Here is a 228,397-nt window from a genome sequence, read left to right as displayed (position 1 = left end):
TGGAGTACAGTGACACGATCACAGATCACTGCAGCCTTGACCTCCTGGGCTCAAGCAATCCTCCCTTTTCAGCCTCCTGAGTAGCTGGGACTACAGGTGTGTACCACCACACCAGGCCAGAAATATTTCTAGGAAGAACAAAATGAATGAATGAATGAATGCCCACCCTTTGCACAAATACTTCACTTCTGCCACTGGCCAAAGTGATCTCATTCGTCTGAACTCCCATGGGACTTTCTTCATGACGGTCCACGGGAATGTTTCGCATTTCCCATCTCCAGCCTGCCTTTATGATCCTCACTCACAGCCCTTGGGGGTCAAGTCTGTATCTTCTCCTGGTTCAGATGGATCTTAGGTCACTCTGGAGTTTTCTAGCTCTCAATTTTATAGGTGTATTATTTTAAAATCCCTAGAAAGCTAATCCAAGAATAGCAAGAAGAGCTATGGAGTGTGTTAAATTTTATTTAGGTTAAGGGATGAGTTTCACTTCAGTGCTGAGTGTATGCTAATTTACATGTCTATTTCGGATATAATAACCAAATCAATCTCCTGGGAGAAGAGAAGGGCGTTGTGTTTTCCATGTCCCTCTGTTTATTCACCATCTCTGAGCAGGTTTCAGGAGATAAATTCATTCAAGATTCCAAAAATATTTATTGAGTGTCTAATAACATTCCTGCCCTGGGGACCTGGCAATGCGTCGGCAGGGAACGAAGCTCTGATTTTATTTATGGGCCAGAAGCCTGAACAGAGCCTCTGCCGCAACAGCAAAGGGCAAGCTGCCCAGGGGTTGATCTGAAAAATCTGAGAACCCAAAGAGAACTGAGCAAACACATGAATGGATGGATGCCTTTTGACAGCTCCGCCTAGAATGCAATTTGCCCTACTCCACTTTCTCCACTCATCGGAGCACACATCTTCCAGAATGTTCAGCAGCTCAGCTCAGAGAAGGGCTCTCTCTAGGCAGTAACGAGGGTGGGAGGTCTCCAAACAGTGGGCAGAGCAGCACCCGGGCAACAGCTCAGATGATCACCCGCGGGGAGAGAAGAGGACTTTTTTTTACAAGTCACCGTAAATTTATTTCCAATCCTAGTTTAGTTCCTTGGGAAAGAAAGATAACTTCTATGCTTATTTTGTCACTTCTGTATTTGTGAGATGGAAAATAACAAAAATAACATTATGATGAGATGAAGATCCAGTCGTTTTTCTCTTTCCTTTTTTGAAGTCATGGTCTTGCTCTGTTGCCCAGGCTGTGATGCAGCTGCACATCAGAGCTCACTGCAGGCTGGAACTCTCAGGCTCAGCAATCCTCCCACCTTGGCCTCCTGAGTAGCTGGAATTACAGGGGTGAACCACTGTGCCCAACTCTCCAGTCATCTTTTACCACACACCGTTAAGAGCTCCAGTAGATTCTGTGATCTGAGACCCAACATCCAAACAAGTAGTAAAATTTGGAGAAAGGAAGCTCTCAGTCAGGACAGTGTTCTGCCGCAGTGATTAAAAGTCTGGTTCTCAGCTGGGCGTGGTGTCTCATGCCTGTAATCCCAGCACTTTGGGAGGCTGAGGCAGGTGGATCACCTGAGGTCAGGAGTTCAAGACCAGCCTGGCCAACATGGTGAAACCCCGTCTCTACTAAAAATACCACCCACAAAAAAATTAGCCAGGCATGGTGATGGGCACCTGTAGCCCTAGCTACTCGGGAGGCTGAGGCATGAGAAACACTTGAACCCGGGAGGTAGATACAAGGAGCCAAGATCATCCACTGCCGTCCAGCTTGGACAAGAGCAAAACTCCGTCTCCAAAAAAAATAAAAAGTTTGGTCCTTATGGTCAGACAGAGAAGGGCTGTAGTCCTACCGACACTGCTTATGACTTGCGGGACCACAGTGGGGGAAGCTGTAGATCACCTTTGAGCTCGTTTTCCTCACCTGTAAGTCAGAAACAGTAGCCCTGCCTGTCACTGTGCTTTGGCCATGCGATGCACTCCTGCTGGTCTCAAACAGGTACGGTGGCTTTCTCTGATGCACGCCCCTACCCCAAGGAGAGGTGTGCTTGGATCTGTGTTTGTGTCAGGCTCCTTCACTAAACATGGAGCACATTGTGGGCTGGTACCTGGTCTTGTTCATCTCTGTATGAGGGACAGAGTATTTGTCCACATGAGTGTTCTCTCCCTCCTCCTACGCCCAACCAGCTCCATAGGGTTTTCCTTTGTCTACTCAGGTATTCCCTCTTTTCTACCGTCTAAAAAAGAGTTTAGTCTTTACTGGGCAAGAAAGAAAATGCCTGCGGAAACCTGGGTAGAGAGAAACAGGGCCTGGGCTGCTGGAGGAAAGAGAACAAGACACAGCCAGAGAGGCCGAGTGGAGCTACAGGGTGGAAAGCTGACAGATTCTGGGAAGAGCAGAGGAGGATGGCAGGAAAGCCAAGCAGGCTGGGCGTCAGGAAGTGTTCGGAGGGAATCGGGCAAGTAGGATGTTCTGGGGCATCTGCTATCTGCTGAAAGGAGACAAGAGAAAAGTTGGAAACGTCCGAGGGGTTATGAATTTGTTCCCCATTAATGTTCATTAAAAGATGCAAGATGGCCGGGCATGGTGGCTCTTTCTTATAATCTCAGCACTTTGAGAGGCTGAGGCAGGAGGATCACTTGAGGTCAGGAGTTGGAGACCAGCCTGGGCAACATAATAAGATCTCATCTCTACAAAAAATTTAAAAATTAGGTGACATGTGTCTGTAGTCCCAGCTACTCATGAGGCTGAGGTGGGAGCATTGCTTGAGCCCAGGAAGTTGAGGCCACAGTGAGCCACAGTTGCTCCACTGCACTTCAGCCTAGGCAACAGAGTGAGACTCTGCTTAGAAAAGAGAAGATGCAAAAGAAAACTTATAATTGGTTTGAATTAAGTTTAATTATTTTTGGCCTGTGTGTTTTTAAATGTGTCTCCATACATAAACTAAGCTACATGGAGCCCCAAAGTGTGTCTGGGTTACACTCACCTCCTCTGAGCCTCGAGGGTATCCGATACTAGCAGGTATTTCAGCTGGTGCGTTGAACTGACTGCATGATGCTGTTTGGTGGGGAAAGACTTAACACCTTGTCTTACTGTCCAAGCCGCTTGTATGATCACGGCCACGCTGCTGCCGCAACAGAAGGAGCTGCTGCACAAAGGCACGGAATTTTGGAGGGACGTGTTCAGTCTGAGAATAGATAACTCTAGGGATTTATTTTTTCAGCCCTGCATAATCTCCTGGGAGCCCCTTTTCTAGTTCATGACAATGACCTCCCCACTGGTGGGTAACCTGATGAAGACAATCAGATTCGTTCTCCTTGGAGCTTGGAATTGTGACTAATGCATTGGTCTCAGATCGGGCTGGTTAGCTTGAGCAGATACATAGACTCAGAGTCTCTGAAGCAGCCAGGTTTGTCCTCATGGAGGACCAAGCAGTGAGCCTGTCTGTATTGAGGGAGAATGAGAGAACAGAGAAATGAGAGAGGGGGCATCGAGCCCGTGTCCCTGGATCTCTCTGAGGTGTCTTTCCAATAAAGGTCCATTGTGGCTGAAGCTCATCTGAGGTAGGTTTTGCTTACCTGCAACCCAAGACAATGACGTCAGTGCCTTGAGCCACAGTCCCTCAGCATTGCTGGTTGTCATTCTGCCAGTCTTGTCCCTGCAGCCCTGGGCAGGACAGAAAGCTGTAGGGGGAAATGCCTCATGCTCCTAGGGCCTTTGGAGGCAGGTACCCCCTTCCAGGCTGCTCTAGTGCCCGCTGCCTCAATTGGGCCTTCCTAGCCTGGCAAAGGGGAGAAGAGGTTAAAGCTCTCACTATTTCCATCTCCCCTTGACACCAATGAAAACAAAAATAAGAAAAACATCTCTTCCAAAACAGCAAGTCAGCAGAACCAGTGGAGGAGCAAGTCATCAGTTTTTTCCGGGAAACTGGCAAACACTTTTCAAGGGTGTTAAAGATAGTCAGACACAAAAATAAGACTTAATTGGGCACTAGTTTCCCCTCAGGAAAACTGAACACAAAGATGAAAATGTGTAGGTTTTGAGGAGAGAGGTTTCTGGAAAATCAATAAAAGAAATCAGTGCCATCTGATTGCTTTTTCTTTTTTTTTTTTTTTTTTTGAGACAGTCTTGCTCTGTCCCCCAGGCTGCAGTGCAGTGGTACAATCTTCGTTCACTGCAGCCTCTGCCTCCCGGATTCAAGCCATTCTCCTGCCTCAGCCTCCCGAGCAACTGGGACTACAGGTATGTGCCACTGCACCTGGCTAATTTTTGTATTTTTAGTAGAGATGGGGCTTCAGCACGTTGACTAGGCTTGTCTCAAACTCCTGGCCTCAAGTGATCCACCTGCCTTGGCCTCCGGAAATGCTGGGATTACAGGCATGAGCCACTGTGCCCAGCCTGATTGCTACTTTTTAAAGTGGAGAGAACACTCTTAGCACATTTTTATTCATATCTGATATCAAAAGAAATAACATCACGCACTTGTAACTCTGCAAACCCATGGTGAGGGCAGTCCTGCCCTTGGACTGGGGAGAAGGAAACCCTTGGGACAGGCTCATCACGAGTTCTCCTTATGGGAAAGGAAATCAGAATTCCTCGTCCAGACAGAGAGAAGAACCAAAGGGGACCACGACTTGAGAAAACGTGGCATGACTGAAGGCAAAGCTCACTTAAAAAGATGAGAAAATATGTTTTATAATTCAAGGTTTGTTCTTTTTAGAAATTAATATTCTATAAAAGTATCAGGGAAAGCAAAAGATAAGTCTGCTGAATTCTTTGTGCACTTCTCTCGTGTGGCTCTGGAGTGCCTGGATGCCATGTTTGGCCATCCCCAGACACCCTCCCCACCCTTCTTCTCTTGCACCCTCCATTCTTCTCTGAGACCCCATGGCTTTGTCTCACGTTCCACCATGGGTTTTGGAAGATGACATCACACACCTTCCTCTCTTCACTGAGCATTTTAACATATTTCTTTCTTTTTTTTTGAGACGGAGTTTCGCTCTTGTTACCCAGGCTGGAGTGCAATGGCGCAATCTCGGCTCACCGCAACCTCCGCCTCCTGGGTTCAGGCAATTCTCCTGCCTCAGCCTCCTGAGTAGCTGGGATTACAGGCACGCGCCACCATGCCCAGCTAATTTTTGTATTTTCACTAAGATGGGGTTTCACCATGTTGACCAGGATGGTCTCGATCTCTTGACCTCATGATCCACCCGCCTTGGTCTCCCAAAGTGCTGGGATTACAGGCTTGAGCCACCGCACCCGGCCACATTTTAACAGTATAAAAACCATCAGCTAAGTTTCCTCCAAGTCCCCCAAACCAATCTGGCTCCCTTTTTACCCCTCTTTGTATACGAGGGCTTGTATCAGATTTTATTTCAAAAGGGGTCCTGCAGCTACCGCTGGCCTTGGGAACTCTTACAGACCGCACTCCAGAAAGAAGGAGGAGGCAATGTTCACATAGCTGGATCACCCCAACCTCGCCCGCCAAGTTCGCCATTTCCCTTGCAATGGAAAGAAAAAACCCTGGCCCATGGGGTGCTCCGGAAAGGTGACCGATTCACTTTCTTTTCTCTTCTTTTTTAAGAGGAGTCTCACTGTGTCATCCCGGCTGCAGTGCAGTGGCTCAATCTTGGCTCACTGCAACCTCCGCCTCCTGGGTTCGAGTGATTCTCCTGCCTCAGCCTCTGGGGTAGCTGGGACTACAGACACTTTCTTCTTTCACTTTTACTGATGGACACTTGTTCAGAGGGAGACAGCCCAGGTGCTCTGGCCTGAGGCTCTGACCAAAAATTTTGTCAACGCCACTTTAAAGTTAAAGAAGTATTAATTTTGAAGCTTTGGCCAGGTGTGTGTGTGTGTGTGTGTGTGTGTGTGTGTGTGTGTGTGTCCAAAGATGGTAACTTTCGGATGGGTCTTCCTTGCTTCATAAAAAGATATTAGCTGCCCTTTCAGTGTGGAAGTTGAGGCCCAGGACAGTTTGAATGAGGAGGCTGGGGCAAAGGAAGACAACGCCCGTTTTCTCTGAGTAGCTGTGCTGCAGAAGCGGGTGAGTAGGAGGTCTGGGGACTGGGGAAGCTGGGGTTTCAGGGGCAGGGAATAAAGATCTTGGAAGGAAGAGAGAGAAGCACTGAGGCAGCTGGCCTGGGCCGAAGGACAAGTGGCAGGAGTTGCCCGTGCTGTGGATGGGAGGTGAGCCTGAGGACACGATGTCAAATACTCAAGTTCCCGGCCCACAGCTGAACACCCTCCAACACCTCCAAACCTTCAGTAATGCCCGTGGTGTGCCTGCCTGGACAGCACACTGGAGGGAGGGCTGGCAGAATGTTCCAGAGCAAGCCAGGGGCTGCAGAAGCATGGAGAGGGAGCGAGAATGTGTCCAAAGATGGTCAGAGAGGGCCTGGGGACATGTTCCCGGGTGAGAGTCCCCAGTTCACCTTCTGCCCCAGAACTCCTCAGACATAGTAGGGATGGTCCTAGACTTAACACCTTTATGCGGGAAAAGAGTGAGGTTTGTTTTGGATGTTAAAACAGCTGGTGATCCCAGAAGGCGGACTCGCCTGGGGGTGATTGGGACATGAAATGATCTCCAGCAGTTGGCGCTCTGATCTCTCTTCCCTTCATATCTCTTCTTTCCTCACTTCGGTTTCTCACACCTTCTTTCTATTTTTCTCTTCAAGGAAACGATGTATTTCTTTTCAGTGCAAACCCAGTGTCTGTTCTTGATTTTGAGCTTTCTCTCTTTTGTCTCAAGACGTTCAAAGCACCTGCCAACTATTCCATGGTTTCCCAGCTGGAGGAGCCCTGACCTGCACCCTCGCAGCAGCCCTGAGGCAGACACCCCAGGGAGCACCTACCTGGGGCACCCCAAGCTGGCAGCAGCATACAGAGTGGTCAGAAATGTGCCGTTAACCCTGAAAGGGCTGCTTAATAAATCACAGTTTTACTTCCCTCTTTGGTCCAAAAGTTGTGAGAGAGAGAGAGCGATTGCGTGCGTATGTCTGTGTGTGTGTGTGCGCGTGTGTGTTTGTGTGTGTGTGCGTGCGCGTGCACGCACTTCACAGGACACCATAAGAAAGTGAAAAGACAACCCATAAAATGGGAGAAAATATTTTGCCAATTACATTTCTGATAAGGCATACCTGATAAACTCTTACAACTTAATAATTTTATTTTTGCAATGACCCCACTAAAACAGTCAGCAAAGGGTCTGAATTGCAATTTTGCCAAGGCAGATAAACATTTGGCCAACAAGCACATGAAATGATGCTCACCAGCATTTCCCATCGGGGACATGAAAATCAAAACCGCAATGAGATACCACGTCACACCCACCAGACTGGCTACAATTTAAAAAGACGGCCAGAACCAGTGTTGGCAAAGATGTGGAAAATCTTTGGTGGTGATGGAAGAGATTTATTCTGCTGCTAGAAACTGCTAATGGACAAGGTTAAGCAGAGGGTTACAGTTTTTTTGTTTGTTTGTTTGTTTTTGACACAGGGCCTGGCTCTGTCACCTAGGCTGGAGCACAGTGGCACGATCTCAGCTCACTACAACCACTGCCTCCCATGCTCAAGCAATCCTCCCACCTCTGGCTCCTACCTCACCATTTCCCTTGCAATGGAAAGAAAAAGATTTATCAGATATACCTTACCAGATATGTAATTTGCAAATATTTTCTAGAGTAGCTATTTCTAGAGTAGCTGGGACTACAGGTGCCACCACTCTCAGCTAATTTTTGTATTTGTTGTAGAGACAGGGCCTGACTTTATTCCCAGGCGGGTCTGGAACTCCTGAGCTCAAACAATCTACCTGCCTCAGTCTCCCCAAGTGCTGAGATTACAGATATGAGTCACCTCACCCAGCCTGGAGTTACAATTTAACCCAACTGAAACATACGTCCACACAAAAGTTTGTCCACAAATGTCCATAGCACATTATTCAAAATACCAAAAAGTGGAAACAACTCCAATGTCTATCAGCTCATGAATGTGTAAATAAATTGTGACATGTCCAAACAATGGAACGTTAATTCAGCAATCCAAATGACTGAAAGACTGATACATGCTACAACATGGACAGCTTGAGAACATGCCGAGTGAAGGAAGCCAGACATAAGTTCTGACTGCGTCTGTACGAAATGCCCAGGACACTCAAATCCCTAGAGGGAAAGTACCTCTGTGGTTGCCTAGGGTGGGAGGTGGGTGTGGAGGGGGAGGGGACTGGGTGCTGACAGGTACCACGTTTCATCTGGGATGATGACAGTGTTCCAAAGCTGATTGTGGTGATGCCTGCCCAGCTCTGTGAATATTCTAAAAGCCATTAAATGATTCACTTTAACTGGGTGAATGGTATGCCTTATAAAAAAAATTTAGGCTGGGCATGGTGGCTCACACCTGCCATCTCAGCGCTTTGGGAGACTGAGGCAGGTGGATCATGAGGTCAAATGATCGAGACCATCCTGGCCAACATGGTGAAACCCAGTCTCTACTAAAGACACAAAAATCAGAAGGGTGTGTTGGCACGCACCTATAGTCCCAGCTTCTCAGGAGGCTGATGCAGGAGAATCACTTGAACCCGGGAGGTGGTTGCATTGAGCTGAGATCATGCCCCTGCACTCCAGCCTGATGACAGAGTGAGACTCTGTCTCAAAAATAAAAAGTTCAGCAAGATGTTGTTTTCTCTAAGACTTCTAAGCACTTGGGTTTTTGTTTGTTCAAGCTTTTATCATTAACGTCTAGTATTATCTTATTGTCATCAGAGAATGTTGCCAAAATAATTTTTTTTGAAATTAATTAAGAATTCTTTCTGGTTTAGCATATGCTCAATTTTTATTAATATTTTTCAGTGTTTGAAATATACATATATTTAATGACTTACTGAGCGCTTAAGCATGCGGGGTGCTATCCTGGATACTTCACACACATGAGCTCTGCTCTCAGCTCTGCAGTGGACACCTCCATTTCACAAGGAGGGTGCTGAGGCCCACGGGAGATCATCCCAGCTCCAGTGAGCCAGGGACCTGGGAACTGAGCCTGACCCTGCGGCTCCCAGAAGCCTGCTCACCACACTTGGTCACAATGCCCTTTCAAATGGCTTTTCTTTATGCAAAAGAGCACTGAGTCATTTCTCTCCTTATCTGCAGCTCACATTGATATCGTTAAAAGACCATTTTGTAGGAATGGTTCCTTCTTCACATTATTGCTTCGATTCGGTAGTTAAAACTTGACTAGTGAATTTGAGACATAGAAAACACAGAAAAAAGCAACGTGATTCTCAACAGGACTTAGAAGATGTGAATAAACGGCCACGTAACTGAATGGATAGATTGAATTTGGTTAGGCTAGCCAGTTTCCCCCGATTTATCCATATCACACATTTAATATTCCTGTGAGATTTAAAAACCTTGTGTAAAAATCCTAAAATTCACCAGAAAGTAAAATCATCATTGGAATACCTAGAGATTTTTTTTTAAAACTGGAATAATGGAAGCGTCTCGTTCTACATAATATTCAACAGTGTCAGGAACTGTGCTGAAGATGCAGGAAAAGCAGAAGAGCGGATCTGATGCGTCAGTCTTTGAAACACAGTAGATGCCAGTCGGGGGTAAACCCAAGCAAAAGGAAAGCTAAGTGTCTGACAAAGGTGGCGTTTCATTCACTGAAGAAAGAGAATACTGTTTAAAAAAAGGAGGCTGGGATGGTTGGTTAGTTATTTTGGGAAACGTTTTAACTCCTCACTACATAAAACTTTAAAACTTTGATATACTAAAAACACCATTAACAAAATTTTAGGACAAACTTCAGATTGGAAAAATGTGTAGCAAATAAGCTATACGATTGATGATTTTGATTTATAAAGGACTCTTACAAACCAATGAGGAAATTGCTAACATCTCTCAATGGACGAAGAGGACACGTAGGTTTTAAAAGTATTAAAATGTATAAATAGCCGATAAGCCAAAAAAGAAATACAAATCAAAACAAATAAAAAATAATTAACTGTTGAAAGATAAAATTTCATATTTGTTGTTCATTGTAATAGTTTTGAGAAAGTCTTAGAAAAACAGCATTCTCATTGCTAACAGGGATATACATCCATGAAAACTTCCTGGGGCCGATTTGAAAATGTATCTCAAAAGCCTTAAAAATATGAATTCATTGTAATCTGACCATAATAGTACTAGGAATTCTTCCTTTAAAAAAATGGAGAAAGGAAAGGAAGCTGTGGATACCTGAATAGGGGATTAGTAAAGCACGTTAGGTTCAATCATTCAATAAACTATTTTGCAGCCTTTAAAAATGATGCAGGAGGACCAGGAGTGGTGGCTCATGCCTGTAATCCCAGCATTCTGGGAGGCCAGGGTGGGAGGACTCCGTGAACCCAGGAGTTCAAGACCAGCCCAGGCAACATTGTGAGACCCTGTCTTTATAATAAATAAAAAAGATATCCGGGTGTGGTGGCTTATGCCTGTAGTCCCAGTTACTCTGAGGCTGAGGCAGGAGGATGACTTGAGCCCAGGAGTTGAGGAGTTGAGGCGGCAGTGAGTGGTAGTCCTGCCACTGCACTCCACCGTGGGCATCAGAGTTAGAGTTTAGTTAATAATATTGTCCTGGTGTTAACTTCTTCATTTTGACAAAGCTGCTGTGGTTTCCTAAGATATTAACATTGCAAGAAGCTGAATAAAGGGCAGTGGGAACTCTCTGGACTGTGTTTACAACTTTTTTGTAAACCTAAAATTATGACAAGAATTTAAAATTTTTTAAGTGGAGAGAATGCTAAAAATGATTCTATAGTTAAGAAAATATTCAATCGGTGTAATGCTATTCAGAGGGTTTTTTTCCCCCTAATAAGCAATAAAAAGAACATTTTACTTTTCATTGCAATGACTTTTTTAAACTAAATTTTTTAAATTGTAGATTTGGGGTACGTGTGCCGGTCTGTTGCATGGATATGTTGAGTGATGCTGAGGTTTGGGGTCTATCGAATTCCTCCCCCGAAGAGTGAGCATAGTACCCTAGACGTAGCTTTTCAGCCCTTGCCCTCTCGCCTCCGTCTCTCTCCCCACGTTTGAAGTCCGCGGTGGCTATGCTTTCTGTCTTTGTGTCGGTGTGTATACCTATTCTTAGCTTCCCCTTGTAAGTGGAAGCATGCGGCCTAAGTGAGAACATGAGGTACTTGATTTCCTGCTTCAAATCAGACATTTTTTTTTAAACTGGTTATATCCAATAGTAAAATGCTAGTGTTAGTGCAAGGCAGTAATAGATGATGTTTCCTGTGTTTCTGAATTTCCTTCCATATATATATATATATATATATATATATATATGTAATTGTTTTTAAAAGTAAACTGTTTTAAAAATCATGAAGAGTAAAAGCAACGTACTCTGGTCTGGACTCAGAAAAGTCCTCCCAGGGCCAGCGGACCACACCCACTGTAGTCCAAGCTAGCGCTGAAAAGGCAACGCGATGCACGCTGGAGAGAAACGGAGCGCTTTCCTGGAGAGCTTTCCAGGAAAGCCAAGCATTGCCATGCAAAGGGCGTTCGGGCTCTGAAACACAGTGGGACAAAAAGGCCTTGAGAACTTTTGGCAGAAGTGTGCTCCGTGCGAGAGTGAGAAAAGCGCCTCTCTCTGTGTCCTTCGATGGCCAGGAGGGTGTGCAGCCAGGAGGCAGAGAAGGTTTTCCAGGCTCAGGTGGCCTGGTGCCAGGCCCCGAAATGGGAACAGCAGAAATGTGGTCTGGCTGCTTGGTGTGAAAGGGGCAAATGGGAAGTGGGCGGTGTGCAGGGGGCAAAGCAGGCAGAGCAGCCCCTGGCTGTCACTCATGGCAGGGGAAGGTCAAGGCTGGACAGTGTGGTCAGAGCAGGCAACACTGAGGTGCACTGAGACGGGTCTCTCTACCCACCCATCGCTCTTGGAGCCGCGCTGTGTTCCCAGCACAGTGCTGAGGGTTAAGGATAGTGGTGTGTCCTGCCTGATGGCACCCTCTGTACTGGGGACAATGACATGCCAAGTGCCATAATGAAGGTAAGTACAGGAGGAATAGGTGGCAAGGGTGAGAAGCAGCCTTGCCCTCACACAGCAGTGGAAGGCTCAGAGGTGGGTGGAGAAGCAGCCAGCCTGCGGTGATCTGGCTCCATGAGCAGCGCAGCTGGGTAAGGTTTCTCTCCCCACAAGCCTTACTTAGCACAGCCAGGCGTATCTCCTATGAAAAATCAGCCAGAAATCCAGGAATTCCATTTCCTTGCAGTCACTCAGAAGCCCACAGCAAGGGGATCTGCTCACATGCAGCAGTTTTGGCTGCATTCCCTCTCACAGTCCTAGTGAGAGTGAGGTTGGGTCATTGCTTCCTTCACTTAACATATTCATGCTTAAAACCAACATGTACTGAGCACCTACTGTGTGCTAAATGACACCACTCCCAAAGCGCCCTCTTCAGGCAAGCTAAGAAATGGACAGTGCCAACCTCAGTGGGGTCTGGATGGAGATCTGGCTAGGGGGCATCCAGCAGCCTGCAGAACCCCTGGCTTGGCGAGGGCCCTGGGCAACCCAGCAGCGTGACATTTAGCATAAGGTGGCCTCTGTTTCCACAGATACACTAGACTTGTGCCTTAAAAGAAAAAAAAAAAACTATGGCAAAAGAAGACTTTTCACAGTCAAAAGGAAAAGTCAGATAGATAATCATCGTGCCTTCAAGAGCCACCTCTGATTGCTATGGAATTGGCCTACTGGCAAAAGCCAGATGATAGAAGATTTTAGGATGATACTATTTTGCACTTTTGAAATGAGTGTAAGTGGCAGGGCACCCGGAAGTCATGAGTCCTGGGGTAAATTTCCTATCATTCACGGCCCCAGTTTCCTCTTCTGTATAATGGGGTAGCCATAAATAAACCTATTTCATGGGGTTGTTGCAAGGATGAAACAGACAATGTCCATTTCTCACTTCAGCCTGGCACTTGTGAGGACTCAGCAAGTGCTAGATGTTGACTTAATTCTGAAACTCCATGACACGTCGATAAGTTAAATTCTGTCAAAAAACCATGAATAATTTGACCAAATGCAAAACGGTCATCTTCCAAGTATGTAAGAATTCTCACCTCACCAGTTAATACTTGAGTTATACCTTCTTGAACTTTAAAAATTTGTATTCACTTAGCATTTGTGCGTTTATCTGCCAGATGACAGGAGGACCAGCCACTATCACAGGTGTACCAGCACTTGTTGGAAAAGCCGCTTCTGTCAGTCTCCTGTGACTTAGAAAACAGCAGTCAACGTTAAATCACAGAACAACTCCTCCAGGCATGCAGCACCAATGTTCTTTGAAAACAAAATCTAAGAGCCAGTAGATTTGACTATTTAAAACCACTTCCTTCAATTTTAAAGAGAACCCTTTAGAATTTATAATGGGACCAAGAAAATCACCGGGCTTTCTGCCAACCTTTCCTAAAAATACAGTCAATCTGAGAATTCCCAGAACTCAAGAAAAACTGCAAATGTTCAAGCTGATGAGCTTGACAGCAAGACACAAGGTTCTGCTGCTCGGGGACCAAGTCATTTATCTTATTGAGGGATGAGATGCTTTTGAGAGTAGAAAGGGCCCTGTTAGTAATTATGCCAGAACAGCAGATATATATGCAGCTTGTCTTGGGCAAACCAGGCACAATGTCTCCTCCTCCACAGGCAGCTAAGCTCCCCAGTGCTCTTCTGGGCTGCAGGTAGTGTGGACACATGAGTGCCCTTGCCTGCCCACGCAGCCAGGTAGTTGCTGAGGGAAGCAAGAGAGCTGATAAGGGCTCAACACGAAAGACAGCTCAGAGGCTGGACACATCAGTGCAGATCAATATCACGCAGAGCCCTCGCTTCAGCTGAAGACACAGACCCTTCAAAACAAGCGCTGTATTTCTAAAAGAAAGAAACCAGAATTTGGGAGTCAGTATCAAAGGAGGCCTCCAAAGCCTTCCTCCCAAAATGACCAAAATGATTCGATCCAGTTCATAAGCCAGTCCATAAATGCTTCTCCTGTGCCAGATGCAGTAACCAGGGCGGGGGACCCAGGGGAAGTAAGGTGCCATCTAGGGAGGGGACAAAGCTTTCTGTCTATACATGCAGGTTAGAGTGGCTGGCCTCAGACCGAGGCAATAGACAAGCCACAGTCTTGAGGAAACTGAGGAGGGAAGGAAGGACTCCATCTGGCAAGGCCAGGGACCCTTGGCCTAAGAGAACTGAGCCTGGAGGCCAGGCTGGGGGCCAGGAGGCAGACCAGGAGTGGGCACTGTCTGCGGAGAGAAGGGGGTACACAACAGGCTCAGGGACAATCAGGGTGATTTCCAAAGCACAGTTAATGCATTCAAGGGATGAGCTGAATGGGAGAGAAGAGATTAGGGGCATGTGCCAGGCCTGCCCTCAGGAACTATGAGGACCGGAGGTCCCCAGCCCCTGGTCTATTCTTTTATCTCCCTTCTCAGCCCCACCCTGTCACTATCTCTTAGAAGAAATAGTCCATGAGCATGTGGACAGGTCAGCCCAATCCCTCCACACCAGCTTGCAGATGGCACCTTGCTGTCCACCCTTGGACCTAGGGTGTGTGACTTGCCACACAGTCTTCTTTGGAGCAGATGGAGCCAAGAAGGAGGCCCTCATAGAGCTGGAAGCTGGCTCCAGGCATTGGGACAGGTATTCCAGAATCCTAGGACCTGGCCTGTGGTCTTGAAAGGGCTGCACAGGTTCTGGTAAGCCCCTAAGCCCCAAGGACTCCTGGGAAAAGGGTACTTGGAGAGGACCAGAGCAGGGTCCCCTAAAGTGTAGAGCTCAGGGCAGGGCCATGATTGCCCAGGACCAAGGGTGGTTCTTACCAGAACTTCTCTAGTCCTGTTGGAAAGGCCTTTCCCAAGGCCCACAGGTAGGAGGGCCCCTGCCCCATTCCTCCAAACCCTGACTGCCCTCTCCTTTGCAAGGACTCTAGCCCTGCAGCTGTTCTCAATACCCTCCAGTAGAGCCCACTACCAGGGGCATGATCACAGATGTGACCCCATCTTGAGATGGGGGCCTCCTTGCTGGCCCTTGAAGAACACTCTCAATTCTGGCAGCTTCCCTCAAGCAGGTGACCATCCTCAGGGTCTCACCTAGACATTCTGTCAGGGCCCTCAGCCCTCACCTGTAAAAACCCTCATGCCCACTTCTACCCACAAGATTCTGATGCAATTAACACGGGAGAAGCCCAAGAGCAGGGATTTGTAAAAGCTCCTGGGGTTCGTCTGTATTGAGGACAACCAGGGTGAAGGGTCACCTCTCTGCCTGCAGTTTTTTTTTAATCACATTTGTTTTCTGTTTTAATTAAGAACTCACACACTTTCTGTTCAGAAATGGAAAGTTTTTTTTGGAGATCTACAGGAAATGCTCTCTCCCCAAAGCTACACCCATATATTCTTCCTTAAGAAGAAATCTATGTATTTCTCCATCCATTCGTCACATGCAAGGGGCTAGGCCTTATGCCAGGCACATAAGATACAGCTATGAACAAGACAGAGAGTCCTGGCCCTCAGGGAGGGTCCATTCCAATGAGGGAGGCATGTTAGACAAGGAATCACTCAGTTATGTACTACACTGCAATTACAGTAAGTGTTTCAAATGGGAGACAAGGAAGGCCCTAAGTGGAGGGTGTAACTGGACAACCTGCCCTAACCAGGAAGGGACTTCCTTGGAGAATCAACACCAGAGCTGATCAGCGGGACAGGTAAGTCTCACTGAGGGTGAGGATTTCCAGGGAGTTAGGGAGTATCAGAACATTCTAGGCATGGAATTCTTGAGGAAGGGAAACCCAAAAGACCAATGTGGCTGGAGTGCAGAGAGGGAAAGAGAGAGAGGCAGGATGGGGCTGGAGAGCAGAGATCAGACCTGGGAGAGGTAAGGACTCAAGTCTGTATCAGTTAGCCACTGCTGTGTAACAAGTTAGCCCAAAACGTATTAGCTTCACACAACAAAACGGTATTATCTCACAATTTCTGAGGGTGCTAAGCCTAGAGCACCTTAGCTGAGTGGGTCTGCAGAGTCTCTCATGAGGTTGCAGTCACGCTGTGGGCAGGGGCTGCCATCTCAGATGTCTCTGCTGGGGAGGATCTGCTTCCAAGAGGGCTCCTGCCCATCGCTGTTACCTGAAGTCTTCAGTTCCTCCCCGCATGGACCTCTCTGTTAGGCCGCCTGAATGTACTCATGAAGTGGCAGCTGGCTTCTCCGAGAGTGAGGGATCCAGGGAAGAAAAGGCCCATGAGGGAAGCTGAAGCCTTTTATAACCTGATGTTAGAAGTGACAAACCATCCTGTCTGCCATATTTTTTTGGTCAGAAGGTATCATGAAGTCCAGTCCACACTCAAGGGAGAGTGTCCCATAAGAGTGAGCATAGCAAGGTACAGGACCATTTGGGGTCATCTTGGAAGCTGAACCCACAGGGAGCACATTCTGATTTTCCTCTCTTTTTTTTTTCCTTCTATTTTATTTATTTTTCATCTTTCTTTCTTTCTCTCTCTCACTCTTTCTCTTTCTCTCTCTCTCTTTCTTCCTTTCTTTCTCTCTCTCTCTTTCTCTCTCTCTCTCTCTCTTTCTTTCTTTCTTTCTTCTTTCTTTCCTTCTTTTTTGGAGATGGGGTCTCACTCCATCACCCAGGCTGGAGTGCAGGGTCATGATCTTGGCTCACTGCAACCTCTATGTCCTGGGCTCAAGCCACCCTCCCACCAAGTAGCTGAGACTACAGGCATGCACCAACATGCCTGGCTAACTTTTTAGATTTTTGGTAGAGATGGGATTTCACCATGTTGCCAGGCTGGCTTTGAACTCCTGAGCTCAAATGATCTGCCTGCCTCAACCTCCCAAAGGGCTAGTATTATAGGTGTGAGCCACCATGCTCAGCCCCAATTTTCATTTAAAACAAAATCACATGTTCCCAAGGAAATGTTTTGAGATGATAGAAATGTTTTATATCGTGATTGTGATAGAAGTTATGCAAATGCATACCTTTGTCAAAACTCATCACATTATGAATCTTAAATGCATTCTGCTGAGTGGCAGATGTCAGACTCAAAAGGCCACATACTGTGACTTCTGTTTCTGGGAAGGTGGAGTAGATAGACTTCTCCCTATTCTTTTCACTAAGTACAAATAAATGCCCTAGACATTATATGCATATGTGTATATATATATGTATGCATGTACACATAAAAAACACAAGATTTATATATATAATATCTATATTTTACATATATATGTATAAAATAAACATGAGATTCTGAAAGACAGAAGGTGACAGACTGGCTAGACATCTTGGGACTCAAGTGATGACACTGTTTTTGTTTGTTTGTTTGTTTTTTGTCCCTGTATATCCCAGATTTGAGCTGAAGAAGGTGGCCTTCTGGAAACACCAACCATCATAGACAAGAAAAACCCCAAGAAAGGCCCAGTCTCTTGAAGCCAAAGCAACAGGGTAGGGGCAGCCTAGCAAGACAAAAAACTTTTAGACAATTACTGCTCTAGTCCAGCAAAATATCATAGAAAGCAACTGTGCTCTCCCCGTTCATGCCAGCAAAGACCAAGGGCAGAGCTGGCAGCCAGGCTGTGAGGAAGCTCCTAATACCTGCCCAGAGGTGGTGTCAAAAAAAACACGTGGGGAGCCTGGACTTCCATTCCTGCCAGTTGGAAATGAAACCCTAGCTCTCCAGTGTCAGAGGAAACCCTACAGGGGGTCTGGCCTTCTCCCCGCTCCTGGCAGTAATGGGGTGCCCCTTCCCCTTCTCACTGGGACAGTGTCAGAGGAGGCCAAATGGAGAGACAGAACTTTCACTGTCTCCTGGCAGTAATAAGGCTCCCCTCACCTCATAGATGAGGGAATCAGAACTCCCACCCTTCCCCGTAACAAGGAACCTGCCCCCTTGGGTGTCAGCAGAGGCTAGTGGGGAGCTTGGGCTGTGACCTCCACCTGGCATTAATTACGCGGTGCCTTCCACCTCCCCTGCAGGAGCAGTGCCACAAAAAGCCAGCTACAGTAGGAGGTTGAAATCAGATGCAGAGTCTCATTACGTAATATGAGAATGTCTCATTTTCTGTTAAAAAAAATCACTTGGCCTGTTGAAGAACCAGGAAAATCTCAGATTTGGAGAAAAAAGACAGTCAGTAGATGTGAACTGAGATGGTAGGGTCATTAGACAAATATTTTAAAGCAGCCCCAATAGAAATACTTTGGTGAGCAACAAAAATGAAAAACTTTTGCTCTACAAAGCCCCTGTTAAGAGGATGAAAGACAGGCTACAGAGTGAGAGAAAATAGTTGCAAATCACATATGTGACAAAAGAAGAACATCTAAAAAAATACATGTAAAGTTAACCTGGCTATTTTAAAAAAATAATTGTAGAGAAGGGGTCTCACTTTGTTGCCCAGGCTGGTCTTGAACTCTTGAGCTTAAACGACTCTTCTGCCTTGGCCCCTGTATTAGTCCATTTCCACGCTGCTGATAAAGACATACCTGAGACTGCAATTCACAAAAGAAAGAAGTTGAATGGACTTACAGTTCCAAGTGGCTGGGAGGCCTCATAGTCATGACAGAAGGTGACAGGCATGTCTCATGTGGTGGCAGACGAGAAGAGAGAAAAGCAAAAGCAGAAAGAAACCCATTAGACCTCGTGAGACTTATTGACTACCATGAGAACAGTATGGGGGAAACCATCCCCCTGATTCAGTCATTTCCCACCGGGTCCCTCCCACAATGCTTGGGAATTATGGGCATACAATTCAAGATGAGATATGGCTGGGAACACAGAGCCAAGCCATATCAGCCTCACAAAGTGCTGAGATTACAGGCATGAGCCACTGTGCCTGGCCTATTTTTAAACTCTCAAAGCTCAACAGTAAAAAAGAAAACAATCTAAGTAGAACACGGACAAAAGATGTCAAGAGACATTTCACCAGAGAGCACAGAAAAAAAATGGGCAGCATCATAAGTCACTAGAGAATTGTAAATGGCAGCCACAGTGAGAGACCACCGTGCACCTGTCAGAATGGCTAACATAAAACATGGCAACAACACCAAATGCTTTCCAGCGTGCAGAGAGTGGATCCCTCATGCGTTGCTGGTGGGATGTAAAACAGTACAACCACTTTGGAAAACGGTTTGGCAGTTTCTTTAAAAACTAAACATGCAGCTACCATGTGACCAGCAACTGTTCTAGGCATTCATCCCAGAGAAACGAAGACTTCGGCTGACACAGAAAACTGTATACAAATGTTTATAGCAGCTTTATTCATAGTAACCCCAGACTGGAAACAACTCAGATGTCTTGCTGTGGGTGAATGATTACACACGTTGTGTACCTCCTACCATGGGGTACCACTCAGCAGTAAAAAAGAGCTAAATATTCATGCGCTCAACATCCTGGATGCCTCTCCAGAGAATTATGCCAAGTGGAAAAAAGCCAGTCCTTAAACATTCCACACTGTATGATTCCACTTACATAACATTCTTAAAAGGATACAATTATAGAAATGGAGAAACAAGTAGTGTTGGCCAGAGGTGAAGGAGGGAGCAGGAGTGACAAGGATGCAGATGCAGTCATAAAGTCAACACTGGCCGGACGCGGTGGCTCAAGCCTGCAATCCCAGTACTTTGGGAGGCCGAGGCCGGCAGATCACTTGAGTTCAGGAGTTCAAGACCAGCCCGGCCAACAAGGTGAAACCCCATCTCTACTAAAATACAAAAATTAGCCACGTTTGGTGGTGGGTGCCTGTAATCCCAGCTACTTGGGAGGCTGAGGCAGGAGAATCCCTTAACCTGGGAGGTAGAGGCTGCAGTGAGCTGAGATGGCACCATTGTACTCCAGCCTGGGCAACAGAGCAGAGGCCAAGTCTCAAAACAACAACAACAACAAGTCACCAGAGGGACCTTTGCGATGGTGGAAATCCTCTGTGTCTTGACCGTGTCAATGTCAGTATCCCGGTTGTGATGTCCTGTAGTTTAATAACATGTTATCACCGATAAAACTGAATAGAGTATGGGGATCCTCAGAATCGTTTCCTACAACTGTGTGTCAATCTAGTTAGTTCAAAACAAAAGGCAGCATATGGTATCACTTTACTTATGTGACGCTATGGAAAAGGGAAAACTACAGGAACAGAAAACAGATCTGCATCTTCCAGGAGCTGGGGGCAGGCTGACTTGTAGTTGGCCATGAAGGGGCAGGTGGAATTTTTTTGGAGTGATAAAAATGTTCTACATTTTTGATTGTCATGGAGTTACATGACTGCGATTCTCAGAACTCAGAACTGTTCACTAAAAAGGATACATTATACTGTATGTAAATTATCCTTCAATATAGCTGTTTTTAAAAACAATCACAGCTAAGACAGGTGCAGTGGCTCACGCCTGTAATCCCAGCTATTCGGGAGGCTGAGGCAGGAGAATCGATTGAACCTGGGAGGCGGAAGTTGCAGTGAGCCGAGATCACACCACCGCACTCCAGCCTGGGTGACAGAGCCAGACTCTGTTTCAAAAAAAAAAATTTTTTTAATAAATAGATAAAAAATAAAGATCATGTGCTCAATGCAGCGATTTCCCCATCTTAGCCTCTGAACTCTTTCTCCAGTGAAATATTTATATGGATTTTTAAAAGTCTGTAAAATAGATAAAATCGAGACCTCTACTTGAATCGCATAGGGGATGCCCTGTTGATTTGCTTCCACCACCCCAGGTAGCTCCCAGCACCCTCAGGAGAGTTGAAGCAGGGCCGCCGAGCCCTCTGGTTCTGCGAGCTGTGGGACCTGAGGGGCAGCTTGAGGAAAAAGACTTCAATCCATGAGTCGGGCTTCCTAATCGGCAACATGGACACTGAAGCCAGCTCCACACAGCAGCATGTGAGGTAAGGAATCTTTACCGTGAACTGAGAGCTGCACTGCATGGTGTTGGGGAAGGGCCAGCAGGAGCCTCATTAGTATTAAATCACTTAGCTTCATGAGGCACCAGCACGGTGCCCCTGAACTCCATGGTAGGCAGCCCAGGGGCACTTAAATGAAAATCAGGGACCAGGCAAGGTTGCCTTGGCTGATGATGGCAGAGAAGGCCATGGGAATGAATCCAAGGAGAGAGAGCTATAGTCCTCACACGTGGGTCAGCCCCAGACAGCTGCAGCCCCCCACACACTGCTTTCTGTCTGTCCCTTGCTCCGAAAGGACCCTGGGAATTGCTTATCTTACAGTTACCTTAGAAGCAAGAGGCTCTCTTGAGGCATCTATGCTTTTTAGCTTCATCCTTAAAGAGAATCTTCTAGAAGAGGATTCCTGTGGGTGCTTCTAGGTTTTGTTCTGTCACCTTCTGGATGATCCCAGTGAATCCTGCCTCTGTGATTTACCCCAGCTTCGCAGCTGTTACCTGTGTAGTCTCCTGCTCTTGGGCACTTCTTTCCTGAATCCATCTTAGGTGATGGAAATTTGTGATTTCAGTGTTGACAGGAGGCTTTCCAAAGAACAGACTTCCCAGAGGGCAGCGCCAGGCCACTGGATTCTAACAGCCAGGGACTCAGGGGTGGGGACAGTGTCCTTTGCCAGGCGCACAGTTTGTTGGCTCCTTCCGACTCTAGTAGACATATGCTGCAGAGGAATGTGTTGGAGACAGAAGCTGCCTGATCACCATGGTGACGAAGATGTGCTGCTTGTGCGACACAGGACGCGTTACATATTTAGCAGCAGTAATTAGCTGGGCTGCAGTTTGCATTCAGTTGGAGCACACTACTGGCTGGAATGAGCATCCTGAAGAAGGTGCAATCCCCAGAGAAGGGCCTAGATGAATATTTTGGTGAGGTCTGAGGACCACCCTCTGACATAGTCCAATCTTCCTAAGCAGCCAGGTTTTTTTTAGAGAAAACATGGGTGAATATTTGTATAACCTTCAAGAGGGAGAGGCCTTTCCAGCATGACAGGAAGGCTAGAAACCATAAAGGGAAAGATTGATAAATTTGACTACAAAAAAAGTCTTCTCTGTTAACGTTATAACACCATAAACAAAGGCAAGAAACGTAACCACAACCTGAGAAAACATACTTGCATTACACATTACAAAGTCCTAATATCCTAAATAAGTAAAAAGTTCCTACGAATCAATGAGAAAATAATGAACAAGCCAAGAGTGAAAAGGACATAAACAGGTGTTTCGTAGAACAGGAAACACAGTATGAGAATATGAACAACTTCACTAACAAATTCCAACCTCAACAAGGACATCGGTTTCATCTATAAGAATTACAAAGCTGGTTTTCAGTGACTGATACCTGATGTCAGTGAGGGTGTGGGCTCATGTCTGCCCCTGGAAAACTAACGCACAACTTAGCACTACCCTAAAATGTGCCTTTCCTTCCGTGTTGAAGTCCCACCTCTGGGAATGTATGTTAAAACATTCTCAGACAAGTTCATTAAGATATCCCAGCACTTTGGGAGGCCGACCTGGGCAGATCACAACACCAGGAACTCTAGACCAGCCTGGCCAATATGGTGAAACCCTGTCTCTACTAAAAATAGAAATATTAGCTGGGCCCTGTAGTTCCAGCTAGTCAGAAGGCTGAGGCAGGAGAATCGCTTGAACCTGGGAGGCAGAGGTTGCAGTGAGCCAAGATCATGCCACTGCTCCCCAGCCTGGGTGGCACAGTGAGACTCCATCTCAAAAAAAAAAAAAAATATATATATATATATATATTTTATATATATATATATATATTTTATATATATATATTTTATATATATATATATATATTTTATATATATATATTTTATATATATATATTTTATATATATATATTTTATATATATATATTTTATATATATATATTTTATATATATATATTTTATATATATATATTTTATATATATATATATTTTTTATATATATATATATATAGTGTGTGTGTGTGTGTATGTATGTGTGTGTGTGTGCAAGGATTTTTTTTTTTAACTGAAGTTGTTTACAAAAGGGAAAACCCAGAAATAATAAAAAAGTAAATTAACAAACTATACACCTCAAAAACTGGAATGATCAATAATTTGTGAACTGACATTGAGAACTGCCAAGATGTAAGTTAAAAAGGAAGCAAATTGCCAAAGATTATGTCCAGTACGCCCCCAAATTTGATGATAATATTGCATTGAAAGCATATTAAGATAATATATACATAGGAAGTAATCAGAACAGTCATTTCTGGTGATTAGGTTGGGGGGATTTGAGAGACTTTCACATTCTGTTTTTTTTTTTTGAGACAGAGTTTCAGTCTTGTTGACCAGGCTGGAGTGCGATCTCGGCTTACTGCAACCTCCACCTCCTGGGTTCAAGCGATTCTCCTGCCTGAGCCTCCAGCATAGCTGGGATTACAGGTGCCCGCCACCACACCTGGCTAATTTTTGTGTTTTTAGTAGAGACAGGGTTTCACCACGTTGGCCAGGCTGGTCTCAAAAGTCCGCCCGCTGGCCTGGGACTTTCACATTCTATGTAATTCAGCTCTGCATGTCCAAAATATTTTGAACCCAGAATTACAGTCGTAATCACAAATAATAACAAAGATATAAATGACCACGGGTTATTAACATCCCACTGGTGGCCTCTGCACAAGCTTTGTGAGACCAGCCATTGCCTCTTAAGGGGGACAAAAGCTTTTGATACTAATATTACAGTTCAAAATAGTAAGTAATTAGTAATGAAGACATTTTAGAAAGCTAAAATACTGCCATCAATGAAATAATTCATTTTACAACAATAAAACTACGTTTTTGAAACAGTGAGTGTTTTTTCTTTGCTGAGTTATTTGGCACTTGACAAATGAATGTTCTCTAAGCAGGGTGTTTCCTGGCACATAGTCAAGCTTTTCTTCCCCCCACTGGCAACTCTGTCTTCCAAACTGCAGTCCTTCAGCTGGTTTGCAAAGAGATCAACTTGAGGTTCAAGCCAGGACTTGGACTTGGTAATGACTGTGAGGCGCGGGCCCCAAAACCACCCCATGCCTAAATCAGACACACTAATTATGATATTCCCATGCGGGGGCGTCAGTCTGAGAGGCAACTATGCAGAGAAAATACCCAAACATTGATTTCATAACCCTTAAACTCCTCATCAGAATCAGGAGTGAAAAGGGCCCGCTTGATGGCAAGGACAGGTGGGGCTTTGGAGGGATTTCAGCAGTACTCTCCATGTGCTGAGCCCCTCCCTGGGGGCCAGGAGCCTGCTCTGTGTCTCAAGGCTTTGGAAGAGGAGCTTTAATGGAAGGGCTGAGTCTCTCTCTGTCTCCCCTGCCACCCGCTGCAGTAGCAAAGGCACAGTGGCTCTCCAAAGGCAAAGGACACTGCCAAATGGGGAGGGGGGCACACGGCAAGCACAGCTGTGGGGTTTCATCAGCTCCTATCTGAGGGGCAGCCGAGGAAAGAGAACAGGTGGAAGAGAAGCTAAATGATCCTGAGGGCCACAGAGCAGCAGCAACTAGTCAGCCAGAGGCAAACCCAGGCCCTCTGTCAAAGAAGCTGTGATTGAGAAGCCTCTAGACAGAGAAATGTTCAAAGAATCAAGGAAACAGCCCTGCGCCCTCCACCAGCACACACCATATACCGTACAGGGAACGAGTCAGCTGGAAACATCGGGGAGGCCCAGAAGGCAGGAAGCCAAGAGGAGCACCCGGCCAAGTAAGGACCCTCCCACCCCTCTCTGCCCCTCTGTCCCGCTGGGGGGACTGTCACTGCAGAGGGGCTTCTGAATTGCATTTAGCTGGGGGAGAAAACAGCACAGCTCTTTCCCCAGCTCGGGTTTTCTGCGGGCTTTGAGCAGGGGGCAATCAGGCAAAGCCTTAACTTTGAAAGAAATGGGAGCATGGATCACGATGTGCATTTAGCCCTTTCTAATTCCTGAGTGGAACCAGCATGTAGCACCAGACCTGAGGGTTGGACCGGGGATTATCGGTGCCCAGAGCCATGGGTCTGCCTGAACGTTCCTCTGGGCACTGAGGGATGATAAAGGCACAGGCGAAGAGCAAACTGAAGCAGCTTCGGGAGGGCAGCCCGTGCCTGTGTGAGTCCTGCCGCTCATGGCACTGACCACGCCATAGGAAAGCCTGTAGCTCCTGCACTCATGGGTTTCCAGGATGATGACATAGGTAGAAAGGAACTCAATGCGTGAGGTGCCTATTGACTCAGGGAGCAGGAAGAAGGGGCAGGTGGTTCACTCTGCCTGAGGAGATGGAGGAAGTCTTCGGAAGGGAAGGAGTGGATTCAGCGGAATCCCTAAGGTAGGATGGAAGTTTGCCAGGTGGAGAAAGAAAAGCCACCTTTCAGAGAAAGGCTCTTCATGTGCAAAAGCCCAGAGCATGTCGAGGTAACTGCAAGGTGTTCCCTGTGGAAAAGTGGAAGCGAGCAGGCTGGAAGCAAAGCAGAGAGGGCACCTGCTAGGAATGCAGACGCCACACGGGGGCCAGGGAAGCTAGAGAGGTCATTAAAGAGGGTAGGGAAAGCAGGGCAGGCACAGGAGCAGATTTGTGTTTCAAAAAGACCAAACCAGCTAAAGTCAGAAGCTCAACAGGGAAGCCCAGACAGGAGCTACTGCACCCATCCGAACAAAAGCCAGTGACAGTGTGAGCGCACACAACTTTGTGACTACTAAAAGCCAGTGACGGTGTGAGCGCACACAACTTTGTGACTACACTAAAAGACAGTGACGGTGTGAGCGCACACGACTTTGTGACAATACTAAAAGACAGTGACGGTGTGAGCGCACACAACTTTGTTACTATACTAAAAGCCAGTGACGGTGTGAGCGCACACAACTTTGTGACTACACTAAAAGCCAGTGACGGTGTGAGCGCACACAACTTTGTGACTACACTAAAAGCCAGTGACGGTGTGAGCGCACACAACTTTGTGACTACACTAAAAGCCAGTGACGGTGTGAGCGCACACAACTTTGTTACTATACTAAAAGACAGTGACGGTGTGAGCGCACACAACTTTGTGACTATACTAAAAGACAGTGACGGTGTGAGCGCACACAACTTTGTGACTACACTAAAAGACAGTGACGGTGTGAGCGCACACGACTTTGTGACTACACTAAAAGCCAGTGACAGTGTGAGCGCACACAACTTTGTGACTACACTAAAAGCCAGTGACGGTGTGAGCGCACACAACTCTGTGACTACACTAAAAGACAGTGACGGTGTGAGCGCACACGACTCTGTGACTACACTAAAAGACAGTGATGGTGTGAGCGCACACAACTCTGTGACTACACTAAAAGCCAGTGACGGTGTGAGCGCACACAACTCTGTGACTACACTAAAAGACAGTGACGGTGTGAGTGCACACGACTCTGTGACTACACTAAAAGACAGTGACGGTGTGAGCGCACACGACTCTGTGACTACACTAAAAGCCAGTGACGGTGTGAGCGCACACAACTCTGTGACTACACTAAAAGCCAGTGACGGTGTGAGCGCACACAACTCTGTGACTACACTAAAAGACAGTGACGGTGTGAGCGCACACAACTCTGTGACTACACTAAAAGACAGTGACGGTGTGAGCGCACACAACTCTGTGACTACACTAAAAGACAGTGACGGTGTGAGCGCACACAACTCTGTGACTACACTAAAAGACAGTGACGGTGTGAGCGCACACAACTCTGTGACTATACTAAAAGACAGTGACGGTGTGAGCGCACACGACTCTGTGACTACACTAAAAGACAGTGACGGTGTGAGCGCACACAACTCTGTGACTACACTAAAAGCCAGTGACGGTGTGAGCGCACACAACTCTGTGACTACACTAAAAGACAGTGACGGTGTGAGCGCACACAACTCTGTGACTATACTAAAAGACAGTGACGGTGTGAGCGCACACGACTCTGTGACTATACTAAAAGCCAGTGATGGTGTGAGCGCACACAACTTTGTGACTACACTAAAAGCCGGTGACGGTGTGAGCGCACACAACTTTGTGACTATACTAAAAGCCACTGAACTGTGTACTTTAAAGGGGTAAATATGTGACACCTGAATTGTGTCTCAGTAAAAACAGACAACGAGTACCTACACTTAGAAATAATGAGGATGAAAAGAAGGCAATAAGCCAGGTACAGTGGCTCACGCCTGTAATTCCAGCAGTTTGGGAGGCCAAGGCAGAGGGAACACTTGAGCCCAGGAATTTGAGATCAGCCTGGACAACATAGCAAGACCCTGTCTCTATAAAAAATACAAAAATTAGCTGGGCATGTTGCCAAAGCACCTGGGGTCCCAGCTACTCAGGAGGCTGAGTCAGGAGGATAGCTTTAGCCTTGGGAAATTGAAGCTGTGGTGAGCTGTGATCACTCCACTGTACTCTAGCCTGGGCAAGAGAGCAAGACCCTGTCTCTAAAAATAAGAATAAAAATTGAAAAGAAGGCTACAGATGCCAGAGATATCTAAACAATGGAAGAGTTTTCCAACTTACAATACCAGAACCATATTAATGAACTAGAGACTTAGCAAGGACTTCTGATTTTATTCTATGACTCAGATTCTTATTTATGCTCTTTGCAACAAGTTGAAAATGTTATTTTCTTAGCAGTTATTTATAATATGTAGGCCTCAAGGAAATCCCCTCCATGGGGTGTGAGACTCCTTCAGACTGCCTGCTGTTTAGTGATTCTTTTCCTTGTCTTCATGACAGTTGAGATTAACAGTCTCTATGCTGGCTGGAGGGGCTGATGGGTTGTAATAATACTTCGGTTGTTTATTATATGCCATGAAGTACACAAAATGCTTTACATTTATCTATTTAAGATGAAATTCACATGACTTACAGCGAACCATTTTAAAGTGTGCAATTCAGGGGCATTTACGGCATTCAGTGTTATACAACATCACCTCTCTTGAGTTTCAAAACTTTTTCATCGCCCCAGAAGAAAACCCCACACCCATTAGACAGTCTTCCAATTCATCCCTCCCCATTCCCTGACAACCACTAATCTGTTTTCTATCTTTTTGGAATTGCCTATTCTGGATATTTCTTATAAAAAGAATCATACAATATGTACCTTTTGTGTCTGGCTTTTTTCATTTAGCATAATGTTTTCAAGGTTCATAGATGTTATAGCAGATACCTGTGTTGTGTTTACTTTTTGTGGCTGAATAATAGTCCACTGTATGGACATACCACCATTTGTTTACTCATTCACCCACTCATGGTGTATATATTATTAACTCATTTAACCCACATTACAATCCTATGAGGACTGTTTGTTTTTTTTACAGAATGGAAAACGGAGGCACAGAGAAGTGCCATGGCTTGTCCAGGGTCACACAAGTAGGATGAGGTAGCACAAGGGTAGGAACCCAAGCAGTTTGCTCCCTTAACCACGATGCTTCTCCATGAAATAGCTGTCTTCTTTTGAGGTTAGAAACTGAAACTCTACAGACACGTATGGAAAGCTAAAAATAGCAATAACGATAAGGTGAGTGGAGCTGTTGTAAATTGTGGTTATTTGTTTCTGTTTAAAAATTTTTTAAAAGTGAGGGGAAGGGAAGAGTGAGGAGTCAGCAAGAGAGAAAGGGCTGGGGGCACCCTGTGAGGGGCTGCAATAGTGAGAATTCCATGGCACGGTCACAGAGCTTGAGCCGTCACAGCAAAGTTCTGCTACATGCACCTATTTGTTTCCTTCACTGTGTTGGGAGGGACTGAGAATGCAGGAGCGAGCTCTGTGATCCTGGGTTGGATCAGCAGAAATGAAGAACAGCTGCCGGATGCAGAGAGGAAAACAAAACCTGGCAAAGAAACTAATTCAGAGAAACCTACAGTCACCACCTGTATTAGTGTCCTAATGCCGTGGTATCAAATTGCCAGAATAATTTTCGCGGCTTAAAATGACGCAAATGTAGTATCTTGCAGTTCTGGAGGTCAAAAGCCAAAAATTCCTCGTGGAACCCCAGGGAGAATCTGGTTCCCTATCTTTTGTGGCTTTTAGAGGCTGACTGCATTCCTTGGCTTACGGCCCCACCTCACTTTGACCAACACCTCCTCCTCTGACTTGGACTTGCCTGCCTCCCTTTACACTTGTGAGATGTCTCCTGAATATGTTGGGCCCGCCTGGATAACCCAGGATCATCTCCCAATTTTGGTCTGTTTGGGCTACTGCAGCAAAGTACTGTAGGCTGGGTGGCTGATACACCACAGACATTTCTTTCTCACAGTTCTGGAGACTGGAAGTTTAAGATCCAGGTGCTGGCAGACTCAGCGTCTGGCGAGGGCCTGCTTCTTGGTTCACAGACAGCTCTCTTTTGTGTTCTTACATGGTGGAGTGGCAAGAGAGCTCTCTGGGATCTCTTTTATAAGAGCACCAATCGCATTTATGAGGGCTCTGTTCTCATGACCTAATAACATCCCAAAGCCTCCACCTCCTAATACCATCACATTGAGGGGTTAAGATTTCAACACGTGAGTTTGCCAGGGGGAGAAGGGGGAAGGACACGAACATCACCCATGCCACTCCCCAGCTCAAGATCTTTAACCTGATAACATCTGCAGGATCCCTTTTGCCATGTAAAGTAGCATATTCACAGGTTCTGGGGATAAGGACATGGACATCTTTGGGGATATTATGCTGCCTACCATACCACCCTAACCAACTGATCAGCATTAACCTTGTTGGTAATGAGACATAATGATATCTTGGGCCTGCTGATATACTGCCCTGAGAAGGACCCAACATTATTTCTGTAGTATTCTTGCCAAAAATGCATAACCTTAATCTAATAATGAGGAAACATCAGACAAATCCAGATTGAGAGAGATTCTACAAAATAACTGGACGTACTTATATACATAACTGGACATAAATGGGCCTAGTGATGGGAGACAAGGAAATACTGAGGAACTGTACCAGCTTTCAAAGGACTAAGGACAAATGACAACTAATTGCAACTAGATGCAGAATCCTGAAATGGATCCTGGAATGGAAAAGAACATCAGCTGGACAGTTGGTGAAATCTGAATAAGCTCTATAGAGTAGCTAATCGTATTATAAGAATGTGAGTTTTCTGGTTTTGATTAATGCACTGTGGTTATGTAAGACATTGACATCTTGGGAAGCTGGTTGAAAGTTACACAGAAAATTGTCACACTACTTTTGCAACCTTTTTGAAGGCTAAAATTACTTCAAAATGAAAATTTAAATTTTGTTAATTAAAAATGATAAACATACCAAAATACTTTTAAAATGAAGTGATACACCAACTTTGATTTGCTTTAAAATAATCCAGTAAAAAGGAGGAGGAAATAGATGAGGTCAGAAACAAAATTTAATGGGCCATGGGTTGATCATTGTTGAAGATAAGTAATGAGCACATGAATTCATTATTTTATTCTCTCTAGTTTGAATACGTTTGAGCTTTTCCCTTGTAAAAATTAAATAAAAACAATAAGATATTATGTTGATTATATAAAATAAATAAATTGAATCACCAGCTTAAAATAGTTCCAGAAACAATCTACCTGGGTTACCAGCAAGGTAAAGAAATATATAATCTTACAGAAATTACTTACGAGTACAAAATAAATTACACACTCTATTCATTTTAATGGAGTGAATATAAATCATACACCGAAACCTGATGAATAATGAGAAAATAAATTACAGGCCAATCCCAATTATCAATAGATGCAACAATTCTGAACCAAGTATTAGAAAGGTAAATCCAGCAATATTTTAAAACATTAATTCATAATGGTTAACTTGGGATCAATTCAAGAAATGCAAATTTCATGTAACATTAGAAAAATCATTTAAGGCAATTCACATTAACAAATTAGAGGAAAAATTGTATTATTTTAATAGATGCAGAAAAACACATTTATTAAGTTTCAACATTTACTCATGATTAAAACTCATAGTATTCCAGATTGAAGAAAACTATAGTGATATGATAGCTAAATGCAATAGTGATGTTAGATTAGATCTTAGGATCAGGAGAAAATTACTATAAAGGACATTATTGGGGAAATTGACAAAGGTGGAAAATGGACCATAGATAATAGTACTGTATCATTGGTAAGTTTCTTGATTTTGACGACTGCATTGTGGTTAGTTAAGAGAATGTCCTTGGACCTGGGAAACACATACTGAAGTATTTAAGGGCAAAGGAGGAGGATGTCTGCAATTTGCTGTCAAATTATTTTAGAATAATGACGTGTGTGCAGATAGACAGAGAGATTCAAATGTAGCGAAACGTTACCAATTGGTGAATCTCAAGGAAGGATATACCAAAGTTCTTTGTATTATTCATTCAGTAATTCTTCTGTATATTTGAAATTGTTTAGGAATAAAAAGCTTTGAAAGAGTCCGCCTCTGTGGTTGTATTAGTCCATCCTCATGCTGCTATGAAGAAATACCAAGACTGGATAATTTATAAAGAAAAGAGGTTTAATTGACTCACAATTCTGCATGGCTGGGAAGGCCTTAAGAAATTGACTTTAAAAAAAATTGTTTTTAAATTGACTAATTAATTATTTATTTTTAGATGGAGCTTTGCTCTGTTGCCCAGGCTGGAGTGCAGTGGCACAATCTCAGCTCACTGCAGCCTTCACTTCCTGAGTTTGAACAATTCTCCTGCCTCAGCTTCTCCAGTAGCTGAGACTGCCCGCATGCACCACCCCACCTGGCTAATCTTTCTTTGTGTTTTTAGTAAAGATAGGGTGGCCCGGCTGGTCTCAAACTCCTGACCTCAAGTGATCCGCCCCCCTTCTGCCTCCCAGAGTGCTGGCATTACAGATGTGAGCCACCAGCCCAGCCAGGAAATTTACAATCATGGCAGACGTCACTTCTTCAAAGGGCAGCGGGAGAGAGAATGAGAGATGAGCAAAGGGGGAAGCCCCATATAAAACCATCACATCTTGTGAGAACTCACTATCACAAGAACAGCATGGGGGTATCTGCCCCCATGATTCAGTTATCTTCCAATGGGTCCTTCCCACAATACATGGGGATTATGGGAACAAGATGAGATGTGAGTGGGGACACAGCCAAACCATATCACTGGTAGATGCCAAGGACACATGGATTAATTCTAAAACACATAGATTAAAAAAACTTTTAGTAACTAGAATTAGAAGAAAACCTTTTCAACATGATAAGATGTCTGAAAAAAACAAACACAAAAACTACAGCAAAGTACAGCAGGGACATCTGCCACTTATCTGACAGCCATATGCCCCCTATTTCATTTTCCAATCATTGTACCTCTTTTTCCCCTCTTTGCTTCACTGCACTGGCTAGAGCTTTCAGCTGCAGTGTTGAATAGAAGTAGGGGATAGAAAGCAACCTTGCCTTTTATTTCTGATATTAAAGGGAATTATTTTTATCATTATGTATGATTTTTGCTTAATTTTATATTTGCAAATAGCTTTTATCAGGTAAAGAAGATTCCCTTCTGTTTCTAGTTTACCTATTAAAAATACTCAAAGCACTATATTAAAATGAACAAGAGGATTTAGCAATGTCACTGTACACAAAACAGAAAAAAATGGTATTTCTACACACCTACAACAAATTAAAAAAATGTAACTTTAAATTTATAATAGCATCAAAATATGTAAATACCTAACAATAATCAAGGATGTGCAAGATTTGTAGGGTGACAGTGATAAATGTTTGTTGAAACTACTGAAGATCTAAATAAGTTGAGGAACATGCCTTATGTATTAGAACTGTACATAACTTTTGGTCTCAATATCCATCTATACTCTAATAAATCAGAATACCCCAAATAAATTTTATTTATGTGGGTTAACTATCTGTATTTGCCATGTTATAAATTAAAATTGAGAATTTAAAGAAATGCATTAATTCATTTATTATAAAAGTATCAACAAACCTATTACATGCTAACATGAATAACATTATTATAAATAACCATTTTCAAAAAAAGCGCAAAATTTTAAAAAGCGTAAGAAACTGCACTGCATCTGGCAGAAAGCAGGAGGCCCCTGTGCAGGATTAGGCCCTCTCATCCCAACCTTGCCAACCAAGCCTCATCCTCACTTCCGGCTGGCCAAGTCAGCTTCCGACGGCATCAAGCTTACTTCCTGTGGGTTGGTCCCACTTCCGGTAGGTAAGGACTCTTTCCGGAAATCACCTCATTTCCGGAATGCAGTATAGTGCTGACTTCTGATGGATTCGGCTCACTTGCGGCAGCTCAGGCCCTCTTCCCAGCTTCCGAAGGGTGAGTTGGCCTCAGGCCACCCAGGCTTGGGTCTCTGTCACTTCCGTGTCTAGTAAGAAGGGGTCAACTTGTGAGGTTTTGAATGACTCCCACTGTGGCCCACGGAAGAGGTGGGGGAAAGACGAAGACTTGTATTCTTGTCCAGATGGCCTGGGGAGGGGGAAGGGCCAGCCCACTGCACCCCAATATTGTCTCCATTTGGCTAGAGCCGCTGCAGGAGGTGGCGGTAAGGATTGTGGCTGGACTCTTCAGTTCTGGCTGCTACGGCTATTGCTGCTGCACCACTACACTGAGCTTGTACTGCTTCTGCCCTACTAATGAGTACTGTCATGTAGGAGCCCTTGCTATGAGTTGAACACTGGTGGAAGAGATTTAGAATTCTCATTTAATCCTCTCATCAACTTTAAGGGTTGCAGGTGTTGTTAAAACCATTCTGCAGGTCAAGAAATTGAGATGCAGATTTGGGAGGCCGAGGCGGGTGGATCACGAGGTCTACAGATCGAGACCATCCTGGTCGAAATGGTGAAACCCCGTCTCCACTAAAGATACAGAAAATTAGCTGGGCATGGTGGCGCATGCCTGTAATCCCAGCCACTTGGGAGGCTGAGGCAGGAGAATTGCCTGAACCCAGGAGGCGGAGGTTACGGTGAGCCGAGATGGGGCCATTGCACTCCAGCCTGGGTAACAAGAGCGAAACTCCGTCTCAAACAAAAACAAAAACAAAAAAGAAATTGAGATGCAGAGAAGTCAGTTACCTTACCCAAAACCTGGTAACCGGTTACATGGCAGAGCTGTTCTGAGCTTTCCTCTCAGCTTTTCCTCCTCAGGGGCTTAAGCCTCTGGGCTCATACCTTGCAGCTGCTGTCATAAAGTGGAGCAGGCTTTTTTTTTTTTTTTTTCAGCTGTAGAACTCCTTTCTCTCGGGAGGGAAATCAATTCCAAACCCAACCTCAGCAGCAGAGAAAAAAAATTGTTAATATCCAAGAGCACATATAAATGGTAAAGGTACTTAGGAACCTGTACTGATAATCAAAAAATTGCATATTCTGGGACCCAGCCCTTCTACTAGGAATAATACATCCTGAGGAAGTCATCAGAGACATGAGTACACATTTGTTCACAGAGATGCATACTGGAGCATTACTATATAAGTGAAAAAGTGAAAACCATCCTCAAGTCCAATAATAAAGGGCTGATTTAATTAGACATGTTTTATATACATATCCCTAGTAAAATAATTGCTAAGCTATACTGAGTGCTTATATGTGCCACTCATTGTTTTAAGAGCTATACATGTATTAATACATTTAACTATGTGATCAATGATAGTGTGATTATGTAGGCATATTCGAGGCTTGAGAAAATGTTTATGCTCTATCATAAAAAAGCATATTACAAAACTATTTTTAAAAACTATGTAGATGCAAAAAGGCAGTAGTTAGAACTAAAACATGAAATTACTGTTTTTATTTTGTGCTTTGCCATGTGGAGAATTTTGCAAATTTTCCACATCTATAATCATCTATTTTTTTTAATGTTTTAAAAATGAAAGCATAGGGTATTAGGCCATGCCTGAGGACCTGGGAGAGTGAGTCCAGTTAGAGCTATGGCCACAGAAAGCCAGTGACCCCTGGGGCTGACCGTGAGAGCCCTTGGCAAAGCAAGAAGACCCAATTAGGACCCCTCTCTACTGTGGGCCCTGCCCGTTGCCCTATTGGTTCAAAAGTTCTGCTGCTGTGAGGAACTGGCACCAGGGTCTGGGTCACCAGAGAGGGCTCCAGTTATTCTGGCCAGCACTAAAAACAGTCACAGAGGCTGATGCTTTCAGGACTAAGATCGAAGGTCTTAATCCAGCTTTCAGAGGCATTCACTGTCTGGCTCCTCCTGACTTCTTGGCCCCAGTTTTCCACTCTCCACAGCCCTTCCCTTCAGAAAGGCCATTTCCTCCTAACTGTCCCCATACCCGTGATGCATCCTTCTCCACATTTTTCAAACTTTCCCATCCTCTACTCCAAAAATATCTTTTCTTTGTTGTTCGAAGCATATGGATGAGACTGACAAAACCGGTGACAGTATTGATGGAACTGCATAAAGGCCAGTGGAACAGCAGTAACAATAGCTACCGCTTATTGAGCACTTAACTCATGCTGTATTTATACCTCAATCCCATTTAATCTGTATGTTTCATCTGTGGGCAGATACTAGTGTCCATCTTTACAGATAAAAGATTTAAGGATCAAAGAGGTGAAGTCAATTTTCCAAGGTCCTCCCATCAGTAAATGTGGGAAACAAGCTTCAAACCCAGGTGTGTCAGTGCAGCTCACAAAGCACTTTCGCATTCATGCCAGATCTATGAGGACGGCTGCGCAGGTGGGATCAGCCCTCTTTCTAGCTGAGGACTCTGAGTCTGGTTGCTGGTAAATGATAGTGGCGGGGAGAGAGTCGGTTATAAGAATCCAGGTCTCCGGAATTCTATTCATTAGAAGGCATTCATTATGCTCACAGACTTACCATGGCTGCCTTAATGTGAATTCAGCCAATCTGGGATTCAGAATTTCATCTACTCTCTTAAGTGCAATTCTGTATTCATCAATGCCCAGGAAAGGCACTGATGGAAAACGTCACACTGTGAATGGAATGTCAGATATGTGTATATATGTGTGTGATATGTGCAAATATCTAAAACAGTCTCATGAAAAAGCATCTGCATAAAGAAATAGAAAATTAAGGAGAAATAAACTGTTTTGCTTCTTTTTCTAAAAATACAAGTGGACAGGTGTGGTGGCTCATGCCTATAATCCTAGCAGTTTGGGAGGCTGAGGTGGGAAAATCACCTGAGGTCAGGAGTTCAAAACCAGCATGGCCAACACAGTGAAACCCTGTCTATACTAAGAATACAAAAATTAGTTGGGGCATATGGCACACGCATGTAGTCTCAGCTACCTGGGAGGCTGAGGCAGGAGAATCACTGGAACCTGGGAGGTGGAGGCTGCAGTGAACCAAGATCATGCCACTGCACTCCAGCCTGGGCAACAGAGCAAGATTCTGTCTAAAAAAAAAAAAAAAAATACAAACAAGTACAACCCACTCAGGTTTGATGAATGGGGAATAGAAATCTCCGCATTGTAAAGGTGTGACCAAGAGGATATGGCATTCTTCTTAAAGATGGCGTTTATGAAAGGGTATATGAGTACACTTTTTCTTTTGTTTTCATACATGGAGTGCACGCATCACCCCAATTATAGGGAACTTAAGCTATGTCTCTGAGGAGTCCTGTGTTCTAGAGTGGATGTGATGATAAGTCATTGAACAGTGACGACTTCTAAGTCTGAATGGCTTGTCTTCCCATGCTGCAGTTCTGGACCATGGCTGATCTATTTCTTCCTTACAAAACCCTCCTGAGCCGTGAATTCATTGTGTTGGACTCCCAGGGCAGGTTCACTCTTCCCTACATTTCCGTACAAATATATTTGGTTCATTGTTTACTTAGACTTGGCAACTTCCCGTCAACGTCCCTGGAGAAGCATAAAGCAGACCAGAAGCAGAATGAGTTTTTTCGTTTGTTTGTTTTGAGAGAGTTTTACTTTGTCGCCCAGGCTGGAGTGCAGTGGCATGATCTTGGCTCACTGCAAGCTCCGCTTCCTGGATTCAAGAGATTCTCCTGCCTCAGCCTCCCAAGTAGCTGGGATTACAGGAGCATGCCACCATGCCCAGATAATTTTTGTATTTTTAGTAGAGATGGGGCTTCACCATATTGGCCAGCTTGGTCTTGAACTCCTGACCTCAAGCAATCTGCTCACCATGGCCTCCCAAAGTGCTAGGATTACAGACATGAGCTACCTTGCCCAACCAGAATGAGTTCTCAGGAAGTGCTCAAGCCAGGCTCTGTCTGGTTTCACTTGTCACCAGGACTGAGGTCTCAACCCCCTCTCAGTGTCCCCAAGCTCAGCCAGGCCCCTGTGTCCTGCTCAAGGCTTGACAGGGAGGAAGACTATGCCAAGAGCTTGGATCAAGCCTGAAGAGCTGCATTGAAACAATTGCTAAAATATGTTCTTCACACACATACACATGAGGTTCTTTTCCTAGAGGATATGGCATTCATCTTAAAGATGGTGTTTATGAAAGAGTGTATGAGTACCCTTTTCCTTTTGTTTCCATACATGGAGTGCACGCATCACCTGAGCAGTGTACACTATACCCAAAGTATAGTCTTTTACCCTTCATCCCCTTCTCACCCTTCCCCGAGTCCTCAAAGTTCATTATATTATTCTTATGTCTTTACATTCTCATAGTTTAGTTCCCACTTACAGGTAAAAACATACAATATTTGGTTTTCCACACCTGAGTTACTTCACTTAGAATAATGGCCTCCAGCCCCATCCAAGTTACTGCAAAACACATTGTTTTGTTCCTTTTTATGGCCAAGTTTTATTCCATGGAGTATATATTCCACATTTTGGTCAATGGGCACTTAGGTTGGTTCCGTATCTTTGCTGTGAATTGTGTTGCTATAAACATGCGTTCATATGTGTCTATTTTATATAATGACTTATTTTCCTTTGGGTCGATACCCAGTAGTAGAAATTGCTGGATCAAATGGCTTTCTACTTTTAGTTCTTTAAGGAATCTCCATACTGGTTTTCATAGTGGTTGTACTAGTTCAGTTCCCAGCAGCAGTGTAAAAGTGTTTGCTTTTCACCACTAGCATGCCAATATCTACTGCTTTTTGACTTTTACATTATGGAGAAGTGTGGTGGTATCTCATTGTGGTTTTAATTTGAATTTCCCTGGTGATTAGTGATGTTGAGTATTTTTTCACATGATTGTTGGCTGTCTGTATATCTTCTTTTGAGAATTGTCTGTTTATGTCCTTTGTCTACTTTTCAATGGGATTATTTGGGGTTTTGCTGCTGATTTGTTTGAGTTGCTTGTAGAGTCTGGTTACTTGTCCTTTGTCAGATGTATAGTTTACAAATATTTTCTCCCACTCTGTGGGTTGTCTATTTACTCTGCTGATTATTTCTTTTGCTGTGCAGAAGCTTTTTAGTTTAATTAAGTCCTATTTATTTATACTTATTTTTGTTGTGTTTGCTTTTGGGATCTAAGCCATGAATGTTTTGCCTAAGTCAATATCCAGAAAAGTTTTCCCTGTGTTATCCTCTAGAGTGTTTATGGTTTCAGGTCTTGTATTTAAGTCTTTGATCTATCTTGAATTGAGATTTGTAAAAGGTGAGAGAAGGATCCAGTTTCACTCTTTCACATGTAACTTGCCAGTTTTCTAAGCAACATTTATTTAACAGGGTGTCCTTTCCACGATTTATGTTTTGTGTGCCTTGTTGAAGATCAGTTGGCTGTTAAGTATTTGGCTTTATTTCTGGGTTCTCTTTTCCAGCCCATTGGTCTATATGCCTATTTTTATACCAATACCATGCTGCTTTGCTAACTATACCCTTGTAGTACAATTTGATGTCGAATAGTGTGATGCCTCCAGATTTGTTCTTTCTGCTTAGTATTGCTTTGGCTCTTTTTTGGTTCCAAACGCATTTTAGAATTTTTTTTTCCAGTTCTGTGAAGAATGATGATGGTATTTGGATGGAATTGAACTGAATCTGCAGATCGCTTTGGGCAGTGTGGTCATTTTCACGTTGCTGATTCTTCCCATCATGAGCATGGAATGTGTTTCCCTTTGTGTCATCTGTGTTTTTTTTCAGCAGTGTGTTTCAGTTTTCCTCGTAGAGATCTTTCACCTCCTTGGAATTGAACCACAGTTTTAAATGCACTTTTTAAGTTTGATAGTTAAAGAAATAGTGTTGTGAATTATTTTAAAGTAATGACTCTTTTCTAAAGTAATTAGCATCTAATTTTTTGTAACAGTTTTATTGAGATATCATATACTTTACAATTCATCAATTTTAAGTGTGCAATTCAATGGTTTGTGGTATATTTACAGAACTGTGTGACCATCACCACAATCAATTTTAGTACATTTTTCTAATCCCCCAAAGAAACTTTGTACTCTTTCGCTATCACTCCCCAATCTTGTCACCCCACATCCCAATCCCAGGTAACCATTAATCTTTCCATCTTCATAGATTTGCCTATTCTGGACATTTCATATAAATGGAATCATAGAATATGCGACCTTTTGTGACTGGCTTCCTTTAGCATAATGTTTTCAAGTTTCAACCATGTTGTGGCATGTATTAGTGCTTCGTTCATTCTTATGACAAATAAGATGCCATTGTATTGACATATTACATTTTGTTTAGCCATCAGTTGGTGGACACTAGGTTTTTTCCACCTTTTGGCTATTATGAATAATGTGGATATAAACATTCACAGGCAAGTTTATGTGTCAAGACATGCTTTCATTTCTCTTGGGTATACACCTAGGAATGTGTTAAAATTGTTAACTGGGAGGCTATTAGGCTGAGACAGCTCCAACACAATGGGTTCCTATGTAAGCAATGTAAACAGTAAATGAAACTAAAGCTTAACCAATCAGAAGCCACAAACTAACCTCTAACAAAGGATTTTCCACCTTAACCAATCAAGTATCTTCCTTGATTTATTTTCTTCCACGAACACCTTATAAAAGTTTCCTCTTGCATGTCTTTCCTGAACTGCTTGTGGTCTGGTACTGCTGGATTCATGAATCACTGAATGTTCAAATAAGCTCATTAAAATTTTGATGTGCCTCAGTTTATATAGATAGATAGATAGATAGATAGATAGATAGATAGATAGATAGATAGATAGATATAGATAGATATATATATATTTAGACAGGGCTTCTCTCTGTCACCCAAGCTGGAGTGCAGTGGCATGATCTCAGCTCACTGTAGCCTCTGCATCCTGGGCTCAAGCAGTCCTCCCACCTCAGCCTTCGTAGTAGCTGGGACCACAGGTGCATGCCACCATACCCGATTAAGTTTTGTCTTTTTGTAGAGACAGGATTTCACCATGTCACCCAGGTTGGTCTTGAACTCCTGAGCTCAAGCCATCCTCCTGCCTTAGCCTCCCAAAGTGCTGGGATTGCAGGCATGAGCCACCATGCCCCAGCCCTCAGTTTATTTTTAACAAGTGGAATTGCTGGGTCAAATAATAACCCTGTGTTTACCTTTTGAAGGAACTGCCAGACTGTTTCCCAAAATAGATCCACCATTCTACATTCCCATTAGCAGCGTGTGGAAATTTTGCTACTTCCACCTTCTTGCTAACACTTATCTGCTTTATTAAAAAAGATATATATTTTTATTGCACTTTAAGTTCTGGGGTACATATGCAGATCATGCAGGATTCCTGCATAGGTAACTACATGGCAATGTAGTTTGCTGTCTCGATCCCTCCATAACCTCTATCTGGTGTTTCTCCCCATGTTATCCCTCCCCAACCTCTCTATCCCCCACTGTCCCTCCCCTATTCCCCACCAACAGACCCCAGTGTGTGATGCTCCCCTCACTGTGTCCATGTGTTCTCATTGTTCAACACCCACCTATGAGTGAGACCATGCAGTGTTTGATTTTCTGTTCTGCGTCAGTTTGCTGAGAATGATGGTTTCCAGCTTCATCCATGTCACTGCAAAGCACACAGACTCATTGTTTTTTATGGCTGCATAATATTCCATAGTGTATATGTGCCACATTTTCCCTGTCCAGTCTATCATTGATTGGCATTTGGGTTGGTTCCAGGTCTTTGCTATTGTAAACAGTGCCGCAGTGAACATAAATGTGCATGTGTCTTTATGATAGAACAATTTATAATCCTTTAGATATATACCCAGTAATGGGATGGCTGGGTCAAATGGAATTTCTATATCTAGGTCCTTGAGGAATCACCACACTGTCTTCCACAATGGTTGAACTAATTTACACTCCCACCAGCAGTGTAAAAGTGTTTCTGTTTCTCCACATCCTCTCCAGCATCTGTTGTCTCCAGATTTTTTAATGATCGCCATTCTAACTGGTGTGAGATGGTATCTCAATGTGGTTTTGATGTGCATTTCTCTAATGACCAGTGATAATAAGCATTTTTTCATGTTTGTTGGCCTCATATATGTCTTCTTTTGAAAAGTGTCTGCTCATGTCCTTCACCCACTTTTGAATGAGTTTTTTTTTCTTGAAAATCTATTTTAGTTCTTCGTAGATTCTGGATATTAGCCCTTTGTCAGATGGGTAGATTGAAAAATTTTTTCCCATTCTTTTTGTTGCCAGTTCCCTCTAATGATTGTTTATTTTGCTGTGCAGAAGCTCTGGAGTTTAATTAGATCCTATTTATCTATTTTGGCTTATGTTGCCAATGCTTTTGGTGTTTTAGTCTTTTCCTAGGCCTATGTCCTGAATGGTTTTGCCTAGGTTTTCTTCTAGGGTTTTTATGGTGTTAGGTCTTATGTTTAAGTCTTTAATCCATCTGGAGTTAATTTTAGTGTAAGGTGTCAGGAAGGAGTCCAGTTTCTGCTTTCTGCATGTGGCTAGCCAGTTATCCCAATGCCATTTATTAAACAGGGAATAATTTCCCCATTGCTTGTTTTTGTCAGATTTGTCAAAGATAAGATGGTTGTAGATGTGTGGCATTGCCTCTGAGGACTCTGTTCTAATCCATTGGTCTACATCTCTGTTTTGGTACCAGTACCATGCTGTTTTGATTACTGTAGCCTTGTAGTATAGTTTGAAGTCAGGTAGCGTGATGCCTCCAGCTTTGTTCTTTTTGCTTAGGATTGTCTTGGCTATGCGGGCTCTCTTTTGGTTCCATATGAGGTTTAAGGTGGTTTTTTCCAGTTCTGTGAAGAGGGGGTCATAGGTAGTTTGATGGGGATAGTGTTGAATCTATAAATTACTTTGGTCAGTGTGACCATTTTCACGATCTTGATTCTTCCTAACCATGAGCATGGAATGTTTTTCCATCTGTTTGTGTCCTCTCTTAATTCCTTGAGCAGTAGTTCATAGCTGTCCTTGAAGAACATCTTTTGTTAGTTGTATTCCTAGGTATTTTATTCTCTTTGTAGCAGTTGTGAATGGGAGTTCGCTCTTGATTTGGCTCTGTTTTAGTCTGTTATTGGTGAATAGGAATGCTTGTGACTTCTGCATGTTGATTTTGTATACTGAGACTTTGCTGAAGTTGCTTATTAGTTTCAGGAGATTTTTGGCTGAGACGATGGGGTCTTCTAAATATACAATCATATCTGCAAATAGAGACAATTTGACTTCCTTGTTTCCTAATTGAATACACTTTATTTCTTTTTCTTGCCTGATTGCACTCTTTAGAACTTCCAGTAGTATATTTAATAGGAGTGGTGAGAGAGTACATCCTTGTCTAGTGCCAGATTTCAAAGGGAATGCTTCCAGTTTTTGCCCATTCCACATGATATTGGCTGTTTGTTTGTCATAAATAGCTTTTATCATTTTGAGATAAATTCCATCAGTACCTAGTTTATTGAGAGTTTTTAGCAAAAATGCTGTTGAATTTTGTCAAAGGCCTTCTCTGCATCTATTGAGATAATCATGTGGTTTTTGTCTTTGATTATGTTTATGTGGTGGATTATGTTTATAGACTTGTGTATGTTGAACCAGCCTTGCATCTGTGGGCTGAAGCCTACTTGATTGTGATGGACAAGGTTTTTGATGTGCTGTTGCAATCTGTATGCCAGTATTTTATTGAAGATTTTTGCATCTATGTTCATCATGGATATTGGCCTGAAGTTTTCTTTTTTGTTGAGTCTCTGCTGGGTTTTGGTAACAGGATGATGTTGGTCTCATAAAATGGTTTGGGAAGGATTCCTCTTTTTGTATTGTTTGGAATTGTTTCAGAAGCAGTGGTACCAGCTCTTCTTTGTATGTCTGGTAGAATTCGGCTGTGAACCCATTTGGACCTGGGCTTTTTTTGGGTGGTAGGCTACTAATTGCTGCCTCAACTTCAATCCTTGTTATTGGTCTATTCAGGGTTTCAACTTCTTCCTGGTTTCGGCTTGGGAGGGTGCAAATGTTTCTTCCATGTTTACTGGTTTATGTGCATAGAGTTGTTTGTAGTAATCTCTGATGGTGGTTTGTATTTATGTGGAATCAGTGGTGATATTGTTTTTTATTGCATCTATTTGATTCTTCTCTCTTTTCTTTTTTTTTTTAATTAATCTGGCTAGTGGTCTATTTTGTTGATCTTTTCAAAATACCAGCTCCTGGATTTATTGATTTTTAAAGGGTTTTTTGGTGTGTGTGTGTGTCTGTCTCCTTCACTTCTGTTCTGATCTTAGTTATTTCTTGTCTTCTGCTAGCTTTTGAGCTTTTTTTGATCTTGCTCCTCTAGCTCTTTCAATTTTGATGGTAGGGTGTTGATTTAGATCTTTCCTTGCTTCTCCTGTGGGCACTTATTGCTATAAATTTCCCTCTAGACACTGCTTTAAATGTGTCCCAGAGATTCTGGTATGTTGTGTCTTCGTTCTTGTTGGTTTTGAAGAACTTCTTTATTTCTGCCTTCATTTCATTGTTTATCCAGTCAACATTCCAGAGCCAGTTGTTCAGTTTCCATGAAGCTGTGTGGTTCTGAGTTAGTTTCTGAATTCTGAGTTCTAACTTGATTGCACTATGGTCTGAGAGACTGTTATGATTTCTGTTCCTTTGCATTTGCTGAGGAGTGATTTACTTCCAACTATGTGATCAGTTTTACAGTAGGTGTGATGTGGTGCTGAGAAGAATGTATATTCTGTGGATTTGGGGTGGAGAGTTCTGTAAATGTCTATCAGGTTTGCTTGCTCCAGGTCTGAGTTCAAGTCCTGGATATCCTTGTTAATTTTCTGTCTGGTTGATCTGTCTAATATTGACAGTGGAGTGTTAAAGTCTCCCACTATTATTGTGTGGGAGTCTAAGTCTCTTTATAGGTCATTAAGAACTTGCTTTATGTATCTGGGTGCTCCTGTATTGGGTGCATGTATATTTAGGATCGTTAGCTCTTCTTGTTGCATTGATCCTTTTACTATTATGTAATGTCCTTGTCTCTTTTGATTTTTGTTGGTTTAAAGTCTATTTTATCAGAGACTAGGATTGCAACTCCTGCTTTTTTTTTTTTATTCTCCATTTGCTTGGTAAATCTTCCTACATCCCTTTATTTTGAGCTTATGTGTGTCCTTGCATGTGAAATGGGTTTCCTGAGTACAGCGCACCAACGGGTCTTGACTTTTTATCCAATTTGCCAGTCTGTGTCTTTTGATCAGGGCATTTAGCCCATTTATATTTAAGGTTAATATGTTATGTGTGAATTTGATCCTACTATTTTGATGCTAGCCGGTTATTTTGCCTGTTAGTTGCAGTTTCTTCATTGTGTCGATGCTCTTTACCATTTGGTACATTTTTGGAGGGGCTGGTACTGGTTGTTCCTTTCCTTGTTTAGTGCTTCTTTAAGGAGCTCTTGCAAGGCAAGCCTGGTGGTGATGAAATCTCTCAGCAATTGCTTGTTTTTAAAGGATTTTCTTTCTCCTTCACTTGTGAAGCTCTTAGTTTGGCTGCATATGAAATTCTAGATTGAAAGTTCTTTTCTTTAAGGATGTTGAATATTGGCCCCCACTCTCTTCTGGCTTGTAGGGTTTTTGCTGAGAGATCTGCTGTGAGTCTGATAGGCTTCCCTTTGTGGATAACCCAACCTTTCTCTCTAGCTACCCTTAGCATTTTCTCTGTCATTTCAACCCTGGTGAATCTGACAATTATGTACCTTAGGGTTGCTCTTCTTGAGGAGTATCTTTGTGGTGTTCTATGTATTTCCTGGACTTGAATGTTGGATTGCCTTGCTAGGTTGGGGAATTTCTCCTGTATAATATCCTGAAGAGTGTTTTCCAGCTTGGATTCATTCTCTCCATCATATTCAGATACACCTATCAAATGTAGATTAGGTCTTTTCACATAGTTCCATATTTTTTGGAGGCTTTGTTCATTTCTTTTCACTCTTTATTCTCTAATGTTGCATTCTCATTTTATTTCATTGAATTGGTCTTCAATCTCTGATATCCTTTCTTTTGATTGGTCAGTTCGGCTATTGAAACTTGTGTATGCTTTGTGAAGTTCTCCATCAATTCGTTTATATTCCTCTCTAAGCTGTTTATTATTCCTCTCTAAGCTGTTTTTCAGCTCCATCAATTCATTTATATTCCTCTCTAAGCTGTTTATTCTCGTTAGCTTTTCGTCTAACCTTTTTTCAAGGTTCCTAGTTTCTTTGCATTGGGTTAGAACATGTTCTTTTAACTCAGAAAAGTTTGTTATTGCCCACCTTCTGAAGCCTGTTTCTGTGAATTCATCAGACTCATTCTCCATCCAGCCTTGTTCCCTTGCTGCTGAGGAGTTGTGATCCCCTGGGGAAGGGAGGTGTTCTGGTTTTTGGTGTTTTCATCCTTTTTGCGCTGGTTTCTTCCCATCTTTGTGGATTTATCTACCTGTGGTCTTTGTAGTTGGTGACTTTTGGTTGGTGTCTCTGTGTGGACGTCCTTTTTGTTGATGTTGAAGTTATTTCTTTCTAGTTTTAAATTTTCCTTCTAACTTTTAGGTCCCTCTGTTCCAGAACCTGCTAAACAGGATCACCTGTAGCAGCTGCAGAACAGTAAGCGTTGCTGCCAGTTTCTTCTGCTGTTATCTTCGTCCCAGAAGGGTACCCACCAGATGTCATCCTGAGCTCTCCTTTATGAGGTGTCTCTTTGGACATATGGAGGTTGGGGAGCTGCTTGAGGAGACAGTCTGTCCTTTACAGGAGCTCAAGTGCTGAGCTGGGAGCTCCATTGTTCTATTCAGAGCTGCTGGGCAGGAACATTTAAGTCTGCTGCAGCAGAACTCATAACCACCTTTTTCCCAGGTGCTCTGTCCTGGGATGGTGGGGTTTTATTTATAAGTTCGTGACATGTTGCTGCCTTTTTTCAGAGATGCCCTGCCCAGCAAGGAGGTAGGCTGGTGACAGTCTGCCAGCAGAGGCATTGCTAAGCTGCCATGGGCTCTGCCTAGCTGCTGTGTGAACTTCCTTGCAGTTTTGTTTACAGAGGTACAGTTAGAACTGCCTTGGTAATGGCGGTCTGCCTCAGTAAATGTGGATTGCCTCAGTAATGGCGGACTGCCTCAGTAATGGCGGACTGCCTCAGCAATAGCTGACACCCTTCCCCCCATCAGGCTGGACTGTCCTGGGTTCAGCTGTGCTTGTTGTGAACTTCTCAGTCCAGAGCATTTCAGATTGCTGGTCTTTGTGGGGGTGGGACCCACCTGGCTCCCTGTTTCAGACCCGTTTTTTTTTTTTTTTTTTTTTTTAGTTGAATGGGCATCTCTGTATCCCAGGCATTCCAGGTGCCCATTGAAATGGCTGCCCAGGTTTGTGTGAGTTTTTGTGTGGAGACCCATGGTGCCGGCTGAAACAGCCATGCTGGAAACTCGTGGTGCTTTTCCACCCAGGAATCTCCTGGTCTGTGGGCAGTAAAAACTCGTTTGGAAATGCAGTGATCACTCATCCTCTGCATTGTTCTCTCTGGGAGTCTCACTCCAGAGCTGTTCCTGTTTGGCCATCTTGGATCTCCTTCCCACTTATCTGCTTTTTTGATGAAAGACATGATAGTGGATGGTATGGTTTGGCTGTGTCCTCACCCAAATCTCATCTCGAATTCCCATGTGTTGTGGGAGGGACCTGGTGGGAGGTAATTGAATCATAGGGCAAGGTCTTTCCTGTGCTGTTCTCATTGATAGTGAATAAGTCTCATGAGATCTGACAGTATTATGAGGAGGAGTTTCCCTGCCCAATCTCTCTCTTTGCCTGCTGCCATCCACCAAAGATGTGACTTGCTCCTCCATGCCTTCTGCCATGATTGTGAGGCTTCCCCAGCCATGTGGAACTGTAAGTCATTAAACCTCTTCCTTTTGTAAATTGCCCAGCCTTGGGTATGTCTTGATCAGTAGCATAAAAAATGGACTAATAGAGTCAATGTGAAATAGTATCTCATGGTAGTTTTATTTTTTTTTTTTGAGAGAAGGAAAGGAAAAAAAAGAAGGAGAGGAAGAAAGAGGAAGAAAAAGAGGGAGAGAGAACAGAAATATTGCTTTATTCTAAAAAAATGGGTGTTAATAATGGCCAATCAATATTTCATTTAAACCTATAAGTAGGTGTGATATGGTATTGACAAGAATGTATATTTTGTGTATTTAAAGTGGAGAGCTCTTTAAATATTTATTAAGTTTACTTGTTCCGGATCTGAGTTCAAGTCCTGGATATCCTTATTAATTTTCTGTCTCATTAAGTCTAAGTCTCTATGTATCTGGGAGTTAGGATTGTTAGCTCTTATTGTTGCATTGATCCTTTTACCACTATATCTTTGTTGCTTTAAAATCTGTTTTATCAGATACGAGAATTGCAACTCCTGCTTTTTATTTATTTATTTATTTTTGCTCTCCATTTGGTTGGTAAATCTTTCTCTATCCCTTTGTTTTGAGACTTTGTGTATCCTTGTATATGAAATGGGTCTGGATGTAGCATACCATTGGGTTTTGGCTGTATCTTTTGATTGGGGGATTTAGTCTATTTAAATTTAGGATTATTGCCATTTGATGTTAACTGGCTGTTTTATCCATTCGTTGATGTAAATTCTTCTTTACGTTGGTGCTCTTTATTTTTTGGTATATTTTTAGAAAGGCTAATACTGGTTGTTCCTTTCTATGTGTAATGCTTCTTTCAGAAGCTCTTGTAAAGCCGGCCTGGTGGTAATAAAATCTCTGAGTACTTGCTTGTTCATAAAAGATTTTATTTTTCCTTCAGTTGTGAAGCTTAGTTTGGCTGGATATGAAATTCTGGGCTGAAAGTTCTGTTCTTTAAGGATGTTGAATATTGGCCCCCACTCTCTTCTGGCTTGTAGGGTTTCTGATGAGAGATCTGCTGTAAGTCTGATAGGCTTCCCTTTGTGGGTAACCTGACCTTTCTCTCTGGCTGCCCTTAGTATTTTCTCCTTCATTTCAACCCTGGTGAATCTAACGATTATGTGCCTTGGGGTTGCTCTTCTTGAGGAATATCTTTGTGGTGTTCTCTGTATTACCTGGGGTTGAATATTGTCCTGCTTTGCTAGGTTAGGAAAATTTTCCTGAATAATATCCTGAAGAGTATTTTCCAGCTTGGATTCATTCTCTTCGTCGTATTCAGGTACACCTATCAAACGTAAATTTGGTCTTTTCACATAGTCCCACATTTCTTGGAGACTTTGCTCATTCCTTTGTATCCTTTTTTCTCTAATCTTGTCTTCTTGTTTTATTTCAGTAAGTTGGTCTTCAACCTCTGATATCCTTTCTTCTCCTTGAACATTCGAGTGTTTAAACCTGTGCATACTTCTTGGCACAGTTCCTGTATTGTATTCTTCAGTTCCATTAATTCACTTATATCCTCTCTAAGTTGTCTGTTCTCATTAGGATTTCGTCAAACCTTTTTTCAAAGTTCTTAGTTTCTTTACGTTGGGCTACAACATGTTCTTTTAACTCACAGAAGTTTCTTATTATCCATCTTCTGAAGCCTGATTCTGTTAATGGGATGCGCTCCTTCTCCATCAAGCCTTGTTCCCTTGTTGTTGAGGAACTGTGATCCTCTTTAGAGGGAGAGGCATTCTGATTTTGAGTACTCTCAGCCTTTTTACGCTGGTTTCTTCCCATCATTGTAAATTTATCCACCTGTCGTCTTTGTATTTACCAACTTTCAAATTAGGTCTCTGAGTGGACGTCCAAGTTGTTAATTCCCAGGGCCGAAATCTGAGCAACCCACTGCGCCAGCCAAAACAGCGGCGTTAAGACTGATGGTGATTTTCTGCCCGGGAATCTCCAGTCTGGCTTCCTTCTTGAGTCCGTAATAGGCGACTCTGCCTTCCCGGAGCTCCAAACGTTGGTCAGAAGGGGATCCAGTCCCGTTTACTTTGCACCAAGAGCTGCTGCACCGAGGTGCCGGCAAAACCGCTGTGCTGGCCACAAGAGTAGCGCTGGCGACCCGTGCAGCTCCTCCACTGGGAATCTTCTGCTCCATGAGCAACAAAACTTTGAAAGTGTGGCGTCCTCTCGTTCTCTGCGTTTTCACTGGGAGCTGCAATCCCGAGATGTTAGCGATCAGCTTTCTTGGACCGTTCTCCTCATTGTAGTTTTGATTTGCATTTCTTTGATGGTTGTGTTGAACATCTTTTCATGTGCTGGTATATTTGGACAAATATCTACTGAGATTCTTTGCCCACTTTTTAATTGGGTTATTTGTCTTATTGTTGAGTTGTAAGAGTTGCATATATTCTGGAATACAAGTCCCTTAACAAATATATGATTTGCAAATAGTTTCTTCCATTGTGTGTGTTGTCTTTCACTTTCTGGTTAGTGTGATTTGTAGTACAGAATTTTTAATTTTGAGGAATTTCTATTTATTTTTTTCTTTTGTTGTTCATGCTTTTGGTGTCGTATCTCGAACCATTGCCAAATTCAAGGTCATGAAAATTCACTCCTGTGTTTTCTTCTAAGAGTTTTTGATCTCTTAAATTTAGGTCTTTGATCCATTTTTAGTAAATTAGGAGTCCAAGTTCATTGTTTTGCATCTGGATATCTAGTCCCAGCACCATTTGTTGAAAAGGCTCTTCTTTCTCTGGTTGAATTATCTTGGCACTTTTGTTGAATATCAGTGACTGTAAGGTAAGGATTTCTGGATTCTCTGTTCTGTTCTACTGATCTGTATGTCTGTCTTAATGCCAGTACCACACTGTCCTGACTACTACAGACACAGGTTTTGAGATCGGAAGTGTGAGTCCTCCAGTTTTGTTCTTTTTCAGTATCATTTTGGCTAGTCTAGGTCTTTTGAGTTTCCATGTGAATATTAGAACTAGTTTGCCCATTTTTTCCAAAGATGCCAGCTCAGGGGCTCGGGGTGATAGTGTGTACTGACAGGGATTATATTAAATCAGGGATTATATCAGATCGGTTTGGGGAGTATATTAAATCAGGGATTATATCAGATCGGTTTGGGGAGTATATTAAATCAGGGATTATATCATCAGATCGGTTTGGGGAGTATATTAAATCAGGATTATATCAGATCGGTTTGGGGAGTATATTAAATCAGGATTATATCAGATCGGTTTGGGGAGTATATTAAATCAGGGATTATATCAGATCGGTTTGGGGAGTATATTAAATCAGGGATTATATCAGATCGGTTTGGGGAGTATATTAAATCAGGATTATATCATCAGATCGGTTTGGGGAGTATATTAAATCAGGATTATATCAGATCGGTTTGGGGAGTATATTAAATCAGGGATTATATCAGATCGGTTTGGGGAGTATATTAAATCAGGGATTATATCAGATCGGTTTGGGGAGTATATTAAATCAGGGATTATATCATCAGATCGGTTTGGGGAGTATATTAAATCAGGATTGTATCAGATCGGTTTGGGAAGTATATTAAATCAGGGATTATATCAGATCGGTTTGGGGAGTATATTAAATCAGGGATTATATCAGATCGGTTTGGGGAGTATATTAAATCAGGGATTATATCAGATCGGTTTGGGGAGTATTGCCCTCTTAACAATATTTAGTCTTCTGATCCATGAACATGAGATGTCTGTCCATTTATTTACATCATCTAACATTTTTTCAACAGTTTTTTGTTTATATAGTATAAGTTTTGTACTTTTTTCATCAAATTCCTAAGTATTTTCTTTCTTATTAATAAATGGAATTGTTTTCTTAATTTCATTTTTGAATTTTTTGTTGCTAGTTATAGAAATACAGTTGATTTGGCTGAACACAGTGGCTCATGCCTGTAATCCCAGCACTTTGGGAGGCTGAGGTGGGTAGATCACCTGAGGTCAGGACACTGTTTCAGCCTGTTGGAGAAACGGTGGCAAAGAGAAAAAGGGAAAACTTGCTTTTCATCAGAGCTGGAGAGCAGAACCTGGTCTCATGATTTTTTCCCCCAGATGAGGTTTGTCCACCTGGTACTGCAAAGACCTGCACCAAGTTCAAGACCCTGAAAACATCTTTTACTTCCTAAAATCCAAAAACGTTGATCTAGCCTCAGGAGCTTACTGCTTCTGCAGCTGCTGAAGCCAGGATTACCCTGTGGGAAGGGCCTGATGCCGGGCTGCACTGCCCCCTGGTGCCCACTGGGAGTTATGTCCCCAGCTCACCCACGGGGTGGGGGAATCAGGCCCCTATTGCTGCTTCTGCCTCATCTTCCTCACATACACGCTACTCTAAAAGAAAAAAGGGGACACGGCGCGGGGCAGGGCTTCACAGGCCTCTACTCACATCCCATTCCCATAACCAGACCACCTACCAGACGGTGTTGACATTTTTTTCTTTGAGACAGAGTCTCGCCCTGTCCCCCAGGCTGGAGTGCAGTAATGGGATCTCGGCTCACTGCAGCCTCCGCCTCCTGGGTTCAACAGATTCTCCTGCCTCATCCACCCAAGTATCTGAGATTACAGGTGTGCGCCACCATGCCTGGCTGATTTTTTGTATCTTTAGTAGAAACGGGGTTTCATTTTTTAAGGTACTCCGTATTGGCCTGGCTGGCCTCGAACTCCTGACCTATGATCTGCCCACCTTGGCTTCCCAAAGTGCTGGGATTACAGGCATGAGCCACCGCACCCAGTCGGCATATTTTTATTAATTTATTTATATTTTTGGAAAGATAGGGTCTTGCCCGGGCTGGATTTGAACTGGGCTCAAGCCGTCTGCCTGTCTCAACCTCCTGAATAGCTGAGACCAACAGGCTCTCCATGTGGCCAAAATAATCCTAGTGAGCCCAGTGTGTGTAGTCACAAGCCCTGGGGGCCCTGAGTGTCTGTCAAACCCAAGCTGACACTGCCTTTCTCCAGAGAGGTCCCATATCCGCCAAGGACATGATGAGGTCACTGGGGACTCTTAATCCAGTGCTCCACTTCCGCTGGCCAGGCTGATGTTCTGAGGCCAGGCCTGTCTCTTCCCCCTCTGCAGCCACCAGGGAAGTGATGCCGTCTGTTGTCCTTGATCACTATCCAAAGTGGGAACCCCTAGGGTGATCTGCCATCCCCTGGCTGACGCCAGCCCTCGCTTCTCCCTGGCTCAGGCCCACTCCTCGGCATTCCCATCACTGCCCGCACTCCGCCCCGCACTCCATCCCACAGCCCGCAGACTCCAGACTGAAGGGCTCTCCCACCTCCTCCTCTCTCTGGCTCTTCTCAGGCCTTGGCCTCCCTGTGATGCGTAGGCCCCAGTGAGAGTACGTGAGGCTGGAGAAGGGACTGACCCCCATGCAGGCCGGCCAGGGCCAGATCAACATGCACGGGGATTGTCAGCCCTGCAAGATGAGCGCCGCCACCACCCACTCATCCAATTCAAAAGGGAAACAAACTTAAACTCTACACAGGTGCGGTGAAGGTCAACAAATCCTGTTTGCTGTAAGTGATGAGATGTCTTTTTCTAAAACAGTATCAATCTTCAAGGATTTTGCCTCCCAAAGTTTGGGCAACCTAAGCGGCATCTGATGTGCCTGCTGGGTAATGCACACAGCTGGGGAGCGAGGGGCCAGGCGCCTCCGAGGGCAGGACAGGAGTGGGTGAGGACCAGCACTGGGAGAGGAGAGTGGGCTTGTGCTTCCACAGGGATGGCTCAGGGAGGGGGCTGCAGCGAAGCGGGAGAAGTCCCTGGAGATGAGGGGACCGTGCTGGCCTGACTCACACCCTCACCTGCTAAGGAGGAGAGAGGGGTCTCTTGGAAGCCACCAAAGTCTCCCTCCTGTTGTGCTGACCTGGGCGGGCAACAGGCAGGATGGGGTTCTAAAACAGTCCCTGTCACTCCCTGGCTCGGGGAAGGTTGGGACCAGCACCCTAAGACCCAGACCACGCCCAGGCCGAAGAAAGCCTGGGAAGAAGAATGAGGAAGTTGATGAGTACCTGTGGTGTCCTGGGATGTGAGGGGGTGAGTTGATGAGTACCTGTGGTGTCCTGGGATGTGAGGGGGTGAGTTGATGAGTACCTGTGGTGTCCTGGGATGTGAGGGGGTGAGTTGATGAGTACCTGTGGTGTCCTGGGATGTGAGGGGGTGAGTTGATGAGTACCTGTGGTGTCCTGGGATGTGAGGGGGTGAGTTGATGAGTACCTGTGGTGTCCTGGGATGTGAGGGGGTGAGTTGATGAGTACCTGTGGTGTCCTGGGGATGTGAGGGGGTGAGTTGATGAGCACCTGTGGTGTCCTGGGATGTGAGGGGGTGAGTTGATGAGCACCTGTGGTGTCCTGGGATGTGAGGGGGTGAGTTGATGAGCACCTGTGGTGTCCTGGGATGTGAGGGGGTGAGTTGATGAGTACCTGTGGTGTCCTGGGGATGTGAGGGGGGTGAGTTGATGAGTACCTGTGGTGTCCTGGGGATGTGAGGGGGTGAGTTGATGAGTACCTGTGGTGTCCTGGGGATGTGAGGGGGTGAGTTGATGAGTACCTGTGGTGTCCTGGGGATGTGAGGGGGTGAGTTGATGAGTACCTGTGGTGTCCTGGGGATGTGAGGGGGTGAGTTGATGAGTACCTGTGGTGTCCTGGGGATGTGAGGGGGTGAGTTGATGAGTACCTGTGGTGTCCTGGGGATGTGAGGGGGGTGAGTTGATGAGTACCTGTGGTGTCCTGGGGATGTGAGGGGGTGAGTTGATGAGTACCTGTGGTGTCCTGGGGATGTGAGGGGGTGAGTTGATGAGTACCTGTGGTGTGCTGGGATGTGAGGGGGTGAGTTGATGAGTACCTGTGGTGTCCTGGGGATGTGAGGGAGTGAGTTGATGAGTACCTGTGGTGTCCTGGGGATGTGAGGGGGTGAGTTGATGAGTACCTGTGGTGTCCTGGGGATGTGAGGGGGGTGAGTTGATGAGTACCTGTGGTGTCCCGTGGATGTGAGGGGGTGAGTTGATGAGTACCTGTGGTGTCCCGGGGATGTGAGGGGGTGAGTTGATGAGTACCTGTGGTGTCCTGGGGATGTGAGGGGGTGAGTGGATGAGTACCTGTGGTGTCCTGGGATGTGAGGGGGTGAGTTGATGAGTACCTGTGGTGTGCTGGGATGTGAGGGGGTGAGTTGATGAGTACCTGTGGTGTCCTGGGATGTGAGGGGGTGAGTTGATGAGTACCTGTGGTGTGCTGGGATGTGATGGGGTGAGTGGATGAGTACCTGTGGTGTCCTGGGGATGTGAGGGGGTGATTTGATGAGTACCTGTGGTGTCCTGGGATGTGAGGGGGTGAGTTGATGAGTACCTGTGGTGTCCTGGGGATGTGAGGGGGTGAGTGGATGAGTACCTGTGGTGTCCTGGGATGTGAGGGGGTGAGTTGATGAGTACCTGTGGTGTCCTGGGATGTGAGGGGGTGAGTTGATGAGTACCTGTGGTGTGCTGGGATGTGAGGTGGTGAGTTGATGAGTACCTGTGGTGTGCTGGGATGTGAGGGGGTGAGTTGATGAGTACCTGTGGTGTCCTGGGATGTGAGGGGGTGAGTTGATGAGTACCTGTGGTGTCCTGGGGATGTGAGGGGGTGAGTTGATGAGTACCTGTGGTGTCCCGGGGATGTGAGGGGGTGAGTTGATGAGTACCTGTGGTGTGCTGGGGATGTGACGGGGTGAGTTGATGAGTACCTGTGGTGTCCCGGGGATGTGAGGGGATGAGTTGATGAGCACCTGTGGTGTGCTGGGGATGTGACGGGGTGAGTTGATGAGTACCTGTGGTGTGCTGGGATGTGATGGGGTGAGTTGATGAGTACCTGTGGTGTCCCGGGGATGTGAGGGGGTGATTTGATGAGTACCTGTGGTGTGCTGGGATGTGAGGGGGTGAGTTGATGAGTACCTGTGGTGTGCTGGGATGTGACGGGGTGAGTTGATGAGTACCTGTGGTGTCCTGGGATGTGAGGGGGTGAGTTGATGAGTACCTGTGGTGTCCCGGGGATGTGAGGGGGTGAGTTGATGAGTACCTGTGGTGTGCTGGGATGTGAGGGGGTGAGGGTGCAGCCCCCCAGCCCCAGCCCAGGTGCCTGCCGCTACTCAGAGGGACACTGTCCCTCACTGGTCATGCTGGGTTTGCAGTGGGTTCAAATCCTGTGCCATTTGCACAACTCCAGTTAAGTCTTCAACTGCCCCTGGCCTAAGAGAGGTGAATGGAAGGCGGAGGAATGAAGGTAATGGTTTTTCACAATTTTTAATAAATCATTGGAAACTATATATCCTATAAAATTTGCATGTAACCAATGTTTAACTTGCAATTCAGTAGCAGGATGACACTCCGCCACGCAGAAACTCTGTGCCCACTAAGCAATGACTTTCTATTCTCCTCTCCCTCCAGCCCTGGGTAAGCTGTAACCTACTTTCCGTCCCTGTGAATGTGTCTATTCTAGACATTTCATTGTGAACTCATGTGGTATTTGTCCTTTTGTGACCGGCTTCTTTCACTTTTAGTGTAACTTTTTCTCGGTTCATCCACTGGCAGCACACATCAGACTCTTTTTTTCTTTTTTTTTGAGACAGAGTCTCACTCTCACCAGGATGGAGTGCTGTGGCATGATCTCTGCTCAGTGCAACAACCTCCGCCTCCTGGGTTCAAGCAGTTCTCCTGCCTCAGCCTCCTGAGTAGCTGGGACTACAGACGCATGCCACCACGTTCAGTTATTTTGTATTTTTAGTAGAGATGGAGTTTCACCATGTTGGCCAAGATGGTCTTGATCTCTTGACCTTGTGATCTGCCTGCCTCGGCCTCCCAAAGTGCTGGGATTACAGGCATGAGCCACCGCACCCAGTCGACTCTTATATTTTTTAATATAAGCTCGCGGGCCCCAGGGAACAGTGCGGCACTGCCACCCCTATCTACGGGGTCCCAGCCTTACTTTTCCGGAACTGCAGGCCATGGGGAGATTCTGTGCTTAACCCCTGGGGGGACGCACACACTGTGGATGCTTTCTTCATGCTGCAGGGTAACATTCTGTTTCAGGAGTCTGTTTCTTTTGTAACATTCTTTTTTCTTTTTTAAAATTTATTTATTTTACTTTAGGTGCATACTATATCTGGCATTTCTCCCCATGTTATTCTTCCCCACCCTCCCCTCCCTCCCCACCCCCCACTGTCTCTCCCCTGCCCCCCCCAACTGCCCCCAGTGTGTGATGCTTCTTTCCCTGTGTCCACGTGTTCTCATTGCTCAACACCCGCCTATGAGTGAGAAAATGTGGTGTTTGGCTTTCTCTTCTTGTGTCAGTTTGCTGAGAATGATGTTCTCCAGATTCATCCATGTCCCTACAAAGGACACAAACTCATCATTTTTATGGCTGTGTAATATTCCATGGTGTATATGTACCACATTTTCTTTGTCCAGTCTATGATTGATGGGCATTTGGGTTGGTTCCAGGTCTTTGCTATTGTAAACAGGGCTGCAATGAACATTCGTGTGCATGTGTCCTTATAGTAGAACGATTTATAGTCCTTTGGATATATACCCAGTAATGGGATTGCTGGGTCAAATGCAATTTCTATTTCTAAGGCCTTGAGGAATTGCCACACTGTCTTCCACAATGGTTGGACTAATTTACACTCCCACCAACAGTGTAAAAGTGTTCCTATTTCTCCACATCCTCTCCAGCATCTGTTGTCTCCAGATTTTTTAATGATCACCATTCTGACGGGCATGAGATGATATCTCAAAGTGGTTTTAATTTGCATTTCTCTAATGACCAGTGATGATGAGCACTTTTTCATGTTTGTTGGCCTCATGTATGTCTTCTTTTGAAAAGTGTCTGTTTATATCCTTCACCCACGTTTGAATGGGGTTTTTTGTTTTTTTCTTGTAAATCTGTTTTAGTTCCTTGTAGATTCTGGATATTAGCCCTTTGTCAGATGGGTATATTGTAAAAATTTTTTCCCATTCACTTGGTTGCCAATTCGCTCTAATGATGGTTTCTTTTCCTGTGCAGAAGCTCTGGAGTTTAATTAGATCCCATTTGTCTATCTTGGCTTTTATTGCCGTTGCTTTTGGTGTTTTAGTCATGAAGTCCTTTCCTATGTCCTGGATGGTTTTGCCTAGATTTTCTTCTAGTGTTCTTATGGTGTTAGGTTTTTATGTTTAAATCTTTGATCCATCTGGAGTTAATTTTAGTGTAAGGTGTCAGGAAGGGGTCCAGTTTCTGGCTTCTGCACATTGCTGGCCGGTTTTCTCAATACCATTTATTAAACATGGAGTCCTTTCCCCATTGCTTGTTTTTGCCAGATTTGTCAAAGATCAGATTGTAGATATGTGGTGTTTATTCCGGGATCTCTGTTCTGTTCCATTGGTCTATGTCTCTGTTTTGGTACCAGTTCCATGCTGTTTTGATTACTGTAGGCTTGTAGTATAGTTTGAACTCCAGCAGTGTGATGTCCACAGCTTTGTTCTTTTTGCTTAGGATTGTCTTGGGTATGCGGGGTCTTTTGTGATTCCACATGAAGTTTAAAGTGTGGTTTTTTTCCAGTTCTGTGAAGAAGGTCATTGGTAGCTTGTTGGGGATAGCATTGAATCTATAGATTACTTTGGGCAGTATGGCCATTTTCACAATATTGATTCTTCCTAACCATGAGCATGGAATGTTTCTCCATCTGTTTGGGTTCTCTTATTTCGTTGAGCAGTGGTTTAACATTCTTAAGACTCTTCCCTACGTAGAGAAAAAGACTAGATGGCCCTGAAGTATTTTTAAAACAAAATAAAATCCAACTGCTGATTCCCAGAAGCCCCCAGGGGGAGCCCACTGTCCACGACCAGCCAGCAGGTGCTGCCACCTTCTGTGGCAACGGCCCCTGCCGCTGCTGACCTGGAGGGCGGCCCCGTGGATTCCAGTTCCCTGCGACCCTCTGAGAAGGGACCCACAGGCGTGGGGCGGGGGCAGCTACGGGGAGCCCAGGGCCCTGCGGAGCGCCGGCCGCCAGGGGGCGCAGAGCAGTCCTCGCTCGCCAGCGCCAACCGCGGCCACGCCCGGGCGCCCCACCTCGGTCTCCGGAGCCACAGGGTCCACCGGGAGGTGGTCAGAGCGAGTCGCAGCGAGGGCGGGAGACACCTAGAGCCCAGGCCCGGGTCCAGCGCCGCTTAGGACGGGGGGACGGAAGCCTGAGGGTTTGGGTCTTTACTGGGCCCTCGGAAGGGGACAGATTTCGACCACACCTGGTTTTCTGCAGACTGTGATGCTGCGCTAAGAAGGGTGCCTCTCAGGAGGGTGCTTCCTGCCTGTTTCTCTGAGGCCGCGCCGTCCTGGAAGGCATCGTGCACGCGCATGGCACATGCCCCATGCAGAATGGGCACTTGCACCCATGCCCCCATGGCCTGGATCTCAGAGGAGGGAGGGAAAAAAGAATAAGCCTGCCCCACAGAGTGGTGGGAGAAGTGAACGGGACACGTGCCAGTCCTGCTGCTGATTCCACCCAGTCAACCCACAGGGTCTGTTGGCGCCAAAGGGGGCCAGGCTCAGGGACACTGAGGTGACCTCCTTTAAATTCATTTGAAGGAAAATGCAAGCACAACGGCCTAAACTGGGGGGCTTTGGACTTAATACAAAATGCAAAGTATAGAAATAAATACATACTGAAAGATAAGGTAGCTAAGAGCTCTATACAAGTTTTTAAGTCTCGTTAAAAGCTCACTAAATGTCATCACATTTTGATCATTGAACTGTTATTACAGGAGAGTTTCTGGGAAATACGGGGTATTCAGTGTAAGGGGCATCAAGGCTGCACGTGACTCAAAAATAGTTCAAACCAAAGAGTGTTTTCAGCAATCTTTTTGTAAAGTGTCTGAAATTATGCCAGAATCTTAAGTTAAAAGTTCATTTAAGAGTCTCTAAATGGGGGAGGGACATTTGGCAATCTGTTGGGGGTACCAGCAGGAAGCCAGCACTGGGACGAGGGGCAGCACGTGCTGGGATGTAGGCTTTGTGTGCACGGCCCAAGGAGTAGGGGCCAGTGTAAACCTACAGCCAGGTTGGGCAGCAAGGAGGGGTAGGGTAGAAGAATGTGGAGTCTCACGATGGCCCGCCTGCGTGTGAAGAGGAGTGTAGGATGATGGCAGTATAGGCAAAGCCCGAGGATGGCTCACCTGTTAGGCCTGGAGCTGGTGCATGAGGTTTGGGTGAGTCTGGTTCAAAGGCCCAGATTGGCTGCAGAAGTGGCACCTTATTCATCCAGTCCCTAGGGGGAAGGCAGATTCCCAGGCTATCGGAGGTGCTGTGTGGCTCACAGTGGTTCTTAGGGACCGTATCTGGACCACCCTCCTTACTGGGACTGTCAAAGTTCTTCCCTGAGACTTTCCAAACTCTAAGGCAGAGGAAGAGATCCCATTTCTCTGCTCTGGTCCAGAAACTATAAGGGACTGTAGAGACATCTGGTCCGAGTGGGGAAGAGGCAGAGGAATAAAACATTCTGCATGATGCATCCTGGAAACCTGCACAGAGGCTTATGAACCTAAAAATGATTATTTGCTGGCTTTGTTCACGTTGGTACAGAAGCCTATAGAAACACTTGCATATTTAGGCAAGATGTAAATAGAAATATTCACTGTAGCATTATTTGTAATAATTAACAGATGTCTATTGCCCAGAAAGTGGATAAAATACCGTGTTAGCCGCCTTCTAGCACTCCTGCCCTTGTACAGCCCCTCACACATTGAACAGGACTAAGCTGCATTAGCCGTAGGATATTGGGAAATGACGTGTGTGACTCTCAGAGCCGGGTCATAAAAGCCATGTGGCTTTTGCCTTGCAATCTCTTGGATCACTTGCTCTCTGAGAAAGCCAGCCGCCATGTCACAAGGCCACTGAAGCAGCCCTGTGGAGAGGTCCATGTGGCAAGGGGCTGAGGCCAGTGATGCCAGTGAGCAGATCCCCCAGCCCCACTGACGCCCTCAGCTGACTGCAGCCTCGGCCGACAGCTTTATTGGGAACCCTGCCAGACCACCCACCCAAACCACTTACATCCTAACCTGCACAAACTAAGGTAACACATGTCACTATTACAGATTATTGTGGTTTAGATTTTGTTGCCAGACTTGAGGGGCATTTATTGTGGAACAATGGATAATGAATACAAATGTTACGGAATCACACAGGGAAATTTTAGCTTGCTTGTTTTTAGAAAGAGGTGAAAATGGCCATGTCATAGTGTTCTCATGAGCTTTAGTCTAGAATCTATGTGAATGCTCTGTATTTGGCACAATCTATGTGAGGTTTGGGTGAGTTTTGGGAGCCAGGACTCCACAAACACTTGTGCCAGGAAACAGAATTGGAAAAGTACAATAACAAGTGTTTGTGGACACTTTTGGAAGGAATCAAAATTGGAAGGGTGCAACAAGTATTTTTCTTCCCCAGGGAGTTCTCTCTCCCGTGATAGGCAGGTATTTTTCTCAGTTTGAATATTGTCTAAAACATTCACATTTGGTGGGATGAGTTAATCAGTTCTTACAAGTTGGAGAAAGAAAACTGATCTCCTTTTCAGGACATGAGCTATAATTGGGCCAATGATACCTGAAAGGAGACTACAGAAGCTGAATTTTCACCAGTGGTCTCCATTCCATTTTCCAAGCACCTGACTCTCAGGGGTGGGGCGTAATTAGGCACTAATGAGGTAGGGATTTGAGAGAGAAAAACTCCAATCTGCGTTCCTGCCACCTCTGCCCAGAAATACAAAGGTCTAAGGAAGATTTCATTTGTGTCTGGGCGAGAGCTTGGGAGAAGAGTGTTCCCAAAATATTGATTACATTTAGTTTTGTTTTTCATCAGGCTAAGCCAGAGATTTGTATAATCACACTGAGATTTATCCCTATGGGAAAAAAAATTAAAATTGGACAGCTCCCACTCCATCCCACCGATATGTTCCCTGACTTCTGAAATGCAGGGAGAAAAGGTCACATTAACACCAGGGTCCATGCCAGGGTGCTCATTGCTTCACCCACCATTTGCCAAGCTGCTTAAAACTACTGGCTTATCCAAGACACAGGGAACTTTTCTGTGCTGCACTAGAGCAGAGCATATATTTAAATACGAAAGAGACCGCTAAGAACTCAAAGACAACAGAATTAAATGGGGGTAAAAAGTTGTACGCCTTTGCCAGAACAGGTTAGTTTGGTATCCCCATTCTCGGGAGAGAGCCAGCCCCTCACTCGGGGGAATCTGTGCTCTACTTAGTTGCCGATATCCAGACTTGCACTATAGGGAGCTAAGCAGGGTGGCCCACCTCGAAGAGAACAAAACCAAAAGGAAGTTTGTTGGTCGTGTCTGACCGTCCCCCCCGCGCTAGCCTCCCCATCTGTGCCACAACATCACAAACCTCTGCTCTCAGAGGTGTCAGCCACTCCCTCTTCCCACCCCCACAGGATTTCAGAAAGCCTGAGTAGCATTAGATTTCGGCAGGCCCACAAACAGCATCTGAAACAGAGGTTGTATGTGGCCAATAGGGTTTCAGGCTACCCTTTGAAAGCCTGGCACAGAACAGGGTCTCCTTTCACTTGATCCTCCTTTGCTAATGCGAGACTGTTTGGCTGCATCCAGTACCCCATGGGGCAAGTGTTCAGGCCAAGAATAGTCTTCATTCTTTTCATGAAGCTTTCAGAGTCTTCTAAAGAACACAGGAAATTGTCAGCCCTTATTTTCTACTGAAAATGGCTGACACTAAACTTTGAACATTCTATGGATTAATCCCAAATTATGGGAACCAAGTTTGCCTAAAAAGCAGCAAAGTTTTCATTAAAGATGACTCTGATAAACCACCTCAGCGTTACTTACAAAGACTGAGACGTATTTTATAACTCCAATTACTAATAACTTTCTTCTTCTGACCAAAGTTACCTTATTTCCATGGAATTAACTGCAAAAGACTATCTCTGTGCACAAAGCAGCAGATCTAGAGACTTCTCATGGCACTGTGCACATTTCCTGTAAATAGGCCATCACTAAAACTGAGGAGAAATAATAGTTTTTGGCCTGTCATGACCCCAGCTGATCATCACATTCTCGAGGTCCAGACACCTTAATGTGTGGTCACAATGTAATCCTCACTCCAAAACAGCAGAAAAGGCATGTGGCTATTTTATAGCTGAGGAAACAAACATCCAGAAAGGTTACATGCCTAATTCACAGAGTTGGGGTCTAAACTGAGACAATTAGTGTGTCCAGTGCTTTCTGCTTCTCCAGGCTGCCTGGTGGCCAGCTGCCCCTATTAATCAGGGAGCATCTGCCCTGTGCCAACAACTCTGCAGATGATAATGCTTAAAAAATGTAGCCGTGCAGAAGATCAGGTGCCAGTAAGGCGTAAGATTTACGCACAGGCCCTGGTGTCACCAAGACCAGTTCAAACTTTGATTCTGCCAGTTACCACCTGTCTATTGAATAAGTTACTAAACATTTCAAACCCTCAGTTTCCTCATATGCAAAAGGATGAGAAAATGGAGAGTTTAAAATGTTTAGTAGCTTATTCAATTATTAGATAACGTATTATCTTAATAACCTACCAAATTATCTATTAAATGAAAACACACATACTACTTAGGTTACTGTGTGAAACAGGACAGTTATAGGAAGTTATTACAAAAGGGGCAGAGAAGACTCTGAATGAAGTACAAGGATTTACATTTGCAATCTTTTTATTAGAAAGGACTTCAATTTACTGGTGTGGCAAATTTTCCTTTCAAATCAAGTAGGACCCCACAGCAGTCTTCACCAGGACCTTCCCTGGCGATTCAACAGTAACTGTTAACTATCCATATACCACCTAGACTGATGGCCTCCAAAGTGGACAGTAGTAATCCACTGGAGCTTGGGAAAAGAGTGCTACCCTTTTGATTTCAAGTTTTGCTTCATGTTCACATTAGTGCAGCAGTACATTTGTTGACATATTTTTATGGATCAATACATGTAATTATGGACACATGCTAAGAAATATTTTCACAAGGACACAACATCAGGTTTGGAGACTGTGATGTAGACAAATTTTTGAGGCAACATTTTGCTTCTGATGCATTCGTGGCTGTCAAGCCATCTTTCCTTTTACTCCCCTCACATACCGTATCTGACTTCTACTCCTAGACTGGTTTCTCCACAAGGATAAAACATATTAAGATGTGGTGGGTCAGAATGTGCAGGTGGTGGCACCCAGCGGAAGAGGCAGAGAGGCAGGGGTCTGTATCTCCTCAGCTTTTGAGAGTACAGCCTGAGCTACACAGAAATAAGCTGTCTACTAGCAACTTCACAACTTGCTTGTGAAACCGGATGAGGAAGCAATGAATCCACTAGGTGGCAGCAAAACTCTACCCGCAAGGTGCTCAAGTGGTTCACTGGTATTAGTGTTGACTTGGTCAGCCCCACTTAATTAGCAGAAAGACTGGAGAGCAGGACACTTCAGTTACATAATGCCTCGGACAGTGGAGAACAGACACTGCCATTTTGCCTTCTACAGGCTGGCCTTTCCTTAGGCCTACCTGAATTTTACGTGTATTGTGAATGATCCTTTCAGAAATCCAAAGGCCAAATAGCAAAAAGAGCCTTCTAATACACTGAAGCCTGCAGTCAACAATCCAAAGACCTAGTCAAGTTACATAGATCCTGTATCATCAGATCAGGTGAGACCCTGGGCATGCCATGGATACAGACTTCTGAAAGTTCTCATTAGGATGGTAGAATAATGAATTTATCCTACAAATTTATGATAATACGCAGAATTTTGAAATGTTTCACAGAAGCAGTAGCACTTCACCAGTTAGGCAGGCAGTCTATATAAGTTTTTATCTTTGCATTCTCCAAATTCAGTAGGTTGTTCTTAACCTCCCTAAAACCAAACATTTTTGGCTAGAGGTGTTAACCCAATCTCTCAACACAAAAACTGAAATAAAAACACCAAAACAACAACAGTCTCTGCTATTGACTTACAAATTAGTCTGCCTGCTTAGGTCATTAATTTTTCAAAAAGTAGACAGGGTAAAACATTTGCAAAATAATAAACTGGGCTACACTAATTACACTGAAATTATCCACTATGTTAAAATCTGTATCATTTGACCTTGAGAAAACACCTAAGCTGAATTTAGAATCTGTTCTCAGCCTGTAATCCCAGAACTTTGGGAGGCTGAGGTGGGTGGATCACCTGGGTTTAGTAGTTTGAGATCAGCATGGGCAACATAATGAAACTCCGTCTCTACAAAAAAATACAAAAATTAGCCAGGCATGGCGGTGCATGCCTGTAGTTCCAGCTACTCGGGGGCTACTCGGGGACTGCTTGAGCCCAGGGGATTGAGGCTGCATGAGTCATATTTTGTGCCACTGCACTCCACCTGGGCAACAGAGCAAGACCCTGACTGGAAAAAAAAATGTTCTCAGAAAAATAAGCATACAAATAAGAGACAGAAATGAATAGTGAGATATGGTATCTCTTAAATTAGAAAATCAGCACATACACGTTCTAAATGAGACAAGCATGTAAGAGATGTCATGACAGAGGAGGCAGGTTCAAGCTGAAAAGTTTCTTCCCAAACACAGTCTACTCTGGTACATCAACTGTAGAGTATTTAAGACCCCACACTCTGTTACATCACAACATCATTTATTATGTGAATTTTTTACAATACAAACAAAAAATACAGAATGCAATATATGAATACAGCTAAATGCAAAATGGTGACTTTTTTCTCTTCAAGAGGCCATGATTCCCATTTCTAGTAAAATAAAGAGACTGCATATAGGTAGAAACAGGTTGGTCATTAGCTTCACAATTTTGCCTAGAAATGATCTATAAATGCATTTTTCCCCCTGCTACTTACCATAAAGTGTAAAAAGGGAGTTAAAGGAAAGTTTCCTTGTTGGTTCCTACCATATGAAAGATGCTATATTCTATTTTAGCAGGGCCAATATATGGAAAATATCTAAATTAAATGTTTATTACAAAAATGAAGCAGTAATGAGATTCTGGCTAAAGAGGGCACTAAATGAGAATAATATATATTTAAAGAATCCAAAACAAACAAACAAAAAGAGGTTGTTATAAAAAAAAGCTCTAGGTGCACTGTAAGCATATAGGGTTTTTTTTTCCATGTGTATTTTTAAACAATGGAAGTGTCAAAAAATAGGGTCAACTGTGTTAGACTAAATTACATTATTGTATATGCTGCACTGAATGGAACCTTTGTATTATAATTATCATAGAGAAGCATAGTTTGCATCATATTATGGCAATTCATCCTCACTGAAAACCTTCCAGAGTCCTTTTATTTTGGAATATCCTGTAAACAATCAAACCACCAGAACATGACTGTACAACAGTAAAATGTTCTCTTGCATTAAACTGAAGATATCTGTTTAATAAAAAAAGAAAAAGAAAATGTAGGAAAGGTACTTAGAGCTGTTACTAAGTACACAACACCCTAGACAATTCAAGGCATCTTAATCTCCATCAAGAACAACAACAAAAAATAATAATTTTTGTCATGCTGTTAAATCCATCATTATGGATAAAACTGGTGCAAATTGGTCAAACGGATCCAACAAACACTGATGTCCAAGCTGGCATACTGGCAACTAATACATAACTGGTGGTCAATAGAGAGTTTAAAAGATCTTCCCTTTCTTCTTGTTCTTTTCCAAGGTTCTAAAGGATTAAAGGAAAATAATCAAGATGAGTAACCATTTTATAAACATAGACACATAACAATAGCTAATCCAATTACAACTATGCTGGATTTTTCAGATGCTACTTTTTCATTTAAAAAGTCACAGAAGTTAGAAGTAAACAGCTGAGACAATGTTAATCTGTAATAGTGTTTTCTTAGACCATCGAATATTAGACAGAATTCCAGGATAAGCAGTAAGAAATATGGCAAAACTCCCTTTTAATATACAAGCGCAATTCCTCCCAAATGAAACAGCACAAACTGAAAACTATCAACTGGCATCAAACAGGGTGTTCTTTTCCCACTGTCATGTGCATTCTGAAGTGCGACTGTTTTCACAAATCTATTTTCTTCTTTGGGGAAAATGTTAATAGTAGGATAGTGTAGTAGAACAAATGTCTAATCTAAAACTGTTTGGTAGTGAGGATAAATTATAGAATCCTTATAGGAATGCCACTTTTCAGTTTTGAATGAAACTCTTAAGGAAAAGAAAACCAAGGTACAAATATTATTGAATTTTTATACAAATTAAAAGAAAGTAACTGATTAGCTGTATTGGAAATTAAATATCTAACATTTTGTCTTAAGAATTTTATCCTAAGAACATAACTCAATACAATTAAAACATACCCCTAAATATGTAATAGATTTGAAGCAATGTTCCCTTTGTGTGCCAAAAATTGAAAACAACCCTTATGTCCAACAATTGGAGGGCGGAGACAAGAAATCCAATTATGGTGAGTTAACGGGGGAGAATGTCATAAAGTTGCTAAATCATAATTACTAAGTCATAGAAAATGCACTGAAAAAATACTGCTATGATACACAGACTGTATCCATCCACATCAAAACATTTATCCATAAAAACCATTGTGTTTGGAATGCATGATAATGAGTGGTGACTTTTTAAGTGTTATTCTAATGTTTTTTAATTAAGTAGGAAAACAGTTCTTTAAAACATTAATATACACATTTCTTAGTAACCTGCTATTAGTTAGTTACCTTGAAGAGTTCTGTTGTTCTAAAATACGCTGTTGAGCTTCCCAGTTTGCTTTCTCATCCTCAAACTGACGACGTTTTTCCTCTAATTCTTTGTGCTGTGCTTCCAAATTCTTTTTCATTTGCTCATGGCGCCGCTGGAGCTAAATCATAGCACAATATATGAAACAAAACTAAGAAATCAGGAGCAGAAGTATGTTTCATCCAGACATCCTAACAGTAACTGAGTATGAGCACTGAAGAGTCCGTTGTAAATTCAGAGTACTGCCTGGAAAGCACTGTCAAGGACTCTTCCTACTTTAGGACCTGCCACCCAAAAGGCCAGTGACCTAAGACAATAATCTTGGGAAACGGGGGGAAAAAAGCAACGACCTTAACAGTGTAGTGCTTTGTAATGAAAATTACTATCTTATTTCATTTTTCTTTAATCACAAGTATGTTGGAAGCTGGGCAGTGAAGGCACCACTGTTCTCATTGTACAGATGAGGAAACAGGTGCAGAGTATAACTGGCTTGCCCAAGATTGCTAGCCATAAAGTGGAAGAACCAGGACTTGAATAAGCCTCCTAATTCCAACTTTAGAAAGATGAGACAAATGAAAAGCAAGCGGGTAGTTTAGGACCCTACAAGCTCAAAGATGCCAGTGAAGTACTCTGAATTCTTGTAGGCTGTGGTTCTCAGACACTGGTCTTCATGCAGATCACCTGGGATGTCTGTTAAAAATATTGAATCCTGGACCTCACTCAGATGTACCGAATTAGAATATCTGGGTGTTAGGTGTCTAGAAATGTGGGTTTTCAACAAGTTACAGGGATTCTAATGAGGAGTATTCTAATACTCAGCTGAGTATTGATGCTGTAAAGAATGCTAACTGAGAGGTGGGAAACACTCATGCAAAGTAACTGCAGAAACAAAGAGCTTTAAGTCCAGGAGATGATTAGATAAATAATTTCAGGCACAAGTCAGTCCATTTCTGAAACAAGTCAACACATTTTAAAAATCAGATTAAATCCTACTATGCCAAATACCCAAGAACTATTCAAAACCTTCAGTTGTCCAGGAATTATGTTCTGTTAAATATTTTACTACATTGGTGAGTTAACATCTTGAATTTGGATTATAATATAATTTTGCATATAATTTTTCTTTTCTGCAAGCCCAAAGTGACTTCAGATTTATTCCTATTGCAATTATTTCATGCAATTCCTACAAAACAAAATCACCTAAGACACATTTAAGCAACCATGAGTTAAATCTGAGATGAAATCTTTCTGATGACAGCAGACAAGTTACTAAGAAAATGTCAGAAGGCAGGAACATAAGAGAATGTCTCTAGTTATTTTATTTTAATGCAAGGGCATCACATATACACAATTCAGAACAGTAGTTACTTTGGGTATAAGAGAGCCCTTGGGACAAGCACACAGGGTCTTCAAATGAGTTGATAACGTTCTATTTTTTAAAGCCAGGTGGTAGGGTTACAGTGTTCATCATGCTTTCACTTACATTTGTTACATGTAAGTAATTATCTTTTGTGTTAATTGCATGTAGATAAAGGTATAGGTCACAATCTCATTTTTAAGAAACCTATGGGTCAGATGCCTTTCAAAGTTCAAAATTTTTTCAGTTATTAAAAAGACAACATTGCTTAGAAAGGAGTATTTACTGTATTTATAAAATACCTCCTGGGCTATCTGGGGCAACAAGGGAATCAAATACATTACTTTTTATTTTTTTTTTTTTTCAGTAAAATATATAAATATTCACAATATGTAGGATTAAAACTTAGTTCATGTTAGGTTTTGCAGTTTTCAGAGATTTTTCCATTCTGAAGTTGTGATAAGCATAGTGACTTAAAAATTAACTGGGTTCAAATGCTGGCTTACCAATTTATCCTTCTTTTCATTTAAAGGGGAGATGGGCAATAATATCTACCTTACAGGGCTGTGGGTGTGCACTAGGCGACATAATACATGAAAGATGCTTTGTGCTTTGGCTGATGTACTGTGCTGGTAGGTATTAGTAGCTGTACCCCAAACAAATATTTCCAGCACAATGGATTTAAGGAGAAACTGTATTAAACAGAGCTAAAAGTTTCTTTATTTACCTATTTATGTATTTACATGTATCATATTTACATAATATATATCATGTATCATATACATGATGATTTGCAAACTCATTGCCACAGGGATGTTGGTAAATACACTCTGAATGTGGTTTCATAAAAGGCAAAGAATCTAGAATGGGCATGCCTAATTCTGTAATGGCTTAGAGTATTAGTGGGAACTTGGCCCAGAGCTCTTCACAGGTCCTTTAAATGTTAACATTCCATCCTTCAAAGAGTAGTTCTTCAAAACCATCTTCACCCTTCACAGTAATCATGAAAATTCCTGAGGTTCACAATGACTTGTTTATAATATTTACTCTTAGCAACAGGTCCTAAAATACATCAGCCTCAAATATAAGTTAAACTTTTAGATTCTCAATGGAATCTGAGTGTGGAGATAATGCAGTAGATTCCTGATTATTCCTGTTTTCCCCCCTTTGGATAACGGACTTTCCCGATTGTATGTGAATTACTGAAGAGGCAGAGATTCAATGCATCTATTTAACAACAGGCTGAACTTAATCTCCGAAATGTCATGTTAAGAACATTAATTATTCATTTATAACATAATAGCAACAGCTAAGACAGTAATTCTTGATTGGGGGTGTGTGTGCATAAACATTTTGGTTTGCCCAATGATAGGGTGGCAGTGCCAGGGATGCTAGTCCGTTAGTACTCAGCAGTCTCCAACCAGGAGGAATTATTCCATACCCCCGCTAAATTAAACTCACAATAAATCTAACAACAGTGAAAGATTTTAATAAGAAATTATAAGAAAAGCCCAGTAATGTAGTAGAATGAAAACATTTCCTTGAAATTATATAACACTTTCTTATGCCATGCATTGTTTACTCAATGGATTAGAGTACTTTTGTTATGCTTTTAATCAAAAAGTTTCTGCATTTTATGCAGTACTTACAAAAGCAATAAAATCAACTGTAAGAATGTAACAGAAGAGATCTGAATCTCTTAATATACTTAGATCCAAATATTGTATTAGTGAAGCCACATAAAACAGGGATCTTTCTAAATTTTTATCATTGACAATTATTGTAAAAATATTTTACATTACTGTCATATATATATATATAGAATTTTGAGCAAGGTCTAGCTCTGTCACCCAGGCTGGGGTGCAGTGGCACAATCATGGCTTACTACAGCCTCGATCTCTCAGGCTCAAGTGACCCTCTGCCTCAAACTCCTAAGTAGCTGGGACCATATGCGCATGCCAAGGTGCCCAGCTTTTTTTTTTTTTTTTTTTTTTCTTAATATTTTGTAGAGACTGGGTCTTGCTTGCCATGTTGCCCAGGCTGGTCTCAAACTCCTGGACTCAAGCAATCCTTCTGCTTTAGCCTCCCAAACTGCTGGGATTACAGAGGTGAATTACCACACCTGGCCTTCATCTCGCATATTTAAAAAGAACTTATTGTTTTATGGGTTTTGTTTATTTTTTGAGACAAAGTCTCCATCTGTCACCCAGGCTGGAGTGCAGTGACATGATCTCAGCTCACTGCAACCTCTGCCTCCCAGGTTCAAGTGATTCTCCTGCCAGAGCCTCCCAAGTAGCTGAGATTACAGGCACACACCACCACACCCAGCTAATTTTTGTATTTTTAGTAGAGACGGGATTTCACCATATTGGCCAGACTGATCTCAAACTCCTGACCGCAAGTGATACCTGCCTCAGCCTCTTAAAGTGTTGGCATTACAGGCATGGGCCACCACACCCTGCCTATAATTTAATTATAACAAATTTATGTTGAGAAAACTTCATACTGAAATCACTGATTTATTTTGAGTTTACCCATAGTTTTTTTCTACCATTCTCAAACATCTATCAAACTAACTGCTCTATGGATTCTTAGGTTAAGTTTATCTTTTCCTCCACCTTTTCTTTCTTGCCACCTGTTGAAGGAAATGTCTCCAAGGTCTTTTTGATTAATAGAAACTCAATGTATAACTCAACATCTAGAAAGGTTTCAAGACAGTAGATATGTCTGCTGGGGTGTTTTGTCATTACCCTGGCCCAATGTTGTAACACTAGGAATTACCTTGACACTACATTATAAATAAGGCCCAACCTGTTAACAAAAATCTCATGTTAACTAATTTTCTCTCCTTTAACTATGTGTAATTTATCCAGGCATACCTTTAGTTCAATAAAGGTTATTTCCCTCTTTTTTATTCATATACAATTAAGTCTGGCCAATTAGTATTATCCTCACACTGGTTTTTATGCATATATCCGCCCTCGACGCTCATCTTTAGTGTTGTTATGCCACTGTTTGGAATGGCTTATAATTTTATTTTTCACAACTCAAACTTGTTCATTATAACTTTAATAGTCCATTAAGTATTCTATTATGCTGTCCTATCTAATATTCTATGCCCAAGCACTTACATATTAAAGTATACATTATCTTTCTCCATTTTGTTATGCTAGGGTATTAATTTTGAAAAAATATGTATAAAAAGGTTATAATATCTATAAATTTTACTGAAAACACTATTTAAAAAGGAACACAATGTCTAATAGACGGAATGTCAGACTGATTACCTCGGCTTCAGAGTCCTTCAGTTTCTGAACTTTTTCTTTGACCTTCATCTCAAACACCTGCTCCATCTCCATCTCCATCTTCTTCATCTTAGCTACATGCTCCCTTCTTTCTTCTTCCATTTGTGCCAGAGGGCTCCTGTCATTAATATTAAAGGTAATCATTAAATGTCTGTGAATAAAAATTATAATACAGAACTATGAAACCGCTGATAAAAACCAATGAGATGCTATATATGTATGTATGCCATTATTAATATATTCATAACCTAGAACATCTTTCCATATTTCATATATAAAACTTGATTATAGAAAAAATCTAAAAAACAAAGATGTTCTCTAAACCTACTGCATATCAAATCTAAGGATGATGACATAACAAATAAACTGTAGAAGGAAAATGGGAAAAAAATTTCCAAAATACATTTAACAGAATAAAACATTAGAAGAAAATCATTTAATTTTGTTCTTTAAACAAAATTTTAACATGAAAAACAGAAAATGAGTAATGAAGTTAACATGTAGAGTATTTAGTTTTACTAAAATTTCAAGTGTTACAATCTCATTTAAGACAGCTACTGACACCACAAAAATGGAGAGTAATATAACTAATTTTGGTAACTGAACCAATATGCTGGAAACAACTCCTAGTCAATACCTAGAGCACTACTTAGGTACACAGAATATTTCTAGGCCCCTTATGATACCTTCAATGCTCTCGAAAATTCTTTCCACTTAACTCAAAGATTTCACTGTCTTAAGTTTTAAAGATATTCAGTGATTTAAAACACACACACATACTTTAGAGATAAGCAGGGGCAAATATTTTGTTAATAATTATTTTTCAATGTCAAAAAATAGATATAAGCAGAGTTAAATACAAAAATTGTTCACTCTGTTGACGTTAAAGTTCATGAACTCAAATCTCTTTGTACAACTGTGTTCAAAATTTTCACACTGAGATACATTTACAGGTGGGCTTTAAGGTAAGGCTAATACACTTACAGAGATAGAAAGAATGCCAGAGTACCTAGTGCTTTCAGCCCAGGAGCAGAAAGCTAAGTGGGCTCTTTGCTATGAGGACCTCTGAAAATTATTCAGTACCCTGGGACAAATGAAATGAGGCAGGCCCCTCTTTGACTTTTTTAAGAAAGTATGCTTATTGTGCCTCCATAAAAATAGGCTTTGACCAATGAGGCATATGTTTTAAATGGGTAAATTTTATTGTTATACACTAATTTTAAAATAAGAATTAACTCATGGTTTAAAAACAAAAAGGACTGGATTTCAACCATAACTTTAAGGCTAGTCATTTTAACCCTGATTTGACACACACACATTATGGTGACTGTTCTCCTTATTAGGCTAAATATCATAGCAATTTTCTTTTCTATCAAGGAAGGAGGCAAGAGAGCTAGAAAGAAAATGTTAAAAACAAAACAAAAAGGACAGAAAACTGGCTACCAGTTTTTTTGTTTGTTTGTTTGTTTAGATGGAGTCTTGCTCTTGTTGCCCAGGCTGGAGTCAAGTGGCACAATCTCGGCTCACTGCAACCTCCACCTCCCTGATTCAAGTGATTCTCCTGCCTCGCCCTCCCAAGTAGCTGGGATAACAAACAGGCGCCCTCCAGCATGCCTGGCTAATTTTTGTATTTTTAGTAGAGACGGGGTTTCACCATGTTGGCCAGGCTGGTCTTGAACTCCTGACCACGTGATCTGCCTGCTTCGGCCTCCCAAAGTGCTGGGATTACAGGTGTGAGCCATTGCGGCTGGCCTGATTTTTCTTAACAAAAAGGAAGAACAAAAATGTGATGTAATGCTATGATTAAGATGATCTATTTTCGCAATTGTGTAAATTGGAATAAAATGTTATTTAACTCAAGGATATTTCTTCACTAAAACTTACTTCTACATACAAACTTGCCATATATTTTTCCAATTAACCAATGAATTGAAAGTTCTGAAAATGAAACTAACCAGACATATTAATTTAGAACAAGAAACTGCATTTTAAAAGTAGTCAGTTAAAATACATTTTCAAGTGTAAATATCATTTTTTCGTTAAAAGTTGATGCAATCCTTCTTAATAATATATTCTTCATATTAATGGAAAGTGTTTGTTTTTAATATAGACACCTCTGATATCTTGAACACACACAGTGTCAGTGACTGCCCCAAAATGGCATACCAAATGTGTGTTTGTGTTTGCCAGCATTCGACCAGTGAAAGGGTCCAAAGCTTTTGTTTGATTTTCAAGGAGTCTATATAATTCCCACTGTCCCCTAACACCCAAAAATCTTTTTTAGACTCTAGAAATCATCTAAAAATGATTTTTTAAATTGCTAATTAAGTATGTGTATTTAAGCAACTTAAGATTATCCAACAATATAACTGTGAATGTAAATATAGTAAATTAGAATTCAGACAGAATTAAATATCTATTCCTACTTATATAACTCACCTACAAAATGTTTATTTTACTTTATGCTTGGGAAGGAGCAGGTAATTTTGTCACCTAAATTATTATTTAAATAACTCTAGAGGGAAAATAAGAGACTGCAGAGAAGCATGTAATGACATTTCAAAATCTTCTTTTAGGAAAGGCACAGTGGCTCACACCTGTAATCCTGGCATTTTGGAAGACCAAGGCGGGCAGATCACAAGGTCAGGATTTCGAGACCAGTCTGGCCAACATGTGAAACCCTATCCCTACTAAAAATACAAAAACTAGCCAAGTGTGGTGGCGCAGGCCTGTAATCCTAGCTACTCGGGAGGCTGAGGCAGGAGAACTGCTTGAACCCAGGAGGCAAAGGTTGCAGTTAGCCAAGATTGCACCACTGCACTCTTAGCCTGGCGACCAGGTGAGACTCTTGTCTCAAAAAAAAAGTTTAGCTTATAGTCTAAAACCAAAGTGAGATTAGCACTTTGTGAAGCATACATTGCCTAAGATCACAACTAGACATTTTCAATAGGTTCACCTTCCATTCCAAAATTCTTGCAACTCTCAACCTCACTCCACTACCACTGTCAAAGGATACACTGCTATGGAGAGTGGCATGAGAGCAATACAAAAAGAACATTAAAAGAAGCCTAGACTCACACCTGATTACTTCACTTAAACATCAGTCTTTCTTTTCAGTTATTCATGGATATGTACTATAAGGAAAAACACCTTACATCAGCTAAAGCACCTAAGCTGTTAATAATGATTTTTAAAGAAAAATTAAACAAAAATGTTTTTTGAAATTGCTAACATTTTCAAGACAATGTAGTACAACCAATAGCTAAAACTTCTAAGTGATTTCTTTCACATTCAGAATGTGTTATTCAATGAAGTAGTAACAAATTTATCAAATCATATCAAGTATCTATTCCAATTACAGCCATTCTCCAGTTGGCTTAATCTTCTAAAATATTTATTTTCCTACTTATTATTAACATAAAATAAAATATGCTAGCTCCTGGGCAATTTGCTTTTTAGCAATGCAAACGTTTCTTTTTTTATTTGAATAGGCAAAGTATGGTCATGATTCCTCTTTTTAAGAGATATATTTCTAGTAGATTTCTACTTTTTATGTTTTCACCTGGGATATAGTTTAACTCATTATCCACACAGAATTTTGTATATGCAGAAAAAAAAATTAACACTATTGTAAAGTTTACTATTTTTCTCTGAATTACCTTACCTGCATCCAATAGCACTACTTTAAAAAGGCTTATATTTGAGATATGGGAATAAACAATTTTATGTCTGTGACATAACAAATGTTTAAAAGAAAATACTGAATATATATTTAACAAAAAATATGTACTGGTAGTATTTCTTTTAACATACACAATTATCAGTAGCTTTGTGTATGTGTTTCTTTTAATTAGTTAAAAAGTTCATCGTTAATGATAATGAGTCTAAAGTGAATTAGGATTTTATGAACAATATTCATTATGATGGATCCTTACATTTTTGTAAGTTGCTCAATAAGCATTTTGCTAAAAAAAAGATAAAAAGCCTTCCTTTTGTTCACAGTGAAGCTTACTCAAACAGAATCTTGTATTTTAAATATTTAAGAAGGGACATTTTTCTATTCCATTATAAGGAATGTTAAGCACTATGGAAAACAGTATAGCTACCTTGAGAACTTGTCTTTCTCACTTATATAGTTGATCCTTCAGGATTATCATCTAATGGCAGATAACACCTACCTGCAAATGCACATCATTTACAATGGTTTTGTAATACAGCTATGCACTACGTAATGACCTTTCAGTCAACAAAGGACTGCATATATGATAGTGGCCCATATGAACTGAAAAATTCCTATTGCCCAGTGGCATCTTGATGATCTTGACCCTGAGTAGGCCTAGGCTAATGTGTAAGTTTCTGTCTTCGTTCTCACACACACCAACAAAGTTTTAAGTGAAAAAAAGAACTTTTATAATAGAAAAATCTTATAAAGATTATAAAGATAATATTTTGTATATTTTTACAATGTGTGTTTTAAGTGTTACTACAAAAGAATCAAAAATTTTTTAATTTAGATTATAAAATTAAAAGCTACAACAAAATAAGATTATTGAAGACAAATAAAAAAATAAATAGTCCACAGTAGTGTACAGTAATGTCCCAGGTCTTCATATTCACTCACCGCTCACTCACTGACTCACCCAGAGCAACTTCCAGTCCTGCAGGCTCCATTCACCAAGCTCCTTATACAGGTATACCATTTTTAATCTTTTATACTGTACTTTTACTGCATCTTTTCTATGTTTAGACGCACAAATACCATTAGAACTGTCTGTAACAGTACAGTATAGTAGGGTAACATGCTATATAGGTTTGTAGCCTACAAGCAATAGCTATACCACATAACCTAGATGTGTAGAAGGCTCTACACATTTCTCAGAATGTATCCCCATTGTTAAGTATGACGTAATTATGATCTTCAATAATGACAAAGTTTTAAAAAGCAGGGCACAGACATGGTTACCAGCTTCTTCATACATCTCGTTTTTCGATCCCAACATGAACCCACAACTTGAGATAAGCTCAATAGGGCAAAGCTACATAATTGGTAGTCACTTACACCACTCTACCACCGAAAGAAGAAACCCAAACTCCAGCTAATTTACTCCCTGGAAAAGGAATACAGAAGGTAACCAAGAGCAAATTCATCTAAATACTCCTTTTGTTAAAGCCTGTCCTTTGTTTGCACATAATCTGTAAGTGAAAAAAAACTCCATCATTCAAAAATGCTTCTACTATTAACAAACCTTAACAATATAAATTTATACTGTTGTGGATAGAGAACATTATCCAAATTTTCTACTGAGTAGCCAGTAGAAATTTAATGAAAAGGAAACAATATGATTGTTGACCACAGAAATAAGACCATTTTGGAGGAAAAAATATACTTACTTAGTCAGCTGTCCCTTATTCTTGTTGTTATCAACTCCATTGTAAGTCACAGCCGCCAGTTTTCTGCTTCTGTAGTTCTCATAGTGAACATTATTAGTAACATCTTTCAAGTCCTGCATGTGTGTTCTGTCATAAATAAACAGCAAGAGTTTGCTTCTATTAATAGCTAGGGATAAGAAAGCTTAAAAGCTTTAATATAAATTCAAAATTTTACTAACACAAAAATTTCAGATTTAAAATGAACAAAAGGCATTCACCTGTTTTCATTTACACTCAAAGTAGACCAGTAAAAAATGAGCTAACTGAGATTCCAAATGAGATTTTAAGACCCATAAATCCCTCAAAGCAGTTTCTGAAGGATGACCTTTCTATGAAAGAGTATTCATCTTTATAGTATCTATTTAAATATCAGACAAAAGAGTGTGGATTAGCTACTACTGAAACTCAAAGTCTAATAGAAACTGCCTTCCTTTTAGCAATATTTCTAAGGTAATATGTGAGTCTTTAGTAATACATAAAATACATTTTGGATTACATATCGAATTGTTTACAAACTAGGGAATTTTAGAGTAAATTTGTTTATTCAAACTGTCTAGTGAATGTGGTATTTTGGTTAAACAAATTTTTGCTTACAGCATTTCTATCATATATATTTCTCTCATATATAAAATCAATATGAGATGAATGTACAATACATATGAGATGGTGTCATCATTATCTAATAATTCAAGACGGTAAAGATACCCCCAGCTGCTGCACGGGTATTATTCACCAGCGTAGTGTTGTGGATATAAATACTCTATCTGTCAGTCCTCCTCATCGCCCATTCGTATCAGACTTCCTGTATCTGCCGTCATTCATCTTCACCACTTTACTAAAGCTCCCTTCTGGGAGACAAACATAAAGGTGTATGGTTGGTAGGGCACAGTGGCTCACACCTGTAATCCTGGCACTTTGGGAGGCCAAGGTGGATGGATTACCAGAGCTCAGGATTTCGAGACCAGCCTGGCCAACATGGTGGAACCCCAATCTCTACTAAAAATACAAAAATTAGCTGGATGTGGTGGCGGATGCCCATAATCCCAGCTACTTGGGACACTGAGGCAGGAGAACTGCTTAAACCCAGGACATGGAGGTTGCAGTGAGCCAAAATCATGCACTGCACTCCATCATAGGTGACAAGAGTGAGACTCCAGCTCAAAAAAAAAAAAAGGTGTATTGTTGTACTTTTTATCATTCCTTATACCCAGAAAACCTTTACTGTTACTTCATAATCCAGCTTCTTGAAACTCTCCCTTTGTGAATAAAATGTGATATTCAATCACTCTGATTCATTTTGTACTGACATTTCCATGCAATTCTCTGCTAGTTCACTCTCCTTAGTCCTAAGTTTGGGTTTTCCAAAAAATCTCATCTCCCAGACTCTGTCCCTTGATAAATCCATGTTTTCTTATAGCCACAGCTGTTACCTCTAGAGCTCTACCACTCCACTTCAAGCAAGGTAGGCAGCTCCCTACTTCTGGCATATCTGGTGGTTGAGACTGAACAGTTCATGCTAATTTGTCAATCTCTCATCAAAGAGTTCAACTGCTTTGTAAACCTTTTTCCCAGCTTTGGACTCAAAGCATTCCAACCATGACCATTTTCTCCTTGGCTGTCATTCATTTTTGTTACAAGTATATGTCACAGGTGACATCATACCTCTTCAACTCTAAGTTCCCCTTTAGAAGGCACATGCCATTACCTTTTGTGTCCCATTGCAGATAGCAGATAACATGAACTTTAACAGAATTGGTAACTAAAGATTGAAGCTGAGATATAATAAACTTTTTGGAATAAATTATTGTTACCAGTTTCTCTAAGTGGAGAATAATAACAAACACTTATGCCAATATAAAACAAGGTTTATATAATTTTTTTTTTTTTTTTTGGATACAGGGTCTCGCTCTGTCAGCCAGGCTAGATGGAGTGTGGTGGTATGATCTCGACTCACTACAACCTCTGCCTTTCAGGCTCAAACCATCCTCCTGCCTCAGCCTCCTGAGTAGCTTCGACTACAGGCAGGCATGCACCACCATGCCCAACTATTTTTTCTATTTTTAGTAGAGACAAGGTTTTGCCACGTTGCCCAGGCCAGTCTTGAACTCCTGAACTCAAGCAATCCTCCCACCTCGGCCTCCCAAAGTTCTGGGATTACAGGTGTGAGCCACTGCACCCAGTCTAATTTTAATTATTATATATTACATTCATAACTGCATCACTGAAAAATCATTAAAGGTCCTAAGGAAGAATACTTACATGAAATGCTTGCATGAATATGTAAAATCAAAGTAAGGTGAATTTACTAATTGTTAAGCTATTTTTGTGTCACCCAACATTTTAGATAATGAATGATTTTCCCTTTCACTAAAATCACTTAAGTCTTCTATATGACTACATAATTCTGATTTTTTCAGGTTATAAAAGTCTTTATTTCCATTGAATTAAATATGCTTTATCCTTTTACGATTCAACCCACTCCTCCATTCTCAAAATAATTTGGTAATTAGCAATACAGCTTTCCTCACAGTTTCAGAAATTTGTCTCTTCCATTTCCCATTGCTGATACCATAACTCTTTGTTCTCCTTTTGTTTCCTTTCCCTATCTGAATTCTCAAACACCCATCCCCACACCTGAAAATATTTGTATAGTTTTCCTCCTTTCCATTGACTTCCTTGGTTTGCCTTGGAGTAAATCAGTTCTCTTAATTAGCAAACACTTCTTTGAACTTGCCTCTTTCTTAGAAGCAATCACTATTCCTACCTTTGACCTGCAAGATTTCAGTTACTTGGGATTTACAGACATCTGCAATACTGGTATTGTATTTCCTTCAAGTATTTATTAAATATCCACTAGGTGCCTTTGTCTTAAAGACATGAGCTAAATTAAGTATACATCTTTTTAATAAATATAACTTTAGAATTTTTAGGCATATAAGTCTTACTGCTCTGATGTATTAAATCTTCCTGCAGTCATGGTCAGTTTGCTCTGTAATGCTTATACTAGGGAGGCCCCTCACTAGCTGCCAGGCTATGAACCTTCAAATATTCAAATTAGCCTCTTGGCCACGGGCACAGTGGTTTATGCCTGTAATCCCAACACTTTGGGAGGCTGAGGCAGGTGGCTCACTTGAGAAGTCAGGAGTTTGAGACCAGACTGGCCAACATGGGGAAACCCTGTCTCTACTAAAAATACAATTAGCCAGGTGTTGCGGCACACACTTGTAATCCTAGCTACTCTGGAGGCTGAGGCAGGGGAACTGCTTGAACCTGCGAGGCGGAAGTTGCAGTGAGCCGAAGATTGCGCCACTGCACTCCATCCTGGGCAACAGAGTGAGTCTCCATCTCAACAAAGTAGCCTCTGGCTCAGTAATTAGCTTTTCCCTCTACAGTGTTTCAGGTATGCAGGCAATTATTGCTTGTATACTTTTAAAATACAAAAGAAAAAGTTATAGAATGCCACAGTGTCAAGCACTGGGCAAGTACCAGAAAATTTAAAAACAAGAGGAATGCAATGGTAATTAATATTTATTAAATATTCTCTACCTATATACTGTCTTGGCAGATTACATTATTTTCTTTTGAAGTCACACCTTACGAATGGAAGAGGAAGGAAATAGTTTATAATAGAGCCTCAAGTGTTGGATTCTCAAAACCCAGAGGATGACCTCATGCATTTGCTCTTCTTCCACTAAGTGAGGCCTGGCAACCCCAACTGCTGAATTAACCCTATCATGTAGTTCCTACCAAAAACACCTGCTCCTTTGAAAAAAAAAAATCAATTACATGCCAATTTCTTTAATTTCAAAATTCACACTCATCTATATATTGTATTTCTTGAGGCAGCAGTTTGAATCTTTTAAATTCTCCCCCTCACTTCTCACTTGTGAGAATGACATTCTTGTTATTCCATGATTTCCAGTTATTATCCATATTTATGTTACTACCTTTCTTTACACAGCTAAAGAGACTCTTATGTTTTGGGAAAGTGTATAGAGGTATGAAAACGAACAGCTATCAACTTAAGACAGACATCTAAAACTGGAGGTTACAAAGGATGTGGAAGCAAGACACAGAAGTGGGAAAAGTGGAATGACGCAGAGAGGAAAGAACGTGTCTCAACGTGAAAACACTGAGGATCATTTTGAGGCCCTTTCTTTTCCTTACCTACTAATGTCTCTAGTCCTATTATACTTTTTTTCTTCATGATTTCCTCTCTGATGCTGCTTTTCTAATTCAAGTCCTGGTCCTCTAATCAGGATGGCCTCAGTGTCCTGCTTCCATAGGCTTTCCTTCTCTTTCAGCAGGTGTGCAAGACACAATTTAGGAATTTTTTTCTCACCTGGTAGGAAAATTAGTTTTGTTCGCTATGTTTCATTACATAAAAAATGCCCTACTCACCAGTTACCAGGCTGTGCACCTTTTAACATTCAAATTCTACCTTTTGACTCAAAACAAGCCTTCCCTTATATAGTTTTCCTAAGTTTTTCACATTAAAAAGAAGAGCCTCTTCTATTTCACTTTCCATAGTTATTTCAGTATTAAACCTCAACACAAAGTATAATGATAAAGTGACGAATTTTCCTGTGTATCCCTAGACACACAAATTATTTTGTCGCTTTTGCTCACAGCTTCAAAATACTGGAGAAAGAATCTAAGTTGTCTACTTGTAGTGCTTACTTCATTGCTAGACTGAAGATATAAATTCAAATTAGCTACATTTATAAAGACAAAAAGTAAATCTGTCCAACTCTTATTTAGGGAAAGAAAATCTTAAGCTATTTCCATCATCGCCTGCACTTACCTTATCAACATATTTCTTAAAATTGTAAAATCACAATGTTCACCATTTTCAACTGTAAGAAAAAAATAGACCGCATATATTATATTTCACTAAACCTAGTCTTTTCAAAAAATATTTCACAGGAACAATGAGGGGAAATGCAAAACAGCTTAGATCAATTTTTTTTTTTGAGATTTAACACTAACCTACTACTCAATGACAGAGAAGTGTACTATATTATTGCCTCGTACTTTCATCCTCAGAAATAGATATGTAAACCTAACAAAATGCGTTCTCCAGAAAAAATTTTGAAAGGGGAAATCATGTATTTTCTCATTATTGGTAGAAAATATATTTATTCTATAATACATTTAAAAAATTCAGTGGTGTGAGTGAATGGAGAATCACTTTAGAAAAAATCTTAAGGGAGCCAAAATGAAAAAGGGAGCCAAGAACTTTAAGGTTCTTTATTTTTATGTAAAAGAATGTATCACAAATAGGAATATTACTTGGGAGTAAAGGGGTAAATTACAAAACAGAGACGTAAATCAATTTCTCCAGTGCATATTTTTAAGGGGTATGTAAGTTCTAAAGCCTCAGCTCATCAACTGAAGGTTGTCTGGGAATGACAGAGCTGGGAACAAGTTACAGCAGTCACTGGTGGGAAAACTGTCAATAAGAACAGTAACTTGAAACAATATCCTAAAAATTAAAGAATTGTTCACAATAAACCAGGGGCAGTGGTGTGTGCCTATAGTGATGTGATGTGGGAGGAGCATGATATGGGAGGATCACTTGAGCTCAGGAGTTTGAGGCCAGCTTGGGCAACACAGCAAGACCTTGTCTCTTTAAAAAAAAAAAAAAAAAGTTCAAAAATAATAGCAACAAACAAATAAAACAATCATGTCTCAATTTTGGTTTTGGCTTACTATAATACAGAAGATTAAATATCAGATTAAATCAATAAAATAAACCTATTGCCAAGAGGATTTCTGAGGTTTGGTGTTATAACTAAGATTTTATTGGAATTTAAAACTCCTTACTTAACTCTTAATAATTTAAGATAGCAGATTTAAAAACAAAACAAAAAACTCCTTACAAAACTAGTAAAGAGGATCTTTTACTAATGAAAGCTTTTTACTCTAAATATACAGTGTCAAAAAGGGCAACTTTTGCATTGAGGAAAGCAGACTGTGACTGTTTTAACTAGGTGTATACATTTTTCAATCATTCTTGAAGGTCCATGACCCATCTGACATTCCGATAAAAATGACTGGCCTTTTCTCCAGAATATTTGATTCCAGAAGGTTCATTAGATCTCCTGGGAGCAAACTTTGGGCCCCAGTAAAGAACTCCTGAATTTTAATTTATGTTTTCTTTTTTTTTGAGATGGAGCTTTGCTCTGTCGCCCAGGCTAGAGTGCAGTGGTGCGATCTTGGCTCACTGCAACCTCCCCCTTCTGGGTTCAATCAATTCTACTGCCTCAGCCTCCCAAGTAGCTGGAATTACAGGTGCCACCACCACTCCTGGCTAATTTTTGTATTTTTAGTAGAGATGGGGTTTCACCATCTTGGCCAAGCTGGTCTCGAACTCCTGAGCTCGTGATCTACCCACCTCAGCCTCCCAAAGTGCTAGGATTACAGGCGTGAGCCACCATGTCTGGCCAAGTATGTTTTCAAATAAGGAAATAGAAATAGACTTAATGATGAGGCGGGATGTCAGCCAGGATGGGGCAAGTTGAGTATCTCTTATTTGAAATGCTTGGGACCAGAATCATTTTGGAATTTTGGAAGATCTGTGTTATACTTACCGGTTGAACATCCTTAATCTGAAAATCCAAAATTCAAAATGTCAGTGCTCAAAACGTTTTAGATTTTGGAGCAATTCACATTCTGGATTTTCTCTTTAAGAATGTTCAACCTATATTACAACTTTAGGACTTAACACATAACTTGCTTGACTTAGTTGGATACAGGTTCAAAAAATATGAATGTACTTAAGAGGATAACGAGACTCCAAGAACCTGGAATCAGTGCTATCCTTGAAAATCTCGAATATATTATTGCAGTATGCATACTGTACTACTTACTATAAATAAAAATTTTTCATCACAATTTTGAAATCTTATTGAAAGTCATTCACTGAAGAAAACCTTACCTTCAGCAACACCCCAAGGATACTGCCTTCCTCTGACCCTTTTGCCATTAACTTCAATGATAGTATTACTACCTACCACAGCAAGAGGTAAACGGTCCTATAAAACAAAGTATTCTTGTTCAAATACAGCTCTGTAGTCCTCACAAATTCAAGAATAAAAAAAGTTACATTACTCAACAGATTAGCAAAAAAAAAAATTACTTTGATGGTTTCTGCATTAATTTTTCTAGGCCATTTAACAAATATTTAGTAAATTGCCATCACATGGTATTACCACCACGGTAAACAATAAATAAAATTAAATTTTCTCTTTACAGTTAAGAATATTCAAGCATACACTGGTCAAATTACTTACTAAAAATCAATTAAAAAGTTTTCCCATACTTGGGAGACAAAAGGTAAAAAAATATATTGGCATTTGGGGAAAAAAAAGGAGGCTAGTGACTAGCCTGCCTACCTAATCACAAACCAACTATAACAGTACCTTAAGCAGAGAATAGTATATTTGCTAAGCTCTAACTTTGGAGCTTCAAATCCAAGTGACTGGATTTGTATTCATCCATATACAAGGTTTTGCAATTCTGTGGCTCGTGGAAATATCTAAGTAGCTATTTTATAAAACTGCAGAAATTCTTCATTGGCAAGGTATAAGTATTTCACTATTCCAAGATATCTACCTACATAATGCCATTATTATTCAGTATACCATTTTTAGATGCAAAGTACTTAGAAAACCATGATACATTAAAATACAGAAAATTATGCTGATGTGAATTTTTAGTTGGTTATTTTTAACTGAAACATAACTGTACATATTCATGGGGTGTACAGTATGATATTCTGATACCTATATATAAATATGTAATGATCAAATTAGAGTAATTAGCATATTTACCAACCCTAACTTATTTTTCTGTATTGGGAATATTCATAATCCTCTCTTCTAACTATTTGAAAATATAGACTAAATTACTGGAACTACAGCCACCCTACAATGCTACAGAATGCTAGAACTTACTCCTCTTATCTAGCTGTAATTTTAGTTGGTTTTTATAAAGACAAAATAAATACATCATTTTTGTATTTAAAAAAAGTTTGTATTGATTAAAACTTAAAATTAATTCTCTTCTTTCTCATCACTTGTTTTTTAAGAGGAAAAAAAATTACATAATATGAAAGCCAGTTAATTAAAAACAATTTGAAATAAGGATCGTGTTGCCTTGGTAGTTTATACAATTCCTTATTATATATAGTAGCTAATCTTCAAAGTTAACTATAAAGCTGATTCAACATTAAATCTCCCTAGGCATTTTGTAATGCCAACTACTTAAAACACTGATACTTTTGATCTTTCCTGTGCATGTGGTAGTATGTTTTTAAGGCCCCAAATTACTTTAGTGTATTTATAGGGATTAACCTACCTTTATCTTTTTAACAAGTTTATTTTCTTCTTCATCATCTGTTTCTGGAAATTCATATATTTTAATTTTATGTTCTTGGATTTCTTTCATTATCTAAAATAGAAGAATTAGTCAGCAAAAGAGCACCATACATAATTAGTACATTAGTCTTATGTTTATTACATGCTTCTTAGATTCCTATATGGGTCCCTGGTTCCAGATTCTTTACTGATTTTTAATGATACAAAGTTGTAATGTAAAATCAAAGTACTATGCTGGTCTTTTTTTTTTTTTAACCGTAAAGCTGATATATAAACACAAAATCCAATTACTTCAGAAGTGTTACAGTTATACCAAATGAGTTTCAAAAAAGATGTAAAACTCCAGAAAGGGATTTCTCTTACTGATTTCCACAACAATGACTTTAGGTCATTTATTTACAATGACTAAGATTCTTCCTTTAGATATAAGTTCCCATTTAGTTTAATAAACAGGGCTAAAAATTTTTAGTAGAATCTGGCAGAAGTAAAGTAAAACTAAGGACAGCACTGGCCCCTGCGCATTCATCAGAAAAATCCTTAGATGTTAATATGCATACACACAAACTGAGAAGCAGCAGGTATAAGATTAGGGAAGGACACAGGGAGAAAACACACCCTAGAAATTACGAAGCTCAAGAATTAATAAGGAGAATGCAGAAAACTAAACAAACAACTTATTAATAACATCAGAAATGACCTAGTTCAAATGAAAGTATCATGTCCAAAATCACTCCAAATTTGAAACAGAATATAGACATCCAAATAATTTTCAACTATCTATCCTTATTTGAACCCATAATAAACCAATGGCTAATAGACCTAAAACTAGCTTCCCTGCCTATACTTATATTTTGGTGCAACTTTCATGGCAGTTATAAAAGGACCCTGAACAAACTGTGTTACATGCTTATGTAACAGAGACATACAGAAGCAAACAGAAGACAAAGACAGAGACAAACAGAAGCAAAAAAATTGTCACTGAAAAAAATAATAGGACCACACATCTTTTACAATTAGGGTATGTACATACATACACACACACACACACACACATACACACACACACTCTATATATATGTGTATCTGTGTGTGTGTATATATAATTTTATATACAAATAGATGATCAGGAGGAAAACAAATAATAGTAGCTAGCTCTAAAAGCAGTGGTTTTAGTGAGAGGTTTTACATTAAAATGTCCTGAGTACAACCATTAGAATGTGACCCATTTGAAAGAGGCCACTTCATATTAATCTTGTTTAAGTTATAAGTAAAAATCCAAATTGAGATATAGAATAAAAGAAATGTATTTTATGATAGTATCTGAAACTTAAAAATAGCACATTACATTATATTTATTGCTAAAATAGCAATAAAAATAGGAATGGGAAACTATACAACAGAAAAATACTAGATACAGGAAAAACAATGTACTGAAACATCCTGAAAATTTATATGAATTTAGCACAACTTCAAAGAAAATCTTAGGCTTTTTATAACAGGTTTCAAGGTATTCTGAAATTCAAATTGAAAAAGGTGAAAAAACAAAGTATTTTGTTACAAACAGGACTATATGGACAATAGAGATAATTATAATCTGATTTTAAGTAGTATACAAAGTTGCTGTGGTTTAAACAATATACCACTGGCTGAATATAAAGACTACTGGAATAGAAAAAGGGTCCAGAATTGACCCTACATTTCATAAAATGTCATATCTAGCCAAACACAATTAAATTAGAAATATGTGTGACTGTGTAACTCAATATTATTAAGACAACTAGACTTGAGTCTAGAAAAACAGTTTAGTGGTCTTCCAGCTAGTTCAGTCATACAGCATGAGACTTTTAGGGTCATGGGTTTGAAACATAAACTATAAATATCCCATAAAGTACACTGAAAACAAAATTAGGATATAAGCAGCAAAAGAGGAAACAGAAAAAATATTGTGAAAATGAGAGAGAACTAAATACCCAGAATAAAAAGAACTCATATCAAACAACACGGGCAATACCAACCAAGTACTACTGGTCAAAAAGACACACGACTTGAGCAGATGTTCACAAAAAGGGGAAAAGAAAAAACTCTGTTTTTAAAATGTTCAGCCTTTCTGGAAAATAAAAGAAATGACTAGGTACCACTTCATTCCAAAAAAGTTTTCAAAGTAAAAAAAAAACAATGCTGGCTAAGTCATAGTGAAAGTAGGGAGTGAGGAGTTAAAGACCCATAAAAACAATCAGAGCCTTTGAAAGAATAATCCTCTTCCTGAGAATTCATTCTAAGAACATAATTCCAAAGAGTATGGGGAGAAATTGTTTGTGTGGAGGTGTTATTAAATAACACTTAAAACAGCCATATTTTAAAAACTGGCAAAGGATAAGGATACTATGATAATGGGTCTAAGGGAAAAACTAAGGCAGAAGATTCAAGAGTTATTTTTAATACCGTATACATGACAATACAGTAAAAAAGAGGAATGGATTGCAACACATTATATTAAAAATAGTAAAAACTGCAAATTATGAGAAGGGTATAAGAAACCTGCATTAACACATCCTACTCACCTGTTTTTTAAACTGTTGGCATTCCTCTGGTGTGAGTGTGTCTGCTTTGGCAATAAGTGGGATGATATTCACTTTTTCGTGCAAACGCTTCATAAACTCAATATCCAATGGTTTAAGTCTGAAATACATAGTATTTAATATGAGTGAATTGATCAGTTTGGAAGAACAGATTCTTCACATCCCCAATACTAAATTAAATACAACGTAACTACTTTACTTACTTATCAGAAACACTCTGAAGATGTATTGGGCCAGCAAAAGTTAGGTAGAACAGGACTTCAAGAAGCATTGGAGTGGCTAAGGCTTTGACTCCTGCCCTTGAACCCTGGTCACGGGATTTTGGCCCTAAAGAGGAATTGGAAAAACCAGAGAGGCTCCTAATAGAATTTCCTAGAATTATCTCTTTACTTAAAGTTTTTAAATCGTATTATTTATTTATTTAATTTATTTAAGACAGGGTCTTAATAAATTCCAGCTGGAATGTAGTGGTGAAATCTCAGTTCCCTGCAACCCACCTCCCAGGCTCAGAAGATTCTCCCACCTTAGCCTCTTGAGTAGCTGGGACTATAGGTACACACAACCATGCCTGCCTAATTGTTGTATTTTTTGTAGACAGCCAGGTTCCCCAGTCTGGAGAATTTTTTAAAAATGAAAAAATGGTAGTCCTCCTTCAACTCCACATTCAGTTCTTGCTACCAACTCTCTTTCTCCAACAAGATGCTCACAAGAGAATCTTCAACATCCCTTTTATTGGTTACAGTCTGGCTGCTGCCTCCAGTTTGCCCTATACTTACTTTCAAGAAGGTGACTAAATACTTCCACCGTAATACTTACCATTACTTATTCTCTCACAAGCTCTTCTTCCTTAAGATATTTTTCAAGATTCCCTTAGTAAGCTAGTCCCTTAAGAGGAACATTCTTTAAATTCCTTACCAGGCCTTCTCTTCTTACTCTACATTCAGTACAATTATCATGACTATAATAAATTTCAATTATCTTCAATTGGTCAAGTGATTCCCAAATATTGATACACAGCCCAGACCTCAATGTTAAGTTCCAGATTTGTGTTTACCCAGTGGATATGTTACCCAGGTGTTCCATGGGCACCTTTAAATCAAAAGCTCATCTGAACTCCCATTTTCCTTCTTCTATGCTTCCTATCTCAGTGAATGGCACTACAATCTACCCAATTACTCAACTGAAACCTACGATTCCTCCCCTCTCTAGTCCTCTTCCCATATATATATATGAGTAGATGTGTATATGTATGTATATCTCCATTTCCCGTACTTTAGGCCACCAAGACCTTTGGAATGAATAACTATAATACAAACCATCCATACTGATGTCAGAGCAGTCCTTCTAAATCCAAATCTTACTGAGTTATACCTTGAACAAAAATTTTATTGAAGGTCAGATTCCTTAACTAGTATGGCCTACAAGGCTTGTGAAGACATAGATTCTCCAGCTGACCTCATCTCTTAGCATTCCTGGCTTTTCTTTTGCCTCCTACTTCCAATGTGCCATTTTGCACTTCTTACAATTCCTTGAAAGCACCATACTTTGACATGTGGCCACAGGCTACTTACTACCTTGGCTGCAACACCATTCTCATCCTCCTTAGCCTGGCTAATTCCTATTCATCCTTTAGGGCACTGGCTCACAATCCAATTTCCACTGGGAATCGATTGTTCTCTAACCTAAGACTAGGCATATTTCGATGTGGTCACAACACTTAATGTGCTATACAGTAATTGCCTGCCTGCATACAGATGGTTCATCACTATTTATGGTTCCACTTAACAATTTTTCAACTTTTTGAAGGTGTGCAAGCAATACACATTGAATAGAAACTGTAAAACCATTCTGTTTTTCACTTTCAGTACAGTATTTAATAAATTACATGAGATATGCAATACATTATTACAAAATAGGCTTTATGTTAGATGATTTTATTTGCCCAACTGTAGGCTAAGCTATGATGTTTAATTGGCAAGGGGTATTAAACGTATCTTCAATTTAGGATGGGTTTATGTAACCTTGTCCCAAGTGTAACCCTGTCCTCTATTTGTTTCTCCCATCTTCTCACTGAAATACATTCTACAGTGAGGGCCTTATCTCATTCATCTGTATCCTCAGCACTAGCATGGTATCTGGCACTTGAGAAGGTACCCAAATATTGGTCGACGAAAAAAAAAAAAAAAAGGCAAGCTGCAGTGATTCTCCTTATGCTGTTTGGTAATTCCAAATGAAAACCAAAATTCTCAAATCTAGACTATACTGTGGACTAAAATTTCATGTTTTACAAGAATAAATGAAGATACCAGAAATATCTTCGTTTGCAAAGGACTACCATTCTAAAGTGGTATTCCTGAACTTTTATAAAAACATGAGAAAAATAAAATAAAGGTCTCATTCTGTTATTTTATTGACTAATAACTGAATTGACATTTAAAATAAAGAGAAATAACATATTAAAATTGGGGGGATGAGGACCCTGAGACTAATAAGAGCCCTTTTTACTAACGAAGTTTACTGTATATACCTCACTGTGGTGGTAAAGCTGACAGGCAGAAAGACAGAGATGGTGAGGGGGAGAAAGCAAATGGAGAATTAAGATAGCTGCCTCCTATTCTAATTCTCCTTGTCTTAAATCCCTTGAAATTTGACACTGGCATTCAGAGAATAGGGAGCACAATGAAAAAAAGAGTTTGGATGGAATAACAGTGTTTATATTATCTGTAAACTGTGTTCTTGCCTCACTAGTGTTAACTGAAAGAACCTATCCATTTTTATTTATTTACTTTTTTGACAGGGTCTTGCTCTGGCACCCACGCTGGAGTACAGTGGTGTTGTCATAGCTCACCATAGCCTCCAGTCCTTCCACTTCAACTCCAGAGTAGCCAGGTCTACAGGAGTGCACCCCCATGACTAATTTTCTTTCTTTCTTTTTTTTTTTCTGAGAGGGAGTTTTGCTCTTGTTGCCTAGTCTGGAGTGCAGTGGCACAATGTCAGCTCACTGCAACCTCCGCCTCCTGGGTTCAAGCAATTCTCCTGTCTCAGCCTCCAGAGTAGCTGGGATTACAGGCGCGTGCCACCAACACCTGACTAATTTTTTATTTTATTTTTAGTAGAGATGGGGTTTCACCATGTTGGCAAGGCTGGTTTCGAACTCCTGACCTCAGGTGATCCAACCACCTAAGCCTCCCGAAGTGCTAGTTTTACAGGCGTGAGCCACTGCACCTAATCCCAGCTATTTTTTTTTTTTTTTGGTAGAGACAGGGTCTTACTATATTGCCTAGTCTGTGACCTCAAGCAATCCTCCTGCTTCGGTCCCCAAAGCATTGGGATTACATGTGTAAGCCACTGCATCTGGCCTGAACCTATCTATCTTTGAAAATTAATTTAAGTTTTGCTTCTTTTCATTAATCATTATATAAAGCACTAAATATAAATGCCATGAAATATTCAATCTCAGAGTTCTAAATTGTTATAGTTTTTCAATTTATACTCGTGACAAATTTAAATTGCTATTGCCTTATTAAGCTGTTATGTCAGATACAAGCTTGCTTAATCCAGTGACAAAAAAGCAGAGTTCAATTCATCTAAAATTTTAATAAATCTTAAGGGCATTTAATGTAAAGTATTAAAATCCAAATAACAAGATTGTATATTTAAACACAAAACAATACTTGCTGAATATTTATTATAATATCCCAACTTTTAAAAAGAAAGGTATTTAAAAATAAACATGACAAAAAAGAAAAAAAGAAAAAAATAATAAAGCATGACAAGGAAATTGGGGAAGTCAACTTCTTAAATATGACCAAAACGGTCACAGAACATTTAAGTCAGTTTAAAAATTAAACTTTAGAAAAAAAGGTAGACCTTGCAAAAATCCCATTAAATTTCAGAAGCCTACAAAACGTCAGCAACAGAAAACATTTAGTTCACATGTATATTACATTCTGGTTGAATTTTTTCCACTGTCCATTTAGTTTTATATTGGGTGGTCTTTTCATCAACAAATTACTTTTTAAACCTTGTTTTTAAGCAACAGAAAATCCTTTATCATTTCTAGAAGATAAACCCATACTAGAGAGACTAACCTCTAAGTCTTCAAGCTATAAACAACTACAGGGCAAATAAATTTTTGTTTGTTTGTTTGTATGTATGTATGTATTTCTAAAGTAAAAAAATCCTAAAACTCACTGAATGACACCAATTTCTCTAAAAGTGGTCATCAGTACTAGAGGATAAAACGCCATTTTAAAATTCATGTTCTAAGTCAGTTTTTAATTTTAATAACAATTACAAAATAATGAACAATGCACATGAAGCAATAATAGCTGAAATCATAAATTAGCCATGTATGCAGTTCATACTTGAAAGAGGGAGGTAGGAGGCACTGAAAAGTACACCATTGGACCAATTTATAATAACTCTAAAAAGGAAACCTAGGGACTACCCAGAGAAGATGGAAAGGCTCCGATTCATTTATTAGACTGCATGAAATTTTAGTCTATAGTGAGCAGTGTAGGGTATCTGGAACTCTATACATAAAATTCAGTGTCATATTCTTTCACTTAATCTACAACATCACATACCAATGGGCAAAACTTTGGTCCATTTCTAAAAGTAGTTAAGCTGAGAAATTGTTCAAAGGTACATTTTAATATGTAAGAAACAGCAATTTTAAACATCTTACCCCTTCTGACAAATAAGAAATGGCACAAAGCCATTACACATCATTTGCATAATATAAAATTTTTTTCTTTTAAAAAAACCTCTTGGCCAGGCATGGTGGCTCACGCCTGTAATCCCAGCATTTTGGGAGGCAGAGGTGGGCAGATTACCTGAGGTTGGGAGTTCAAGACCAGCCTGACCAACATGGAGAAACCCTGTCTCTACTAAAAATACAAAATTAGGTGGGCGCGGTGGCACATGCCTGTAATCCCAGCTACTTGGGAGGCTGAGGCAGGAGAATTGCTTGAACCCATGAGGGGGAAGTTGCAGAGAACCAAGATGGTGCCATTGCACTCCAGCCTGGACAACAAAAGTAAAACTCCAACTCAAAAAAAAAAAAAAAAAAAACCCTCTCATTTCCCATTACATTTAAGAAATAAAATTTTCCCCAAGGGGATGGAAGGAATGTGATTTCATGAGAATTACTAAACTTGGAGAGGATCCAGAAGATCTAAAATAATAAAACTGGTTATAAACTGACAAATTTTATTGACTTAACTGTAGATTAAGATTTTACTCTGCTGGCTTTCAGGAGAAGGCCCTAACAAGTTAATGATTTAAAAATATAAATTCAAGAAGCTACACAAATACTCATAAATGGATATACAGTGTGTTGTATTTTTAAGATTACTTTTTTTGAGCCTTTTAAGTCAGTCAGTTTAGTCATTTAAATATGTAGACTTCTGAGAACTGTAGAAGAATATTAGACATAAAAGAAGAAACATTTTTACCCCACTCCAATCTGACAGTGTAAAAATATAAATATATAATTAAGGCTCCCTTCTATATCTAGAGTGATAAAGATCACTGGCCTATCTATAAAAAGAGAGAGAAAGAAGCCAAAAACAGAAGAGAAAGGTATACTTGAAAGAACTGGTTTACACTACTGTAATGTGAGTGTCAGATGACTTAATGCTATTTAGCCTGATGCTACTACAGTTCTTTTGGGGGAGAGATGGTAGAGTTACAATCATCAAGTGGCTGAATTATGTATGCTGAGTTACTTACCCAAAGGAAAAGACTGAGGAAGAATAATTAGAAAAATCTGCAGTTGTCAATGACACATGTATGTACTCAAAACGACAGGGAAGTACAGAGAACACTAAAAAGGAGTACAGGCTAACTATAACAAACAGAACGATCAGAACAAATTAATGTCTAGATTCTTAGGTCTTAAGTCCTAGTAAACAAAGGGTTAGTACTGACAATATGATACCTAAACAGCACGTCTATTATAGCTAAGGTGAACAGAAGCCAAACAGATTTACTGTAGAAAGAAATGACACAAGACAACACTGCATGCAAGTGTTTTGATAACCATCTCTTATGAGACTTATAATAAATAGCATCTTTGGATTTATTTTGAATATGTCTAACTGGTATGGCTGGTGCTCTTTATTTGGTAAGTTCAATTAGTGGGAAAGTGGTCAATTTGCCACACCGAGACCTCAAACCATGGTGGCAACAACTGTTTATTTCCATGAAGCAGGGAAAATCCTTATGAATGAAGAACTAAGGAGTAAAATCACCATTAGATTATATAGGACTTAAAAAGGCTTTTCAACTCAGGCATTTCTATATAAAATTTGGTACTTAATAGGCATATGTACTTCACCAACTGAAAGATTACTAAAATATATACACAAAGGTAACAGTAAGCAACAACAAAAAAGAGAATCAGAAATATCAAGGTACTGACCCATGTCCTGAAGGAGCAATGAAGTATAAACAACACTGCACCCTATTATCAGGCATCTGGCGTCTGTTCACTCGAGATTCTGCATTTAGGTAGTCCTCAAATTTACTATCGATGTAGTCGATAACAGGCTGCCAGCTATAGAATGCAAATAAACAAAACAATTAAGTTGCAATTCTACATATAAATGAACTGATGACTATTAAAAGACAATAATCAATATTTTCAAATAGGCAAAACAAATTTACCAGTGGAAGATGTGTCAAGTTATTCTAAAGATTCAAAAATATAAATTATGTTGAATAAATCTTTAGTCATTATTTCAAAAATTTCCAAAAAGAAAATTATTGTCAAAACACAGCTAAATTATTAACATATTATTTCCACTGATAAGTATACCAACAACACTTCATAATATGAAGATGATTATATTCCACTTTAAATTTCAAATGAGAGATTAAATAAAAACTTCATGACGAACTTAGGAGTACTAAGAGTTGACAGAAAATTACCTCAAAAACAATGTGAATTCAAACAAAAACAAAAGTATTATTTAGAAAATATTTAAATAATTGCTTCAGACTAAAATTTCATAGTTCTTTACTTAGGACTTACAGAAAAACTGATGGTCTAAAAATCAGGTTTAAATTAGGTTTGAAATAGAATTTATACAAATGGATAAAATTAAAGTGAACAGTTTTAAATATCTTACCATAAATGAGAATTCTATCTAGCTATTTACTTTAGAATATGTCTTTAAAAAATTTTATGATAGGTATTATCTCCATTTTATAGAAAAGTAAATGGGTTCAACAAAGTTCAACAACTTTGCCAAATAAATGGCAAAGTTGGTATACAACACAAGTCGTGTTACTTGAAGTTTGGTATTGCTAAGATGAGAAGTTTTAAAATGTTAAGAAAAAGTTTAACCACCCCAGTACCTCAAATGCACTGGAAAGCATGAGGACAAACCCTTCTTACCAATTACTGTTATCCACTGCATCTCCAAATCCTGGGGTATCAACTATTGTCAGCAGCAACTGAACACCACCTTCTTTGATTAAAACTTTGGATTGCTCCACCTGTAAGAGTAATCGGTGCAGATGTTAATATCGTACATTACACCAGTGATTTCCTACAAGGGGTGATGGTAGGGACGTTCCGGTTTATCAAAACCAATTGGGAAATTGTTAGCAAATTCAATCTACCTACTCCAATATTTTCTTTAGAATCAATGATTGTGGCCATTGGAAGTCCTGATTATTTGAAAGAAAAGCATATGTACAAATAGTTTGCCAATCTCTTGGCAAATTCATACTGAGTTTATGACTCAGACTTAGTATAAAGACAGAGGAATTGATAAAATATTGATCACCAGAAAAGATATGTAATACTTATATAACTTAAAAGTGCATCTAATAATACCAATAAGCAGCATGAGTGATTCACAGAGTTCAAATGTAATTAATCAGACAAGAACATCTAATTTACCATTTATAGTAAATGCCTTCCTGGAATATACTCTATCAAGTGTGGCCCAAACGACTCACTCAAATGAACTTACTAACATTCCTGAATCTTTCTCAGCATGGATGTAATTACCCTTGCGTTTGTATTATGGCTAGGATCCAATCCTCTTCTCAAATGTGATACTCCACATTCTGGACAATGTAATCAGCAAAAGTCCAGACAGTGAAAAAAAAAGTGTATTCTGATATGGTGAAACCTTACCAACCAACTATTGGACATAATGATAACAGCAGTTCCTGGCACAAGTTAAGATATTCTGTAACCTCAAGTTCTGTATGAGAAGATGTATTATCATTCATCCTGGACATAATATTGCTATTAAATGCAAAGTATCAGTTTTCAGGAGCCCAAGATAAAGCAAACATGGATTCAAATAAAAAGGGGAATAATTTCTCCAGAAAATGATAGGCTCTCTTTTGATATACATTTATATCAAGTCCTTAAAGCTAGAGGCTCCAAGAATGCAGATAAGATAATTTACAAGACAGAAATCTGGAACACTTTTAGAGACAGCCTATTTCCTTTTGGCCTGTTTTACAGATGCTATCTGATGCATGAAGAGAGTACATGTAGAGACTAACATTGCTGAGCAAGAAAAGTTGTATCCAATAACACTTTTTGAGATGATGGAATTGCAGTGTATCCACCACATTGTCCAGTATGGTAGCCACCTGCCCATGTGGCTACTTAGTCCTTGAAATCTGACTAGTACAAATGAGGAGCCGAATATTTAATTTTATTTAATTTGAATTAACTTAAATAGCCACATGTGGCTAATGACTACGAATACAGAGCACAGGCCTATAGCAATCAAGAGTTTTCTGTTAAAAGAATTTTATTATCACTAATAAAACTTATTAAAAGTGAAAAAAAATTGCCTGAGATGTGGACATACATGACTTCTCTTTTAGAGAAATGAGATGCCAAAGTCTTATCTTTTAGATTAATGTTCTTCGAACTGCTTTGATCCTGATACAAACTATCAGTGAAAATTTTACCTATCCAAAATGTATTTACCCACCAAATATATGCTATTGGCAATATGAATATTAAGTATCAATATGTATTACCATTTCTCTGTAGACTAAAAAAGTCAACCTCAATAAATAAGAGTTGTAATATTTTCTGATCATTCTCAGTATCAATGATGGATGCACATCATTTAGGAGATCACTGTTATAAGCCACATAACTAACATGTCTATTATCAGGTTACCTTAGTAACATGAGGAAAGCAACTCAGAGAAAACAATCAGATTCATCAGTGTGAGAGAATGAGAACCAAAGGAAAAAAAATTATTATTTTTTTAGTTAGGACTTCACTCTGTTCCCCAGGCTGCAGTGCGTGGCAGATCCTAGCTTACTGCAGCCTCAAACTCCTGGGTTCAAGCAATCATCCCATTTCAGCCTCCCAAAGTGCTGGGCCTAAAAGAAATTTTTTAAGGATATCATCTCATCTGGTTTAGGAAGTTTACATTTTCTTTATCTGGTGATCTTCTAATCAAAGGACAACCCAGTCAAATCTAACATCTTAATATCTTGAATTCACCTCCATCTCCTTTATAAAGACAAATCATTTATTCGTGGTAACTGTGGCTGAAGCAGAAATATCCAAAGTAATCATACCACTCCTTTACCTGCTTACTCTTTTAAATAACATAATACTGTATACTAGAGAGTGATATAATAATATAATTAATCTACATGAATCATCTCTCAATTTTACTTCAAACTATTTCTGGTTCCTTTATTACCAAACAAAGCCTTCAGTAATATACTATGTACCAATTACACATTTTAACCTAACAGCTTAAATTTTAAGATATTTCCCTGTTAAAAAAAATCAGTTCAATAACTTAATTACTTATTGATTTGCTAAGACAAATGAAGATTTGTATTTTATACATTTTAAGGAATGTTTATAAAGCTTCTTTTCTTCTCTGGCCTACGAAATTCTGTGTGTCCATACATGGTCAAATACAAAAGTCAGAGACCTCTGGAAAAGATCCAGAAAACATAACTAAACTGGTGCCATTCACAGGATTCAACTGTATCCTATCATCTGGTTTCACAAGCATCCTCATGGGATCCAGGGAAAACAAATTAGTTCAAGTCCAAGAATTTCAAACTTTTCTTAACAAATGTACTCCAAATGGCCTCTTTCCCATGCACTTTCCTTAAGCAGGTCACATCAATATATTTTATGGCATCACTCAGGGTTCTCTACGATTAGATGCAACATTTAATACCAAAAGAATGAATCAAGGGCATTTTCAACTGTTGTTCCCCGAAAAATAAATAAAACTAACACTATCGTCTATGTATCATCTATGTATAATTAATCTATCAAGTCCTCTTTTGGCATCTGAGATTCCACATTTTCTAATACTGAGTGTATACACTATACAAGAGTTCCAGTATACTGAAAAAAGTCGATGTTTATTATACAGTTTCATGTACACTAACCTTCTCTAACTTAATGTCTACATGCCATTTATTAAGGTAAATAAATGTGATTTAATTAAGAACATAACATTTTGAAAACAGGGTTAAAATTTTCTGTCAAGACCTTACCTCTACCTACACATTCTCAAGAGGTAGCATTATAGCCAAAACTGAAAAGATTTGAATGGCCTGAGACACTCCACTTAACTCAAACACAACAACTATCTATTTTGCCAACAGGCTCAAAGGACAAATATCATCTTAGATGTTTGATCATGTTCCACAAGAAAATGAAAGAGGAAGTGAGCAATAATAGGGTAGTTATGCTTAAAGAATAATCTCATCAAGACCCAAAACTACTTTATTGAGGAGAAAGCTGATCCAAAGACTCTAATTCGGCCTTCTACTCTGAACCATTCCACCCCTCATATCCCTGTCTCCTTACACGGAAACCTCAAATCCCTTGCCCCTCTTATTTTCTATTAGCAACCTCCTTCCCAAAACCTTTCTTTCTTTCCCTTTCCAACTCAAATCCCATTTTGGATTAACCCATCTTTCTGTTCCTATGCCATAAAATTCATGACCTCTAATATTCCTCTTGTGCTCCTTAGCCTCATGCTTCTCCCAATTCCCAGTAGGCTCTCCCCAAGCCCTCTATTTTATTATGTCTGTCACAATGCTCAGGGAAGTACCTCACATCTCCACTTAAAGATGAGAGTATTCCCAGTTTGTCTGAATAAGCACTATACCTTCCATGGTACAGTGTGTATGAAATAGATCTTTTTCCTAAAACTAATTTTCAATCTATGCTGGGAAACTGATTAATTTCCATTTTAGACTCATCTTGACAACCTTTTACACTATTTCCCCTCTATCTTCAATCTCTCATTTCTTAGAGAGTGAGTCACCACAGGACATAAACATTCTCAGGTCTCTTTTAGAAATCATCAAACCACTCTGAGTCCTCTCTGCTCACTCCTAGCTACTCCTTCTCACCCCTTCCTTAACAGCCATCACCCATCTACATTGACTCACTTCACACTGACTTCTCGACCCACTGCCATCTTGCTACCACTTCACTAAAATTTACCTTGCCAAGGTTACCTCTACAGCACCTTACAGAAGCATCTTTCTTACTAAATCATAATTGTTTGTCCATATTTTTCCCATAATTGTGAGTTCTTTGAGAACTTTGTGTTTTGTAGCCCCAAAACTTAGTATAAGACAAGCATTCAAGTAAGTTATGTGAATGGCTCAAAAACTATCAAAACTGGACCAATTATCAACAGGAGAGTTTCCTCATTGGGCTCTGTGAAAATTTTTCAAGGAGTCTATCAAGTATGTTATCCTAGTATGTTAGATGTACTGCTTTCACCTTTTCTCACTTTCAAAACTTTTGCACCCACTTCACCTACAACAGTGATTATAAAACTTCATGGACGAGCTGGGTGCAGTGGCTGACACCTGTAATCCAGCACTTTAGGAGGCCAAGGTGGGCCTCCATTTGAGGTCAGGACTTCGAGACCAGCCTGGCCAACACAGTCAAACCCCATCTCTACCAAAAATATGAAAATGAGCTAGGCATGGTGGTAGCGCATGCCTGTAATCCCAGCTGCTAAGGAGAACTGCTCAGGAGAACTGTTTGAACCCAGGAGGCGGAGACTGCAGTGAGCCAAAATAGCATCATTGCACTCCAGCCTGGAAGACAGAGTGAGACTCCATCTCAAAAAGAAAAAAAAGCAATCTTCACGGACCAAGAGAAGAGAAAGTTTCAAAGGGGAACAGTGTCAAGTTTCCAACTAAGAAAAATTTTAACACTGCCATTGCACGAAACAATTCTCTTAACAGAATACATTAAGAGAAAATTAAAATGGACTTTAATCTCAGAAAAAAATGACAGTTTATTCCCAAGAAAAAACAGATGATACCCTTTCACTGACATAGAGTATGATTTAAAACTTTTCCAATGCAGGCCGGGCGTGATGGCTCCTGCCTGTAATCTCAGCACTTTGGGAGGCCGAGGTGGACTCCGTCTCTACTAAAAACACAAAATTAGCTGGGCGTAGTAGGGTGCACCTGTAATCCCAGGTATTCAGGAGGCTGAGTCAACAGAATCACTTGAACCTGGGAGGTGAAGGTTGCAGTGAGCCGAGATAGCGCCACTGCACTCCAGTTTGAGCAAAGCAAGACTCCATCTCATTCATAAATAAATAAATGAAGGAATAAAGCAAATGCAACAAAATTATAAAGTCTGTTACCAAACATAAACATTGTAAGCATGTTTTTCCAAAAAATTTTGTTAATCTGAGTATCTACATTTGAGACTGAAACACGAAGTGGAGCTCAAATGTTCAATTTTTTTCTTTCATTTTAATCAATCTATTGGAAAAATATATATCTAAGTAAAACACAGAAGTAACATGGTACTATTTCATTCCATTTAAAACTTTCTGAAAGAACTAAGGCAAAACAGACTTAGAATATCCTGACAGACATAGGATAAAACCAGTTTGCAGCAGGGAAAGAACACTACAGAGCAGCGGTTCTCGAAATGTAGTACCCAGACTGGCAGTAACACATTCTGAGAACTAAAGAGAAATACAAATTCTTTGGGCCCTGCCTCAAACCTACTATAATATAGCAAACCATGAAGAAAGGGACTCAGCCATCTTTTTTAACAAGACTTCCAGGTGACTGTTACATGCACTCAAGTTTGAGAAGCACTGATATAAAAAGTTCCAGGACAAGTATCAGCTCACATCTGGAAATGCACACATATAACTCAGGGTCCAAAGGTCCAAGATAGAAGGTTAAGAGTTAATCTTAAAGACCTTCTATTAATACTTAAAACATCACTTGAATCAGAACCACAATTTTACACACAGGAGGCTAAAAACCAGCTCTCTGTTCAGTGTACACAGCTTCTCATTCCTTGCAAGACTGTGAATGTGAATGAATAGCTCCTTTAAGATACAAGTCTCTTATAAAGAGATAATGCTCAGGGCTGAGAATATGAGATCATGGTCTTTATTAAAATTTTGCTCCTTACTCAGCTACATAACAGGAGAGGATTTTTCTTTCCATTTTTATAAATGTTTGTCCTTTGAAACTCAGGATTGTGTGTTTTTCACCAGCCTAAGATGTCTGGGCTAAGATACAATACTGGTGACTACTCCCCTCTACTTTGAGAATTTATGAGCTTCCAGGGGCAGATCATCTGCTAGACTACTGGGCTTGGTAAGGAGCCAGCCAACTATTAAAAAGATTATATTATCACTTTCTAAATACATTCAGGCTTCTTGAATGACTCTGATCCTGTCCATAATATGGCATGTTCTTTCCTGAGTAAGTGAGCAAAAGAGTTTAGGTGATCTTCAAGTAGTTTACTGTATATAAAGGAATACATCTCTATGGTTCCATAAGGAAAGAGGACTTCTACAGGATTCTAGCAAGGATCAATCTAGTTTTCAAATGATACAGGTCTTCTTTTTAGTAAAGAAAAGATATTAACAATGGTGCACAGGCCTCTGTCTTAAAAATCCTGCTAGAGATATTCTCATCCTCCATTACCCCTTTGTTTTTAAGACAAGAGTTTCGGAAGATATCCACAACAGAAGAGGACATTTTTGAAGTATTACTTTAACGGAAGGTAAAATGAGTTTAGACAATTTATTTTGAAGCTAGCCCGATGTAAGAATTCTAATAAATTGAGGGCCTGTCACATCTTTAACAGATGCTCACCTGGGGAGAAAATATCTGCAATATCTAAAATGTAGGGGATTATTAGTTAGGTTTTGAAAACTCTTACAACAGTAAGAACATGACAGAAAATATTCAGATTATTAAAACACCTTAATGAAATCTGAACAGTCAATGAGTATAAAACACATGTTCAACTTCACTAGAAATCAAAGAAAATAAACTCAGTGCCATGGTATCTTTATGCACACACAACAGCAATGAGTGCCTAAGTCCACCAAGACATGACAGAAATGTTCCTATTAATAAAAAACTGAAAACTCAAATGCTTATCTAAAATAAATAATAATACACTGATATATTCACACAATGGAGTATTATGCTATGAAGAACTACACCCAACATGAGTAAGTAATACAGATGTAATCTTCACTGAAAGAAAACATATAAAAAAGTATATGTATATAATGTTCAAGAACAGACAGACTTACTCTATGGAGAAAGCAGTAAGGTGTTTATCTCTTGGGGGTATAATACTGAATGAAACTGAGCACATGGAAGAAACTAGGGTGCTGGAAATGAACCATATATTAATTTGGGTAGTGGTTAGTTTTACCTAGATATATGCATATCTAAATTCATAAATACCTAAATTAAGGTATTCCTAATAGATACCCAAATTAAGAAAGTTCAAAGTTCATTTTCTTGCTTAGGATTAACACTTCCAATATTTATCACAAAACAAATAAGCATGTAGGATCAACTTTTTAGAGCATAATTTTACAGGTCATTTTAAATCTCAAGCCCTATGAAGGTTACCAAAAAAAAAAAAAAAAAAAAATCCTAAAATAGAAACATTAAAACGGAGAAATAAGATATTCACCTCACAAAATTACTCCTTTGGGATCTATACTAAACTGCATCTTCCAGTTTGATACATGAGTTACTGCCTGGAACATATAGACTATCCTTCCATCCTGTGCACTGGGATGATCACTAACACTTCTCCAAATCCAGCTAAAAGCATCACTGCCTCAATGAAGCCTACTCCAGCCAAAACTGTTCATTTGCCGCCTCCTCTGCTCATGTTCTGTGTATTACATGAGCAGAGCTCACCAACAATATTTTTAATCAATAGTTCAGAGCAGTGCTACCAAACAAAAATACCATGTCAATCATGTAAGTGATTTAAAATTTTCTTAGTAGCCACTTTTAAAATAAGAAAAAGGTTAAATTAATAAATTTCATTTAACCTTATACACCCAGACTTATCACTGCCATATACAATCAATATAAAACATTATTGAGATTTTTTTTTACAGGCTCAGTCTTAGAAATCTGTGGTATATTTTATATGTGCAGAACATCACAATTCAGACCACCCACATTTCAAAACTTAAAAGCTTAAAATCATACTATTTAATAAAAAGTATGTATCTAGAGTCTAGCTCCTTGCTCTATAAAGTGTCATCTATCAGCCAGCAGCATTGGCATCACCTGGGATCTTGTCAGAAATGTAAAAATGCAGCCCATCTCAGACCTACTATTACAACTAAAGTTAACAGGATCCTCAGGACTGGAATGCACAGCAAATATTGACAAGCAGTAAATTTGATCACACACACCTTTGGGACTCCTACAGAATTGCTATTGTATTATCCCACTAACTAATATAGAACACTGTATTTAAATAACAATAGCTTTTAAGTGAATCATGTTTTCTCTACATTGTCCAATGCAATTTTCTGCAATGATGAAAATGTTCATGTATGTGCTGGACAAAATGGCAGCCACTTGCCACAAGTGGCTGTTGAGTACTTGTTATCTGGAGCAAATGAGAAAGTGCATTTTTAATTTAATTAATTTTAATTGACTTAAACATGTGGCAAATGACTACCATACTAGACAGCACAACTCCAGGGGAATTGGTTACTATGTCACAGAGTCATCTCTAGGAGAGTTCTCAGGACAAATTTGGAAAGTTCTAGTCAAGATAATTATTCTGATTAACTGAACTTCTTTTTAAAACAATTTTCTGGGGCCGGGCATGGTGGCTCAAGCCTGTAATCCCAGCATTTTGGGAGGCCGATGCAGGTGGATCACGAAGTCAAGAGATCGAGATCATCCTGGTCAACATGGTGAAACCCCGTCTCTACTAAAAATACAAAAAATTAGCTGGGCACGGTGGCGCATGCCAGTAATCCCAGCTTACTCAGGAGGCTGAGGCCGGAGAATTGCCTGAACCCAGGAGGCGGAGGTTGCGGTGAGCCAAGATCGCGCCATTGCACTCCAGCCTGGGTAACAAGAACGAACCTCCGTCTCAAAAAAAAAAAAAAAAAATTTCTGAAGTCATAATTACCACCTCACACTGGCTAAGGGCAAATCTGCATCTCACCTCGAAGGAAGCATAATAAAATGTACATGTGCTTTGTGACTATTAATGTTATTCCAACTTATCATCAGTTAACAATACTAACATCCATACCTGTACAGTCTTTTTAATTCTATGAGAAGGACCTGGATACTCTGGAGAATACAAATCTGTGAGGAACAATGAGTTGATTAATGTCGACTTTCCCAATCCAGATTCACCTAAAAGAAATAAGGGGGAATATCTGTTAAACTAACCCACTTTATCCAACATTAGATATTCAACAGATGCTATAATCAAATTTGCTTTACGCAAGTACTTCTTGGTGAGACAACCAAACGACATTAGAAAATATCCTACAAAGAATAAGTATCTTGTCCTCAGTTTCTTAGCTATCAAATAAGACTCATGTTTCCAAGGATCCTTTTCAGCCTTCTAATTATACCACTTGTATTCATTAAAAGTAATGTATCTAATAATCTACATTTTTAACAGTAATGTATTCCCAAAGAAAAAAGTCAGTCATTATTGAAAAATCCAAGTTGGATTATATATCGCTGCTTCAGTAAAATAAAGTTTTTCATTTTTAATAGGCAATAATGAATGACCAAAAAAAAAAATCATGCAGCTATAAAAAGCAAAAATCTGCTGATACAAAGAAAAATTAATCACAATGAACATCTCCATATAAAATTGCAAATCACAAAAAATACTTTCTAATTTACCCACCCATCAGCCTTAATATAAGGGTGCTTTCTCCACAAACCAGAATCCAAAAAATCTCAGGTAATTACTTTTTATACTGCATCCATGAGGTAGGGGGTAGACATAAAGGAAGCTAGGGCATGATTTCTACTCTGATCATGTACTCTTTTTTGACCCTCTATGTCTAGTCTACTACACATAGTCTAGTGTACAGTAACTATTACAAGTATAGCAAAATATAAATGGCTCCAATGTATATATATATATATGTGTGTGTATGTATATATACATATATATATATATATATATATATATATAAAACTTAAGGTTAAAATAAATTATAAATCATATTATGGTAATTAACATGGCATAAAGTATTTATTGTTAATAATTCACTTAGAGTATAGGCATGTTTAGCCTAAGTAACTGATGTCACAATATTTATGTCTAGAAGGAATTTTTTTTATATTAGCTCTCAAAAGAACTAAGATCCTTTCCACATGGTCTGGGCTTATCCCTTTGACTGACAGCATGCCACTTTTTGTTAGATGTAAAAATGCCAAAAATGTCTAAGTCACAGGAAAGTAACTTACAGGCTGGCCACACCAGATTATTTCTTAACTCTTATACTTTGAAAGAAGAAAGACTAGAATAAAAGTATTTGGATGTTATCAAAATATCTATAATATTTCCTTTTGGAAATATAAATGAAAATTATAGTATATACAACGTTTTAGGAAATAAAACCAAAAGAATGCTAATTTAAAAATTAACACTGTACTCAACAAATTTATGTTTAGAGTTCCCCCCAATTTTTATTGGTGGTGAGGAGTAGGGGAACAAGATAACACAGGACAAACGGAAAAAAGAGAGAAAGAAAAATAAAAGTCTGCAAGGCAACACACCAAAATGTAAACCGTGGCTACTCTGAGGACAGTACAATCTGGGTGAGATTTTTTCTTAGCTTGTTATATTTCTGGGTGCTACAAACTTCCTTCAACAGGATTCTATTATTTTCATAGTTCAAAAAGTGTTATTGAGTGGCATCGGCAAAACTCATTCTCTCAAGGAAACACCAAAGACAACCAAAAACTAGCTGGATTAACCTTACAGAACCTGTGAAAAACAGGTCTATAGCAACAAAGGAAATACCCAAGTAAGAAAAAAAATATGCAAAACTTTTGTGACATTTTTTCTGTGATCTTGTCCCAACCCTTCTGCAGTTTATCTGGGTCTCCTGGAGGCAGCAAATCAATTCCCAATTCATTCCCTTCAAATGGGCAGAAGAGTACAGACCTAATTTGTAACATTTTAACCTCTCTGGTCTGCCAGAAGGACTGGTTCCTGTTTTGCCTAATTGGGTCCTCATCAGGTGAGAGAAGCAATGGGCACCATTTATGAAAGCTGCAAGGGGACTACAGTATGTAGATGTTCGGGGCATAAGACTACAGAGTGTGGATATAACAGACCATCTGAGTACCCAGAAGAAGCTCTGACTATCCAGGGGAGACTCCGTGGGAACTTAAGACACTCAGAAGCAGCCATGTATACAGGCGGAATTGAAAAAGCTACCCACAGGCCTAGGCATTACAAATGCTCAGAAAAAAAGACCTTAGGCGTTCATCTTGGGGTGATCATTGGGTTAAGGGCATGCCTAACTTATCAGCAGAGAAATGCCCCAGTAGTACATTACCAGTCTGCAACTGGGAGAGGTGACTCTTTCAAATACTGTTTTCAGAACACATCACAAGGCATGCAACAAGATACAAGAAAACATGGCCCATTCAAAGGAACAAAAATTTCCAGAAACCATTCCTGAAGAAATACAGATATTAAATTTATTAGACAGACTTCAAAACAGCTGTTTTAACCATGTCCAAAGAGCTAAAGAAAAAAATGAATGGAAATCAGAAAAATAAGCAAAATGAGAATATCAATAAAGAGAAATTATAAAAAGTTATTGTGGAGCTGAAAAATACAATAACTGAATTGAAAATTTCACTATATAGGTTCAATAGCAGAACTGAGTAGGCAAAAGAAAAAAAAATCAGCAAACCTGAAGAAAAGACAACTGAAATTATCAAATCTGAGCAGAAAGAAAAAAGAAAGAAGAAAAGTAAACAGAGCTCAAGGGATTATGAAACAAATCAATTGGACCTATACCCAATGGATGTTTTAGAGGAAGAGAAATGAACACAGAGATTACGTGAAGGATAAAACTTCCCAAAGGTGATGAAACTGATGAATCTACAAATCCAAGGATCTCAACAAACTCTAAATAAGAAAAACTCACCATCAATACCAAGACAATTACAATCAAACGGTCAAAAGCCAAGACAGAGAATTTTGAAAATGGTAAAAGAGAAGCAACTCACTTCTGCATAGACAGAATCCTCAAATAAGACTATAAGCCAACTTTTTGGCAGAAGCCTTGGAGGCCAGAAGGCAGTGTCATGATACATTTAAAGTGCTACAAGAAAATAACTGTCAAATGAGAATTCTATATCTAGCAAAACTGACCATTAAAAATGAAGTAGAAATAAACACATTCCCCAATAAACAAAACATGAGGGAGGTTCATTATCACTACACATATATTATAAGAAATACTGAAAGTAGTCTTTCAGGTTGGAATAAAAGGCCTCTAGACAGTAACTGAAGGCAATATAAAGATCCTATAAAGGTAAATGCAATGGCCAATATAAAAACCAGTATTATTATAATTTTGATTTGCAACTTCACCTTATATTTTCTATGAGTTTTAAAAGGCAAATGCATTAAAAAAAATCACAAATCTGAATTAGTAGGCACATAATGTATAATAATGTAATTTACAACATCAAGAACATAAAAGTGAGGCTGAGCAGTGGAAATATAGTTGCTCAATGTATTTAAATTGGTATAAAAAATTACACTGTAATAACTTATGGATATTATATATTATCCTTATAATAACCAATGAAAATTTCTATAGAATCTACAAAAAAAAAGGGAATCAAATTATGTCAATACAAAAAAAATCAAGTAAACACAAACAAAGGCAGTAATAAAAGAAATCTAGGACAAAACAGCTGAAAGACATACAGAAAACAAATAAAATGGCAAAAGTTAGTTCTTTCTTATATTTACATGTAAATTGATTAAACTCCCCCAATTAAAGGCACAGAGTATCATAATAGATAAAATGACATGACCCAACTGCATATCTATAAAACACACACTGTAGATCTAAGCAAACACATAGGTTCCAAGTGAAAGGTTGTAAATAGTAAACAGAAAAGTGAGAAGCCATACTAGTATCAGACAAAATACTCTCAGGTCAAAAACTATTATGAAAGACAAAGAAGGACTCTAAATGTTGATAAATGGGGTCACAAGATGATGTCACACACACACACACCCCAAACATCAGAACTTTAAATTATGTGAAACAAACACTAGTAGAATTAAAGGGAGAAACAGACAGCTCTATAAGAGACTTCAATACTCCAGTTTCAGTAATGAACAGAACAACTAAACAGAAGACAAATAATAAAATAGAGAATATGAACAAAACTGTAAATCAACTGAAGCTAACAGACACAGACAAAACACCGAATCCAACAACAGCAGTCTATACATTTTTCTCAAGGGCATGCAGAACATTTTTCAGGAATGACTAAAAGAAACAAATATTAATAAATTTTAAAGAACTGAAATCAAGCAAAGTATTTTTTTCATCATAATAAAATAAAACTAAAAATCAGTAATAGAAGGAAACTAGAAAAACTGGCAAATATTTGGAAATCAAACAACACATTCTTAAGCAACTAATGGATCAAAGAAATCACAAGGGAAATCAGAATATACCCTGAGACAAAATAAAAATGAAAACCCAACATACCAAACCTTATGGAATACAAAAAAAGCAGTGCTAAGAAGGAAATTTACAGTTGTAAACACTTACATCAAAGCTAGCAAAAAGAAGAAAATAATAAAGATTAGAGCAGAGATAAAGAAGAGATTTTTAAGAAAAGAATACTTTTAGTTAAAATTACATTTTTTCCCTTTGTATTTTTTATCTTTTAAATTCTTAACATTGACTATGTGAAGCAATGCCCTGTATACCCTGAACTCAGCTATGAGATATTTAACATATCAGGGGATAGATAAATAAATAAACTTCCATCAATTCCTGGACTACTTACTCTGAAATAATGGACCAAAGCTTTCTAATTCAATTCCTAAGTAGTATTAAAATCAAGATGTACTGTTATTTCAAGAAACTTTATCCACGGTTATGAAAGTTTAAAAACTTATCCAGTGTGTGGGAAAACTGCAATTTAAAGAGAAATAATTAGGTTTCCTATTTTTTTTAGACCAATTACACTGTGAACCATAACTACACTAATGGGTGGTCTCTATAAAAGTAAACACTGCAAACAATAAAAAGGTATCATTTGGCCAAGAAAAAGATAATTTCTAATTCCAATTCAACACTGTTCCTATGAAACAGGTGTTTCTCTAGTTCTCAAATACACATTTATGCTTGAGTTATTTCTATGTTAGTTTTTTGGTTTGTTTTTTTTTTTTTTTTTTGAGTTGGCTCTGTGCAGAGTAACCCTTTCATAACAGACTGAGAACTGCTCAATTTCCTCAATTCTAAGATACAATTTTGCCCCCTAATATTTCTAAAAACAAATGTCTCATAATCAAAATGTTAATTGGCAGTACTGTTTACCTCCCTCAAATCAAATCTGATTATATGTTTCAGAGTAGCTCTTATCTTAGAATCAAGGAAGCAGGAAAATCAAAACACTTCTTCCCCTACAATCAAATTCAATTAGAAAAGCCAAATCAAGGAGACCTTAATTATTTTTTTCTATAATTGAGAACTTGACATTTAATTTTTAGAACAATTTAATCTGAACTAAAGTGATTTCTATTTCCTTCTAAATTGGAAGACCCCAAAGGAACAGAAAGAAGGCTTTAACAAAAACTTGCCTGAGAAATAAAGGAAGTAACCAAGACCATCTCCCACCCTGGGGTTCATGAGGTGAAACAAAAGCTCCCCCTGAAGAGCATTACAGGCTGTAGAAGAAATAGTCCTCAAAGAGCCAGGTTTCATTCAGGGTAAGGAGGCAGAAAAAATGGGTACCAAAAAGTCGTTGAGCACTCAGTCTGCTTTTTCTGGCTCTGTACATAAGGAGCTTGGAAGTTGCCACTCCAAAGAAGTACAAAGCTGAACAGATTCAATCTTTAAGAGCAGGATCCGATCTTTCAGAGCAGTGAGGACACAATCCAGCAAGTGCTCTTCATGCTATTTATATTTACTCAGCTAAGTTAAAAACCTAGATCCAAGGCCAGTCATGGTGGCTCACGCCTGTAATCCCAGCACTTTGGGAGGACGAGGCAGGGGGACCACGAGGTCAGGAGTTCGAGACTAGCCTGACCAACATGATGAAACCCCATCTCTACTAAAAATACAAAAATTAGTATGGTATGGTGATGCATGCCTGTAATCCCAGCTGCTCGGGAGGCTGAGGCAGAAGAATTGCTTGAACCTGTGAGGCAGAGGTTGCAGTGAGCCAAGACTGCGCCACTGCACTCCAGCCTGGGTGACAGAGACAGACTCCATCTCAAAAATAAAAATAAAAAAAAACAGATTCACACAAAGCCTTGCGTACAGGTGTTTGCAGCAGCTTTATTTACAATTGCCAAGATGTGGAAGCAACCACAATATCCTTCAGTAGCTGAATGCATGTACTGTGGTACATCCAGAAAATGGAATATCACTCAGCACCAAAAAGATATTAGCTACCAAGCCATGAAAAGACATGGATCAACGTATACTGGTGAGCAAAGGAAGCCAATTTAAAACGAATACATACTGTATAATTCCATTCTTATAATTCCATAATTACAGTGAACAAGATACTTGCATTTTCTGTTTCCTTACATGTCAAATTAACATAAGAGTATGAACTATGAGGAATAAATTAGATAATATATGTGAAACCTAAACACAGTGCCTGGTCCACATTAAGTCTTCCATAAGTAGTTGTATTATTTCTGTGATTCATTTAAGAAAATCAGAAACACATATAAGTTTGATATAACAGAGGAAAGAATATAAATAACAACAAATTTTAAAAAAATACTTAAGGCAAAAACTTAGAAACAATGGGAAGTTAGCAAATTCCACATTAAAAGACTAACAGGTCTTTCGGATATGGATAAATCAAGTGCTTAGAAAATAGAAATGATTTAAATAATATGCTTAATTATCAGATACATATACAGAAATTTCTACCCAGAGAATAAACATATTTTTGAACCCTATGGAATAAATGAGCTGATCCTATGTAAAGCTACACAGAAAAATCAGTCAATGCTGGAACCTACAGATCATATTCTCTGAATACAGTAAAATTAGAAATTAACAAAAAATAACACAATCTATCTGCCTATTTAGTTAGATATCTCACCTTAACTCATCCTATGTGAAAATTACTCAAATACAAACAAAATGAGTATTACACAGAAAAAACTAAGAGATCTGACTAAAGCATTCAGAGAAAACCTCATGCTTAAAATAAGCCTGAAGAAAATAGGTCGGCCAGGTGCGGTGGCTCACGCCTAAAATCCCAACACTTTGGGAGGCCAAGATGGGTGGATCACTTGAGCTCAGGAGTTCAAGACCAGCCTAGCCAACATGGTGAAACCCTGTCTCTACTAAAAATATAAAAATTAGATGGGCGTGGTGGCACATGCCTGTAATCCCACCTACTCAGGAGGCTGAGGTAAGAGAATCACGTGAACCTGGGAGGTGGTGGTTACAGTGAGCCCAGATTGGGTCACTGCATTCCAGCCTGGGTGACACAGCAAGAGCCCATCTCCAAAAAAAAGAAAAGAAAAGAAAATAGGTCAACCATCAGGGTGGCTCTTGGTGAAACTGTAAACTGGTACAGCTTTTCCAAAGAATAATTTGGTAATCTATCAAAATTCAAATCTACATGCCTTTGACCCAGGATTTTACTTTCAGAAATGTACATTAAAGAAGCATTTATATGTGTGCCTAGAAATCCAAGAAACTTAAGCACTGTTTCTATGAACATCCACCTATAAATAGCTGACTGTATAAATCATGATAAAGATCTTATACAGGAATATATGTACAGTATATTCACTGATAGGGAAAAAAACTCACAGAATAGTACTTACAGCATGGTACTGCTTACACACACACAAAACTGACATGTGAATGCCTGGATAAAGGTATAAAAAATGCCAAAAGACCTGCACCAATTTAAGCTTATCTCTAGAGACAGGACTGGAGAAAAAAAGAAAACTCACTTTTTACTAAATGTCTTTAGAATTTAGCTTTTAAAAATAAAAATGTGTATTTTATAAACTTTTCTTTCTTTGGGAGGCTGAGGGGAGGGTAATAATAAAAGGGAATTTACCAAGTTTCTAATAGTGTTTATTTCTAGATGGGAAAGGTTATGAAACATTTAAATTTTCCTTCTTTGTATATCAGTTTTTCTACAAGAACCATAAATTACATAATTTTAAAAATTTTACCTTTTAATTCTTTAAAGGGGTTGATAATATGTTATACTACAAAGAAGTCAAGAAGAATGCCTGAGAACAGGCTAACTGCAAATACAGTAATTAGGCGTAAAGGGATAAAAGTTAAGAGAAAAATGATATATTGAGTACAGTAAGAGACTACAGAGTAAATGAAAGGAAAGCATCAGTCACAGGTTACTGCAGATGCTGGCAACTAGAGCTACAGACAGCTGTACTACAGGAATTCCCAATCTTAGCACTACTGACATTTTGGGTTGGATAATTCTTTTTTTTTTGAGACAAAGTCTCACTCCGTCACCAGGTGCCAGGCTGGAGTGCGGTGGCGCGACCTCGGCTCACTGCAACCTCCGCCACCCGGGTTCAAGCAGTTCTCCTGCCTCAGCCTCCTGAGTAGCTGGGGCTACACAGGTGCACGCCACACTTTTTGTATTTTTAGTAGAGATGGGGTTTCACCATGTTGGCCAGGATGGTCTCGATCTCTTGACCTCATGATCCGCCCGCCTCAGCCTCCCAAAGTGCTGGGATTACAGGCGTGAGCCACCACGCCCAGCCTCGATAATATTTATTGTGAGGAGTGTCTTCTTCATTGAAGGATGATTAGCAGGATCTCTGGCCTTTACCCTGTAGATACCAGTTAGCATCCCTGCTCCCCAGCTGTGACAACCAAAAATGCTTCCAGACATTGACAAATGTCCCCTGGGGGGTATTTTTCAAATTTTGAATCTCCAAATCCTTGAGCACTGATACCACCATGGATTGACAATGACGGCCAATAAGTTATAAAATTTTGCAAGCGTTGACGTAGTTAACCTTTATAACTTCATGAGATAGATACCTCAGATTGTGTATCACTTATGCAAAATGCTTGCAACCAGAAGCATTTTAGATTTGGAGCTTTTTCAAATTTTAGTAATATTTGCATTGCTCATCAGTTCAGCATCTCTAATCTGAAAATCCAAAATCCAAAAATTGGCTCAATGAGCATTTCCTTTGAGCATTATGTTAGCACTCAAAGTTTCAAACTTTGGAGTATTTCAGATTTCAGGTTTTGGATCAGGAATACACAATCTGTATCATTATCATTAACATTTTAAGGTGAGAAAAACCAGAAACAAAAATGGAACAACTTGCCTAGTATCACACAGTTAATAAGTGGTAATGTCAGTATTTGACACTAAGCAGTAAGTTCTACTGCCTTTCTAAATACCCGTTCTCATTTATGCATTAAAGACTCTGTCCCAAAATTCCCAAGTACCTTCCTAATCTGGTTAACCAGGCTGGACCATATCTGACATGGGATATTTTACCAATATCTTCACTAACAATAATACTTAATATTTTTATTCAATAACTATACGAAAGACTGAGAGCTAGGCACTATACATGCATTCAATGACTTCGATAATTACAGAACTCTACATAAGATTCTTTACACAATTTTACAGATGAGTAAGTAAACAAAACCTCTGAGAAGTGACCTGCCAATGATAAATATCTCTACCAAGTAGCAGAGCTATAGCTCAATCTGAATAGCAAATCTCATGTCCTTAATCATACTGTTTTTCAGATTCTGAGCAGGTGAAAGGAACATGCTTCTTGACCTCTTTGCCCTGGCTCATTCACCTAGCCTTTTTTTTTTTCTGAGAAGAATCTCATTCTGTCTCCCAGGTTGAAGTGAGTGGCACAATCACGGCTTACTGCAACCTCTGCCTGTGGGCTCAAGTGATCCTCCCACCTCAGCCTCCCGAGCAGCTGGGACTACAGGTGCACACCACCATGTCCAGCTAATATTTTTTTAAGAGATGAAGTCTTACTGTGTTGCCCAGGCTGGTCTCAAACACCTGGATTCAAGCAATCCTCCCATCTCGGCCTTCCAAAGTGCTGGGATTACATGTATAAGCACCGGGCCCTCTGCTTTTTTACTGCACTAACCACAATGAGTTTCAAATGAAAAAGTAAAGGATAAAGCAATTCAAAATTTAGAAGTGGAAGAAGAGAGAAACTAAGTTCAATAGCCTTTAATCTTGTCAGACAGAGTACTTCTACTTTCCCTAGTATCGAATCACTCAACTGTGCTGAAACTAAATCATAACCTCTTTAGCAGGCTGAGAAAGAGGGGGGAAAAGAACCTTTACAATAACACTGATTCAGTGAATATTCTTCTAAAGTACTCAGTCAAAGCCCATTGAGCAAGCTCATACAGATGAGTTATTTGTAGGTTATTGTATGATCTTAATGATTGTACTATTGTAACACAGAGGTTAGCAAAATGTCATTCAAATAAACCTGATAAAATACAGTTTATTTCTCATAAGCAAAGTCAACTTCCCCAAATCATTGTGACTGTATGACATTGCTATGGGAGCTCTAAACACAAACTATTGTGTAATGAGTAAGCAGTCCTTTTACTTGGTAGCAGAGTAAAATACAGCACCTGACAAATATGAAAACAGTTTGATAATATTATTCTTCCCTGGAAATTTTTCCTAAAAAATACCCTGAAGGTGCAAATTAAGTGTATTCCAAATTTTTCTGTGCTTCCTTAAGTATCACATACCCTTAATCCAAATTATCTCATCTTTTCTTTTTCGAAAGTACCAATAATTGAAAGAAAGTAGTTGTATAACTTTGGAAAAGTCTAGGGGCAAAGGTTTTAGTAGTCCATTAGAGCTTAAAATTTCCTTGAAATCTCTTATCTCAGTTCTATCATTAAGTTCGTCTTGTGACCCTGAGCAAACCGTAACTTCTGTGCGTCACTGCCCTCAGCTATGAAATGCAAATAAAAGCAGTACCTACAACAAGAGAGTTATAAGGAATAAATGGTCTCATTAGAATCATACCTTGTCACAGTGGACACTTGAATATCAGTAATAGGTAGCTGCAATGAAATATATCTGATTACTATTCATGTTTTCTCACTTAAAAAGGAAGGACGGATGCTAGTGCAACTACTAAGAATAAGGATCAAAGGTGAAGTAGACAGCCTGAAGAAGGGAATAAACATTTAAAACGGGGATGGAGTGAAAGGTTAAGGTTGGCAATTTATTGACACTAAAGGGTACTGGCCTCAAAATAAATAAAAAGGAATGTTGAAAGTAGTGGGGCTATGCCTATGTTTGGACATTAATATTAATTTCTACTCACACTTTGTAGAGTAATATTTACTTCCATACCAAAATGTCAGATGGCCTATAATTACAAGACAAAATATAGCAGCCTTGTTCTGATAACCTCAAAGTGACTTATAACTACAATTGATCCTTGCTCATTGGCTTTACTAAAGGGAAGGAAATAGTGTCATTAATGCAAAACAATAGAGGAACTATAATCAGTCCTATCAACTCAAACTCTACTTAAACACAAAATCTGTGGAAACAACCGAAATTGAATGTACTTCTGCATTATTTAGGGAAAACATTTAAGAATAATAGAGTTCGAAATAATATGTCTACTGGCTTAAGAAAAAAATTACTCAAGATGAAAAGGCTATCTGTAACATTTCATATTTCTTTAAACTAATATTTTAAGAAATCCAATCTTTTTGAATGATCCAAATTAATGTCTATTTTACATTTATTTTGACTTTGAAATGCACTGTTAACAATGCCATTATCATTCCCTCATTTTACTGCAGTTTAAGGAGAAATAAATGGATTTAAAATTTTTTGTCCTTGTTAAAACAAAATATAATATTTAGAATTTAAGGTGCTACTCTATAAAAATTATGAAACAAGAGTTAACTAGAGTTAGTAATAGAACTTGTACTTTAACCTAATAGGCAGGTTAAAATAACCCAAGTCTTTCTTATCTTCTAAGTCTCACCCATGAAAGCCATATATTCCATCATTATTTGAGAATATCAAATAAAACAGTATCAAATATTTGTTCATAAGGTTTTGGAGAAACTCACAATAATATTTGTTTGTAATAGCTAATGTCAGGTCTGCTTAGTATTTCTATTGTAATAAAAGGATCTGAGAAGTCCTGCTTTAAAGGTACTTGCTTATCTTTGTTTTACTCAGTATCTCAACTTTGTATCCATTTCTTATTAATCTCTAGATTTTCTGGGACTAAAGTAGTACCTGACACTTTATAAGTGATCATTAAATTTTTATCAAATAAATGAATGAGGAATGCAAAGATAAGATGTAGTCCTTGCCCTTAAAAATCTTAGTACAGTAGAAGAGGTAAGGTAAGAAGTGCAAAGGAACAACAATACAAGGCAGAATTTTATCAAGACCATGAATGAGACACCCCAAAGCAACAGAATTTCAGAAAACAGAAATCACATCAGCCAAGAAAGGAAGTCACATTTCAATGAGGCTCTGAAAGATGGACTATCATTTCAATAAGCATTTCAACTTTCTGGGATATCTGGAGATACAAGGGACCACTTTAACCATTTTGTAACAATTATATAGAAAAGAAAGCAAAGGAGTTTTAGAAACAGAATCTTTAAGTCCTCTCAGAATGTTTTACCATGTTAGAATTGAGGCAAGAGGAAAGCCTGAGAGGAGCTGGTGATCACACTGTGAAGCTTTTCTACCATGTTCCTCTAACTCTCCTTCATTTTTCTGTTACATTGGGGTATCTCATTCATGGTCTTGATAAAGCACTGCCTTGTATTATCGTTGTTTGTTTGCATATTACCTTACCTCATCTACCATACTTCCTTCATTTTTCTCCTGGGTTTTGAAATCAATTTTGTTCAAATTCAAATCCTAGTTCAATTACATACAAGTATATGACCTTGATCAAGATACTTATTTTATTAATTAAATGCACAGGGCTTGACATTTTAAAAAGCACCTCAAATGAAACCTATTATTAAGAGATGAGATAGCAATGAACTATCGTTCTTAACCAACATACATACTAGTGCTGTCTTAGGAGCTATTTCAAAATAGATGATCATATTCCATCCCAGACCCAAAGCCCAGAATATCTAGGCAAGTGTTTGCAGAAATACTTTGAAGAAGCTTCCCAAAATGATTTGAAAGGTAGATTAAATTAAGAAATTCTTACGTTCATGATGTCCTGTCTGTAAAAATTTAAGAAATTCTAGTAAATAAAAGATGACATAGGGCAATATGCCAGATTATATCAACATTTAAAAATGGCCCAAAGGAAAAGATCCTAATAAAGCATGTAAACCAGGAGGCAATATCACAAAAAGTGAGGAAGAGTTTCAAAAAAAAATAGTCAATAATGCCAAATAAGTTAAAGAAAAAGAGAGAGAACCAGAAGGCCTTTTACTGACCTTTAATAAAAGTAGTTTTGCATTAATGAGAGAAGCCAAAGGGTGAGAAAGTAAGTACTGGGCAGGAAATTTTAAAGTAGAGGTTTATTTTTTCCTTATATTTGGCTGTAAAATGAAGAAAAGATATCACCAAGATGTTCTGCCAAGGGAGGGCACTATTCTTTGTTTTACTTTTTAATAAACTTAATCTGGTGAAGATTTAATCTAGACCAGTCCTTGGCCTGTTAGGAGCCAGGCCACACACACAGTAAGAGGTGAGTGGTGGTGAGCATTACCGCCAGAGCGCCACCTCCTGTCAGATCAGTGGCAGCATCAGATTCTCAAAGGAATGCAAATCATATTGTGGGCTGCACATGCAAGAGATCTAAATTGTGTACTCCTTTTAAGAATCTAATGCCTGATTATCAGTTTCATCCCAAAACCACCCCCCACCACACCCCCACCACCACCCACCACACACACATACCCTGGCAGAAAAATTGTCTTCCATCAGGAACTGGTGCCAAAAAAAGTTGGGGACTGCTGGTCTAGACTACATTTGATAGCATTTTCAAGGCATTGATCAACACATGTTGATCTGGAATTTGCTATAAGACAATTTCATCTCCTCAAAATCTATTAGGATATCCCTTAACATATACACTGATGTACATGCTAATACTAAAAGGCAAGCTAAACAGGCTCTCTATAACCTGGCCCTGCAATTATCTTAAAAGAAGTTTACTTATTCTAATTACTATAATTGCACAAGTACTAAGAACTAAGTAACAATTCTGCTGTGTAGCTAGTAGCAAACATTCCAACCGGCCACTCAATAATTATCTCATTTGCCAATTCAAACAACTTTCACTTGGTATATGTCTGAGGCTGGGAGGCACTAAGAGGCATGTTATGATCTTTCTCGCTATACTCAGAAATAAAAGCATTCTTTATACAACCCAGTTCAAGTGGATAACTACACTGATAAATCAACATGTTACCAGAGAAATCCTTACTGCCTACTCAGAACACTTTCTTCATAATTACTTAGAAAATGATTATCCCAATTTCGTAGTAAAAGGTATTACCTGACCTAGGCTAGGGTCTGCAACGTTTCATAATAAGATATACACCAAGTTTCTCTAAGTTCTTTTGCTAAACCGAAGAGTTGAAGTTGACAGTTTGGATACAGTCTATGAGCTGTCCCTCAATGTTCCTCTAAATTCTTCCCAGTACCTGAAATTCTAATTGATCATTCAACACACATTCCTCCTTAAAAATCAAGTATTCTTGTGAATGCTACTAGTCTTTCAGATCTTGAAAAAACTAAGGCTTTCCCTCTAATTTCTATTTCTGGCCAGCATTAATTAAGAAAGAGTTTTAATTTGGAAGAAAATAGGGCTAGTTTTGAATTACAAGAAGCAGACAAAGCAGATTTTGCAGGAACATAGCAAAGGTCTCTACAAAAGTAGAGGGCAATTTACAACTGGCCACAGTGCACGCTAGAATGTAAATAAAAGAGAAATATCAGGAAAGGAGATATGATTTTGCTGGATATCTAATGGATAGAAGAGGGGAAGCAAGGTGTTGATTTCTTCTTGATTAGGGAGCATGTTCTATACAGTGGTTCTAAACAGCTTTCAAAGCAGAAGAAGCGGGTAGTTTTGAACTGTTTGAATTAGATAACCTACAGATTCTTTTAAGTTCTTGCTTTCTATATAAATCCCATATACCAAAATGTATCCCCTAAGGACCAGAGGTGAACTATATGACTCATACCAGTGATTATGTGAATTATAATCTCACTGATACCTCTTTAAAAATAAATGAGTACTGCACTCAGTATTGACTTCCACTCAGTATTGGCAAGGATAAGACATATAAGAGCATTCACACACCTACAGAAACTGTCTTAGTTGGTATGGCATTTTCAGTTAATATCCTTTACCATGCCATCTACTTCTGGGAGTGAAACACACAGAGAAAAACAATGCAATTTTAACAATAAAAAAGTGTATGTGGCTGAGCGTGGTGAGACCGCACCACTGCACTCCAGCTTGGCGACAAAGCGAGACTCTATCTCAAAAAAGAAAAGAAAAGAAAAAAAAAGGATCTGTGTGGCAGCATGGGGAGACCTTCCAGGTCCAACAAAGAGAGGCAGGCTAAGTCTATTATGATACACCCATAAAAATATTATTCACCCATTGAAAATTAGCTTTTAAAAATCTGACTTACAGCATAGCATTACATGAAGAAAGTATACAAAATGAATATTACAGCTATGCATAAGATGCAGTAAATACAACAAAACTTAACAATGGTGATGTCCTCTCTCTTAAAATGCCATATACTTCTTCATAATATTTTTCTAATCAAAAAACATTTTATAACAAGTCCTAATTTAAATTTCAAGCCATATATCTGAATTATCCATTACATCAAAAAAACAGGAGTTATATAAATATCCAACTAAATTTCAAACAGAGAATAATTCATGTTGATTCAACAACAAAAGCAAACATCCACATCATATATAAAATCAGGCTCAAAATCTCAAACTAAAACTTTTTTAAAGCTTATTAACTTTTAATAAAAACAATCCAAAATTCTATCACTGACATTAAATAACGGACACAGTCAAGGGAAAGCAAGATATTCAAAAGGTTTGCAAGGAGTAGCATTAATATTCAGCAACTATAAAATATGTACACCCTTCAGACTAAATAGTCATGTCACATAAAAAACTTGAGCACGATATTTATCTGCACAGAGTAGACAGGTTAAAAGTCATATTTGTTTTTAAGAACCCAAGCTATCTAGCTAAACCATGTTTAAAAAGGAAGAAAAAAAAAAAAGAATAAATTTTCAGCCATCTTTTGAATCTGACTCTCACCAGAAAAGAGCTTTGCCCAGCAATCTATACTGAATTACAAAGAGAACAAATTTCTGAATTACAAAGAGCACACATTTGCCCCCAATGTTTATAATCAAAAGAGTTCAACCAAAACAAAGGTCCAAAGTAAGGATTAATCAAATATTTAGCTTATTAACTGCCACATCATTGTCTACCATCCCTGCTTTCCCTTCTCTTCACTCCTGGTTTTGGACCTTAAAACTGAGTCATGAAAATGCACTAATAAAAATGTGTTTAAAATTAACACATTTATATAATTTACAGATTTACTAGGTTCTTTACCTATATGGCACATATACTAAGTACATTCATATACACAACTATTTCAAGCCCTCTGTGAGGCAGAAATAGTCACCCATAGTACACAGCATCTCTGTGTAAGTATCTCCGCTCCACCACTATCCCACATGCACAGGTTCTTAGGAAACCCTATCACAGCTCTTTTATTTTTATTTTTTTAGAAATGAGGTCTCACTGTTGCCCAGGCTCATCTCGAACTCCTGGGCTTAAGCAATCCTCCTGCCTAGCACTTCAAAAGTGCTGGGATTACACACATGAGCCACCATTCCTGGCCTTCTTTTACATTTTTAAAATCACAACACAAGGCTTGGCTTAGAAAAGACTATGTAAAGCTGGGAATGATGGCTCACACCTGTAATCCCAGCATTTTGGGAGGCTGAGGTGGGCAGATCACTTGAAGTCAGGAGGTCGAGATCATCCTGGACAAAATGGTCAAACCCCATCTCTACTAAAAATACAAAAATTTGCCTGGTATGATGGCGCACACCTGTATTCCCAGCTACTCAGGAGGCTGAGGCAGGAGAATTGCTTGAACCTGAAGGGAGAGGTTGCAGTGAGGCAAGATCACGCCATTGCACTCTAACCTGGGCAACAGATCAAGACTCCTCCATCTCAAGAAAAAAAAAAAAAGACTAGGTAAATATCTGTTGTGAAAAGAAAAGTGAGATTCAAAGTGATTTGTCCGAGGTCATACAGCTTGTGTGTGACCGAATTTGAAGTTCTGAACTAGACTAAGTATGACATTCTTTTCAGTGTAATAGCTGCTGCAGTTAGTATTATATAGTAGATATGTAGTTAGTTTAAATACAGAAGGTTTATTTTCATGGTGTGATAAAAACATGAGAAAAAACCTGAATATAATAAACTCTTTTACAAAATTGCCAGAGTAAACCGTAAATTCTAAATTTAAACACAATAATGAATTACTAGTTTTAAGGTTCTAATCGATTCTATCAGACTAATAAAGTTACCACATAAATTCAAATAGAAACTCCTGACTACTAACATGGCACTTCAAATGCACACTACTATCACATTTATTCAATTAAATGTAATTAGTAGTGTGCATTTCCCTGGAAATTCCTTCGAGGGTAGAAGTAATCATTTTCATGTCATCTGCTTGATCAGTCACTCTCAGCACTTATACTGCTGATGTACATAAACTAAATTATTAATCATTCAATTAAAATTTATCCTCTGAACCAGGACAAGCATGCTATGGAAGAGCTCCTTTATGTTACTGTTGTCATTATTTCCATCTGTAACATAATAAACAATTTATAGCCTTCTATCATTAAAAACTTGAGTTAAAAATGACTACAGATCTTTACATTTGAGTCTCTGATATGACCAATTACCTTGTATTTATCATCTGCTTACTTAAGAGTTCTGGGCAGTGCAAGAAACAGAAGCCCCAAAGTCTAAAACTTTCTTCCTTCTAAATATTAACCTGTTTGTTTCAACTGTTAGTAAATTTGGGGGACATCCTATTCAGTTTATCAAAATATATATAAATATTATCAATGTTAATTCTGTAATTCTTTCACATATATGCATATAATTTTTATTTCCAAGCTAAATTTTTCCAGAGCTTTTTATCTCCATTACTCTTTTTTTCTATGGCAGTCTAAAATTACAATTTTACTAATTTTTCTACATTTTTAAACATAAAAAAAGGTATTTCTTCTATTCACATACCGATTCTATAATACAGTTAAATATTGGGCTTTAAACACTTCAAAATTATTTCAGCTCTTCTTTTCCACATTTCTACCTAAAAATTCAGTCCAAAAGTCATTATGTGAGACTGAGAAAGGTAGGTGTACATGCTGGAGAGAAAACCACAGTGGCCCAAAACAAGGTATTAGAGCCTGCAGAATGAGGAAGTTTCTAATAGAGCATGAGAAGAATGGACTAGCATGAAAGGTCTGAGTTAAACAGGATGAGGGGGCATCCACCTGAGAAGAATAGCCTGGCATGAGACATCACAGCACAAGTGAGGTAAGCAAGGCCACTGCTTCCCCCTAAATTAAACTAATGCCCATGCAATTAACTAATCCATCACCTCCCTCCGGTTCTTCCCTAATATTTTTCAGAGAAGAATGGGGAAGAACCTGAAGGAGGTGATGGATTAATTACAGAGGGATTCATCAAATAATTACACATATGGAGAATAATGATATCTCACCTTCAGAAAGACAATACAAATACGGGAAGGATGAAAATTAAGAGCCCTATAGTGATGGACTGAAATTGGAGATTTGAGTGCGCACTTACATTTTTCAATATATATACATAAACACACATTTTAAAATGTACATATATAAAAAAGGGTTAATTTTAAATTTTGAAACAATTCTAAACAAAAGTTATACAGTACATACCTTTTTTTCCAAAGATATTTGAGATGGATGCTTCTCTTTTTTCCCCCTAAATACTTTAGTGTATTTCTCTTCCTCAAGGATATTCTCCTTTATAACCATAATATACCATCAAAATCAGAAAATAACAAATGATTTATATAACAATTTATATTATATAACAATATAAATCATTTTATAATAACAAATAAATGAAATATACTGAAGTATTAAGGGGGACAAAAGAGAAGCGTGCATCTCAAATATCTTAGGAAAAAAAGGTATGTATTATATGCCTAGCTTTTGTTTAGAATTGTTTCAAAATTTAAAATTAACACATTGTTTTCAGCACAGTAATCACTATAAATAATGAGACGCACTTCTAATTATATAAAATACGTTGTATCTATAATTTTCCATATTTTAGGTAGATAACCTCTTTGAGATTCTAAATATGCAATCTCTTTCCAGAATATAAAGACATAATAAAAATCTCAGTTGTATTTCAGAACGTTTGACAAGTCAGTGAACCCATTCAGCATCCCCCTTCCATGCTAAAAATGTGATCCACAGACTTCAGTAGCTTAGCCACTGCTTTAAATTCTCACTCTTACATAGTAAAATAGAAACCCCCCCCAAAAAAACACCCCAAGACCTAGATATAAATACATGAAAATTGTTATTTAAAATGTGGACGTCTTTTTTCAAAAACAAGGTTTGAGTAAAATTAACAAGGTTGGCAAATATACCACTACAGAAATCTTTCATGGGAGACAGGTTATACCTTCCCAATCTTTAAAATAATTATAAGGTTCTGTAGTTCAGTAGTGAAACGAGTACAATATCCTGGCATAAAACCATCTTTCAGACAAAATCCACCTGCTGTATATAGAAAAAATGCAATAATTGAAAACTTCCTGCCTTGGGAGAGAATAAAAATGATTTATAATACAAAAACCACTCAATCTACAAATGCTTTGAACAGAAAGATGGACTAAATATAACTCTGACCTCCTTAGTGCTAGACTGTCTGTAGTCATAGCTAGGGAGAAGGAGGTGATATTATTATCTCATATTTAAAACTGTATTTTAGACCTATGTGATACAGTCACCTAAGAAAAGGATGGACCCACTTGACCCACAATACTATTTGGCCTCCATGCCCTAAGCTAGGAAAGATTTAGAAATTACCCACTATGGATAAACAAAGAGCAGTCTTCCTTGCCAAGATGAAAACTACATACTAAATAAGTCTCCTGTGTGAGAATTCTATCGGTAAAGAAGTTGTATTAACATGTGCTCCCTTCATGTCCTTGCCTTCCATTCAGTGCTCTGGTCTTTTAAAATTTAATACTGACAGACTATGTGGCCTACACATTTCTGTCCCAACATCTAAGCTAATTAAAATTAACAAATACAATATCATTTTTACTTCAGTACACCTATCCACTCAATTCTGAGTATATTCAGTAACAAAAGAACAATTTCTCTAGGTCTGACAAATATGACCATCCTTACTGCTCTTTATTAATTTAGCCTATATACTATGAAGTGTATCTTTGGCCTCTCTGTGAAAAGAAAGATGGATGTGTTTTTCAACCCTGGAGTTTCTTATATCATTTTCAAAGACCATATTAGGACAGAATATGTAAGAGAAGCAAAAACAATTTAAGAATTATAATTCAATGACTTTTTTTTTTTTTTCGAGATGGAGTTTCGCTGTTGTTACCCAGGCTGGAGTGCAATGGCATGATCTCGGCTCACCGCAACCTCCGCCTCCTGGGTTCAGGCAATTCTCCCGCCTCAGCCTCCTGAGTAGCTGGGATTACAGGCATGCGCCACCACGCCCAGCTAATTTTTTGTATTTTTAGTAGAGACGGGGTTTCACCATGTTGACCAGGACGGTCTCGATCTCTTGACCTCGTGATCCACCCGCCTCGGCCTCCCAAAGTGCTGGGATTACAGGCTTCAGCCACATCGCCCAGCCGACTTACTTATATTTTTTTTAAATCACATAGATGACTTTTTTAAAGACTACTAAATGAAACTGGGATATTATCAAGATTACATTTCTTACACATTTCAGTCCAGACACTGCTCTTGTTACAGAACCAGAAGACTCCAATCTTTTTTTTTTTTTTTTAACTTTTGAGATGGAATCTCACTCATTCTGTTGCCCAGGCTGAAGTGCGGTGCTGTGATCTTGGCTCACTGCAACCTGTGCCTCCCAGATTCAAGCAATTCTCCTGCCTCTGCCTCCTAAGTAGCTGGGATTATAGACATGTGCCACCACACCCAGCTAATAGACTGCAATCTGTAAGACTGATTTTACAAGTATTTTTCCTAATTACACTATTCCATGATAAGACACTGAATTTAAGCCATTAATTCTGATTAAGAATTAAGCAAACAAAACATGAACATATAAACTACTGAAAGAAGTACCATTTTTCTCATGAATCAGTAAATGATTAAGATAATGACATGCTTTTTAGCTATAGTCTCCTTTCTCTAAAATTCCATAGCATTTGGTTTACACACTTCTTATGCCACTTAACACATTATGATTCATGTTAAAGTTACATGTACACTGTTTTCCTCCTCTACTATTCTCTTATAGTGTGTTCATGTACCTTTATACTCCCCCTCAAGCATCTAAAACAGTCATAGTATCCATGGAATAAATAGCTTCACCTTCGAATATACCATAAATCTCTTCAAATTCAGGAAAAAAAATTACTTTTTTCTTGATATGTAATCTTTAGTAACATAAACTTTTAAGAAACAATTTGCTGGCCAGGCATGATGTCTCACACCTGTAGTCCCAGCACTTTAGGAAGCCAAGGAGAGAGGACTTGGCTTTAGGCCAGAAGTTCAAGGTTAGCCTGGATAACACAGTGAGACCCTACCTCTACCACAAAAAAAAAGTTTCTTTTTTAATTAGCTGGGCATAGTGGTGTGTGCCTGCAGTCCCAGATACTCAGGAGGCTAAGGTGGGACACTCACTTGAGCCTAGGGGCTCAAGGCTGCGTGAGCTCTGACTGCACAACTGGGCTCCAGCTTGGGCACCAGAGCAAGATCTTGTTACAGAAAGAAAAGAAGAAAATGAAAGGAAAAGGGGAAGGGAAGGGGAAAAGGAACAAAAGGAGGAACAATTTGCCAGTATGTGCCAGGAGCCATAAATGTTCAAATACTTTAATCTAATAATCCTACTTCAGGAATTGTTAACAAATAAATAATAATGATACTGCCCTCTGTCTCCCAATATACATATAACAAAACTCTGTGTGTTTAAAGATCTTCATTGCCATGTTATTTGTAACAAGGGTAGGGGTAAAAACTAACCTAATGTCCATCAGTAAAAAAAATAAATTACATAAATTACATAAATTAATTTCAGTCTCAGATTAGAATATACATACAGCCATTAAGCATTTTCATTAAAATATCGACCAAAATTCCCATTCTGTAAATGTTTTACTGCAGCATTATTGTGAAATCGAATAAAGCAAATCATTCAAATGTCAAATGATAAAGCGGTGGCAAGATATAAGACAGCCACAGCTAGAAACATTATGCAGCTGTCAAAAGTAAAATATGGCGGATAAGTGCAGCAAATGTTAATGATGAGTATCGCTTGCTACTATGTCTTTTTTTCTTTTCTTTCTTTCTTTTTTAAGTATGTCCTATCATGTAATTCAGGAATTAGCATGAAAAAATATCCTTTTCAAAAAGGCAGGTCTTCCTTGATGACTCCAAATAAATCTCACCATGTTTATTTCTTTCCAGAAAATAGCACAATTTGTAATTATTTGATTTGCTGTTTGTTTGCCTCTCTCTCTAAATTAACGTAAACTCTGGTAATCTTCCTATATAAATAAACACAACATAACTGCAACTCCAAGAGTGTAATATTTATATAGGAAGATCAATAAACCAAACCAAAGGGTAAGAAAGAGAACAAAACCAAGCACATAAACTTTTAAAATTAAACTTATAACAAATGGTTTTGGCAGGACTCCGTAACCATTTAAAAAATAAACATCAGATTGCTGCTTCACAACTTAGATAAAAATACAATAAGGATTTAAAATTTCAAAATAAAAAATTAGTCTTTAGTCATTTAGTCTTTACACTTAATATACTTCTAATAATCTTGAATCAAGTAAGAAGACATTAAGGACAAAAACCATGAAGAAAAAGATTGAGTTTGGACACAATGGCTCACACCTGTAATCCCAGAACTTTGGGAGGCCAAGGCAGATGGATCGCTTGAGCCCAGGAGTTCGAGACCAGCCATGGGCAACATGGCGAAACATCATCTCTACAAAAAAAAAATACAAAAACAAAAAATTAGCAGGGCACAGTGGCACACAACTGTAGTCCAGCTACTTGGGAGGCTGAAGTGGGAAGATGACTTGAACCCAGGAGGCAGGGGCTGCAGTGAGCCAAGATTGTGCCACTGCACCCACCTGGGTGACAAAGCAGGACGCATGGATGGAAGGATGGAAGGAAGGAATGTTTTGTATGTTGTGTGTAATACAAAACATAACACACAAAACATTCTGGAAAAAAACTGTCAATGCCTACCAACAACAAAATAATAATATTGCCCTCAGAATACCTACCTACCTACACTTAAGGCAAAAAAAACTTTTTTAATAAATGGGAACATACTATTAATAAAAGAAACAATACGAAAGATAAATAAACATAAAAAATAACTAGCAATGGCCAGGCGCAGTGGCTCACACCTGTAACCCCAGCACTTTGGGAGGCCAAGGCAAGTGGATCACCTCAGATCAGAGTTCAAACGCCATCTCTACTAAAAATACAAATATTAGCTGGACATGGTGCTGCAGTTCTGTAGTCCCAGCTAACCAGGAGGGTGAGGGAAGAGAATTGCCTGAACCTGGGAGGCAGAGGTTGCAGTGAGCCGAGATTGCACCACTGCACTCCAGCCTGGGCGACAGAGCAAGACTCTGTCTCAAAAAATGAATAAAATAACCAGCAACAATAAAATACAGATGAAAATATATACCACGCTTTAGCATTTAGATTAATATCCAGTGTTGGCAGTATTCAGGAAAAAAGGTGCTGTCAACACTTGGGGAGTGTGCAAAATGGTACACAACCCGCTTTAGGGCAATTTGGTATTTTGTATCAAAACCTTTAAAACAGTGCATCAATCTTAATAAACATAGCCATTCAAACTTCCAAAACTTTATTATTCTAAAAAAATAACTAAAAACACAAGCAAAGATATAACTATAACCATATTATAGTATTAATACTAGCTAGCAACTTTAACTGTCTTGACAATATGATCAAGTATGATATAGTCAACCTATACAGCCCATTAAAGTCTACAATTTGACCAATAGATAGGTTATGAAAGAATATAAGATATTAAAAGATAATCACAGTTTAACTGCAAATTTAAAAGGCAATCATAGAACATTACAGATACATATAAACAAGAATACTACATGTTCCTATACTAAAGAGTTATCAATGGGTGACAGATGACAGATAAAATGAATATTTATTTTCTTTCTGCTTTTCTGCATTTCTCAATTTCTGCAATGAAATATATTAACTTTATTTTTTAAGTGCTTTAAAAGATACACAGAGCTAACAGTAGAAGGAATGCACAAAATTAAAACAGTGGATATGTGGAATTATGTGATTTTCTTTTTCTTCTAAACTTTCTCTTTGAATTACTTTAAGATAAAATTCACCATTTTCAAGTGTATAATTCAGTGGTTTTTAGTATATTCCCAATGTTGTGAAGTCATCATTGGTTAAGTTACATCTATTATTAAAAGCAAAATAAAAACACAGAGCTCCAGGAAAAAATTTAAAATCATTAACTCAAAACATTTCAAGGAGCCAACATCTTAAAAATACCACAAAATGCTCATAGGCCTACCTACAAAATGAGCCAATGTTATCTTTCAATTTTTTCAAATAACCTCATAAACTGATGTAGATATTATTCTATCAATTCAAACATCAACAGGTAGTGGGGGGAAATGACAACTAGGATAGTCAAAGTATATCCTATCACTAACTAAATACCTCCTAAACTTTCTCTGTTAAGTCACATACAAAAAAAATTATGATAAAATCTGAATCCCAAAAAATGGCTAAACCAACATGCTCTAAGCTCTCTCCCACTAGAAAAAAAAACCAGAAATGCCAATCTGCAACTAAAGATATGTAGCATGTGTCAAATATATTACTGACATATCACTACATTTTTAAGATTCTGTATCACAAAAATTTTGCAAGTTCAAGATTACCGAAATGACTGAATTTTGGATTCTATCTTCCTAGAATTCAGAATAATAGGTTTAATACTACCTGTTTTAAAAAATGTTTCAAATTAGATAAAGCAATCTACAGCCTTCTGAGTTCTGCCTCCTTGAACATTTCTAGTAAAAACAGGATATTACAATTAAAATTTTATTCTCTATCATAGTTAAGTCTAATTAGGAATCACACTAATGACAGTCAAGTTTCAAGCCAAACAGGTTAGACAACTTCACTGAATAGAGACCTACATATCTTCATTATGTGATGTGCCTAAATTTTTAAAGATTCAAAATCAGGAATTCTAATCTCCCCATCAAATTGCCAAGCAGGTCTCCAAAATCCTGGAGAGTCTACCTTTCCAGCCTTATTTCTAACTGTAAAGTTACATCTCAGGGATCAGATCCTAAAGTCAGTGTGCTGTGAGAAAAATCTTTAAAAATTACTTATATCATCCAAAAAGCACAATTATATACAAGCTAACAACATATCTTCCTCCTGCACTAAAACAGTAACTGTTTATTTGAGCACATAAAAAGTGACTGGTTTGTGTTTAGGTGCCCTGTTGTCCCCCAGACTTTCAGCAAAGTGAGATGTTCACACTATCAAACTATGTGGAAGCTGATAATGACTAGGGGAACAGCAAATGTAACTCTCCCACTTCATACCCACTCTAGGCCAGATGCCCATTCCAGTGGACTAACAGGAAAAATTACTAGTACTATTTAGGTTCTCTAGTTCTCATTCTCCTTCATTCTCTCTTTCATTTTTTTAGGGAAAAAAGAACATCTAGTCGAATTCATCTAAGTTCAAGGCATACTGGATGTACTCTTATAAACACTGCACTATATCCAGTATCCCCAAATGAGCCTCTGCATGGTGGTTAAGAACATACCAGACTGAGCAGCAGACTGGATTTGGTTCTGCCATCTGCTAGTAATATAACCAAGGGAAAGTAACCTAATCTCCTTATGTCTCGGTTTCTTCATCTCCAAAATGGGATAACAATATCTACTTCATAGGACTGTTGTTACGAATTGTCAGTTAGTAGATAATGTATATAAAGTACTTAAAACATTGCCTGGTACATAAAACGTTACGTAAATGTTGTCTATTTTTCCCCCAATTGGACTGCTCCCTCAATCTTGGCTCCAATTCTATCCTTCAAAAATCTGTCCTAATGCCTCCCTTTTCAAAAGAAAGCAATTATAAATCTCTAACCAAACTCTCCTATACCATTAAACTTCTATGGCTCTTAACTTTTGTATGATTCTACTGACTCATATTTTTATGTGGTTTATCTTGTCATATAAATCAGAAGCTCCTTTAAGAGAGAAAGTATGGGAATACACAGCATGCCTCTTCCATACAAATAAGTCACTCAAGTAACTACTCAGTAAATATTGCTTATGAAGCAAGATTATTAGATAAAGGTTTTCCAACAAAGTACAAAGAGTTTCATTATAAAAAAACCTGTTATAGATTCTCAGTTGATATCAACGTATAAATTGTAAACAAAGAGTTGTAACGTGGGAGCCAAATTTATTCTGAGTTTAGATCTCAAAAATGAGGATTTAGCTGATAAGGAATAGCTTGAAGTTTTTAAGTCATGAATATTAAAGCAAGGTTGGTTTTAGCTTTCTATGATTTGCAAACGTCGCTGTTAGATTCAGCCTAAAACCTATAAAATAAATCAACGTATTAGATACTTACTTAAAAAGTGACTACGTGTTAGCCACTACAGCTATATAGATGAAAAGATTTAATATCTGTACTCAACACATCTATTCAAATGTAGTTAAACAACGTTCCATGCTCAGTGGGAAAACAGAGTACGGATATTAACACCTACTTTTCTTTAGCCTCAGTTGAAGTCTTATCATTAGGAAGAGAAAAAAGAAAAGCTGAATTTCACAAAGGGATTAATTAGAAAAGCTAGTAAGTAATGTACATGTAGAGATTAAATATTTTCCTCTAAAAATCAAAATCAGTTGAGTATTCCATTTTTTTTCCATTTGGAAAAATGCCACAGAGATTTTAAATCATCTCCGTCCTTGATCACCAGACATTATCCCACTAAGGAAATGTTCAAAGAGTTATTCTTTAAACTAAAATTCTAATGTCAAAAGAAATTTTTTAATTTGCTACAGTTCTCCTAATGGACCTATGAGGTTTTCTCATAAGTGAAAAATATTTGTCTACAGTTCTTCACTTAAGATTATTACTGTTACATATGTAAAGGTAAGATTCAGTGTTTCCTCATACAATGATGTTAGCAAACTGCAGAAGAAAAGGTATGCTCTGCATTATTTTACCCCTCCATCTAGACCCACCTCTACTCTAGAGCAGCAGTTTGCAAGCTAGATATACTATACTTCTACTTAGCAGGAGATACATAGAGAAGAAAACCAACTCTATAATAAAGTATGAAATTTCCAAATTTTGTACCATGTTTTAAATGTGAACTATTACAACGTATACAACTTCCAAACAGCCACCAACTGACCAATAGGTAAAATACTGCAGTCAGTAAATAAAATATTCTACCACCCAATAAGGAGTATTTCACAGCTAGTTCAATTAACCTAATTCAGCACTAAGATAAAAATACCAAACATTAAAATATAATTAACAAAATTGTGTACTACCTAAAAGGTCCAACATCAACTCAATTTTCTCCCTTAAAGACAGCTAATCCACTACCCTGCAATTCACCTTCTTAAAACAAGTAATAGAGAAATACAACCAAGTTGCACTATACAATATTCATAACTTAGGTTCTAAAATCAACCTATATGAGGTGAAAATACTGTATAGTCATTTAACAATAAGACTGTTATTGAAGATTACTAATCTTTCATATGGTAAAGGCACAGTATGTTTCTTCATATATAATAATGATGTTACCAACCTACAGTCAAAATTATCCTTAACACTATGTTCAGATGGACTACAGGCAGGGTAAGATGTTCATGGGATAAAACACAAAAGAAAACTGAGACTGAATTAGAGAATGAGGACAGTCATGTTTTACTCACCCAGTGCTTACATTCATTATGATTCAATAATTGCATTATTATGATCCTCTATCCCAACTTTTCCAAATTCAGGGCACAATATGTTAAATGCTTATATGATACTCCACTATAGCATATAAGCCAGAAAACAAAACTATACTGGAGTAATAAGCAACCACCAGATGCTATTTTCTTTTGTAGCACTATCAATTGACGATAACTTCCCCAGTGCTCCAACACTATTATCTACCACTTCTCAACTTTTAGTTTCTGTCTTAAAAAAGACACAAGAAGACATAAATCCCATTATACCGCTGAGTTAAATTTTAAAATGTATGCATATAAGAGAAAATATAACATATGATCACTATAGATATCTGTGCTAGTATTTTCTTAAATTTGTTCAGAGTTGATTAACAGTTTAAAACTTAAACCAAAGTTCCATTTTAGTAAGAAACTGTATCTTACCCACTACCATAAGCGTGAATTCAAACCCTCTCTTCACTGATTTTCTGTATACTTGATTTGGGAGATTGGCAAATCCCACATAGCCTTCAAGGTTCTTCTGTTGCTGACAAAAGCAAACAGGGCCAAGTTATTCATGTATCAGCAATGCTGTTCTGCCTTACACTTCAAAATCCCTCCATTAACCTATTTTAGAAAATTATACAAACTACTTCTATGGCATTGTCAATAAAACTACCAATTAATTACTAAATAATAGACAAAATTATTTAAGCATGAGTTGACTGACAATATAATGGTTAATTATAAAAATCCAAGGGAATAAAATAAACATTAAAGAAACCTGCCTCAGAGCAAAGATTTCAATTGACAGTTAAGTTAGTGACAAGATGATTGACCAACCAACTAAAAAAACAAAATAACAAAAAACTTTTCACAATAAAAAAATTCAAATCCCCTTAATATCATATTAAGAACCCTTTTTAATTATCTCCTTTGATCACACTAATTACCACAGGTATGAGATTGTTGAAATTTGTCGTCTTCTTCATGAAATGAAATCAAAATGTTGAATTTAAATCAATTTTTTAAAATAAATTCTTGAAGGCTCCTGTGATCAGTGTCAACCAGCTACAGGTCCATTATGTCACTTCAAGGTTTTACATGATTTTTATTTTCAGGCTTATCCAGGTTTGAAAGTAAATTATAACTTCATTTTCTATTGGTTTTTGATTCTTAGATGACCTCAACAATAGTTTCATGAGTATATTTCAAAGAAATCTACTTCCAAATTGGTATAGTAAATAAGTCTGATTTTTAACTTACCCATGGGTGAGAAATACTGTCCATTGCTATAAACTATCTAAATAAGCAGTCTTACTGGTTAATTTTACTTTAGAGGTAGTCTTATTTCAACATTAAACAATAATAGCAAAAAGAGGCACACACTCTTTTAAAAGTTTCTGCCACATTTAAATTCTCATTTAAAAAACACTCATGAGATCAAAGCATCAATTCAATACACCTGGATTTAACAAAGAACAGAAGTCTACAATGTTGACTAATAATATAGCTAAATATTCCATCCATAATCTTTTGCCCTTTTGTTCATTCATAAAACTCTTAAGCCAAATTTAAAAAACTAAGCCCATTAAAATGAAAAGCTAACTGTAAACAATGATTAGGAGACTAAACAGAATCCAATATTTTTAAGTCAAATATATGAAAGTCTGCTATGAGTAAAGTTAGAAATATGTATTAAACCTAAGGTTTCCTTGACTCATATATCATCCAATTTTAAGTTAAATTTAAGTTGACTGAGACTGAAAATAATCTCTGTATAAATTATGTAGTATACTCACAGCTACTTTGTAAAGAACACATTTCCATCATTCCAGTGTTCCAGATTCCAACAGAAGAAATCCACAGAGGAACAGTAAACAAAGAATTCCAAGAATTGTAATGATATATTCAGTCCAAACAGGAGAGGCAAATCCGTTGAAACACAGCAAAAGACAGAGAAGGAAAAAAAGTTACTTGCATGTAACTCAACAAATTACAAAGAAATTAAAGGCATATTTTTTTCTAAACATGTCAAAGTAATATTTTTTGTGTGGGATATAATGTCCATTAAATTCACATTTAAATGTGAATTTAAATGCATTTTCAGCAACTGTTCTGATTAATATAAAAAAAGGAAAAGGCCTATTACTGCACCCTGTATATGAAGTCTTAAAGAAACAGTGGAAAGATATAAAAGTATAAAGTTCCAGGAAGGTATACAAGAACGAAGTTTTAAATTACAAGAAGAAGAAAACGTAAATTTCATGCAATTTTGCTTTGTCAGTCACTGGACTAAGAAGCCCAGATCAGACAAATACAAATGTCTTTTTAAAACTCTTTTTATACAATGCTGTATTTCAAGTTCCATTAATTAAACTGAAGTCCAGAAATTAAAGAACCGTAGACATGTAGATATAGGAAGAGGAAGGAAGCTAAAGATGATAAGCAGAAACAGATGAAAAGAGGAGACAAAGGTGAACTGTGAAAACTGAAAGACAACTAATGAAGCATAGAAAATAAAAGATAATCCTTGGCCAAAGTGTGAAAAGTGTACATTTTTAAACTGATACAAATCTATGAGTTATATCACAACTTGCTTCAAACAATTTGAATCAGTTTTATAGTTAAAAGTAAAAGCCAAAGTCTCAATAATGGCCTACAGTGGTTCTCTACCTTAGCAGCATCTTAGAATCACTTGGGGGAGCTTTTACAAAATCCTAATGCCCCAGCTGCACCTCCAAATCAACTAAATCAATCTCTGAGAGTAAGACCCATCCACCAGTATTTCTTTTAATTTTAGACATTTTATATATATATATATAAATATATATATGTATATGTCTATGTCTGTGGGATGGGACAGGGTACCTTAATCTTTTTAGCCCCTGGGGTCTGTAACATCCTAACCCAGCCCTAATCTTGGGATAAAGACTGCTTCGGTGCAGGAATGTCTACTCTCTTACTTTTCTGGGTGCAGATTATTTCATTCTATAGATGTTCGATGTTCTTAACCAATTTCCTATTGATTGATGTGTACGCTGTTCTCTGTCTTTTGCTATTGCAATCAAACTTGCAATGACTCTTTTTAAAAAAAAAAAAAAAACCTCTTTTATGCCGATAATTGTACTTATCAGCAGAGACAGGAAGGAATAAGGTAAGAAAATAACAAACAAACAGCCAATCAATATTTCATTTAAGTTTGTGAAATACTATGCAAATGCTGAAGAATGATTTATTTCCAATTATGTGGTCACTTTCAAAATAGGTGTAATGTGATACTGAGAAAAATGTATGTTCTGTGGACCTGGGATGAAGAATTCTATAGATATTCACTGAATTTACTTGTTGCAGGTCTGAGATCAAATCATAAATGTCCCTGTTAATTTTCTACCTCATTGATCCATTGAATATTATGTGGTGTCAAGTCTCCCGCTATTATTGTGCGGGAGTCCAAGTCTCTATAATTAATTAAGAACTTGTCTTATGTATCTGGGTGTTCCTGTATTGGGTGCATATACATTTATGATCATTGACTCCTATTGTTGTATTGATCCTTTTACCATTATATAATGTCCTTCTTTGTTTCTTTTAGTCTTTGTTACTATTAAAGTCTATTTTGTCAGAGACGAGTTACAATTGGTTTTTTTTTTCTCTCTATTTGATTGGTAAGTCTTCCACCAAAACTTTGTTTTGAGTCTTTGTGTGTCCTTGCTTATGAAATGAAGCTGGATACAGCGTACCAATGAGTTTTGACTTTTTATTCAATTTTCCTTTCTGTGTCTTTGATTGGGGCATTTAATCCATTTAAATTTAGGATTAATATTGATATTTGTGAGTTTAATATTGTCGTTTAATGCTAGCTGGCTATTTTTCCCATTAGTTGATATAGATTCTTCATTATGGAGATACTCTTTACCCTTTGGTAAGTTTTTGGGATGACTGATACTGGTTGTTCCATTCCGTGTATAGCACTTCTTTCAGAAGCTCTTGTAAAGCAGGCCTGATAATGGTTAAATCTGAGTGCTTGCTTGTTCGTGAAAAATTTTATTTTTCCTTCATCTATAAAGTTCAGTTTGGCTGGATACGAGATTCTGGGTCGAAAATTCTTTTCTCTGAGGATACTGAATATTGACCCCCACTCTATTCTAGTCTGTAGGGTCTCTGCTGAGAGATCTGCTGTGAGTCTGATAGGCTTCCCTCTATGGGCAACCCGACCCCTCTCTCTAGCTGCCCTTAGAATTTTCTCCTTTATTTCAACCCTGGTGAATCTAACGATTAAGTGTCTTGGAGCTGCTCTACTTGAGGAATATCTTTGTGGTGTTCTCTGCATTACCTGGAGTTGAATATTGTCCTGCTTTATCAGGTTAGGAAAGTTTTCCTGAATAATATCCTGAAGAATATTTTCCAGCTTGGATTCATTTTCTTCATAACATTCAGGTACACCTACCAAATGTAAATTAGGTCTTTTTACATAGTCCCACATTTCTTGGAGACTTAAGCTCATTCCCCTTTACTCTTTCTTCTCTAATCTTGTCTTCTCGTTTCACTTCATTAAGTTGGTCTTCAACCTCTGATATCCTCTCTGCTTGATCAATTCGACTGTTAAAACCTGTGCATACTTCGCAGAGTTCTCGCATTGTATTCTTCAGTTCCATCAATTCACTTATATTCCTCTCTAATTCGTCTATTCTCGTTAGGATTTCGTCAAACCTTTTTTCAAAGTTCTTAGTTTCTTTGCATTGGGTTAGAATATGTTCTTTTAACTCAACAGAAGTATCTTATCCACCTTCTGAAGCCTAAATCTGTTAACGGAACGCACTCGTTCTCCATCAGGCCTTGTTCCCTTGTTGATGAGGAACTGTGATCCCCTGTAGAGGGAGAGGCATTCTGATTTGGGGTATGCACAGCATTTTTAGGCTGGTTTCTTCCCATCATTATAAATTTATCCATCTGTCGTCTTTGTAATTACTGGCTTTCTAATTAGGTCTCTGAGTGGACGTCCAACTTGTTGATTCCCAGTGCTGGAATCTGAGCAACCCACTGCGCCGGCTAAAACAGCAGCCTTAAAATTGATGGTGCTTTTCTGCCCGGGAATCTCCGGTCTGGCTTCCTTCTTGAGTCCGTCCTTCAATCAGCTGAATAGGCGACTCTGCCTTCCCGGAGCTCCAAACATTGACCAAAAGGGGACCCAGTCACATCTACTCTGCACCGAGAACCGCTGGTATTTTTTAACCACCAGTATTTTTTTTTTTCTTTTTTGAGACGGAGTTTCGCTATGGTTACCCAGGCTGGAGTGCAATGGCATGATCTCGGCTCACCGCAACCTCCGCCTCCTGGGTTCAGGTAATTCTGCTGCCTCAGCCTCTTGAGTAGCTGGGACTACAGGCACGCGCCACTATGCCCAGCTAATTTTTTGTATTTTTAGTAGAGACGGGGTTTCACAATATTGACCAGGATGCTCTCGATCTCTTGACCTCTGATCCACCCGCCTCGGCCTCCCAAAGTGCTGGGATTACAGGCTTGAGCCACCACGCCCGGCAACCACCAGTATTTTTTAAACCTCCTCAAGTAGTTCCAACATGTACCAATGCTGAAAGCCACTACCCAACAAAGCCCAGCAAGATCTGGCTCTACTCTTACTTCTGGCCTCATTTCCTGCTACTCTTCATCCTCTTGCTCACTTCTCTTCCTCCAACACTGAATCCCTAACTACTCCCCAAACATACAGGGCATACATTCACTTCCTGGCTTTTGCACTTGTTTCTTTCCGTATCTAGAATTGATTATTTTTATTACTTAAATGTCACCTTCAAAAAGGCCTGCCCTGATCACCTTATTTAAAATTACGACCCCACTCCTCACCTTAGCAGTTTGCTGCTTGCTGTATGGTTCTCCTCAGCTCTTAACCATCAGCCAATATACATTTTACTCATCTTGTTTACTGTGATGTCCACCCTGCCCATAATGTAAGCTCCATCAAGGCAGAGACTGAATGAATTATATAAATTGCGCTTCAAAGAAAATGTAATTAGAGAGAATACAGTATTTTAAACTGCACCTTCAAGGAACCCATCAGATAAAAGGCATAACAAAAATGCCTCAGAGTCTGTCCTTGATTCTTATTCACTGCTTTATCCACACCAGCGAGAACAGTCTTTGGCACACAGTACTATTTTAGAATTGAGAAAAGCAAGAAAGCATTCCAGGCAAAGGGGTGGGCCCTAAATTGGGGATAAACATAACATTTCTAAGAGTAAAAAGAAGGTTTGTGAACCATAATGTAGTGAAGTAGTGGACAAGGGGATGAGTGACAGGAAACAAGGTCAGGGAGGCAGGCGGGGGCCATATCATGTGGGACTCAGACAAAGTAGAAAGTTTGGATGTTATTTTAGGCATGACGGGAAGCCACTAGAGAGTTTTTCACAGGCAAGTGACCTGATTACTAATTACAGCCATCCAGAGTGGCTCATGCCTGTAATTCCAAGACTTTGGGAGGCTAAGACGAGAGGACTGCTTGAGCCCAGGAGGTTGAGGCCTCTGAGCTGTGATTATGCCACTACACTCCAACCTGAGCAACACAGTGAGAAATTTCATGGTTGGTTGATGCTGAAATAATAGATTTAGGACTCATCACGATACAGATACTATTGAAAAAGAACTGGATTCCCGAAGACAGACCACAGACAAAAAAAAAGGGAATCGAGACAAAGCCCTGGAGCACTCCAACATTGAGAGGTTAGGAAGAGAAAGATCCACAGTGGAGACAGAAAGAAAACCAAGACCATCTCAGGGATGGAGGATTCATTTAACTAAGTTGAATACTACAGACAAAAATGCCATAACAGACATGCTGATAAAATTTGGAAATAAGGTCATTGGTAACTTCAAAAACAAGAGCAGTCTCAGTAACATGTTGTCAAAGAAGAGTAACTAGGATGACTTTCAGTAGACAATTATTTGCATGTAACTATTATAATAAATAACTTTAATGTTTTTTAATAAACTTAAACATTGTCAGTTCCCCATATGACTGATTTTCCAGAGGGAGAGAACCATGTCATAGTCATCTCTATGTCCTTAGCAAAGTGCTGACACACCGTAGGTATTTTAAAAATCTGAATGGCTACTCTTTCAGGAAAACATCTTCTGAGAAAGAAACTGTACAAAGACAAAAGATTGGTTTGGCTCTGCTAAAAACATATTACCCCAAAATTCATATAAAAGTGTCTTATCAGATATAAAAATATGTCTCTGAAGCCACCTGGCACAAAAATACTATTTAGAAAATATACTAATAACTTGGCTACGCACGGTGGCTCACACCTGTAATTCCAGCACTTTGGGAGGCCAAGGCAGGTGGATCTCTTGAGGTCAGAAGTTTGAGACCAGCCTGGCCAACATGGTGAAACCCTATCTCTACTAAAAATACAAAAATTAGATGGGCATGGTAGTTCCAGCTACTCCGGAAGCTGAGGAAGGAGAATCACTTGAACCTGGAAGGCAAAGATTGCAGTGAGCCAAGACAGCACCACTGCACTCCAGCCTGGGCAGCAGAGCAAGTCTGTCTCAAAAAAATAAAAAAATAAATAATTTAATACTGGTTGATTAAAACATATAGACTTCTCCTATCTTACAAGAATGTTTCTATACCCTAAATTCTAAAATCAACCATAGTCTGTATTTCAGAAGACTTTTAACCACCAATGATTCTTTTCCTGCACAAATGTTCACAGTGCCAGTGTAAAATATCTCTGGATAGGGAAACATTATTTATAGATGTGTGTGATACAATGGTAGCATTTATAAGCATGTATAAATAAAAGTATATTCACCCAAAAATACCCTCATGTCTTTAAAGTATTCATTGACTTCAAACATTAGTCGAATAAGGAGAAACACTTATCAAATAATCTTTTCTAAAAGACTATCTGCTAGATATGCTTTACAAAATCTTTAGTTGTTAAATCTACATGTTAAAATGCATAGCTAAAAAAAACAAACTACAGTATCTCCACTGCTTGATGGAAAAATCAGCTTAAATACAGTATCCCATAACTTTAGTTCTAACCTTCCTTCAAAGGTTAAGTCAGCACAGATATATTCAAAGAACAGCATGCTTCAAACAAGTTCTAATAGATAGCTCATTGAAACTCTTTAAGAATCTTTATGTTCTCTTGCCATCTGTTCTTATTCCAAAGAATAAAGTTACCCAAATCTTGCTATCTAAAATCCCATTACCATTTTTAAAGCTCTGAATGCCAATTTTCAACAAATTTTCCAATAGAAAAAAAGCAGCAACTTATTTTGGTATGTTTTTTGGCAACAACAAAAAATTGATTTTTGGTAACAACACAAAATTGATCAAGGGGAATTAGAATGGAAGCCTGATAAAAACCAAATCTGAGAAAAACACAATCCTAGAAGGAACTACAAACCTTCAAATTCCCACTATCGTTACAAAATGAGATGTTTAATAAAAAAGTAAAATGATTAGGAATCATAATGTATACCCCAAATTACCTTAATATGCACAAATTCTATTTCTCCCTTTAGTATGTGCAACTTAAACATCAGGCTACAAAAATACAAGGTTTACATTAATAATTTTATATTTCAAAAATAACATTTTATCTTTTCTAAATAACTTCAAGTTCAATCCAACTCCCTTTGGATTTTAAAATATATATAAATATACACACATTCACATATATATAGCATATTGTTTTATACACTGATGAAAATATTTGTTTCTCCTAAAGGGTAATTCTAAATATGAAAAACAAATATAGCCTACAAAAGAAAAAGATATTAATGCAGAAGTTTACTTCGCAACTCCTTGATTTTCCTAACAAAAGCCTTATATCATACGCAGATTTAAGTGTGTACTTGCTTAGTCAAATTCCTACTATCTCTCACACAGCCTAAGGAAAAGGTAAAAACTTCATTTGCCATTTAAATGTTTTAAATATTTCAAGTATAACTGTCTAGAACAGTATAACTGGTCTAGATTCTAGATTTAACATAATATGAAAACTAAAATATTACAAGATTACATAGGCATATCCTAAATATCAGTTTTTATGTTCCTCATCCCTCAACTATTTTAAAGGTTCATGACCTATTTGGCATGCCCCCAGCTCTCCTCTTTTTACTGATATGAACAACTGGGTACTGACATAGCCAACTTTTATTTTTTAAATCCTATTCTGGATTCTCAGTTAATCTGTTGAAAAGATTCTAATATTTAACTCTGTGAATACATGTAAGAATGAGATAACTTAAAATATAAATTGATTTTTCTTTGCTCTGAACTTAGAATTCAGGTAACTTTCTAAACATACTGACCTCATTCCCTCACTCATTCATTCAACATACTTACAATATGCCAATCCTAATTGTGCTAGTAATTAGGAATATAAAAGCTAATAAAAACAAGGTCCCTGCTCAAGAAGCTAAGACTCTAATAGGGAGGTGAGGTGAGCTAGAGGACAATTAAAATAATTCAGTGATAAATGCTACGATACAGGAAACCACAGAAGGATCTACGAAAGCAAACAAGGAAGGGTGTTTCATCCTATCCTGGGATCAGATCCTTCAGATCCTAAAGTACTAGAAGACCTTAATTTGATGAGAGATGAGGGTGGGTGCTCGAGAATATGGGTCTCAGGCAGATGAGTAATTTTGGGTCTCAGGCAAAGACCCAAAATCAAGAGGAGTTATTAACTGCAAAGACCCAAAATCAAGAATAGAGTATGGTACCTTATGGGAACTACAACAGTTCAATACACTCATGTTTAGGATCAACAAACTATAGCTTAGGAGAGTTAAGCAAAAGCCAGATGATGAAGGACTTTGCTGGCCATACTTAGAAACTTAGACTTCATCTTGAAAGCTGAGGAAGCACATTAAAGACATGAAGAAGAATGCACAATCACGTCAATTTACATGCAGGGTACATTCATACTTTAGAAAGTTACTACTGACAAGAACATTGATGATGAACTGGAGGAGAAAATGGTAGTAATCCCAAGAGCTGCTCCAGTTGCCCAGAGGGAAAATAAAGACAAAGACAGTAGGGATAAAGAGAAATATATGGTAGAACTCTACTATCCATTAAGGTAGCCACTAGCTACATGTGGCTACTGAGTACTTGAAATTTAGCTAGTCTGAATTAAGATGTGCTACACGTGTAAAATACCATAGTTTGAAGACTTTGTATGAGAGTAAGAATGAAAAATCTTATTAATAATTTTATACTAATTGCATGTGGAAATAAAATTTCAGATCTACCAGTTATATAAAATATAAAACTAAAGTTAGTTTTATCTTTTTATTTTTACTTTTTAAATGTGGCCATTATGAAAGCTTAATTACACAGGTGGCTTGCATCAAATTGCTATGGGACAACGCTAGGTTAGATATTAAAGAGATGAAATGACAGATCTCTGTAACTAACTTGTAGAAAAGTGATATAATTCAGATTTCTTAATTTAGGTTTCAGAAATTAGATGAATGGTGAGCACCAACTGTTAAAAGTAGAAATCATCTGAGTTACGGTGCTAACTGGACTTTCGGAAAACAGATGTCTAGTAGGCAATTGTATATATAAAGGTTAGAAATGCTAGAAACATCTGGCTTTGACAGATGTTAACATTTTAAGTAATCAACATTTAAATGCTATCAAAGCCATGGATATTAATTCAAATACAGCATACAGAGTAGGAAGCAGGCCAAGAAGGAACACCAACATCCCATCATAATCACCTAAACAAACCTAAGAAAAGAAGAATTAAAGAGTTCACAGCAGCATTTCAAAGGACGTCAACTGCAGCAGCCCCCTCAAGAAGTGGTTAACTATATCAAATGCTCTGGAGCGGTCAATCTAAGGATACAGAAAAATCTACTTATTGTTATTGGGAACCACTGTCAAAGCTGTATCAATGGAAAGATAGGGAAAGAAGGCAAAGTGGAAACAAGCAGAAAAAAACTACAGGAAGTTAGTATAAGCAATTATTTTTTAATGCTTACCTTTGAATAGAATAGAAGGCAGAAAATACAAGGTCAAGAAAGAGTTTTAAGCACTTAAAAACAAAAGGCAGACAGTTATATTTGTGTAATGCTAATAGAAAACACCAAGCAGTAGACAAGCAGCTGAAGAGAGGAAGTAAGGACACCGATAACATTTATGGAATGAAGGACAGGATTTTCCCTAAGCACCAGAGATAAAACAACTTGCCAATACCCAGAAAAGAGAAGAGAAGTAGGGGATTTTAAGAGGTAAAGATGTGAAACAAAAATAGAAAGAGAGAGACTAGGAATACACAGCAGCCATCCAAGCAATTTTGTCCACTTAGTTAAGGCTGAAGACCACAAATCCTTGAATGTATCCCTGGAAGCCACGTGATCTTTTCCTCCAGTAGCAATCCATAACTTGAGAAACTTGTGGGAGTCATTTGAAACTGTTATTTTGCAGGAAGGGTACACAAAAGTACATGATCAAGAGAACTGACAAATACAACTGAAGCAATTCAGCGAATGAAGATGGAGAGGATAAAGGGTGGAAGGCAGGAAGTGAAGAAGACAGTAAAAAAATGTAAGTTGTGGTTAGAATGGGCTATACAATTAAGATTTTAGATGAGGAAGGTAAGATGCAGATGGTAACCCCACAGGGTTACTTCTTTTTTTTTTTTTTCTTTCTTTTTAAATATTTTTCTTCCCACCCATTTCCCCATAGAGCTATTAAAAGGATGGCTCTCAGATGAGACAGAGCAAGAGAAAAAAGGATGGCTCAAACACAATCAAGAAACTGAGGCTAACTTATTGAAAGTGTCTTACACATGGGCCTAAAAATGTCCCAGAATGATGATGGAGCTTGGAGCATAAAGAAAAATTGAGTGTTAGAAGTCGTATTTAATATTAGAACAAAATAAGGGTGTAGTAACTGAAAATTTAAAGGAGGGGTAGAAAACACTGCTGCTAAACAGTAAAACTATAACAAAGCAGGTTCTTTTTTTTGTTTTGTTTTGTTTTTGAGACTGAGTTTTGCTCATCGCCCAGGCTACAGTGCAATGGCGTGATCTCGGCTCACTGCAACTTCCGCCTCCTGGGTTCAAGTGATTCTACTGCCTCAACCTCCCGAGTAGCTGGGATTATAGGCACGTGCCAACATACCCAGCTAATTTTTGTATTTTTAGTAGAGATGGGGTTTCACCATGTTGGCCAGGCTGATATCAACTCCTGACCTCAGGTGATCCACCCACCTCAGCCTCCCCAAGTATTGGGATTACTGGCGCGAGCCACTGTGCTCGGCTGGAAGCAGGGTTCTTTTTTAGGGAGGTTGTCCTAGAGTCTAGACCAGAGCTATATCATGGAAATATTATGTAATTATAAATATGCTAGTACAGGGATCCCCAACTTCCAGGCCATGGACTGGTAGCAGCCCGCAGCCTGTTAGGAACTGGGACACACAAGAGGAGGTAAATGGAGGGCAAGTGAATGGAACTTTACCTGTATTTCCAGCCTCTCGTATTACTACCTGGCTCAGCCAGCTGTCAGATCAGCGGAGGTATTAGATTCTCAGTGGAGCGTAAACTTTATTGTGAACTGCTCATTCAAGGGATCTAGGTTGCACAATCCTTATGAGAATCTATTGCCTGATGATCTGGCACTGTCTCCCATCACTCTAGATAGAACCTCATCTCTTTAAGGAAAAAAAAAGCACAAATTAAAATGAAGATTAGGCCAGTTGTGGTGCCTCACTCCTGTAATACTAGCCCTTTGGGAGGCTGAGGCAAGTGGACTGCCTGAGCTCACGAGTTCAAGACGACCTAGGCAACATGGTGAAACCCCATCTCTACTAAAGTATAGAAAATAAGCTGAGTGAGATGGAGCACACCTGTACTCCCAGCTTCGTAGAAAGCTGAGGCACGAGAACTGCTTGAAACTGGGAGGCAGAGGCTGCAGTGAGCCAGGATGGTGCCACTGCACTCCAGCCTGGGTGACAAAGTGAGACTTTCTCCAAAAATTAAAAAAGTAAAATGAGGCCAGGTGCGGTGGCTAACACTTGTAATACCAGCACTTTAGGAGGCCGAGGCAGGTAGATCATCTGATGTCAGGAGTTTGAGACCAGCAAAAAATACAAAAATTAGCTGGGCGTGGTGGCACGCCCCTATAATCCCAGTTACTCAGGAGGCTGAGGCAGGAGAATCGATCAAACCCGGGAGGTGGAGGTTGCAGTGAGCTGAGATTGCACCACTGCACTTCAGCCTGGGCGACAAAATGAGACTCCGTCTCAAAAAATAAATAAAATTTTTTAAAAAAATGATTAGTAGTGCCCAGTACTAGGTGACGATGTAGAAAAAGAGACACCCTCCTACATGACTTTTGGAATATAAATTTAAACCACTGACCTAAAGAGCAATTTAACCATGTGGACCAAAAACTGCAGTTTTTATTCTCTTAAATTCAACAAATTTCACTTCCAGAAATGGAGAGTCTTGAGAATCATACATAACTAAGATAAAAGAATATTCAACAAAGCACTGCTCATAATAGTAAAAAATTGTAACAATTTTTGACACGTTCTAAAGACAAGTGAAATAAAAATTGTATTACAGTACCTTCCTATATTAAAATACCAGGCAGCCCTTAAAAGTAAGGTTTTAGAAAAATATGCATGGACAGATAATGATATACTGACTAGAAGAAAAACCATTCTTAAGCACTTGTCACAGGAGAACATCAAAGAAATTAGTGGAGTAAATACTTCAGAAAAGCATCTGCTTCATTAAAAGCAAGGAGAAAACTGACACAAATTGTCCAAATCAACTTACTTAAAATTCTGGAAATTAACCAGAAGTTTGCAGGAATCCAGGTAATGCTTATTCAAGAAAGAGGTGAACCTCGGTAAAAACAGCAGTTCCTGCATTTTAACTTGCCCATTCTCATCTCTCCTCCACCTCTACAGTATCCTTGAAAACCAACAGCACACAATCACCGTAAAAGCCCAGCAGCAACTGGGAAAAAAACAGAACAAGCATGGAATGCCTTCAAAGCCTCATTCTCAAAGTGTTATCATTATTTGATGTGTCTGGTAGTTCCCTGGAAAGGCCCACTCACAAGTAACCACTAAGATAACCAAGCAGAGATTTCAGTGACAACATATGGCAAAAATTAACTTCACAGAATTAGTTCAAAAAGCAACTAAGCAGGCCAGGTGCAGTGGCTCAGGCCCATAATCTCAGCACTTTGGGAAGCTGAGGCTAGCAGATCATGAGGTTGGGAATTCAAGACCAGCCTGGCCAATATAGTGAAACCCTGTCTCTACTAAAAATACAAAATAGCCAGGTGTGGTGGCGCGTACCTGTAGTCGCAGCTACTCAGGAGGCTGAGGCAGGAGAGCTGCTTGAACCTGGGAGGCAGAGGTTGCAGTGAGCTGAGATGGCACCACTGCACTCCAGCCTGGGCACACAGAGTGAGAGTTGGTCTCAAAATAAAAAAAAAATTTTTTTAAAAAAAGCAACTAAGCAAATTAAAAAAAAAAAGAGCAACAACAAACCCTGCAGGGAAGAGAGAGTCTGATTTTCAGAGCTGCCACACTTATTATTTAAAATGCCTAGTATTCCTTTGTAGGGACATGGATGAACCTGGAGACCATCATTCTCAGCAAACTGACACAAGAACAGAAAATGAAATACCGCATGTTCTCACTCATAGACGGGTATTGAACAATGAGAACACATGGACACAGGGAGGGGAGCACTACACACTGGGGTCTGTTGGGGGGAATAGGGGAGGGACAGCGGGGAGTGGGGAGTTTGGGAAAGATAGCAGGGGGAGAAATGCCAGATATAGGTGAAGGGGAGGAAGGCAGCAAATCACACTGCCTCATGTGTACCTATGCAACTATCTTACATGTTCTTCACATGTACCCCAAAACCTAAAATGCAATTTAAAAAAAATGTCTAGTATTCAAGAGAAAATTATGAGCTTTGCAAAAACAAACAAACAAAAAAACTGCATGGCCCATATACAGGGGGAAAAAAGCAACAGTCCCTGAAAAAGCCCAGACATTAAACAAATACATTAAACCTGCAATTTTAGATATGTTCAAGAACTAAAGAAAAGTCAAATAAACCAATGTCAAGTATGAAAACAATGTTCATCAAATCGAGAATATGGAAAAAGATAATTTTAAAAAATCCTAGAGTTGAAAAATGTAAAAAATGAAAGAATTCACTAGGGAAGCTCAACAAAAGATTGGAGCTTGCAGAAAAAAGAATCACCAAACCTGAAAATCTTTTAAATAACATGAATCAATTTAGTTAAAGGAAGAAAAATGAACAGAGACAGAGACCTACAGAAAAAAAGTACACATGAAGTAGGGGAGGGAAGGAGAAAAGGGGTGGGCACAGGGAGGAAGGGACAGAACGTATATTTGAAGAAACAGAACTGAAAACTTACCAAATTTGAAGAAAAACATTAGTCTCCACATCAAAAGCTCAACAAACTGAATAAGATAAAATCAAAGAGACTCACGCATTGTAATCAAACCAAAAATATAGAATCTTGAAAGCAGCTTGTGAGAAGCAAATGTATGTACAAGAAACTGTAAATAAGAATAATAGCTGACATCCTATCAGAAACCACGGAGGACTGAAAACAAAAGGATAACATATTCAAAACGTTGAAAGAAAAAGACTGTCAAGTGAGCTATGATCGTGCTACTATACTCCAGCCTGAATGATGGAGACTGTCTCAAAATAAAATAAGACTTGAGATATAGAAAACAGCAAAATCACAGGTGTAAATCATATCACTATTTAGACTAAACGTAACTAGGTTAATGTATTTTGCTATTTCAGGTTTAATGGGAATCCAATCAAAAGGCAAAGAATGGCTACATGAATTTTTAAAAGTAAGATCCACCTACATAGTACCCACATGAGACAGGTTTTAGAATCAGAAACACAAACAGGTTGAACAAAAGGACAGAAAACAATAAAGACAGAGCTGAAGTAGTTACACCAGTTTCAGAAAACACAGACTTAAAAGACAAATATTGTTACCACAGACAAGAGTATTTTATACTGACTGAGGGATCAATCCACTGAGAAGATATAACAATTTTAAGCACATAGGCCTCTAGCAAAGGAGTCCCCAAATTGCACAATGCTAAGAAAATCAAAGATAGAAATAAAACAATTGAACAACAGTAGCTGACTTTCAACACCCTACTACAACGGGTAGAACAACTAGACAAAGAAACAGCAGAAGATTCAACACACTATATACCAACTAGACCTAAGACATAGCTTTACAACATTTCACCCAAAACCAGCAAAATATATTCTTCTCAAGTGCACATGGAATATTCTCCAAAATAGACCATATGTTAGATCACAAAACAAGTCTCAAGTTAAATGGGTTGAAAATCATACAAAGTATATTCCTCATCCACTAGAGAATGGTGTTAGACATCAACTGAAGAGAGAAATTTAGAAAATTTACACATTTGTGAAAATTAAACACTACGCTCTTTAAGAATCAATGGGTCAAAAACTAAATCACAGGGGACAGTGGAAAATACTTCGAGGTGAATGAAACTAAAAATACAACATACCAAAATGCATTGAATGCAGCTAAATCTGCTTAGAAGGAAATTTACAGCTTTAAATGCCTATATTAAAAAGAAAGATCTCATGTCATAACCTTCCATCTCAAGAAACTAGAAAAAGAGCAAACTAAACCCAAAACAGGAAAAACAAAATAAGGAAATGATTATTTGAGCAGAAATAAGGTAAATATATAAAATGGAAACATTAACAAAACTGTAAGTTGGTTCACTGAAAAGATCAACAAAATTGACAAAACCTTAGCTAAACTGACCAAGAAAAAAACACAGAACATTACTGAAATCAGGAATGGAAGAGGGGAAATCACCTTTCAGAAATAAAAAAGGATTACAAGGGAACCCATAAATAATTCCATGCTGACAATATATCAGATTATAACCTTCAGGAAATGCAAAAATCCCTAGAAAGACATAAACTACCAAAACTGACTCAAGAAGAAATAGAAAATCTGAATAGTCCTATAATAGATTAGTAATAAAACACACACACATGCACACGCACACACACACATACACACACCAAAAAACAAAAACATGAAACTTTCCCCAACACCCATGCCCAGATGTCTTCACTAGTAAATTTTATCAAATGTTTAAAGGTTGTACAATCCTTCAAAAACTATTCCAAGAAATAGAAGACAATGAAATACTCCCCAACTCATTTTATGAGGCCAGTTTTACTCTGATACCAAAACCAGACATATCAAGTAAAAACAACCAGTGAACATCTTATATGGATGCAAAAAATATCAACAAAGTACTAACTAGCAAACCAAATCCAGCAATAAAAAGGGATTGTACACTATAACCAATGGGATATATCCCAGAATGAATTTTTTTTTTTTTTTTGAGATGGAGTCTCACTCTGTCACCAGGCTGGAGTGCAGTGGCACGATCTCAGCTCACTGCAACCTCTGACCCTCTGCCTCCCAGGTTCAAGTAATTCTCCTGCCTCAGCCTCACTAGTAGCTGGGACTACAGGTGCATGCCACCACGCCCAGCTAATTTTTTTGTATTTTTAGTAGAGACAGGGTTTCGCCATGTTGGCCAGGATGGTCTTGATCGCTCAACCTTTTGATCCGTCCACCTCTGCCTTCCAAAGTCTGGGATTACAGGCATGAGCCACCACACCTGGCCAAATACGCTGGTATTACATATGAAAATTAATCAGTGTAATATACTAAATTAAAACACACACACACACACACACACAGAAAACAAACACATGGTCATCTCAGCAGACAGAGAAAACACATTTGACAAAAATTCAATACTCTTTCAATGATAAACACACTTAACAAACTAGAAATAGAAGAGAACCTCCTAGGCAGGGCACAGTGGCTCACACTTGTAATCCCAGCACTTTAGGAGGCCACGGCGGATGGATCTCAAGGTCAAGAGTTCAAGACCAGCCTGGAACCCCATCTCTACTAAAAATACAAAAATTAGCTGGGTGTGGTGGTGGGCACTTGTAGTCCCAGCTACTTGAGAGGCTGAGGCAGGAGGATAGCTTGAACCTGGGAGACGGAGGTTGCAGTGAGCCACGATCATATCAATGCACTCCAGCCTGGGTGACAGTAACACTCTGTCTCGAAAGGAAAGAAGGAAAGAGAAAAGGGAAGAGGAAAGGAAAGGAAGGAAAAAAAAAAAAGAAGAGAACCTCAACCTCATAAAGAACATCTCAGGAAACCCAAAGCAATGATGAAAGACTGAATGCTTTCACTCTAAAATGAAGAAAAAGACAAAGATGTCTACCATTGCCACTTCTAATCAAAACTGTTCTGGAAGTTCTAGAATAGGCATTTGGTAAAATAAAGAGGTAAAATGCTTCTATATTATAAAGTACTGTAAGGAGTATTTGCAGATGATATGATCTTATCAATAAAAAATCCAAAAGAATCTACTAAAAAAAAAAACTACAGGAACTAATAAAGCTACATGATATTAAGATCGACATACAAAAATCAATTGCATTTCTATAAAAAAATAAAGAAAATAGTTCCATTTGTGATAGCATCAAGAATAAAATACCTAGAAATAAATTTAACAAAAGGAAATGTCTTATACATCAGAAATATAAAACTGTTGTTCAAACAAACTGAAGATTTAAATAAATAGAAGATATTTTGGGTTAATGGTGTAGAAGACTTAATAGTGTTAAGAAAGCAAGACTCTTCAAATTGATACACAAGTTCAACACCATAGCTATCAATATTCCTGCTCACCTACTTGTAGACATCAGCAAACTAACCCTATAGTTCAGATGGAAATTCAAGGGAACCAGAATAGCCAAAACAATTTTGAAACAGAACAAAGTTGGAAGATTCACACTCCCTGATTTCAAACTTACTGCAAAGTTACAGTCATTAAAACAGTGTGGTACTGTCATGAGGACATATAGATCAGTAAGAAACAAATGAGAATCCACAAATAAACCCTTACGTTTATGGCCAACTGTTTTCACAGAAGGTTGTCAAGACAACACAATGGAAAGGTTAGTCTTTTCAACAATAAGTGATGAACCTACTGAATAGCCACATAAAAAAGAATGAAGTTGGATCCGTATCTCACACCATACAAAAAATTAACTCAAAATGGATCAAAAACTTAAACATAAAGGTCTAAAACTCTAAAACTCTTAGAAAACATAGGTGTAAATTTTCATGACCTTGGATTAGAAATGCTTTCTTGACTATGACATCAAAAGCACAAGTAACAAGTAGATAAACCGGACTTCATCAAAATTTAAAATATCTGTGCTTCACAGAACACTATCAAGAAAGAGAAAAAACACCTTTGGAAATGTAGAAAATACCTGCAAGTATTCTATCTGATAAAAAACTTATATCCAAAATCCATACAGAGTTCTTACAACTGAACAGTAATAAGACAACTTCATTAAAAACTCAGCAAAGCATATTAATAAACATTCCTGCAAAGAAGGTATACAAATTACCAATAAGCACATGAAAAGATGTTCAACATCATTAGAGAAATGCAAATTAAAACCACAATGATACCATCTCATACCCAGTAGGATACTTTTAAAAGACAGGCAATAACAAGTGTGGACAAGAATGTGAAAAAATTGGAACCGTCATACATTGCTGGTAGAAATGTAAAATAAGGCAGCTGCTTTGGCAGTTTGGCAGTTCTTCTAGAGTTAACTAGAGTTACCCTATGATCCAGCAATTCTATCCCTAGGTATATATCTAAGAGAATTGAAAATTTTATGTCCACAAACTTGTACTCAAAACATTCACAGAAGCATTATCCATAATAGCCAAAAAGTAGAAACAACCCAAATATCAACTAATTAATGGATAAATGAAATGTGGTAGTATATATACAACAGAAAATATCCAGCAATAAACTGGAATGAAGTACTACTGAGGCATCCTACAACATAGACAAAACTTGAAAACACTGCTACTAAGTGAAAGAAGCCATCACAAACGATCACAGTATATAATTCCATTTATATAAAATGTCCAGAATAGACAAATCCACAGAAATGGCAAGTAAATTAGTGGTTGCCAGGACAACGCAAGAGGAGGCATGGGACTAATCATTAATGGCTGCAAAGTTTCATTTGAGACTGATGAAAATGTCCTTAAAGTGGATAGTGACAATGGTTGCACAACCCTCAATACATAAAAAAAACACAAAATTATGCACTTTCAAGGAGTAAATTTTATGGCATGTAAATTATCTCAATAAATCTGTCATAAAAACAAGCATTGCCGGGTGCGGTGGGGCTCAGGCCTATAATCCCAGCACTTTGGAAGGTCAAGGCGGGCAGATCACAAGGTCAGGAGTTCAACACATCCTGATCAACATGGTGAATCCCTGTCTCTAATTAAAAAACGCAAAGAAATACCAGGTGTGATGGCGTGAGCCTGTAATCCCAGCTACTCAGAGGCTGAGGCAGGAGATTCACTTGAACTCAGGAGGCAGAGGTTGTAGTGAGCCAAAACCACATCACTGCACTCCAGCCTGGGTGACAGAGTGAGACTCTGTTGCAAAAAAAAAAAGCATGTACTGTATACTACCTTTCACATATAAAGTGTTGTATCTCCTTTCTCACACATATCTTCTCATATGTGCAAGAAGATCGTCACAAAAAAAATCATGAGATCCATTACCTCTATGGATGTGTGGAAAAGTGGTAGAAAAAAGGAGAATGAGAACAGAGTAAAAGAAAGGTGAGAGGAATATTAAATTAGTCTATTAACTAAGTTAGTCTGTTAATACCACAGTAATTTTCCATATATTCCCATTAAAAAAAAAATCAGCCAGGATGTGAAAAGAAATAGTAACAAATAAAACTAACTGTATTTCAAAAGAATAACATGAAGACACTGAAGGGGGTGAAACAGAAAAAAAACATAAGTAACTTTGGAAAAAGGTATTTTGATTAGTATAAGGTATTAGTATAGCCTACTAACAGTATAAGTAGTGCATAAGGCTAAGGACAAAAACATATACACAAATGTTATACTCTAGCAAGTAAGTATACTACATAGTTCTGAAGTTACATCTATGTGTACAATAGAATTTTACAAGTATAGAAATAAATTGTAGATGAAAACCAGGTTTTGAAGAAAGGAGTTAAAAGGAAAAGAGAAAGGCTAGACTGAGCTCTGCATTAACAGACTGGAATCGATATACCAGTATAAATTCATGATTTTCAACATACATACGCATATATTTTTACACACATATAGAGAAATGCAGATGTATATAAATTCATATATTGCCTGCCTCCATCTGCTCAAAACACCTACTAGAAGCAGTGACACCCTAATAGTAATGAGTACTTCTAGTGCACAGATCTTGGTTTCTAATCACTATTCTCAAAGAAAGGATGCTGGACTCCTTAGACAATGGTTGACTCCAAGGCTTAAGCAGGAGAAATATAAGATGAACCAGAAAGCAAAGAAGTATCCCCAAAAGTGATGGGGATAGGCTGAAAGGATGAACAAGAGTCAACGTGAAAGGGCTTTCAATGGACAACTGAACAATTAAACAATTAAAAAAATTAATAAATAATTGAACTAATTAGTAAATGAAAGAGTTCTTCCTTACAACAGAAATCCCAATCTCAAAATGCAGCGTAATATAAACAGAAAACCACCAGTAACACAAACAGCACAGTAATAACTGCCACAGGCAAGAATCATTGACAGAGATTAAAGTTAGTGGGTAAAAATATAATAAGAGGGTGTTTGCATAGTCCAACAAAAAACTAGTATCTAAAGTATAGTAAGAACGCCTGCAACTCATTAAGACAAATAACCCAATTTAAAAATGGACTAAAGATTTCAACAACCACCGAAGGTGATAAACAGATGGCAAATAAACAGATGGCAAATTTGCAATTTATTTAAAAATTAAACATACATCTACCATATTACTTACCCCAAGTATTTACCAAAGAGAAATGAAATGCTATGCCACCATCATAACAGCTTTTTAAAAAGTTTACAAAAAAATCATGAAAGAAAATACTCTGCAATTTTTAACAGTTAACCCAGTGGCCAGCACACAGCAGGTACAAAATATATACTAAATGAATGAACCCGACTGTTGAAGTTCTAAACTAATGACAACAGCAAACTACCAATACTTAACATCAACATTACAGTAATATAACATCAATACATTACTGATGTAATGACTTAATGTCAATACAACTTTAACCGGTAGTCTGTTATTTCAAAAAGTTTGAAAGCACTGATATACTATCAAATGTGAAATGATCAATGTCCTAAATTACTCATGATGTCATGGTTGTTTCCCATCAAAAAGCTTCCCAGAATGGGTAGTTTTGATATGGGCCTTCCTTAAGAGATGATAGGACATCAAGGCAGGTACAGACATCATAAGCAGAAGCAAGGCCTGGTAGTGTCTCATGCCTGTAATCTTAGCACTTTGGGAGGCTGAGGCAGGCAGATCACCTGACTCAGGAGTTTGAGACCAGCTTGGTCAACATGGCAAAACCGCATCCCTACAAAAATAAAAAAAAATTAGCCAGATGTGGTGGGCCACATCTGTAATCCCAGCTACTGGAGAGGCTAAGGCATGAGAATCGCTTGAACCGAGAAGGCTGAGGTTGCAACAGTGAGATGAGATCACACCACTGCACTCCAGTCTGGGTGACAGGGCAAGACTGTTTCAAAAAAAGAATACTGAATACTGAATACTCATTATAAGTAGAAAAATGTCAAACCAAGGAGATCCTAAAATGATAGCCTAAAAGTTTTTAATATAATAAACATTCACAAGGCAGTAGTATAAGCACAGCTAGCTAGAAATATGAATTCTGGTATCTGCTGTAACTTAGAATTGTGTTCTGGTAGGTAAATTACATACCCTTTCTGAGCCTTAGATTGGGATACTGTCTTGACGAGGTTATTTGTAAGGTATATATAAAACAAATAACATAAAGGGTTTGGCACTTCATATACAGTAAGTACAATAAATGATAGTTGTTATAGTGGTTGTGCTACAGATGATAGCTATTATTAAGACCTCTGGACTTTTATCTTGCAGAAAAGTGATTCCCAAACCTGGCTATAATCAGAAGAATATGGAGAGCTTCTGATTAAAAATAGAAACCTGGGCCCCAGTCTAGAAGTAGGGAATTAAATCTGGCTGATAGAACCCAAGAAATAATATTTTTAACAAGAGCTCTAGAAGCCAATAGTATAAATAAATGATATTTATTTTACTATAAATAATAGATAAGTTATTTTGTAAAAGTAGTGTTTTAGGTATAGTAATCTTAAAAATTTTATTAAATCAAGTGGGAAGAAACTGGAAGGCATAAGAACAATGAGAAAAATACCTTATGGGGGGAAAAATGGTCCTTTGTCCACCTTAGCTAGACTCTCACTGTTAAATGGAATCCACTGGCAACCAACTAGAACTAGAATATACATCCTTCAATTAAAAAGCAATGGAGCCTCTCAAAACTTTCAACATAAATTCAAATAAAAATGTTTCCATTAAGCATAAAAACCCCCTATTCCCTTGACATTTCCCTTAGCCCTGGTCAGTACTAACGTTGATGGTGCATTTATACCATATACCATGCTATATCTGCATGTCTGTATTATTTCTGCATGTCCTCTGTGTTGACCGATGTTTAACTTTCAAAAAGAAACAGGCTTCAACTTTTCAGCAAATCTAAAATTATTCCAAAATAAAAAAGGGGGGGGAGGGTGGCCTATATCTATATGATTACCTCTCTAACAGCACAGCAACATGTGCTAACACAAACTTAAGTATTTTTGGTGGGTCTACTTGCCAGCTAAGTTATTCTAGTCAACTTTTTCGCCCACAGTTGAGGTTGAAGTTGAGTTAGCCATCTCCGTAAATGCCTTTTTTTTTTTTTTTTTTTTTTTTTGAGACAGAGTCTTGCTCTGTCACCCAGGCTGGAGTATAGTGGACTGATCTTGGCTCATGGCAACCTCCACCTGCCTCAGCCTCCCGAGTAGCTGGGATTACAGGCACCCACCACCACAACGGCTAATTTTTGTATTTTTAATAGAAACAGGGTTTCACCATGTTGGCCAGGCTGGTCTCAAAACTCCTGACATCAAGTGATCTGCCTGCCTTGGCCTCCCAAAGTGCTGAGATTACAGGTGGTCTAAATCACTGCCACCATGCCTGTCCCTTAATAAGAAAACTTCTAAGCCCCACCTCCCACCTAGTGAGTTATAGTGTCTCCAAGCCTGTTAAGCATTAGAAATGTTTCCAATTCTGGTCCAGGTTTAGAACCACTAATATCCCCCTAATTACAACCTACATACAGACACACACACACACACACACATAGTAAAAATTAACTTACAAATGACTGAAATAATTTATTTTCCCCTTCCTGGTTAATTTAAGTTAATCATAAAAGAAGCCAAGATTACATACTAAACTTTTATTATTATAAATACTTTAAAATGTTGAAATTTGAAAGTACACTAGTTCCTGGAAATTTTTTCCTTGTATAGAACACCTCACACCCCAGATTGCTACATGTAATAAATGAGGTGTACTCTCCTTATTTTTTTTAAAAAAAGAGCATAAACAGAAAGAATTAAAATAAAATTACTATGAGAATTTTGCCTCCTCTTACACAAATAATGATCTCACTCAAAATATTTACAGTATTCTCTAAAACTGAAGGACAATACATACCGAAATCTTCCTCAAAAGTAAAGAACTCAGCCGAGTGTGGGGCTCACACCTGTAATCCCAGCACTTTGGGAGTCCGAGGCAGGCAGACTGTCTGAGGCGAGGAGTTCAATACCAGTCTGGCCAACATGCTGAAACCCCGTCTCTACTAAAAATACAAAAAAAATTAGCTGAGCGTGGTGGTGTGCACCTGTAATCCCAGCTACTCGGTAGGCTGAGGAAGGAGAATTGCTTGACTCGGGGAGGTGGAGGTTTCAGTGAGCCAAGATCACACCACTGCACTCCAGCCTGAACAACAGAGCAAGACTCCATCTCAAAAAAAAAAAAAAAAAAAAAAAGAACTCATTACAATCTGAATGGACAATATAAATATCTAAAGATATAAAATGTCACTCCTGCAAAGAAACACTAGCATACACTGAGTCTGAATCAACTGCTGCTGTGAAATGTTACCAGCAGAAATCCTGAGTAAGTGAACATTTTAATACTACCAAGAAACTGGAGACCTCAGTGTGTACAACTTTGAAAGACAAGAAAGTTTCACATAAATCATTTATTCTAATTTCCTTCAACTCTGCTCACAAATTCACTTACTAAACAAAAATTCAAAGCACAAATGAATACATTTACACTTAGCTGAAAATGTTTATATTGCGTCCTGGATGTCTCTCCTAGTATTGAGACCCTACAAGACATCCTGCTTGGATGTCCCTCAGGCCTCTCAATTCCATCTTTTAAATTGCCTATTTCAAAAAATAGCATCTACTCATCTACCTATTCACTCAAGTCACAACGCTCAAATATTCTGGACTCATTACTTACCACCCACATTTTCCCTAATACCTCACAACCATACCCCTCTGACCAATTTTTAATCCTAAACTTTTACATTAACCTCCCTCAATGTACTGTCTCCACCTAGTGCCCTGCCCAACTCTCCAGAGAGAATTATCATCGTGATTCTTACTATTACCACTTTTCTTTTAAAGGCTTCAATATTTTTAAATCCTCAGCACAGCAATACCGGTTGCCTGCTTACCTCTTCTACCTCATAACCTGATACTAACATGATTTCTCAGTCTAGAATAAGTATCTTTACTCCTTCACCTCCTCTATCTAATCACTCCTACCAACTTTTAAAGATTGACCTTCTCCAGTATGAAAAAGATAGCCTGCTTTAAACTTTCACTGTATGCTGTACATACCTTTAAATCCCCATAACAAGTCAGTTATGGGGATACAAAGGTGAAAAAAACACAGTCCTAGACTTTTAGCACAGTGGAGGCAGAAAAATAAAGTCAACTGCAATATGGTCTGATAACTTTTTTTAAGCTAACACCTGAGTGTTTATTATAAGCCAGGCATCATGCTAAGGATTTGCCATGTACTATGTCAGTTACTTCTCCAATAACCTTATGATTTCCACTGTATGGAGAAGGTAAACTAAAAGTTCTGCTATTTGCCGAAGGTTCAATTAAACTTTAGAACTGAGATAGGAATCCAAGTCTGACTCTAGACCCGAAGCTCTTAATCACCATGCCTCTATTTCTACTGCCACAGCATTTAATTCAGTTTCCCCAGTGGCCAGCACACAGCAGGTACAAAATGTGTATTTGTTAAATAAATGAACTTGATTGTTGAAGTTCTAAACTAATGACTTAACAGCAATATTACCAATACATCAATGTTATGGTAACAGAACATCAATACATTATTGATATGACAATGTCAATATTACAACTTTTAAGTGGTAGTCTCCTGCTTCAAAGTTCAAAAGCTAACACTGTTAGTGTATTTGTTAAATACACTAACAAATGTGAAAAGATCAATATCCCAAGTGACTCATCATGTCACAGTTGGTAATAGCAAAATATTGGAAATTAATGTCTATCAGAAGCAGACCCGTTAAACAAATCACAGTCTATCCCATATCACGGTCTATCCATATGCTATGGTCTCAGTGCGTTCTCCCAAAATTCGTATGTTGATACTTCATTACTATATGACCTTATAAAAGAGGTGCTTGATCCTTTTTCCCCTTCTACTTACTATATTAGGGAACAGCATTTGTTCCCCCCAAAGGAAGCAGCATTTAAGATGCCATCTTAGAAGCAGAGACACCAAATCTGCTGGCACTGTGATATTGGACTTCCTAGTTTCCAGAACGGTAAGAAATAGATTGCTGTTCCTTATAAATTACCCAATCTCAGGTATTTTGCTGGAGCAGCACAAACAGACTGAGATATCACATAACACTTACGCAGCTGTATAAAAGAATAAGAATGCTCTTTATTTACTGACATGGAATAATCCAAGGTACACTCATTGGAAAGAAACAAGGTGGGAAACAATGTGTCTTATGCTACCAAGCATGGGTACAGAAAGTATATATGCTTTTAACTTCCATATGCAAAAAACATCTTTGGAAGAACATACAAGAAACTGTTAACACAGGATGCCTGAGGAGTAGGAAACTGGGTGACTTGGGGGTAGAAGGAAGGAGATTTCACTGTATTTCTCTGTTTAACCTTCTGAATTTTGAACCAAGTGATTATATTACCTATTAAAAAAAACTCCCAATAAAATTGTTAAAAAGCAATTTTAGAAATGAAACATCATAACATCCACGGCCATAGCTTTCTTGATTGCTATGGTGTTAAAGTGTCTGATTCTTGTTGGAGTCAAATATTGGTTAAATCAATGAGCAAAGTTTACAAAAGTTTCAAATTACCACTGCAGGCATATTTCAAATATATTTTATAAAGAATAAGCATAACTGGTGGAAAATGGTTTTGATTTTCCTGAAAACAGTCAACCAGAGCCAAAGATTTTCAAAGCCTCATCCGAGGCCTATCATTTATCAAAGAGTGAAACTACAAGAATCTGTATTCTTTGAAAAACACCATGATGATAATTTTATTTAAAATCTTATATAATACAGAATTTATGGGGGTGGGGAGACTTAAGTTACCCAGAAAAAACGCTTTAGATGAGTCAACTGTATACATCTATCAGTAAAGCTGTTTAAAAAAAAAAAAAAAAAACAGGCTGGGCGCGGTGGCTCAAGCCTGTAATCCCAGCACTTTGGGAGGCCGAGGCGGGTGGATCACGAGGTCAAGAGATCGAGACCATTCTGGTCAACATGGTGAAACCCCCTCTCTACTAAAAATACAAAAAATTAGCAGGGCATGGTGGCATGTGCCTGTAATCCCAGCTACTCAGGAGGCTGAGGCAGGAGAATTGCCTGAACCCAGGGGGCGGAGGTTGCGGTGAGCCGAGGTCACGCATTGCACTCCAGCCTGGGTAACAAGAGCGAAACTCCATCTAAAAAAAAAAAAAAAAAAAATTCTTGGCTATTAGAAATATTATCAGTTAAGGACACATGTACACGAATGTTCATTGCAGCACTGTTTACAATGGCAAAGACCTGGAATCAACCCAAATGCCCATTGATAATAGACTGGATTGGAAAAATGTGGCACATATACACCATGGAATATTATGCAGCAATCAGAAATGATGAGTTCGTGTCGTTTGTAGGGACATGGATGAATCTGGAAAACATCATCCTCAGCAGACTGACACAGGAACAGAAGGTGAAGCACCGCATATTCTCACTCATAGGTGGGTGATGAAAAATGAGAACACATGGACACAGAAAGGGGAGTACTAAACACTGGGGTCTGTTGGGGGGAAAAGGGGAGGGCCAGTGGGAGAGGGAGGTGGGGAGGGATAGCCTGGGGAGAAATGCCAAATGTGGGTGAAGGGGAGAAGAAAAGCAAAGCACACTGCCATGTGTGTACCTACGCAACTGTCTTGCATGCTCTGCTCATGTACCCCAAAACCTATAATCCAATAAAAAATTTAAAAAAAAAAAAAAAAAGAAATATTATCAGTGGTTACCTGGGGCAGTAGAAGAAGAATTCCAACAGGGCACAAGAAATTCTGGGATGGTGGAAATATTCTATATCTTGATTAGAATAAAGGCTACAAGACGTACTTATGCACATGTCAGCAATTCATTGAACTAAATACTTAAAATCCATGTATTTTATTGCATTTGCATTAAAGCATACAACAATCAATACAGCTACTTGATAATTTGGAAAGCATTTGGATATGTAGATTCCTGGGTCCCTCTCCCAGAGATTGCTAATCAGTGGGTCTATAAAGGGAAGCAGTTAATCTGCATTTTTAACTCCAGGCCATGGTGGACCCTTCAGGCATAAAGGTCATCAATCATACTTCGGAAAATACTGACCTAGCATAATATTTCATGTCCAGTAATTACTGATCATGCTTTGCAAAAATACATAAATTAATAACTTAAGACAAAAAAATTAGGTAATTTTGATTCCCAAGTTGAGAAAATACTAAGAATATTGGCAGGGCACGGTGGCGCACACCTGTAGTCGCAGCACTTTGGGAGGCCGAGGCAGTTATCACAAGGTCAGGAGTTCGAGTCCAGCCTTACCAACATGCTGAAACCCCATCTCTACTAAAAATACCAAAATTAGCCAGGCGTGATGGTGCACACCTGTAACCCTAGCTACCCGGGAGGCTGAGGCAGAACTGCTTGAACCAGGGAGACAGAGGATGCTTGAACCAGGGAGACAGAGGATGCAGTAAGCCAAGATCCCACCACTGCACTCTAGCCTGGGCGACAGAGCTAGACGCGGTCTCAAAAAAAAAAAAGTAGTAAGAATATTAAGTGATAGGAGTTCCAGGAGGAAAAACTAAGGAGTAAGACGGTTAAGAAAGCTTGTTCCTTCTTCCCCATCTCCTACAATCCTTCAATAGCTCTCCATCACATAATTGCAGTGGTTCTCAACCATGGATGATTCTTCTCCCCCAGGTGACATTTGGCAATCTCTGCAGACATTTTTTCATTTTACAACCAGAGAGAGCATGTGCTACTGCTATCTTAGCACAATGATAGCAGGGATGCTGGTAAATATTCTGCCCTCCTCTCCCCCAGATAATTATAAAAGACAGCCCTCCCCTCCCTCAAATAATTGTAAAACCTCAAATGAGAAACTCTAACCTGGAGTCTCACCTCCAATGAAGCTACCAAAAGTAGTCAGTTGTGACCCAGGGTTAAACAAAACAACAGAATTAACATGTTACAACTTCAGGAAAGTCCATTTTTACTTCCAGAATAGTGGGGAAGTAGGAAGGATATCATCTTTGTATTTTACATAAAGCAAACACAGAATAAAATGCAAATGACACATGAATACCTAAGACTTAAAAAACTTGAAAGTAATGTAAGCAGAAGAAGCTTCAGGCTATCCCCCCCAATAACGGGGTATTTATATATTCTCCTCAGCTTTCAAAGTACAGTATATTTAAAGTTAACACTGGCCTAAAATATAATGTTGTACATAAACTTTAGCATGACAATCTGTTTGTTGCTACCACACAGTCTAACATAGTGCTATGCAGAGTACAGTCTGTGGACCAGTGAGCTGGTCTGTGAATTATCAGTTTAAGTCACAGAAACATAGAAATTGAGAGCACAAAAAATTGGAAATTTTAACTGCAGAATAATTTACATCTATTGAAATTAATAATAAAAAACTGGGGCTTATAATTTCTCTTTCTTATTCCATTTCCACTTTTTTTTTTATCTGCAGTATAATCATGCACTACATAACAATGTTTTGGTCAATAATGGACCACACTTATGACAGTGGGCCCGTAAGATTACAATGGAGCCAAAAAAATTCATATCACCTGTGATATCATAGCAGTCACACGTTCATAGCACAGAACATCATCTTTTCTATGATTAGAAACACAAACACTTGGCTGGGTGCGATGGCTCGGTCCTGTAATCAAAGCACTTTGGGAGGCCAAGGCAGGAGGATCAGTTGAGGTCAAGAGTTCGAGACCAGCCTGGCCAACAAGGTGAAACCCATCTCTACTAAAAATACAAAATTAGCAAGAGCCTATAATCCCAGCTACTCAGGAGGCTGAGGCAGGTGAATTGCTTGAACCCAGGAGGCAGAGGTTGCAGTGAGCCAAGATACCGCCATTGCATTCCAGCCTGGGAGGCAAAAGCGAAATTCCATCTCAAAAAAAAAAAAAAAAAAAAAAACTTACCATTACCATTGTGTCATATCTGTCTACAGTAGTGAGTACAATAACAAGCTGTACAAGCTCATAGCCTAGAAGCAATAGGATATAGCCCAAGTGTGTAGTAAGCTTTACCATCTAGGTTTGTATAGGTACTCTACATCTCAATGTATCCCTATTATTAACAATGCATAACTGTACTTTTTAAAATTATAATCTAACCTACTCTGACTGATACATCTAGTGAGTAGCAAAGCCAAGATTTGAAACCATATCTAACAACAAAGCCCATGTTCTTAATCATTACTGTTAAGATTTTGAACTGAAACTCCAATGTGTAATCCCTACATCTGGATAGCTGGAATGCACCAAGTGTAAGTCACAAGGTCTTAGTACGTCTGGCCTAAGGCCTTCAACACTAAAAGCCAGCCAAGCTGCCTCTTTGACCCCTCTTCCCCAAGCCCATGCTCAAAGTTTAGTCTCCAGATCTCTGATGATGCAAAAGGACACAGGAAGACAAAAACAAAGAAAAGATTCATCCTCAAGGCCTAGAAGCAGAGTCACTGAATGCTACTCTTTTCTTTTTTGGAAGCCACCCTGGTTTCTGGCTATGGGGGATAATATCCTCTCAAATAGGAGTAGGCCCCAGATCTCTCTAATCATGCTAGCTACATGGAGTACAGAATAAATGAATCCAAAACAAAAAAAAAGCCACATGGACTTAATAGTCTTCAATTTTAAAGTCTTCCTCACACCAAGACCTCCAACCCCTAACGTAAGTTTCAAAGACTTTAGATATGACTCATCCATACTGCATATTTTGACCAGAATCCTTTAAAAAAATTATATCCCAACCCGGTACACAATATCTGAAAGAAAATTTAACTTCCCTCAAAAAAATTCGTATTAAGTGCAACGTCCTATTTTGGTGCAAAAGTAATTGCGGTTTTTGCCAATACTTTCAATGGCAATATTTACTTTCTCTTCTTAAATATTAGTAAAAATTCACAAAATTATTTCAAGACCCACTAATGGGTCACAACCTGCAGCCTTCAAAACACTGCTGTACAGCTCAAAGGTTTACATTAACAGTATGTTCTCATCTAGCAAACTAAACCCATAATCAAACTACCTTAAAATTATACTCCTTAAAAACATAATTTTTCTTGTTACTATTACATAATAAAGTTTATGTCTTTACAGTCCAAACTTAGTACAGAAGAAAAACACACAAAAAGTTTTGTCTCAAAACTTAGTAAAATACATAAATTAGTTTAAAATGTTCAACTTCTAATCAAAAATTGAAGATAGCTTATCAAGTCAAAATGTGAAACACATTTCTCAGCAGGCAATTTAGTCAGGTAAGAATCGGCAATTCCCAGAACACAGTCTACAATAAATATGTATATCATCAAATTATGATAAGTCTGAAACTCATCTGCTCTTCCACTATCCTTAATTATGACCGGTCCCCTCATCTGATCGCTCTCCATTACTGAGACCTTAGAAGCCAGAGATCTAACTCTTCTTCCTCCCTCTTTCCCCCATGCTTTGCTGCTGCTGTTGTTCTAGCATATTCCTCTAAATTCCCCTAGGGTCTGCAAGGAGTCCTAACTTGCCTTAGACTTGCACAGAAGTTCCGGTATGGATTTACTTAAAATTACTTATATGGGAAAATGTGCAAATCCGAACAACCAATTTTATCACAAACTTCTGAAATATAATCTTTTATACTACCTTTCATGTATTATGTATGTGTCAAATATTTCCAAACCGAAGCCTACAACAAAAATTATTAAGCTACATTAGAAAAAGGACAATATCCTTCCTTTTGAAAAGAACTAATTCAAACCAACTTAACATAAATTTGTCATTTGTTGTGAACTTGACTTCTGTAAGCCTAAAAACACCTGCGGTATCTTTAATAACTGTATTAAGACCTGGCTCCATCATGTTGTCCCATCACAGAATAACACAATGCTATCATACAAATCACCTGTGTAGCTTCCACATTTATTTCATAGCTTCACTCAACTGAACAGATGAATGGGATGAAAGATGGTTTATTGCTCTCCTGCCTCCGTTCCCCCACTCCACCACAACCACCCAACCACCCCTTACTCCTTCCCTTGCAGTCTGAAGAACTAAAGGATCCAAGCAGCAGTAACGGACTTGGTCATTGTTTGTATCTCCCACTTCGGTGTATCAGGATTCCACAAGTTTCATCCCTACCTGTATATTGAAGTCTGAAATACTCTCCTCTCCAACTTACACATAAATTTTAGGGGGGAAAACTGACTATACTTATCACCTGCATGTTCATAAATATGTAAAACAGGTTAAGTGCTTGTGGATCTAGGTTATCTGTTCATTAAGATTCTCAGAGGCACTAAGATATTCTTCCCTTTCATCAAAATAACAAAACCAGAAGAAAGAATTCTTAAAGCTGAACTATTTAGCAATAGCCTCTCAAGAATGTAGTCAGTTATTATTTCAGTAACTAAGCAAACACCTGAACGTCACAAATTCTTTCCCAGGACTGTAAAAACCCAAATTTGTAGCAGTGTACTCTCAAACAGTAACTTAGCAATGGAAATGTCCTAAAAAATCTCAGTTGCTTATTTCTTACTATATACACAGCCGAAAGGGAAGTCAGGAGTGGAAAATGTGAATGAAATGGTCTGTTCTTCCAATAAGTGGGGGGGAGGAAATGAAAGGGCTCCTGAAAAGCACAGCTAAGAACACTGAAGTATTTCCAGAAATTCATTTCCCTAAACCTCGCCACTCCGCATCTCCACTCCCTCCCTTTGCCGGGGACCCCTCCCACCCCTTCCATCTCCTCCGGGGGGCGCCCTTCCCAGACATTCACTCTCCCCTATTCCTAAAAATTCAGCCCAAACCCCACACCAAACTCCCGATTCTCCATTCTCAAGGCTCGCCCGCCATCCCCTGGCCTTCCGAGCTGCGCCTGGAGAGAGGCGACCCCGAGAGGCGGGAGAAGCAGGGAGGCGACGCGGTGACCGGAGCTGCCGCTCCAGCCGCCACTGCCGCCGCCTCCACCGCAGCCTCAGCCCGGTGCATCCTCCTTCCTCCCTCCCCGCCGCCGCCCTCCCGGGCCGGCCCACACAGCACCCTCGCCCGAGCGCTCACACTCGTCCCCACCCCTGCTCGCCGGGCCCACTGCCCCACGAGGGACCCTCCGCCGAGGGGGCTGCGGGAGGACGCCGAGGGAAGGCGAAGGGGCGGAAAGAGGCAGGGGCAGGGCTGAGACCACCCCGCTCAGGCTGCCCCGGCCGCGGAGGCCGCGGCTCTCCTCCCCGAGCCCGGGGCCGGTCCGCCGCGGCACAGGAAATGCCGCCGCCTCGGCTCTCCTCACTTTCAATTCAAACTGTCACCGCCGCCGCCTCCCCTCCCCCCGGGCCCGCCGCCGCCGCCGCGCCCCGGGCCCGCCGTCGCCCCCACCCCGGATCCCCTCGCCGCTGCCTCCGCCTCGCCTCAGGGCGTTCCCCGGCTCGGTCCAGCGGCCGCAGAGGTTCCCGGAATTCGGAGCCGCTGACCCCGAGTCCCGGCGGCCCGAAGCTGAGACTCACCCATGGTGCTGCTGTTGACGCTCCTCTCCTCAGCAGCAGCGGATCTCGCACTGACCGACATCCCCTCCCCCCCTGCGCGACCAGCCCAGGCGCAGCGCAGCCCGCCGATTCTCCAAAGGCGCCTACGCCGATTCCGCGGCGTAGCCGCCGGGCGTCGCTGCCCTGCTTACGCAAGCTACAGCAGGCTGACTCCACTGGCTCTCACCCGCCTCCCGCTCCCTCCTCCATCCCCCGCCCCCTCGGCCGAGGCTTCCGGGCCGAGCGGAGGCTGCCTTGCATCTCGCGAGATTACCGCCTCCCCAGCCCCGCCGCCTCGCTCCGTTTCGAGCATGACTTCATTAGCGTCAGCAACGTTTTGCTGTTCGGGTTTAGCCGCCATGTTTAAATTGGCCGGATTTCGCAGCACTGAGGCCATGGATACTCGGGCTTCTCTGCGTGTTTCTTCAACACTGCCTCTGAGGTTAACTGCGCTCCATTTGTTGGAGAAAATACTGGGGACGCTGCAAAGGAGTGGTCGGTGGGGTGCGAGGGTGGGGTCTTGCCCGAATTAAAGATGGCCGCTGTCCGTTCGGCCCCGCGCTGCCTCACGTCAAGTTTTGGAGCTGCGGGAGCCGCCCGGTGGGCCTCAGCGCCTCCTTACGGAGTTGGCGTAAGGCGGACAGGCGCGGCAGTAAGAAGCCGACTGAGAAAGTGCCTCGGGGCGGGGGCCGCATCCGCCCCTCGGCTTCTAGCTACTGACCCGACGGCTTTGTGAGCGAGGGTGGACACTCGGAGGCAGGTGTCTGTGCCCCCATCCATGCGCGTTTCCTCTGCTTCCGTGACATTCGGGGTGAAAAGTGAGGTTAGGCCGTGCTGCCCCCACGCTTCCCTCGCGCTGTCACGCTCTGGGGGCCTGGCACACGGCCAGGAAGTCGGCCCCCGCCGCGGACTCTGCCGCCACTTCGGTGTTGGTGCCCGGTTCGGTGTTGGCGCTCACTCCAGCTGAGGAAATGAATGGGCACAGGAAACAGCAACTGAAAGAGTAATAAAGGGCTCCCATTGTTTGATCTGCGCTGCCTGTCGCTCGTCGTGGGGACCTTCCCCAGGGGCCCGCGAGTGAAAGCCTTGCTTCGCTCGGAGGAACCTATGGTCTTCTGTACGTTTCTTGAACCTAATGGCCCTCTTGGTTGTGTTCTTCATACACGTGTTATTTTTCCTGTTAACTACGTGGTAAAGAAATGTGTACCTGTGTAACCGCATGTTAAAAAGGTATATGTGTATTTAAGTTACGGGCACGTGCAAGAGAGTTCAGAGCAGCACGCTTGTTTTAGTGGAACCGTAAATGTCCACTAACAGGAGAATGGGTGAATCACTGTCACTGCTGAACAAATTGACATACCCAACACCAGAACTGAAAATCAGGGAGCTAAATCGACCACTTTTCGTATGGATAGGGTCATTAACAAAATATTGAGGAAGAAAGGCAAGTTGCAGAAAGATGTATGTGGCATACCGTAAATAAAAGTTTAATAATTAAAAAAAAAAAATAAGAACAAACTAAACATCGTATAAGGAAATCATAGATATCAAATTCAGAATAATGGTTACTTCCAGAGAGGAAGAGAAGGGAATGTAACAGGAGGGGTTCGTTTGTATCTGTGATGTTTCTTTTCTACCAGAAGTATTTTGAAAATGTGGCAAAACATTAAGCTAAATAGAGGGCACATGGGTGTTCACTTGTAATTATTTCCTTTATTGTTCTATGTACTTGAAATATTTCCAAGTAATTTTTTTAAGAAAGGAAACTTACAGACGCAGCTTATTTTGTATCTTGATAGATGCAATTTCGTAAGTCTGCGTTTTTATTGAACTGCTCAGAAAGTCTGTTGCAACTCATCTGAGCAACCAGTCATTAAGTTTCTGAATGTTTTACTTTGGAAAATGTTGTTAAATTTCTAGTTTTGAAAAAGCAGTGTAGCAAGTAGGGGAAATGTATAGCCTCTGGAGTCAGACTGCCTGAGTTCAAATCCCAACTCTACATTTATTAGGTTTACGATCAAGGACAAGTTACTTACACTTTTCTGTGATCTAGTTTCCTCATCTGTAAACGGAGATAATACTTATCTAATACGGTTTTGGTAAGAGTTAAATAGACTAATACATGAACACAGTGCTTAGACAATGCTTAATAAATATTACCTAAATATAGATTATTTTAAAATCCAAAATTAAAGCAAATACATTTGTTAACATAATCTAATCGTCTAAAGAAAGTAAATCTTTGCCTCCTGTCTCTGTTGGTAATGTTTCTTTGAGGGGGATTTTTTAATGGGTAGGAAAGAGGTGAATTGTGTTATTTTTTGCTATGAAAATGGATAAATTCCTGATATAAATAGCATTAAATCCCTTGCCTGAGGTCTGTTCATGCTCTCATACTGACTTCACCCCACACTGTGATAGCTTCACTACTTTTCATTGAAAGATACATGGAGTGTTACAGGCAATGAAGTAATGACATCCTGAGGAACTTTCTCTGTAGGGAGCTTTAATAGCCAATGTTCTATAGTGTATATACCTGTATATTTCTCTAGGGAGCTTTAATAGCCAATGTTCTATAGTGTATATACCTGTATATTTCTCTAGGGAGCTTTAATAGCCAATGTTCTATAGTGTATATACCTGTATATTTCTCTAGGGAGCTTTAATAGCCAATGTTCTATAGTGTATATACCTGTATATTTCTCTAGGGAGCTTTAATAGCCAATGTTCTATAGTGTATATACCTGTATATTTCTCTAGGGAGCTTTAATAGCCAATGTTCTATAGTGTATATACCTGTATATTTCTCTAGGGAGCTTTAATAGCCAATGTTCTTAGTGTATATACCTGTATATCTCTCTAGGGAGCTTTAATAGCCAATGTTCTATAGTGTATATACCTGTATATCTCTCTAGGGAGCTTTAATAGCCAATGTTCTATAGTGTATATACCTGTATATCTCTCTAGGGAGCTTTAATAGCCAATGTTCTATAGTGTATATACCTGTATATCTCTCTAGGGAGCTTTAATAGCCAATGTTCTATAGTGTATATACCTGTATATTTCTCTAGGGAGCTTTAATAGCCGATGTTCTATAGTGTATATACCTGTATATACGTGTGTTTTGCAGATTTTACGTAGAGCGTGAGGAAAGAATTGTATTGATTTTAAGATCTCTCTATTGCACTTTTTACTGTACTATATTTGTTAATAAAATATAGCCTAAACTTGAACCTACTGACTCAGAAACAGGTTTTAAAAAAACGGATCTGAAATTCTGGATCATGTAGATGGTTTCCACCACATACTTACAGTGTGCGAACTCAAGGAGGCCTTCAACTTGACTAAGCAACGCTTATGTTCCTAGTTGGCTCTGACCACTCTGGCCAACATGGTAAAACTCCATCTGTACTAAAAAAATACAAAATTAGCTGTGTGGTGGTGGGCACCTATAATCCCAGCTACTGGGGAGGCTGAGGCAAGAGAATCGCTTCAACCTGGGAGGCAGAAGTTGCAGTGAGCCAAGATCACGCCACTGTACTCCAGCCTGGGCGACAGAGCGAGACTCCATCTAAAAAAAAAAAAAAAAAAAAAAGGAACTCCAACATCTTTATTTTATGCCTCCACACTCATAAGCCTACTCATCTCCACACCCGTTCTTTCACGGTGTCACAATAGATTAGGTGCCCCCCTGTCTGAGACACATATCTCTGCCAGTTCCCTGTGTTCCATCTCTTCGTGCTCGTTCTCTAGGTTCTCTCTCCTGCCTTCCCAGGAACTGCAGTCAATGGGTTCTCTATTCAACAAGCTTCTGGATTCTGCAACTACCACTCCACTGAAATTCTCAACAAGGTCGCCGAGAACCTCTGTTCAATCCAGTAGACCTTCGTCTTGTTGTCTTTGGCCTCTGCGGCATTCGATACGGGAACCCTTGCCTATCTTTTGATCTGTGAAACCACACTTTCCTAGTTTTCCTCCTAGATCTCTGTATTTTACCTTTTGGGACCCCTTCTGGCTGTCAAATATGCATGAACCTCACCGTGTGTGCAGTTGGTTTCTATCTCACGTTTTGTTGTAGTAATTGTTTTGTTTTGTCAGTCTCAGTCTGTTGCCCAGGCTGGGGTGCAGTGGCACGATCTCAGCTCACAGCAACCTCTGCCTCCTAGGCTCAAGCAATTCTACCTCAGCCTCCCAAGTAGCTGGAATTACAGGAACTCACCACCACACCCACCTAAGTTTTGTATTTTTAGTAGAGACGGGGTTTCACCGTGCTAGGGAGGCTGGTCTTGAACCTCTATCTGCCCGCCTCAGCCTCCCAAAGTGCTGGGATTACAGGGTGAGCCACCACACCTGGCCCTGTTCGTACTTTTTCATTCTCCTTCATGTGGTCTCGTTCACCTCCATGGCTTCAGCCACCTAATGTATACACTGGTAACTCCTCATGCAAATTTCTAGTCCAGTTCTGACTACAAATCCACATATCTTACTGCCTTCAAAATATCTGTCCTGAATGTTCCAAAACATCTAAAAAATTCCAAAGTAAACTATTTTACCAGCTTTTATGTTTCTAATCTCTAAATGGTATCGTCAGCCCAGTTTTGTAAACCAGAAATATGGGTATTATACTTAGCCCCTTTCTCTCTTTTACCTCCTACAGCCATTAGAAAGCCCTGTCAGTTTTTCCTTCTCAACTCTCCCTAATTTTCCATTTCTCTCCGCTTCATTACTATTCTGGTTAAGCCAATATTATCTCCTGCCTCAACTCCTTGCAGTAGCTTTTCTGACTGGTGCCTTGTTAAACTGCAACTCACCCTTCACATTGTACCCAGAGTGAGCTTTTGTGTGTGTGTGTTGGAGACTTGCTCTGGCCAGGCTGGAGTGCAGCGGCACAATCTCGGCTCACTGCAACCTCCGCCTCCCAGGTTCAAGCAATTCTCCTGCCTCAGCCTCCCGAGTAGCTGGGTGCATGCCACCATGCCTGGCTAATTTTTTGTATTTTAGTAGACAGGGTTTCACCATGTTGGCCAGAATGGTCTCTATGTCCTGACCTGATGATCTGCCTGCCTCGGCCTCCCAAAGTGCTGGGATTACAGGCATGAGCCACTGCTCCCAGCCCCAGAGTGACCTTTCTACACTTTAACTGTGTTAGTCCCCTGTTTAAAGTCTTACAATTTCCCCTGAGGAAACTTGCATGACACATTCCCTCATTTCTGGATAATCTTAAACATCTTACTCGCTCTAAATTCTAGTAAGCCTTGCTGCTCCACCTCACTTTCCTTTTTACACTTGCACTCCTTGCCTGGCTTTTCCTTTCTATCATTTCTCTAAAAGCCTTCCTTGATCGCCAAAGAGCAGGTGAGGTACCCTCTCAACTCCCACAGTACTAGCAGCAGAGTTTTGTAAATACTTATCTCTCTTCCACGTAAGAGAGGCAAGTCTAAGTCTAAACTCCTTAAAGTCAGGATCTCTTGTCTTGTCCACCTCTGTAGCCTTGGCACCCGGCCCAGGATAAGGTATTCATGACTTTATTCAACAACTGCTTCTTGAGTGTAATTGGATACAGTGGTTAAAGTATGGAATGGGGAACCTCAAGAGGGACTCTCTGAGATGTGCCAAGAGGTCAATGTCTTAATTACAAAATTAAGACGCATTTTCTACCTTTTCTGTTCCCATTCTTTCATGAGCACATAGTGTCATTTTCCAGATTCTGTGTGAAGTGTGATATTGCAACAGCCTGAATGCAAAAACACAAAATAATCCAACTGTCTTCGATTAAGCCAGGCATTAAAGGGATTTGCAAAGATGTAAAGCAATGGCCCTCCAAGCTTTCTTTGTTGTTGTTTTGGAAGATACAGTTATTTTTCATCAAAATCCATTTTTGATGTTATCATGTAATGGTTTATTGCTATTTGATGAATTTTAATGAATAGGTTTTTTAATGAAGCAGCAATATTTTTAAATTTTCTCAGTTTTAATTTTTAATACAGTAAATATCAATAGATATATTTCACATGAAGAAAAACTCTCTGGGGTTCTCAATAATGTTTCAGAATGTAAAGGAGTGCTGAGACCAAGTTTGCGAACTGCTGCGCCAGCACATATGCGTGCCCAGTGTAGATGTGTTAAATAATTAGCGAATGTCAGTTTGCCAAAACTCTGGCACGTAGCTGCTCAATGTTTCTTAAAGCTTCCTCCCAAATGCCCAGACTTCATATCTGAACAGGTTAAAAAAAAAAAAACACTACCCAGATTTAATATTTGAATATGCATAAGCGAAAGTATTCTTTAGGTGAATGTGCTTTGTAAACTATGGAGCGTTATGCAAATAGTCTTGTTTTAGTAATTGCCTGTGACAAGTATAGACCAGCATTCCAGCTGGTAGTAGAACCAGGACTACCTATAACAATCCAAAAATGAGAATTTTTATAGCCAGCCCCTTCACATCAATCTCATTTAATCCACACGTTTGTATGAAATAGGTATTACACTTAGTTTTTAATTGAGTAAACCAAAGTTCAAAGAAATGAAATGATTTCACTTAAGGTTTTAACATTTTGCAAGGATCTCAGACAAGGTTTAGAGAACTCACACTTTCCAGCACATGAGATCTCAGGTGAAGAGATTTGTTTCCCTGTTGTACTGAATCCTGTCCTGTATTTGCTGGACATTTAATCTGGTGAGAGGGTAAGATGGTTGTTAGAATTTTCAGGTACTTTTTTACCTTCGATGCAAGAATAAGGACCCGTGAACAGTATTAGGTCTATATGAAGGTTCTGTTTGAGGGCCAACTCAGAACATGACAGGAAAAATCAGATGGCACCTCTCCGAGAACAGATCTGTCCTGTTTCCATGTTACCAAAAATTAGCAGACATGGTCAGGTCGAGTGGTGGCGGTGAAGCTCGACACTGGCAGGTGTGCATTTTATGAAGTAGGTTAGGCAATCTGCAATATTTCACTATTAACAGTAACATCCAAGTCTCCAAAAAGCCCTTGAGTGCTTTATAGTCCTCCTTTGAAGGACAGTGGAAGAGGACTGATAAATTATGTGGAAAAGAGCCATTAACTCATTACAACTTTTTTCTTGTGAAAATGAAAGATATGTAACTTGTTCATAAAAGCTGAAACTAGTTTCCTATGAATTAATATGGTTTTTTTCCAAGTCGGATTTAAAATAATGAAAACTCTTCATTTGAGATATAGTCAGCTGTCCATATCTGTGAGTTCCACACCCATGGATTCAACCAACCACAGAAGTTTTTTTTAATTGCATCTGTACTGAACATGCACAGACTTCTTTTCTTATCATTGTTCCCTAAACAATATAGTATAACAGCCATTTACATTGTATTATAAGTAATCTAGAGATGACTTAAAGTATAAGAGAGGCTGTGAATAGGTTACATGCAAGTGCTGCACCATTTCATATCAGGGACTTGAGCATCCGAGGATTTTGGTATCTGAGGGAGGTCCTGGAACCAATCTGCCTCTGATACTGAGAGACAGTTATTACACAACAGAAATATTTTACCATTCACAAAATCTCATTTAAGTGTCATGAAATACAAACATCAGGGAATCAAGGTAAGTATGGTTTAAATATTTTTATATTTAACTTGAATATTTGAAAACTAATAGTACGTTCTAATGTTAAGTTCATGATTAGATATTTAACTTGAATATTTGAAAATTAATAGTACGTTCTAATGTTAAGTTCATGATTAAATAGCATAGTTATCAGAATAAAGTTGTCTTGAGATCAAATAATCTAACTGAAATAGTTGACAACATGAATGTTCTGCAAATTCAGGGAAATAGATACTGACATGCCCTTTTATAGATGAAGAATCTGTAAGGTACAGGAAGTCAAGTGACATTTGCAAGGCCATACAACTAATGAACAAAATTTTACAAAAAATAAAGGCTCATAACTTTCTTTTTCTTTTTAAAAATCAAACGTCACCCCACAAATATAGAAAAGCCAAAGACATAGTAATAAAAACAAAAGAAAATAAAAGGAGAGAACCATGCAGCTTGAAGCCCCAGAGATTTAAACAAACAGCAAGAAATCAGAGCAAATAACTCTCGTTCTTAAATTAGTCACCTCAGGAAGACTTTTTCTTTTTCCCACCAGCCAAGGAGGGAAGCAATGCAGAAATAGGATGTTTGAATCCAGACTGCCCCAGGAGGCCGGATTTATCTCAACTTACTACTGGAGGCTCAAGGAATTTTCAAATTCCAGGGCTCCTCTGGAACCTTAGTTTTAATGCAGGTAAGAGCCTCACTCCCCTCTGAAGATCCCATATCGCTGGTAATAGACTGGCAGCACAGCTGCCTCACGGACCAAAGGAAGAGAGGAAACCATTTACCTTCGTGCTCTTTGCCAATCAGTGCCTTGTTGTAGAGCTATCCAATCTGATTACACAGTAGAAATATCACTGAACACAATCCTGGAGAAAAATCCAAAGTACATAAAGGAAAATCTATTATAAGTGGAAAAGGCCATTGTTGCCAACTCCCTTTGGCATTTTCCTACCACTGACTCAGAAGCTAACTGAAATAGGAAATAGGGACACATGGTTCTATGGGAAACCAGCTGCTTTCAACAACCAGACTTAGTATATTGACTTTGGCAACCATTGAATGCCTCCTGCACCAGAAGAGACTCCTGAAAGCGAACTGAATTGAACTTCAGTAATTTTACGAAGATGAAGCATGAGGTTAGAACAACGCTATCATTTCAGCAGTAAGAACCTGCTTTCTCCAAGTTGTCCTTTCCAGCTGACCTCCCACGAGGGACTGTTTCCTGAAGATGCACTTCAGAGGCCCCATATCCAGGAAAACAGGAAATTTGGAGAGAAAGCAAATTAGCCTGTGCCAGACTGATCCACTTGCTTTAATTAAGCAAAGCAGTTGCATTGGATTACCATGGAGACTGACTGGTAGAAGACAGATGCTTAGTAATAGTTAAACTAGTGTGTCATGACTCCCCTCCTTCGTGAGGCTCCCAACGACTCGGAGACTCTTTCCTGTGCTGCAGTTCGAATCATTTGATATTGATTGGATCCTATTTTAGGGAGGTACTTAAGCATCTGATAAAAAAACAAAAGAGCAAATGATCGTGTTTATGACCGTGACCTAGGAAGCGATCTGTCTTATGCACAGAATCATGATTATGATTTATTTATGGGTTTGGGTTGATGCTCCATTCTCCTTTATTTCCTTTCAGAAACGTGGCAGTAAATGATAACATATGCCAGCCAAACACTATAAACAGATAAACCGATTTTATGAAACCAAAATAATAGTCATTTTTAAAATCCAAAATGGTAGTAATGTAGCATTAAACGCTGGTGTTGAACTGCGAGTATTTCCCCGGCAAGTTCTTGTTCCCAAGACTACATTTGTATCCTAGTATCTTAGAGTCGGAAGAGGCCTTGTAATGCTAAATCAGCGACCAAATTCAAGAACTTCCTCAAATATGATTTTTAATGTCATGTATACAGCCCATAATAACAACTATTGAAACTATAAATGTTAGGGTTTGAATTTAAATGAAGCAGCTGTACTGCAGATGATATGATATTACTGCGTAACTCTATGGCTCACATATGGCATGGGCATAATTCCCTTTCCCTTTCACAATTTATGACACTCAAGTGAGCAAACTCTTCTGAAATTTTTGTTTCTGATAAAAGTGTTCATTTACTTGTTCATTATTTCAAAAATAGGTTTTTTGGGTCGGGCGCGGTGGCTCACGCCTATAATCCCAGCACTTTGGGAGGCCGAGGCGGGTGGATCATGAGGTCAAGAGATCGACACCATCTTGGTTAACAAGGTGAAACCCCGTCTCTACTAAAAATACAAAAAATTAGCTGGGCATGGTGGTGCGTGCCTGTAGTCCCAGCTACTTGGGAGGCTGAGGCAGGAGAATTGCCTGAACCCAGGAGGCGGAGGTTGCGGTGAGCCGAGATGGTGCCATTGCACTCCAGCCTGGGTAATAACAGCGAGACTCCGTCTCAAAAATGAAAAAAAAAAATACATTTTTGCTTTGAGATAAATGTCTGTGACATGTAGATGCTATGAATGCATGCTAGACAACTAAAATGTTTTCTCTTGTAAAATCTACTATGAGCAAGCATGACCATGGGTTGGTTTGCTGTGAGACTGCTGACCTGAGGTAGACTAAATCTTAGCTCTCTAATGCAGAACCTAGCATAACGCCTTGCACACAGTAGGCACTCAAATATTTATTTGAAATAATTGCATATATTTTGGAGGCTTATATGTGGTTTAGAAAATAGAGTAGAAAAAGCAACAGCAAAAAGGGGCAAAAAAAAAAAAAAGTAGAACTTGAGTATTGCAAACAGGAAGAAATTGTTCAATGATCTTCATAGTTGCTCCTTAATCTCCAGCTTCCATTGCTTGCACACACAAACACAATGAGAAAAAAGGAAACACGACAGTGCCTTCGCAATTTCCCCCAGATTTCAAATGTGGCAGAGACTTCTGTTTTTAGCATCTCCGTGACAGATAAATGAAAGACGCGGCTGACTCTGCCGTTGACCACGTTGGGTCAAGAGAACAAATCCACCTTTACTTTTCGTGTTTCAGCCCAGCTGCTTCTATCCCTTCTCCCTTCTGATCGGTTCTAGATAAAGGCAGGCCTGAGTCTTAGCTTCCCAAGATATGTGCTAACCTATTAGGGAAAAGTATGCACAAGCCTTCCCAGACATATGGTATGCTTTTTTTTTCAAATTTCTTTTTTTGAGACAGTCTCGCTCTGTCGCCCAGGCTGAAGTGCAGTGACGCGACTGCAGTTGGCTCACCGCAATCTCCGCCTCCCAGGTTTAAGTGATTCTCCTGCCTCAGCCTCTCAAGTAGCTGGGATTAGAGGCACCCGCCACAACACCTGGCTAATTTTTGTATTTTTAGTAGAGACGGGGTTTCACTGTGTTGCCCAGGGTGATCTTGAACTCCTGAGCTCACACAATCCGCCCCCCTAGGCCTCCCAAAGTGCTGGGATTACAGGCGTGAACCACCACACCTGGCCCCCTATGATGCTTAACCAACTAAGGTGAACTCTGAAAAAAAAAAAGAAAAGAAGGAAAAGATGATAAAAGAAAAACCCTCTCTTCAATCACTGGCAGATACTCTCCCTCTTCCTCTCCTTTTCTCACCAATACACAGGAATTTCTAGCAAAGCAATCTTTCACTTTACATGTAAAATGATTTCTGAAGAAAGAAAGAAATATTAGACCTTGACATCAATTATTCCAGCTACTGCAGCTATACCATTTTGGACATATAATTTCTTTGGAAAATCAAAAGAATGTCAAGTATGTGAAGGTAATTGAGGATGGCTGCAGAACGGAATGTAGATCCTCAAGTCATTTCAAGTTTCCTTCCTACCTCTTTCTCAAGAAACACTTGCCTCAGATATAATGTAGGTTGAGAGAGGAGGTGTGGTTGGGAAGGGGCAATATGTGAAGGCTCAGCTGGAAAGGGTGCGTTAACTTACTCTAGCCACTAGGTTGATCTAGGGTGATTTAATTGTCTTAATCTAAAAGCTAATATACTTAAAATGATCTCCTAAAGGTGAGCTCTTTCCTCCCCTCAATCAAAGAAAGAAACGTGGGGAGAATTACGTGGGAAAGATATTCTTGATTTTCTTCTCATCGTTTTGGGGTTTATATGATGAAAAGTGGGGCTAATTGAATGGGAAAATACCTTGGTAACTTCTTCCTGTCATCTTAATGCCATGCCATGCCAGAATGAGATACATAACAACAGATTGTTCACAAACCTCCAGAGATCCTTGAAATTTCTCCAGTGCCTCCCAAAGTGCTGGGATGGCAGGTGTGAGTTACTGCGCCTGGCCTCAAAAGATATTTATGTAAGGATGCTCATTATACCACTGATTGAAACAGCAAAAATAGTAAATAACCTAATTGTCATTAACGGGAGAGTTGTATCATAAATTGCAGTTCAATCAAACTAGACCGGGGAAGATGTCCATGGTAAGTCAAAACTTCAAGTTGCAGAAAACTGTATATAGTCCGAACTGCTGTTAAAAAATCATATCGTATATTGTCATAATCCTAGAAAAAGGTCTAACAGGATATATGTCAAATTGTTAAAAATGGTTACCAACAAGCTATGGGCTTTAGAGTCGGGCCTTTCACTTTTTATTTGCCAGTTTATGTAATTTGAATTTTTGTAACAGATGTATTTGTCTTTGTAATTAAAAGTGAAACCAATATTTTAAAATTATTCACTAAGATACATGGGCTAGACAAGTTTAGATCCTCTAAAGTATGGCAAACACTGTAATAAGTAATCAAGGCTACCTTCATTGAGCATTTGCTACTTACTCATTTGAGAAATATTTTTGAGTCTTTATATCCCAAGCATTGTTAGGCACTTCACAGACATTATGCCCTATCCTCACAAAAACTGTTCAAGGCGAATATTACTATTTTTGTTTTCTCAGGGTAGAAAGCAAAGCTCAGAGAAGTAATTTGCATAAGTTGCATAGCTAATAAGCAACAAAGCCCAGTGTTTGGTCTGCCTTATGCTGCCTTTCTCCTATTGTGTATACGGTATAGAAAGAAATTACTTTCTCCTGTTGTGTATGCAGGATATAAAAAAATTGTTATCCAATCCAGGCGCAGTGGCTCACATCTGTAATCCCAGCACTTTGGGAGGCCTAGGTCAGCAGATCATCTGAGGTCAGAAGTTCAAGACTAACCTGGGCAGCATGGTGAAACCCTGTCTCTACTAAAAATACAAAAATTGGCCGGGCGCAGTGGCCCACACCTGTAATCTGTAAGGCCGAGGCAGGCGGATCACCTGAAGTCAGGAGTTCAAGACCAGCTTGACCAACGTGGTGAAACCCTATCTCTATAAAAAATAAAATAAAATAAAATAAAAATAAAAATACAAAAATTAGCCAGGCGTGGTGGTGTGTGTCTGTAATTCCAGCTACTTGGGAGGCAGGAGAATTGCTTGAACCTGGGAGGCAGAGGTAGCAGTGAGCTGAGATCACGCCCCTGCACTCCAGCCTGGGTAACAGAGTGAGACTCCATCTCAAAAAAAAAAAAAAAAAAAAAAGGAAAAATTGTCATCCAGCTTGACATTATCTTATATTATCCAAAGTTCATTACTGTATTCCCTCAGCAAATAGACTACCACCTGTAAATTTTAAATTATATATTAATATATCTGGTAGCCATTAGTCAGAAGTATTTGCTAGGACAATTTTGAACTCACAAGTGATACACTGATACGTAGAAGAAAATTCCATGATCTTGAGCTCTCATTGTTGGTGAGGTGAAGAGTACCAGGAGAGCCACTCTTGTTGACTCTGTTTATTGTAGGGTAGGGTGGTGCTGGTATTTGGAATACCAATAAAGCAGTGACTGGGTCTATCACTTCAGTTACCAAAAGAAGGAGGCTTTGATGGGTTGCGACCACTGATGACTGTCTTTGTGAGAAACATACACATACTCATTGTTCCCTGTGAAAAATGAGGACTCTGTGTACATAGGCCTGTACAGTGGTATGAAAAGTACTTCTAGAGAATCTCTGAAGCAGCAGAACTCTTGATCAGCTCAGCTCTCAAAATCCGATCATTTCTCTTCAGATGGCAATAGGAGCAGTTTGAATATGCTACAGCCTGTCTACACGTGTGATCTCGGGGAAATCAGAATCTTCCAAATCATCGTTCCTATCTCCAACTCTTGACATCACTGTTGTTCTTGTGAGTACCTCATCTTTGTTCAAACACAATAGGTCCCAAAAGCACAATGTGTTCATCTGTCATCGGACATGTATTCCTGAATGGGAATGGAAGCGAAGAGCGTGAGGATAGCAGGCCCCTCCTAAAGGGCTGGAGAAGAAACAGGTATAATCAGGAAGGCTGTGGACACAAAGAGAAACCTGTCAATTTCCCTATGTTGCCTGAGACATAATGCTGGAAATCAAGAGAAGCCTGTCAGTCACTGGGAGTTTATTTCACCCACTAGTGAGGGGAGTGTGGAAATAGCCAGATGCCCGAAGCCTTATGTGAGCAGAGCCCCTTATACTAGAACGGTCTCCCTAGCTATTGCCCTGGATGAACCTGATGAGCCTTTGCCCCAGTCCTTGTAGGCACCGTGGAGGGGCAGAAGGAGCAGGGGGTTTGCAGTTTAGAATAGAGTTAAGCTCAAATCACAACTCAGCCACTTACTGGCTGTCTGACTTTGGGCAAATCAACCTACGTCACAGGGCTAATTGTAAAGATTCAATGAGATGACAGTAAGAGCTTTGCACGGTGCCTGCTACACAACTGGGACAAAATAGACAGTAGATCTTCTCAGGATCCTTGCTTAGTTACGCCACCAGAAGCAAAGCCCAGACTTGAACCTAAACCCTGGCAGCTCTGAGTCCTGACCCCTTGCCTAGGTCCTGCTGAATCTTTTCTCTAGGTTTGAACCCTGTTTTCAGATTCCTTCCGGCACCAGGATGCAGCTTCAGACAAATATCCTGCCTGCTCACACCTGCCAACTACACTCCAAGTTGAAGGCCAGCTTAAGTCAGACTAGAGTCTGCTGGGCACTTTAGACTTAGTGACTTGGACCAGTGGTTCTCAGCCTTTCCTGGGACTACCGCAGATTTAAATCCCTCTGCGGGCAGGGCCTGGGAATCTGTATTTTTAAATACTCTCATTCGGTCTCTAGAAGGGCCACAACAACACTAATCTCAAACCATTTTTCCTTCGCTGCAGAAGTTCCCAGCATGCTTTATAACCAAGGCCTTGATATCTACTTTGCAGCTAGTAGGTGCTTAATAGAAGTTTGTTGAATGCTTTTTGTTAGATGCTATTTTTCTCATACAAAAATAATGTCAAGTCATGGAATTTATAAAATAATGTTAAAAACACATACTAGGTGTTCAGTACAGATTGGTTCATGAATGATTAAAACCTGTGGCATTCAGGATGGATGTTGGGAGGACACTATTCGAGAGAATGCCTGTGAACACAGAGTTCCATGGGGGCAAATGAAATGACAGTACGTGGAAGAATTGTATGAGGCATGAAGAAATATGAGGAACAATAATGACGTTATACCATCCATATCTTAGTGTCAGTGCATCCTAATTTCTTCTGGAGAGAAGGGAACTTGAGTAATCAGCTTCTCAAAGGTTACAGTGTATGTCAACAGGAAAAAGAAAAGAAAGGGGTCTCATTTACCACCAACTATACAAGCCCAGTAAGGAGACTGTCTCCTCTCTCCTTTTTAATATTTTTACTTTTTTTTTTTTTTGAGATGAAGTTTTGTTCTTTTTGCCCAGGCTGGAGGGCAATAGTGAGATCTTGATTCACTGCAACTTCCACCTCTCAGGTTCAAGTGATTCTCCTGCCTCAGCCTTCCATGTGGCTGGGATTACAGGTATGTGCCACCACGCCTGGCTATTTTTTTTTTTTTTAGGAGAGATGGAGTTTCACTATGCTGGCCAGGCTGGTCTGGAACTCCTGACCTCAGGTGATCCGCCTGCCTTGGCCTCCCAAAGTGCTGGGATTACAAGAGTGAGCCATCACACCCTGCCTTATTTTTTTTTTTACCTTTTATTATTAAATATTTCAAACATACACAAAAGAAGAGAGAAGAGTATCTTCTCGTAAACCCTCATATCCACCACACAGCTTTAAGAATTTTCAACCTTTTATCTGTATTGGACTAACCAAAGTAAAGCAAAATAGGGCTTCTCAGTTTACTTTAAAAATTGTTTGAAAGGGCTGGGCAGTATCTTATGCCTGTAATCCCAGCACTTTGGGAGGCTGAGGTGGGCAGATCATGAGGTCAAGAGATGGAGACCATCCTGGCCAACATGGTGAGACCTCATCTCTACTAAAAATACAAAAATTAGCTGGACATGGTGGCACACGCCTGTGGTCCCAGCTACTCGGGAGGCTGAGGCAGGAGAACCTGGGAGGAGTAGGTTGTAGTGAGCAGAGACCGTGCCAGTGCGTTCCAGTCTGGCCACAGAATGAGACTCTGTCTTTAAAAATATTGTTTGAAAACCATGTGTAAATAAATGTTCTAGGACTAGGTCAACATTCTTTGGGAAGATTTAGAGATAACATGTACCCCCAGAGCCTATTTACATGTATTGTTCGACTTCTGGCTAACAGTTCCTCTTTGAGTGAGATGATTACAACATCCGAAACTCTGCACAGTCTCCCGATGAGTGTATATAATAGAGTCACTGTACTTGTCTCTAAAAAAACAACTTATTTATTTTCAGAACTTCAGAAAATTGTGGCTGTGTTCCCATCTGGGGTACAAAGAACCAGTGAGCCCCGTTTGTTGTGGTTCCTGCATTCAATGGTTCCAAATGTGCCACCACCAGGCTCGTCTTATGACAACCTAGAAGGCTAATTGGTGAGAAAGCCTGCGTTTCTGGATTCATTGACTGTACAAATAATCTCTGAGTGCGAAAATTTATACTCTTAGGGCAAAACATTAGGGAATGATTAGCAGTTTCATGATGAATACAAGTAATTTCTTCAAAATTACTATTATTTACTTGGTCCAGCCACTTATTTAAATATATGGTGATGTTTCTTAATCACTAGGTTTAGCTTCTCTATCTTTTATTTCTTTCTTCTTTATAGTAACTGATTTGTATTTTCAACTTTTAGTGCAAGGTCATCCACGAGGTGCTAAGTTGTACTCTGGCAGCAGGAACCAAACTCAACATTAATTAGGCCATTGTTTAAAAACATATCATATCATGAGTGTAGTTTCATGTTAAGCCCATTGTATTACCCAATATACATTTGTTGAGGTAGCAAGGTTTGAGTGGCCTCCTTCCAGATACTTTTCCAGTGACTCATGTTTTAACACCATATTCATGTGCGGCATTCGTCATAGTAAAGAAATCTCAGCTACCAACCACAGTATTTGGGGGGATTCAAGTCCAGGTTGATAATCTTTCTACCTTTCTGAAGTATTGGCTCCTTAACTTGATCTTTGTGACTTTCTCTTCATCCTGCCTCAGATCCCCTTTGGTGTAGCCAGCCATACCTTAGTTTTCGCCATTACTGAGACTGTAAAACATGAACAGTTTTCTCTGAGCACTACCTACCTTTCTCTCTCTCCTATAACCTCACACCTTCTGACCCACTCTTCACGTCCTTAGATCCAGTCCCTTTGCTCTTCCCCGTCCACTAGTCTTCCTGGTCTCACAGGACATCATGAGGCACCTCGTGAGTCCCAGGGACAACCTTCTCACTTTGCCCTCGCCTACATTTCAATGACTCATCTCACTGTTCTCTGTCATACCTGTCCTGCCAACTTCCAACCCTAGTTAAGGAAACCATCTGTATGTTCTTTACCCTTTTCTTGGCAGCTGAGCATACCATGACCGGGCTGACTGAACGCTCTAAAAGGTGCACTATCCAGTTCGTCTGGGAACTCAACAACACTGGACGTTCATTCACTCTGAAAATCGTCACATGTTGTTTCAGTCCTCTGCAGTCTCATTAAATTTCTACATCTACCTCTCGCCTCTTTTGCCACCTATTTTACCAGAAGCCGGAGGTCATCTAATAAGAATAACTTATAAACATCATTTTGTCCAAATCATCACCTACTCACCTTATCTGAAGAAGAATCTTTGTGATTTTCTTTTGAAGACAGTGTTTTCATCTGTCCTTTTTCTCTCTTCGCTTCCCATGTCCTCCTTGACTCTGCTCCACCAGTCATCTCTTCGCTGTCTTCCAGTCCTCCCCTTGACACCATTTCTCTCCTGCCCTAAGGAGACTCTCCCTGGACTCTAATCTCCATTGTTTGCTTTTCTGTCTCTCTCCTCCTTCTTCATCCACAAACTTTATCCACCTTGGTTTTTGCTCCCACCTAATCCTAAGCACCATCAGCCCCTGAAAAGTTCAAAAGCCAAAAGCCTCTTCTTAGACCTTCTGCTCAATTTCTGTTTAAAGCAGAATTTGGCAACATGGACCCTCCTTTTCTCACTAGACCCCTCCCCTGCACTGGAATTCACGCTACATTCTCCTCTCCTCCTGCCTCGTGAACTGCTTCTGTCTAGCTTCCTTTCAGGAGTCCTCTTCTCCCCCCCTTAGAAAAGGCCCGTTAAACATAAGCTTTCCGAAAATTCAGTGTTCAGTCCTCTCTTCTAACTCCTGGTAATAGTCCTTTGGTAATCTCAACCCATCGTAAGACTAAATTACTTGGTCTAGCACACACCTTTGTGAGAACGACTCCTACCTCTGTCCCTTTAGCCCTCATCTGTCTTCCCCTAATCAGACCCTTATTTCTAACTGGATGCTGAACGTTCCACGCTGATGCATTGCAGATACTTGGAACTCTGGTCTAAATTCAACTCATCACTCTTTACCGCCATGTTTTTGATCTTGGTTGATCAATCCAATGGCATCTCCTTCCACCATTATCTTTCAAATAAATCTCGGTTCACTCCCTTCAGAAACTAACTCTTCTGTGGACTATTGCAAGAGCCTGTTAAAAAGTCGTCTGGTTTCAGATCGTCTTCCTCGAATTAGCAAAAAATAGCAAAATAACTGTGCTATTCACATGTCAAGTGACTTCTTCACATTTTAGAAAGCTCTTTCTCAGCTGGGCTCTGTCACTCACACCTGTAATCCCAGCACTTTGGGAGGCTGAGGTGGCTGGATCACCTGAGGTCAGGAGTTCATGATTAGCCTCACCAATATGGTGAAACTCCGTCTCTACTAAGAATACAAAAATTAGCCAGGTGTGGTGGCATGTGCCTGTAGTCCCAGCTACTTTGGGACAATTGCTTGAACCCAGGAGGCGGGTTGCAGTGAGCCGAGATCACACCACTGCACTCCAGCCTGGGTGACAGAGCGAGACTATCTTTAAAAACAAAACAAAAAAAAAGCTCTTTCTCATTCTTTGGCTTACTTGTCTTCTCCGTCACCTTGAATGTCACATTTTTGAACACTGCTGCTAGTGTCATCTTCCTAAGGTTCAGATCTGACAAAGTCACATTTCCAGTTCAAAGACTTAGATTCTACCCCTTTTCTCTACACTCAAAGCTCTCCGTGATTTGGTCCGAATCCATCTCTCTAGTCTTGTCTCCACTTCATTCTTGCAGCCTGGTCTGTGGCAAGTCTCTCAAGCAGACCCGGGTCTCATTTGCCTTTTCTTAGATTATTGCTGCGGTCAGTTGGCCTTCCTCCTAGATCAGCTTTTGTAGAACCTCCAGAAGGCCAGTGTGGGACCCTCAAAAGTTCAGGGCCCAGGGTCAGGGATCTCATTCCAATCATTCTCTTTCAAAATGCTGTCTCCATCACCAGAGTCACCCTGCGTTGTGAAATACTTGGTTAATATCTGGAATACAGAACTGACTACCCCCGGTTTGGGCGCCCACATGTTTGTTTCCCTTCTCCATCAGAGCGGACGTCTTGTAAGAGAGGAACACAGCCTAATTCACTTTCTTATCCAACCCAATGAATGTGAAGCACTTCCACTGTAGATATCTTATTGTTTATCGATTGGTTGAATTCTATATCAAGATTTGACTTGGTTTAATTTATAGAATTAAGGATCAATTTAACTTACTTTGAGGAGCAAGATTTTCATTTTGTTTTCCTTGATAATTTAGTCATTATTGTAATATACATTTTCTTATTATAATAGAACTTGTATAGAAGGAAGCAGTTAGTGGACAAAAATTCATGATATTCATCATATCAAAACAAGCCATTGGCAATATATCAAATAATAACATGTTAAAAGGAAGACACAGTGCAGGTGAGAGAATATCTGCAAACATCAGGGAAGCTTCTAATTATAATTGAATGAGATCATGTCTGTAAAGTGCTTCCTCATTATCTGGTACAAAGTCAATGCTCAGTAAATGTTACCTAATATTATTTTACAGCAGTAAAGTAGCTGGAAAAAAATAATTTCCCTTTTCCCATGTAGTCTGCATAGTTTTGTGTTACAGCTGATACTGACTTGGGACTGTATTCACCTTTTTAGTTAGAGTCAGATATGTCTTTTCATAATTTCAAGAGCAAGTAACAAAGAGTAAAGCATGTGAGAAGCAGGATGACGCAATTTACCATGTGCACTATTGATGAGGACTTGGCTTCCCTCTGCATTGCTTGATATTCAGTGAAATAAACAATGGTGATAACTGTCACATTCCTAACAAAGACATCTGCTAAACCAGGCAACTCAAGCAAAGCTGTTTGCTACTGACAGCTTGCTTCAAATGTGAATGTTGCCATTGCGAAAAAATAGCATTTCTGTATTTATCACATTCCCTAATATGTTATGTTGGCAGTGTTTCATCTGGAGACCAAAAGACCTATGCCTAATCATTAAATTCAGCATTCACACTTCTGTATTTACATCAGGGACTGTTATAAGATCTTTAATTTTTTGTCGTGTTAATGTAAATGTGATATATCCAAATGATAAAAAAAATCCCACAGTTCAGAATGCTATCAATTGAATGGTGAAAGTCTCCTTTTTTCTCCTCTCTACTCCTCTTACTCCTCCCTAAAGATTATCTTTTGGATTGCACATTATGTAAAAACCACACAAAATAATAAGAAGAATCAACCAACTCTACTTTATTTTGTATATGACCTTGAATTTCAGAAAATTCTAATGTTGCATCATGCCAAAAGACAAATCACACTTGATCTTCGCCAGAAGGCTGAGAAGCGATCCAAAAGATAAATCATCACATCTTTTGATTTGTCTCTATTTGTCAACTAATGTCATAATAAAAATCTGCATTTCAAAGTAGTATTCCAAAGGATCCAGAAGAATGAAAGCTTTACTGACTATTCCCTCGTCTGATGATTGGTCACCAGAAAGGGTCTGAAGCAGTATAATCCTTAGGCCAGAGTGAGAAAGTCCCCTGAGCCTGAACCGCAACATTTGGGGTTTCCACTCTGGCCTTTCTTGGGCCCTGTCCCTCTTCACGGGGTGAGGTGTTTATGTTGTGGGGGTGTACCCGCTCAGAGTCCTGTATGCCCTGATCAGACCACATTTGGAGTAACCAGGACAGAGGCATTCCTAGCTCACATGGCCTAAGCATCTTCTGTGGCTTCTCTCTCTCCTCCACCCTCCCAAGGATAGGTAGCCATGGGCTGGGGACTAAGGGGTATGGAACTTTGAAAAGTCTGAGAAATCTCAATTAAAACCTGATCTTGGCCAGGGGCGGTGGCTCACGCCTGTAATCCCAGCACTTTTGGAGGCCAAGGCGGGCTGGTGACGAGGTCAGGAGTTTGAAACCAGCCTGACCAACATGGTGAAACCCCGTCTCTACTAAAAATACAAAAAATAGCTGGGTGTGGTGGCCCACGCCTGTAATCCTAGCTACTCGGGAGGCTGAGGCAGGAGAATTGTTTGAACCCGCGAGGTGGAGGTTGCAGTGAGCCAAGATAGCGCCTCTGTACTCCAGCCTGGGCAACACAGCAAGACTCCATTTCAAAAAGAAAACAAAAAAACCCCCTAATCTTTCAGCGTTTTTTTGGGAGACAGAGTCTTGCTCTGTCGCCAGGTTGGAGTGCCTGCAGTGGTGTGATCTCTGCTCACCGCAACCTCTGCCTTCCAGGTTCAAGCAATTCTGCTGCCTCACCCTCCCGAGTAGCTGGGACTACAGGCGCGTGCCACCATGCCCAGCTAATTTTTGTATTTTATTTTAGTAGAGACAGGGTTTCACTGTGTTGTCCAGGATGGTCTTGATCTCTTGACCTCATGATCTGCCTGCCTCGGCCTCCCAAAGTGCTGGGATTACAGGTGTGAGCCACTGCGACCGGCCGCTTTCAGGGTTTTATGATGGTGTTCAGGCAGGAGGATTTATTTAACTTTATTTATTGGCTTTATTTATAACTTTAAAATATTTAGAGTTTTAAAGTCAACATTGGATGTTGACTTCAATATGTGCTTTTGACCCAGATCCCCCTAATGTTAGGGGGGAGGCCTGATTTGAAAATAATGTTATTGTGAAGCTCATATAATTAAAAGTCCTTCCATTAGAATTGTGTTTGTAACAGCTCTTTGTAATCAAGGCAAAATAAATTTTACTCTTCAAATCACTAGTTTTTTTTTTTTAAATGAGTAACTTCTGATTTCAAATTATTCTGTCCCTGTTAAATATCTACTGTTAAAATATTCAGTGAAGGAATATCACAGGTGAGGTAGGACAGAGATTGACTTCGTTAATCGTTTTTGAAAATACAAATTTTCATAGCTTGCTATTCATTTGGAACAGTTCCTTAAATATCTGCCGTTCTGTACTTGCCCCCTTGTTTCTTCTATCCATAAATTATCTCTCATTCATTGATAATAAGACTTTTTCAGAATAGAAAATTTTATCTATGCCCACCCTCACTTTACAAAGAAAGAAACAGGATACTGTGGAAGGGTAACATGGTCTTTCAGCGATGTAGGAGTTTCAGGTGTAGATTAGTTCATACAGGTTTGCCAGGCTCAAATCATTTTATACTTAATACATAGAGATACAGGAGTGGAAGGTGTAGCATTTGAGGAAAAGGGTTGCTTCTCAACTATGATCTCACTTTACCCAGGTCCATCTCACTGCCTATTTATACAGTCTTACAGGCCAGAGTTAACAAAATGAGTTAAATAGGTATTGCGCTGTGTGGTTAATGTGTGTACGGGTTACTTCTCACCCCGTGTTCCACCCATTTTGTTTCATCACTCCACCCCCACAGATGGCCATTGCTATTAGATGCTTGTGTGTGCATGCAGGTCTTTTCTTTTTATTCTTTCTTTCTTTTTGAGATGGAATCTCACTCTGTTGCCTAGGCTGGAGTGTAGTGGTACCATCTCCACTCCCCGCCATGTTCATCTCCTGGGTTCAAGCGATTACTCTGCCTCAGCCACCCGAGTAGCTGGGATCACAGGCACCCGCCACCACGCCTGGCTAATTTTTGTATTTAGTAGAGTCGGGGTTTCGCCATGTTGGCCAGGATGGTCTTGAACTCCTGACATTAGATGATCTACCGACTTCGGCCTCCCAAAGTGCTGGGATTACAGGCGTGAGCTGCCACGCTTGGCCTCACGGTTTCTTTAGGCAAATAAAAGTCATTCCACAACTTCTTTTTTCAGTTGACAACATTGAAGATCTTTTTCTGTCACTTCGGAGAGAGCTTTCTTCTTTCTTGAGTGTTGTATAGCATTGTTCTATTTTTTTTAAACTTTATTATTTTTAATTATTCATTTATTTTTTTGAGATGGAGTCTTGCACTGTCGCCAGGCTGGAGTACAGTGGCGCAATGTTGGCTCACTGCAACCTCTGCCTCCTGGGTTCAAGCGATTCTTCCGCCTCAGCCTCCCCAGTATCTGGGACCACAGGCGTGTGCTGCTATGCCCAGCTAATTTTTGTGTTTTTAGTAGAGACGGGGTTTCACCATGTTGGCCAGGATGATCTCGATCTCTTGACCTCGTGATCCTCCCACCTTGGCCTTCCAAAGTGCTGGGATTACAGGCTTGAGCCATCGCAAGAATCGTTCTATTATATGGCGATCCTGTAATTTATTTTTATTAGTAACCTTCTTCTTTTTTTTTTGAGATGGAGTCTTTCTCTGTCACCCAGGCTGGAGTGCAATGGTGTGATCTTGGCTCACTGCAACCTCTGCCTCCTGGGTTCAAGTGATTCTCCTGTCTCAGCCTCCCAAGTAGCTGGGATTACAGACGCCTGCCACTATACCTGGCTAATGTTTGTATTTTTAGTAGAGATGGAGTTTCACCATATTGGTCAGGCTGGTTGCAAGCTTCAGACCTCAGGTGATCCAGTCACCTCGGCCTCCCAGTGTTGGAATTACAGATAGAAGCCACTGCACCCGGCCTTATAACCTTCATTTTAAAGAGCGGTTTTATATTCTCAAAATTTGTGAAGATGGTACAGAGAATTCCCATACACCAGGCAGGCAGATTCCTGCATTATTAACATCTTATTTTAGTATGGTACACTTGTTACAATTATTGAGCCAATTCCGATTTATTGTTACTACCTACAGTCTATACTTTATTTAGATATCCTTAGTTTTACCTTTTCCTGTTTCATGATATTGGACTACATTTAGTCATGATGTCTCAGGTTCCTCTTGGCTGTGGAAGTTTCTTGTTTTTGATGACCCTGACAGTTTTGAAGATTACTGATCAGATATAATCATTGATCTATTTTGAAGATTGCCGGTCAGACACAGGTAAAGTGTCTCTCAATTGAGATTTATGTACTTAATTAAATTAATTAATTTATTTATTTTTGTTTTTTTTTTTTGTTTGAGACAGAGTCTTGCTCTATTGCTCAGGCTAGAGTACAGTGACACAATCTCAGCTGACGATCTACCCACTTTGTCAGCCTCTGCCTCCCCGGTTCAAGCAATTCTTGTGCCTCAGCCTCCCAAGTAGCTGGGACTACAGACATACATCACCATGCCTGGCTAATTTTTGTGTTTTTTGTAGAGACGGGGTTTCACCATCTTGGCCAGGCTGATCTCGAACCCCTGACCTCAGGTGATCCACCTGCCTTAGCCTCCTAAATTGTTGGGATAACAGGCATGAGCCACCGCACCCTGCCTAAATTTATTTTTGTACAAATATATTTTGTGCCAAAAAAATGCTCTTTGATGGATGTTTGGCTTTTCCCCCCTAATCCGTTGCTAGTACAAACAGTGAGGCGACGACTAACAGTCATTTCACATGCTGCAGATGTAAAGGCTAAATGCCCAGAAGTGACATTGCAGGTTAAAGTGTACATGCATTTGTAATTTGATGTTATTGCTGAATTACCTTCCACAAGGATTGTGCTACATGCATAAGAATGCCTGTTTGGCAAAGAACAGCTTTGCCAATAGGGCATGTTGCAAAACTTTTAGATTTACATCTAATAGAAGAAAACTAGTTATATGTGTGGTTTTAAAATATTGATAACATTTATCTGATTATGAATGAGGATGAAGTAATTTTACATTTGGTAACACTATAAATAGACTCTTTTTCATTCTATTTTTCTAAGCACATATGTATATATGTAAATAGCTGTCATATATATAATCACGTATATATATGACAGCTATTGATATATATATGTGATATATATATGTACATAAGCTATTGATTTCTGAATAATTTCACAACATGGAGATGATTTCAGCTCAGTATCTTAGGGATGCTTGCCATGTGCCTCTACATTAGGGCTTGTATTGAATGAATCCTGTTTTCAAATGCAATAGTTATTAACAGGCTGGTTTTCAAGACACTGTTATTAACCATCTTAAGCGATGTCTGAGGAAGGTTGCAGCTCTGGTTTCTAGCAAAAATGCTGTTCTGTGACGTGTTTCCTTTACTGTTTTGTACCTTTCTTACTTGTGTCAACTAGGACCTCTATCCTTCCATCATTTTTTTCTATGGAAAGCAGAGATCGGCACCGAGGTATAGAAAAGTGAGCTCAGCACTACCCCACTTTACCAGCAAGCTACAAAAATGCTGCAGTCACATCTACGAAGGAGGTGCCCATCCTGGGCGAAGCATTTATTCTGCCGATGGGAGATTGATATTATAATCGACCTAGGAAGCAAATGACTTCCGGAGGCTTTTGAAGGAAAGGCTCAGTATGTAGAACACTCATGTGTATTTGGGAAGATCTTATGAATGATCTCAAGAGTAAGTGTCTCAAAGGCAGGCAATGACAAAACCATGGCTTCAGGGATAGAAGAAAATCACACAGTTCTTTATTTTCTTCTAATTTCCTTAAAATTTAATAGATCAACAATTTATTATGGGCCTTTCATCTTGTTGGATACTGGTATGAGCTCTCGGGATATGAACATGCTATGACATACTCTCTGATGCCCCATATAATCATAAGTTAAGTGAAGGAGACAGAGTTGGGAAAAGATAATTATCAACTTACGAATTTATGTTTTAAGTGCCCTTCAAGAGAAATACACAAACAGTGTTACAGAGACAAATAATTCTATAGGGTATTGGTGGAGAGGTAATAAGGGGAAATAGCATCTTACAGACAAGGTGATATTAAGGAGGAGTAAGGAAGATTGAGAGGGACTGAACCGTGTAGTATTATAAGAACCCTGACTCCTTTAGAAGAAGGCATCTTTCTCAAAGAATGGGATCTTACCCTGGTCATTTGTATGAAGATTTTAGGTGGCATACTGATATGACTTAAAAAAAAATTGGTTTACTCAGAAAATTATTCTCCTTGAATCCATCTGATTAAATCAAATAGAAAGTCTGGAACTGGCATCCTCTCTTTATATCTTCTAATGCTTATATTACTTTTTAAATATAGAGATACTGGGCTCAGGTTCAGAGCCTTCAGGAAGCAATAGTATTTAATAATATTGTATTATTTTCATTGTATTTACTTAGAAGATAACCTTCTATTTCTGGCAAATGATGCTGGTTTGCTACTTTCAGTTGTGATACAAAGTTATTTATTCACTTATTCACTCAACAAATATTTGTTGAGTACCTTCTGTGGGCCAGGCACTGTTCAATGAACTTGTCAATAAAGTGTCAGTGAATAGATCAAAAACGTCTGTCCTGAGGACCTTATAACATAGCTTATTACTTTGCTTGATTATTGTTTTTTCAGTTTAAAAACGGGTTTAATTTTAAGTTAGTAAGTAAATAATGACACAGGTGGGAGCAGTATAGGGTACAAGTGAGAGATAGTATAGAGGAGAAATGAAGACGAATGCTACTTCAGGTTGCCAAAGGTTGAATCCTAGTTCTACTACCTATTAGTTCTGTGACCTTGAATAAGTTGCTTACTTTCTGCGCCTCGTTTTCCTCTCTTGTCAAATACTGTGATAATTCAATACATGTTGATTGCCATTGCTGATATCACTCCTACTACACAGATTGTAAAAAATCCTGAAATTGATATTCAAATGACTGAGTTTGGGGAAAGATTGGACTGGATTGTTTAAATGGTTTTTTTTTTAAACAGTGCAGGGTCCAGGCTTACTTTCCTTCTTAGTATTTTATTTTGACGTGATTTTAGACTTACAGCTAAGTTACAAAAATAGAACTGAGAATTCCCGTGTATGCTTCACCCAGCCTCCCTTAATATTAACATTTTATATAACCATAGTACAATTGTCAAAACCAATAAATTAACATTGGCATTATACTCTTATTGGTTAAACTACAGACTTCATTTGTATTGCCCTGGTTTTCCCAATGTCATTTTTCTTTTCTAGGATCCAGTCTGGGATCCCTCATTGCGTTCATTCATTCATTCATTCATTTAGAGACAGAGTCTCGCTCTGTTGCCCAAACTGGAGTGCAGTGGTACGTTCTTGGCTCACTGCAACCTCTGCCTCCTGGGTTCAAGTGATTCTCCTGCCTCAGCCTCCTGAGTAGCCTGAATTACAGGTGCCCACGACCATGCCTGGCTAATTGTCGTATTTTTAGTAGAGATGGGGTTTCATCATGTTGGCCAAGGTGATCTTGAATGCCTGACCTCAAGTGGTCTGCCCACCTTGGCCTCCCAAAGTGCTGGGATACAGGCATGAGCCACTGCACCCGGCCCCACATTACATTTAGGTGTTATGTCTTTTTACTTGCCAACTATGTAGACTCTTTGTAGACTTGGTCTCTCCTTGACATTCATGACTTTCACATATTTGAAGAGTACCGGTCAGGTTTTTTTAGCGTTCTTCGGTTTTTCTGTGTCTTGTGTTTTCTCATGATTAAATCAAGTTTATGCATTTTTTGACAAGCATACGCGGAAACAGCGGGCCCTTCTCACAACATCATTATCAGGAGTTCATGACACTGATACGTCTTATTTCAGCCGTGCTAGTCTTCATCACGTGGTTAAAGCGCTATTTGCCAGGTTCCACCAGTGCAAAGTTACTGTTTTTACCTTTCTCATTAATGAATATCTTGAGGAAGATACATTGAAACTGAAAATATCCTGCTTCTGTTCCACAGATTTTAAGCATCCATTGACGGATCTTCCCTGCAACAAATATTAGTGTGGTGTTCTGTTTTTACTTTTGTTTCCCTCACTTTTTCCATATTTTTAGTTGGAATTTCATGTAGACTGTCTCTTTTTTCCCATTAGTTTTTTAAAATTCAATTATTTGTTAATATCAGTTTGAATTCATAGATATTTGCTATGTGGATTATAATCCAGTGCTATCGTTACTCACTTCGTGCTCAAATTGCTTAGCTTTGGCCACCGGGAGCTCTTCCTGGTCGGCCCCTATGTCTTCCTGACATCCCTCCATTATTTTTGAGCACTCCTTACTTTTTTGGCTCCATATGATGCCACAGTCTCACCTTGTGTTTTCTCTCCCCCAGCCTCCACAGGCACTTCCCTGAAAAAGGACTTAAATAAAGTAAAATTTTACAGGATAAAAATTAAACTGTAAAAATATTTTACAGGGCTCGGCACGGTGGCTCACGCACATTGGGAGGCTGAGGGTGGCGGATCACTTGAGGCCAGGAGTTCGAGATCAGCCTGGCCATTATGGCAAAATTCCATCTCTACTAAAAATACAAAAATTAGGCCAGGCACAGTGGCTCACGTCTGTAACCTCAGTACTTTGGGATGCCGAGGCAGGTAGATCACCTGAAGTGAGGAGTTCGAAACCAGCCTGGCCAAACGTGGTGAAACCTTGTCTTTACTAAAAATATAAAAATTAGACAGGCATGGTGGTGGGTGCCTATAATCCCAGCTACTTGGGAGGCTGAGGCAGGAAAATCTCTTAAACCTGAGAGGCAGAGGTTGCAGTGAATGGAGATCCTGCCACTACACTCCAGCCTGGGAAACAGAGTGAGACTCTGTCTCAAAAAAAAATAATAAAAAATAAAAATAAAAAAGTTAGTTTGAGACTAGCCTGACCAACATGGTGAAACCCCATCGCTACTAAAAATATAATTTTTTTTTGTATTTTAGTAGAGATGGAATTTCACCGTGTTGCCCAGGGTGGTCTTGAACTCCTGAGCTCAGGCAATCTGCCTGCCTTGGCCTCCCAAAGTGCTGGGATTACAGGCATGAGCTACTGCGCCAGGCCTTTTTAAACTTTTTATCATGGAATTTTCCAACATTGACAAAAATGCAAATACTACTCAGCTTCAAAAATGTTCAACATATAGTCAATCTTGCTTTATTAATAACTCCCAAAGATAAATGGATTTATTCCTGCATTATTTTAATGAGATCCAGCATCATTCCATTTTTTCTGAAAATGTTCAAGATTGTCACATAACTAAATCTAAGTATAATTCTTATGCACCATAGAGAATCAATTGTAAAGTGTATTATTCAATCACTTATTCATTCAACAAACTTTTATGGAGTACCTAATATTACACACTGCAAAGCACTAGGGGAGACACAAATATAAGTAAGATAAGATTTTCAGTAACCTTAAGTAATTAAAATACCCCATCACAAAACACTTTTGAGTTCTACATTTGAGCCTTTAGATGCCTTTAAAATTGCTCATGCCCCAAAATTTGTATTCATCCTCAATTTTTCACCTTCTCTCAGCAACCCCTCTTCCCCATCAAATCCATCAGCAAGTCCAATCAGCTGCATCTCCAAAACATATACAAAATTTCTCCATTTATTTTTATCTCAATTGCTGTTCACTTAACCCTAGCCTCCACCGGCTTTCTATTGGGCTATGGATGAGTATTCCAACTGGTTTATGTGTTTCTACTCTTGTTTATTTTCTATTTCCTGCCCTGGGAGATACGAATAAAAACAGCGAAGGCAACACAAACGTCCTCAACCAAAGAATGGAGAAATTGCGATGTTAATTCAAGAGAATGCTAAATAGTTGCTAAAGATTAATGAGCACGGGCACATTTCAGCAACGAAATGCTGAAGGTAAAAAAGCAAGTACAGAAGAATATGCACAGGATGCTACCATTCATATAAAGTTTAAAACACGCAAGGCAGTGCTACATTCTGTTTCTAGAGACATATGAGTATGTGTGATAAAAGCACAAAAACATGCAAGAAAATCATAAGCATAAAGTTTAGAAGAGCAGTTATCTTTAAAGGGGAAGGAGAATAGACTGAGAAGGGTACCACGGGATTTTAACTAAATCTAATTTCTTAAGGTATTCCTTTTCTTGTCTATAAGTTCTTAGATGCCTGAAAAATGTTATAATTAAAATAAAAATCAGATCAGATATGATTTTAATTTTAATTATAATATATACATCAGATCAAAGTTGCTCACTCATATAGATTCTTCAATGGCTTTTCGTTGTTCTTAAAAGTCTCGGCCTGTTACCAAGACACAAGTCCCATGTGATCTGGTCCCTGTCTGCCTCTCCAAGCTCATGTCTTCCCTTCTCCTCGTTAATTATCACCTTGCTGTCGTCTTTTCTGTTCCTTGAGGAAGTCAAGCCCGTTACTGCCTCAGGAACCTTGCACTAGTTCTTGCCTCTACTCCAGAACATTGCCCAGTATATTTACTGAGTTGCCTTCTTGCTCTTCAGGTCGCAGCTCGAGCAAGCCTTTCCTTGACCATCCTATTTACAATAGTCCCCGCCTTTTCTGTCTTTCCCTTTTTTTTTTTTTTTTTTTTTTTTGAGACGGAGTTTCGCTCTTGTCACCCAGGCTGGAGTGCAGTGGTGCGATCTCAGCTCACTACAACCTTCACCTCCTGGGTTCAAGCGATTCTCCTGCCTCAGCCTCCTGAGTAGCTGGGATTACAGGCGCCCGCCACCACACTCAGTTAATTTTTGTATTTTTAGTAGAGACAGTGTTTCGCCATGTTGGCCAGGCTGGTTTCAAACTCCTACCTTCTGATCCACCCTCCTTGGCCTCCCCAAGTTCTGGGGTTACAGGCGTGAGCCACCACGCCCAGCCAACAATACCAAAACTTTTGCAAGAAGGAAGGACTTCTCATTTGAAAGCAGCATCTAAAATTCCAGAATAGGCATGATAGAGTGAAAGAAAGTCTGTATTTTCAGTGACAAGGGTGCTCATGCTGTATTATTCGGGTAGAACGTTTAGCATTCCTCAACCTCATTTACGTGCTCAAATTGAGTTGGACTAGATGATCTCTGAAGTTCCCTCCCATGCTCATGGGGCATGGTTATTAGGCATGATGGTCCTATTTGTGATGCTGCTTGGTTTAGAAGTACTGAGGGAAATTGTTCAAGAGAGATGCTCCTGCTTCTGCTACTCACTCTGTCTTCCTCTACTCTTTTTTGTTTGTTTGTTTTGAGATGGAGTTTCGCTCTTGTTACCCAGGCTGGAGTGCAATGGCGCGATCTCGGCTCACCGCAACCTCCGCCTCCTGGGTTCAGGCAATTCTCCTGCCTCAGCCTCCCGAGTAGCTGGAATTACAGGCACGTGCCACCATGTCCAGCTAATTTTTTGTATTTTTAGTAGAGACGGGGTTTCACCATGTTGACCAGGATGGTCTCGATCTCTTGACCTCGTGATCCACCCGCCTCGGCCTCCCAAAGTGCTGGGAGCCACCGCGCCCGGACCCCTCTTTTTTTTGAGACGGAGTCTCGCTCTGTCACGCAGCAGGCTGGAGTGCAGTGGCACAATCTTGGCTCATTGCAACTTTCGCCTCCCAGGTTCAAGCGTTTCTCCTGCCTCAGCCTCCCGAGTAGCTGGGACTACAGGCATGTGCCACCATACCTGGCTAATTTTTTTGTATTTTTAGTAGAGTTGGGGTTCCACAGTGTTAGCTAGGATGATCTCTATCTGCTGACCTCGTGATCCGCCCGCCTTGGCCTCCCAAAGTGCTGGGATCACAGGCGTGAGCCACTGTGCCCGGCCTTTTCTTTCTCTACACATCACCCATTCATTCCCTTCACAGCACGAATTGCCCTTGAAGAACCCTTATTATTTATGTATTTATTAGCTGACCTCCACTACTAGAATGTAAGCTCCTTATCTGTCTTTCCCACTGCTATATCTCTGACAATTACAACTGTGCTTTATGCATGAGAAGCCCTCAATAAAATTTGTGGAATGAGTGCATTTATTCTTATTCTGAATAACAGAAAAACCTAGACTTTTTTTTTTTGCAAAGAAATAGGAGCTAGAAATCGAAACCACAGTACTTTTGTGGGAGTTTGTTTTCCAACTGCCTGAGGTTTCTTTTATCATGATCTATATCAAAGGATTATCAATCCGATTTGTATTTTGATGGTAGACACTGATATTGCTCCTTTTCATCGTCTTTAACGTGGACTATAAAACTGGGTGAGTTGACTGGTTTGCGTGTACTTTGATGTACTGCTGTGTGTTCCCTGTTGGATCATGTCGCACTATCTTCTCCTTTTTATAAAACAGATCTGGAAACATATAAACCACCATTTTCTTTCTAAAATAGAAGAGTCATATTAAAGGTATCCTGACATATTTCTATTTGTTCTAAGTAGAACTCTGAATAATTACTGATACTATAGAATATTCTTAAAACATACCATCCTGGCTGGGCGTGGTGGTTCACGCCTGTAATCACCCTTTGGGAGGCCTAGGGGGGCAGATCACCTGAGATCAGGAGTTCGAGACCAGCCTGGCCAACATGGTGAAACCCTGTCTCTACTAAAAGTACAAAAATTAGCCAGGCCTGGTGGCAGACTTCTATAATCCCAGCTACTCGGGAGGCTGAGGCAGGAGAATTGCTTGACCCCCAGAAGGCAGAGGTTGCCGTGAGCCAAGATCGCACCACTGCATTCCAGCCTGAGTGACAAAGTGAGAGTCCATCTCAAAAAATAAAAAATAAAATAAAAACACACCATCCTTAGTGAACTCAACTTTGGCCTTTTATAGATAACAGAGATTCTTTTGTTAGGAATGTCCCCTTGATTAGCAATGATTTCTCTAAGGACAAGTTCTCTTGTTGAGGCTGCCCTGAGATAACCCAGGCTTGTGATGCATAGCTAGCAATTAACTTTCCCCTGGAAGTTACTTCAAATCTCTATTTTTCAAAGTCAAAACTAAATCTATGCTGCACATTTCTCAAGTTCATCCCTTAATTTAATAGCAATTCAAAAAATCTTCCAAGGTTTATAAAATTTGATCTTTAGGTTAAAGATAAACATATATGCTTTCTTTCTTTCTGGCTGGGCCTAGCTTGCAAGCTGAGAAACAGAGCATATGTCTTACATTAGTGAATCTTATCAGGCTCTGAAGATGTACTCCCATTTCCTGTTCATACCACGATTACGTGCTATGGAGCTAAACTGCAATCATAGCTGCGATGCTATTTTTAAAATGCAGTTACAATTTGAGTTCCTGGCTGCCTTTTAGAACCATGATGATACTGCCACTTTCTCCTCACGGTCCTGTTTTATAGCATTCGTGTGGCTGAGTTAAGAAATATCTGTATCCTTCCATTTTTCTGGAAACAAATAAACCTTGCTACATCATTGGAAGTTTCACTGGTGTTTATTTATTTTTAGAGATGAGGTCTCACTATATTGCCCAGGCTGGTCCTCAACTCCTGGGCTCAAGCAGTCCTCCCACTTCGGCCTCTCAAAGTGCTGGGACTACAGGTGTGAGGCACCATGCCTGGCCATAGGAAGGGAAGTTTATTAGTAAGCGAAATATATAAGAAGTTTCTTTGGAAACTGAATAAAGTGATTTAATGTCTAAATGGCATTAGCTTATTTAACAGAGAGGCAGGAGGAAAAAATCCAACAAACTAATAAAAAAAACAACAACATTCTTGTTTTAGGATTAAGTGACACGTCATTTTTTTAATATTTCTTTTTTGTAAAATTTCTTGCCCGGGCGCGGTGGCTCAAGCCTGTAATCCCACCACTTTGGGAGGCCAAGGCGGGTGGATCACGAGGTCAAGATATCGAGACCATCCTGGTCAACATGGTGAAACCCCATCTCCACTAAAAATACAAAAAATTAGCTGGGCATGGTGGTGTGTGCCTGTAATCCCAGCTACTCAGGAGGCTGAGGCAGGAGAATTGCCTGAACCCAGGAGGCAGAGGTTGCGGTGAGCCAAGATCGCGCCATTGCACTCCAGCCTGGGTAACAAGAGCGAAACTCCGTCTCAAAAAAAAAAAAATTTTCTTTATTCAAACTTGTGCACTTATAATGACATGTCATTTTAAATCAAGTAAAGCAAGCCAGGCATGGTGGCTCATGCCTGTAATTCCAGCATTTTGAGAGGCCAAGGCAGGAAGACTGCTTGAGCCCAGGAGTTCAGGACCAGTCTGGGAAACATAGGGAGACCCTGTCTCTACAAAAAAAGCACAAAAATTGGCCAAGCATGATGGCATAGCCTGTGGTCTCAGCTACTTGGAAGGCTTGGGCAGGAGGGTTGCTTGAGCTCAGGAGAATGAGTTGCAATCAGCCATGATCACACCACTGCATTTCAGCCCGGTTAACAGAGCATGACCTTGTCTCAAAAATAAAAATAAAAATAAAATCAAGTAAAGCAGAGACTTAGCACTTATCTATTGCCGGTTTAATCTGGAAAAAAGTAGCTTACACAATGCAGTTTGCTTATTCATTATTGGTGGGGGTTGGTGTTGAGGGTTTTTGTTTGCTTGCTCACAATTCCTGGCTTGGCTGCTTACAACTATTAAATTAGCTAGATCATTCTGTGCTATGTTGGTACAGCCATAATCTATGATTGGTTTTCATATGAAAAAGTTTGCGAATACATAATGTTCAGAAGGGCCCTCCTCCTGATTTCATAATTCAGTTTAGAGATAGAATGCTCAACGAGGAGAGAGAAGAGATTGAAGTCAGACCTAGAAAAGAGACTTAGATTTTTGTTATTAATTCTCCCATTTGACCAAGATTTTTATCACTTCAAATATAAATGGGCACAGATAAAAGGGTAGGTCAGGAAGCCATAGAATAAATCTTTCAACTGTTGCCCCAGAGAAGAGTTACTGAAGTTATTCTTCATATGCTCCGACTCTACCATTCCTCTTCAGAGCGCTAATTTTGGCATCGAGATGTTGGATCATTTGGGTTCAAACATCTGTTGTTTGTGGACGCCTTTAAGATTCCATTGCAAGCTCAAAAATGCTCAAATTGCAAAGCATGTCCCTAGGAGAAGTATCTACGTGGTGTATATTTGCCCTTCTCTCTCACGAATCTTCCATGAACACTTCATTTGGGCCTTCGATTTCTGTTCTGTTCCTCACTACATATTAATAACATCACTTATTTTCTCCACTCAGATCCTGCTTTCAAAGACACAGTTTTAGGCATGGAATGCCTTTTCCTGCTGAGTTTATTCTTCATGTGTTTAGAATGCTCTGGAATGTATGTAAATACTTTTCAAAGTCAAGACTCTTCATTTTTTTCCCTCTTGTACTTGACATTGCCTGATTGCTCCATACTAATTTCTATTTGAACTTTGCAAGTTCTAGCAAGATTTTTTGGAAAAAGATGATTGCAATCAGATAACCCTTAAAGGACAAATGGATTGGAAATGAACTTCTTTTTTTCTGAGAAATATTTGTATTACAGCTTTTACCATTCCGTGCAGCACCCCAACTATGAGATGTGACTGCAGGCAGCGAATGAGCAGAATACATTTCTTCACTTGGAAAAAACAGGCTTTGACGAACACTTATCAAAAAGAGTCAAGCCTTACAACTCTTCCACCGAGCTACTAAACGCTCTGGCTCTGCATTCTTCCAGTTTTTTTTTTTTTGAGATGAAGTCTCACTCTGTTGCCCGGGCTGGAGTGCAGTGGTGTGATCTTGGCTCACTGCAACTTCCTCCTCCTGGGTTCAAGCGATTCTCCTGCCTCAGCCTCCTGAGTAGCTGGGAATACAGGTGTGTGCCATCATGCCTGGCTAATTTTTGTATTTTTTCGAGTAGAGAAGGGGTTTCACCATGTTGGCAGGGCTGGTCTCGAACCCCTGACCTCAAGTGATCTGCCCTCCTTGGCCTCTCAAAGTGCTGGGATAATGTTACAGGCGTGAGCCACCACATCCAGCCCCCAGATTTTAAAAAATATGTTTGAAAGTAAAGATGGATAGACATTTATTAAAAGGAGAAGTTTGGTGGATAGACCATTCCATCGCTATTGTGACTGGAGTTTGTGGTCATTTAAAAACTGTTGGAAATTAGATCATGATAGCATGATTTCAACCTTTCAAAAATAGCAATCAAGGCTGGGGTGTAGTGGCTCACACATGTAATCCCAGCACTTTGGGAGGCCAAGGTGGGAAGATCACCTGAGGTCAGGAGTTCGAGACCAGCCTGGCCAACATGGTGAAACCCCATCTCTACTAAAAATAAAAAAAATTAGCCAGGACAGAGATCGATCCAAGATGGCCGACCACTAACAGCTCGGGATTGTAGCTCCCAGTGAAAGCTCAGAGAACGAGACGACGCCACATCTTTAGCCGAATTTTCGTCACTCACCGATCAGCCGATTCCCAGTGGAGGAGCCCCACGGGTCACCAGCGCTACTCTTGTGGCCGCTGCAGCAGTTTTGCCGGCGTCTTGGCGCAGCAGCTCTTCATGCAGAGCCAATGGGACTGCTTCCCCTACTGACCGGAGTTTGAAGCTCCGGGAAGTCAGAGCCACTTGTTGCGGACTCAAGAGGGAAGCCAGACCAGAGATTCCCGGGCAGAAGAGCACCATCAGTCTTATCGCTGCTATTTAGGCTGCCACAGTGGGTTGCTCGGATCCCAGCACTGGGAATCAATAGTCGGACGCCGACTCAGAAACCTAATTAGAAAGGCGGTTCATCTACAATGAAGGGAAGAAAACAGCCTAAGAAGGCTGAGTATACTCAAAATCAGAACCCATCAGCAACGGAACAAGCCCTGATGGAAAAGGACTCATCAGCAACCGAACAAGCCCTGATGGAAAAGGACTGATCAGAAACGGAACAAGTCCTGATGGAAAAGGACTCATCAGCAACCAAACAAGCCCTGATGGAAAAGGACTGATCAGAAACGGAACAAGCCCTGATGGAAAAGGACTCATCAGCAACAGAACAAGCCCTGATGGAAAAGGACTGTGTTCCATTATCTGAAGTTGGCTTTAAAAGGTGGATGATAAGAAACTTCTGGGAGTTAAAGGAACTTGTTCTAACCCAATGTAAAGAAACTAAGAACTTGGAAAAAAGGTTCGATGAAATGTTGAAAAGAATAGACAATATAGAGAGGAATACAAATGAACTTATGGAGTTGAAAAATACAACACGAGAACTTAGTGAAATATGTACAAGCTTAAACAGCTGAATGGATCAAGCAGAAGAAAGGATATCAGAGGTCGAAGACCAACTTAATGAAACAAAACCACAAGACAAGAATAGAGAAAAAAGGATAAAAAGGAATGAGCAAAGTCTCCAAGCAATATGGGACTATGTGAAAAGACCTAATATACGCTTGATTGGTGTACCTGAATGTGACAGAGAGAATGAATTCAAGCTGGAAAATACTCTCCAGGACATTATCCAGGAAAATTTTCCTAATTTAGCAAAGCAGGACACTATTCAACCCCAGGCAATACAGAGAACACCACAAAGATATTCCTCAAGAAGACCAACCCCAAGGCACATAATCGTTAGATTCACCAAGATCGAAACGAAGGAGAAAATATTAAGGGCAGCCAGAGAGAAAGATCAAGTTACCCATAAAGGTAAGCCTATTAGGCTTACAGCAGATCTCTCAACGGAAACCCTACAAGCTAGAAGAGAGTGGGGGCCAATATTCAGTATACTTAATCAACAGAACTTTCAGCCCAGAATTTCATATCCTGCCAATTTAAGCTTTACATTTGAAGGAAAAATAAAATCTTTTAGGAACAAGCAAGTACTCAGAGATTTTATTACCACCAGGCCTGCTTTACAAGAACTTCTAAAAGAAGCATTATACACAGAAAGGAACAACCAGTATGACCCTTTCTAAAAATACACCAAAAAGTAAAGAGCATTAACATAAAGAAGAATTTTCATCAACAAAAGGACAAAATAGCCAGTTAACAACAAATGGCAGCAACCCTAAATTTAAATCGACCAAATCTCCCAATCAAAAGATACAGACAAAATCTAACGGTATATCCAAAGATATACATAGACTCAAAATAAAGGGTTGGAAAAAAAAAACGTACCAACCAAATGGAGAGCAAAAATAAATAAATAAGAAGCAGGAGTTGCAATTTTCACATTTGACAAAATAGATTTCAAAGCTACAAGGATACAAGGGTAAAAGGATTAATGTAATAATAAGAGATCTTAACACCCAGATACATAAGACCCATAATGAGATTTAGATTCAACGAGACAGAAAATTGATAACAATATCCAGGACTGGAACTAAGATCCAGAACAAATAAACTCAATAGAGCTCTCCATTTTAAACACACAAAATATACATTATCCACAAAATCTAACGATATATCTAAAGATATACAAAGACTCAAAACAAGGGGATGGAAAAAAACTCACCAACCAAATGGAGAGCAAAAATAAATAAATAAAAAGCAGGAGTTGCAATTCTCACACTTAATCAAATAGATTTCAAAGCTACAAGGATGCAAGGGTAAAAGGATTAATGTAATAATAAGAGATCTTAACACCCAGATACATAAGACCCATAATGAGACTCAGATTCAACGAGACAAAAAATTGATAACGATATCCAGGACTTGAACTCAGAGCCAGAACAAATAAACACAATAGAGGTCTCCATTTTAAACACATAAAATATGCATTAACCACTTTAAACATTCAAAATATTAATCGGCCATTATTGAAACCCATTTTAGGAATGAAGTAATATTCCTTTTTCCCTCTTTTTCTTTTTTTCCCCTTCTTTTTCTCTTTTTCCCTCTAAAAAAAAAAAAAAATTAGCCAGGCGAGGGGGCATGTGCCTGTAATCCCAGCTACTTGGGAGGCTGAGGCAGGAGAATTGCTTGAACCTGGGAGGTGGAGGTTGCAGTAAGCCAAGACTATGCCATTACACTCCAGCCTGGGGGACAGAGCAAGACTCTGTATAAAAAAAAAAAAAAAAGAGGGCAACAATTACTGGCACTGACTCCTTCCGCACTCCTCCAGTCAAGTATCTAAAAAAATCAGTTTGGGAGAGTCTTCTCTTTTTGTATACAAACTTTACAAATTTAACAATAAGGGACAGAACACAACCTAATATTACATTCTCAGTCCAACAGGTAAGGAATAGTAGTGACTTCTTAAAGAGAACAGACCTTTAATTTGTGGGTGATGTTTAATTTGTGTTTTTCTCTCTTGACCTGATGATAAGTTAACAGTGTGTACTATCCTAAGAACTACAGTGTATTAAGTAAATGATTTATAGCAATAAGTAACTAAATAAATAAATAAAGCAAGAAGGAGTCTTGGCCTTCAAAAGTCCTATCATATTTACTAATAGTTAATTTTTGACTCCCCAGCGTCTGTGCTGTTCTGATGGCAGGAGCCACTCACTGGTGTCAGGGGATTGCTTACTGCCAGTGGCTTTCTAGTCCCTCTGGGTCGTTAACTCTAATCTTTCCTCGGCCCTTCGACCTCTTTGTCTCCAGCTGCACATACAAGTTTTGAACCCACCCCCACCACTGACTTTCTGGACTTTTACCGTGTCAGCCTCAACTCAGTCTCAACTCAACTCTACGGAAGTGATTGTTTGTGGAGAGTTGCCTGCCTCTGAATATGCTTTACGGTTTCCTCTTTTCCCTAAGTTCTTTTAAAAAGCATCCCTCACAAATTAAAGGTCTGCTCTCTCTGAGATGTTACTACTAATTTGTTGGATGCGAAGGTAATATTAGGTTGCATTCTATCCTTTATTATTATGTTTGTAAACCTTTTAAAAAAGTGTTTGCTACTGGATTCTATGTTGCTTGACTGAGCTATTTCATTCTTATCTTCCACAGAGACAGTCCTATATTTGTCACTGGGAGCAGAAGGGGTTGAGAGCTTAGACCCTGGCAGGCCCACCTTTGTTGGAGAACTGGCTCTGCAACTTGTAAGTGACAACTGGGCTGTGATTTAACCTCGTAAGCCTTGGTTAAACGAGATTATGGATGTGAACCACTGGGCATGTGCCTACAGTCATCACTCAAATGTTTGCTCTGGAGTGTGTATCTCCGTGTTGAATCAAAGGAAGTTCAACTGCTACCTGGATAATGTTTTGCTTACGCAATTTTTGGAGCATGAAGACTGTTTCTACAGAAGAACCCAGTTCCTCTCTGGTGCAAATTATTTATATCGATAGCACATGTTTATATAAACTAGTTGACCAGTATCTAAGCAGAAGCCATTTCCAAATACTGCTTTTATAATTGCCATTTTCACATCCAAGTGACGAAATGCATTTACAGTTCCAGCTTGGCAGAATGTGTGAGTGTGGGACGTGCCCAGTAGCAGGGTGGTGACCTTAGTAGCCTCGTAGTGGGGATATCAGACACCCTGCTGGCCTTTGGGTTTGGGACTGGCAAAGCTTCCTGGCAATGAAAGTTTTGTGGGTTATGGAAACCCTGGAGAATGTGAAAAAAGCTATACATAAACTTATATGGTAAAGGAGACAGAGACAGAGAGTGAGAGAGAGAGAGAGAGAGAGAGAGAGAGAGAGAGAGAGAGAGGCAGAAACTGAGGAAAAGAAGAAGGGAGAGAGGGGGGAAAGGAGACAAGAAGCCAGAGTGGGAGCAGGAGCCAGAGAGAGGAGTAAAATGCCATGTTCTGAATTCAAACAGATTTGGTTTTAAATATTTTTCAAGCTGTGTGATTCTGGGCAAGTTTCTTACCCTAAGTATCAGTTACTTCATCTGTCAAATAAGAATAAAAAGAGGCCGGGTGCAGTGGCTCATGGCTGTAATCCAAGCACTTTGGGAGGCTGAAGTGGGCAGATTGTTTCAGCTCAGGAGTTCAAGACCAACCTGAGCAACGTGGAGAAACTCTGTCTCTGCAAAAAAAAAAAAAAAAAAAAAAATGCAGAAATTTAGCCAGGCATGCACCACTGGTCCCAGCTACTCAGGAGCCTGTGGTGGGAGGATTGCCTGAGGTCAGGAGTTCGAGGCTACTGTGAGCCAAGATCATGCCACTGCACTCCATCCTGGGTGATAGAGACCCCATCTCAAGAACAATATCTACCTCAAAGGTTTTTATGAGGATCAAACAAGACAGTACAGTTAATAGCCCTTAACCCAGAGAATGTGCTGTTTTATAACTTCCTTATTTCAAATAATATGGAAGACCTTTCCCCATATATAGTATTTGTTTATGTTTGATAATTTATATATCTACTTAGGGAGTATTTTTTTTTTTTTTTTGAGTCAGAGTTTCACTCTTGTCACCCAGGCTGGAGGGCAATGGTGTGATCTCAGCTCACCGCAACCTCCGCCTCCCAAGTTCAAGCAATTCTCCTACCTTAGCCTCCCTAGTAGCTGGGATTACAGGCATCTGCCACCACACCCGGCTAATTTTTGTATTTTTAGTAGAGACAGGGTTTCTCCATGTTAGTCAGGCTGGTCTCAAACTCCTGGCCTGAGGTGATCTGCCCGCCTCTGCCTCCCAATGTGCTGGGATTACAGGTGTGAGCCACCACACCCAACAAGGAGTATATGTTTTATTAGAAAGGAGCATCACTAGAACCAGATGCATGTGGTTTCTTGAAATGTGGAAAGAGTCATTTTGCTGTTTCTGCAGGAATGACTGCAGATACGTGATGCTATTGGGCATTTTCTCTTCTAAAGGGGGAGACCATAATGTCTTAAGACTTCTTTTTTCTTTCTTTCTTTTCTTTCTTTCTTCCTTCCTTCCTTTCTTTCTCTTTCTTTCTTTCTTTCTTTTTCTTTCTTTCTTTCTTTCTTTCTTCCTTCCTTCCTTTCCTTCTTTCTTTCTTTCTCCTTCCTTCCTTCCTTCCTTCCTTCCTTCCTTCCTTCCTTCCTTCCTTCCTTCTTTCTTTCTTTCTTTCTTTTTTGAGACAGGGTCTCACTCTGTTACCCAGGCTGGAGTGCAGGGCAGCAATCAAAGCAGCCTCAAACTTCTGGGCCCAAGCAATCCTCCTGACTCAACCTCCAGAGGAGCTGAGACTACCAGACTGACTAATGTTTTTCTTTTTACTTTTTGTAGAGACAGGGTCTCTCTATGTTACTGAGGCTGGTCTCAAACTCCTGGCCTCAAGACATCCTCTTGCTTCAGTCTCCCGAGCCCCTGGGATTATAGGCATGAGCCACCATGACCAGCTTGTTTTAAGAAACAGTGATTTAATGGGTTGAACATCAAAAATCGGAGTCACAAGTCCTTCATTGATTCATCCTGTCATTTGACCCTTGTTTGCTAGGGCCAGTGCAAGTGCCGAATCAGGTAGGCACTGGGGAATCGGGATGAAGGTGGGCCCATCATGGTAAGCAAAACAGAGCCCCTGCTCTACGTGAGTCCTGCCATTTGGCTGTTGGCTCTGCCCCTGTGATGGGCAGGGAAGCTTCTCCTGGTGTATGAGAGTTCAATGCCAGGGGTTCCTGGGTTGTTTTCTGGTCAAAGGAGGCAAGGAGATAATAGGAGCCTCGGAGTACGTTCCAGGCAGCATCGCTACTCCCTCCGTCCCAGCCTTGCATCATTTCACCCCGCCTCTTACAGAGTCACCATCCTGGCTGAGCAGCTTGTGCTTCAGTTCTCACATCTGTAAAATGGGGTCATGGCAGCTGCGGCTTCCCTTCCTTCAGGGACCACGACAACTTGTAAAAATCAGTGAGTTATACCTGGAAGGCGTTTTGGCCTCACAATTGAGAAGCAGAAAAGTGGGTCAAGGTATAATTTACATATTCATGGCATTTGATAATTTCCTTTCAGATTATTTTCGTCAAAGTGGGCATGGATGTTTCAATTTAATAATCCAACCCAACTGTATTTACTGAGAACTTACCTACTGCATAAAAATATAGAAATAAACAAGACTCTGTCTCTATTCCTCAGTTGGTAAATTTTACTGTTTGGGATTTTGTGTACTCCCAAAGGAATCTGTTTGTCTGACTGAATATACAAATGACATTTGTATCACTAATTAGATCCTTACCTACCCTCCCATGTATACCTTGCAGTTAGTTAGGTTAGAAATAAACTGGATTCTCAGAAATTGGATTCTGATTAGTTTGGTAAAGGTTTCTGAACACAGGAATATCCAGTAGGGAGAGGTGTCTTCCTTTATCCTATTTGCTAGCTTATAATTAGGGTAAAATGGGAGAGGGAGAAAGGAATGTGTGAGAAGGGCTGTCTGTCAACACTTGGAGAGCTCCTGCCATCAGTAAGAAGAACGTTTTAGTTTCTGAGATACTCCCCCTTTACCATAGGCTTATGTAAGCCTTCGCTGGGATTTGAAATTCATACTATAATTTGAAAACCGAAATCAAAATATGAGGATGGAGCATCACGTGTGCCTTCTCTCCTGGTCGCTACTAGGGTGTAAACCATCTAACTAAAAACAGTCTCCGATTAGACACCTTCCCAACATTTTGCTTGTGTACTCTAAATCTCTTTGCAGGGTTACAGACCTATTTCAGCTGGCTCCACTTACTCTGAGGCAGATAAAGCTCAGATTGCAACATCAGAAGCAGTTCAACCAATCATTATGTACAAACCTCAGCCCATTCGTATAATGCAATCCTTCTGGTAGTAATGACACGAAAGATGCCTACAGGGACGATCTCAACTCTGTCAAGGTCCCAAGCCATCTGTGGCACCAGGGCCACAGAACTTCTCACCACTTGGAAGCAAAAGAGTCGCTTTAATGGTAACCAAATGCTCTCCTTCAACACAGTATTTCAGAAGGAGCAGTATACATGTATTATACAAACATATCCAATCCCTTTAGAAGACAATTATCGATATCATGCGGGGAAGCTGGAGCACACACAAAATCAAGTACGATCTAGAAGATTATGCCACAAATCTCAAGAGAGTAAGTGTCCAGGGCCTGGGATCCTTTATCTTGGCCATGAGAATAGCACAGCTCATGTGCAGAAAGGACAGGCTAGTTTTCCAGCATAACATGGTATTTTATTTCACCAAAGTAGACTGCTGGGAAATCTCTGGAGGCCCTAGCAGCTGTGTCTTGTCTTTAATATGAAGCCTGGGGGGAAGAGAGAGAGAGAGAGACTCATAATTCACAAGAGGCCCAGCCATAAGAAAGCCATTCTAAATAACTGAATCAGACACCGAGGAGGAGCGACTATTCCATTCCCAAGTCAAGAATGCTTTTTGTCTTTCCTCTTCTCCTTACTGGCTCATGAAAAGATCATTTAAGGGTGGTGGGATCAGTGCATCAGAGGCAGCTTCTGTTTCTCTGCATTTCTCCTCCCCACTGCTGCCGTCCTGTAAAAAGACCCTTTGTTACAGACTGAAACAGCAGATGCTGCTCAGATATTATCTCGAATGATTTTAGGGGGAGCGTTTTATCTTGAACTGGTGTAACGCCATTTTCACATGGAAAGTGGCTCTATGGCTGATCCAAATATTCTAGAAACTTGAGAGACCCATACGGCAGAGAAGTACCTTACATACACATCTCCTTAAAGTAATGCAGGTTATGGGAAGAACCGATAGTGCCTGTTAAATGATATGTAGAAGAAATGAACAGAAACTGGCATCATGGGCTGGGTGAATCAGGGAGGCCTGTGGCAGAGGCGAGAGCAATGGAAAATGCTGGGTGGATCAGGGAGGCCTCGTGGAAGAGGCGAGAGCAATGGGAAATGCTGGGTGAATCCGGGAGGCCTGTGGAAGAGGCGAGAGCAATGGGAAATGCTGGGTGAATCAGGGAGGCCTGTGGAAGAGGCGAGAGCAATGGGAAATGCTGGGTGAATCAGGGAGGCCTGTGGAAGAGGCGAGAGCAATGGGAAATGCTGGGTGAATCAGGGAGGCCTGTGGAAGAGGCGAGAGCAATGGGAAATGCTGGGTGAATCAGGGAGGCCTGTGGAAGAGGCGAGAGCAATGGGAAATGCTGGGTGAATCAGGGAGGCCTGTGGAAGAGGCGAGAGCAATGGGAAATGCTGGGTGAATCAGGGAGGCCTGTGGAAGAGGCGAGAGCAATGGGAAATGCTGGGTGGATCGGGGAGGCCTCGTGGAAGAGGCGAGAGCAATGGGAAATGCTGGGTGAATCAGGGAGGCCTGTGGAAGAGGCGAGAGCAATGGGAAATGCTGGGTGAATCAGGGAGGCCTGTGGAAGAGGCGAGAGCAATGGGAAATGCTGGGTGAATCAGGGAGGCCTGTGGAAGAGGCGAGAGCAATGGGAAATGCTGGGTGGATCAGGGAGGCCTCGTGGAAGAGGCGAGAGCAATGGGAAATGCTGGGTGGATCCGGGAGGCCTCGTGGAAGAGGCGAGAGCAATGGGAAATGCTGGGTGGATCCGGGAGGCCTGTGGAAGAGGCGAGAGCAATGGGAAATGCTGGGTGGATCAGGGAGGCCTCGTGGAAGAGGCGAGAGCAATGGGAAATGCTGGGTGGATCAGGGAGGCCTGTGGAAGAGGCGAGAGCAATGGGAAATGCTGGGTGGATCAGGGAGGCCTCGTGGAAGAGGCGAGAGCAATGGGAAATGCTGGGCCAAGTATGTGTAGAGGCCTGGAGCTGGGAAAGGACTTAGTGGGTCCAAAGGTAAGAAGACGTCTTTGTTGGGAACACAGAGTTAGAAGCAGGTAGAAGGAAAAGTTGGTCGGGTCCTGCAGAGATTAAACATCTGGTTAAGATTAGATTGTTCCAATAATCAATTAGTTGGTATCTGTGCTCACTGTGGAAATGCTTTAAATACAGATAACAAAAAGGGTAATAACTCACACAAATCCTACCCGTCACACGACAACGATGGCGGGCAGTCGGAGCACATCCTTTCATACACCCTGTTGTCCTGGTTTAAGGTTCCCTGTAGGCAGTGCCTGAGACGAGGATTTAAATGAGGAGACGATTCAGAAACACTAGTAGGAGAATGGGGCAGTAAGACGGGAACGGAGAGGAAGCAGAAAGATACAAGGCATGTTCTCAAAGGAATCAGCTGCAGAGCGGTCATGCTGGAGACGCTGCGGGGGTACAGAGGAGGTCTCTGAGCGTCCTGCCCAGGAATGAGGAAATCCAAGTGTTTCTCCACTAATTCTTGTCAATTGAGAATGTATCTGAGGGACACTAACTCTCCAAATGGGTCTCCCGGTGCCAAAAAAATAATCCTAAGCAGAGTGTTACAGTTATGTGCAGCGAATAGCCCTCAGTCTGTCCTGGGGATTGGCATAGGACATGAATATACTCAATTATTTTTATTTATAAAAAAGATTTTCAGGCCGGGCGCGGTGACTGAAGCCTGTAATCCCAGCACTTTGGGAGGCAGAGGCGGGCTGATCATGAAGTCAAGAGATCGAGACCATCCTGGCCAACATGGTGAAATCCCGTCTGTACTAAAAATACAAAAATTAGCTGGGCATGGTGGCGCATGCCTGTAATCCCAGCTACTCAGGAGGCTGAGGCAGGAGAATTGCTTGAATCCGGGAGGCGGAGGTTGCAGGGAGCTGAGATTGTGCCATTGCACTCCAGCCTGGTGCTTGGTGACAGAGTAAGACTCTGTCTCAAAAAAAAAAAAAAAAAAAAAAAAAAAAAATTTTGGCTGGGTGTGGTGGCCCACATCTGTAATCCCAGCACTTTGGGAGGCCAAGGCAGGCACATCACTTGAGGTCAGGAGATCAAGACGATCTTGGCCAACATGGTGAAACCCTGTCTCTACTAAAAATACAAAAATTTTTTTTTTTTTTTTTAGTAGTAAAAATACAAAAATTAGCTGGGCATGGTGGCGCGTGCCTGTAATCCCAGCTACTTGGGAGGCTGAGGCAGAGGAATTGCTTGAAAAAAAGAAGGCTTTCTATGTTTCTATGCGTTAGGTTTTGTACAGTGCGTTTTACTTGCTTCCACACAATAGTTCTCACAGAAGCTCTGTGAGGTAGGTACTACTCTTATCTCCTGAGGGTTAGAGGTGGGAGGAGTAGAAATGAGAGTTATCCAGCGATTCAGTACTTGATGTCATGAGCAGATGATGCACTCTCCAAGAGAGCTCTGATGACAGCCTGCCTACCCAGCTCCTGTCATCTGTACACATTCTCCTCTTCCAGCCAACAAAGAGGTTTTCTTTTGCAATTGTAAAAGCCCTCTGTTTTCAGGGACTTCTGTGGGAAAACAAAACAGAATCTTGAGATAGGAAGGGTCTGCGATGGACACCTGTGGATTGCATCTGTTCAGCAGCTCCTCCCCCACGTGTCTTCCAATACAAAACCTTATTTCATTGGAGAGAAGGGATCTGCCTCTTCTCCTGAGGTTTGGTGGACTTCCAAACCAGTCTTCAGTCTCAGGGTGAGTGTGAGATCCAGGCTTGACCAGGCATAGCCATCACCCAGCTGGCTCATCAAACTCAGCTAGTAAGAGCCTGTCCCTGGGAATTCATATGTAGGCTTCGGGAAAAGGAAGCTTTCTTCTCTGATGTTAGTAGACAGAGAAGACAAAACCAGCGCACGTCTGGACCATGCTCTGACTTCCGCTCCTCAGCAAGATGAGCAAGCTCATCTGTAGCAGGAAAGAATGCAGGAATGCATCACTTGCAAGAGAAAAGCAGAGCAGAGAGTGAGAGCAAGAGAGAGCAAGAGCGAGAGAGTGAAAGAGCGAGAGAGAGAGAGATCTGACCGTACTGCAATCCCCCCCAACGTCTACAATGTCTACTTCCCCTAGACTACAACTACCCACAACTTGTGCCAAATATGCAATAAATCGTGACCTGACATGGTGGCTCATACCTGTAATCCTAGCACTTTGGGAGGCCGAGGTGGGCAGATCATGAAGTCAGAAGATCGAGACCATCCTGGCCAACACGGTGAAACCCCATCTCTACTAAAATACAACAAATTAGCTGGGGGTGGTGGTGCACGCCTGTAGTCCCAGCTACTTGGGGGACTGAGGCAGGGGAATTGCTTAAATCTGGGAGGTGGAGGTTGCAGTGAGCCGAGATTACGCCACTGTACTCCAGCCTGGTGACAGAGTGAGACTCTGTCACAAAAAAAAAAACACAATAAATTGTAACCTTATGGGGGAAGAGGGGTGAAGAGAGGTTGATTAGTGGGTACATATATCCAGTATGATAGAAGAAATAAGATCTAGTATTTGATAGATCAGTAGTTTGACTATAGTTTACAATAATCTATCATGTATTTTAATATAGCTAAAAGAGAAGAATTAGAATGTTTCTAGCATAAAGACAAATGTTTAATGTGATAGGAATCTCAATTACACTGATTTTATCTTTACAAAGTATATGAATGTTTTAAATCGTCATAGTACCCCCAAAATGTGTACATGTTATGTATCAATAAAAGTAAAATTAAAAAATAAATACTTAAACATTTTAAAAATTATAACTTTACTCCTTCCTTTCTTCCTTCTATTTCTTTCTTATTTTTATTTAATTTTATTTATTTATTTTTTCTTGAGATGGAGTTTCATTCTTGTTGCTCAGTCTGGAGTGCAATGGCATGATCTCAGCTCACTACAATCCTCCCGGGTTCAAGTTGTTCTCCCGCCTCAGCCTCCCAAATAGCTGGGATTACAGGCAAGCGCCACCATGCCCGGCTAATTTTGTGCTTTTAGTAAAGATGGGGTTTCTCCATGTTAGTCAGGCTGGTATCGAATTCCCAACCTCAGGTGATCTGCCCTTCTCTGCCTCCCAACATGCTGGGATTACAGGTGTGAGCCACCACACCCGGACTCTTTCTTTCTGACTTGTTTCTTTGTTTATAACTGGTTTAAAGTCTTGACTAATTCAGGATCAAGTGCATTCTTATCATGAAGTGTATCTGTGGCCCTTAAGTTATAGATTGGAGTAAGAGAGCAGGGGCTGGAGCGAATCAAATTATGACAGGACAGAAATGGCCTTTTTCCATCCTTCCCAGCTTTATTTGCCTCCATGATTATCAAGTCGATTCCAACTCTTTGAGGCATGAAGGACCAGGAAGGAGGCCTCTGCCTTTAGGAAATGCTGAACTGCAGTAGCAGCATGAAGCATGGTGTCCTATTGACCGCTGCCTCCGGCCCGCAAGCATTGATGGCACTCATCAACCCGGGCTAACCAACTGAAACTGTCAGGTTTTTCCCTCCTACTCGCGCAGCTCAAGGACATGGAAAACTCTGGTTTTAGAGGGTGTAAGCTGATGGTTCTGTGAGTTCTAACCTCTGGCTTAGTCAGTCTTTGGCTTGTATAAGCCTCTAAAGATTCAGCAGATCTAAAATCTCAACGTGATTGTATTAGGCTGGAAGCTATAAGACACACCTGAAATAATAGTTCCATTTATTGGGCACTGTGTATCTGGACTTTGTGTGTGCTGCCATGATGTAATCCTCACAGAATCCTGCAGAGTAGGTATTATCAGCCCCTTTATGGATGAAGACCTTGAAATTCAGAGGTTAGCAGCCGCCAGCCCCTCAAACCCAGAGCTGTAAGACTGAAGGCTTCACTCTCAGGATATGCAACAAGCTATAAATTTAATTCTAAACTCCCAAGCACAACTTTCAGAAGGGCTCTCTAGTCCTTTGTTATGTAAGTCAGTGATTCTTAAACAGCATGTGGAAATTCCTATTTGGTGGATTTGTATATCAGCTCAGCTAAACTGAAACTGTGGCACCCAGAATTCCCTTCTCCGCCTCAGCCTCTCAAAGGGCTGGGATTATAGGCGTGAGCACCGTGCCTAGCCTTGTGTGAGATTTAGAAAGCAAGAGTAGAGCAGTGGAGCAGCATACATTTTTCACGCCTGAAAGGCTGGTGCAGTCACAGGTGATGTTGCATCTCATCATGTTGCCCCTTACCTGTCAGCTTGCGTTGCAGTGTGGAACAGCAGCCATGCCTGCAGCTTCTCCGGCCTCTCTGACTTCCAGACCCAGCGTGTCCTTAGCTCCATGATGAAGGACCCCAGCTTCTCCGACAGAGGACCTGATCATTGCGGTTGGCAGCTTGAAGGCAGTAGGATATGGACGCAAATTCCAATCTAGCCTCGTGGGTTCCAGTTTGCTTTCGTTTCCTCCACTTCACAGACGTCTCTCTTTCCCAGATGTCTTCTCTGAGGATTTCAGGCTTCAGTATCAAACACAGATGCAATGGCCTCACATAGACTATGTAACAAGCTCCCCCAGGTGAACAAGATCAAGTCCCTATAATAAATGCCCCACTATGTCTGTCTGTCTGTCATCTATCTATCTATCTATCTATCTATCTATCTATCTATCTATCGAATTACCTATCTACCTATCTACCTATCATCTAATTACCCACCTACCTATATATCTACCTATCTATCTAATTACCTACCTACCTGCCTGCCTATCTATCTATCTAATTACCCATCTATCTATCTATCTATCTATCTATCTATCTATCATCTATCTATCTATCTACCTACCTACCTACCTATCTAATTACCTATCTATCTACCTACCTACCTAATTACCCACCTACCTATATATCTACCTATCTATCTAATTACCTACCTGCCTGCCTGCCTATCTATCTAATTACCTATCTATCTATCTATCTATCTATCTATCTATCTATCTATCTATCTCCTCTTATTCTACTTCTCTAATTGAACCCTGACTGGTTCCCTACCTCTTTGGTAAGTGAAGACTTTACAGAGAATTTTAAGGAGATCATTTCCTAGATCTCCCATCTCCTGTCTACTGTTTCCTAACACTGATCTATAAGCCCGTGCTTGCCCTCACTGTACCAGTTTGGTTCTCCAGGAAGAAGATGCTGAGAGAGAGTTGGGAACACAAATGTTTTATTGGGGAGTGACATCTGGGAAACGAGGGAGAGAGCAGGGTTAGGCAGCTGGAGTCGTCCGACTGTAATGCAGACCCCACAAAGTGGGCCAGCTCAGCGGGGGAGCTTCAGAGCCAAGGTTGCCTCTTAGAAGTTCTCATGTTGGGTGGAAATGGCCAAGCCCATGTACACCAGCTTTTTTCAGCTATTGGCTGGGGCTGCCCAAAGAAGAGCATGACCTTGGCTGGAAAGCTGAGGCAGAGCCTGAGGAATGTAACAGCTGGAGGGTGTCCGCTAGCCACACCCTCCTGTAAGACTGAAGGCTTCACTCTGAGGATATGCAACAAGGCTATCTATTTAATTCTGACTCCCAAAGTGCTGGGAAGGAGCATTCTGTCAAGGAGAGAGCCTTTCTTGCAGGGAGATCTGAGCAGCACATTTCCACATCTGCTACCTCTCTTACCCCACGTCTTATAATGGAACATTGCCCCAGGCTATGAAAACTTCTCATATGAACCAAACAAGTGGATACATTCAAATGTATGGGGACCTCATCGATCCATAAGTGTTATGAAAGAGGGATTCAGGCGGAAGCGGTGGCTCATGCCTATAATCCCAGCACTTTGGGAGGCTGAGGTGGGTGGATCACAAGGTCAGGGGTTTGAGACCATTCTGGCCAACGCAGTGCAACCCTGTCTCTACTAGAAAAATACAAAAAATTTAGCTGGGCGTGGTGGTGGGCACCTATAATCCCAGCTACTTGGGAGGCTGAGGATGGAGAATTGCTTGAACCCGGGGGTTGGAGGTTGCAGTGAGCCGGGATCACGCCACTGCATTTTAGCCCGGGCGACAGTGCCAGACTCCATCTCAAAACAAACAAAAAAAGCAAAAGAAAGAGGGATTCTTCTAGACCAGTATTTCTCAACCTTTCTTCATTATTGCACCCCATACATTTAAAAGGAGCCTGTTTAGACATTTTTCTTAATTATTCGTGAAAATACTACAGCTATATGTGTATACACTGTACACATACAGGTTAGGCACTATACGTATATGTGTGCTGTGTACATAAAAAAGAGTGCATTTCTTTTTTTATTCCTCAAGAACCAATTTTCACTCCCTGGGGGATAATATCAACCCCCCCCCACCCTGCATTAAGAATGCATGTTCTAGATTAAAAGAGAATTATGGGATATGACAACAAGATGCAGTTTATGGCCCAGGATTTAATCCTGGATTAGAAACACCAGCCATAAAGGACACCGGAGACACTTGAATATGGACTAGATATTTTTGTTGTGTGGCAGTGTTATTTGGGCTGTTTAGGAAAAGGTTTTTATTTTTTGTGGATACATATAGAAGTAAAAAAAAAAGAACAAAATATTGGTTGGATGGACACATCTTTAGTTACTATTAATCAAGTTGCCTTACATCCATAGGGCTTTTTTATTTGCCCATCCTATACATATTTCTGTTAAGGATGAAGCTTGTCGTTAGAAATGAAATAATTGGTCTTTGCATGGAAAGCTCTGAATTTGGAACAGCTGAACAGTATAATTAGCGATGCTGATTCTCTTAGAGTCAACTGGAATGTCTTGCAACACGAGCAAGTTTTTTGAGCAACATTGGATAAAACTGTCTCATAAAATTTTTACATGATTTCTCTCAGATTTGGGGTATTTTATTTATTGTGAAGTTAAAATGTCTTTTATCAAATACTGTCATGAAATATTTATCCCAATTACAGTCTATCATCATCTTATTTTTATCTCATGATGAAAAATGCTAGATGTCAACTTAAAATATGTGAGGAGTTACGTAGCTTCACCACATTCTTTTGGGGGTTATGTAAGCAAAGTATTTAAAGATCTTTGGACTAAGATATTTCGGGTAAAGGAGGCCCTCTCTTTTTAAAGCATCCCTTCAGTTCTTTTCCTTCCCAAGAGCCAATAGCTAATTATAGGCACACAATACACCTGGTTGGAATTCCAGGTTTTGTTGGTGCGAATCAGGTTTATTTCAATAGCATTTTCTTTTCTCTTTCCTCAGTGGTAGATTTCCACTGTTATAAAGCCACAAGCGCATCGGCAGGACTCCAGAATCTTATATAAAGATGCATCTGGCTTCCGCAACCTTTCTCCCTGCAGCTTACAAACCCCACTCCTCGGTTCTGGATCACTCACAGACCCCTACCTGCTTGTTGGTGGGTAAATGAGAAATCATTCCAAATGACAAGGAGATCACTTTTGTTTCTTTTTTGATAACTTCAATTAGCGTTGGATTGAAGAGTCACATGTGAAGGTCTGTGTTTTTGTAGACAAGAAGAATCGTTGGCGTCTGGCTTTTTGTAGAGCGTCTACATCATTTTACACAGCGCACTTTTAAACAAAAGTCCTCCCACGAGGCTGAAGCATCTGTCATGATATATGTTCTTCCAGATTTCTCCTGAGTCTGAGCTTCCCAAGACACACTGTGCCCCCCTTTCAAGGTATGTTTCCTACACGGGACTTAATTTCCTGGCATATCTCCCCTCAGGTTCTGCATATCATTCTCATTGCTGCTGACTGATTGTCTAGTCTTGGCCTGAGCTTGGGAAATTCCTAAGGGGAATGTCTCCCAGTTCTTAGTCTAGAAATGAAATTCTAGCAAGGTCTGTTGCTCACAGACAGAGTCTGCAATTCTTAGAAGATGACCGTAATCTTCTGTCAGCCCACCTAAAGGTGGGCTATGCTTCTTAAATCTTAAGCCCTCGTCTCTCTCTTAACTCTAGGCCTGTATTTCTGACTGACAAGCAGGTTATTTATTTAGAGACGGAGTCTCACTTTGTCACCCAGGCTGGAGTGCAACGGTGTGGTCTCGGCTCACTGCAACCTCTGCCTCCCGGGTTCAAGGGTATCTCCTGCCTAAATCTCCTGAGTAGGTGGGATTACAGGGGCCCGCCACCATGCACAGCTAATCTTTGTATTTTTAGTAGAGACGGGGTTTCACCATGTTGGCCAGGCTAGTCTTGAACTCCTGACCTTGTGATCTGCCTGCCTTGGCCTCCCAAAGTGCTGGGATTACAGGCGTGAGCTACCACGTTCAGCGGTTATTTTTGAAATGTATTTTTTGTTTTTTTCTGGGGCAGGCTCCGTGGAGAAGCCAGCAAGTGTTCAGCACTCTGTGTGACCAGGTGGGCAAGTCTGCCAAGTTCTTTTTTTATTTTTTAAATGTGCATACTTGGCTGGGCATGGTGGCTCATGCCTGTAATTCCAGCACTTTGGGAGTCAGAGGCAGGCGGATCACCTAAGGTCAGGAGTTTGAGACCAGCCTGACCAACATGGTGAAACCCTGTCTCTACTACAAATACAAAATTAGCTGAGTGTGGTGGCACATGCCTGTAATCTCAGCTATTCAGGAGGCTGAGGAATGAGAATCGCTTGAACCTGGGAGGTGGAGGTTGCAGTGAGCCAAGATGGCACCACTGTACTCCAGCCTGATGACAGAGCGAAACTCCATCTCGAAAAAAAAAGAATAAATAAATAAATGTACATACTTTAAAAAAATTTCAATAATTTTTGGGGTACAGGTGATTTTTGGTTACATGTATAAATTATTTAGTGGTGATTCCTGACATTGTGGTGTACCCATCATCTGAGCAGTGTACCCTGTACCCAATATGTGTTGGGTTTTTTTTTTTGAGACTGAGTCTCGTCCTGTCACCCAGTCTGGAGTGCAATGGTGCAATCCAGGCTCACTGCAACCTCTGCCTCCCAGGTTCAAGCAATTCACCTGCCTTGACCCCCCAGGTAGCTGGGATTACAGGCACCCACCACCATGCCCAGCTAATTTTTTGTGTCAGTAGTAGAGACAGGGGTTTCACCATGTTGGCCAGGCTGGTCTTGAACTCCTGACTTGTGATCCCCTTGTCTTGGCCTCCCAAAGTGTTGGGATTACAGGTGTGAGCCACCATGCCCAGTCCCAATATGTGGTCTTTTATCTCTCACCCCCCACTCTTCCCCCTGAGTCCCCAAAGTCCATTATATCATGCTTATGCCTTTGCATCCTTATAGTTTAGCTCCCACTTATGAGTGAGAACATACGATATTTTATTTTTCATTACTGAGTTACTTCACTTAGAATAATGGCCTCCAGTTCCATCCAAGTTGCTGTGAAGGCCATTATTTCTTTCCATTTTATGGCTGAGTAGTATTCCATGGTGGATGTACTATGATGTCAAATTTAAGATCTCTTACACAGAACTGCTATCCTTTTGCTTTGATACTTCCTGCATAGGTTTTTCTACCAAACGAAGCTTCCTGTCATGTCATCTTGCTCAAAAGTCTTCAATGGTTCACCACTGTCTATGACATGAAATGTAAGTTCTCTTCCTGATATTCTAAATCCTGGCTAGCTAGACTGGTCCATTTAATATTGCCCAAGCCAGCTTTCTGCATAATTCCATCGGATTTTTTGGTCAAATGTTTCCACGTTCTGGAATGTTCCATTAACCTTTTTTTCATCTTTTTCTACAAATATTTAAATTGTTCTTCAAATTTAACCCATATGTCCGTATGTGTATGGCTATCCCCTAATTTCCTTGATGTCCCTGCTCAATGTCACCACATGAATAAGGCCTTTCTTTAACATCCAAATTAGCATTGCGACAAACCACCCCTGCCTGCCTCTGTCCCTCTTATCCCCATCCACTGTTTGCTCTTCTTCCTTGTCACTTATCATTATACATTGTTTATTATCCATATCTTGTCTGTCTGTCTCCATGAGGGTAAGGCTTTTTGTTAGCTTTGTTCATAGAAATATCCTCAGCAACAGGAAAAGGTCTGGCACAGAGTAGGCACATGATACATATTTAAAGATGAAATAAGTGAATAAATGAACTCTGAAAATATTTAAGGGCACTTAGAATGTGTCAGGCACTCTCCTGAGCTCTGGAATGGTGGATATGAACCAAACGGAGTTCTTTTATTTTATTATTTATTTATTTCCACCAAGTACCCTCATCTGTACAGAGTTCTTTTAGAAACTTGCAGTCTCTTGGAGAGAAAAATGTGTTTATCAAGTCCAGGTGGAGCACGGCAGAAGGGAGCATGTGCCAGGCGTGTTCACATACCTGGTCTCATTTAAGCCTCACAATCATATAATCGGCTAGGTTTTGTTCTAAATTTTTGTCAGATAAGAAAATTGAAGCTCAGGAACATTATCCAGTCTCTTCCAAAGTTTTATGCTAGTAGGTGGTTAAAATCAGAAGGAATCTAAACCCACTTCTTCTGATGCAAAAACTAGTATGCTTTGTACTGTACTAGGTTGCCTCTCCAGTCGTTAGGAAACAAATATGTTTGGCTTAACCTGAGGAAGGCATCATGGAACAGAAGATATTTGAGTAATGAATGAGACGTTTACCAAGCAGAAAAAAGATGGAGGGATAGTGACCCTTTGTGTAAACTTCTCAGCACACTACAACCCACGGAGCGCTCTCCCTTCTGACTCCCATCACTTCTGTAATGTAATACATTCATTCAGTAAATATTTGTCAAACACCTACTACATCCCAAGGAATGTTCTATATTCTGGTGTCGCAGGAGTGAATAAAACAAGTATTTTTTTCCATGGAGTTCTCATGGGATATTGGGAGAAAACAGTATATTTACATTAGAGTTATGGCTTCATCATAAAGTCTCTAAGGAGGACCTTGGAGCAGTCACTTAGTCTCTGCAAATTTCAATTTTTAAGTTTAGAATAGGAATAACTACCCATCTCACCAAAATATGACGTTGTGAGGATCACATAAGATGAAAATACTTTGAACTATGAAGCACTAGATATTGTGTTTTAATAAATTAAAACACACTGCTTTTAAGAAGTGCAATTATTTTATGTACCATTAAGAAGGACAAAATTCTACCAATTATGACATGCCATTGATTTAAGACCTATCCCAATTTCAGAAATATCAAAATGTGCAAAAAAAAACATACATCTTAGAATTGTTGAAGTACGGTATAAAAATCTATTATTATCATTCCCTATGGTACCCAGCGTAGGCTGTATGTTCAGAGAGGAATAAATTTAGCAGGATACACTGGCACAGATGAATGAGATGGGAATACAATATGTTTCTTAGAGATTTTTAAGGCTCTATCTTTTGATATAATTTTTTCTTCCTGGATAAAATCATTGCAGGAAATTTTGTGTTGTGGAATTTTAAAACTTCAATCACCTCGTTTCCCTTGTGGTTCCTTAACTTACCATCCCAGAGCATTACCTCAAATTACATAAGAAACGTCAGACGTTTTCACAAAGCGGCCGCACCACCAGCAGCGTATGAGAGTCCAGGTTGCCCTGTGTTCTCTCAACGTGTAGTGCCGTCAGTCTTACCTTCACTTTAGCCACTCACGTGAGCAGTAGTACCATATTGTGGCTTTCATTTGCATTTCCCATAATGTGCTCCATTATGTGAGAGAGATGAATTTCTTGCTCGTTTACTTTGTAAAGTCTCCTAATAGAACTGCAGTCTCCTGTTCATGAAAACTTAGTATCAGAAAAAGTGGTGCTTTACTAGAACAACTTTTAAAATCACATGAGCATTGCTAACTATGAAACTGAGCTCTCTCACCCTGCTCTCACCCTCCTCTCTCTCTCCTCTCTCTTCATCTTCCTCTTCTGTCCTCCTTTACCCCCTTTCTGTTTTGGCTCTTAAGAAACGCAAAGACAGATCTGTGGTTCTTCTCAATGTTCTAATATCAGCTTCGTCCTTTTTTATCTGATCTTCTTTTTCCTTCTTCTAACTCTCAACCTATTTTTCCCAACGTTAACTATTCAGAAGAGATAAAATGATTTTATAGTTAATGCCCACATACCCTCATCTGTCTCCTGCAATGAACCTTTCTCTGCACTTGCTTTCTCACATAATTATCCACGTAGCCGTCCCTCTGTTCCATCATCAACCCATCTTATTTTATTTTATTTATTTATTTTGAAACATAATCTTGCTCTGTTGCCCTCGCTGGAATGCCGTGGCGCCATCTCGGCTCACTCCCCACCTCAGCCTCCCAAGTAGCTGGGATTACAGGCACCCGCCACCACACCCAGCTAATTTTTGTGTTTTTGGTAGAGATGAGGTTTCACCATGTTGGCCAGGCTGGTCTTGAACTCCTGACCTCAAGTAATCCTCCCGCCTCGGTCTTCCAAACTGCTAGGATTACAGGCATGAGCCGCCACACCCAGCCCCATCTTATTTTTTTGATATATTTCAAAGGGAGCAACAAACATCTATATGCTTCACCCCTAAACATTTTAGTGTGCAAGTTCAGTATTTGGTTACATAAAGTTCTTTTTAGTTGGTAGAACTGACATACAGCAGAGGACACATACCTTCAGGGTACCATTCAGTGATTTTTTTGATTAATGGAAACATTTGTGTAACACAGATCTTTATCAGGGCACAGAATATAACTATCATTTCAGAAAGTTTCCTCAAGTCCCAAAGCTCATCCCTATATGTCAGGGACAAGTACTATTCTGATTTTTTCCCCACCATAAATTAGTTTTGCCTATTTTAGCACCTAATATAAATGAGATCTCTCTCTATTATATATGTATATATATAGTGTGATTTCAGTATATATGTATATGTATATATTTAAGATAGAATCTTGCTGTGTCACCCAGGTTGGAGTACAGTGGCACAATCTTGGCTCACTGCAATCTCTGCCTCCTGGGTTCAAGAGATTCTCCTGCCTTAGTCTCCTGCATAGCTGGGGTTATAGGCATGTGCTACCACGGCAGGCTAATTTTTGTATTTTTACTGGGGATGAGGTTTCCCCATGTTGGCCAGGCTAGTCTTAAACTCCTGGCCTCAAGTGAGGCCTACACACAGTATATGCTTTTCTATGCCTTCTTTCACTCAGCATGTTTTAAAGATTCATCCAAACTATTATATGTACTGGAATTTGTTTCTTTATATTGTTGAGTATTATTCAATTATATGAGTATGCCTGAGTCTGCTTAGCAATTAAACCTGCTATGAAGGTTTTCGTGCAAGTCTCTATGTGGAAATGCCTTCATAACTCTTGGCTGTCTACCTAGGGGAAGAACCGCTGGGTCATAGGGCAGGTATGTGTTTAGCCACATAAGAAATTGTCAGACAATGGCTGGGCGCGGTGGCTCACGCCTATAATCCCAGCACTTTGGGAGGCCGAGGCGGGTGGATCACGAGGTCAAGAGATCGAGACCATCCTGGTCAACGAGGTGAAACCCCGTCTCTACTAAAAATACAAAAATTAGCTGGGCATGGTGGTGTGTGCCTGTAATCCCAGCTACTTGGGAGGCTGAGGCAGGAGAATTGCTTGAACCCAGAAGGCAGAGGTTGCGGTGAGCCGAGATCGTGCCATTGCACTCCAGCCTGGGTAACAACAGCGAAACTCTGTCTAAAAAAAAAGAAATTGTCAGACATTTTCACAAAGTGGTTGTACCACCAACGGTGCGTGAGAGTTCAGGCTGTCCTGTGTTCTCCCAACATTTAGTGTTATGTGTCTCTCCTTTATTTTAGCATTGATGTGGGAAGTGATATCATGTTGCGGCTTTAGTTTGCATTTCCCTAATGATTATCAATGTTGAGCATCTTTTAAAGTGGTTATGGGCCATTTATGTATCTTCCTTAATGAACTGTTCGTTAAAGCCAATCCAAATTGTTGTTGCTGTTTTTTAATTTTTGAGATACAGGAGCTCTTTACCTAACCTAGACATGATTTCTTTGTCATATGTTTTGGAAATACTTTCCGTCTGTCTGTGGATTGCTTCCGTATTCAAATGTGACCTGTATTTTGCTCTGCGTCCTTTGGCTCTGGCCTCCTTGGTCATCTTCCTGCCTCCTCAGTACAGTGAAAAGCTGCCACGCACTCACTTGCCCGTAAGAATGATTAGCTTGTTCCTACCTGATTTTCGGGAGATGTGGGAAGAGACAGGAAGATGCTTAGGTGATGGTCTGTGGGCCTGGAGTGGTCTCAGTGGGCTTGGCAGGTCTCCAGGTCTCATCTGTAGCACTTTGGAAGCGTATCTGTGCTCAGCAGCTTTTTGAAGGTGGAGATGTCAGACCGTGAGGCGCTCTAGAGACAGCAGAGCTGTGCTCCGGGTCTTCTGGTGACTTTGATTCTGGTGTCTCATTTCTGAATAGGTGCCTGTTGCTAAGAGGAGTCTTTCTTTTATTTCCTTCTAAACTGTGTCCCTACCTCTCCTCCTCTTTGCTCAGCAAAGAGAATGGGCTTTGGAATCAGACTCTGTATGTATGTATTTAGTACAAATTTATAATATATAAGTACTTTTTCTAGTTATATAGTAATATAAGCTCATTATCAAACATTTTGATAATACATATATAGTTTTAGAAAACATACACACTCTCCCAAGGCTTGACTATACAACTATATGCAATGGTCAAAACTCAGCACTGTACACTGAAAGGTAAATTTTATTGTATATAAATTGTATTTCAATAAACCTGACTTTTAAAAATGTTCCTTTAAAACAAATTCTTAAATTTCTTCCTTGATTTTAGATTAGTCCTTCCAGCTCCTCTCAAGCTTTCTTTTCCATTTTGTCTCTTTTCCACATTATCGAGGCTTCTTACCTCCGTGACGCTGTTTTGAAAGCTTGCTTAGCTCTCCTGGAAGTTGTCATACTGGATTCTTTGTTCCCATTCTCCCAACTTTGCTGCATATTTTATTCCCTTGAATTGACACTCTGTTGAGCCAGCCTCAGCTGTGCTTAACAAACAAAATGTATGGCTGTTTCACTTGCTCTTTTTGTGCCCGTAGAGGTCTGATCAAGGCAACTAATTGTAGTGAGCAAGATAAGAGGGAAGCTGACCCTGAGCCCTGCGTCGTCATTAAACAGAACTCCTTTAAAACCTTCTAGGCTGTTGCTTCTACCACGAACGCAGGACTCGGAACAAGTTTTATGTTCAAAAATAAGTGTGACACGAGCCCACAGGGGGACCTGTTACAGCTATTTGTTGCAACTCCTTTAAAAGATGTTCAGCTATTTGAGGATACATGCTGATCACATGTCCCGAATTTTCCAGGACAGTCTGAATTTCAAATATTTCATGCCAAGTTCTCTCTAAGACACTCGTATTCAGTATAACAGACAAAGTATCTTAATTTGGGTTCATAAAATATAGTTGATAGATTAACAAATTAAATTTGTTCATTTGTTCTTTATCTATTTTTCCATTCTGCAAGTATTTTACGAGCACCTGCTACTAAG

General features: G+C 39.9%; 2 protein-coding genes and 2 long non-coding RNA genes across 4 annotated transcripts in view; 3 read left to right on the top strand and 1 right to left on the bottom strand.

Annotated features, from left to right (window-relative positions):
* LOC128928379 (uncharacterized) overlaps positions 1 to 6,949 on the top strand; it is an 11,687-nt gene extending 4,738 nt beyond the window's left edge. The window contains exons 4-5 of the long non-coding RNA XR_013523817.1: positions 4,128 to 6,047; positions 6,753 to 6,949. This is a non-coding gene — a long non-coding RNA (uncharacterized LOC128928379). The remainder of the gene's footprint in view (positions 1 to 4,127; positions 6,048 to 6,752) is intronic.
* Positions 6,950 to 64,784: 57,835 nt separating this feature from the next.
* Positions 64,785 to 167,403, bottom strand: SEPTIN7 (septin 7). Its single transcript, XM_035253162.3, has 13 exons — positions 167,352 to 167,403; positions 133,296 to 133,398; positions 104,520 to 104,626; positions 95,343 to 95,443; positions 94,365 to 94,499; positions 87,920 to 88,037; positions 85,339 to 85,431; positions 83,918 to 84,014; positions 81,782 to 81,833; positions 76,939 to 77,064; positions 71,530 to 71,665; positions 66,867 to 67,006; positions 64,785 to 65,842 (listed from the first exon to the last, which is right to left on the bottom strand). Exons 2-13 carry the CDS (start codon positions 133,303 to 133,305, stop codon positions 65,803 to 65,805), a joined length of 1,155 nt encoding a protein of 384 aa, XP_035109053.1. The 5' UTR covers positions 133,306 to 133,398; positions 167,352 to 167,403; the 3' UTR covers positions 64,785 to 65,802.
* On the top strand, positions 75,484 to 83,985 carry LOC144578315 (uncharacterized). Its single transcript, XR_013523816.1, has 2 exons — positions 75,484 to 76,675; positions 80,939 to 83,985. It is a non-coding gene; the product is annotated as an uncharacterized LOC144578315 (long non-coding RNA).
* Positions 164,477 to 208,655, top strand: LOC144578308 (uncharacterized). Its single transcript, XM_078342142.1, has 6 exons — positions 164,477 to 164,536; positions 165,357 to 165,403; positions 166,695 to 168,599; positions 181,013 to 181,129; positions 183,658 to 183,794; positions 207,250 to 208,655. Exons 1-3 carry the CDS (start codon positions 164,477 to 164,479, stop codon positions 167,734 to 167,736), a joined length of 1,149 nt encoding a protein of 382 aa, XP_078198268.1. The 3' UTR covers positions 167,737 to 168,599; positions 181,013 to 181,129; positions 183,658 to 183,794; positions 207,250 to 208,655.
* The last annotated feature ends 19,742 nt before the right edge of the window (positions 208,656 to 228,397 follow it).

This window comes from Callithrix jacchus, chromosome 11, assembly GCF_049354715.1.
Source record: "Callithrix jacchus isolate 240 chromosome 11, calJac240_pri, whole genome shotgun sequence".
In the NCBI taxonomy this organism is placed as follows: domain Eukaryota; kingdom Metazoa; phylum Chordata; class Mammalia; order Primates; family Cebidae; genus Callithrix; species Callithrix jacchus.
The sequence above is the reverse complement of the archived record's forward strand: the minus strand, read 5'-3'. Positions and strand labels throughout refer to the sequence as shown.

Coding starts and splice junctions, on each gene's coding strand:
- SEPTIN7 (XM_035253162.3), bottom strand. Junction 77,065..81,781: donor TTAAGAAATATGTTGATAAG/GTAAGTGCAGGC, acceptor TATTTATGACAG/AACACACATGCAGGACTTGA. Junction 67,007..71,529: donor TGAAGGACTCTGAAGCCGAG/GTAATCAGTCTG, acceptor GCTATGATTTAG/CTCCAGCGGCGCCATGAGCA.
- LOC144578308 (XM_078342142.1), top strand. CDS start 164,477: ATGGACTTAATAGTCTTCAATTTTAAAGTCTTCCTCACACCAAGACCT. Junction 164,537..165,356: donor CAAGACCTCCAACCCCTAAC/GTAAGTTTCAAA, acceptor AAATTCCCCTAG/GGTCTGCAAGGAGTCCTAAC. Junction 165,404..166,694: donor AGACTTGCACAGAAGTTCCG/GTATGGATTTAC, acceptor TCCATTCTCAAG/GCTCGCCCGCCATCCCCTGG.